At 38.0% G+C, this 288,358-nt stretch overlaps 2 protein-coding genes across 2 annotated transcripts; one reads left to right on the top strand and one right to left on the bottom strand.

The window, feature by feature from the left end:
- Positions 1-31,577: 31,577 nt before the first annotated feature.
- Positions 31,578-32,417, top strand: LOC131683459 (uncharacterized). Its single transcript, XM_058965468.1, has 3 exons — positions 31,578-31,678; positions 31,736-31,920; positions 32,125-32,417. The coding sequence occupies exons 1-3, from the start codon at positions 31,588-31,590 to the stop codon at positions 32,308-32,310; spliced, it is 462 nt and encodes a 153-aa protein (XP_058821451.1). The 5' UTR covers positions 31,578-31,587; the 3' UTR covers positions 32,311-32,417.
- Positions 32,418-58,203: 25,786 nt separating this feature from the next.
- Positions 58,204-245,738, bottom strand: LOC131683456 (homeobox protein SIX3). Its single transcript, XM_058965464.1, has 5 exons — positions 244,760-245,738; positions 228,921-229,039; positions 218,096-218,345; positions 60,251-60,531; positions 58,204-60,153 (listed from the first exon to the last, which is right to left on the bottom strand). Exons 1-5 carry the CDS (start codon positions 245,044-245,046, stop codon positions 59,690-59,692), a joined length of 1,401 nt encoding a protein of 466 aa, XP_058821447.1. The 5' UTR covers positions 245,047-245,738; the 3' UTR covers positions 58,204-59,689.
- Positions 245,739-288,358: the final 42,620 nt, after the last annotated feature.

Below are 288,358 nucleotides of genomic sequence, written 5' to 3'. Positions count from 1 at the left end.
GAGGAGCTTTGATATACGGGGCAGAAGGTGTGGAAATGCGGGGATCGAGCGAAGGTACAAGAGCTGGGCAAAATGCGCCAACGCGTGATCAAGTGGCAGGCGATCAGCGAAAGGATGTGTGTAGTGTGGTCCAAAGGCCATTTCTTCGACTAGAGCATTATCAATGTGCACTGATCTCACAAAGCCGAGAAAGATGCATTTTATGCGCAGCCGGAGCATGTCTATGATAGCTGCCTATGGTGGAATGTTAAGCTCGTCATCGGTGACATAAACATCCTGATAGGCCGGGGGCATTGTATAAACCAGTTATCGCACAGGATATAGGATATGTACACCTTATAAATAATGTGCAGAAATTCTCACGATTGATAAGTATATTATGACGAACACCTAAATAGCGAAGCAGTAGACGACAAGAGTATTGCAAGAATCAGCTTGGAGACGCGCGCAGTCCACGACAGATTCCGGATCTAACTACGATTCATGAAAAATAGGACGGTTGAACCGCTGGCAATGACCAACTGTCATGTGAGCTACTCAAACACAGAGTAGAGGAATTGGCTAGAGCACTCCACTGAGTGCTTTTGAAGATCTGGAAGGAGGAGATTTTACCGAAGTATAGGACGTAGGGAGTAGTATGTCCCATCTATAAAAATGGTGTTAAGCGGGATTTTTGCAACTAATTACCGATTAATCACATTACTGAACTGCCCTTGTAAACAAAGCTGACGTAAATGCCATCGAGTATATTTTTCAGGAAATCAATTTTCAAATCTTGCATAGTGCGGGTAAAAGCATGCTTTCGCATTTCAACAGGTTGTTTTTTATTTTTATTTGAAGTCGTTTGCACTGAAAGATGCGAATTTTCGCAGTGAACTTAAAAATACGAAAAAGTTAAATTTGACCAACGTGGTGTTGCAGTGATTTTTGCATACTAGGATAGTAAACGTCATCTATAAGGTGTTCTCCCAAATTCTTTGTTGCCGCCTATAACCATTAGTAAGGGAATTCGTAGTGCAATATGGCCTATAATGCACAAATTCGAGATGCATTCATATCTTCAACAAAGCTATTTGCCATAACATTCTTGAAAACTTGGCTGAAGACACTAATTCTTGACAAAATTTGATTGGAATTAGTAATGCATCCAGCTGGAAAAAATAATCAACAAAATTATGCTGCTAAATACTAAACCTCCAAAAGCCTATGGTTTCCAAATTGTGGAATCTTGGCGCCATTCAATTCTATACCCAAATGTACATCGTAAATAGCGAAAAACGTGAAAAATTTCTAATATTTTTTTTTATTACCAATCTTAGCTAGTGGCACATTATATAAGTGATAACCCCCAGACTCCCCCCCCCCCTTTGGCTACGCCACTGATCTAATATAAAAATATGACCATTTTATGTCTTTTACTTGTGCATGTGCATTCACAAGGATCTATCTTTCGATAAAATTCGCTTCAGGTGATGCCCTAAAAACTAAAAGGAGGCTGCATAAAAAGAATCGAATAACTTTGAAAATCCGCACAAAAAAACCGCATAACTTTGAAAATCCACATGAAAAAAGTCGCATAAAAAACTTCAGTGTATTCGATTTAGAGAATTTACCGATATATGGACTTTTGCGAGTTCGCTAATTTTAAGTGTCTTCCTAATGACGTTTGTTAGGTTCCTATCATAGCTTGATTCATTTAGAATTAGTTGTAATCTGCAAAATATATCAAATTTAGTACAGTAGGATTCCGTTTTTGGCAACAATATTTTTTTCCGTTGTCGAAACTGGAACCGTGCCGAAAATGGAATCTTACTTTAAAAGCTTTTATTTTAAATTTGTGACATCATAAATGTTACAAGAATGTTTCCCGTAAGTGTAAGAAGCAGGAAAGAACACCTGATCCCGAACACCAAGACACTTTTAGCGATGTTGACCTTGATGTGAAGGACAGGAGAGAATTAAATGATCTCCATAACGCAGCAGGCGAGCCGCGAAAGAAGGTCTCCTCTCGCAATAAAAAGTTGCGCGCACGAGATCCAACGAATAATCAATAATATTTGTTTTTTTGTTAATTTTACATTTTGTAAACATATGAAAGATCCACGGCTCCGTTAAGCTACCGCTATTAGCCGATCAAATAAACCAAATAAAAAAACATCTGGTTGCATCTTCTTCTGTACGGAAACCCACTTTTTGTTCATGTTTTACTCAGATTTGACCTCCTTTAGATGCTTCCGTAGTGCTTGCTTCATAATCGCCCAGTATTTTTCAATGGGCTTTAGTTCCGGTGCGTTAAGGGGCGGGGGTTCATGTTTTTGGGTTCCAAAATGACCCCGTTGGCTTCGTACCATTCCAGGACAACATTTGAATAGTGGCACGAAGCTAGATCCAGCCAGAAGATCGTAGAGTCTTCGTGTTGCTTCAATAGAGGAAGCAAACGCTTCTGTGGACACTCCTTAAGGTAGATCTCCCCGTTTACAGTCGCGCTAGTCAAGAACAAACTTTGAAAGTTCCTGTTTACTTACGTCCTCCGGAACATCAATCTTGTGCTGGGCGGTAAAAACAGTAGTCCCGGAAGTCCTCCTTGACATAAGTCTTATCATCCGCGATGAGACAATGAGGTTTCGTCAGCATCTGGGTGTACAGTTTCTGGGCCCCTGACTTTTCCACCGAATTTTGCCATTCGTCATGATTTGGAGCATTTTGCACTTTGTACGTATGCAGTCCCTCCCAGTCGACTGCAGTCCTTGGCTCTCTGAACGAAAGACTTTTTGGCCACATTTTTGACCGAAGTATTGTGGTTCAACTTAAATGCTTTCACTACACGCTTGTGATTCCGAGCATCCATTCTGACCGCATTTCTTCTTTCGTTCGATGCTCAGACTTTTACCAAAGCTGAAAACAAAAAAAACGGTAACGGTTAATCACACGACTCACAGTTGACTGCACAATTTCGAGTTGTTTTCCGATATTCCGATGAGAGAGTCAAGGATTTATCAGGTGCTTGCGCAAAATAAATTCGCGACGTTGCTTTTCGGTTGCCGACATTTTTTTCAATTTTCGAAAAACTGATAGCGATAAAAATACGGTGTGCTCAACACACTCTAAACTACTTCTACCCAAATTTTCAAGAGAAAATACCCAATGGGTTATTTCTTACATTGTATTCATGCGTCGTTTTCTGCAACGAAGCCTTTTCGTGCATTGTAAATAGTTGGTTCTGTTCATTTCACGAACTAAAAACATGGCGAATTGATGAACGAAAATTTTCGTAATATTAAACATTTAGTGTACATTGAACGAAATTCATCGCATAAAATGAAACGAAATGTTTTACTAAATGTTCGTATATATCACGAACATTTCGTTGGTCACACAATTTCATTTTCGTTCAACCCAATAAAATTTACAACCTCGATTTTTTATACGGAAGAGATCGATCTGACATTTTTTTCAATATGCTCATCGCTACGAAAGATGTTAATAGCGAATTCTTGCAATTAACGAAATAGATTCGTAATCTACCCAAGAATTTTTTTGTGCTAATCACGGTTTTTGCTAAAGAATCTCGAAAAACTAGACATTTTTTTCCATCTGTTATGTTTTTTGCCGAAAACAGATATTAATGCAATTATAGTATCATTCAGTGGTCAAATTACTGAAATACAATCATAGTTGAGAAGTGAAACCGTCAGCTGTAGTCCTAGCCTTAGTTACAGAACCAGGTTCTATCTTCGCAGCAAATACTTACCAACAACCAATACATGTACAATACCGGGCGGAGAAATCGAACGAAAGCCACCGGGTCATTCACGAATATGCGAAGGAACAATTTTATTTTGTGAGATCGTTCTAATGTATCATTACCGATCATATTTTGATATTTAGACTGTACTAAACACATGCCAGAACCATCACCCTAAAACCATACTTAATTACCTTCCCTACTAACACAATCTAACAACCTATGGAGGTTGCGTGGGTTCCCCATATCTCCTTAAGGTTGGACAGAGAATGCGCAAAATTCGCAAACGAAAAAAGCAGTTTTTTTTCCACACCGTATGTCAGATCTTCATAAAAATCAATCAGCGTATGTAGAATGTTGTTACAGTACTGCTGATTGATTTTTATAAAGATCTAACATACGGTGTGGAAAAAACTGCTTTTTTCATTTGCGAATTTTACCCTTTCTCTGTCCAACCTTAAGTAGGTATTCAACTAATATTTCCTTCCCATTGGCCAGGTGTGCACTGAACTATACTATAGTATAAAAAAATTTCACCATGATGAATGCGGTCGATTTTGTTATGCTTTACTATGCTATGCTATCACGGTTTTTGCTTAAGAATCCCAACAATATTAATAAAAAAGTTTCTACGAGAGTGCATGTAACATTTAAACATTTTCCGTAAATGTCACGAACAAAAAATATCACAATCATTTGAGTACTCAATTGGGCTAAACACTTTGAAATGGTGTTGCAAATGAAAAGTCAATACATCACTAATGTCCCAAAGCAATGACATCATACTTACTATTGATATTCTATGTACTAAGTAAGCAAAGTGAATGATCGAAGTCTGTGTGGACGAAAAGATTAGAAAATTTTATGTCTGCTGAGGATCGAGTTTGAGGAAAAATCTCAGTTTCGGCGGCCTTTTCGTTTCTGCTGATTTGAATAAAATAAAATAAAATAAAAAGTGGATAAAATAAAAGCATCAATTCTAATGCACATGCTTCATCGAATGTGTATAAATTTATCGTTGAAATTACTTTTGATTCACCATCCAACCTAAAATTTTAATGTACTGGAGTCATTTATCAGCTGCATGCTATGAGTAAACTCGAGACTCATTTATCATGTAACGATGACAAATTATCTTCTATTCTATTCAGCACGTAAATTACTGCTACACTGTATGTATTATGACACATTCAGCAATGCCGTGTTCATCACAAACACAATTATTTCCTCCTATTGTGGCATAGAAGAAATTATTTCGATTCCGTTCGTGCGATGAGAAAATGAGAAAACAATGAAACATAGGTCTAGAATCTCATCCATCGTTCTTTTGTCATTTCCGAAACTCATCGGTTTGCATGCCGGTCTCATATGTTCAAATTAATAACTATGCTGCCATTGATGCTAATCTTTTTTGTATCTATTTCACCTACGACAATGACACGCCGTAGTCGAGACCAGCAGGCTGCAAAAAAAGCAAACCACAGTGGAAATATTAAACTAATTCTACAATCTCCAACAGGATCGGTGTTGCATTTAAACATATTTCCAGAAATTTTTCGATAGCCATCTCGGTTTGCCATCATGATCCGTCTGCGCCCTTATGCGGTTTTCACCTTATTTTACTTCTAGGATCAAACGTGTGAGAGTGAAATAATCGGATCTACAGCCGGAGGGGTTGCTTTCTCAAATTTCATAAAATTTACCACCGAAGCAAAGGACAATGTGTGTGAACCAGATACTACTATTGCCTTGCTTTCCACATTTTCCTTCACGGGACACTGTCACCAAATGAATTTGTGAATCGCCCATTGAAATATTCAACGGGTGTTTATGTATTTATTAGAAGGATAACAACACAGAACGACGAGTATATGAAATGAACAAAGACATTCTTGGAAAAACAGAAAGGTATGATGTGCTGTTGTTTCGGGTTTTTCATCAGTTTACTTGATTCGTGACCATATTCATATGTCAAGTCACAGTAAACACAAAAACGTTGAAAGCAACATTTTTTAACCATCCGGCACTCGCACCAAATTTTGTAACACGAGCACTTGCGCGTTGTACTTTGTACAACACAGATTCATTAGAATACCTCGTGATCTGTATTATTTGTTGCACTACTTTGTTTTGTAAAAATTGAGTTTCGGATGGGCTAATGAATATGTCATAGTGCCAGGTGACGCTTGTATTACATTTTTTCGATTTGCCCTATCTAAAGTGTCTGATTTTTCAGCAGATCTGTCCCTTCGACAATGTAGTTCTGAAGATCAAAACCTACGAAGTGGTATGAAAAATAGATCGAGATGATGTCACTAGGTGGTACTCATGTCATTTTGGCCTACCGCATGTTGAGTTCCTGATTTCTTAGTGGGATGGTATCTTCTGTATAGTTGCACAAGAGATAAAAACCTACGAAGCAGGAGCGGATCCAGAAAAAATCAGGGGAGGGGTTCAAAATTTTGATTTTAGAATGAACATTGTACAATACGTTATGCGTCAAAACCACATTTAATGAAAATCAGTTTTTGTGGTCAAATTGGGATTGAAATGATTTTATGTTTGAAAGTAATATAAAATTGAAGCTAATTTAAAATTTCTCAATAAGTTATCGGAGGGGATCCGCACCCCCAGGACCCTCCCGCTGGATCCTCCACTGCTAGGAAGTGGTAGGGGAACATGGGGAGACTTGACCAAGATCAGAATTATTATTGGCTATGACGTGTTCTATTAGGTTCCTAAATCTTTTTCAAAAATATTTTTATTCTTGTTTCGGTCCCTTAAGGTAATTTTGAAAGTTTGGAATGATAAATCCTTTCCTTATAGAAAATATTCCGCAATTAATAAATTTGTATTAAATTATGTAATTTTTTATCAAACTTTGTATGAACATATCTACTCGACTAATAATTACTTTCAAAGTACTCATACATTGTTTTATTCTTTATGAACTAGTGAAATGATTTTACATAAATCAGAACCATGAAATAGTTATTACTAAAATTTGCACGACATTGAACGCAATAACTAATGTTGGGAAGACTTGACCAATAAAAATTAAGATAAAATAAAATTTTTCTGATATTTACTAGGCTGTGGTACCTACACATCACAAAAAATCCAACATCAAACATCAGTCTATATCATTTAGTACTAGTAAACAAAGTAGGCAGTAATATGGCTGATTTCGAGACGTATGAGCATGCAATGTAAGCAGTGCAGTTAATCCTTAAAAGGAAATGCATTAAAACAGACGAAATTTATGAAATGCAACCCTTTTATATTTTTTACTGCTACCTAAGGACCTCGACAATATGAAAATCAAAAATGATTACAGTATGTTTTTGCCTTTCTCATACAAAGAAAGGCTATGCAATCACTGAAAAAATCGATTTTTCAACCGAGGCCCGGAGGGCCGAGTGTCATATACCATTCGATTCAGTTCATCGAGATCGACAAATGTCTGTGTGTATGTGTGTGTCATTTAAACTCACACAATTTTCTCAGAGATAGCTGAACCGATTTTCACAAACTTAGTTTCATTTGAAAGGTATAACCCATAAGCTGCTATTGAATTTCTAGTTGATCCGACTTCCGGTTCCGGGGTTACGGGTTGAATAGTGCGGTCACACAGCAAATTCCCGTATAAACTGGTACAACCATGTTGTCCAAATGATGTAAAACATATTAAATGGGTTCTAAATTACTCTAGTTTGCGGGTCTGGATCACTAATCATAAATCAAGGCAGCTTTGATCACGTTGGTCACCTATGACGGTTCATGACGCCTCCGGGGAACTCGCCAAGTTCCTAAGCAAAAATATCACACCTATTGCCCAGCGAATTCTCTACCGATTTTTACAAACTTGGTTTCAAATGAAAGATACAGTAATGCCATTGACTTTTTGCTGAATTTCATTCGGTTCTGACTCTTAGTTCCGGAGTTACAGGTGTGTTAGTAAGCTTACACTGGAATGTCCCATATAAATCGGTACAATCGTAACACCGCAGAGGCTAAAAACTTTTGAAATGGTCACCAAATTACTTCGATTCGCACATCTAGATTACTGATTGCCAATCAATCATTCTTTGGATATATTGTCCACTATCGACGATTCCGTCCCGGATTCCTTCCGGACATATTCTACAATTCAAGTCACATCGGTTCTTCGGTGATGACTGAACCGATGTTTTCAAGTCTCAAATGAAAGGTAACATTTGCGGTTGAGTATTTTGTCGCCACTCACCACCCCCCACCCTTACCCTCTCACCTCGCTCCTTAGTCACTCCCTTCCGCATTTCCTTCATCCACGCCATATACCGAAATAAGATTAAGGATTTCTGACGCATCCTCCACTCCCACTCTACTGAACCCCCACCCGCTCCACTTCCAAACCCATTCCACCAACATTTCAAAATATAATCACATGAAGATAACGTTGAACTCATGTTGATTAAGTTAATTAAATATTAAGGGAGCTCGGGGCTAGTTGGTGGAATTCCTTTGTCTTCGTTTCTATTAGACATATAGCGCTGCCTCTCATTGTGTACCTCAAGTTATGTGAAACCCATTATCCAATGTGTTTTTGTTAAAAAAACATTTTGTTTTGTAAAAATTGTAGGCGATATTGTGTTTTCGAGCATACCAAGTATTTTTTTTAATTTTTAACACTTTGTGTTATTTAGGGTGATTTTAAATCTATTTCCCAACTGATTTTATTTTACGATAGTGCGTAAAAAGAGCTTGCAGTATCCGTATAGATATTAGATCTATCCATGAATTCGAGTTATTTTTTAAATATTTTTTATAAAATATGCGGTCAGAGTAAGTTGGCGGTGATGCTCGCGGGGCAAGTTGGCGCTACTATTTACAGTGCAATTTAGTCATCAAATATTTTTATTTTTGGAACTCACTCCAAAGTAAAACTTTGTGTATCTCGTCAGTGGCGGCGCGAGATGATTTGCCGCTAGGGGCCAAAAATTAAATTTGCCACCCCTTTTATAATGAATTTTCAAAAGAGTTCAATTTTTTACCATCTATTCGATTTTTTGAAATTTTTTTATGAAACCGTCCCCTTAAAAGTTCATGTGAGCAAGTTTCTAATTTGGAGAAAAAAATAATAATACTGCCATTTATTAATTGATTGTTATAAAAAATATAGCATAATACTTTTAACAAAAGAACACAACCGCGCTACTATTTTTTTAGACCCGAGGAATAGTTCTATGCTCTAAATCAAGATCTTAAGGGTCTATTAATTTAATCAAAAGGGTTTGTACTGTATTAGACCGGACCTGCAACCTTTTCTGGATCACTTGAAAAGTACATTCTTTTTATTTTGCGGCGCCTTGTAATTATTCATTATGGTACAAGAGTCGACAATTTTTTTAATAGTATTTGTAGTTTTTTTAATACTAATAACAAGGTTGCCGAATGGTGAATACTTCCCAGTGTTCGCCAGCTTCCAGCTCGTGCCTCAGCTTTGTATGTAATTGCTTATCAAACGTCCCTAGGCGAAACGGCGGCCAAGTGCATCTGTCATAATATCAAATTTGCCTTAACAAACTATCAATCGTTATCATTATGTTAGTGACCTAGTGACCGGATAATTCAAATCATAACTGAATGTATTTTAGATTTCCAGGTTACTCGATCTTGGACCGCCAGTTCCATAGACGCCCACAGCCTGCGCATTTTCCTCAATTGTGCACAGCCAGCGAGAGTGGGGTTTGCCTCGAAATTGACGACTTCTTCCAGGTTCTCTGCTCTGTTGTCATAACTTTAAATGGTATCTCTTTCGTCTTTCTGCACTACAAGCCCAGCTCACTGTAGTCTGCCGCATTTTATCAGCCTTTCAATGTCAGCATGGTTGTATACTTGGTACTGTCTGCGCCTTTCTCCACTTCCTACTGTGCTGCCGAGTATTGAACGCAGAATTCTTCCCCAAACAAGCCGAGCACTCGATACCCTGCTTCCTTCAACATCCTTGGCCGTACAGAGAAACAAGGAGTATCACCGATTTGAATAGAGCAAGTTTTGCGCGCATCCTCAGGCTGTGGGACTCTAGCTGACTACGTAAACCATATTCGCAGCAGCAACATGCATTTTTCCTTCGCGGCTAACATCGTTATCATATGTCACTAGTGTTCTAAGATATATAAATTGGTTTACCGTACCCCATCGTTTTCCACCTCAAACCCAACACGACTGCTACGTTCTCTGCCAGCTACCATGTACTTTGTCTTGTCAAAGTTTATAGTCAGCTCGATTCTTGCAGCTTCCCAACAATGCCTCTTCCAATGCTCTGCGATCAACGCCAATGATGTCGATGTTGGTCGCAAAGCCAGAAGCATGTGAGATCTCGTGATAATGGTTCCGTTCCTTTGCACATCAGATCTTCGTATCGCTTAATTTTATCCCATCAAGCATCATCCGAATCAGCTTAACCAGTTTTGTCAGGAAACAATGCTCAGCAATTTTCTGCCACAGTTCATTTCGTTTTGCTGAATCGTGTGCCGCCTTGAAATCCACAAACAGATGGTGAGTCCGCAAGTTGTATTCCCGGAATATATCCAGAATTTGTCGCATTTGGCCCGTCGTCGATCGAGCTTCTCGAAACCCGCTTTGATATTCACCGACAAAGGATTCAGCCAACAGACGCAGTCTCCTCAAAAGAACACGAGAGACTACCTTGTAGGCGGCATTGAGGATCGTTATGTCTCGGAAGACATTATGTTCGAGTTTGTAGTCCTTCTTGAAGATAGGACATACGGATTCGAGTGTGTATCTTCGTCGCGAGCGGTTGACTCTCGTAGAGCTCCCTTCGCGTCGGATAATTTTAATCATTTACGGCACAGTTTACTGCCTTCCGGTTATCGAAAGTGTGAATAACGGTGCAATTTAACGATAATACAAAGTGAAGTGGCTTATAAAAGCATTTTTCAACTGACGCGAGTGGTGACAGTTTGTGAAAATCTAATTCGGGCAAATGAAAAAAAAATCTTTTCCTCGCATTACGGGCCGTCGTTTCCCGATGCAAGGACAGTAAAAGTGCACAGAAAACGTCTAGAAACACAGCGTACATTCTAAAAATAATGAAAAATGGTTTTTCTTCTTCATCTTTGCTTCTGTTTGGCTTGTTTGTGAAACAAAGCCCAAAATGGCACAGCGTATAAAGCTATATTGCCAGTTAATTTTCGTTTATAGTCCAATGGACTTTACTTTTTGTGATTAACCGACGATAAACTCGCAGCGCCACAAAATTGGTCCACCACAGCACGAGTAATTCGCCCAATCAAGGTGAAAAAAGCGAATTATCTAGCACTCGGTGAAAACCAACAGGTCGACACGTTGAAATTTTCACCGGAAGTGAAAAATGGTTTTTCAGAAAATAAAATTCGATCTGAAAAATGAAAAAATACGGCGATAAGAAAATTTGACATAGGGTAAAGTGCCTATTTTCACCATACTAAGCAGGGTGCTTCACTAATTCATTAATTTCTCGGCCTACAATCAATGGAATGCCAAAATATTGACATCAACAGCTTTGCTTCGTTGTTAAGAACCAATATAATAACACAAATGCGCTGAAAACAGTGAAATTCTCGTGTTTGAGCGCAACGAGAACTCGAATCGAGTGCCCCTATTGTTGCGCTACCATTTGACTCAATGCGTTGAACGAAGATAGCAGACACTGCTCTAACCAACGGCTTCAAATGGGTAGGGTGGTAATAGAAACATGGCGAAAATGGGCTCAACACCCTATTCAAATAATTGGTGTTTCACCAGCGACTAGCGACTACCAGGTGTCGCCCCCAAAATTCTTCGCCTGAAAAATAGGTGGCAAACCAGCCGATCGGTGCTCAGCTAATTTCGTCCGCGTCCCTTGTCACCTATTTTTTTTTATTGGGTGCTTCATCGGCGGTACTATCTTTGAAAATGAGCCGCCTTGGATATTCAACTGTTTTTATTTTGCTTTCTTATTTTATTGCAAATGAGTAGAGGTTTTGATCCTTTTATATTCGGGATTGCAGATATTTTGTCGCATGTAAATTTTGGGCGTTCGTTGATGTGATGGCACTGTAAGGGAACACGCATCCGCCGGTCGGCCAACTTTTCTTTGGACTGAGCAATCTAATTTCTATGTTTGAAGTTTGTTTTACCAACGGGGGAACTGATCCACAGAACATTCAATGTGCTTAGGGAAAACACATGGCCTTATTTGAGTGGAATAATGACTTCAATCATGTATAATGTTTGAGAATTGACAATTCGCGAGAGCGATCGGGGACCGGTTGGCAATTACCTTCAGTTATGTCAGCACGAAGAATAAGTGTTTTTCTGTCATGTTCATTGGTTAACGTTCAATTCTATCTCATGCCCCCGCGCGAGTCTGGGTCTATTGATGACATTTGGTCCTTGGACAGGCGACGATTGGGTGCTGTTGGCCTTCTGCCGGTGGTGGCAGAGTGAGGGGGTGCGAGCGGATCTGACCGGGAAGACAATATCGTAAAGAGGAATTGTTGTTCGGGGGTTGGCTCCAATGGGACTTTGATTTGACTGGTGTCGATGATCGCGGGTCGATGCGTATTGAAGGTTCGCCGCATCTGTTTTGGTGAATCTAATTTCAAGCTCCGTTATTGGTTACAGCCCGAATAGAAATGTACAGTAACAAAACCATGATTTTCACCGTGACAGTAAAGTAATGTTACAATAATTTACAGTAAGTTTTAGTGTTATGCTACAATACAAAAACAATAAACTTTAACGTTTTTACACAAAATTTCAATGTAAAATAGACTTTTACAGTGAAAAAGGGGGGTGGTTATGTATCTTAACATTAAAAAAATCAATTTTTCTCCATACATTTTTTCCCGAAAACAGTAATATTTAATGTGAATGCACTGTATCAGTTTTTTGCTGAACAGTGAAATTTATTGTTACATGAAATTTTATTGTAAATCTACTGTGAGAACTTGGCATCGAACAATGTTGAAACAGTAATAACTATAATATTTATTGTTTTATGATTGTTTGTGGGGTAAATGCTATTGTAAAATTCTATCCGGGAGGCCCGTGCATCGAGTTAACGATCCTCTGTATTTCCCTTCAATGTTCGATATAATCGTTCCTATACGTGTATTTCATAAACAATCCAATAAGGAAAATAGGAAATACTTTCGTTGATTTATAACATCTCCAGCTATCATAAATCTTTGTCTGTATAATGTGTTATCACTCGGTAGTTTGCAACCCAAAAATATATCGTAGAGAAGGAATAGCAAAATTAGTCTAAATAATGTCGCAATAAATAGTGATCCGGCCCATTACGCAGATAAGATTAGCTTTTTTAGGCAATACTCCCACGGTCGGCTGTGTGGGGTTGGAATTGCTTTTGTTTGGTAAACGTGGGATACTCTCGGTGGTCGGCTGCCCAGAGTTTGGAACGAACCAAAAACTAAACAAGATTTTCTTTTTCGAGCAATCGTGTTCTCGAAGACTAACTAAACTACTACCTAGTGCTTTGCAGGTCGCATCGCTTACTTGGAGCGAATCCTAGACCCTATTCCCTTCCAAACCACTAACTCCGCGACACCTATGGAAGAGTCTGATGAACCTTCTGTATAAGATTCCGCATTTTATTCAAACGATTGCCGGGTAAAATCAGCACCGACACGATAGAAACCACGAACAAATTCATCGAGTGATTGAATATTATTAAAAAATATATGCAGTGCTCCTTATAGCTGGCTATCCGGAGTTCAAGGTGCTCATTTTGCTAATCGTATTAATACAACAAATGATAAATTTCCCTAATTCTCGGCAGCCGGCTGCCCAGAGCAATTATTACATGATAACGCTATTGACACATTTACTAACAACTCTCCCCTTCCCGTGATACATGTGGAGATGCAGAGGATTCCTCGGTCTCTAGTAGCAACATGTATCGGACTAACATTCCTTCCTTTCCCAGAAGATCTGCATTCGGACGTGGCCGGCGTCGGTATTGATCAGCATGAAGGGATCAAAATAAATTGTACAATGTGGCTCATCATGTTATTCCCAAGCATGTTGTTCCAATGAACATTTTGCAACCTAATTTGGTTCTGGTCAATAACGGAGTAGCAACTACGGGCGATCTCTTATGCTTATGCTTATGCTTATGCTTCTTGAAGATAGGACATACGAGGCCATTCAACCAATCCGAAGGCATTCTTTCTATCACGCAGATCATCCCGATCACGGAGTGGATTGCTTCTCACAGCCGATCACTTTTTAGACTTTTAGAAGTTCAACCGGGATTCCGCCCTTCTCAACGGCCTTATCGTTTTTAAACTCTCGGATCCATTCATTCCTAAAAAAACACTCGGTCAAATAACGTACGCTAGCGCACGAAACTAACCTTCGATAGAACACTTATTAGACCGGTCGTCTTATCGACTATGCTGGACCAACACAGCCATTACACGTAACAGGGAAGGAAGCACCTTTCCAATGGAATTAAAAGATTGAAAACACACTACCTATATACTTTTTGAGGTAGAGACATTTAAAGACAAACAAGTTGTTTACAGAAAAAGTTCAATAACTTTGTAACAGTTCAGATTTGATAGTTTGTGTAGAACGTTTTGTTCGCTAAATATCTCTATCACGAGAGATTCTTAACAATGAAACAACCACACTGTGTATGGTAGAGCTGCCTGGTTTAATTCCAGTAAATTAGTCTGCATACTCACTAGGCCGGCAACAATTTTGAATTTTTTTCGCAACACTGCTAATTCGAACGGTAATTGATAATGGTAATCACATGCAAAATAAAGGCTTTCAAGTTTCTATAGTAATATATATGGAAATTCGGAAATAACAACTTAAATTCCAATAAAAAAATTCACAGTAACTCTGGGTCGTCAAACGGTGGGATAACAAAATTCTCACAAGTTTCCTATCTCATGCCTCCACGCGAGTCTAAGTCTATTGATGACATTTGGTCCTTAGACCGGCGACGACTGGGTGCTATCAGCCTTCTGCCGATAGTAGCAGAATGAGAGGGCGCGAACAGATCTAGTCGAGAAAACATTGCAGTAAAAATGAATAGTTGATCGGAAATTAGCCCCAATACGAATAATCTGACTAGTATCTATGATCACGGGTCAATACGTATTGAAAATTCGCCGCGTCTGTTTTTATGAACCTAATTTCAAGCTCCGTTATTGCTAAAACGCCCGTGCATCAGGTTAACAATCCTTTATATTTCCCTTCAGTGTTCGTTATTATCGCTGGTATACTTGTATTCCACAAACAATCTGATATGGAAAATAAGAAATACTTTCCTTGAATTATAACATCTCGCGCTATTTTTGCCTGTATAATGTGTTATCACTCGGTAGTTTTCAAGCCAATAAATATATCGTAGAGAAGAAGTAGCGAATTCTGTCCAAATACTGTTGCAATAAATAGTGATCCGGCCCATTACGCAGATAAGATTAGCTTTTCTAGGCAATACTCCCACGGTCGGCCGTGTGGAGTTCAAATTGCTTTTGTTTAGGGAACATAGTATACTCTTGGTAGCCGGCTGCCCAGAGTTTAAAAAGAACCAAAAACTAAACAAGATCTCTTTTTCGAGTGATCGTGCACTGGAAGACTAACTAAACAACTACCTAATAAAATATGCTTTACAGGTCGCATCGCTTGCTTGGAGCGAATCCTAGACCTGATACCCTTCCAAACTACCAACTCCGCGACACCTATGGAAGAGTCAGATGAATCGTTGTCCTTCCGTTAAGTAGGTGGAGCATCAACACTTCCTGTCTACCTTATCCTTTATCCTTCCCCGTGAACGATGGAGATGGGGGCGGCCGGCAATGATGGCTGTCATGCTGTTGAGGTTTTAATATGGGTCGGATTGGTATGAATTCCTACTTACCATTTCCTAAGCAACTCTTATTAGATAATCAGCATTCAAACATGATGAAATCAGTGTGCAATCCGCCAAAATCATCGTCACAACGCAACGCAACGCAATAAAAAAAATCACAGTAACTCTGCATATCTCAAAACTTACGGTTGCGTAGTTTATCTTATAACGAACAGCTTTGTTAAAGATCGCATATTGATTGGAGGTTCGCTTAAAAAGTTTTTTAACTTTAAAGACCAACCATTTTTTTTTCGAAATTTCCTATTCTAAGCGTGTGCGAGAAAGATAGGCAACACATAACTTTACATGAGAATATCTTTTTACTGCAACATCGTATCAATTTGCAGTCTTCGGTAATGTTGATCCTTACACCCAAAGGAATATATCTGCAGATTTTGGGATGCATAAGATGATACTGGCATTTTGTACTGAATTTATTGCTTCGATTGCCCATTTTTCATATATTTTCACATACAAACTTGAAAATTCTTGTGAGTGAACTAGAGTTTTCGAAAAAAGCTCATATTTGACAAATTGTATGTAAAGCCAATTACCGTTTGATTTAACAGTGTTTCGAAAAAAGTCAAAATTGTTGCGGGTCTAATACTCACACTACTACAAGGACATTCGGAAACTCATCTCCGTTGAATCTTTTGAGACTGATCAATATGTATATAGTTTTGTTCGATCGCATCCGTCGTCCCGATCCCCTACCTTTTTAATTGTCAACAGATGCGAAAATAATATAAATTCAAGCTTTTCATCCGCACTTGATTTTTATCGTGTTTTATGAAACTTGAACAATTACTAGAAAATGAAATAGAAATTTGTTGAGTAGGAAATGCCGCCCCCTGATTTTGCCGCTCGGGGCGGTTGCCCCTTCGCCACCCCCCCCCCCCCCCTTAGCACCGCCACTGTATCTCGTCAATGCAGGGGTTATTTACTTCGGTCAATCGCCGGAAGAATTTCGAAAATATGCTTTTGAATATGGAATACGCGTCAAAGTAAAATGCCGGGGTATTGAGACTGAAATATATTGGCAATTGTCGGTTAATGTACAATTTTATTGAAAAGACATTCAGCTAGGGTTGTGGTACCGGTAATACCGGTACCGAAAATCCCGGGAATACCGACCCATTTTTGGTACCGTAATACCGGTACTGAACAAAAGCCAGTACCGGTATTTTCGGTACCATACATTTTTTTTATGAAAGTATGTGGACTCTCTAGGGGGACTGGTTTCAAAATATCTGTCTACAAGATGACTTTTAATTATATTAATTGTCTTCTAGATAAATCATTGAGCCAACACCTTTGTAGGGGAATGAGGTGGGGCCATCATCATAATAATTCTAGAAGTAAAACATTACTAGCTCCCGTTGTACTGAACGGCATGTTTAAATTCTTGCTTTATTTTGTCGAAATTAAAATTTAACGATCTTGTACTAAATTTCAAAATAGTCAGATCTAGCATAAAAGACGTAAAAATTTGCTATTATTTTGTTTATTAGCGACATTCTGATTGGTTTTCATTATTCACTGGGTGGCGCGTAATAAGAGTATGGTCTAAGTCATGTCTGTATTTGGTTTGATCTTAAACCATTATCTATAAATGAACGAACAGCGATTTAGTAGCTAATAATTTTAGAGTTGGTGAACTGCTTCAAATGGGGCGATTTGTAGTTATTGGTGATCGGAAAATGCTGGAAAACTCAATACTTTTTGGAAAAGCAAGGAGCCTTGGTATGCATTAGAGAATAGTAGGCAAATGACATAAAGATCGAAACCAATTTAGAGAAAAGGAACAGAGAGGAAATGCGAGCAACCTGTTCGGATTTACTGCCATTCTCGCTTTGATTTACTGTTATTAATAGGGTTTAAGGCGCGGAAAACTCGCTCACCGCCATGAGCGTACATGAATTTGTTTCCTTATACATCGTCGGGGGTTTACGCTCTCGTTAAAAAGATACAGACCAGCCCCCTGCTAGGTAGCCATTTTGTCCTAGCCAACATCTGCCTTTGTTCAAATCAAAACAACCCAATGCTATTGCACAGGCGACATGGGCCTAGATGCGGCTAGGCCCACATATGTTGACTACTGTCAAAGTCTGTATATCTCCATAGAGGATGACAGGAGTGACACCCTCCTGATACAGACCGACACAACTCGTTCCGCATCACACCGTATGCGATTACGAAGAGAGAGAGAGAGAGAGAGAGAGAGAGAGAGAATCGGAAATCGCAAAATTTTTAACACGTTCCGCATTGCCGATGCAGTGAGGTAATGAGTGCCATCGAACATATTCGGCAGCGAACATGATCCAAATCTTCGTGCGCAATCCTGAAACTAAACGATTGAAATATATGGCTGGCCTAAAAATATCGGTAGGAGTCAGTGTCCGCCTGGACACCGCACGGAGTGGCAATTTCTGCTGTGTAGGTTCAACTCGCAGTCATTTCCTTGCTGCGTGTTAATTTTATCATGCGCTATACATGTTATCGTTGAACTCTAGGGGAGACTGAGGAGACTTGATCCCCGGGGAGACTTGATCCCATCATTGTAACTCAAAGGCGGATCAGAATACATTAATCGAATATACTAGAAAGTTGCGCAGCTTTATCTAAACATACGTTTCTTTAACACAAAAAAATAAATTGGACATGTGTTACCGAATTTTTACCGATTCAAAGAAAAAAATCTCAGAAGAACTGAAGAAGATTTATTTTCTAAATTTTCAAACTTTTATACAATTGATAAAGTCACCCACTACATACTATACTTTTGCATACAGAATTACAGGAGAATGTCAATTATATGAATTCGTTATGATTGAGCTGATTTTTTTGTTCAACTATACTTGTACTAAAGTTTGCTGAAATAGATGCTATGGGTTCACTTGATCCCTTCAAATTCGTGGAGATTTGATCCCCTTCGCCATGCTTTATACACACCACTGAAAATAACCAAATTCACGCCAGAACAATTGAAGTCATTGTTGCCATAAAATAACAAAAAATACTGTCAAAAATGAACGCTTCATCGTACAGAAACTTAACTGTAATTGTTTACTACAGTATACGTAGCAACCATGCATCCCACATTTGACGTTCCTCAACCATAATAACGACAGCTTTCAAATAATTGCACCGAGATTTGGGGAATTCGTAAAAAAAATCTTGTGAGAGATGCGTAATATGTAGTAACAAAATTAGTAATATGTAATCACAATTTAATCAATACCACAATACATTTATAACATTGAACGGGATTAGGTACCTATTTTTGTCCTATTAGGGAGGGTACCACATTTTTTTCATTATTAATTTTATTATTTCAGCTTCTTTGCTTTGTTATTAGGCGCCATTTTTTATTTCGATTATAGAGGTTTTAGCCTTAAGGTCATTCGGCTCTTATTAAGAGCCAATATAATAACAAAATTGTCTTGAGAATGGTGAAAATCTTCTGTTTGAGCGCAGCTAAAACTCTAATCGAGTACCCCAATTATCGCAACACCATTTGAGCCAATGCGTTGAGCAAAGATGGCAGACGCTGCTCTAACCAAAGGCTTCAGATGGGTAGGATTATAATAGAAAAAGGGTAAAAATAGGCTTATTACCCTACATGCTCTTTTAAACACGTTTTCAAAAAATAATCAAGTGTCCCCAAATTAAGGATCGAGTCTCCACTAATCAAAGAATTTTCCAGTTTTTTGTTGTTTTCCAAAAATGTTCATAGCTCATGTCCAGTATAATATTTCCATGTAATTTTTTTATGATTATCAGTCAACCCTAGAAACAATATAAAACTACAAAAAATAATTTAGTTTTTGTATCATTCCACGGAGTAGGATTGAAAAATAAAAAAGGGGATCAAGTCTCCTCAGTCTCCCCTACCATTGTATGTACAAATGCCGTACTTGCGATGTAGACAAGATGTGTGGTAATGTTGTACATTGGTTTAAATTTGTTTGGATTTAGTTTAATTTTCAATGTTCAGGCGCGTTCGGCTCCTTCCAAGCGCTACATTCGAGAGGAAACTTAGATTTGTCTTCTTTTCTATGCCAATAAATAATCTCGAAAGTTGTGTGTTTAATAGCGTATCATTGCGTGAATATAGCTCACTACTTCCGGTGATATGCATTTGCATAGAATTGACAAAATATCGATTGTCGCTGATCAATTTTCTTGTTTTTAACTGTAATGATAATATCTTTTGCTTCAATCATATGATTATCCACGTTTAGGTGGTTTTGGCTTGAGACGAAGCTGGCCCAGGTTATAACTCAAATTGATGTCAAAATAAATTAAGTGATAACAGTTACGGTTGAAACCTGACTCAGTTTCGAGATCAAACAAAAACACATTCGTGCTAGGGCATACGAGTCCGGTGCATAAAGTTCATACCTTTTTGTGTGCATGAAATTAGGTGTGAATAAACAGATAGAAAGGGAATCATATGTATCAACTAATAACAATATAATAAAATATAATAGATAAATCGAAATTTTACGAATTATTTAAAAAAAAAAAAACAGTTTACCAAACGAAATTTTCACTGAAATGCTGTTAAGTTTATTAAGTTTCTTGGAACTAATAATTGGAATGTGGATTGCGTGAAATTTAGTAACAAGGATCACCGTTCTGGTGGAGTAACTATTGGTGTTTGTTTCAGGCAACGTTCACAAAAATAGATAAGGCTAGTAACTGGGACTATAACCATTCATGTATACGCTTACAGTTGTATTATCTATAGCATTGCAGTTATTGATATTAGTCTGAAAGGATTCCGCTGGAGCAGTGCTGCCAGGGACATTTTCAGTTGATACAAACAAATAAAAAAAAAAGTTTAGCATGAAAGGTTTCGAGTGATCGGTGTGAATGAATTTGTTTATAGACATCATTCAAAATCCGGGGATGGAAAACGTGTGCAACTTTCGTAGCCATATTTTTTTCCAATCATAATAACATAATAACAAATTGTTTAAAATCACAGTATTTTCAAATCGATTGGAATTTCTGAATCGAACAAGATCAGTTGAGTTCAGAATCTAATATTAATAGTAGTCCCCATGTTATATGATACTTTCAGAGAAAATTGGTTAAATCTCACGGTATAAAGATACTTTCCTAAGATTCAAATTTGAAAAATGTTACATGGTTAATTTTACGAAGATGCGAATTTTAATCCAGGTCGCAATTCTATGATTGTGAGTATTGTGTGAATTATATTAGAATTTAAACTAAACTGTTCTCATTAGGGTCAGACCCAAAAGAATGTGAAAAGCCTTCAGACAGCACAGAAAAGTTGTTAGGAAAACTTGGAGTCTCCAACCGAATTACATCTTCGAGTTTATATAAAAAATTGTATGTTTAATAATGTTCTTGTGTGGTGTCAGATGGAAGAACTGATGACAATCCTGTAAAAGCTTAGCCACAGATAACAGACGTTTAGGCTCGATTTGAATCGTGTGTAAATACCCGCTACTGAAATTCCGAATAAATCAGACGTCTGAAACACGTTTGGCAAACGTTTGTAGATGGCGCAGTGATCGATAGAATGCAGTTAGAGTGCAGCTGTCAAATACGTGTAGCAAACAGTGGCGCAGATGGCAATAGTGAAACACGGATTTCCAACGTTTATCAATTTGAAAGTTTACACAGGTTTTTGAAGAAATTTTGTTCTAGCCCAAACGTCTGTTATCTGTGGCTTAGCTATCTGCTGAGAATGGTGTTCATTGCGATAACTGAGGCACTTACGACACAGAAATGCGTAGAACTGAAGAACTTATAAATACTATCAATTTGGACAGTCTTCGGCTATCTTTTCCAAGCAACTGGATTTTTGCAAAGATTCTAGGGGAATTCTATTGTGCTTCGGAAAGTAAACATTAAGTAGTAGCTTATTACTGAAAGAGAAGCACATACCACAGAGAACAGACGTCCATCTTTAGCGTTCAACTTGTGTAAAAATCACTAACGTTGTCGAAGCTAATTGGGATATCTCCACCCGGTGCGTTACCATCGTCATGTTTTTAGTGACCGAGTTCGATAGATTGAAAATCGAATTGTAATGCCTGAAGATATTTAGGTTTGAAGAAAATCATTTTTGTTGTAAAAATCACTTTCAACTGTCCAAACAAAAGGTTCTTTTGAAAATTTTCTCCAGAAATAGTCTTGTTATCCAGTGTAGCGCATTCCTCTGTATTTGACTCCTAAAGTGCACAGACTCTGGGTCTTACTATACAAATTGATTCCGTCAGACACTAGTTACACTGTTACCAGTTATAATATACATAAATAATACATTTCTATGCATTGTAATCAATAAATATAACACGTATAGCATAAAATATAGTTAACCCTTAAATGCATAACGCTGTTTTAAAACAATATTACGCAAAACATCTCAAAATTATCACAGTAATGTATTGAAACTATGAAACAATTTTCACAAAAGTTTAAAAAAAATTGTTTGCGCCTTTGAGGGTAATATGACTCCCATGTTTGGAAATAAAGTAAAATGTGATATCAATTGATACAAAAAATATCTATTGCGCATTTTTAAAAGACCTATTATGTACAACAATAATGTTGCCAAAAACGGAACCCATTTGTTGCCAAAATCTGAGTGTACCGAAAAGGGAGCATGCAAAAATTGGAACGTGCCAAAAACGGAATCTTACTGTACTATCATTGAACAGCCTCCAAGAAACATAAAAAACACATATCGTCAATACTTCCTCCATTCCATTACACGTTGAAAAACCTTGTCAATACGCTCCAGTATCCAGATCCAACAAGATCAAACATTCTTTACTAGTATATATGATGATTGATAGCAGGAAAAACAAAAAGCACCACAAAAAGCATAAGCAATCAAAACATCGGGAAAACAATATTTAGAACAGATGGATATCTCGTCGTACCCGGAACATCACGTTCCAAATCCATTCTTGACCGCTCATCATTCCGAATTAGATCCACATGACATCACTGTGAACAGCCTAGTGAAAGAAACCGATTCCACGCACCCCGGCTTGGCCACAAAGTCAACTTACTGTACTATCATACTACAAATTATGCAAAACATCAAACTGTCTTGAAAACAAAAACTCCAAAGTCTGTTAATGATTAGCGGCTCTTAAGCGTTCAATAATCCATTGTGGTATAACAAAGTTGGATTGACGATGTGCATCAAAAATATTGAACGCGTAAAGTCCGCTATTCATTTATACCAATGTGAAATACGAGCGATATAAAAAGGGACAATCTGCTCGCTTAGCAAATTACAAACACGCACATGCACTCGACTGACACTACACCACTCCATCGATACAAAACACCGCGGCAGAGTCAATACAAACAATCGCAAGCACCGCTCCCGCTCGCATGCGGTGGGAATTGAATCGATTTTCGATTTAGGCAAACATAGATCGCGATCCAAATTTTTGAGGAAGAATCGCATTGCCGAACGGATCCGATCATCATTGTTCGGATACAATTCCGAACATGTATCGGAAAGAACCTAAATCGCAGCGATCAAAGGTGAGCGTAAGAGTGAAAAAATACGAACATGTGAGATACCATTTTCACTTGGCTTTGGCCGATCGGGCGCTCAACAGATGCACACTCATAAACAAGAAAAACAGAATAAAGCATCGGAGGTAGGTGAGTGCGCATGAGCCTTGAGTGAGCGTAAAACGATGCGATTCTAAAATAAAAGATTTTAAAATAAAAGTGCCGCATACGAAAAATATCTTCTGTGAAATGTGTCATATCATTCCGAAGCAATTACAAACAATAAACATGTTTTTTTGATCAGCACAAATCAATCATCTGAGAATAAGGTCATCAGTTTGAGCATTCGATTTCACTTTGAAGCTGTTTTCGATTTTTTTTAAATGTTCGAATACCGGTACTTTACCGGTACTACCGGTACTGAGGGCTTCAGTACCGTAGTACCGGTTCTCACCAAAAAGGCTCGGTACTGCGAACCCTACATTCAGCACGAACCTTTGATATAATTGAATCTCCTTTTTCTGGCGTATTCATACATACCGCCAACTTACCCCCGGGCCGGGGTAAATTGGCGGGATTTCCACGTCACACATTTTTGTCTATAAAAGCAAAGACAATGCAACAAACACTTCGATAAAATTCAGGGATGTTGGCTACAGCAGCATGTTCTATTTTGCAAGATCTATCTACATCAAAGCGGTAAAAATGGAAACTGAAAACACCGCAAACTAGTCCCGGTCTCCCCTATACTTTTTTGTTTACAGTGAGTCTGCGTCTACTTTCGTGGTAGTCGTGGGCAAGGATGCAAAATGCCTACCTTTTCAACGGCTGTAATTTTTCTGCCTACATTCTCATTTCTCTTTTGACGCTGCTGTCGTTCGCTATTGCAGGACGCCCAGCGCTGTACGGCAGTCTGTAAGCAAAGCAGTAACATAACAAAGAAATACTGCCCCCAGTACAGCCACCAGATGCGAGCGGTACAGCTTCTCTTTTCTTATTTTACACTTTTTAATATTTTAATCTATTCAATAGTTTCAATCACAAACGACGGTAATAAATGCCCTTCGTTCACACCACGACCGGCATCATCGCTTTCGTGTGCGGGCCTCTCCCTTTGACTACGCAGAGAAAAGTGTACAAAGCGAGAGAACAAACTTTACTACGCCACCGAGCAGTTGGAGTACAGCAGCAAAACAAAAATATATTCTACTGCTCTACGGGAAAATGTACTCTGTTTGGCTACCATTCTGGCAAGAGCTGTAGTGATGCGTCACTGTAGCGGGCTGTACGGTTTGTGCAAATGTAAATATACCGAAAAAAATGTACTTTACCAGTACCTTTGGCATCCCTGGTCGTGGGATACGTGCTAAGTGAAATAAGAATGTACTAGACATTTCCACAATTCTATTGAACAAAACCAGCCGATTAATCATAGTTTGGATAAATGAGAAAGGCGCAATTGCACCACTAGGTGGATTAAAACAGATTTATGTCATTAATTTTTGTTCTCATTTTTCAAAATTCTACCCAATCGGAGTTTTCTGGTAGATTTTGAAATATTACGTTGGAAAATTTCCCTGTAATCTACTTTGTACATGATCCCTTCGATGTACTCCATAGTAGGGACTCCAGCATAAAACATTCCACCCCATACCATGATCGACCCACCACCACGTTTAACAGTTCCACGCAAAGCGTCAGTTCTCCAGATTCTAACTCGACCATCTGAAGCTCTGACATTAAATTTACTCTCATCTGTCTGTAAAACCTTCTTCCAAAATGATAGGGCCATGATTATATACTTCGTAGCATACGCCAAACGCTCGAGTTTGTTCTGCACGCTTATGAAAGGCTCCTTTCTTGCCGTGCGACTTCGAATGCCAACCTTTTTGAGCATCCTACTGATGGTATAACGGCTTACCGGCTTTCCAACAACACTTTCCAAATCCTTAGCTAACTTGCTTCCACTTAGAAACGGATCTTTCTTGTCAGCTCTTGCACACTATCTTTCGTTTCCCTTGCGGTTTTCGATGTTTTCACTTTTCACGTATAATAACGTTTAAAATAATGGATTTTGGAATTTTCAATATTTCTGCTACGTTCCGCACCGCTTCTCCGCGTTTGTGAAGTTAAATCAGGTTTCCTCTTTGAACCAATGATGTTTCCTTCCTGGCTATGATGAACTATCAACTTTTAGAATAATCACGAAAAAATATGATATATCAGTGTCAGAAAATTCATTTAGTCTCGATTCCACATTTTTATCATTAAATCGCACATATTAACTCCATTTAACAATTAATTCTTTTTTAATTTGCTACTTTTAGTGCAATATACGTTTACATTTAATGAAAAAAGTGTGATTTGTAGAGTTAATGTCAAAAAATAATGTTCCTGAATTTTACCGGTAACGAATCGATTTTTGTTTTATTCCTAAGAATTGTCCACGTTCAACAAGGTATATTTTATGAAAATTGATTGAAGAACAATAGAGATATATGCATGAGAAAATTATAAAATTTAATATGAGTGACAAAAGGTCCTATAACATCAACTTCTCGTATTTAGACAAAAATCAAAAAGGTTCCGTTCGATTTCTGATTTTTTTTCACATTAGGTAAACTGCAATACATGTACGATTTGCATCACACAGCAGAAATTTTTTTAAAAATGGAGGATTTCGGGGACAAAATGACCCAGTACTCCACTTTCCCGTATTTTTCGAGAAACAGAAATATCTTCACTGAAATATTCAAATGCTACTCCTTCAAAAAGAGGTATGAACTGTAATTTTCTGAGTGCTACTTCAATACATTTAATATATTTTCCTCCATATTTTCCCATAGCACCAATTTCAAAAATTTCAAGCGAAGTGGGCGGGTGTCTAGAATTGTCCAAATGATCTGTAATTTTGCATCTGAGCTTACTTTGACATTTGTCACGATATGAATGGCCTTTTTGAGAATTCAAAAATGAGTGATTTTTTGCAATTCCCTAATCACTGCAAAGACAGTGGTGATTTCTTTTGAAGATTCCCCTCGGTGAAAAAACACTCCAGATGAAGGAGTGGCGCAAAATATCCAAACCGATGCAGGTACTTCTGGAAGCATCCGTGCACGAAAGAACTGTGTCAAATGTAATTCACCCCTATGCACTATGCACCCACGTCGATACATTTGGGTTAAGTCGGTGGCTCTGTTGTCCAACTCTTGCTGGCATTTGGTGTATTCCTCCGCCGATAGCATTCCGCCTCCTCAGCCAGGGTGATACAGATGGAGATCATCCTGGCAATGACGCACACCGCCTCCGACGATATCGTTTTGTACGCGCTTCCAACACGAACAGCCATTGAGCAAAACGTGCTTGTCAACTTAATCCAATTTAGCTTTGAGTTCAGCGCAGCGGCCAGGATGCAACATCATATCTCAATATTGAGGCTGAGACACCCGCAAGGAGACGTCTCGTGCTTCAACTTGCTTTTCCAATGTTCGGCACAATCTTTGCCAATGCATTAGTTGTCCTCGCTGCCGCCGATTGTCGACCATCAAGCCAGGTGCTTTGGTGCATGCATCGATGGAATTGAGTGTTCAATGGCGCGAATCACGAAATGCTGCAATTTTAACGGTTGCTTGCCAGCACTACCTCCGTCTTGTGGTGGCCCAACCGCAAATTGACATCAACCATCCAGATTTTAACGAAACCTTTTGTCTCTGCCATCAACATCAACACTTCCTTCAAATTCTCGTCGATTATCGTCAGGACGATGTCATCTGGAAAAACGACGATCTCATCTCCCCTGGCCAGTTCCAGTGTTAACATTCTGTTATGCATCATATTCCACAGAGTTGGGATGAGTATGGAGCCCTGAGGTTCTCCCACCGAGAAATTAATCGGCCTCTGTCCCATGTTCGTCTCGTAGACCAGAACTCGGTTCTGACAGAAACTTTTCAAAATCTTGTATAGATCGTCCGGAACCCTTATTCAGTGCAGTGCTACAGTGATGACCTCCCAGCTAGCGCTGTTGAACATGTTCTTCACGCGGATTGTTTTCACGGGGCCGTAGCGACACTTCTGTTTTGCTGTGATGCTCCCTACGCGTTCGCGATGACTGTGCGGATTGCGTGCACCGTTGAAATCCCGTTCCGGAATCAAAACTGCTTCTGCGTTGGCCCGTTCTCTCTTTCCACGTTATTCGCCAGCGCATCAAGGATGACCCTTTCACGAAGTATATCAAGTTCCTGGCTTTGGCAGTAACACAAGCTTCCGGATTTTCCATCTATCCGGGAAGTAGTCCAGGCATAGGTTTTCGCAATCAGCGGGAGTTTATATATTATATCGGTACAAAATTAATTTTTGGACCACCACCGCTCAGTCGAATGGTAATTGGCTCCAGAAGCTCTATACCAGATATGATTTTTTTAGTTGCTTCAGGGTTCCTCACAAGAATTTTAAAGTTTGTTTGTAAAAATATATGAAAAATCAGTAATGGAAAAAATAAATTCAGTAAAAAATGCTAGTTTTATGATGTGCATTTCAAAATACTCAGTACATAGTTTATGGTTTGCGGACCAACACTGCCGATGAATTTTGTTGCAAAAGATATTCTAATATAAAGTTATGCAAGGCTTCTGATTCTCGCACATGCTAATAATTAAATGCTTTCAGAAATTTTGTTGACCTTCAAAGCTAAAAAACTTTAGGTGGTAACCTCCAATCGACATACGACCCTCAACAAACTACGCGGCCTTATATTTTGAAGAATGCATAAAAATCCTTTATCTTTCAATATTCTCCGTTGTTCCTTTAAACCTAGCCTTAAGTTGTATAAGAATTTCATAATCGTCCTCCAAAGACCGTTGTTAGTGGTAACGATCGATTCAGAACTGGGTGCTTCCAATGTAGGGTTGCCACCCCTCCGGGTTTGACCCGGAGACTCCGGTTTTCGGGAGCGATCTCCGGGTCTACGGGTTTTACATCAATTTCTCTGGGTTTGGTGGGAAGAAGCATAGGTTCATTTTTTTGGAATTAATTGATTCTTTACAAAATATTTAAAATGTGTAAATTAACTATTACTCTGGTTCAGATTTATTTTCCACGACTAACCCTTCGTTTCAAGGTGGCGAAGAGTTCACCAAATATTACTAATTTCTTTCACAAAGCAATGAAAATGAAAAACAAATAAAATTTACTACAAATTAACCTTCCTGACGTCGTGCTAGTGCACTGAGTGCACGCTGCTCTGAAAATCTAGCGAAATCGTCTTAGGGGACCAGCGGCTGCTCGTTCGGTAAGCCATATGCGCGAATTCCGGAGGGTTAAGGAAAGTCATATTTCGCTATGTGCTACAATTGAAATGTTGCATTCCACTAAGTCGCTCAAAATAGTGTAAAAAGTTATTTTACTGCAATTTTACCAAATCATTTCACTCTTAGTGGTGCTTATCACCAGCTGCACTAAGGTCTGGCAGATTTGTTCTAAACCAACTGACTAGGTCAGCATCAAACGAGTTCTTGCGAAGTTGTTGCTACTCCAGCAGCGATCCTTAACTGGGCTAGGGAGGTGAGTTTTGCCCCTTGGTTGCGAAATTAAAATTTATTGGTGACGAATAACGGACACCACATAGTGTGATGTCGCAGCTCTCCTTCTCCTGTTAGTTGTGGAGGAGAGCAATGCTCGTTCGACCTCCACAGTGAGAGTAGCTGGTGCTTTTGTATTCTTGGCACTTAGTCGGGGAAGTGAAATACTACACCACATTAAACCGATAAAACCGTTCTCCAGCGTGAAAAATTTACAGTTTTACTTTAACGTGGTAATAAAAAACGATTAAAGTGCTTTAAAGTGCCTAGCAATCGCTTTGATTCGAATTTCTGTCTCGTTCCACTCAAAATCCACCACCCCCAGATCAGTGAAAATCTGCGGGTCAAAGCCTCTCTGGAGGTGGCAACCCTATTCCAATGACTCTGTGACATCTGTCTGGTTTGGCGTTCTTTCCTGTGATATAATAGCACTTACGAGCGAATGAAGTCATCAACAAAAAAATGTACCAATTCCTTCAGCTTGCTCGCGGTAAAAATTCGTTGAACATAACACCTAAAATATAGGTACCTATACACCTATACCTATACCTATACACAAAAACCGTCTACCAGTCGTGCCAACCTTGCCTTTTATCTCGGTAAGTAGGTAGAGATGGGATGTCTCTGCTGAGATTGTGACAGGTAAAGTAGTTCCTTTGGGAATTTTATGGAATTTTGAGTTTTTATTTCCGATTTTATATATATTTTTTCATAGAAACTAGATATATTAGAAAAAAACTAATATTTGGTAAATGGTTCCGAAAAAAGTTCAGACGCACAGAGGAGTAACTAGAACAAATTCTTGGCCAATAACTAAAATATTTTTTTTTGATTTTTAAATTAGTTATATTTTTTTTACATACATAAAAGCATACTGCATAATGTGGCAAAATAAAGAGTATGTCAAAAATTGCTAAAGAATTTTTGCATGGATGCAAAATAGTGATATTTTAAGGGGTTTTTAATCATTTTATATTATATATCCAGCAAAATCGCTTTCATATGATGATGACTGTGTTAAATAAGACAATATTATAACAAACGTAGTTGAACATAACTATTTGTATAACCTCAGCTTAAAAATAACTGAAAAAAACAGTGTTGCTGTATATTGGACCAGCTTTAAAAAACCCTTTTTTAACATTTTATTCCAAATTTGAATGTGAAAAAAGTTACATGATACGGCACGATCCGGCAATGTTGCTGAAACAACATTACAAAACAAGATTCTGGCTATCTCAAAAACATTAAATCTCTTCCGATCTTGTCCGATCCACAAATTCCAAGCGATTTGAAAATGTTGATATTTATACTAATTTGAGGTACGCCGAAATGCTGTAGGGCCAAATACTATGTTTGGCAAAATGTATCTTTATGAATATGTGCACAGGCATCCCTTTTCTTCTTGCCGCTTTTTTCATTTTCGACAGAGCCACCCCAACTACAACTCATGACACCTTCAACTTTGCGCGCTTATAACTTTGTCAGTTCTTGTTCGATTGACTTGCAGTCTTCACGAGTCGATTTGTTGTTACGTGAGGATTCTTCATTTTTCTCACGAAAAACATTGATCGATTACAGTGCCACCTAGATCTGAAAATGTGAAACTGATGCGTTTCTCCTTACATTTGGTCAATTTTTCCCATACAAAATTTTAGCCATTTGCGGAACCACTTCCAGTGTACCGAATGAGCTGAAATTTTCAGGGAAGCTTATTAGCCACCCAAACTATCATATTCAGGTGCAAGGTTTTGATTTCGAGAATCGAGGTATTTTGTGCCAGGCTACAGTGATTATGTTTCTAACAATAGCATGTTATGTTGTTTTCGTTTTTGACTGTGCACTACACCGGTGTAGTCGGTGCTACACTCATTCAAACTTGGGTGTAGGGTTTGCAGTACCGACCCTTTTTAGCGAGAACCGGTACTACGGTACTGAAGCCCTCAGTACCGGTAGTACCGGTAAAGTACCGGTACTCGAATATTCTTTTTAAAATTTCGAAATAAGCTTCAAATTGAAATTGAATGCTCAAATTGATGACCTTATTCTCACATGATTGATTTGTGCTGATCAAAAAAGTATGTTTATTGTTTTCAATTGATTCGGAATGGCATGACTCATTTCAACAGAAAATATTTTTCGAATGCGGCGCCTTCTTTTATTTCGAAGGTAATTAATATAATTAAAAGTCATTTTGGAGACCGATATTTTGAAACAGGTCCCCCTAGAGTATCCACATATTTTTCATAAAAAATTGTATGGTACCGAAAATACCGGTACTGGCTTTTGTTCAGTACCGGTATTACGGTACCAAAAATGGGTCGGTATTCCCGGTATTACCGGTACCACAACCCTACTTGGGTGTAATCAGTCTGTCTCTTTTTTTTGCACTACACCGGTGTAACACCACGAAAAAACGAAAACGCCGTTGATTTTTCTCATTTATGCCTGGTAACATTTGAGATATGGAGTGGTTTCATTCCATTCAGCGAAGGATGGAGTCTGCTTTTAATTTCACAACACTTACGTCACATCGTACCACTCATCCGCGTGCACAATTTTTCCCAGTAAAGTTCAGCCGGAAATGAATTGGAATTCTAGCTGGTTCCAGTTCGTCCACGGGCTCCAGTGACACAACCGATTCTAACTAGAATCGGTTGTGTCACTGGAGCCGGAATACGAACTGGAACCAGCCAGAATTCCGGTTCATTTCCGGCTGAGCTTAACTGGGTTACAGCGAAGCGTAAAGATTAATAAAGCTACCATCAACAGTAGGCCAGAATATTGGGATCTGTCAATAATTTTGCCTTGCTCTTTACAGCAAGAGCTCCAGCATGACCGATTCCGAAGAGCTACAGTTGGATATGTATTTCAGAGAAGATGCTAGAGCAATATTTTCTATGCTTTTTCTAGTTCCAAAAACCTGTAAGTACAGCTAAGTTCTAGTACAATATTTATCTGATTTAAACCATTTTATTTTAGTGCGCTTTATCGCACGTGTGTGGTTTGCCGTTTTCTATCAAATGGGCGGTAACTTTTTAGACAAGCAAATGCGTAACCAATATGCTGCCCATATGCTGATGCAGTTGGAGATTAATCGAGAACTGTCAGCACCATTCGATGAGGCTCCACCGGGCCATCTTGATACTCAGGTGGCCAAAGTCATTGTAAGTTGTCTATATATAGATATAGAGTCAAGTCGATCCCGATTCTATGATTGAATATTATGTTGATGGGACCGTTGAGTGTTTGTAAGTTTTGAGAAACGATCAAATTTGTTAATCTCATACAAATACTTGACATGCTCATAAAAATTGTAGGATTATTGGAAAAATATATCACCAACAAATCATTTGTTCTATTTGTTGCAGGGTACCGACGAATACATGAAATTTTTCAGAAAATGTGAAACTTACTATCGTCTGAAGAAAAGCACCCAGGGAGAAACACAGACTGAAGAATTGCGTATTCAACCAGCGGAATTTTTATACAGTTCGCCACCCATCAATACAGGAGTAGTTGCATACGGCGCCTGCTTCAGTAAGGACACTCAGTGATGGCGCCATCGATCAGTCGTCATTATTGTTCAAATTATATGAGACAGAAAGCCAGTGGAGATTAAATCGTTTATTTGTATCACGTATTTTAAACTGAAGAAAACATGGTCGGCGTCTGCCATATTCAAATGTAAGTTTGTTTGTTTTTCTTTTCATTGCCTGTGCATACGAACGGTGTTTATATTTTCGAATCACGATTTCAACGGGTTTCATCGCACTGTGCACCCAACACATTGTCGGTTGGTGCTTGTTTCGTTCTCTAATGATCTTCCATCATCGCGTGTAAGTTTGGTGTCTGTGCTTTTTTTTGTTGGTTCGCCTTTGTTTGTTCGGTTCATCTCGTATGCATAACGAACCCTCGCAACGTGGGCAGGGTGATCGCGAGCCACGATGCGATACACATTTCTCTCCATTTATACAAAGGCATCTGACGATCCTCCCCACTGCGCCCATACTGTATGACACCATCTCCGCCCATCTGCTTGTGTTGGCCTGGCATGACAGCATGGCGCGAACAGTTGGGATGGTCGTGTGCTAAGTTTTATTTATATTTATAACTTCGATCCAAAGAAAACAACCCCAAGTTTTGTACAGAAGTTTATTGGCTTAATCTAGCCACGTCTTACTGTGGTGGTGTCTATTTGTGTGGCCGTGTTCATAGCTTGCTGATGACTTTTTTCATTTGTTTTAACCCCAATTTCTCATAAGACCATCGAGGCTTAAGAGAATCCACTCCTACAACGGACGACGCCACATTGATATTTATTTCTTGTAAGAACTAGCGCGCATATTAATTTTGTGAACAGTTTAATGTGGAATTCAATTTAATGCATCTGAAGTTCCCTTGATATTTATTTCTTGTAAGAACTGCGCATATTAATTTTGCGGACAGTTCAATATGGAATTCAATTTAATGTATTGGAAGTTCCCTTCAGATGCATTAAATTAAATTCATTAAAGAAATTACAAATTCTACAAAAAAAGCTTTAAAATAATCTACGATCTCCCGTACGACTTCAGCTCATGTGATCTGCACCGATTGCCAAACATTGAAATAACGCATTCATAATTGTTCTTAGTCTTAAAATTCAATCAAAACTGTAATGTTGCTGCGAACGAACTAAAATCCCAATTATGTTGAAACTAAATTCAAAATTCATATAATAGGTTTAGTTTAGCTTAACTTAGTTATTTTAATTTCACAATAGTTTTTTTAGATTGACTTTTTCCTCGGCAATATCACATTAATAGAAAGAGCACGAACTTCACTAATATCGCATGAATGCTACAGGTATGCAGCATATCTATCCATATATATATATATATATATATATATATATATATATATATATATATATATATATATATATATATATATATATATATATATATATATATATATATATATATATATATATATATATATATATATATATATATATATATATATATATATATATATATATATATATATATATATATATATATATATATATATATATATATATATATATATATATATATATATATATATATATATATATATATATATATATATATATATATACATATATATATGTGTGTATATATATAAGTCAATGTTGGTATGTATGTGATTTATGGACTTTCAAGCGGCTTAACCGATTGCCGTAAAAATTTATACGTAGTAGACATTTGTTATGGAGTGTGGTTAAGCGTAGTTTCAAGAAAAAAGGATAAACTTTGAAAAATATTGGGTTTTGTATGAACAAAATACATTAATTGGATTTTCGTGATTTTCACTGCGAAGGGCCCTAACTACTCCATACTTTTATATTTTTATTTCAAAGATCATTCAATTCTACACAAAATATTATAAAATTCGGCTGCTAGATGAAGAGGTTTCAGAGATACAATTCTTTGAAAATAAAAAACATGGGTAGGTAATGTCAGAGACATAACCGAAGTGAAGTAGAATACACTTAGGTTGTTAATTCGAATGCTGCAAGTTTTATTATATTCTACATTGTTGCATTATAATCAGCTATTTCAATATTTATTGTGATGCATTATGTCCCGTTGCTGTGGTGCATTTTATGCCTGCACAGGTCCGTTTTGCCCCGCCTATTTTTTAAAGAGCAATTTATGAGAATGTTCAATTTTAAAAACGAACATTTTTCATGTTTCTGAATATTTTGCAAAGCAATTGTGATTTCAGAATAAGATATTGGCTAAATGGCATCATTAATTAAATTCTCCCGATTGATGGTCTATAGCTATTAAATTTTCTTAGGGAAGTATTTTACCCATTCCGCCCCTACATTCGCTTGCATTACGTTCACATAAATCACTTGCGAGGCGTTTGTGCAAATAGAATCTTGGTCATACCTCGAAAATTTCAAACGTGCACCCAAGACACATGCGTAGCAAAATTCAGATGTTAGGGTTGTTCCAAAGTTTCAAGTGGGTAATTACCAACTCAATTATTTTCAAGTGGGTAGTACTACCTTTACTACCCTCCGGCCCTGATTATTGGATACTTTTTTCACATATGTATAGTGGGATCAAAATGCATTCGTCTAGCTGAATATTTTGAGAAATAGGCCACTTTAAAGTATGGCATGTACAAATAAAGTAAATTAAGTGCCAAATCGGACAACAAATACTTTTTGGACTTAGAGGAACCCGGGGCTAGTTGGCGGTTGGGGTAAGTTGGCGGAATCCCCTTTTCTCCGTTTGTAATATACATAAAGCGCTGTCTCTCATTGTGAACCTTAAGTAATGTGAAACGCATTATCCAATGTGTTTTTGTTGCAAAACATTTTGTTTAGTGGAAGCTGTGGGCGATATCGTGTTTTTGAGCATACTTTGTAAATTTTCATAATTTTAAACATTGTGTGTTATTTAAGGTGGTTTTCAATCTATTCCTCGAATGATTATATTTTTCGATAGCGCGTGAAAAGAGCTTTCAGTATCCGTATGGATATTACACCTATACACAAAAGTAATTTTTTAAATCCTTTTTCATAAAATATGCTGCTGGGGTAAGTTGGCGGTGACGCACACGGGGCAAATTGGCGGTACTATTTACAGTGCAAAAATAGTCATCAAATATTTTCATTTTTGGAATTCACTCCAAAGTAATAGAAACTTTTCCTTGCGTCTCTTGTCAATGCAGGGGACAATTACTTCGGACAATCACCTGAATAACTTCGAAAATTTGCTTTTGAATTTACAATGACAATGAAGTTACAATGACGGGGCATTGAGACTGAAATATAGTAAAAAGTGTCGAATAATATACAGTTTTATTGAAAAGACAATCGCCACATTTCATAAGTACCACTGATGTAATCGGATTTCCATTTGATTGCTTATTTTCTGGCATTCCGCCAACTTACCCCATACATACCGCCAACTTACCCTGGGGCTGGGGTAAGTTGGCGGCTTTTCCGCGTCACATATTTTTGTCTCTAAAAATGAAGAGAACGTATCAATCATTTTCATAAAATTCAGGGATGTTGCCAACAGTCTGCCCTTTCATGTAACGTGTTCTATTTTGCAAGATCTACAAAAATCAAAGCGGTAAAAAATAAAAACTAAAAACAGCGCCAACTAGCCTCGGTCTCCCCTACTGTAAGTTAAACTCACTCTACAATTAAATGCCAACAGAAGGACATTTGTGCGTGGAATGTCAGCATTAGAGAGTTAAGGCGAATGCCCTATAAATAATATGTTCAAACCTGTACCAAGCAGGTTTCTTAGTTAATCTTCATCAAGCAGGTAATCTGGATGTGGATGTGGATGTGGATGTGCAAATCCCGTCATAAATGCAGCAGTTATACAATTAATCTGGTTCTACGGATCGTTATAAAACTATGTTTATAGCAGCATATACTATGTAAATATGTAAAAAGTTGTCCCAGTTTGCCCCGAGCATCAAATCATCAGCAGAAACATATATCAGTATCCAATAAGCCAACATCATCTCCTTCACACAACACAACAATCAATGCTAATCAAATCGCCAATCGCACTACCGCTTGCCAAAAGAAAATTTACCAAAGAGCACACTCCACCCACCGCAGTACACTCTGAAGTGCACACCGTGATGAATTTATCTGAACACGCCACATATCATTTAAAGAGCAAGAGAGCGGCGTCTCTCGCATCCAACCACCCCTACACTGTACCAAAACCGTAGCGTTAAATCGAATGATATTCTTGTTGACCTGGCCCTTTAACAATTGTGTTTTGTTGTGTTTTGGATGACTGCCATTTGATTTTTTTTGCAATCAACTTTTCGTCTTTGTATGCAAACATCAAATGATAGGCATACAAAAGATAAAAGCAAAAGTTGTAAAATTCGAAATAGCAATCATTTTGTTTTGAAATGTGATCATTTATTTTTCAACAACTAAAACGTCACATTCGATCAGATAGTCTCATGTTTAATTTATATAGCAAATAAGAAAATCGAACTACTCCAAATATTTTTTCGCATGCATGTGATCAAAAAATTGAATGAAAGTTATTCGAACAGCAAGTCGATAGTTTTTTGGTTTTAGGTAGACCATCAGTTCAAAGAAATTTGTTTTTATATACTTCGTGATGAAATTGATGCAAACGAATATTATTTTAATTGGTTTATTTAAGAACTATTGGCTATTTTAATAAACTTTTGAAAACATCTCTAAATAGTATCTAATAGCTGCTTTTCGGTGAGTTTGTATTTAAACAATTCCCCTTAAGTGGGACTCACATATTATCGCAGCCTAGATTTTACAAATTCGTATCCATAAACACAAATCAAATGCTTAAAACTTGCTACCGTAGGGGAATTGTGGGAAAAACCGACACTGTGGGTAAAACCGACACCTCATAACTTTTCCTAAAAATCAAATTTTTATTCATTTCATCATGATGCAATATTATTAGTACGTTTATTTAGAGCATTTGAAGAAAAATTGGATTTACGTTAGTGCGCCGAATGTCATAAAAATTAACAAAACATTCGACAGCAGCGTTCATACTCGTCTGGATGTAAAATTTCGTTGGCAGATTTTAAGGTTTTAACCGAACGAAAGCTTTTCAAATCACCCCATTTTTCAGTACCTATTATTATCGGCCTGTCCTATGATCAACTAGGTGCATTGAAGACAAGTTTGAAAAATTCAATATTTTTAATTGCTTTTATAAAAAAAATGTGCGCTGTTGGGGTAAAACCGACACCCTATGGTTAGGGTAAAACCGACACCCTGTTAAGATGGTTGTGTATAGTTGCGATTCATTTCAAAATACTGGGGATCTTTGTGACACTTCAATTAGCCTATTAGAACACTATAGTATTAGCAGAAATACACAGAAATACTTTTATTGTGTTTATTTCTTGTAAGTCTCTTTAAAAATCAAAAATTGTAATTTTTGCTTATCTGATTCTAACGAAGCTTTTGCTATTTCTGCAAAAAGGTCATCAAACCGAATTTATAGTGTTCTCTTGGTTTGTCATAGACGAATTTTATCACAATGAGACAATGATATTATGTATACTCCAATAAATCGTTGATGATCAGAGTCCGAAAAATCAAATCTGAAAAAGATAGTTTTACTAAGAAGTGTGTGTGTCACTTATAAGTGAATGAATCCAATTAGCAGAACGTAGAACGCTTGAAAATCTTTTCTTATGAAATAAAATGACACTGGAGGTTGCAACGATGTGCGCAAGGATTATTTGGAAATACTCATATCAATAAATAATCCTATAGCATAAAATACTCTTATTTATAGTACTACGCTTTCGAACTTTCTTCCCCTCACTACTTGATGAAGCAATAAAAAGCACATATTTACATCATACATACTCACACTTTATTAATCACGCATATATCTCATGTTTAATAAAGATAAAGATTTTAATAAAGTGGAGAGAAAATAAATTAAAGGGGGTGTCGATCTTACCCCTATGGGGTGTCGGTATTACCCGCAGTGCTTACAAAAAGTCACTTTGTTTTCCAAGTTTTACAACCAATATTTTTTAATGAAATTAATTTTTTGAAGCGCTGAAAAAATTAAGCCTTGTTAAGAATTTTCTGAAGAAGAATTCTGCATAAAAATTATAATTTTATTGGTTTTGTGGCAACTTAGAAAAAGTGTTTTGCTTAAGGTGTCGGTTTTAACCATAATTCCCCTACTATAAAAAGATGGTTTTTGCATTCCAAATTTTGCTTAGTATAGTTGCCAATCATAATGAATCGAGTCGCGACACTGCACCTTGTAGCTTTAGCATAATTTATGTTACTGAATGAAGTGCTGCTGACTGGCCTTTAGCTATTCATTTGAATGCGATTCTATTAAATTATTAAAGTTAAATCCCATGCTACACTTATTTGTTGTCGGTTATTAATCAAATGTAAGATATATCTAACGCAATCAAACGAAATAAAATAGTAAAAAAATTTATTATTGATGGTATTTAAAACTGGACTCCATAAAAGTGCGATTTTTCTTATAAAAGTGCGCTTTTACATTGAATCGTTTTCATGTATGAGGCGCACTTATTCCTCGTTGGATAATACATAAGTGCGTAACAGACACCAAGACAATTCAATGTAAAAGCGCAGTTTTATAAGCGTTTCCGCACTTTTAGTCGCACTTATTATGTGCGCAATGCGCTATAAATAAGATTATAATGAATTTGAAACAAATTCAAAACTCCTTTTATAATTTCCTCTATTTTTACGTTTGACAGATGGGTTCTTTTCAAATGTTTGGCTAGATATGGTACACAAATACAACATTTTTAGTTCAAATATGTTTAAATAGTAAATAGTCTGAGGTAATTTCGGTTCTGTTGCTCCCTTCAGTATAGTTCGTTTGTTCTCCTCTTAGGATATTACGGAAAGAAGTTACGGAAGTTTGCGGCATCCGATTTGCTCTATTTTATTGAGATGCGTGGTATTAGAAGAATCCTGATGGACGGCTTTGAACAAAGAGAAACAATATTGATCACAATATATAGGCGAACGGAGGTCTTAAGGAGGTGGAATGTACGTAATGTTTCAAAGGTTTTCTTCCATTTAATTCCACTATTAAACATAGTGGAATTAAATGGAAGAAAACCTTTGAAACATTAATATTGATCAATGATACTCCATATAATTATCACAGATCCTAGCTGTCGAAATCGTACAAGGATATATCTTCACATTCAACGAGAATTTAAAAAGATGCTACCCGTAGGATGCATCCAGTCAGTCGAGATTTAGCGTAGTTTGGATTTACTTCATTTCCAACCAAGTATTTTTTTGAAAATTACTCTAATAAGAGACGGCAATTCATAGGTACACCTAAAACTATATGGCTGTGCGATGATGTATTTGATACCATTGTATATATAAGAAAAACATCCGTCTTCTCAAGCTTAAATAAATCCAGGACATTGTCGTTTGGAAGTTGATTAATATATAGGAACTCAACGGTTTGTTACTTTTTCTGTAAAAATGGACAAATTGATACGAGCCGCTGATATTTGAAAATTGCTGTTCGATTGGATCAATACTACGTTTTACTCACATTCGTTTCGGAGAACCTATTACGCCAAGATCTTTGAATAGAGGAAATATGCTAGCGGAGCATGTCTGCTTCCATTCACGAACAATAGATACAAAGTTGGCCACATCTAGGGAGTCATAGCTGTAGGTATAATTTGTCCACTGGTCTACCAACTTCTTCGGCCAGGGTTTCATTGGTTTCGAATTCATCGGAGCTTTTCAAAGTCAAGAACTTATATGTCGTTGATGCAGGAGACGCCAGTTGCTAAAAGTTTATTCAAAATGGTCTCCACGGGAATGCGCTGTTTTCAAATATCCAATCAAATCTTGTTTGGAAATCCGGACGTCTTGTATAGTGTGTAATTTTACTAAATTTTGGATTGTCTTTGAACATTATTAGTTTCTTGTTCGAGGGACATGTGCAATTTCTTTTTCTCACTATTATCACCGAACATGTCTTGATCTTTTACTTTGTTAGCACACGAACATCAGGACCACATTGAGCTATACGGAGGCATGGGAGCTATGCTTCTTAAATCCCTCTCCTCGCGACAGTGATTCGAAATATATTGGGTTAAATATCAATGGCATATGGCACGTTCCGTATGTAGCGGCGGCAACAGTCCAGCCGGCGCGGTCATCGGGATAGAACCAAATCTTATTGCATATTGGTTCCTCATGTGGGATGTGGCATATCCTGCAACTCCCGAATGTGCAAAAATTCAGTGTATTGATTGCGGGACTGAGACCGCCTTGAAAACAAGAATCGAGCAGGCCCGTGAAAATTTTCCAGACTTTTGGGTTGCCACACGTAACTACTCGTTGTGGAAGCCATATACTGCCCATAAAAACATAAGAGTCCCATATTGAAAAACAGCAAGCCGAGAAAAACATTATTGAAGATTTACATTCTCATTGAGCCTTATGGATGGGACAACTATGTTTTGGTATTTTTTTCGGTATTTTCATAACAAACCTGGTAATCTTATTTGTTCATTGTGATTCAGTGATGATACAGAATACAATCCAACAGATAACTCATTTTCGTCAAAAATCCATATGGGACTCTTATGCTTTTATGGGTAGTATACCTCCGTAATATTTCGGAACCAGTTCCCAATGATATCCATTGTGCTCTTACTGGGATATCAAAACTTAATGGCCATTTCGGCGTCACAATTGATGTAGGCACCAATTAACAGAGAGTTGGCATCCGATGAACGCTGTCCTATTCTAAAATGATTAACCAGATCGTGAAACTGACCGTGTACAAACCTTTGCCAAACATTTTACCTCTTGTCTTTTTGACACCTTATCCAATACTTCGTTCGCCTCGTCTTTCACAGTTGTTTGCTTTTTGTAGTTCCAAGACCGTCGCGGATGATTTCCTGTATGCTCTCAAGACCCCCATGCCAGTGATATTGTCCGAAAATGGGCACAAATAAATCGTTTGAACTGGATGTATTTTTCCAGTAAACACTATTAACAATATTTGTTATTTTTCTTGACCTGAAAAACAGTTTTCACTACCAGGTTATCGTTAACACTAATAAAATTACAAATATTTTTTTGCTCTCGTGAACGGATGTGGTTTTAGTAAATGCTGTTACTAGTAAAGAGAAAAAAACTAAGAAAAACTTCTCCCAATCGCATTGCGCGCATCAAATGATTGTCATTTGGTTCAGCCCGAGCACTGAAAACAGATGAAATACGAATGATGAACTGCTGTGATTTGGAATGATGATTATCAACGCCATGGTTTACTTTTTCGAGTGCAATCAATTCCTTTACAGTTAAGTTTATCATTTGAAAATCGACAACCTGTTCATTCCAACTCAAATATGAAGTCATTCGATCTTGAATTCACTATTTTTTGAATGATTGCCATTCGAAATCGTCAACATCGAGTTTTTAGGCCGTTCATATGATAAATCATACGCTATATTGCAATCATTTTTGTTCAGTGTAGCACACTTGAAATCCGTTTATTGAACTCCGAAAAAAGAGCGTTCAGCTTTTTCTGTGCTGTAGGGTTAACAGGTCTTATAAGCAAAAATAGCTATATTTCACCATTCGACACTATGACCACCAACTACTCTAATTTATTGTTATATTAGTTAGAAATTAGAACCCGTTTAATTTTTTATTAAAAACATCCTGATACAAGTATTATTAAACTTTTTTCAGATGTCTAAATTCTATTTTTTTTTCTATCACCCAGGGCAAAATGCCCCCGGTAAAGGGTAATATGCCCCACAACAAGAGGATGGTATTCCCCACAGTAAGCGATGAGTATGTCCCACAACAATGGGTGGGACGTTTTAGTTGGTGATGAGCTGTTGTGTATGCATGAATAATTCTACACGCACACATAGTTTCAAGCCAAGCTAAAAACTAAGATAGTAACTATAACATCCTAGTAAGCTACTTTAAATAGTTCTATCAAATCCGACTGTTCCTAATTGGTTGTAATGCTACTGGAAAAAGTGGAAGCTTAAATCAAATTAGCTCTTTTCAAACTTTTGTTTATATTGTTGTTTTGCAACATATTAAATATACCAAACTAACTTAGTACGTTGATTTCATGAAACTATATTGTTATCAGTCATTTTTACTTTTTAGATAATTCAGGAATCTTGGGAATTGAAGAGGGGCATATTGCCCCAGTGGAGCGTATTATACCCTTTTACACTATGCTGATCATTGTATGCATGGAACTGACACGCCTGTACATCATTGGATGGAATGATGCCTGGCGGCAATCATTGAATATGTTCCAACCGAAGAGTTTGATTTGACGCTAAACATAGCAGCTACTACGAGGTCAGAAAGCAAACTAAAGAATTTTTTCTTATGTGCCGTTTTTATATGTGGCGAAGTTTATTGGATGACAAATGGGCAGTCCTAGCAATGCTCGCTACTTGGTTCAATTGCATGGACCAATCAGAGCAGGTAATCATCACTTTCACAAAATAAATTAATTTCGTTGTCTGTAGTAGACGTATATTTTACGGAATCAAATACAATATACGTGCATATATTTCCGATCAGACAGTGCAAAAATATAGCGATCTCGATCAGTACAACGGAAGTTATTCTTGTTTGAAGACTGGAAAAATATCTCAGCAGAAATTTTTGAAAAGGGACCTCCATATTGAAACGTTAGAAGTATTCTACTTCAAAATATATGTATGCACCCCACATGCATGGAAACGATGAAACCGCACAGTAGTTCACCATACATCGCCAGCGAGTCACAGCAGTTGTGAATAAAGAAATCTATGAGTTACCGTAAAACGGGGTGACATTGCTCACTTTTCGAAGCAATCATTACATATTTTTAGACGCTACACATTTTTTCAAGTTTCATATTTTTAAACCTTGTACTGATGTATGGAGAACAAGATTGGATGGTTTTACCTAAAATTGTCCGCTTACAGCTATATTTTCAAAAATAATTTCAAGTTGAAGCCCGTGTTCGTATTCCGGGGTGACTTTGATAACCAGCATGTTCACCCACATTAAGTTGTTGATGTCAATGTTTTTCATTTAAGTGTTTGTTTAAGCTAATTCTGTAAAGATACTCATTATTAAATAGATATAATTTGGTATTATACAAAATTTTTCAATGTACTGTACAATTCGAGTAACCAAAATTCTTATAATTTGTGTCGAACTAGAATAAAATATTCTAAAAACCTTTAAAACTGCTGAAATGGTTTTATTTCAGTCTTTATCAATGTACAAAAAGTTTCATCTATTTTAACACGTTGGGGTAGTGAACAATAAAAAAGTGCGAATTTTAGCTTACAATAATTTTAAATAATTGCCAACTAGTTTCACAATAAAAAATATTTAAAATAAACAAACTCTTGAAACTAAATTTGCCACATCCCAATATAAAGAAAAATAAAAACTCGCTTGTAATTTATTACTCTTGCTCGTATCTGAGATTTTTTTGTTTTATAAAAAATAGACACTTTACGAAGCTTCGTAAAAATAAGGGAAAGTCAAATTTCGGTGTTTCGTAGTTTTTGGACCCAAAACCGAACAATATACTCAAAAAGTATATCAAATCAGTGTTTTATAAGTTTAGAATAAAAATCATTTCAAATTAAAATGATTCGGTAGACTATCCTGGTTTAATAAGCGATCTACGAAAAAAATTTCGAGTGATCAAAGTCACCCCGATGATCAAAGTCACCCCGGTTTACGGTATTTACAAGCTGGGTGCAACATTCGTTTCAACCTGGGGGCTGCCATTAACCAAGTAGAAAAAAACTCAGACATTGCAGATCCTTTCCTCCCCTCGCGCTCAAAATATTTCTACCGAGCGTCATCTTTGGTGGTTTTAAAAGGGTCATATTTCGGTATTATTTATTTTTATATCAAAAATCCAGAAGAAACATGAGGAACTAAATTTTTTTCATAACTTTATTCGTTTTGTTTTTCACAAGGCATTTCTTTTCTTTAGCTACAATTTAACACATATTTCTTCCGTCGAAAATGAATACCGTTTGACAACAATATAGTTTTTATTTTGAGGCTTAAAACTATGTAATTACTGTGTTCTCGAAATTTGCTTTACACGTTTAAAACGATTTTTTAACAGTTTTTCCCTTTTATTGTATTCGCTTTCCGATTCCGAAAACAGCTGATAGTGTATTTTTAAATCTTCTCCCAAAGCATCGCAAGGACCCTTTCCATGGCAAGATGCGAAAAAATGCCATTCGGCATCAATGCCAACATCTTTTTGCATATTGCACAAATTAAATGCAGTCATTTAATTTTTGCATTGGCTTCTTGATACATCTGAGAAAAAGTTAATCTGTAGTAAGCCTGGCAATTTCCCTTTAATGAACGCTAAACAATGAGTCAAAAATAAGCGAACTGCGACATGATTATGTTTAGTGAAGTCAGCAATTGCAATAAAACTAGTAAACTTCAAAACGTCCGTCGATGTCTTTAAAATAAATAGCACAATGGTGAACAGTACAATGAAAGCCTTGAACTGCATCCTGCACAACGAAGGAATAATTCACCGAAAAATCACATGAAAAATGATGTATTCTGCGGCTTTAAAATTGCTTTTGATGTGTTTTAAATAGTTTGCTTGTTGCTCAGCTATAAAGTTATGCGGCAATATATTCAATAATTTTTCTAAAAAAGAATCAATAAATTCTTGTGTGTCCATTCCAACTAAGTCCATAATGCATCTTTCTACTTGACGCCATTGTTTAAATTTTAATGTTTCAATATGGCCGTTACTAAGAATACTCATTAGTTCTGTCGCTAAAATTTGCGTTCCTGGGCAGTTTCCGCAACACTACAGATTGTTCACTCGAATTTTCACAAATTATATTTGGAAACAAATCATGATAGGAGTTAAATAAAATATCGCCGTTGTTGCAGTGATGTGGTCGGCGAAACGAAGTTTTCTGTCGAAAAACACTCCCAGGTCACGGATAGAATCCACCCGCTCGATGACACAGGCTTGAAGAGTATATTCGCAACGCCTTATATTTGCCGAGCGTCCGAAACTTATCATCTTACATTTATCAATGTTGATCTGCATACCGTTCAGCAAACACCATTCCTCTATATAGGCTATATCGTCTTGGAGCACAGCAGAATCGAGTGCTGAAGCAATTGAACGAAAGATTTTCAGATCATCAGCATAGAGCAGCTTTTCAGAGTTGATGCGGGTGCAGAGGTCGTTGATGAATAAGAGAAAGATCAGTGGCCCTAGGTGACTTCCTTGAGGCACACCGGTTGGCGTTACGAATGCGCTTGAGCATGTAGTGCCAATTGCAACGAAGGCAGATCGTTGTGAGAGGTAAGAATGCAGCCATCTGGTAACCCACTCAGGAAAGCCTAGTCGCTCCAGCTTCAAAACAGCAATGTTGTGGGGCACCTTGTCGAATGCTTTTGCAAAATCAACTGTTGACGCTTCTCTTCAGCTGGAACTAGAAAGTTCGATTATGTTGGAAGAAGCAGCGTACATCGCATTGTACACAAACTTTTCCAGAACTTTAGCTAGACAGTTCAGCAGCGAGATTCCTCTGTAGTTTTCAATATTGTGCCTATTTCCAGCCTTACGAATAGGAACTATAGCAGCTTCTTTCCATGCCATTGGGAAAATATTTTCCGAGATTGAACGCTGAAAAATAATACTTATTGGTGCAGAAAGTGCTCGGGCACAATGCTTTATAAACACAGGAGTCAAGCAATCCGGATCAGGCCCTTTCAAAGGATCAACGCTGGACAGAGCGCTCGCTACATCAGAATCATTTTCGTTAGGAAGAGGAAGGTTGATATTATGCGTTGGCAATGTTTCAAGGTAATGTTGCGGTGGATAGACAGGAGGGCTGGAAAATACATCTCGGAAGTGATCTGCAAAAAGGTTCGCCGACTCGGCAGCGGACTGTGAATTTTTGTCTCGAATATAGACATTTTCTGATACACCCACGGAACGTTTTCTGCTGTTTATAAATGTCCAGAATGTCGAAGGATTATTTCGAAGGCTGCGCTGAACTTGGTTCAGATATTCACCGAATGCACTGTTCCGGGCTGTTTCATATTGCAGTTCAGTTCGACGAAGAATAGTTTTATTGTCGTTGGTCCTATGATGTAAATATCGCTTTCGGTGTTTCCGGAGTACGTTGCGTAGGCGACCAAGCTCAGCGTTCCACCACGGAAATTTATATTCTGCTTTTCTGCTGACACGTTTTTTAGGAACATTACGGCGAAGAATCTCATATATGGCATCATAGAACGCCACAACTGCCTGATCTAAGTCATGCACATTGAAAATCAATACTGCGAATAGTTTGTATACAGTTTAACTTGCTGTGTACAATCATTTAGTATCATGTCGATTCTCAGCGCGATTGAATCTTATGGCATATTCGTTTTTGACAGTGCACTACACCGGTGTAGTCGGTGCTACACTCATTCAAACTTGGGTGTAATCAGTCTATCTCTTTCTTTGCACTACACCGGTGTAGCACCAAGAAAAAACGAAAACGCAATTAGTTTGATATCATTGCTGAGAAACTATGGACAGTACCAACTGAGTTGAAAGGGAGACCTTCCTACTTTGGCGTGACTAGCTTCACGTTGAATCTGGTTCACAAATCAGATAAAATTTTCTCGATGGGTTGATAGATAACGCTATCTGTAATGATGGATGGTAATTTATAATAAAAATAAAAACCGATTTAAGCCACCTAGCAGTGAGATGAGACATTTCTTACACATATTTAACCCTGTTGGATCATTCATTAGTTTGCAGAACTCATGCGAAGTAGTAAATCAAAATTATAAAATGCACGAATCAAATTATATTAGCTTAATTAAAAAATATTTATACTATATTTAGAAATAAGTATAAGATTAATAGAATGAATTGACTCAAACTAACAAATTGAATGAAATAAATAAATGGAATGACTGAACCTGAAATGAATAAAATTAAAGATATGAACAAAATGAATTAAATGAATCAAATGAATCGAATAAATCAAATAAATCAAATGAATCAAATGAATAAAATGAATCAAATGAATCAAATGAATCAAATGAATCAAATGAATCAAATGAATCAAATGAATCAAATGAATCAAATGAATCAAATGAATCAAATGAATCAAATGAATCAAATGAATCAAATGAATCAAATGAATCAAATGAATCAAATGAACCAAATGAATCAAATGAATCAAATGAATCAAATGAATCAAATGAATCAAATGAATCAAATGAATCAAATGAATCAAATGAATCAAATGAATCAAATGAATCAAATGAATCAAATGAATCAAATGAATCAAATGAATCAAATGAATCAAATGAATCAAATGAATCAAATGAATCAAATGAATCAAATGGATCAAATTAATCAAGTGAATCAAGTGAAGCAAATGAATCAAGTGAATTAAATGAATCAATGTAATTTAAGAGTTCAAATGAATAAAATGAATGGAATGAACAAAAGAAAATAAAATGAATAAAAAAAATTAAATGAATAAATGAAACAAACGAACCAAATAAACAAAATGAAGTGAATTGACAAAATGAATAAAAAAGAAGAAAATGCATTGATTGAAATGATAAATTAATCGATGTTGTAAGGTTATAAATTAATGGAAAAAATAAATTGTGTCAAAAGAATTATTTGGATGAAATGAATAAAACTGAAAAAATAGTCAGGTTAATAAAATGTTCTTCATTTTAAACAAAATGTATGAACTGGAAAAATGAATATAATGCATTGAATGAAAACAGTGAATAAAATAAGTGAAATGAATGATATGACTAAAATGCACGAAATGAATAAACTGATCAGAGTGAACCCAAATGATGAAACGAATAAAGTAGATTAAATGAACGCAGACGAACAAAATTAATAAAAAGATGCTGAATGAAACAATTAATTAAAATGCAATGATCATTTAAAGTTAAAGTTAAAACAATTTTTGAATAAAATAAGAAAACAGATAATCCAGATTGTACGAATTTGAGAACCATTGCATCAATAAGTTATGAAATTATTTTGAAAATTTTATCTTCCGAGAAAAGGCTAATTACTATACAATGGGATTTCTAGGGCTTCTATCCTTTTTTTGTTTTAGTCTTTTCGTTTTCACGCTTCTTTACTTGACGGCGTCGTTTTAAGATTATTTAGTGTTTCAGCATTATTGATAGACCTTAATTAGTTATCAGGAACCTGGAACGTTCAATTTGCTTTGGAAATCAAAGTTTACTTTTTGGTCATATATTCCCGAAAAATATTGTGCAGAATAGAATTTGCTGGTCCAGTAATTTGACGCACAATTAAATATAGTAAAGTGAGACAAGGTCACATGACACATTTTTTCGTGACGTTTACAACGATTTGACGAATCTTCATTCGACAAACATGTCATAACTTTATCAAATGAACGCCTACATCAAAACTTATTACAGATTCGGAAAGTAGACAAAATCTCACGAAAGCCCTTTGAACAGAGAGCAAAAGATGAAGAATGCGATTCGTAAAAGAGACACGTAGATATTTCAAAGTTTTCATTTGAATTAAAATAAATAGTGTGAAGTGTCTAGGCTATGTCGATAGCATAAAAGGCGTGCATTCAGTTGATTATAATGCAGTGTCTTTCCAGTCATCCTTATAGCTTGCATATTGTTTCGTTCGGAATTCTCGTTCAGGAAATATGGATAAATAAGCCTTGTACAATCCAATACTGTGAAAAAGAAATGGTTCAAACTGTCAGGATGGCAAAATGTAGTTAGATCAACTATCTGTCCAATGCATAAACTCTGATTGTAATCCTCGCTAATTTACTTGTACAATATGGAAAACTCGAACGAAACGTGTGCTGAATTATCCAATGCCTCACTACTAATTGTGACTTCCATTGAAACTTCAATTGAAGTGTACTCAGTATAGAGCGGATATGGACGACGATAAGTTAGAAGACACCTTGTACTTGCATCCCCCATTGAGAGTGGGGACTTTGGGAGACTTCTTTTCCCGGATCTAATTCGTGTATATTTTTGGGCTTTGATCCGTTATTTTTCATGAAAGTTCATACCAATATAATGTATGTGCATTTTCAATAATATCATCACAAAAAAAAGTGTTCTTAGTTTTCACATGACATATTTGAGCATAAGTTTTATTCAAAATTCAATAGAGATACGAAGAGTTGAAATATCGCACGTGGAATGTCCCACCTCCCAGTTAAGCCACATATTTTTCTGAGATAGCCAGGAATTTCCTTTATTATAGCGTTTATACAAGCTTTGAATAGAACAGAAATAAATTTGAGTTGATGTAGTTTTCGATGGTCACCTGTCTACCCATAGTGCAACGTTTCGAAATACCAATTTCACCTTGAAAATGGTTATAGTTTTCCCATAAGGCAAATATTTTGCAAATTTTCTCGGACTACAAATATTTTATTTGACATGTAGGATGTATTATTCAACTTGTTTCCGCGAGTCTCTTGTACACTAAAATGCAAAGAAAATAATAGGGTAACAGACAAAAAATAGTTTTGTTTTCTTAAACCTTCCCAATTACATCGCACACATGAAATTAGCTTGAATATTAATAAAGATTAGCAGAGAATCTTATCACACAACTTAGAAATGGATAGAGAAATAGCAAGATAGATGTGAGTCGTGACAGTTGCCACCAACATGAAGAAAGAGAGAGAGAAAGAAAGAAAGAGAGGAAGAAAGAGAGAAAGAGAGAGTGAGATAGAGATGGGGAGGGCATGTGAGGCCATGCCAGACCTTATTTTTATAGGTATATTATGCGATATATTGATTCCTTACATCCTTATTATAAATAATGTAAGTAGTAATTTTTGCGCCATAACCAATATTATCTAAATTTTGCAAAGAGCTAAATTTTTGCTAGAGTTTTGGGATTCAAAAATACAGTTTCTTTCGGTGATACCAGGAGTATAATTGTATGAGAAGTCTTATCTCACTACTAGGTGAATTACTTGATGATCTGTATAGTTATATACCATCCAATATTTACTTCACGATTGAACGCAACGTCTAATCCAAGGGATAAATACATGAACTCTAGAAAAACAAAAATCACTATGAAAGCATTAATTTGTTTTTGAAGTGAACTTACATATTGATTTTTGAGAAATAGTTCAATTATTATATAGGTAATTCACAAAATGTTTTAAAATCGAATTCCTTGAATCACGTAGATGTGTTTTCATACCCCGATGTTCAAAATCGCTTTAGTTTTGCCCCTAAAACACCAGTAAAGCAATACTCTATATGAAGCGGTCTCCTTTTTAATTAGTGAAAATTGGTAAGCGACGAATAGAAATACAAAATGTTTAATATCTCCGTCGCTCGTTAACGGATTTTGACAATATATAGCTTGATAGAAATGTATTTTTACAAGGTTTCTAATTATGTGCATTTTGTGGGACAACGTTGCTTTGTTTAAAAGTTATTTACTAAAAACCTGCAATGTTTTGACAAAATGACCTATATCTCAGAAAGTAAACGACATATCGAAAATCAAAAATAATAGTGTCAAATGGCAACGTTTGGCCTTTCATTTGAAACTAGTTTCATTAAGATCGGTTCAGCCATTGCTGAGATAATTACATGACATTTTGTACATACATACATACATACATACACAGCTGAGCTGAGTCGATTGGTATATGAAACTCGGCCCTCCGGGCCTCGGAAAAAGTTTTCAAAGTTTGAGCGAATCCTATACATTTCTTTTGTAAGAAATGTAGAAACGTATGCGTACTGTACTTAGTCCTCAATGTCAACTTGCGATTGATATCCCGTACACCACAAAGAGTGGAGTAATTCCCAGAAGATCGTCTGGTATAACCTTATTTACGTTTTCTGCGACAAAACCGAATCCATTACATTCCTCAATCCCTTCGTTTACATAGGACTATATTAGAGATTATTAAGGATAATATTAGAGATTAAATTAACTATATTTACAGATAGACCTGCTTCGAAAAACGAAGGACGAACATTACAAGTGCTTTTCGAGTACATTTTTACACAACACATGTCTTTCCAGTTTTAACCATAGCAACTTGCACTATTTGTTTGCCTGTTGTTAGGTTGTGTTGATTATTTTCTGTTTTTAAGTACACTCGAAAAGGAAACCAAACTGGGGCGTCATCCGGTGGTGAGTGGAGTCAATTCCGAAGGGACCGAAGTAACTCATTTGAAAAGTGTAAAATAAGCCACGTATTTTTGAGACTTTCTTCGTTCTATTCACGTCTTTATTATTTGTCTTTAGTATTACTTCGTTATGTTTTCTTCACATCTCTTTCTTTTGCTCACGAGTTTTCCGTAGCTATTTCGGAGCTTGATACAAGAAATTTCTCGACCTGTAAGCCATTCAGCTCTCGACTCTACTCTTGCTTTTCGTCTCTATCTATTACGTCGCTATTTAGTTCTCGTCTCAGTGAGCCGTTTAGCTGCTGATTTCCTGCGCTGCACTTGCTTCCGTCTGTCTTTCAACCTCCAGCTACATCACCATCTACTCGGATAGTTCCCGGTGGTAAGCTCACCCTGCTTCGACGGAGAGTTCCCAAACGAATGAATTTTCTCCAATACCGATACCGGCTTTCTTCAGCCATTTAGTTCCCACCTTCATCGAGATCTACTCGGATATTATCCGGCAGTTAAACTACCTTACTCCGACTGAGAGTTCCCCGACGGTGGAATTTAACTCGGTACCGTCGTCTGTTTTGTGACCCAATTAGCTCCCAGCCAATTGTAATCTACCGTACTGTGAATTCCTCGGCGGTGAATTCATCCCGATCGCGATGCTTGTTTTCGTGAGCCATTTAACTCCTAATCTACTCGATCAATCGCCGGCAATTGACCTAGCGTAGGTGCAGAGGTCACCCCAGCGATTCTGGGTGGAGCATAGCTTTTGGTTCTCCAGCACCCCAGCGATCAGTTGTTGGCTGTTCGACGCGATGTACTAAAGCTAGTCCCCGGCAGTGGATCTAGCCTATGCACGAACTACCCGGTAAGGTGACGCGTTCATTCTGGCGATTCTGGTGGAGCCTGGCTTACGGTTCGCTGACGCCCCGATGACCCGAACCCGGTGCGGCTTCGCGTACTATTCAACTGGTTCCTGATTGGGGATCTAGTCTACTCCAGCGAATGTGCGACGGAGTTCTTCTCGAACCTGATTTGTTGTTTCACGACGGCTCTTTAGTCGGCGGCGCTGCTTTATTGCTCCCTTCCCCACTTGCTCTGCAGCTCGGAGAGTATACTCGTCGCTACTCTGTTGTCACACCGGGCATGCCCCTTCGAACTTCTTCGAACTTAGGGCATTCGAAGACCACGAGTTCCGGCGTCTCTTGCACGTCTGCACACTACCGGCAAGGGGGTAATACAGCATTCCCAAACCGATGCAGGTACTTCGGTAGCATCCGTCAACGGACAAAAATTGAAGTTCACTACTCCATGCTTCCTATGTACCCGCACCGACACATTTGGGATCCATCTTCCTTTCTCCGCATTGTCCCACGTTTGCTGCCACTTAGCCAACGAGTCCGCTCTGATCAGTCTCCTTGCATTTCGTGAATTCCTCCGCTGGTAGCATTCCTCGTTTTCAGCCAAAAAGATACAGTCGGAAATCATCCCAGCAATGACGCATACCGCCTCTAACGATTTCGTTTTGTACGCGCTCGAGACATGAACAGCCATTACGCGAAACGTGCTTATCAACTTCGTACGGTTACGCTTTCAGTTTAGCGCAGCAGCCCAGGCCCGCCATACTTCAGTATTGAAGATGAGGCTCCCACAAAAAGACATCTCGTGCTGCACCTTGCTCCTCCGATGTTCAGCATGATCATTGCTAATACGTTTCTTGTCCTCGCAGCCTCCTCACATACATAGTCGACATGGTTGTTTCAATTTAACCGATCGTTGTCCATCAAACTCAGGAGCTTAAGCGCATGCATCGATGAAATTGTGTGTCCGCCGAAGCTGATCACGATACGTTGGATATTTTTTCGATTGCTGACCAGCCCTGCCTCCGTCTTGTGGTGAGTCAGCTGCAACATGACAGGAGCCACCCGGGTTTCCACGATGCCTATTGTCTCAGACGTCAACATCTTCACTTCCTAGAGGGTCTCGCCGGTTATTGTCAGGACAACGTCATCTGCAAAGCCGACGATCTGAACTCCACTGGGCAGTTCCAGTGTTTAGACTCCGTAGTACTTATGTTCCAAAGCGTTTGGTCCAGTTCTGAGGTACACCCGCCGCGACGGTAATCGACCTCTTCCCATTGCTCGTCTCGTAAACCAGTACTCGGTTCTGAGAGTAACTTTTCAGAACCTTGCACATATACTCCGGGACCTGCATTCTGTGCAGCACTACGGCGTTGTTAATTACGCCCTTCATGTCGATCGTTACTACGGTGCAGTAACGATTACCTTTTCTCTTTTGCTTCAATGCTTGCTTCGCGCTCGCGATGGCTGTACGTTTGGCGTCCACCGTCGAGATCCCTCTCCGGAAACCGAAATGTCTCTGTGATAGTCCTTTCTCACTTCCAGCGTGTTGCGCCAGCCTGCAATCCTTTCCAGAAGTTTTTCAAACTTATTCTGCAGACATATAGGCCGATGCTGGATCTCCTGATGGCTTCCTGATTTTGACAGAAACACCAGCTTCTGGATCTCACCAGCTTCTGGATCTTCCATATAACCGGGAAGTAGCCATCGTCCAGGCATTTCTGAAAAACTATCCTGAACATGTCTGGAAACGCCAGGATCACCGTCTTCAGTGCCACGTTGGCGTCACAGTCCGAACCGTGAGCTTTCTTCGCTTTAAGCCATTTTGCCACTATAAGAAGCTCGTCGTTGGAGACTCGATTGTCATCAGTATTTCTATCCTCTGCACCAACGTAACAGCCATATGATCAAGTCGTGCTGCGAGAAAAGACCCTCCAATGAGAGATGACCCTCGATAATTTTCAGTTTGTCAGTGCACATTTCAGATGACGTCGTTGGGCCCGTGATCTTGGCCATCACGACACGGTAAGCGTTACCCCTGGGGTTATCGTCTACTTCATTGTCCAGCTCCTGGTAGCATGTTGATTTACCAAGCATTATCTCGCATTTAAAAGCGGCCTTAGCTGCCCGGAATGTCACCTTACACTCTTCTCTGTCTACCTTAGATTTTGCTCTCTTAACGCGTCTTCTGGATGTTCCATCAATACGCCGGATGCCGGCAGTCCATCGGCTCCATTCTCCTCGGCATTGGTACGTCCCATGCCCTCGCTATTGTTTCCGACAGCTCATCGGCAGTCGGAAATGGAACGAAGCTGTCAACATGAAGTGCTTCACAAAAAGGTCCTTGTTGAAGTCCTTTATTTTTCCACTTCCGCTGGCCAGTTCTCACTTTCCGTGTTAAGTGCAATTCCGTCGACCAATGGTATAGTGGATTGCCTGGTGGGCGCTATGTGTTTACTGCTCACTAACTCGCCAATTCATGTTATCCATCAGCAACGGATTACATAAGGTTCCGTCGATGATGATTTCCCGACCGTCGCTAACGATACTTTTACTGCACAGCTTTTCCATCAGCTTTGCCACGGCTTCCAACGAGCTGAATCCTCATGTTTTGGTCAGCCTGCTATCCCACTCCACGACCCAAGCGTTAAAACCTCACCCTATAACAACCAGCATTCGTCCGACTAACGAATCGGTAAGTGCGTCCAGCATCCGATTGTGCTGCGCTGATGTCCATCGTAGGGTAGTATAACCGCTACATAGAAATACGCAGTTGATCCTGGCGATCACGAAGCCTTCGTATATGCTATTAACCACTCTTGGACAGGAAATCCGCCTAACACTTGGATTGCTGTCATCCCTGTACCCTGTTACCGTTATCAGGAGGAACACGATACGGCTCTGCAATAATTGCAACATTGCACTTCGTTTCTGTTGTTCACTGCCACAACAGTTGATGTGCAGTGTCGCAATGATCGAGATTAAGCTAGGTTATCTTCACTATCATTGTCCTGCCTTCGCTTTATAGTTTTTACCTGATGGTCGAAACCCGGGCACCTGAAACTCCTCTTCGTGTGATGTCTTGTTGAATGGATCCTTCTTCAGCTCGAACAGCCTTTCTGAGTGCGCCTTGTTCTCACAACGTTCTTCCTCAACTCCTTCAGTTTGAGATCCTCTCTCACTCTTTTCAGAATCGCATCGTACGTGGCGCCGTCGTTTGCTTTGACGATTAGAACGTCTCCCTTATTGCACTCCTGGCACAATCGAAGGTCTTCATTTCATCACATTCTTTCTGTTTTTTCCTTCTCTCTTCGACGGTTTCTACAGTTTGTTATCCTCTTCCATTTGTCGCCTTTTTGCTGTTCTTCGCCGGGCTTCTTCGGCTCCGCATCCTCTCCTAGTGTTGCCCTTATTCTTTTCATGGAACGGGAACATCGGTCACCCTTTGGCTGCTGCTTTCACTACCTCCGTGGTCTTCAGTGCATTTTTCACATTCTTCAATAACGTCATCTATTCGCATTCCCATTTGAGGCGGCTGCTACAGCGGACTTGATGCTAATCACTAGATCCCTGATCTGTCCGTGCATGTTGTGCTCGCTTTTCACGACTTCGTAGAGCTCTTCGATTTTTGCCTAAGTTTCATCACTTTAGGCAACACAGACTGTTGGTCCTCTTGGGTAATACTGGTAATTTTGGCCTGCGCACCTGAAACCTTAGCTTTCCTTGACCTCCATTTGGTTTGTCCCCGCTCGTGCTCGGTATGGTCTCTCTGGGCTGCTCTCGCTGTTGCTGCTTTTGCAGTTGCGTTTTTTTTTTATATTTTTGTTGAAAAATTATAACGGAGCAATGGGGGTTAATGGGTGCTTCCTGACAAACGTCTCTATCACCGATTTGAAGAAATATCCAACACTTTCGGAATAATGAAGTTCTTATGTCTTTAAATTTTTCCACAAAAAATCAAATATTGCCTTGATTTTACGTCGACTCCAGGAGAAGGTCCCCTTAATAAGCAACCCTTCCGGATCAACACACTGTCATTAGAGCCACTGAGAACTGACATACAAGTAAAGTTTTCAACTTGTGTAAGAAATAAAACTGTCGCTTTGGAATGACAACAGCAAGTAGCAACTTGCCACTGGCTGGCGCTTCGATCGGCCAGCAATCGCTATACGGGACTTGTGTGCGAACTTGGATACAATGGTGACTCACGCATGCGAACCTGTATGCGATGGTGATTTTCAACGTATTTTTATTTAAATGTTTACACAGGCTTTTCGGGAAAGTTTGTTCTAGCTTATATGTCTGTTCTCTGTGTTAGAGCCTTGTTGCGACAACTACAGACGTTACAGTAAATTTTATCTTTCTACTAATAACCCAACCCAATTCATCTTGCCATAGTCAATTGAGCAAAGTTCGTACACCCAAAACAATTTCCCAATACAAAAAAGGCATTACATCATTTCGTGCATATTCCGAATTAGAATCATGCCTTCTTCGCATTGTAGACCAAGCATAGCTACGGCATTATACCAACACAGCTTGATTCATGATGAAATAAATTGATTGAGAATACACGCTACCATATTATCTGCCCGCATGAAAAAGTATTAGTTGGTTTTGCTTGCTGAGTCTGCCAAAAAGGTGGTGTATTCTATACATGAATACCTCTGTGGTGTTTGTAAGAACTTCTATCTTCATACACAGTTACGCTTTTTTGCTGCGAACAGCTCAATCCCAACTACACTAAACGCGTGAACAGTTTACGAGAGTGTGTGATATACACGTTGTTATTTTCCCATAGCATGGTTTTTGCAGTAAAATCATCGCTCTCTCATTCAATGCTTCGGAGAAGAGCGGAAGAAAATGATTTGTGCTCAGATTAATTTGCGATGATCGTTGACCAGGGCTATGATGTGCGCTGGATTCGCATGTTCGGGAAATAATAAAAACTGAAATGAGTAACTGCCACTGTTGCTCAAAAGTGCAAAACCATGTTATCTCTGCCCTTACAGTTTATGGTAATTTAAACTTAGATACTTTTACTGCGAAATACTGATATGATATCACCTGAAAGTACTGTTGATATGAGGAATGCCAGAAATGATTGGCCGACGGCTTCTATCAGACAAATGTTGAATTAACTTGTTAGCCCAATGTTCCCATATAGGTAACTTTCTCCTGCGTGTAGTGCGCTTAAATAATCATTAACCATTATTAACATTTATGAACTTATCTAGTGGCTAGAACTCGCATATCGCTGGTAAATTTAGGGTTGAGAGAACGCCGAAAGCTCAACATATTATCAACACATAATCAACATCCACACCCCACCAATTTGATGATGCTATAAACTGTTCTCTCCAATATGCAGCATGTGATCAGCAGAAAGGCGAAAAGGAAACAGGTCGTTGAGCGTGTATTAGTATTTTCAGAGCGCACATGTATCCGAGTGGAGATGTCCTTTACATGTGTATTAGTGCGGAGTCATTTTAATACTAATACTCCGGTAGTAAAATTCACTAATACATTCCCAACTGTGGGTTTGTGTAAGTTTCTGTGGTGTAATCGCCTTAATGCATTTTTGTCCCGGACCAATATCGCTTTATATGCATTATACCAGTTACAATGCAAAATTCTCATTAGAATCATGCTTATTCGCATGTAATTCATACGGTTCGCGTTTTGGGTGTATGTTTTCCCTGCAAGTAAGTGGTCGAGTTCACAGTAGTTTAGTTTTTGGTCAGCATGGATGGAGGTTGTCCAGGATATAGAAAACAACGAGTCATCAAGTTTAATTAATTTATTATCATCATAATTAATATAATTTGATTGCAGCAATTTATTTACAATATATGTGGATAAATTTGTTCGATTTCCTTTCATTTTTTTATTTCATATTTGTGTACTACTTATTTTCACTGATGCAGCATTTGCTCGATTTAGCGTCGCGAAGTGTTATTTTCATCTACACAGCATTTTAAAGGTATTTTGTGTTGTAGTAATGTGCTTATTAGTTCGCCTATCCGCTAGACGCGGCTTGTCTTTATTCTTCTTTTTTATTTGTTTATGCCTGAGGTCCAAAACGATTTTGCATCACCAGTTGCACATTTTGTTGATGTGTTTTTTGTTGGATTCGCTCAGCTGTTTCGTTCAGATAAATAAATTTAGTAGTTTCTCGTCTTGCTTCAACTCTAATGTTTTTGTGCTCAAGCTGTCTGCGGCGCACTGTAAAATGTGGGCCGTCCTTTATTTCTTTGCAAGAAGAATGAACTCAAACGATGGACTAAATGTGGAAAAGTAAAATGCCTAATGCGTCTCTTCGGGTGATAGTGGCGCGAACAAAGTCGATGAGTAATTAGCACTACTTTAGATCAATTATTTTCTTTTGCTACCTTCATATTCGTATAGATATGCACTTCTACGAGTTTTGCGAATATCCTTTTCCATTGTTTCACTGTTCTTCTTTTCGTGCAGTTCGCATATTTTTGTACACCATGTGTTGCATATTCGGTTTGTAGTTTAGCGCAGTGATGTGATAATTAAGTTTACTTTATTTGCTTCGATTTTTTTATCTTCAGATTATGTACAATAGGATGTTTTAAATTTAATTTAAATAATTTTCTCTACACTTAAACTAGCTTTTATTCACGTTCATGTTATTGATTTTTTGCGACTTGAGTAGTCTTCCTGTTTTTTAACTTTAATGACTATGAACAAATTGCGCTCGTGCAAGTGTGGAAAACTCAAGTGATGGAATGCTCACCAGCTTTCTCCTGTGTCGAGTCGGCGTTGCATTGCAAGGGGAAAATGTTGCACACAGTGCTGCCAGTGGCCCTTCGCTTGAAGCGTTAGTACGCATGTGCAATAGCTCGGTCGGACAGAATTGTTTGCCCTCGGGCACATTTCCTAGTGTTGGTAGTCTCATAGTTCGGTCCGCCCAACACACAAGGAAATCTATACTAGTGAGTATTCTGGGTCACATAAGCGAGCGTTATTTCTCCTTCTTTTCGCTACATAATGTAGCATCGATCGAAAAAGTGAAATAAATATGACGTGATTTTGCCAAAAGTTTCAAAGTAAATCTAATTTACCAAAGCAGTGCTTTCGTATAGAAATATGTCTTACTTAAAAGCATACAATTTGCTTTATCTTTATGGCTTTAGTAACAACTTTTAGGAAATTTATTTGCTTTAGTTTCAACTTTTGCTTTAGCACTCTCTCTTTTTACTACATTAATCAACTACTAAGAAATACACATTCGGAACGGCTATCGGATGGCGAATGGTGCGACGGTAAAGTTTATCACGACGTCTCTTTCGGTTTCGGAGAGGGCGAAAATGGCCGGTGAAGGAGACTGGTCGTTGTGTTAGGAACAATCCGAACAATTCCGCTCGCATTCAACCCGTTCATGAGGCTCTGATGGTGCGAACTGTGCTGTAGCAGATCCGAGTTGAGCCGGCTCGGTGAGCTGACCCGTATTCTGAGCGGTGACATTGGTGCCATCAGAGGTGTGTTACAGCTGACCCCCAGCCCGCTGTTGTTGATGGAGCTGGTGGTTGCGCTGCTGTTGCTATTGGGAGATTCACTCATCGAGGTGGTCGTAGCCGTCGGGGCTGTGACGGAAAGTGACGATGGTAAATGAGGCTGCGGCCGGAGTACGGTCGGGGTGATTGGAAGATGCGTCAGGCCTATGGGGGGTGAATGAGTATTGATCGGAGGCGAGTTGTCACCGAGACGATAAGGCATGAATCTGTTGTTGAACGAGCCTGCAAGTGAAAGGGAAAGTGACTGTTAATCGAAATTGTTTTTCATTCAACTAGTAAAATGCGTGTAGGTGGAACATGAGGGCAGTGAGGTACGTACCAGGTAAAAATCCCCCCGTCAGATGATCTCCGAAACGGAACGAGTGGAGCGACGCAAAACTGCGGAAGTCTTTCTCCCGCTCCTGTTCATCGTTAAGCCGATCCTCGCTGGAACCAGGTAGTGAGTTGGGACTGTGCTGCAGGGACATACTCGGAATAGGCGAATGAGTGCCCAGCGAGATGTCCGAATCAGAATCGGTGTCCGTTGGTGACAGAGGTGCTTCGCCGCGCCGAGGCGTCAATGAGGTGGCTCCCGAACCAGACAGAGGGGGTTGGTTGTGTCTGAAAGAAGAGAATGGTAAAAGAATGATTAAAAAATATAATCACGTAATACGAAACTTTCGACTTTGCGACTATTTTTTGCAATGCTGGAGGAAGATGCCATGGATCGTACGGAAATTTCTCCACTCATCACAACAAACGCATTCTTATCATTAAGTGTATTTTTAGTGTTTGAAATGATGACAAAAGAAACACCCATTAAATGTACTTCAGTTTCAAATGTGCTACTTGCACCTCAAATCGAGCATCCAAACAATATCTTTGAAAATTTTATGTTACCGAAAACTACTTCAAAAACCAATGTATTGGCATAAATAACAAAAACATACTTTAATACTATCTCTCAGTAGTACGTAAAGAATGCTGTCTCCGAATTCACAGCCTACAGTCTATTCTACTTCACTCTGATTGTGTATCTTTTATTAATGACAAAAGAATAGGAACGCGCCTATTTCGTAATTTTCTTCGTGGCTCCAGTGCTGGTAGCTATTACAGTTTTACAAAAAAAAATCCCTGGTCCTAATCCCGCGTGCCCATGGGTAACATTACCGATTGGGCAGAGATTGTAAACAGACTGAAAAAAATCACGCTTGAGGGTGATGAAAAGATTTTCGCTTTAATTTTGAACCATACTGCTACAAATAGAACTTTGGATCTAAAAAGATGAAATTTGCATTTTTCAATCCATACTAAACCGCAGTGCAATAATGAACGAGCAATCGAACCCATTAGTGAACGTATTGCGCTTGAAATCTTGAAAGTAACACGATCCTAAGAAAATTGAAGCAACACCATATGAAACACGTCAAGGTGCAATATGACATACGAACGTCCGACGTTCCGCACAGTCACAGTTTCAATTTAAGGTTCAGCATCGGCCTACGTTAGCGCGAGAGGGAGAAACAGCCGCAAACGGTTGTTGCCTGGTTGATTGAAATATTTTTTCGTCGTTTTTGGCCCAATGCGACTCAGCATCGACTCAGCAGGATGATTGGAGGAGGTTGAAGCTATGACGACGGTGATGATGAAGATCACACAAGTATACCACACCGCATCAAGTATCCATCACCGATGGCGCCGGAAATGAAAATACAGTGTGTCTATATTTACACATTCTTCGGATTAACGTGGAACGAAGTGGATAGCTTTTCAACCCCGGGTTGCGGCGGCCTGGGGTAGGCAGGGGAGGGCTCTGGCCAAAGAGTGGTTACACATGGTCATCGGAACGACGATGAGGACAAAAACGAAAGAAGGAAGTGTAAACATATAATCGTCGTGGTTTTTGGAAGCTTTGTGTCGCATTGAAATCAGGAATCACGAGAGAAAGGACGAATTAGGAAGGGAAAATTCATTCCAAATTAGGAAAGAGGATAGCTTTTGTGTTCGAGTCGTGAGCGGGATGACAGTTCACCACAATATTGTTTTCCTTTGCGTTCTATTTATTTGTTCAGTCTGAATTCTTTTCGGCTTGAAATAACAGACGAGTGTTGGCATGTTTTCTTTTTCTTTCTAGGGTATGTTTGGTTCTAAAGTGCAATAAGTATGGCTCATTCCAAAACGGTTTCAAAAATCATCATGCGAACGTTTTCATATTAACAATTGAAACATCATCAAACAGGGAAATAAATATTTTTATAAGTCATATTGAAGTAATGGCGCATATTGTGTCACAAAAAATTGTCCGTGGTGCAAATAGTTGTAAGTAAAGCATTTTTCAACCTTTGTGTGCTCGTGATATTTTAATAACTTCTTACTGATACCATCAAAACTGCATATTATCGGGAATTTATTTATGTTTCATTGATTGTGTATGTTTGTTAAGCTAGATAACCGGTTGAGGATTTGTATGGAAGTTCCGTGGGGTCTTTCTGAAGGTCTTATAGAGAATAGTAAGGATATATGAACCACTTTTATTTATTATTTGTAAAAATCGTTGATTTTACGAAAATGTTTCAATTTAGTGTAAGTTTGATAAATATAGTAAAGTAAATTTTCCTTACTTACGTCAAGGAGGATTAACCACCAAAATTATTTTATCATAATTTGTGTTTGTTGTAAAATTCTTCGAAGATATTAAATCTCCAAATTTGATAATTTCTTAATGATGTGATAATGACCTAAAAACTGTTTTCCAGTTTGAATTCTACTTTTCTTTACTATTAAAGTGCATTACTTGAGAACTAGTTCTTCGAAATTTTATTACGCCAATTAGTTCAACACTAGAATGTACATCATTGATAGCGACTAATTTGAAATAACGAAGACTACTTTTAAACATAGAATTAGTAATAATTAATGAACGGTCTGTACGAATACTTCGAAGACCAGTATAAATAAATAATTAAACAAATATTTTCAAATTTTCTTCACGTCCAATTCTACCGATCCTTTCCGAAAGAATATTTTCTTTATTAATCATATTGATTTTTTGTCCCTACTCTACTTTTCTCAAAGAAATACATTTTCAACAAATATTTAAATATATATAATATTTCGGTGAGCAATTCTGTGTTTCATGGACAATCAATCTTTGCAAACTTCGCTTCCCAATCGAAAAATTGTCGCTTACCAATATTTCGGAACATCATTTCAAAAAAGAGCTCAAAATAATTCATGGTGGTATTTTATGCGCTATAGATATGATTTGACAACTATAGGTTCTCGGTTAAGATCCCATACCCTCATTTTCCCAAAAGCCCACATGTTGCCTAAAACATTAGGTTCTTAATGTGGTGATCGGACAATACTTTTCGACAATTGACTTGCTTTATCAATTATGTAAAAAAGATTTTTTTACATGTTATATATCCTAAGGTTGGGTGTATTGCAATTTTTCATTATTGCGGATTTCGGTTGATAACAAATAAGTTTAGCAGATTTTAGGATGTAATAACCTGGAAAGCCTTGTTTTATAGCTTTGCGTTATCTCGTTTGGCCTTCTAGTCAATTTCACCTCACCAAATATGGAAAAACGTTCTTGGGGAGATTGATTCTTAGTTTTGTTATAATCTCAAAGTGTAATTGATTTCAAGAGCTTTCCTGGACACCCTGAAGCAACTTTCATAATCTTGATATCAACTGGATAACCTGCACTACGTTGGCCGACCTGAACTGCATTTGATATTCAGTAGCAAGAACAGTTTCCCAAAGTTTCAACACGACGTCTAGCGTACGATGAAACCTTTCGGCAGGCGAATAAAATATTTTTCTGAAGCCATTCTATATTTGTAGTTATGAATCAATTTCTTTTCGTGCAGATTTGAACTACATATTTTGCTTTACCAATGTTTCGAAATGAATCAGATGGTGCCAAAGCACTTTTGAGTGCCCTGGTTTAATAAAACCATCATTTTGTTTACCAGGCAACTAAACCTGATTCTTGCCTAGAATTATCCATTATTTCCAAAAAATGCCGTTGCAAAAGTTTGAACTTCGCACGGACAATGTAGTAAAACGAGAAAAAAGTCTAAAATATCTAATAATTCAAATAGCTCACATTCAAAATGGTGCAATAATGCGCAAGGTTTTTTCGCTGATCTAGTACCTAGTATTTGAATTAAACTTTAACAGGATATAAGACTTTTCATTGGGACGGATTGGGATCATGAACTTTTTCATGTCTTTTTCATGTTTAAGGGTAAGGTAAGAAAATCAAGTTTTTTTAATCTAAATTCTATAAAACTGATATTTGTGTATGGATCATGGATCTATCTATGCCAAAATATGACCCTGATCTTGGTTTATTAAAAACGTAAAATATTTGAGTCGGAACAATTCGTACCACCAATGTCTAAACATTTTATTTCCGCCCGAATTTTAATAATCCAAGTAGAATTAAAAAATCTTTACCTTTGTCACTTAACAGTGTTGCCAAACTTAAGCAAATACACTAAAATGGTTGCCGACTTATGTAGAAATTACTAGAGAAAAGTATGATACAGTATAATGCCCTCAATAACGGTTTTTGAAAATTTGACTTTCGGCCAGCTTTTTCGGTCAAATACTCCTATGTGCGCTGGTAAGATTCCGGAACTACCGTCAAAGTATGCTTTGTTGTAAATTATAATTACATTGCTCATAGATCATCAATTTGGTAGAATTTGATGTGCCACACAACAAAACAATTCACCAAGAGTAGTTGTTCAAATAATTGGATTCCGGAATAAATGGAATCGATGGTAAAGTGCAATCGTGCATCCAGATGATTCCAAATGTTCCTTCGGCCCAAATGGATTGGGTAAATACTCCTCGGCGACCCACAAACTAAGAGGATGTACCGAGGAATGTCCACCAAAAATATTTGGTTCGAAGGAACGGATTCCGGAATAAATGCAATTGGTCGTAGTATTTCGGTCTGGCCGAATTATTTCAAATAAGGTTGTTCGTAGACGAGCGAGTTCAAGTGACGCATTACATGTATATTCAGGTACAAATTATTCATTAGATATGGGATGATGATGCTTACGAAAATGTCCAGTAATAGTTTTTATGTAGTTAAGAGCCAATTTTTCAAAAGTGGGTAGTAGTGGGTACTTTTTGTTACGCAGCAGTTGGCTAATTAGCTAACGCCTAACGAGCTCAAACTTTCGTTTTCCCATAACACTTGGCCACCGGGTCCTCTTCGCGAGGGTTCCTGTTTTTAGATTTGGGATTGTGATGTCTGCTGGAGTTTTTTGTGCTTTTCTTTGATCATTTAAACGTTCCATTGGATACTGTAGCGTTTCGTAGTCGCTGATCTGCTGGCTCGGACAATGGCGAGGTGAGCTTGGTGACCAAGACCGTTTTGAGATCACTCGAGGCTACTGGGCACTATTAAACCCCTTTAGTTGAAAAGGAGTGAACAGATGTATATCAAATGAACATTTTTACTGGATAATTGTTTGAACAGTTCTTGTTCAGCTTGTTACCTCGGTATAAAGGCTTGTTCAGCTTTCGTTGTTTGCTGGTAGTACCAAACAAAAAATGATCCACTGCCTCAGCCAGTTGTTCCTCGTGTTATTCTGAGACTATGAAAGTCGGCTAACAATTATCGGAATGAAATTTACATGGGAAAAACCATCAAGATATATGAAGAAAAAATATGGTACTGATTCTGTACCCAGGTGACGTTATGCGTACAAGATGATTTGGGATAATCAAAACAAAACAATGACATTTCGTGGAAGTAATATTTGGCCGACTGTGGCACACATCAATGCACAAATTCTTTTCAAGTACAAAGAGGAATTACAGGTGCTTTGAAGATATTTGCCATCAAGTGCTAATATATTAAAACCAAAAGATTATAAGTTATAATTCCTTCTTGTACTTAAAAGAGATTTGTGCATTAGTGCATCAGTTTCGGTCAGACTTCATTTAAAAAAAACTATTTTGGATTCCTTCAGATAATTTTGCATTCATTGTTGAACATAAAATTTCATATAAAAATCTTGAAATTGGTGATTAAATACTTACGACGCCACATTGTGGCGAAAATCTGAAACCGTGATAATACTCCATATATTCTCTTGATGTTTTATCCATTCAAACATTCAAACCGCTATAGAAATGAATGACCTTGACATATGTCAAATATTTCAAACTTGGAACATGAGGACTATTTGTCTCCAAGATGCACGGAATACCTTAAAAATGAGTAGAACCATGGGCGCCCTAATGTAGAGTTACTATCGATGAACATGATAAAAATACTCGAATATTAATGAGCTGTACCATTCTATTCAGCGCCAGTCATATAAGATAAACAGAATAGAAAATACGTCGATAGAGCGTTCCGTGGCTCATAGTATGCCTTTGAATTTGTCCGTAGACATAGATTTTGAATTCAACATAGGTAAGGTGAACGTTTGCCTTCACGGTGGCTCAAAATTCCTCCATAGGGCGAAGCTCCCGGATGTTTGGAATGTTAACCTCCATTAGTGTGAAACCATTCCGAACATAGTAGAAGTTGTTATATTGGCCGTTGCCCTTGTAGATTTGTTAGGGGATCGTCCAAGATATGACGAAGAGCTGGATCACGTTGCCAGATTCGCATATCGCTTTCCAGACAAAGACAAAGATCTTGGTCAATTTTGAAAGTTTTTTTTCTGCTTCCTGTACAGCTTCCTTGAGTGAGTTTTGTCCACCGTGATCTGTTGGTCGGTACAGTTTCGTACGGTTCGAACTTTTTGTACATGTAAAATAAATGAAATGCTGGATCGACGTGGACAATGCCACCCTGACATTGCCGTAGCGTGGTCTTCTGGCGCCCTTTTTCGGAGTCTCAGTTTTGCGCCCTAAACACAACTTTGACTTTCCTTTTCAGTTTGACTTTCGAAAAATAACTGAGTGTATAATTGAAAAAGGCACACTTATCGTGACCAATTTTATGACTTATCTGCACTTAGTTTATAAAGTATGAGATCGAAGAATGTAGACTTTTATAAAAAAAGCACGAAAACTATATTTTAGAAAATCCTTCGAAAGCGACGCTGAAAATCGAAACCACCAATATAGAGCACCAACAGATCACCAAAGTTTGAGGAAATTTTAAAAATAAGGTCACCAGAATTTTTTTCCGAGGCCAGGTGCAAAATCAGTTGATGCTAGGTGTCGACGGATAGAAGATTTTTCTGGGAGACTGTACGTGCAGATCGATTTGCCGAGTAGACGTTTCACTAGGGAATACAACCCACATCTATAATACAACAATCCTAGGCGACAAGGACAACCGCATCTGTATGTTGGTTCACATAGTTGAGATCAACGGCGTTGTTTCCATTTGGATTTGATAATGCGTGAGGTGAATGGGTTGGTTGTTTCATGGACCGCATTCTTCAGTGAGGGAAGATTTTGAATGGCAATCGCAGAGGACGGGACAAAATTGTATGTCCCTTCAAACTCGTACCGGATGACCTTTATGGGGATTGCTGTGCCTAAGTACGTGTTCTTTGACTAGGTTCGTACCGCGCGTCATGTTTGGCATTAAATAAAGGTAAATAGGTCATTGTAGTAATAAGACCGCGAGTGGCATGTGCGCAGTGAATCATGAAAATAAAATCCATTCAAAGCCGCTCAAAGCACTTTTTTGTAGAATATTAAAGAGAGTTACGCCATTCACCACGACAAATCGTTATGCTCTTTTGGCTCAGAAATAGTATAATTCTGACGATTCCCATGTGGAGACATCTGTTATTGTTCCTAAAAACTATAGTCAAACGAGATTTGTTGCAAAGGCTAAAAATTTTCGAATATGGCAGCTCCAGGAGGCGCTGGCAATTTCTGGGCTTGTAAATTTGAAATCAAACAAAGAGTTTCCAGCGTTTCAAGAAACGCTAAAAATTCGTAGTGACTCAATATTTCAACTAAGTGCAGAACTGGTTGGACCTAGGCTGGGTACCGAGAATTTTATGATATTGCGGAATTCCACCGGAAATCTCTCACGTTACGACATTTAGTTACCTTTCTTCATGGTCTTTGCTACAATTGTAAAGAGATGGCCAGTTTTCCTGCCAATGATTACAAAGTTGTCCCATTCCATTCCGTCTTTTAGCTTTAACGTTCCTATTCTTATCCACAATTCCTCTTCCGCTCTAATCCCTTCCCATCGGGGAAATTACAAGAAGACGTTGAATAGAAAGGAAAAAATATCCGAACAACATTGCCATTTGAGCCATTATGCTCTGATTCCTGATAGTATAAGTATGTCCCCTTTATGTGGAGATGCAACGAATTCCTTGGTGGCTAGTAGTAACGTTTGTCTAACAAAAATTTCATCCTTTCCCAGCCGACTGACGTAAGAATGTGGACTCACTTGATATTGATTAATAATGATCCAGGGTATTCCCAAGCAATGTTGTTTTAAGGGATGGGTAGCATTAATTAACAAAAAAAAGACAAACTTCATTGCAAAATACTGAAAATTGAATGAGTGCGAGAATCTCCAGAGGTGCATCGTCGAAAACTTGTTTTGCGGTGTACATCATAACTTAACCATTTACCAAATAGTGGAAGTCGGCAAAAATACCCAAATATCATACTCTGTTGCATATAGCATAGAACCCAAACGCCCAATTTTAAACGCGTCTTTCCCGAAACCACTTTTTTTTAAACTGGACAGAAATATAACTCGAACAAATCATTTCCGATCGATTCAAAATTTTCGCAATATATTCTAAATTACTTCTTACAGCGACGCACGTAGTTGTTTTTTCAACTGGATTGAAAACTTGCAATCAATTTTTCAACTCCATTTCATTAAAAAGTGCACTATTTCACCATTTATAAAAAAAATCCTCCTTCTCCAAAATTGTAAGTTAAAGCCACAACATATTTGACTTAACGCTGCTAGAATTTCAAACGAGGCATTAAAATAAACAAACATTCATTGCGCCGCTGCTTTGTAATCCATTTAGCTCGTCTTCCCAAGCAGTTAAAACAGTGGTAATTCCTAAAAACAACAAAACCACATAATTCTTCACATTTAATAAAATATGCAAATCAGGTCACCGCAAATGAGGCGCGAGCTGTCTGCATGTTGCCTCCCTCAGGACCAATTTGCGATCGTCGTTACAGGATGACATGGTTAAACGTTGCCCTGCATTCATTATCATGACAATTTGATGTGGATTGTCTCTCCCCTGAGCAAGTTTGAGCAGTAGAGTGAACAGTGAACTGCTTGAACCACCCGCTCACCACCCTTTATAGGGTGGAAAGCAGCAAAGCAAACAGTCGATATTTAGATTCATGTCACCACATTGGCACCCTTATGTTTGCTCATTTTCGACACCTCTTTCTAGCCGGAAGCATCCATCTTTAGTCGCAGCAGCAACCTCGTAAAAGCGTGTAACCCTCTCTCGTGATAGTACCTCTGGTTCGCATATTTGCCGATTCGCATCCAAACAGACTATGCCCGAGGATACAAAGTGAATCTCGTGATTGCTTCCCCTGTTTCATTCAGTTGTTTCTAGACAATGGAGGACAAAGTAAAGAGTTTAATGATAATTGAATTTGGGTCTTTCACTGCTCCGAGTGTTGTCATTCGAACTGTCTGTCAACCAACGAACTGACTCTGGATGGGTAACTCGGACATTCAATTCGAACATTTAGTACGTATATTCCTCCGGCAGCAGCTGGATGTTGCACACACAATAGAAAAAAGCAAAACCATCCGGATCATTCATAAATAACGACATGCATTTGATAGAAGAAAAATACCTCGAGTTACATTGCCGGTTTTTAACAAATTCGGTCAACTTAGTGTTATTTTAAAATATAAAATTCAACTGCTTTCAATAGCGCTAAGTTTCACGGGCAAAAATGTTGCTCCTTTTTTCTAAACGTTGGTTACAGTCCACTTGTTGGGGCACTTCACAAATCTAGTGCGAAGGAGTATATTGACACTGGTATCAGAAGCATACAAACAATATCTCGTGGTTTGCACTAGACAGTTCGTATGAGTGCACTATAATAGCGACATCCGTCGACTGGGGCAAGCCGCCCAAGATGGTTCACCGATGATCAAACATTGTTATGATATTTGTTTTGCTGAAAAACAAACAAAGTCTACTCGTCAACCGGTCGTGAATGTACTGATGTTAATGATGATGACGCTGGTGGCAATCTTGCCAACCAGTTTTGTGCTGTTAACCTTCACTCTGTCCAGTACCCAGAAGATCCGTACGCATGGCACAATGTCGCCTGCTTTGGTAGCGATCTTCGCTGCAGTTTACCCTTGGTATGCATGATTTTTCGTTGTTCAAATCGCAGGATGGTGCAAACTTATTTACTTTCACTAAATGAATACCTAAAAATACATATAAGGACAAATCTTAATTTACATACTTCGGAGGAGAGAAGGTAAAATTGACACGTTTAAAACGTCAATGGTTTTCGGGTTCTCGTCGTAAGTACCGCCTTTTATAATGCTCAACTCCCGAGGATAACAATAGTGTTCCATAGTTAACAGTTCTAACATAAATTCCTGAAAATATTCTGCATTTGTCGCGTCCAAACAATATCTTAGTGTTACTAACCTGACACTGGACACTTTAGAAACTGTTATCCCAGCAAAGTGACATTTGTCCATTGATTTTCAGTGAACATTCAATTCGTTTTAGCTAGCAGTACTGGAATGATACCAGCTACGACAGCGTATAAAAGAAGAACAAGCGTGGCAAAGCATCTGTACTGCTTGAATGAAACACGGAAGTTTTGCAAGAAGTTGAACTATTCAAGATGTGCCATAAATCGATGTACAGTGGCACGACTTAGAACAAACGGTGGACTAAAGTCCAAACTTTGCCGTATCGGTTTAAATAGGACGATTTTATGTAATTTTGGTACGCTGAATTCGTTTTTGATATTAAAACATTTCAAAAATAAGCGTTTACTATTCATTAGGGTGTCTCACAAAATTTTTTTTTTTTTCGAAGTCGTTCTTAAAATTTGTGTATATTAATTTTCGTGTACTAAATCGTTTTTGATATTAACGCATGTAAAAAAAAAAAATTCATTATGCGTTAGCGTGCCTGTTTCATTAAGTTGTTTCTAGGCTCAAAAATTATTTTGTTGTGAAGATTCAAAAATTTAAAAGAAAAGTTTTTGTGCGCTAAATTCCTATTTTAATTATAAAAATAGAAATTAGCTTTACTACTTATTAGAGTAGCTCAAAAGTAAGTATTTTGTCTTTTATAATGATTTTTTTCAATAGTAATTTTGGAATTTATTTTCCATATTGAAACGAATTAATTGACAACTCGTTATGGGGCTTCAGAAATGACAATTTTGTTTTTACGAATCAAATAAGATGTGTTCGTCTAATTTTGGAACATTTATTTCATTAATGGGTTACTTGATATGAAAGCTACATTTTCTATCATTTTCAAAACAAACATATTGAGCATCTTAGTTAGCATTTTAAGTTACTTAGATTGCTTATTACATATCATAAATGAAAATAAATCCAAACCCCTTTTTTCGTGTATATGGTTCATTTAAAAATGGTCTTATTTTATTTGGATAATATTGCATACCCTTATGCTATATCAGTGCTATGCAAATTCGGATCAAAATAGTCTCATCAAATGACTAGAGCTCAACTGTGTTCACTCTATTTGACAGTTATTGCGCAAGCTAGCAAGAAATAGTTCCAGAAACATTTTATACCCTATTTCAGATGGTTGAAAATATTTACTGATTTTCAATCAGTGTTAATACCTCTACCATCTAAAAACATACTTCCCACTCGGCTCCTTAGCCTTGATCACTAGTAAAACTCTTGCCCTCAATGATATTTTAAAGTGAATATTCAAATTCTATATCAGCAATAACCATGCGTCTCCATTCACAGTTTTTTAACTTGTTTTTTTTGACTGCTTATCGCAAGTTTTCGCAAAACTAGCATATACTCATTTTAAAGATAAAATTAAAAGCTATCGAATGAGTATAGTGTGATCGCGGGCATTCACGTTGTTGTTATCGCATTAGAAGTTTGAATTCAATAAAAAATCATGACAAAGTGTTATCTAAACACTAACTAAACCAACTAGTGACTTATTTTTGGCGATTTTATGATGTAATTTTATCACACGGATAATTTTAGTGAAGTAATACACTGCATAACATCAACCATTTCTTTGAAAAACGAAAATAACCGGATGAAGTTACTATGGTCAAATTATGCAAAAAACACTTGAATTATGCCCTTAAAAAGCTGCCAAGAATTCATTTTACGTTCAAATCTCTTAAAATCTCGCAAATATGTCTCTGATGGCTCAGCTGATAAGAGAAAAATACTAGCGAGAATATCGCATAACATTCATATATGGACTTAAGTCCGGGCTCGTCCCACTGTGCGATGTGCGCAGGGTTGCTATACATGGACGAATTCCAGAATAGCGAAGCACCAGACGCAGGAACCAATCTGAGGGCATGGGAGCCGACGGCAGGTTCTCGTCGCAGGACGTCCAGAATGAATAATTCAACCAATACAGTCGCTGACCACAACTAACTGTAAGATATATCAACACGAATAATATACATTTTCTAGAGATGGGTGATTTTGATGTTTTGGAGTGAGGAGACAACATTGGAGGATTGAACGGAAGGAGTAGTGTGTCCCATCCACGAATACCTGGCCGTTGCCCACAAGATGTTCATTCAACTCCATAGATACACACGTCGTTGGCTACGCAGTTCAGAGTTAACTTGAATATAACATGCCACCGTTTCCGTGCTATCCCACCTGATAAGCTTGTGGTCGCTTCTGTAATGATGAGCGGTTCATGTAGCATTCGAAGAGCCAGTAGCTATGTGTCGTTATGGCGCAGGGTGTAAGGAGGCATTTTCAAATGGTAGATGTTTATTGGCTCTAGTTGTGATGCTAACCACTAGTCTTTTTTTTCTAGTTAGATGCCGAGATGTTGGCGGTGGTGAGGCAAACGAAATCGTCATGCTCTTCATGCGAGTGAGGCTTGTATATGTCATTTTATAACTTAACAAATGTGTATCGTTATACCATGGGTAGTAAAGAGGTGTCTCAGCAGATATATGTTTGTCGATTCTTGTCTAAGATCCGACAGTCAGATATTTTTCTATATCGTACTATTGACCGATCATGATATATTTGATGACTTGTGGTAGTTTAAAAAGATTTTCAGAATGAATTTACGAGGTTGAATATAGGGGATTGATCGTAATGATAGATTACGTCCGAACACCATGAACAGCTTCGAGTATCTTCAATTCTGGAAGACCCTTTCGAGTGACCTTACGGCAGTTAGTCAGGAACTTGCCCATAACCTTAAAACATAATTTTGGGTCATTCTTTAGCTCCTGCTTTGCGTTTACGATCAGGTGCTTCTCAGATATGGCCACAAAATTATTGGATAAAATTCCGCGTTTGATGTCGGCCTAGAAGTGTTCGTTTGACCGCAGCTGGGAAACATTCGGAGGGTTCGCGTTCTTTGGTATCACAGCGATGTTCAAGCTGTTCATCTCTTCCAATAACTTTTCGGCGTAGTGGGCCGATGCCTGGTTCAACTATAACACCACGAAAGCAACCACTTTTGTCAGGCATTTGGTATTGTAATCCCAGCTATAGTTACTATATTAATAGTTAGGCGGAGACACTGAGCGGAGCCAATTGAACATGTCAAATGCCGGAGCCAATCGAACATGACGTCACATAACATGTTCTTTTTGGATGTATATGGAAAAGGTATTGTGATTATAGTCAACATTATTTTACTCTTTCCTTGTGTTATCGAATGCTGAGAAACGAAAAGAACAAAAAAATTCTGTAACATAAAGAGATATTCATATCTTCGAATTGTTTTTTCTATTCCTACATGTAAAGTTCTTACTCACGACGACAATGAAATTATTAAGCTAGAGCTTGAACATTTGCATGGGATGCCAGTGTTTTCTACCTGAAATAAGAGCTGACAGTTTTTCGGCTTTTGTGTCCGCCTAACTCTGAATATAGTAACTCTAGTCCCAGCAAGTTCCGAGGGAAAGAACAATAGTCCTCGCTGCACATGGTAGGAGACTTAACGTTGCCGTCTTGGGTCAGATATGCCTCATCGCGCATCACCACCATCACATTGCGCTTTGCCGAGAAAATCCTTTTGACTATTTTCACTATATGGGCTGGGACTAGATATCATTCTAAAATCTAAAGTATCTTCTATGTAACAAAACTACATATGTAAGGTTTGCACGTTTATAACTCCGCTATAACTAGATAGATTTAATCATTATTTCACCAACCGATTCAGAAACGCATGACTTGAAAATGGGCAATAATTTATTATTTGGGACATAATAGTAGTCTATTGAAACTCGGTAAAATTGAAAAGTTCACGAAAAAGAAAAAAAAATCCTAGTTTTTTTCAGGCAGAGCCGTTAATAAGAAGCACCTAAGTGGCCCTATCAAATACAGGGGGTGCTGCATGTCTGTTGGAATCATTCGTTGCTCGCATGCTAAACAAGCAGCATCATGACTATAACGTCCGGATGGTACAATAAGCGGTACACGTTAGGAATTTTCGACAGTGATACCATTAACCCACACACAGTTGAACTCTGTACTAACTTTTTAGGTGTCAGTATGACTTGTTTATCGTGCACTATTCGACCTGCTGTGCCATTTGAACCTTTGCATATACGAACGAGTATAGGCATGCGATGGGTTGGAGTCGTGTACATATGATGATTTGCAATGCGGTGCATAGAATGAGCTTGTATTGACCTCAACACTGCAGGATGCGACGTGTGTGCAGTAGTGAAACCATTTACTTCCAAGCTGCCTGAAATGTCACGTAGAATCGAATGCTTCAGTGCAGAGGAAATATAAATGCATTTATCAATCAGAGCCTTCTTTTGTTATTATGTGAACCAAATAAGGGAAGAGGCTGTTCGTGAGTTTGAGTTGTGATAAATTAATTTATTTTTATTCTTGTAGGTGCGTTGGGTTTTCAAGACGAGAGGAATTCTAATGTCAAAATGTTTTCAGCGGTTTGTAGATACGTAGGGTAATGAGCCTGTTGGCACACACGTCTGCTATTTCGGATATTTGTGAAGCCCTTTTTATCACTATGCCATCGAACAACATGCTTTGGTCAGTATTTCGGAAGCACTGGCGTACTGAACTGGATTTGCGCCTACTGAAAGACGGGGTTAGTTGGAGATTTTGGCGGTGGGCGAGGAGATTGAATTTTGTTAGAGGAGTTTCAGTTTTGGCTTGTTTCCAAAACGTTATGAAGCTATTCTAGTCAACTCAAAAGTAATGCCTTCTGACCAAGAGAACGAACTGATTAGTTTCTATTGTTATCCCGAGTTCGCAAGCATTATTATTTTGTACCTTATTTGTTAGAGCTTATTCTGCAGTGTAGTACTTTATACAGGATTGTCAAAGTGAAATTGGAACAGAAACAATCACGTTCTCAGCAAAACGTTATATTTTTTTACATTGCAACGACATACAATTAGCAATAGACTGGAAGGTGCGAAATATTTTTCAATATTAAGAGCCATAGTACTCAAGGAAGAGCAGAGTTGAAAGAAAAAAGTTTAGAAAAGCGTGGAATAGGGTCATATGAACAAGTGTTTAGTGACGATTTAACCCTTTGTCTGCTACACGCAGGGGTCAGCATATTTTGGCATTTTAAATGCGAATCACCTGAGTTTGCGGCATGTCCGGACAACTGTAAAGTCAGTTATTTTTTAAATAACTTCAAGTGCAAAGATAATTTAATTAAAAAGAATAAGGTTTTCAACTGAAAGAGGAATATAAATATGTTTTGAACGACGAATCTGAACAAATTGATTGAGAATTGATTAACCCCCAAAATGCAACCCTACTACAGTAAATTTGTCGAACAAAAAACCTCCAAAATTACAAAAACACATGTTAACTACTTCGACCGCTGAACTGATGGCAGGAAACGTCAGTGTAATGAGGAATATGTCCTATCTCATTTACGAGTCCGGGCACACTGCAACCTTCGACAAGTTGTCAAGCGACCGAACCATATTTTAATCGCGCTGGCCCTTTTAATTGCAACTCGTTCCAAGCATTTATCCGTATAGGATTGCAAATTTCAAACGCATAAAATTTTATTTGTATCTTTATTGTGCTGTTATTGTCTACGTTTGACATCTTTTTACGATAATGGCACAGGTTGGCCGTGTTCGACTGTGGAACGGTGCGGTCACTCATTTGTTGCCAGTCGGCAGTAAACATCATCAGGAATGACACAGAAGCTCCACGGAACGACTTTTTGCCGCGTTTGGAACTGAGACATTTATCACAAATTTTTCGAGAATGAGCATTTCGAACGTCGTCGTACTCGGCTACTGTTCAGGGCTGCCCTCGGGGAAAACGCCAGTGGAAAGACACACGTTGGACAATTAAGCATGTATGGTGATCGGTGCGTCAAGGTAATTAATCAAGATAATTGTCAATTTTAAGCCCATTTATACCCGTTTCGACTGATAATGTTGACGTTTAACGACGTAATTTAACCCATATGAGAGGCTTGGGTGAAAATGTACAAATGTCCAAGATGAAGAATTACATATGCTGATTGAGTCATCTGAAGGCCAGGCACACAATTCGCTCAATTTCGTCGAGGTCCGTCTTCAGCTTCGCGAAGGGCAGAAGCTACATGAGAGGTCATTTCGGCGGCATGCCCGGCCATCAATGTGTTATCGCACCCGAATAGTACGAGGGTCCCGCTGCTGTTGCCGCCGAGGGTAGAGGTCCGGGGTAGCTAACTGTCAGTAGGTATAATTATCACAAAAGCAACTGTTTCGCTTCCTCGAAGGTATTTCCACACTACGGCTATGCTTTTCAACTGAGCTCCACAGAGGAATTTATCGCATTGTATTTCATCGAGGCGCGCAATTTTTCCTTTTCTTATTTTATATTTTTTTTGTTGTTACTTGACGGTTGGCACAAAACCACCTTTGCGGCAATCACTAGCGGTGCTCTGGTCGGTAGGTATTGCGGTTTGCTGGTGAAGCGAGCAAAGGAAATCAAATACCTCGAACGTGGCGCTGAATGCGACCGATGCGCTAGAGTATCTACTGCTGGTAACCCGTTAGCGACCTACTGTACGGAATTATGCACTTGGGAATGATGGTGCGAAGTTCAGTAAAAGTAATTTGAAATTGTGGTAGATGTTAAAGGAATTTATTTTTCTTCGCGCAGTAGCGCCTAATATGAACAACATTTTTGATCGTGGATTTATTGTCTTACATAACAAGTAGATTTGACAACGTTGAACACAAACGGTTTAGATTTTATTTTTAAACTAATTTTGTTTTGAAAAAGTATTTCGCATCAATTTCACTACACTGGTCTAAAAGGTTTCAATACCATCAATGTAGTGTACAACACTTGAGATAACCAAAAGAGACAGTATTGGGAATGCTATGCTACGAATTTCAGTATTGTAGGTTTTACTATACGTTCCATATGTTGTAATTCCATTTTCAACAGTTTGGATAAAATAATCATCTAAAGGATGAAGACTTTGTACGTAGGGAATGGAAATCATCAAACTTTAAGCTCATTCCAATTATATATTGTTCATCAAACTGACATTCACTGATTGCGCGAGTCTGTGAATAAAAACAAGCGATTTTTAAAAGCCCAAACAATATATGGATTAAATACTTTTTGACGCAGGACTACGTTTTTGTTTTCGGTGTAGATGTACACTTTGCAAATTCAACAAAAATGACATTTAACGAAAAGTGTTTAGGTTTTGAATGCTTATAATTCAACCATTGTCTTCATGGTCTTATGTTTAAATATACACATTTTTTGTTGCATGTAATTGTAAATGTTCGTTGATTTGATGGTATTAAAAGCGAACACGGGACAGGGACGAGCTGAATTTTCTTTGAACAGAGCAAACTAATTTATTTGGTTGTTTAGTGTTTATTTGACTAACTAGAGAACATAACCACAGAATATATCATGCGCGTGGGGAATACGAATGGTATTATCTGTATGAGAATTAAGAAATGACAATTAGCGAGAAGAATCGAGAATCAGTTATCAATTTGCGAGAGTCATATCAGCACAGTTCAGTTCAGCTTTATCGTCATATTTATTGATTTGATTTTATATAATGTTCACACTACAGAGTTAAAACACGTTATAATAATTGGTAACAAGAAATAAGTCATTAAGTGTTAAAACACGTTTTAACTCGTAGTGTAAACGTAGTATTAGTCTATTGAACCTTGTTCCTTTTATTAATTGTTGTCATTGGATATATTACTTTCTATATATCATTTTAAGTCGCAAAAGCGGTAGATTATGAATTGTCAAGTTAACCATATTCAGACCCGTGCGCAAGTGAGGGGGGTCTGAGGTTCAAACCCCTCCCATGGGGGTGTCGAATTGCTTAAAAAATAACTTCGCGACCAGAAAAAATACACTGCGAGCCGTTTTGACACATAATCGGCCGCACACAACAGACGAAGCTTTTTGTCGGCGATTTTTGACCCCTCTCTCCCCCTCATAGCGTTTGGTCACAAAATGCTAACCTCCCCCTAGTAAATAACGTACCATTTACCTATTCCTTCTCCAGCGCAACGCGACCGGGGGATGAAAGAAAAAATTATATGTTTTTCAGTTCTTTTAAATACATGTCCTCACAAAATTTTTGACGACTTTTATCATCATTTTCATTATAACAGCAAATTGCGTACAAAATAAGCCCATTTCATGACAAATATAGTGTTGATAGTTTTGTTTGAATTTTATATGTCATGGAGCATGAAGAGAAGTTTTCTCATTTCACAATCCTGCAGCTGTCAATGTTTTTAATAATCATACGTTCATCTAAATTACTGAATTTTGTTTGGTTGAATCCGATGAGAAAATTTAAAATAGCCAACAAACTAAGTCTACTAGTTAGCAACATTACCTAACTAATGTAGCAAGTTAAATCCGCAAACAAAATCTTTTCATTTTTTGGTGAGCTTGCAGTTACGCGAATCATAGAATTTTCCTTATGAAAAACCGCATGAAAAGTAACTTGAATGGAACATTAAATTGTTTTCACTAATCAATGGGTTTTAAAGCCCGTCAAAAACTTTAAACCTAATGCTACGTCGCACAACATCTGACTCTACGCTCCCCCTCGTCAGACTTCGTCACAAATTTGGTATACCCCTCAACCCCCGAAATGCTACGTGATTTATGCATGATCCCTAAAATGTTATATGAATTTGGTCATTCTAGAAACAAGTCGTTGAAGAATCCTTGCGATGGTGGTCGGAAGGATATGTTAAAAAGTGGGTCTCCGGATCGGTACGCACCTTAACAAAGTACAATATGAACAACAGTTAAGAATAGACTAGTTATACAGTAAAGGTCGGTTAGCGAGCTAGCAACGGGAGCTAAGGAGCAATGACACGAACGAACAACACGAAATCAGAGTAATTCGGGATATCGACATCTGGAGTAATTTCACCGTCAATGATCTCTCCATCTGAGTGGCTGAGAGGTAAATGGCTCACGAAAACTGGCATCCGTATCAGGAGAAATACTTCCACCGAGAAACCATCAGGACCCGATATCAGATAAATAGAAAGGAATAGCACCAAGAAGCATAAGAAAGCGTGCAATAATTGTTGTGATAACATTTCCAGTAGACCTGAGCAGGCCAGTTATACCGCGAAGGTTGGATAGCAAGCAGCAGCAATGTAATAAAACTTGAACGACTAACACAATAAAATGAGCACCAGCACAATCCCTCATGAAGTAACACCTAACGATGGACCCGGAGAGATGAGAACTGGGAGAAACAAGAGGTAGGCGTAACTACTTCAAACCACTGCCGAAAGAATCCGACAGGCGATGGTGTCTGTTGAAGATTCCTTCTCGGTAACAAACATTGACTCAATTTGTTGAGCTGAGTCGATTGGTACACAAGACTTGACTCTCCAGGCCGCGGGAAAATTTTTAAAAGTTTGAGAGTTTCTATACCTTTCGTTTATAAGAACCGTAAAAAATCAAACCAAAACGCACAAAGTGCTAAACTTCCCACAACGGAACGAAAATCAGCAGTGTTGCCAAAATGCGTGCCCGCACGCACAACGTTGCTAATGAAATACTGGTGGTTTGTCATTGATGATGAGACTTACATTAAGACAGATTTGAAGCAGTTGCCGGGACAGGAATATTTTAAGAATAAGAACAAGTTTGCTGCGGATGACAGTTTCAAACGTAAGTCTGTCGAAATTCGCTTAGAATTACCAGTTATGGTGGGCTATATGCAAAAATGGTTTGGACATAGTTTGGCATTACACCACTACTCCAAAACCGCACATGGGTGGCATGCGGCTTCATCATGACATGAACCCACCACGCTGTCCTGAACACCGGCCGATCGAAACATAGTGAACCAACCGCGTGAACTGCAGAAGACCAATGAGGAGAGACGAAGGATGAAATGGAAATGATGATGAAATGAAAAAAAAAAATAAAAAAAAACTTATCGAAAATTACTGTGCTGTAATGAAGGACGTCGATCGCAAATTGTAAATTCGAATTTTACACAAACTCATCCTGTATGTAAGTTGAAATAAATACATAGGTTAATTTGGGGAGAGATGCCGCACATTTCTAAAAATCGATCCTGCATCAAAGTAAACCATTCAATATTAGATTCAATCATTTCTATCAATTGCGACAAGTTTCTAAAACAATGTGAAATGGTTCTTGTAATGAAAAAAAAAATCAAAAAAATTTCCATGAACATTTTTTAAAAAAAGGTCATTGCGGGAGAGATGCCGCATGTGCGGGTGAGACGCCGCACCGTGGTCACAAACTGAAAAGTGGTGAACAAAAGTAGGTAGCTCTCTTTGATGTTTTTGTGATTTTTTTTTCTTAAGCGGGTGCTACCATTTCTAGAAACATTTTTTTATTCGACATTTTAAAAATATTTTTCTTTTGCAACCTTGTGTAACGGTTAAGTTGGAGTAACTTAATTAAGGATATTTGTTATTTATAGGTTTGTACGAGCGATATATCTATGTGTTGGTATAGGTTTCTAAAAAGCAGTTTTTGGTTGTTTCTCCCAGCAATGAATTTATATAACTTAGCTTTGTTCTTGAAAGATTCATTTGGAAAAAGCATCAATTCGTTGAATTTTTCGTTTTTATCCCAGTATTAACATAAAATTAGTGCCTGAAACTTTAAAGTATAAACCGAAGTAACTAATACTTAGATACATATCGCCCGTATAAATATTTAGATAAATAGACTCGTAATCCGTTATGACACTGTTTTAGGTCCGTTAGTTTGTGGATATACCTTATTAAGAACCTATACCTAACGCAAATGATCATTTAATGACATTCTAAGGCGATAAAAAACATTTTAGCTACGTATCCTCCGCCATCGACTGCGGCATCTCATCCAATTGTAGGGGAGAGATGCCGCACGACGACATTTTCCTCTGAAATTACAGAAAAACGTGCCAATGATCAGAATGCCTTCTAAAAGGTCCCAGCTATTCAACCGATACATGATTTACCAAAAAAAAATCAAACACTTTAAAAAAACGAAATTTTAATGTGGTAATTTGTGAAAAATTTTCGACACTCCGTGATGCAACGGTATGCACATAATCATTATTTTACGTCTCCAGTGTTATAATCCTCGAAAGATAAATTCACAATATCATATTACCGTAAAAAAGTGACCCTATATACGAAATATAGAAAGTGCGGCATCTCATCCGACGCGGCATCTCTCCCGAAATTACCCTGTACTGAACTACTGTAGCACTTTGGGTTCATTTCGATTACTGTAGCCTTTACATACCAATCAATCTATAGTGTCGCAATAATTATCAACTCACCCTTCATTCAATCGTTTGTGGAAAAATAAGGGGTTTTATGGCTTAGAATAATTTTTGTTTTTTAGAGAAAACTTCGCCACTGCGACCACTATTCGGGTTATCTTTTGTGGAAGCCCCTGTTTGCTCTACATATCACAAATTGCCCGTTTCCAATGTAGTTGGATGTGAGTTGTTCGTTTGACCACATGTGTCGTCACTTTATCGAAATGTTCTATCAACAAACAGCTGCCAGCATTTTATGTAGTATATATGTTAATTGGCAGATTCGTCAGGTTCCATGCTGTAATTATTACATCTCCTAAATTCACTTCAGTTATAAAATTCAAAATGTCTTCTTCTGTCAAAACGTCGCAACTATAACGCTCTTCTATGTTATGCGGTATGATACGATCATTCGGTACTGCGTTCAGTAGTTATGCCAGTGGTAAGTCATCGACGTCAATTAGATTGTTTTCATTGACATTTAAATCATGGAAGAATTATTTCAATTTTTATATAAAAAGCTTCATTCGCGTCTTTTTATTGGGGCGGATATGCTAGGCGCACTTTTACCCCACCGTCAGTTCTTTAACTTTAAATTGTTACGAAAATTACTGAATTTTTTCATCAAATCAAATATATCTCGCAATGAACCATATATTCAAGAAATTTAGGGTACTGTATAGTTTTATAGATCCTGATTTATTCAAACAGCCAATTTATGATTCCCAAAATTAGAAAATTTACACCAAATCAGCGAAAAATGGTCCTTCCCCCTTAATTTCAAGCCACTATATACAAACCCTTCATGCTGATATGAGCGATTAGTTGACTTAATGATATACTAAATCCATACAGAGTTGCCAGATTCTAACGCTTGTGTGCTTCTAAAAGTCATTTGCGCACATTTGCCCCACGCGCACTTTTACCCTACCTTACTCTACGTATGACCTTTGCTTCGACAATTCGCCAAACTTCATGAATCCAAAAGCATATATCTTTCATGTTAACTTTCGATAGTCGTTCTTGTATTTTCGTATCATCCTCATTGGCCATTAGTTCCAGCATTAATTTTTGTTGACACTTCAACTTAATATTCTGAATAACTTTCTGATCCATTGGTTGTATAATGGCTGTAACATTCGGCAGAAGAAAGTAGCCCATCTTAACTGGATCTTAACAGGATAATTCGTCATTAGTGTGATGTGCCGAACAGTTATCCAGCAGTAGAACCGTCGTTGGTGCGACGTTATTGTACACAGAAAATTTTCGAACTTCTGGTACAAAGTTTTCATACAACCAATTTCGAAACAATTCTATGGTCAACCATGGTCAATTTATCAGTTCCCAACACATTACAACATGGCATAAACGTCACACGACCTTTGGACACCTATGAGTTAGTGTTATTTTCTAAAACAACCCGGACTTGTCAGCGTTGTATATCATGTCAATAGTTAATTCCCGGACTGCAATTTCTTTGAGGAATTTTTGCGAAATTCACTAAAACAGATTACAAGACAAGATAAAATTTCCCTACATTGTTTTAATCGCCTGATTCCATAGCGCACATTAAAATTGTGCGCCCAATGAAGTGTGAAAGAGAATGAAAAGAGCATTTAGGAGCGAGTTTTTTACTTTTTCGATCAAAAATGATGTTGATACAGCGTGGTTCAGTCGTCTTTGATTCAAAAACCAAAGAAATAAAGCGTACTCTAATATCCGGTACTTCCCAGGAGAAGCGTACCTAGCTAAATAAATTTTTGTTACTACTGAGCTCTTCAGGAAGTACAGGATGTTTGTTTACCTTATCGTGCATTGTCAGCGATTTACGCTGCCTCATCCAAATACTACTATTTGGAATACTCTAAAATACAAGTTAATTAATAACATCTTTAACATATAACAACAATTCAGATACCGGAAATATATGTGTCAACAATTGCGTTGTGACGATGATTTTGGCGGATTGCACGCTGACTTCATCATGTATGACTGCTCATGAATATCTAATAAGAGTTTCCTAGGAAGTGGTTAGTAGGAATTCATACCAATCCGACCCATATTAAAACCTCAACACATGATAGCCATCATTGCCGGCAGCCCCCATCTCCATCCTTCACGGGGAAGGATAAAGGATAAGCTAGACGGGAAGTGTTGATGCTCCACCTACTTAATGCAAGGACGACGATTCATCAGAGTTGGTGTTTTGAAAGGGTATAAGGTCTAGGATTCACTCCAAGCAAGCGATGCGACCTGTAAAGAATATTTTATTATGTAGTTGCTTAGTTAGTTTTCGAGTACACGATCACTCGAAAAAGAAAAGATCTTGTTTAGTTTTTGGTTCTTTTTAAACTCTGGGCAGCCCGCTACCGAAAATATCCTATTCTTCCTAAACAAAAGCAATTTGAACTCCACACAGCCGACCGTGGGAGTATTGCCTAGAAAAGCTAATCTTATCTGCGTAATGGGCCGGACCACTATCTATTGTAACAGTATTTAGACAGAATTCGCTACTTCTTCTCTGCGGTATATTTATTTGGTTGAAAACTACCGAGTGATAACACGTTATACAGACAAAGAGTTATGATAGCGCGAGATGTTATAAATCAAGGTATGTATTTCCTATTTTACGTATCGCATGATTTGTAAAATACACGTCTACAAGCGATAATAGAGACCATTGAAGAAAAATACAAAGAATTGTTAACATGATACACGGGCTGGTTAGCAATAACGGAACTTGAAATTAGATTCATAAAAACGGACGCGGCGAATTTTCAGTACGTATTGACCCGCGATCATCGATAGTAATCAGATTAAAGTCTTGTTGCGGCTGATTTTTGATCAGATATTCATTTTTACGGTAGTGTTTCCTTGATTAGATCTGTTCGCACCCTCTCATTCTGCTACTATCGGCAGAAGGCTGATAGCACACAGTCGTTGCCGGTCTAAGGACCAAATGTCATCAACAGACTTAGACTCGCGTGGAGGCATGAGATAGGAGACTTGTGAGAACTAAAGAGATTAAAAAACCAAAAAAACGACATGCTCCGGCCTGAATCCGAACTCAGCTATAATCTTCTACAGCTGAATTGAATCCCCAGACACTGGGCATATAGTTGAATTCGAGTCTGCCAATTGCTTATAATTATTTTTTGCGGACAAATGCTAAAGTCCAGCCTGTTTATATTCATAGTAATATTTATAATAATAATTAGCTCACGGCATACCCCGAAAAACAATTCGTTTACTTACCGTATAGCGGAAAAGAAAATCTGACGCAGTCATAAGGTAAACCACTGGACTTATATATTTAGGTCCCCTTTTAAAAAGTGGTGTTAAACCAAATTTCTCTTTAGGAAGGGATCTCATATTGTTTGCTGGCTAAAACAAGGTTCACTACTAACATGTCTCATCGGCAAATAGAATTTCTTCTTTTACAGGACATCGTAAGTTAAGAGTCGTTAAGTGTGTTCACAGGTAGTATTTACCATTTTATCTAGCGTCCGCCTGGTGAATTGGTCAAGTGCCATGATTCTGAATAGAGAAAGTCGAAACGCAATCCCTTCACTTATGTTTTGTGACCTTTATGCACAAAACGGTTTTAAACCAATTTTCTTCTTAGCGAGCAATATTGTATGTTTTAGAGTAGAAAAACTATTACTTTTTGCTGGATCACCCAGCATCTTGGGAAATAGTACCAGTATCGTACAACGTTTATCATCAGCTTATCTGTATCTTCTTATTCATAAGATGTTAGTATTTTTTAGATAGAGGCAAAGATGAAATGGCGCTCGCCACCCGGCTTTGTGTCATGCCGGTAATATTCCTGGAATTTCACTTCGCCACTATCGAAACGAACCTGACACCGTAATGACACAATTCCGCAATGTCAGCTTCGCAAGGGTTAACCAGACATGAAATACGCACCGAGCCGAATAGAGACGCTAGTATCATTTTCAATCCCTTTTATACTTATACCGCTTCACTTCCGTGGAGCATACCTGGAAACAACACATTGTAGGAGAACTAGGGATAAGGCGACCCACCCGAAGAGATCGTTTATATTTTTCATTATTACATATTATCTCGAGTGATACCATCGCTACGTTCTATAAGCCAGCTATCAAAAATACACTTAGGGGAAATACTAGACAAGTCAATTCAGATACTGGCAAAAAAGTTTGCTATTTCTATGTGCTCAAAGACACTGGTCCTTCAGCAATTTCTCCTCACAGTGTATTTTATCAGTTGACTTTATTATCCTACTTACAAATTGCTCGAGATATTAAAGTGTTACCATCACATAAAAATTGCTGCCTTGTTTAGAATTGAGGGCAATTAATGACGGACAACTATGGGTGTAATCGTACACTAAAATCAGTTTCCTTAATATTGCCAAATACTTAGTTTCTGATTTCCAACTTTCCATCTCACCCCTACCTCACGTAAATGACGGTTATTAATAACATTAAACAGTGGAACAAAAAAAAACAGAGAAAGAGATCCGAACAAAAAATGAGAGAAGTTCATGCCGCGGCCGGCGGCTTTTCTTCTATTGAAACTTACGTACATACATCTATTCAGATGAAAGTATGAGCCACGTTCCGAACAATCGCAACTCGGAACACCAAAGCAATGCAATAATGATTAGCGCGTATAGTGTCGGTACAGTGTAACTAATTATCTTATTAAGTGTAACAATAAGTTAATTAATTATTTGTACACATTTTGATACAGCAATTTGTTCCTCCATTCGTATGGATCGGTTGCGTACTTGATCCTATTGTGACTCGGGAGGAATCGGTTTACTGGCGTACCGGGACATGTCCAACGCTGGTGGTGTGCAAACATGCTTAATTGGATCCGGCGATGAATTTCTGTGATGGATTGCGCTGATTCTGTCTTCATCAATGCGAATTTCTTGTGATTCTCAAAGACGGGTGCCTCTCACGATATCATGACCTTCCAGTTCTTTACTTAAGTTTTCTTGCACTGCAGAAACCCCATTTCAAGCAACACTGTTAGGATCATATCTTTCAGTCAGGTTGACCAGAGAGTGTACGAGAGTCTTGCGGCTGTACTCGCTTGCTCGCCGCAAGGCTTAAGGAGAAACCGTGCGGTATAATAAAGTCATTAGCGGCATAATTTTCTTTTGGTACAGCGTAGAATGCGAGGGGTTGCTCTACAAGCACGAACGGCGTTCGCGATAAAGTGAAAACTGGAAAATATGTATATAGTTACTTATATGTTCGCAACAAAATTATTCATTATTCATGTTTCTACGTGTGCTGAAAACGATTTGTGTGAATCTGAACCAGGCTTCCAAAGTCTCGGTTTCTTTGAATAATAGAATATTCGAAAAAGATTCCAATAAGATCAACTGTAGCTGAAAGGATTCGCTTAGGTAAACCAATGAGTTGATAATAGATTTATCAACGTTGCCGAGCAGAATCGTGAAAAAGTCATCATCAGTTCGTAAAGGAAGGCCTTTTCCTACACAAAATAGCGATACGTGACTAAATGTCGATACGCCTTGGTGGTCGAATAGAGGGATTCAATTTCTTAAAAAAAACATTGTAATATCCTAAGATGGCTTACACTATTCATATTCAACCGTCCACCATGTAGTACAGCAACCTTGCAGTTAATAGACCGTGTATCGTAAAGTATCATACTACAGCCAGACTCACCCGAATTCAATTAGGAACTTGAACGTTCATCCGAAGACGTTCACTGTTGTAATCCGAACGGATTTCCTTCCGGTACACCGACATCGTTAATAGGGTTGTGTGTCAAAAGTCTCGGTTGGATCAGCTGCGAAACCCTTATATTGCAGACAGTATATACCGTCAGACCACGGTGATATTGTTGTGCAGTGAATGATAATTTGATAACAGCTTAATTTGCCTTCGGGTCTCTGGCATAGGATAGCACGTCACAGTTCGGATTGTGTGCGGTTTTGATCTTTTCGTTGGAAGCATAAGAGCGTCAGCGTTTACTGGTAACTGGTAGGGGGATGGGAGTTCTCTTTGATTCTGTGCTCCGTAGTTCAGCTTACTGTCTTGGCCCTGAGGCACTGAAGCTGGAGTAGAATAGAAAAGCGCATAGCCTTCGATGTAGCGGAGAAGAACAATCGGGCGTCGATTATGCAGATACGACCGGGAAGCAGCTTCGTCCCCTCGAGCTGCTGGTCTTCCACGCGGAACAGCATCCCGAAATGAACGAGCTCGGTTTTTAATTTTTCACGCTAATTTATATTCATTATTTCGTAATTTCTTAACGATTTTTACATCTAGCAACTAGAGGCTGTTTTAACTTGTCGAAGATATCTCTATCACAGAGTATAATATCGTCGTCAGCCAGATCGATGTTCAAGTCGTGTCGTTCGGAGGCGTGATATAATAGACCTATTGTTGTTCAAATTAAGTTTAGCCGTAAATATATTCAAATATTTGAATAAGCAGTGGCAGCTATATCCGTACACGTTGAGGAAAGATCGACAGCCTTTATTATTGAATCAAATCTTGCCCAAAGAGAATAATAATTTCGTTATTGGCATCGTTTTTTCTCTGTCCGTTCATGTGGTACACATAGTTGTATTGTTGGGGTGGTTTAACAGTATTATATTTAGCCTTGCTTCAACCTTTTTATATTACTTGCGTGTGCGTTGTTTCCCAGGTGAACTTGCGAGTGTACCACTTGAGCTTGTAAAAATACCCTCGTCACCTTAGTCCAGATTTAGCGGCTTTAACATTGTTGGTATTCAATTACCTTAGATATAAATATCTACCCAAATGGAATTTGGTTAGGGTTTCGTGATGACTTGCTCTAAATTTATTTCTTGTCAACGCTAGCTATTTGATGCTTGTTACTAAACAGTTAAAAACCGCAAAACAAATGGAATAAAGACTGCGCTTACTGGACTTGATGGGATGACATTTCATTTGTACCGTAATAGAGCACAGACACAGATGTTAGATATTTCGAAACTGAATAGTGTCCACTATTATTTATTTGATAAATTTCGGGTAGCTTTGCACCCAAGGCAATCAAAATATTTTCTTACTGAAAAGTAGTCATCGCATACTGCCAAAAACTAGCGTCATCGTAATAATCTAATCACAACAGCGTCTGAATTGGAGCGGATGGGTGAGGCAGAAATTCGGTGTCTCGTTATAGTTAAAATTGCTGTGCCATCTTTAGGCTAGATATCGCTGCCCTATTATTTTGGTTGTTGTTGCAGACGACCCACTGCGACCAGCATTTAGATATATTGTGGCATGCCCCTTCCTGTACTATCTACTATGACATATATTGATGAGTGATTGTAGCTATTGAGATACACACTCTTCTCAGTTGGACACTCCGCTTCGTATGAAACTTAGTACCTGTTTGGGATTTACAGTCCAAATATCAAAAGGCTGATATTTACTGATTATCTGAGGATGATATTAACTCAAACAGTGCCCGGTAAGTAGTCATGTGATGATACATAGGTCTTTTTTGCTTACACAGAAATTTTTTTTGTAATTTTAAGTTTATTTTCATGCACATATTTGGAGCATGAATATAAATGTAAAATGAAGTTCCACCACAAATACACACGACTTGTCGTGCTTTCTTCAACGAATTGTATTATAATTTTACACGTGGATTGAAAATTACAGTTTCTTTAAACGGAAAACCAATGCACTTCAATGTATTTTTACTCGAATACTGCTGTAAAATGAATGACATGTAATATTACACGAATGAGAGTGTAAAATTGTATGCTGTTTGATGCTCCAATTGATTTCAACGCAATTTTCAATCAAATTTTTGATTCAATCGTTGTATGTTTACATTCGTATTGATTTACATGTCGTTTAAATTTCATTATTTTTTTGTGTGTAGTCTAAGCACCTCCAGGCTTTTCCTCTCGTTGGGCGAGATGCATTTCTGAGGATATTTATAGGAAAATCTTTCAGAACCCTGTCTCCTGTTGAATCTCCAGATAAATGCTTATGACGGTTTATTTTCAATGCGCTTTTTTCCGCCTCAAGTATCAACTGATGTTGCCGAGGGAGATGTAACATTACATCTAATGTTTTCGATGGAGTACTTCGCATGGCACCGGTTCACAGTGGCCGGAGGTCGGACAAAACCTTTGACAATGTTTCTAATATTGATATTTTATTTTTCCTAGGTTTCTTATGTATTGAATGACATATTCTCCAGATTTTGTGATCACCGAATGAGAATTAGATTTTTAATAGTACTTTAAACATTGCTATTTCAGACAATTCTAATGAAATTCATTTTCGAAATCACAGTATCTATCTTCACTTCAAAAACATGTTGCTCTTTCAAATTTAATCCGATTTAAGCACAACTATTTTCATTTTAGAGGGCTTTTAAAGGACTATGTTGACAATTTCCAACTATGTTTTATTATTACAAATATTACTTAAGCGGGTTGATTGCAAATTCTTGTTTCACAATTGTATTCTGTACAATCAGGTGAAACAGTTCGGAACGGTCACTTATTATAAATTCTATGGGAAATCATCTCTAATTTTCGAATTTGAAGGTCTCGTTTTGCCCCTTTTTGGCCGGAGGGGTTTAAAATCGACATTTTTAAATGTTGCTGATATGGAAAAGCATGGTGATTAGTGCAAAATAACAACTGCATAAAACGTAAACAAACAGTTTTTGTAGAGATTGAAAGCAGTTTTATCCAATTATTATGTTGTTACTGTTACAGCTAATCAGTAAAAGATTTATAATAAAAATGGTATTATGCTAATAAGAAAAGTTTGATAACACTGTATGAGAAAATTTATCTCATCTTTTATAACTTTGGATATTAAAAATTAACTCAGCACCCCAAAATTACCCTAACATGTAATTTTCAGCCAGATTGGGCAACATTTTTGGTTTTGTTCAGCTTTTGATCGAAGACCCGCCACTGTGGCGGTTATCACTCCACAAACAAGCCTTTGAAGTTTGCCTAGCCTATTTGAGTAGATACCTTTTTTGTTTTAACGAGGCATATATCATTCTTGATTTGACTATTGTAAGTATATGTTATTCTTGGTTTGATTACTTGGTCTGAGACCCAATTTTTTTACTAATTGTTTTATTGTACACCCACAGTGCAAAAGTTGCCTTTCTTATAACCTTAGTTTGTTATCTAGTAACAATCCCAGATACTTTATCTCAGAGGACATTTCCATTACTGTTCCCTTTGAGCAAAAGTATTGATATGGTATATTTCCTTTTTCGAGTAAATGGCATTATGATTGTTTTGGAGGACTATGTTCAGGCCCTCCTTTTTACACCACTTCGAAATAAAGTTTAATGCAGACTGCATTCTATTTGAGAGAATATAGTCCAGATTTAAATCTCCGAATTTCATTTTTGTGTAAACTGAAACCATAAGAACGAATTCTTACTGATGTAACAAGAAATTTATGATTTATATATTTTTCTGAGGAAGAAAACATATTTTCTTCATCAAAATTACTTTTTATTAGAAGAAATAATATTCAATTAGAATATTGATTGAGTTTATAAAATAAAAAATTACTTTTCAATGCTTTTCATCATTGCACTCTCGTGCCATCTTACGGTCGACATTCAGCGTTAGATCGTGAATTTGTTTTCATAGCCAGTGCCCTGTTTTTAAATTATTTATTTTTTTAAACAAAAAACGCCTAATATAAACCAATAGTTTTCAAAAAACATACACGTCGTAATGAATGTTAAAAAATTAACCCCAGTAAAAGCGAAACATCATCCACTAGATGACCGTTAGCGTTTACCGTTTACCTTCCCAAAACTATCCAAAATACGTTACATAGCGCTACTTTCTGTGCCCCAGCTAACATTTGTGGCGCTGTTTTTCACTGTGATCTGCTGTTCATAGATTTTCTGAAAAACAGCTGAAAGGCCACACTAACCAAAAAGCGCAGCAAATGTCCTTTTGGTCGAGCTGGGGCGCCGAAACGCTATGTAACACAGCATGTTTTGTCTCATTGCCGCCAAACGAAAACAAAAACTAAAAAAAAAAATCGTTATCAATTTTAGATACAGAGTATACCCGGTTTTATCTGCCCCCGATTACGTCAGCTTTTTGACGCGATTTTGTCAGCCTCATATGAAATACCCTTGGATGGACACCAACATACGAAACAAGTCAAATTCGAGAAGTCCTTTTTTGGAATACAAAAAAAATCGATTACATTACATTACATTACGATCACATTTTTTTTTAATTTATAGCGATATTCAATTAGAGAACAAGGAGGTGTAACATACCGATCGGAAAACTAGTAGCAGGGTCATTAGAAACAGACTTAAAAGCTTACAGACTAATCTTTTGTCTTCTGCTGGCAGAAGTCGAGTTTAGGTAGCATAACTACGAATCACTCAAGTCTACATGTCTCCTGATAAAGACGAAAACGAGGAAAACTTTTTACTGTGAGAATCGATAACCTTGCTCTCACTTGAATACTATGGCTCTAAATTTTCTCTACTCAGTATCATAAAAATTTTAATTTTTCTGTAATTTTGCTCTGAAAGATTCCCTTGTGGGAAATTTATACCAAATAATCGGAAAAGTTTATTTAGCTATGTATAGAGACTAAAGACTAAAGGTATTTTTAACAGTTTCGCTTTAATACAATGGATAAAAAATTTCGTCAATATGCCCATTTTGTCAACCAAAAATACAACAAGGGCTTGATAAAAACGGGTCTTTACTGCCTGAAAGAGACAGCTACATGATTGTTGGTTGATGGGTAAAATGAGAAATCTTCGCATAGGGTTGTGCGCGATACGTTGTGCGTAGGGATGCGTTTGTTTCCACTTTTGGGTTTACATTTTAATACTAAAAACATTCTAATTATTGCAGGAAGCAAACTTAAACGTAACATATACCCGCATAAATGTGTACCGCATGTCAACCACCTCATCAATTTTTTTTAAAGCCATTTCCAATATGGTTCGTTGAACGATAGAATAACCATTGCCTAGTATAATAGCGAACATAAGCATTATTGTTTTTCTATACTCGACCAAACAAACAACGGGTTGTTAAAAACGGTCACCAGACCAAAATATGCTTTTGCCAATATACATTTTGACAACATACCGTTGATACTGTGCTATCTTATGATAAGTGCCATTTAGCACATTTCGAGAAAAACGATTTTTTAAGTTTGAAATTGAATATCTTGTAACTTATAAATGGTAGAACTAATTCAGAGAAGGCAATTGATGCTTCTAACTATTCTGTATTAATCTCCCAAATATTATGAAGATCGGTGAACTACATTGCAAACTTTTACTAAAAATGTAAACAAAAGTCACACTAACACGTGTCATAGGTGTGTATTGATGACAAAATTTATATGGCGTGTCAGAATCGTGCATGGAAAATTTTCCATAGGAAAAAAGCATCAATAATAAACTTTTATTCATATCTTTGGTTTAATTTGGTCTATAAACAATCGATTAGATGCATTTTGAAGGAAATGAATCAGGGAATCTATAAAAATAGTAACATTTGGTTACAGTGTTGCCAAATATGCTATATTTCCAGTTTAAAAATTAAACTGTGTTTTTCTCGCAACTCGTGTATTTTTCTTTCGAAGATTTTTATGCCATTGTATTCCTCAGACATTTTTACATATAAAAACGTCAAAAACTTCAATATATCAGTAGTATTCGCAATATGGTGAGTATTATATGAATAGTTTGAAAATAGTTCAAAACGTTGCTGTAATGGTATTTATTTATATGGGTAAGAAAACAATTATTTAAAGGTATTAAGCTGATTGCTGGAGTTCGGTTCGCGAAATGCAATATTTCCTGTGAAACTACCAACAGTTAGCCTTCGCAAGGTATTTTACCACAGATAACAGACATACGAGCTAGAACATTTTTTTTGGAAAACCTGTGTAAACATTCGAATAAAAATACGTTACAAATCACCGTTATACACAATTTCGCATACGTGAGTAACCATCGTATCCAAGCTTGCACGCAAGGTCCGTATACCGATTGCTGGAAGTCTGCTAACCGATAGTAGCGCCGACCAGCGGCAAGTATCTACTTGCTGCTATCATTTGAAAACGACTGTTATTTTTCTTACACACATTGAGAACTTGACTTGTATGTCAGTTATCAGTGATTTTGCGAGCGCCATTCTGGGAGCTTTCATTCTTACTTCTGTTGAGGTCCTGTCTTTTGTGTGTTGTTTATCAGAATGTATATAAGAAGAGTGACGACAACAGTCTAATATGGAACTGCTTATGACGCACGGCTCCGTTAAGCTCGCGCATCGAGCACTGCAAAATAAATTCTTTGTTTCATATAGATACTTATAAATTATAACATCCATTTAGCGTTTATGTTGATTTCTGAGAAAAGTGTTTTCAGTGTGCTCATGAGATCCCGCTAACACAGTACAATATTCAATTGAAAAGTTTCCAAATTTAGAACCGCCATCAAGTCGAAGGCACGAAACAACAAACCAAGAAGAAAGGATCCCTAATAAGATTTTAGGACTGATTTCGACATCGCCCCTAAATTCGTTATACCAAAAGTCGATTGCTATTGTTACTCCAATTTGAATAACATCGTTTGTGCTTCCCCCGGACCCCTCCAGTAACCGCCTAGTGGACGTTTTCACCCGACATAGACGCACCCCTCCTTAACCGCCCGGTCTTGCACGCTGATCTCTACAGCATCTTTCGGTCGCCCACTGACATCCTATATCCAGTGATGGCGCGGGACGAGCAAAAAATAACGACTCGATTACGTCCTTTCGCTCATGTCGAACACGCTCCTCTCATGTACCTACATATATATGGGTGCACCCGGAAAAGGTCGTTGAAATAGAGCAGAATGTCTAATGTGAATCCGAAAATCTGAAACGTAATCCGTCATAGACAAACAATTTGCTTTCAGGATTTTTTTTCCTTCGCTCCGTGAGGAGTCTGCTCTAGCTTTTCACTTATAATAGACTGCGTTTGTCGAGTTGGGAAAAGTGACGCTTTATTTGACTGATTGTTGTTACGCTAGCTCATGATCCCTCTACCAAAGCCAGACACATTCGATTTCGTACGAAGGGACTGCTGGCGGCGGCTGAATGGTCGTCTCCTCTCGCCCTCGGCTGTGTGGGCGATGCGTGTATCCAGATTATAAAAATCAAATTATACCAAATTTGTTCCCTTTTCTCCCGTGCTAAGAACTTTCCACTGCTATTGAGTTTTTAAATTGCGTTTATGAAGTAACAATCGAGATGGGTCATGTTTATCTGTTTATCACAATCAATTCACATAGCAAATGTGGGGCGATACGATGTTGAGTCTGTTTATTGATGAACAAGGTAAACAAGCCGGAAGCGGATTAGGCAGCTGTCTAGGTTGGAAACTTTTGCGGAAACTTGTGTACAGAAGAAAACTCGACGTGTTTTAAGCTGCGCTTTTTGTATGTACCGGGAGTGCTTTTATCTGCGTTACAGAGACTACAAAACTCATTTAGATAGCAATTTTCCAAGATTACTTTCGCTTCGGTCATCGACCGGTAGGATGGAGGAAAATCCTCCGGTAACCGCAGTGATACTGGCTGTTTGTGTCTGTGCATCTTTTTCACCGAGCCGGAAATAATGGAAAATGTTACTGCTTCGAGCAACTTGTAAAATGTATATGGGTAATGTGCGGTAAATCCTTTCGCATGACATGATAAACCAGCAATTATTTCTGCTCCCCTTAGCTATTACTACCCTGCCTGTGCGAATGGAAATTCAATTTGACCGGATGGTTTCTCTCTCCGTCCACTGTCGTTGGTTTGTCGGAAATGTAAATAATATTGCGGCATGGATTTGCACGCAGGATTTAACATTTTGAAATGAATGAGTGGTCAATCGGATCACCGAGATTAGTTGCTATTTGCTATTAGCGCATTTTCTTAATGTTTCTAGGTTAACGACTTCATCGCACTGTTGTTCTAAAGTTTGTTTCAATCGTGAGAGAGCTTACCATATTTGAAATTTATCCAAAATGATGTATATAATCACTGACTATTCATTATTCGAACATAGCTCAATCCTAATTATACCTAACAGTGACATGTGAATATACGCATTTAAAACTTAACATTTTAACAAAGGTTGTTTCTTTTAAAATTTTACTTTTAGAATAAATTATTGCAGCACCTTCAGTTGTCGTTTGTTAACTATGGTTATACATCTCAAATGTCATTTGTCCTTTACTTGATCAACGTGATTCAAAATCCTTTACTTGATCAACGTGATCGAGTTACTTTCTTTGAAAAGTAAAGACGTAAATTATGAGCTGTTTAGAACAATGATACAAAACTTCGAGACACTGACTTTGAAGAGGTTACAGAGGCACCAGCAAGCTCTTGAACGAACCAGGAGCTCTTGAAGATGCATGCAATCAGCTCCATAGCACATCTCCGTTATCCAGGAAGATTGAAACGTCGTCGTTCAAGAACAGTGTCAATTTCAGAGAAGCCAGATTGTTTACTTGGTGAACACCGGAGAATCGAAACAACCCGACAGATTCTGTCGAACCAAATTTTTCATTCAGTTCAGCAGTATATGTATGATCTGAGCTATTTGCACATTACCTCTGAGACTCCCAGATGTTCGAGTTTTGTCAAAAGAGTTATACGATTTAGGATGTCGAAGGTAGCGTCTATATCCGTGTAAACTGTGTCGACCTTGCAGCGATGCAAATGTAAACTCGCATACTGTCGTGGTGGAAAGGACTGATATAGTCCCTGTACGTAGTGAACCACAACTTATATACGACGGTTTCGAGGTAGTTACAACATGATTCCACGATTTCAAGATATGTGAGTCTTTTTTACTTCGCTTACACGACACGGTTTTATGATTTAGCTTAACTGAACCGTGGGTCTTTTAATATTTACAGTATGCACTTTTAATATTTACAGTGTGCAAATAAAATCAGTAAGTCAGAGTGCCTCACTTTTCAATTGATTATTCGGCATGCGGTTCATTCAATATAGTCTGTATAGTAGTCTTAAAATGGATAATATTGGCAGCAATCGTTCCATCATCGGAATGCGATTTTGGAATCGTATAAGCTACCCAGATGTAAGAATCAATGCTATTGTAACACTAAACATTTCTCGCACGAATAAGTAAGGATCACCCTGCCGATCAGAGAGCGTTTTAGATGTAATATTCCTACTTTTTTTTGCTAAACTATGGAATCCCACAAATTTTCTTTTTCGCATAAGTTTGAAGTCGACAAGATCTTCTAGATATATTTCGATGTTTTTGCCTTTCTCATATAAAGAAAGGCTATGCAACCACTCCAAAAATCAATTTTTCAACCTAGTCACTCAATTTTCTCAGAGGTGGATGGACCGATTTGCACAATTTGTTTCAAATGAACGGTAGAACGCTCCCATAAGATGATATTCAATTTATAGTTGATCGGACTCCCGGTTCGAGAGTTACGGGTTGAAGAGTGCGGTCACATAGCAAATTCCCTTATAAACTGGTAACCCTATGAAGTCCGAATGATGTAATATATATTCAAATACGTTCAACATTACCTATATTCGCGGGGCTAGATCGCTTATGACTAATCAAAGTAGCTTTGACCACATTGGCAACGTATGACGGATCTGGATGCCCCGGGAACTCGTTAAATTCCTGAGGTAATGTCACACCTGTTTTCCAGCGAACTCATAACCGATTTTTACAAATTTAATTTCAAGTGAAAGATATAATACTCCCATTGACTGCCACTGAGTTTCATTCAGTTCTGGCATTTGGTTCCGGAGTTACATGTTGGTTCTTGCGGTTACACAGGAATTTTTCATACAAATCGGTATAATCGCAATACCTCATAAGTTAAAAATCTATAGAAATGAACATCAAATTACTTCGATTCGCAGGCCTGGATCACTGATGGTAAATCAGAGATTCTTGGAATATATTCCGGATGGTCCAGATATCGGGTATGTTCCAGAACTAAAGCCACTTAGGTGATGACTGAAACAATTTTCACTAACCCAGCTGCAAAGGGAAGGTATAGTATGTAGTTTGGTGCTGGACCCCCAATTTACCGCTCCCTCTCCTTACTCTCAATCCCCTCTCTCTCAACAACCCCCTCTCAAACCAACCTCACAGCTGCATTCCCTTCACCGATTTTCCAAACCAATTTCCATATAAACTTTGAGATTTTCGGAGGGTCCGTAGACACAACTGATCGGTACCAAAATTTGCACAATTACTAAGGGCCATAAAAGGAATCAGTAGAGCCTGGTTGAGCTAATAGTCAAAAATTGAACCAGTTTAGTATAGATATTAGACCTTAGCTTTAGCTTTGGTAGACTGCCAATAGTTGCGCTTCGTGATTGACCGAATGAGTAAAAATGCACAATGAACCAACAGAATATTACTTGGGAGAAATAGAGCATTCTCACTCAGTTCGGTTTCTCATCTCGCTCAGTTCAGACGCTAAAAATCGCTCCGCTGCTATAGCAAATTTACCCGCGCGCTGCTTGGTCTATTTGCAAAGGCAAAAATTGATTTCTTCTACCTAGTGTGTGAAACGTGAACAAACAATGTGTGACAATACAAAGCAAGAGTATGTCCCGTTGCGGGCAAACTGTGTTGCTGTTGACTTCTCGAAATGTCCGGTAAGACCATCAATTCATGAAGTGGAGCAAATGTTGAAAGTGAACATGAAGCTCAACGTAGCAGAAGTTATTGCGGTGCAATTCCATCATTTATGTCATGCGGTGCTGATCATGTTCAAAAACATTAAACGAGCAGAATCATTCGCTACCCAGAACAACATGAAACACGTCGTCGAATATAATGACATTTTATACAGTATCCCAACGTATATAGATGTTGACAGTATTGAAAAAAAGATACATGACCTGGCACCACGTACTCATTCCTCCGTTATCAAAAAACATGTCAAAATAGTGTTATGGAAGACACTTGGAGGAACTTCTTTCCAGGATTCCGCAACAGTGTTCGTATGGTGTGAATGCGTCCGACAAAACCTATTCCCTCTTATTTGACTTTCACATGCACATCACCTCAAGGTGTTGAATATTCTCAACGAACACTAATCACGTACCCAGGGAAAATTCCTACATGCCAATATTGTGATCAGCCGCTACACCACGGAAAAACTTGCTAAGGAAATTTCACCTGCTACGACATAACCGGTCTACAATCATCGTATGCTAAACCACAACCGGTTGTTAAACCAATGACCATTTCAAATAGCGAAGTAACAACGATTACACCAAATACCTCTAAACCAACAAACAACAGTAAGAAAGAATCAAATACCGATGACGAACGATTTACAACAGCAACCTGTAAGTACAAAAACCTGTTTTAATGCACCTAGCGGTGCAATTGTGCCTTTCTCAATCATGGACACGAGAATGTTTGCGTTGTTTATATTCATTAAAAGCTTTCAAATGCATATAATACATTTTATTATTATACATGGCATGACGAATATACAAGAAAAGAAATCATTATTCGAGTTCTAAAATTTTGCAAAAGAAAAAACAGCCAAGGTAATATAGAACTGAAAAAAGGTGCGAAATCGGCAAAGTCCCAAAAAGTCGATGCTTATAAAAAAAAAAATTTCCGTGATAACATAAAATCTCGACGTTTCATGCATTTTAAAGATGTTTGGCATCAAAAATACGAATTCGATTTCAGAAATTTGAAAAAAAAAATTGAGATCCGGCTTACATGGGAATTTCATATGTGATCGGACGGTTTTGTCTATATTTCCGGATCCATATAAGCGTTCCGTACAAAATGTTATAGACATCTGTGGGATATTATAGCTATCATTTGGGACTAAGTTTGTGAAAATCAACCCAACCATTTCCGGGAAACTGATGTGAGTTCGTTAATTTTGAAAGATGGCGGTTTATCCCGGGCACTTCCGGAATCGTATATGGTGGTCACTGTAGTCAGCGAAAGTTTGGTTGGCCGTCGGTGACCTAGAACTGCAAATTTAAGTTGTTTGAGAGACATTTTAGCTAAATTTTTACCTTTTTTGCTTCCAACGGAGTATCGGTTTGAATTGCAATTTGCTATGTGATCACACGCCACAACTTGTAACTCCTGAACCGGAAGTCGGATCGGGATGAAATTTAATAGCCATTGAAGGGGGCGCCATACGTTTCATTTGAGACTAAGTTTGGTTGAATCGGTCTAGCCATCTCCCAGAAACCGATGTGACTGTTATTCTGAATTTAGATACTTCCGCCGGGGCTTCCGGAACCGATGATGGTGGCCAATGTGGCCAAATAGACTTTGAATGGATGTTAGTGACCTAATACTACAAATCGAAGCAGTTGTGGTCATATTTTGGAAAAATTTTCACCTTTATACATTCATTGAATTTATTAAAATCGACATTTTCTGCGTGATCGTGCTCACCACCCTGTAATTCCGGAACTGGAAGTCGGATCCATTAGAAATTCAAAAGCAGCCTATGGGAACGTTGCACTTTTCATTTGAGACTAAGTTTGTCAAAATCAGTTCAGCCATCTTTGAGAAAAATGAGTGACATTTTTGGTCACATACACTCACACAGACGCACATACACACATACATACACACGCACAGACATTTGCCGAACTGAATCGAATGGTATATGTCACTCGACCCTCCGGGCCTCCGTTAAAAAGTCGGTTTGCAGAGCAATTGCAATACTTTTCTATTGAGAAAGGCATAAACAAACAAGAACATCGGACCGTTAATATCATGAATGCAGTACCGATGACGACATGGACGTGAACGAAAATATGAGAGAACACGAACCGAATGACCCCCAAGGTGCGGCAGACAACACACCCTATTTTTCACCACCAAGGAAGTGGATCTCAACACGCAGCAGCAAGCTGCGTCAACAAGACCCGATGGAAGTATTTTAATTTTTACATATTGTAAAAATCATTAAAGACCCACTGCTCAGTTATGCTAACGCATTGAGGCGTTTCAAAAAAACAAGTAAAAAGCATTCTCACTGTGCATGTTTACTGAGTACTGAAACTTTAATAAACTGGTCGATAACGACGTCGGCCACGACCATGCCTGTTCTACCGAGGAAGGGAAGGAATGTTAGTTCGGCTCTCGCTTTGGCCAGAGACCGAAACTACCTCTGCATCTCTACGAGACTCATGGGCAAGGAATTGTGTTAGTAGGTGAAGAAAAAGATCAGGATATGGCTAGGTAGGCAACACGATCTGGGAAGGATGCCCTATAACACTGTTCAACACACGCCAGTCTAGTATAGATATTAGACCTATCCATAAACAAAACTTTTTTAGCATATTTTTTTTTATAAAATATGCTGTTGTTGTAAGTTGGCGGTGATGCACGCGGGGCAAGTTGGCAGTGCTATTTAAAGTGCAAAAATAGTCACCAAAATTTGTTTTAATTTCTGAAATTCACTCCAAAGTAAGAGAATCTTTTTCTTGTGTCTCTCGTCATTGCCGGGAACATTTACTTCGGTCAATCGCCTGAAGAATTTAGAAAATTTTCTTTTGAATATGGAGTACGCGTCGAAGTCAAAATGCCGGGGTATTGGGACTAAAATATAATGGAAAATGTCGAATAATATACCCCAGGGCTGGAGAAAGTTGTCGGTTTTTTTTCCACGACACATATTTTTGTCTCTAGAAATGGAGACAATGCATCATTTAAAAAAAAAAGCAGAGCTGTTTCCAACAGTCTGCCCTTCCGTGCAACGTGTTCTATTTTGCAGGATCTTCCAAAATAAAAACGCTAAAAAATGAAAACTGAGAACACCGCCAGCAAGCCCCCGTCTCCCCTAATTTATATTTTTAAAATAACTTTTTCTAACAAAAGAGATTTAATCCCAGTTAGTATAATGCTTATCTCAAATTCAAAAGTGCTTCAGGTAATCCCAACCTCAATAACTAACCCAGTCTTTTACAGAAAACTGTCTTGGTTATATAATATATTTGTCAAAGCGCTATAAAACACAAACTTCGCGTTTTTTACTGAAATTAACAGTAAAAAGTGTTCAACCATGTAATGATTCCTGTAACGACCTCCTTCTGTATTTCTGGTCAAACGTCAAAACCAACTCCTAAATGATTGACACATTGCTGTTTCATGTTTCACTTTCCGCGTGATTACCCTTCCGTTGAAGCTCACTCGATGTCACGGAATTGACTCTCTTTAGACGAAGCGACGATGGAAAAAAAAATCTAAATTTGAAGTTCAAACGCGGCTCGTAGTCTATAATTTCCCAACACTGTTTTTTCTTCATTTACGCATTGCCCGTTTTCTGTGAAAATAAATCACCCGTATCCCAGCGAGCAAAAAAATCGCGATTGATTTCTAGTTCCGACAGGAGCAGTATTTTCACTCCTATCATACCGTCTAACAACACCCGGCGCCGAAAGGATGGGGTCGATTTCTTTTTGATCCAAGCTTGATGCGGAAGACAAGCTTATTAATCTTTTCTTGAAGGTGACAAAACTTTCTCATTTCCCGCAGCTTTGTCATTCGAGAAAGGGCGTTAGGTGTGATGCCTCCCGATGACTACCCCCGGGGTTCTCCGTTGGTTAAGTTGTTCAAGTGTTCATGCTGCCGTACGCTTCGGTGCAGAAGATGATGCTTATCGTAAAAGCAGAAGCGGTAAAACAATATGCCTCCCGTGGTTTGCGTCTTCTTTCATCTTTCACACTTCGATGCTAGCCCGGTGGTACAACAAAGTAGTTACAAATTACGTGGCATAAGATCGGCACTAGCAGCACATGGAAGAATGGTTGAGGGCTGGCAAGGACATACCTTCACGGCAAGTGATGCGTTATGGTGCGGTGCCCTCTTTTTGATGGGCTGCATCACGGGTAGCAGCTTTTAAGGAAAGAATGAAATTCAATAATAATAAACATAAAATAATAATGATGAGTTTTCCTTCCGTGCTTTGAACGACCAGGGGAAAGGTATCGGAATCTGCTAAATACTTTTTAATGATCTAACCACTCTGTTTTGTGGTCTTTTAACAGTTTCAAACAACAAACTCAATCAGCCTCTTGCCCACCAAATATATACATACACCGACCGGGAAGAGCTCAAACGATTCATAAATCATTTTACAATTTTTCAAAAAATATATCAGTTATGCATAAATCACTTTTTATACTGTCTTCAGACACGGCGGCGTTCAGAACATTCCATTGCTTCGCGAGAGAAAAAAAAAATCAGTGGCAGCCGTGAACATATCTTCCCGAATGTCGATTTATTCGTCAGGGACAGAGCACACAAAATTGATGACTGATGATACCCGGAATTGTAGTACCAAACACGGCGGAATGCGTCACCACGGATAGTTGGCGAGTTACATTCTTTGCGAACCCATCAGCAATCATTCACATAAAACGAGAAAACTAATAAATGTCCGCGCGAAGTAAGCGACAGGAACATGCATACCGGCGGGCGATGACGATCCGGACAAAGAAAACGGAATCGGTGAAAAGCGCTCATCTGCAGTAGTATGATTGATGTTTGTCAGCCATATGTCATGCCCGGCCGTAACTTTTAATAGCACTGACAAGCTAGTTGATCAAAAGCGTCATAATTGTTTTGCAACCGTTGCTGTCGAACCTACGGCAAAGTGCAGTCGAGAAGAATAAGCGGAATTCGGTACCGATACCATTTACGGAAACGCACACACTGATAGCTTAATTGGTGCACTTGGATGCAAAGAGGGATGCGCATTTGAAAAGGGTTCAGTGTAATTTTGGTTCCTTCGAAAGAAGTTAGTCAATGCCGGAAACAGACGAGTTCGTATGTCACAGAGCATACAAGCTGGGCTATGTCAGGTAAAAAGTGTGTAACCATTGCTCCACGCAGTCTATATGCATGGGCACATTTGACAAAATGAAGCAACAAGACTGAAATAGAATTCGATTATCGTAATAAATTGTGTTCTATATATCAGGTTTCGTAAGTAGTTAAATTGACATAAAGTCATAACAAGTATCTGCGGGAGATATAGTTTTGATACTATTATATTATGATTTATCTGACCAACCAATTAAATGTTTGTTGGGTATGGAATTTGTGTTTCGACTTCGGCTCATCAGAATCCGACACTAACTTAGTGACAGGACCAAGCTAGCGCCGGACTGACGCTAGCTTCAAAAAGCGGAGACACAATTCGCGTTCCTGAGCGTGATGTCTGGCATGAAAAGGAGGAACACAAATTTTGTCTCTGTTTTTGGAGATAGCGTCAATCCGGCCCTAACTTAGTCCTGTCATTAAGTTAGTGTCGGATTCTACGAAGTTGAAACGCAATTCTGGAATTATCGATAGTGGAAATATATTCCTAGAATCTCTGATTCCCTATCAGTGATCTAGGCCTGCGAATCGAAGTAATTCGATGTTCATTTCAATAGATTTTTAACCTATATTCGTACCGGTTTATATGAGAAATTTCTATGTCACCGCAATAACCATCCTGTAACTCCGGAACCAATTGAACTGAATGAAATTCAATAACAGTCGATGGAGTTTAATATCTTTCATTTGAAAGCAATTTTGTAAACATTGGTTAAGAGTTTGCTGGGAAACAGGTGTGACATTAGCTCAGAAACTTGGCGAGTTCCCCGGGGCATCAAGAACTGTCATAGGTGACCAATGTGGTCAAAGCTACCTCGATTGGTCATGATCTAGACCCGCAAATCTAAGTAATCTTGAACGTATTGGAATATGTATTACATCATTCGGACATCATAAGATTATCAGTTTATATGGTAATTTTCTGTGTGACCACACTCTTTAACCCGTTACGCCGGAACCAGAAATCCGATCAATTAAAAAATATCGTTATAGCGTTGATTTGAAACTAAGTTTGTGAAAATCGGTCTAACCATCTATGAGAAAATTGATTGACATTATTTGAGATCCCGAGTGATTTCAAAGTTGAAAGTTGAGCAATAGTTTGACCCAAATTGAAATTGTATTTGCGCTGATTCACGCTTCCTTGAAAATACGACTAGCTTAGTTTTCTTCGTGGAGAATTCGATACCCAGTTTGAGGGACCAAGCAGATAAATTGTCCAAGGTATCTTGCAATGGTCCTTGCAAATCGACAGCTTTAGGACCTGTAACAGAGGCCACACCGTCATCTGCAAGCTGCGTTAGCGTGAGGGAATTGACAAGACATTCGTCAATGCCATCACGTAAAAATTGTACTGAAGGGAGCTTAGACGTGAGTCCTGGGGAAGACCCATGTAGCTAATTCGTGATGTCGATAAATCTCCATTCGAAAACTGCATTTGTTTTTCAGACAACAAGTTTAGTAAAAAGTTGTTCAAAATCGGTGAAAGACCATGCTCAGAAAAATTTTGATAGAAACTGAACCAAAACCCCCTTATATCCTAGAAAACTGATACCATATATTTGAATTTCTGTTGGAAGCAACGCAAGACAATCGTTCATCCCTTTGCCTTTGCGGGAGTCAAATGTTGTATCTGACAGTAAGGCACTTGTTTAGAACCAATTGTCGAGGCGAAACAAGATCATTTTCTCAAACAACTTCCGGATACAGGACAGCATTGCAATCGGTTAATACGAGTTGTGATCGAAGGGTAGTTTCCCTGGTATTTGGATGGCGATGACACTCACTTGTTTCCAATTATGTGGGACAATGTGGCCCTTAAGAAACTTATTCAATAAATTCAACATGCGTCTCTTGAAACAGTCTGGTAGATTCTTCAACAAATTGAAGTAGATTCTGTCTGGTCTTGGGACTTTATTGTTACATGATAATAGAGCAACCACTATCGAAATTCCAGTGCGTCGTCCCGGAAGGTCTTATACTCGACGATTTTCTCCGTGTACACATCCGAGCACTCTGTGTTTCACCATGGGTTGGAAGATCGTTCGCGGGACTTCGTGTCTGGTACGCGTTTAATCTGAATTTGAATCGAGGTATCGGGAATCAAGCCAGCTCCTTCTCCAGAGGAAGCTTTTGCCAAGTAGCAATTATAGCTTTATTTTTCAATCAATATTTCGTGTGAGGTCAAACGAAATATTTAACCAGTGTTCAAATGGTCACATTGCAGTTGTTACAAAGCTCATGGAGTGAGGTAGATCGATTGTCATCTCGAAGACAACCCCATGCCGTACCGTGGAAGTTAAAATCTCCTGAAACTAGCCTCGGTGCGAGGAGGAGTTTCGCAATATCGCAGTCGTCGGCAGGCAACTGTGCCTCTAGAGGAAATGTAGGTAAAAGCAATGCAATAAAATTTGACAAGTGACAATTTGAATGCCTGTTGTCGATCCCCAAAAATACTTCTCCGTAAGAACCTGAGATCTATTTCTGAAGCAAGCCATGTTTCGCACAATGCGCATGCATAGCATTTCAAATTATTTATTAAAAATTTAATTTTGAAAAGAATCGATTTCGGGACAATACTTGTGCAGTTCCAATGTAGAACAGTGATTAAATCCATGACCTCGTTCGATGAATTAGACAATGGAGGATATAATCGCTGAAAGGAGGGGCCATTTTGCAATCAACTGCATCAAGAATGTTTTTACTGCGGGGAGAAAGCAAATTAAGATGCTTTTAAGAGAAGATGTTGCACCTGGGGGTCATCAGAGTCGCTTTCGTTACCAGACAAGTTAGTGCAGGTATTCGTTGAGACTGTAGCCGTAGCTATCTTTCACATTTCTGCAAAATGTTATTTAGAGCATCCCGTAAAGGAGCGCTTTAGTTTCTCCTCGCGCTGTTTGCACATTTGACATTTCTGGAAATTATGTCACACAGTAGAGACACTTTACAACATTCCTTTCATAGGAATTATTCACATTATTTCCACCGCATTTCCCATAACGAACCTTATTGCTACAATGGGAAGCTGTGTGTCCCAGTTGTTTACAATTAGTGCAATCACTCGCGGCTCAAAAATGCGAACATGCAATCGAACCTTGTCAAAGAGTAGGTAATTGGGTAAAGCATACTCTACGAAAGTCACCCGATAGGAGTCTAATGCTGATTTCGTTTTTAGAATCGAGTCGCTCTAGGTTCGCTCTGAGCTGTCACTTTTGTATGGATTTTGTGAATATTAGAGCGAACCTAGGGCGACTCTGATCTAAAACCGAAATTGGCATAAGTTGACATATGTCTTCTTCCCGCCAGCTGCGACTGATGCTGAATGCAAACGTTTGCACTTTTTAAAACAGCCAACATCATGTATCATCAGATCCATGCAATTCAAACTCGAAAGGAAAACGACTCCACAGATTTCCACCCGATGTGCTGTTCGCACTTCTAACAAGTAACAGATAGGGAAACACCAAAGCCGGAATAAGCAAAACAACCCAGCTTTTCGTTGTGAACCTTCGGCGGCAGGAATCACTCCGGTAATTCCTTGGGGAACGCTTAAACAACACTATTCAGGAACAATGGATCACCAACGCTCAGGTTACGAATAGCTGACAAAGCAATATTACCGTATACGAAAATGATTTTTTTCCTGTTGGAACGTACGGGAGAAAGCCGAAAGCGAAAAAAGCGTCTTGTCACAGAGGAAAGCTCGCCTACTCTCAGGTGTGAAGTTTGTATGGGATCTTTCAACAATTAACACGAAGAAAACCCACTAGCTAGTATTTTCAACGCTAAATAACTTTTTATACATCACATTATCACTGCAAGTGAAAAATGCAAGGATAGTTTTGTTAACCACAACTTTGTCGAAGACTGTGTCAATATTTCAAACTTTGTTAAGAAAAGATATAAAACTTTAAACGAAGCGATATTTGAGTCAGTTTTGCATTCGGCCTAAGAGCAAATGGTGGTGAATTAGTAGTTGATTCTCATGAACCATGTATTGTAGTACATAATATGATTCACTTTTTGAAGAGAAAATTGTAGTTCCACATTTGACCGCATATACAGCGCCAACAATAACTTTTCAATGGAGAGATATAAAGATTTGTTTTTTACTATAAAGGTTTAGAGGAGATGAACTATGCCAACCCTTAAACGTCATAAAAAATTGATATCAAACGTAAAACTATGTGTTTTGTGATTTTCGAATACGTCAGGGTCAGAAGGCGTAAATTTACATGATTTTTTCTAGGTGTGTGAGTACTTCATGTTCGTCAGACGAGTATTTCTATAGCTTTTCAGCAAGTTAGGCATTTCACCAAGGGCTTCCTCTAGAAGCACGCATAGGTCGAAGCGAACCAGCCTATTCTGCCACTATAAGTGAATTTGTTTGATCTAAAACCGCAAGCCCTTTTCGCAGATGGCCCAGCTCGCCAAGGAAAAACACCTGCCCAATAACCCGAGCATATTTTCTGGTATCATACCAAAACTTAGTATTAACGCTTTCATATCCAACTTTTTTCCAAAGCATATCGGATTTCAAAACTAGTTTCATTTAAAACTGTAGAGGTCAAGGAAGCCAAGAAACTTATGTTGATAAAGATAAGTGGTTTTTTCGCAGTGTTAGCAGCTGCTAAATTTTTACCTTCCGATGCTAAATAAAATTCTCCTAGAATTAGCGCAATAGTCCAATCGCTTGGAAAAGGTAGTCAGGAATCAGGAATCAGTAGCGTCTGGCTCAAATGGCACGTTCCCCATGTTGATCGGAGATTTGTGCCTTGCCAAGAATCGTCTTTTCATCATTTTCCTGATGGGAAGGATTGGGGAAGTGGTAAGGTTAGGGGTAAGGAAAACAACGACACAGAACAATTAAAACAGAGCATTCTGCACCCCCGGAGTGATGCTGAACGATCTGCAGGTGCTACAACAGCAGGAATAAAACTTCCAACCCCCGGAGGGATTTAGAACCTCTACTCAAACAGTGAGCGGATATATCAACACCCCGAGGGGATATTGAGATAACAGAACGACAACACCCCCGAAGAGATATTGTCATTCAAATACGGCTAAAAAACTATAGCTCTTTACCACACTGGGTTAGGAACAAAAGCATATCCTTAAATTTCAGCTCTCTGTACATAGGTTCATCTTTGTATGGAGAACCAAAAATCCGGATGCGCAATTGCATTAATACAGGGCAATTGCATTTCAAATGATATGATGTTCCGTAATCGGATTCACAAAGATCACATGAATAATACTCAGCGCGCTGAATAGTAGCCATGTGATAATTGAGTTCGCAATGTCCAGTCAGTGCCCTGACCAGAATACTGCAGTTGTGCTTGGAAAAATACAACACATTTTTTGACATTTTCGGACTCACATCCGGCAGAAAAGCCTTTGTTTGAACGCAAGTTTGCAAGCTACGCCAATGGTTGGCATGTTCGAATGCAGCCCAAGAGCAAATCTTGTGCTTTATCCAACTTATTCACAGTGGTAGAACTGGTTCTGGACCAATGAAATCAGTCGCAGCGCCAGCTCTAGCCAATTCGTCCGCCCATTCATTTCCAGTAATACCGGAATGACCGGGTACCCTTAGAAGGTAGATAGCATTTGAAATACTAAGTTCTTCGATTTGAGTACGCCACACAGAATCGCAAAGATTTCTGCTTGGAATACGGTACAGTATCTACCAAGCGAATGAGATTGGTTTAATCTCATCTCATGACAATAGACACCAGCACCGGCTCGGCCCTCCAACAAAGAAACGTCTGTATAACGAACTACGTATTCTTCAAGTTGTCGCTCCATCCAGCCAGACAGCCATTCCTCACGAAGAGGAATTCTCACATTGAAAGTTTTAGAAGGAAAACTACATGTGAGTGTAAGGTCACTGGGAGCAAGTGGGTATTCATCCCAAGTAACCATTTGGGGCCACAGTCTTGTGTGGCTAGTTACACGATCTATTGGGTTACTGTTTCAGAGCCCAGTAACCCTAAGACGGTATGCACAAGTAAGTGCTTCTTGTTTCAGAAACACATGTAGTGGTTTTATGTTCAAGAGTGCCTCGAGAGCAGCAGTAGGTGTTGTCGAGAACGCACCAGTCATCGCCATCAAGACCATTCTCTGAAGATGGTTTAACTTTGATTGGATTGTCATGACTTCTGCCTTCTGCCACCAAACAAGGCACCCGTATGCCAGTATTGGTTGGTCTAACAATTGTTGTGTGGATCCACTGAATGTACTTGGGTTTGAGTCCCCAAGATTTGCCGAAAGCCCGTCTACATTGGCCAAAGGCCATGCAAGCTTTCTTGATCCTGAAATCGATGTGAGCTGTCCAATTAAGTTTTGAGTCGAGAATTACCCCAACGTACTTAACTTGATCTTCGACAATAATTTCAGAGTCAAAAAAACTGCAATGGACGAGCTCCAGTTGTAATCCTTCGTTGCGTGAAAAGCACCATTGAGGTTTTATTTGGATTAACTGATGGTCCAACATGAAGACACCACCGCTCAACAACACATCAGGCTTGTTGCATCAAATCAAAAAGTGTGCCAATGCAAATACCGGTGATCACCATATGACAATCATCGGCGAAATCATACGTCGGAAACCCAAGCTCATTTAGTTTTCTCAACAAGCTATCGGCGACAAGGTTCCATAGAAGTGGTGACAGCACACCACCTTGAGGACATCCGCAGACACTCAGTTTCCTCATCTCTACTTGTCTTACCGATGAGCACAGATGTCGGTTGCTAAGCATTGCGTGTATCCAGTTCGTGATATATGAAGGTACTCCATGATCTCGTGCTGCTTCCAAAATGGATTCGAAAGACACGTTGTCAAAAGCACCTTCAATATCGAGAAAAACTCCTAAACTTGATTGCTTTTGTGAAAAAGCTTTTTCAATGTTGTAGACAACATTGTGTAACAGGGTGGTAGTAGGTCCCCCGCTGATATCCATGTTGCATTGCATGCAGCGGGTGCTCGCCCAAGCTATCATCCCGAATGTAGTGGTCGATTAAACGTTCCACTTATTTGAGAAGGAAGGAGGTCAGACTGATCGGTCTAAAGCTCTTTGCCTCCTCATAAGTGACGCGGCCACCTTTGGGAATGAATTTGACAGTTATTTCCATAACTGACATTCATATCCAACTTTTTTCCAAAGCATATCGGATTTCAAAACTAGTTTCATTTAAAACTGTAGAGGTCAAGGAAGCCAAGAAACTTATGTTGATAAAGATAAGTGTTTTTTTCGCAGTGTTAGCAGCTGCTAAATTTTTACCTTCCGATGCTAAATAAAATTCTCCTAGAATTAGCGCAATAGTCCAATCGCTTGGAAAAGGTAGTCAAGAACATTCGAAATTGACAGATTTTATCAGTTTTCAATAATATTTTAAGATAACGAAGATATATCAAACAGCACTGCTCCAAAGGAATCCAATCATACTAATTTTAATAACTTCAGTTCGAAGGAACAACACTTACAATTGTTGGAATTCAAATGAATGGTAGTAGTCACGTGGCCGCGTCTTACTCCAATCGGTTTGCATTCAATCCCAGCCGAGGTCATTGAGAGTTCAAATTTGTTTTCGTCCAAAAAATAGGTTACAAGGTTTCTGCTTGAAGTAAACAATTAGAAGCTCTCATTGTTAGTTTCGTGTATTTATAAAGCACACGGGAAATGCTGATCTACCAATCAACCAAAACATTAGCAGATAATACAAAAATAAATGAAAATATAACAAGCTCAAGCAATTCAAGAGTGGAATAAAAGGTCGCGACGGTTATATACACATCCATTAATCACCGGCAAAAATGGTTGGGATTGATTAACTCCTACTTAGTTTTTTTCCAATCAATGGAAGCGCTATATTATTCCCTACGCAAATCATTGAAGAGTTCGTTATGAATTCTAATGACTGATTTCTTGCGTAAATATCCTTTAGTCGCTCCCTTTCAACAAAAAAGACCTTACTTACGTATTCAATCGATAATGACTTGGGCAAATTTCGAACTTGGCAACAGCTTGTGAAATGTTGACATTTTGCGACAATTCAAATTACACGCTATTTACCCCTCAATGAAATGTTTTTGTCCCTTAGTTTCCACCGAACAAAGTACGTCCACGGAAGGGTGGTGTGCCGTAATTTTACAGCCGAAGCAAAGCGATCCAAATCTTCGTGTCAAGGATGAACGGGGTATTAGAAAAAGAGAGAAAGGAGAGGCAGAAAAAGCCCCGGCGAAAAGAGCAGATCCTCTTCTGGAAATCCCTTCTTATCATTTGGTATCCACTGACGCTTTACATCGTGTACTTTCGGTACATAATTCAAAGGTCTGCAGCAATCATCTCCTCTTTTACCGTGCAATCTCACCCGTCGAAGCGAAATGTATGAATACGAGTTTCTATTCGAGCTGAATGAAGAAATAAAACTGCTCCTCTTTATTTTGCTGAATTCAAACAACAGAACAAATATTGGGTTAAACACTTGCTATCAGTTCTACCGTCCCGCTAGGGACTAGCGTTGGAAACGAAACCCGAGCGGTGTAATATGTCATGTGCATCGCTATTTTTAGTCTAAAACTCTGGTGTTTTGGGCGCAATTTATTTTGCGATTGTTTTACATACAAAAAAGATGTAAGAAAATTACACAGACGATAAATATGTGTTTGGCTTATGGGGTAATGAGCGTATTGTTGCGCTGTTTCTATTTTCACAGTATGAATTTGACACCGTTGGTTAAAGCAGCATCTGCCTTCTTTGTCCAATGCATTGGCTTAAACGATAATGTGATAAATGAGGCATTTTATTCTAACACAAGTATTTCACTATTGATTTCCTCGAACGAAGCAAATAAGCTGATGCCCATCTACACGCTATCCATCATTTGAGGACCACGTAATTGATGTAATAGTGCCGTACCATCCCTAATAGGGTCAAAATAGACTCTTCATCCTTCCTATGGTATTCCTTATGATACATCCATCAGGGTCAGAAATAAATTCAATATTCGTAGTAATCCAATATTTCATAATAGCTTTAAAAATCTAATCTACTATTTCTCTACTATACCACCGAAAAGTTTTATTTTCCATTTCGAACCTTCACACTATTCGGGATGAATGCTAGCCCTTTGATTCCATCACTGCTGATCCGGTGTCAGTCGAGTTTCGACTACTTCTAGTGACTTGTAGCAAATTGAAGATGACAGCTTGCTTTCTTATCTTCACCGGCACACCCTCACCCGTCTGATGGAAAGGAAAAACATTGTTCCGCATATCCTTCAATCCCTCACACCTTCAACCTAATAACAATGAAGCGTTTAGGTGATAAGGTAGCTATAAAATTTGAATTCATCCTCATGTAGAACACGTGCCGACATCTCCTGTTTTCAATTGAATTGTAAAAATGTTTACATTTCCTCGCCGGCTGGTTTCGGCTAACACAAGTGAAGTGCACCCTCGCTTCCCAAACGAACGAAACGAAAGGGGTGGAATCGTAGACGTCAGGCGTATGTTGGCGAATTATTTCCCTGTAATTTGAGAGTAATTTGGCAATCATTAATGGGCAAAGGAAGAATTTACCAGGATCTGTGACAATTGGAATATCATTCAACGTGGCTTGGTGAAAACGAATAACGATAGGGTTGTCGCTGATGGTGAACCGACACGCTGAACTTGATACAATATCTGTCCATACATACCGAGGGAAAATTAGCTCAGTAATTGTAGTACAGTTGAAATTCGAATACCACGCGTCGCCGATGACTGTTGTGTAAGTTGAGCTGTATCAACGCGAAAGTGCAACGTGTAATTTGCGAAATCGGCAATTATCTCATTACCACTATATTTTCTCTAACTAGTAACTGGATCCACCGGATATCCTAATAGATAGATAATGGCTTTGACGCGCTGCATATATTCATGAAACGCGCCTCCATCACCTGTATGCATTCCAAACCGACAGGCACTATAATAGTATTATCTCATCTCCGGACCACGATATTTAACACCTTTCCAAGTCTTTCGGGATCATGACGTGAAACCAGATTATCAATAAACATTGCTGAAAATCCTGCTCTTATTGATTCCATTAAATTTTTACCATTTACATGCATTATAACAGCCTCGGCTATAATCCGATTCCCTCTGATTTGATTTCATTCGGAGTCTATACACAAAATAGACTGCACATTAACACATTTGATTTCAATATACCTCTCCATGTCGGGGCGATTATGTCCCACACTGACTGCGGTCTGTAAAACTGGAATCGATCTCCCGGGAGAATTATCGCACATTTTCGACCGCACCGAACTGAAAATCTCCGCCCGTAGACACGAAACCAGAGTACAAACTGTTGTCAGATTATATTTTTCGTTCCCTAATCCCAAGCTGAAAACTGAACAAGAAACCAGTGGAGCTACCTCAGCATCAAATATTAACTATTATGTACGGAATCTTGGAAGCGAACGACAACGACGACGACTAATACGTCTTGGGAAGGCTCCTTATCAAGTGATTCGACCACCGGCCGTGATGATACAGGAGCAAGACCTGTTGTCCGTTTCTTTTACTTAATTTGCGGACCACACTGCATTCGGTGCTCCTCCAACATATCTGCTACATAGAATGGGCCACCGCCTTACCTAAAGTATATAAAATTTAAAAATTCAAACAAATCTGTACACCGAGTGGCAATCTAAAAAAGCAAGCATTAGCGCAAGACCATTTGGGGATCACTCAGTCAGCAAAACAGTATTTCAGGAGATTACAGGGAACACTTTTGGGTCAGCTTGTCAGGGATTTCCATAAACTCATACGGGAGCTCTAAACATGGCCTGAGAAATTTGATTCTTTTTGTCTGCACTGCAACCAGGAGATGAGACGACAGAGGTGTAAGTGTGTTTTAGAAGAAAAAAAATCTGATCAGCTCACATCAGATCAACGAAAAGCACAACGAACGCGAAACGTGGGCTGTTACAGACCGTAATGAGGGTTAATGGAGAGATTCCTGGAAATTGAGTTCATATTCAGGTAATTTAGAGCGTGAGTAGGTCGTTTCAAATTTCAGCAACTTTAACTATCGTCAGGCATACCCTCCGCGTGGAATTAACGCACTGGTATTTCGCATGAGAATCACAGGCGGATCAGAGCGGGATCAAATCGAAACCCTGCTGTTTCTCTAATATCATCATGGTGTTACTTGATAGCTTGGCTTCTGCTAGACAGATTGTGTTAATTTTTGGTATGGGGGCCTCCTCGCTTTCCACTCGGTAGTGATTTGTAAGTCAGAAGGATCGTTTTAGCAATGAGAGGGTCCGTTACTTCCGCTACCAAGAGAAAACGGTTGATTCGCGTGAGTGAGGAGTGCGATTGAACTCTTCCGTTGAGATTATTTGGTGGATTTTACATATCAAGAACATACCAAACTCAAGCGAAATTAAATTTCATCATGAACTGTTCATGAGTAATAAGGTTGGTGCTCAGTGGCGGTTTAAAAATGCGGGGGCCCGAGGCCGGGATACGTTGAGGTTTTTTTTGAGGTTGCAATTATTTACAATTTGATAAAAACATGTTATAACTTTATTGTAACAGTTCTTATATATTTTATAATAATATGAAATGCTACTGCAGAAATGAGTCTTTCCAAAATTTTTGTGCTGTTATGATATCATCATAGGTTCAAAAGAACCAAACATATCCGTCGCTCATTCCCCATACATGTATGAAGTCTACTTTTGATCAGTATCTTGAAGAAGAATCTTTCACATGCATTTCTCGTAACCATCATCAAAAGGTATAACTGTAAAATGCGGTACAAATACATATCAGTTGATAAATTTTCTCCTTTTTTATAGTGATTTGCAAAATGTTTCAGTTTATTGAGTTCATTTCCTAAACTGGTTTTCATCTCTTTTGGGTATGTTTCAGCAAACTTGTTAGCGTTGGAATCGATGTCTTCTGAAAATTGTGCTGACGATCTATGAAAGCCAGATTGTTACAAGCGCACATTCGTTGATTTGACTCGGACAGATTCATCAGCTGCCTCGATCAGTCGATAATGACAAAGATAACAGTGAATGGAACGACCGTAAATGTTGCTATTCTACACATATGTTTAATGTTCACTGGCTGTTATAACCCTGCAGGGAAACAATTTAGCACTGGATGGAAGAATACCTATGTTTGTTTATGCAACAAAACTCGCCGCTGTTCATTTAGATTTTGTATGCTTATCACAGGATAAATTTCATTCAAAAAGGGGGGTATGTGCTTCAGGCAAAAGGAGTTTTTGGTGAAAAAAATTCAAAACGTGGAGTAAGTTAAGAGTAAGTTGAAGAGTATGAGCCTAAACGGTGATTTAGGATATGTTATGAAGTGGGGTGTGAGGTATTTACATCTTTCTCGCCGGTGTGCTAATTTCACTACTAGAAATCAGTAACTGCACTGCAGTCAAATGAGATTACAGAGAGGAAGCGCTATTGTTTCGAATATTCTGTGGCACGCATACGTAAGATTCCAACCATCGCTATTGCTGCCATTTAAACTATACTTTATGGTTCGTTACGAATTCATGGCAAAATTAGTGATTCGTGTCGAAAGAGGGCAGCTCTTGTTGATCGTATCATTAAAAATGGCATCTAAGCAATCGTGATTCAATAAAACAAATAAACGTTTAGCTCTTTCATATCAAGAATTCAATGTATGGAGAAAGGAAATACAAAAATTAAAGATATAAAACCCTTCAAAGAAGAAAATGTTTTTCTCTGAGATTAAATAATTTTATTCTCATTTTTTGGGGGCTCTCCAAATGTGGTGGCCCGGGCAGCGGCCCTCTTGGCCCTGTACTTAATCCGGCCCTATGGTGCTAATAAATGAGAAGTTTTCACTTGTCATTCATCAATTTGTCATGGGTCACTTGTCCAGAGCTCCGAAATTTCGACATCCTCGGGTGACCCGATCAGAAGCTCATAACAAAAATCCATCAAATCTATATCTCGCGTTGATACTTGTGAAAACTTACTGTTTAACTGCTGGTTCTGAGTTTAATTATCAAGCAAATATGCACCAGACATGAATTATGTATTTGACTTATGCTGGGAAATGTAAAAGATGCCAACTTCTGCCGTCAATCTGACCTCATAATGACAAATGAATGCTTTGATTGGTGAATGAATTTATAATCTTTCTGAACTGAACACGACAGAGAATATTTTTCATTTGGCTTTTATCCATCTTCTTTTAAATGATTTTCTACAGTATGGCCGTAGATTGTTTGAATATGTTCCATTTATTTCTTGCACAAGGTTTAAAAAAACTGTTTGCGATAACATACAGAACGACGAGAATTTACAACTTCTTACATGGAAACATTCAATGTGTTACCAAATCTTAAATCACGCTCTACACATATGGAAGACAGACCTCTATGTGCATATTTTATAACAAGAAGACATGCTACGGAAATTCATGTAAAAAACTTCCAAGGAATCAACATCAACTGCAATAAAACTCAACACACAGCCCTCACCAACATTAACTAAACCACAAACAACCGTAGTTGCTGCTCAGGCACCAACGAATGCCGGAACAACAAAGAGTACGCACATTCTTTCCGACCGTTGTGATGCGCCCACTATCTCTAAATTAACAGCCAGTACCACTAACGAATAAATGATAAAAAATCGCAGATATAACGCAGATCATAACTCGTAGATCTAACAAAGAATCCAAACCAGTTGTGAAAACCTATGCAACATGAATAGTAGGGCGTTCCAACATGATATCATGTTAAAAAAGTCAGCGGCCTCACTTGTTAAATGAAAAGTTAGGGTATTAGGACTATTTTCTTCTTCGGAGTGAGCTTGTTAAAACGTTCCCACTGGCGGCGATTTTTGATTTTGAACCAATTTTGGGTAAAATTGCAAATTCATGCCTGTTGAACTGCTCCTGTACTGTTTTAGAATTTCACCGGCATTTTTTCTGGAGATCCAAATGGAGAAGTTTGATGAGTTTGTTTGTACAGTTTTTGATTATAACAGCGGTAGAGCCATCAAAACTCGGTAAAATAGCGTTTTCGGCGTTTTTCATTTTTTTTTATTCATTTCGTTTATTTGATAGGCACAAATGCGTTAGCTTGGCGGTGCCAAATTCTTTTGTTTTTACATTTTGTATATTTTAAAACTAGGAGGTTACAATGTTGAAATATTTTTTTAAAAAAGAAAAATTTTACAGCTATCTTAAGACTAGAAATAAGATTCTATATACAAGAGAGGGGGCGAAAGATTTTTTTTTATGAAAAAATTTTAAAACAAGGAATTCAATAGTAATAATTTTTAGGAAATATTTACAGTTATCTTAAAACTAACAATATAGTTTGGTACACAAAAGGGGGAACAAATATTTATGAGAAAATTCGCAGGTGTTTTAAGACTAGGGATACAATTCTATTTACAAGATGGGGGACAATAGTTTTAACAAAGAGGTAAAATTACAACTATCTTAAAACTAGGAATACAGAATACAAATTTGAACTTTTTTAGCGGAGACTTATGCTTGGTCAAGATATTCAGAGGGGGGCTGTAGAAGCAGTTGTATCAAGGACAGGGGAGAGAAAGCGTAGATGGTGACCGGGAGAGAAGAGCAAAACCTGCAACTTTCGCTCAAACGGGAGATCAGCGAAAGATTACCGCCTCAGTCTAGTAGGTCGGATTGGCGGATGGTATTCTTCGGACCCGCGGGGAATCCTTCAAAAGTCATCGGACCTTGAGTCGCTCTCGCTTCAGTTTCCGTAGTGGTAAGTGCGACGGCGGTTACATAGTTGCAGTCTGGAGCTGATGGGTCCCACAAGGCAAGAGAAAGCTTCTAAAACGAGAAATAAAAAGAGAGGGGCTAAATTGGGATATTTGTCGTTTTTATGAAAGTATAAATAAGGGACATATAGGGGAAATCACGATTTGCCAGTATATCTCGGACTGGGACATTGGGTGGTCTACCTCGGGCCCGAAGGGAATCCTTTAACTGAGACCTGGCGTCCAAGTACCCGGCGCATACCCAGACAACGTGCTCGATGTCGTGATAGCCCTCGTCACAAGCGCAAAGACTACTCTCCGCAAGCCCAATACGCCGCAGATGCGCATCCAAGGTGTAGTGGTTGGACATAAGTCGGGACATTACACGAATAAAATCCCGACCCACATCCATCCCCCTGAACCAAGGCTTCGTTGATACCTTTGGGATAATGGAATGTAGCCATCGTCCAAGTTCACCATTGCTCCACGAGGTTTGCCAACTGTTGAGTGTCCTCTGACGACAAATACTAAAAAATTCGTTGAAGCAGATTGGTCTTTCGTATATGTCACCATTTAATGCGCCCACTTTTGCTAATGAGTCGGCCTTTTCATTGCCCGGGATAGAGCAATGAGAGGGGACCCAAACAAAGGTAATTTGATAAGATTTTTCAGATAACGTACACAAGGACTCCCGTATCTTCCCCCAGGAAATATGGGAATTGCTTTTTGGGCTTCATCGCACGAAGAGCCTCGATGGAGCTGAGGCTGTCCGAAATGATGAAGTAGTGATCTGTGGGCAGAGTGTCGATGATCCCAAGGGTGTACTGAATTGCAGCTAACTCTGCGACATAAACTGAAGCGGGATCATTGAGCTTGAATGAAGCGGTGATAGTATTGTTGAAGATACCGAAGCCAGTGGACCCATCGAGATTTGATCCGTCAGTGTAGAACATTTTGTCACAGTCGACTTCTCGGAATTTATTATAAAATATATTGGGGATCACTTGCGGGCGTATATGGTCTGGGATTCCACGAATCTCTTCCTTCATGGATGTGTCGAAGAATACAGTAGAATCAGAAGTATCTAGGAAACGGACACGGTTGGGATTGTACGAAGAAGGATTGATGCTCTGTGCCATGTAGTCGAAGTACAAGGACATAAAACGGGTTTGAGAATTAAGCTCGACGAGCCTCTCGAAATTTTGAATTACCAACGGGTTCAGAATGTCGCATCGGATGAGCAATCGATATGAGAGTTCCCAAAATCGATTTTTTAGCGGAAGAACTCCCGCCAGCACTTCGAGACTCATCGTATGGGTCGAGTGCATGCAACCCGAGGCAATGCGCAAGCAACGATACTGGATTCTCTCCAGTTTGATGAAGTGTATGTTCGCAGCGGAGCGGAAACAGAAACACCCGTACTCCATCACCGACAATATCGTTGTTTGGTACAACCTGATCAGGTCTCCTGGGTGAGCACCCCACCATGTTCCAGTTATTGTTCGGAGAAAATTGATCCTTTGTTGGCATTTCTGTTTCAGATACCTAATGTGACATCCCCAGGTACCTTTAGAGTCGAACCAGACCCCGAGATATTTAAATGTGAAAACCTGGTTGATCGTTGCACCCATTAATAGAAGCTGGAGTTGCGCCGGCTCACGCTTCCTAGAAAAAACAACCAACTCAGTTTTCTCCGTGGAGAACTCAATACCCAGCTGAAGAGCCCAAGCAGACAAATTGTCCAAGGTATTTTGTAATGGTCCTTGCAAGTCGGCAGCTTTGGGCCCTGTAACAGAGACCGCCCCGTCGTCTGCAAGTTGCCTTAGCGTGCATGAATTGGCAAGACAATCGTCAATGTCATTCACGTAGAAATTGTAGAGCAGGGGACTTAGACATGAGCCCTGGGGAAGACCCATGTAGCTAAATCGCGATGTTGTTAAATCGCCATGCGAAAAGTGCATGTGCTTTTCAGACAACAGGTTTAGCAAAAAGTTATTTAAAATTGGTGAAAGACCATGCTGGTGCAGCTTCTCTGACAGAATGTTGATAGAAACTGAGTCAAAAGCCCCCTTAATATCCAAGAAGACTGATGCCATCTGCTCTTTGTTAGCATAGGCCATTTGGATTTCTGTAGAAAGCAACGCAAGGCAATCGTTCGTCCCTTTGCCTTTGCGGAAGCCAAATTGTGTATCTGACAGTAAGCCATTTGCTTCAACCCAATTGTCGAGGCGAAACAAGATCATTTTCTCGAACAACTTCCGAATACAGGACAGCATTGCAATCGGCCGATATGAGTTGTGGTCGGAGGCTGGTTTTCCTGGTTTTTGGATGGCGATGACCTTCACTTGCCTCCAGTCATGAGGGACAATGTTACCCTCAAGAAACTTGTTAAATAAATTCAACAAGCGCCTTTTTGCAGTGTCAGGTAGATTCTTCAGCAAGTTGAGTTTGATTCTGTCTAACCCTGGGGCGTTATTGTTGCATGATAAGAGAGCAAGTGAGAACTCCACCATCGAAAACGGTGTTTCGTTCGCGGTATCGTGAGGAGACGCGGCGCGGTACGTTTTCTGTACCGGGACAGAGTCCGGACAGATCTTCTTGGCGAAAGCAAATATCCAACGGTTTGAATATTCCACGTTCTCGTTGGTACTATTACGGTTACGCATACGTCGAGCCGTACCCCAAAGAGTGCTCATCGCTGTTTCTCTCGTTAACCCGTCGACGAACCGGCGCCAATAACTGCGTTTTTGGCTTTCATTAGACTCTTCATTCGCCTTTCTAACGACGCGTACTGTAGATAGCTAGCGGGTAACCCGTCTTCCCGGAAGGCCTTATATGCAGTGGACTTTTCCGCGTACAGCTCTGAGCACTCTTTATCCCACCACGGGGTGGGAGACCGTCCATGGGTATTCGCGCTGGGTACTGGTTTTGTCTGAGCTTGATTCGCACTGTCGAGAATCAAGCCAGCCAAAAACCTGTACTCTTCCTCCGGAGGAAGTTCTTGAGTGGATTCGATTTTAACGGATATCGCGGTCGCGTAACTCTTCCAATCAATGTTCCGTGTGAGGTCATACGAGACATTGATTGTTTCCGATGGTCTTGAACCGTTAGCAATTGAAATCACGATAGGCAAATGGTCGCTACCGTGGGGATCAGGGATCACCTTCCACGTGCAATCTAACTATAGCGAAGTCGAGCATAGAGATAAATCCAACGCGCTTGCGCGTGCTGGTGGTGTAGGAATCCGCGTCATTTCTCCCGTGTTTAAGATGGTCATGTTGAAATTATCGCAAAGATCTTGGATTAATGTTGATCTATTATCATCATGAAGACAGCCCCATACCGTACCGTGCGAGTTAAAGTCTCCCAGAACTAGCCGCGGTGCCGGTAAGGATTCCGTGATATTACAAAGCGTTCGGTGCCCTACCGAGGCTCTAGGAGGAATGTAGATGGAAGCAATGCAAAGGTTTTTACTTTTGATTAAAACTTGACAAGCGACAATTTCAATGCCTGGTGTCGAAGGGAGGTTAATTCGGTTGAAAGAATAGCACTTTTTGATCCCCAAAAGTACTCCTCCATAGGGGTTTTCTCGATCCAGACGAATTATATTAAAGTCGTGGAAGTTGAGATTTATATCGGAAGTTAACCAAGTTTCACATAATGCGAAAGCATCACATTTTAAACTATTTAGTAAAAATTTAAAGGAATCGATTTTCGGGAGGATACTTCTGCTGTTCCACTGTAGAACAGTGATCGAATCGGTGACCTCGTTCGATGACTTAGCCATCGAAGGATACGATCGCTGCAAGGAGGGGCCATTTAGTAGTCAACTGCTTCAAAAATGTTTGCACTATAGGGAGAAAACGTATCAGAAGGCTTTTAAGAGGATCAGTAACATTGAAAGCTGTGAAAATTAAGTCCACTATGTCAGAAAATTTCATTAGTCCGCTACTGGACTGAGTATCTGTTTGAAAAAAGAGGACACTTGGGGTTTTTGGTGTCCCTGGAAGTGGTGGGTACTCCTTGTTAGAATTAATATTTCCAAGTCCTGGAGCAAATTGCTTCGGCTTTTGTGCATCACTTCCGTTGGATTTATTGATTGCGGTTGGCGCACTCTGAGTGGACGACACCTTGGCACCCTTACGAGGCAATGTAGGGGAGGCTAGATTTCTCCTCTTCCTGGATTCCCCTGGGTTAACCAATGATGTTCCCTCTTGTGGGTCGTCAGATTCTTGCTCAACGCCAGCCAAAAGAGCAAAGGAATTTTCGGAAGGGACAGATGGCGAAGCATTCTTTAGCATTTCTGCATAAGAGTGCCTCGAGCGATCCTTAAGGGAGCGCTTAATTTTATCCCCGCGCTGCTTGTACGCCGGGCATGACTTAAGAGCATGCGGAGGGCCCCCGCAGTAAATACACTTCTCAGTTTCTCCACCGCAAGCGTCATCCTCATGCTCTCCCTCGCATTTGCCGCACCGTTTTTTATTGCCACAATAAGTGGCTGTGTGGCCCAGTTGCTTGCAATTGCTGCAGTTCATTACCCGCGGTACAAACAGGCGAACAGGTAGACGAACCTTATCCAGGAGGACATAGTTGGGAAGAGCAGATCCGGAGAAAGTCACCCGAATCGAGTCTGACGGAGAATAAGTTGTCTTATCATCTTCAGTTTTTGCGGAATACAATTGCTTGCATTCCAGAATTTTCACCTTTTGAAGTGAAGGGTCCTTAAAGCAGCCAACCCCGTACTTCAACAGGTCTTCGCACTTTAGACCCGGTTCGGCGACGACCCCATCGATCTCCACAACTCTACAAGGCACATACACTTTGAATTGCTTCGTAAAACGCTCGCTGCGAGCAATCTGGTTTGCCTGGTCGAGGTCATTTACTATAACGCGTATCTTATTAGCTCGAACACGTGTTATCTGAGCCACGGACGGGTAGTTGGCAGTCAGCTCCCGTGAGATTTCTAGAATATTGGGCGATTTCGTGTTGGGCCGGAAATACACCACCCAGGGTCCAGTCGAACTGGCTGGGTATGTTTTAACACGGGGAGGACTGGGGGAATCAGGGGAGGGAGTAATTTCGGGTTTATCCGGTATATCCATGGGAATATCATTCCCATCCAATGTTACTTCGCCCTCGGCCATTTAGGCACGAGGATAACACGTGGTGTAAACGAGAGATGAAACTTATATTCAGGGGAAAGGGCAGAAGTAGAGACCGATCGGGGAAAGGGAAATGAAAGAAAAAAAAAATACTTAGCTTATATAGCGGCGATTCCGGCTATTCTGGTATTCACTTCACCAGCCTGGGCACCGGCGAACAAAGACTGCCTCGAACAATGGTTGACCTTCACTGACAATTTATTCTTGTTCACTTTATGCACAGCACCAGAAAACGAACTGCTTCGATCGAGAGCTCGGAGGGTTATGTTTTTCATTTTAAAAGTTTAAGAAGTATAAGTATACGTATAAGAAGCATAAGAAATACTTTGCCTAGTTGAGCCGAACAGAGGGGCGTAATTTTAAATGATTTATATAAATCAAATTAATAGAATAAATAAATCAAATTAGTTCTCTTCATCAAGTGAAAATAAGAAAATATAAAAAAATTTTAAAATTAATAGTATAAATTAAATTGATTCAAACTAACAAATTTGGTTTAACGAATAAAATGATTAATTGAACAGAACCAATAAAATTAATAAGACGAAGAAACTGAATAAAATGTGTGATATAGAAAAAATAAAAAACACGGAAAAAGTAAAATTAATAATATGGATAAAATAAGTAAAATGAATGAAATGATTGAAATAAAAAATAAATAAAACAAATAAAAGGAGCAAAAATAAAATAAAATGAATAAAATCATTCATATTATTCAATAATAGAATGAACAAAATGAATAAAATAAATAAAACAAAAAAAATAAATAATATGGATAAAATTAACAAAATCAATCAAATAAATAAAATATGCAAAAAAATAGAACCAATAAAATGAATTAAAAAAATAATTCAATGAGAAAAATCTTTTTTGAGCGATATTTCAACAGTTTTAAAATTATTATTAGAATATTAATTTGTGTCAAATTAATAATTTGAATAAAATGAATCACTGAAAAAAAATGTTCAGAATACTATATAGAAAAAACTGAATAAATTGTATAAACTGAAAAAATGTAATAAAATGCATAACACGAAAACAGCAAATAAATTTAGTTAAATGATACGAATAAAATACACGAAATGAATAAACTAATCAGAATAATCCAAAGAACAAATCGAATAAAATAGATAAAATGAACAAAATGAATAAAAATAATAATGTTTGAAATTGATGATTAAAATGAAATGATCATATATTTAAAATTAGATATATATAATCAAAATGAATAAATTAAACAAAACGAATAAAATCCACGAAATGAATGAACTGAAAAAACGAGTGCAAAGAATAAAAGTTAAAAAAAATCAATAAAGTAAGTGACCAAAACGAAGTGTAAGAGTTTGAGAACCATTGTTTCAGAAAGTGCAAAAATGTTTGGTAAGTTGCCATTATTTAATCAATGGCAAATCAATATACAATGCACTTTGTAATGTTTCCGTTAATTTCTGCTTTCGCCTTTTCGTTTTCGTTCTTCGCTCCTTGACGATGTCGTTCAAGATTATCAGGTATTTTTACTTTATGAATGGACCTTAATTAGTTATCAAGAAGCTTGAACGTTCAATTTGTTTTGAAATTCAAAGATGTCTTTTTGGTCACGACTTCTCAAAAAAAATGTACAGAATAAGTTTTTCAAGTATTTTAATGCATAATTGCAAATAGTAAACTGAGAGTTGTGCTTTCAAGCTCCTTAAAAAGAGAGCGACAGAGAGAATGCTATTCGTGAATGAGGCATTCAATTTGCATTGAAGTAAAGATATGGGAGTGTGCAGTATGTCTGCTATGTTGGCGATGGGCGTACTCCATTAGGTATAAATACGTTAGGCATGCGGACGTTAGGCATAATGGGCATTAGGCATAAAGCCGTTAGGCATAATGGATGTTAAGCATAATATACGTTAGACATAATGAACGAGTGACATAACGGACGTTACGCATAAATTATCACGTTGAAGTACCACTTGAAGGAATTTATTTTTAGGTGGTGATGGCCTCGGATGGTAAAAGCGTGGATGTTCGATTTTTTTTTTGAGGTTGAAGAATTACTTTGGAAGCTGATCAAACACGATCAATACTTTATTGTGCTGTATATACTTGAAAACATTGTTGCTAAAATAAAAGGTAGAAGCTGTCTGACACAAGTGAGAGTGAGGTTTCATCACAAACGTAATATCCGTACCCTAAAGCTGATGCTGTCTATAACACTGCAAGTTTCCATAGATCCTTAAACTTTATGTTTGTTCATTATTTTTCTTTATTTTTCAATATTTAGATTATAATATTGCTTGGATAAAACATATAGTAGATTTGAAATGTGCTTGATTCAAAACTGTTCACTCAAATGAAGAAAGCATTCAACTCATCCATGGAAAAATAGAATTAAAATCTATACTTGTAAGAAATAAATATTGTACATTGTGTTTTCCATTTTGCAGACTCTCGTTAAAGTTATACGAAGGTATGCAATTGTATACAGTTTTTTCTAACACAAAAAACAAGCATAGGTATCTGTACGATAAAAAAAGCCTTGCGATTATTTTTATATTATGCCATCACGTCTATCATGCCTGACGTATATTATGCCAATCGTCCATTATTCCTAACGTACTTACGCCTAACGACATATTATTGTAGATAGCCCAACACCATGTGCATTCAGTCGATTACAATGCAGTCTTTTTCCATTGATGCTATAGCTTGCGAATTGTTTCGTTCGGAATTCTCGTTCCGGAGATAAGAAGTAATGAGTCCTACACAAACTAATACCATGAAAAAGACTACTAATTGTGACTGCCATTGAAACTTCAATTGAAGCGTACTACTAAGCTAGACAACTGACATCTTCGCTATAAGGTAGAAGAAACATTATACTTGCATCCGGCGTCCAGAGTTCAGAGGGTCTTTGGGAGAATTTGTTTGCCGTATTTATCATCATATCATATCATATATTTTTAGTTTTCAAATGACATATTTGAACAAAAGTTTCATTCATTCAACCAAGAGGAGTTTAAAAACACACGTGGAATGTCTCTTGCATTGACCAAAAAAATCCTGTTTGGGAAGTTTCATATAGTATCAGGTGTTTGGATCTCATCCCAAAATACGGTTTCAATTCGATATTCCTCGTCAACAAACATGAACTTCTGCGCTTACTACCGAGACAGCACTCGGTACCAACCAGTTGATTACACGCTCACGCCAGACGTGCAACTTTTTGGATTTTAGTATCTATGGCGCCAATTTTAATTAATATTAATATATTGTCTTCGAATTAATAAATTTTCGTACAGACTGAAATACTATACTAACTTAAACCTATTTTCACTTTGAACATTTCTCTACTTAAGTTAAAGTCGAAATGATAAAAAACGCTATTGAAGAGCTGACAGCAAACATCTACCGGGATATTCTGGCCGTACTGCGTGCGATGAGTAGAGCGCCGAAAGAAGTCCATTCTCCGCAGAGACCTACCAGGAACGTTGAAGTCCAGCTTAGCGAGAAGCAGAGGGCAGTCAATGTTGTCAGCGAGAAGATCGAACACAAAAAGTCGCTGCAGAAAAACTCTCCTGTTTCGTAGCGTAGGCAGGTTGATAAGAGCACAACGATGCTCATACGGTGGTAGTTCAAATCGATTTCGCCAGGGAAGCCGTCGAAGGGCATACCGGACGAAGCTCTCAATTTGGTGCTGGTTTAGACTTATCTAACGAGCATTAAGCTGTTGTTAGTTACTGTCGAGAAGAATCCGAAACCCCAAAAATACCAAACTTGTTCGATTCAATATTTTTGCTTACTTCTTGTTTTACGGCTACTACGAAGAATTGTGAATTAGGGTACTGTTGCAAAAAATAGTTAAATTGCTAATATTTTTTGGCGTACATAAATAAAATTAAAAAAAAAATTCTCCTATTTTATTAACAACTAAGAGTAAATTAAAAATCTCGTTCTTTTGGTGGAAATTGCTAAAAAAAGCTAGATTAGACTCTTGTACGAGTACTTTTGTCGACAAACGCAAATCTACTCATATATCAGTCATACCTCATCGCACACTAGGTTTTTTTGGAGTGTTTGATAGATTTTGTATGATTTCGTTTGAAATAACCTGTAACAAAATAAGTATACGAGTTGTATCTACTGTTAATTAATGAATGTATCTTGATAGTGTGAATATTTTTATGAAACCGATTTGACCACCAAACTAGTACCAGGAATAAAGTAAGGGCAAAAAGAAGATACTACCATTAACTTAAGAATCGTTTCTGATAACTGACTAAAAATCCATTCGAGTTTTCTCTTCCACATCAATGCTACGGGATATAATAAATGTATTGTTGTAATTTGTTCATTCGTCGTACAATAAATCCCGGTACTATAGAAATCTATTCTACAGACATCATAACAGAAGAATAATCCTTCAAATGCTTTGTAGATCACATACGAGACTTAAATGATTTTCATATGGATCACGTGTTTGGATTTTTTTTTTTCGTATTTCATAGAGCAAACTCGCGATTTTTAAGGTATAGTAAAAATAAATGCTTTTTGTGAAGCTAACTAAAATGTTGAAAATACATATCGTCGCTGTTGTGCTATCTTATGACGAGCGCCATTTAGCACATTTCGAGAAAAACGATTTTTAAAGTTTGCGATTGAATGTCTTGAAACTTATAAATGGTATAAACAATCCAAAAAAGACAATTGATGCTTCTATGTATTCTGCATTAATCTTTCAAATATTACAAAGATCGGTTGACTATGTTGCGAGTTTTTACTATGAATGTAAACAAAAGTCGCACTCACACGTGTCATAGGCGTGTATTGATGACAAAATTTGTATGACGTGTCATAATCGTGCATGAAAAATTTTCCATAGAAAAAAATCATCAATTTTTAACTTTTATTCATACCTTTGCGTTCATATGGTCCACAAACAATCGGTGAAATGCATTTTGAAGGAAATGAGTCAGGGAATCTAGCAAAAATTGTTATTTTTGGTTACAGTGTTGCCAAATATCCTTTATTTCCAGTTTAAAACTAAAACTGTGTTTTTCTAACAACTCGTGTAATTTTCTTTTGAAAATGTTTATGCCAATGTGTTCCTCAGACATTTTCACACATAAAAACCTCTAAAACTTCAATATAACTTGAGCAAATCCCTAGATACAGTGATTTGAAGCAAACAACTCATGTTTCTCGCTATATCTAAGTAACCAAGTAGAATTTCAAAATTCTGAAAACGCCACTTTGTAGAGATTTTTCAAACAAGTTATGTGGCATTTCTAACTCAGTTTACCCCAAAATGGCGTTTGTCATAAGATAGCACAACAGCGACGATATGGGACTGTTATGCGAGTATGGGCAGACAACTCTATCTAACATCGGTGGAGTAAATCCAATCGAAACCCATTGCATCATGATAAAGAAGGGAACTTCAAATTACAAAAAAGAGAAAACGATACAAACGACGACTTTCAGAGTTGGATACAGTTAAGGTATCGAACACTACTGTACAAAGTCGTATGAATGGCGGTGCTTATTACATGTAGAAATCAACATTAAACATTTCATATTTATTTGAAGAATGTATGAGATTTGGTAGTAAATTTACTGTGTTGCAATAATTTCGTGTTCGCCCTTTTCGTAACCTACTCATAGCAGAATTACGAACATATTCTTCTAGTATATAGCACTCAGAAAAAAGATTTGTAGGTTAAAAAAATATGAATTAAATTCAATAAATAAAATTATTGGTCGCGAGGAAATAAATTTATTCAATAAATTCAGGAAAATTCATTTATTGTTTCAATAAAAAATATCGTTCCATTTCTTATTATTTTTTTTAATGAATTCAAAAGAAGATTATTGAAATTAAAAATGTTGTTACTGAAAGCAAAATTTTTTTGTTGTTCTAATAAAAAAATATTTTCAAGCCAATAATTTTGTTGGTTAAAGCGATAAACAATAATTTATTCGATTCAATAACACATATTATTGGTTTAAATATGCTAAATTTTCCTGCGTGCGAGTATTTTTGACTGTACAGTAGAGGTTGAATATTTCCATACAATTAGCATAACCTTGATTCGCATTAATAGTTGAATCCTTTCATTCAACTTTCAATTCACTAACTTCCATTGCATCACAATTCGCACAGACCATGCCACATTCGGTGGATACCTTGACCTTATGATCGGATGTAACTTTGCACCGCATAAAGTCTTGTACAACTCAATTATACCTCAATTTACATGTCATCACGTACCGTCGAAATATTCTTATTTACCTCTCGTGGATCTAGCGACCCATTTTTGGCAAAACATTTAAACGCGCTATTTCTCTGTGCCATCGCACGAAGGCGGTGGGATGGCAGCTTCAATTCCTGAGTAGAATTTTGTTTTTATTTTCTGCTCTCGACCCGTCCGCATCGATTTGATGTGACTTTCGCTTTTTGTGGTTTACTCACCTGAAAAGAAATAAAAATGTATTGTTAGTGGCGTGTGGTATAGCTATTTACTATATCGACATCCATCTGAGCAAATATGAATATGAAAGTGACTCCTGGTCGGTTGTTTGGTTGTGAACACTAGTGGCGGCTCCAATTTAGGATTTAGCGACTATCTGGTACTCAAGTTGGGCTGCCATGATACGGATGAGACGAAATTGAAACGCCGAGTTCGGTATTGCGCTCTTCAAGCACACAATAGTTAAATTAAATTTTCTCCTTGGGGAGCAGTGAATGTAATAGTTGCTTCTTTTTCGTAAAAGATATGAACAGCAACCAGAGCTTTTACGCCCTCCAAATTAATAAGCTGATAATAAATAACCCAGAATGTTTTGGCTTTGCTAGAGAGCGTGAGTTTTGTGACTTGAAATCTACCAAATTACCAGGTCAAATACACGCTATGCAACATTAAAGATAACCGCGTTTCGCGATCCCTGCGCGTCTTGAACCGGCACGGGATAAAGGCGCAAAACCAAGCAAACGGTGCCGAAAGTGGAAGTCGTTGAATACCTCAACTACTCCATAAACATATCTCAAGTATTAATTTATAGACTCACGCAATAAGCTGTAGATCAGTTGCCGCGCTTATTGTCCGAAACAGGGGTAGCTCGAAAGACCGAACCAGCCTGGAGAGCACTTTCTTGCATGCCACTTGTACTTTTTTGTGTGCTTCTGCTTCCCCGACCACCAGAGCAAGGAGTTTCCACTTTTCTTCGCTTGTGTATGAATGTATTTATTTATACACTTTTTAGCTACACTTTTCCCTTCTGTTCAAATCTAGCGCGCTCAATGCCATTCTCGCCTGGTCGAGTTCTGCTCGGCTGTTTATTTTAGCTACCCCACTTTTTCTCGAGAACAATCGAAAAAATAAATAAACAAATGAACGTTTCTAAATTGAATTACTCGGCAGTCATGCCGGGGAAACGCGTGAGAGTTGCTTCGCCGCCACACCGGCCGTTACGCGCGAGAATCGAGATTGACGTCGGGAGATGGTGGTCTAATCTTGCTCGCCGTCCTTCGACTCGGGATGGAAATGAAAACTGAGAAGAGGTGTTTGGAAAACTTGTCGAACAATTTGTTGTTTTATATGTTACAGTATCGAATAATGAGGAGCATTTAGAATTTGTTTTCTTTGCTGACGAGGATATTTCTTCTGCCTTGGTCGCATTATGCGGACAGAGTGACAGCTGTGTTGTCATTTTGAAAGCGTTGCTAGTTCCTAATTGTATGATACTGTACTGACCCGGAATGGTACTGGCAGCACTGACACGCTATTTTAGCCGAGTGATTCGCTGTTTGTGACCACCGTAATCGTTACTTCAGACCTGCCAAGATGATATACCTCACAGCTGAAGTGGTTGATTAGCTCTGAGCAGCGGGTAAACAATGAATGCTCTTTAGTTTTGGGTGGTTTTCACCCATCAGAACATCCACTAAACCTATAGTGATAATATTTTCGTTGCCCAACTCAGGTATGCGTGTTGATGCTGGCCAGATGTCAATTACAACTGTGCGCTGCTGTCGTGATGCTGTTGACATATCCATCCACATGGTAAGCATTTCTATGAGCCAAAAATTGTACGCCACAGACAAGACAATATTACGCATTCCATAGCCACGTTCGCTGAGATTGAAACGTTGCGTTGTTGGGCAATCACAAATGACACTGCCTGGTGCGCAAATGATACAGTTCGACTGAAGGGTAATGTGATACTTTGTATCGATTTTGTTGGCTATTTTCGGCAAATTTGAGACTAAGAGAAACGAAAGCAATGAAATTGAAAGACGGATAGGTATTCTAGAGCGAATCAGTTATAAACTTAGAACGGAAAACTAGAACTAGGCAGGCTCATATGGGCATGATCGAAAGGAAATGTGAAGAATTTTTTTGCCTTCTGCATAGTAGGAGTTGGGCGTTCCACCCAAGTCTACCGCATGGTCTATGGTAGAACATAACTCATCATCATGTTTTACCGCCGACGCCGGCGTCGGCGGTAAAACATGATGATGAGTTATGTTCTACCATAGACCATGCGGTAGACTTGGGTGGAACGCCCAACTCCTACTATGCAGAAGGCAAAAAAATTCTTCACATTTCCTTTCGATCATGCCCATATGAGCCTGCCTAGTTCTAGTTTTCCGTTCTAAGTTTATAACTGATTCGCTCTAGAATACCTATCCGTCTTTCAATTTCATTGCTTTCGTTTCTCTTAGTCTCAAATTTGCCGAAAATAGCCAACAAAATCGATACAGTAGAACCTTGCGGCAATTAAAACATAGTAACAAATGTGATACTTTGTTGGCGTGCGTTCCTTTTGCGTGTAGCGTAATTTATGGTTAATAACGCGTGCGGTTCAGTTCATTGAAAGAGATACTTGATATAAGGTGTTGCAGTTCTTTGTTTTAAAAGCTGTACGGTTGCCTTTTTTCAAGCACATATTTCCGCTCGATCTAATAACGCGTCTAGATGGCGTGCTTGTAAAAGCCGTCATTATTGTCATGTTCACATTTATTCGTTTTTCTATCAGTTCATTACAATCGCTTGCTCATTCGAAGCGTGCATGTTTGGCTCAAACCGTATAATTATGCTCAACAATAATAGCGTTTAAGTAATAAGATCCACATCTTTGACAGATACTTGTTTTAGCCTAAAGTGCAAATGTGGCGAAGAAGCTCATTATGAAACAATTCTACCGACATCGCATTACAGGGACAGGTATGTGGTCTATATGCACCTCAACGGTAGGCAGTAGGAAACAATGTATAGCATTAAACGGTTCGGTGCACTTTAGCATGTAACTGATGACACGTCAGATTAATGGTGATGAGTTGTAATGAGCACGGTTGGCGATGAACTATGGTTTAATGTGCGTGTACTGTACTGCTTGTGTGAATTAGGAATCTTATCTTTATTGAGGTTAATCGGATTGATCATTGCGATATGTAACAAATCAACAAACAAATCCGATGGATTATGAAGTTTTGAGATTTTATTTCAACTTTTAACAATGTAAGTTGCATGGCTTTGTAGCATAATATTCCAGTTACTTTTATGTGTTTCCTAAATAAAAAAACCCGTTTTAATCCACCTGGTGGTGCAATTGTGCCTTTTTCATTTATCCAAACTACGATTCCATGGCTGGGTATGTTTAATATAATGGTAATACATATTCAGTGCGATTTACACATACGTACAATGAATCGACAGCTTCGAACTTGAGTTGCTATGTGTCGACGCTGAAACTCTTGAAATCAGCGGCGGATCCAGGAGGCGGGTTCGGGGGTTTGGACCCCACCAAAAATTTTCAACTTGTTAAGAAATTTTAAATTAGTTTCTCAACTCAAAATCATTTCAAACCAAATTTTTCACTTGTTTTTCAGATCCACTAGAAAAATTTATTCTGGAGGAACAAGAAAATTTTATTCGGGTAGGGAGGTACATGATGAGCGAAGGGCGGTTTAGGAAAAAGGGGTGAGTGATGTGGGGGAAAGGGGGTACCCCTCACCGTATTCCCCTAATTACGCCCCTGTTAAAATACAGAAAATCTATACAAGTAAAAAAAAGGCCGGGATTAAGTTGACGATGTTCAGAGTGATAGTTTCTATAGGAGAAAGGCAAAAATGTGAATTTGCTGTGTGTCCGCACTCTTCAACCCATAACTCCAAAACCGGTAGTCGGAGTTTAATGAAATTCAATAGCAGCCTATGGCAACGTTATACCTTTCATTCGAGACTTAGTTTGAAAAAATCGGTTCAGCCATTCCTGAGTAACCGATGTGCTTATTTTTGGTCACATACATACATACACACGCACACACACATACGCACAGACATTTGCCGAATTCGACGAACTGAGTCGAATGGTATATGACAGACGGACCTCCGGGCCGGGATTAAGATGACGATGTTTAGAGTGATTGCACAACCTTTCTATAGGAGAAAGGCAAAAAACCGTTTCTAGGAGAGCAAAATGGTGCAAAATCTACATTATTAAAGTTAATGCCACACGCTATCACCAACTAAAACAGAGCTTGCAAATAGATTCGCAGACGATTTTTAGTATACAGAAATAGAAAAATACAGGGAACGCTTATAGCGTAGTTGGTAAATCGATTGCCTTGTACTCAACTAACTTTCGTTTGATTCCCAACCTCGCACAGAGTGTTAGAGATTAGAGAAAAAGAAGCAAATTACCCTAAGGATTTAACCTCTATGATCGATACAAAAAAAGAAACAGTACAATAATACTGACAAGTGTTTCCTGACCGGAGCTCGAATATTCGACGATTGGGCCATGAGATCAGTACGTATTTACCTCTCATTTGTTGATACGTCAACTTTTCTTCACGTTGAAGCAGGATCCAAATACATCTTTATGAACCGCTACTGTACGCTACTTTACTTAACAAACAGCCAACGTATGATTTGCGATTGGTCCTGAAACTCAGTTCCGTTCCGTTCTGTTCAACTGTGTCTGTGCCACCCGGAGGAGACGGAATGGATGATGTTGCAATTTTTAAGCTATATATTTTTACCCCACTTCACAGCCTGTGGCTCATTCAGAATAGGGGAGCAGCAGTTGGATTCACTATGCGAGTCCGTTCGTGTGTGATCATTAATTGCTAATGGGAGTGCATTTTGATAATGCATCACTGACAAAGAGAGTCTGTAAGTGAACAATCATTGTCAATGCAAAAAATACGGACAGTAGCACCGTTATACCGGTACGATGTGGCACATGGTTCGCTCATTTTAGTATTTCCATTTAGTTGATTCTTGAACTTAAATATTCTCTTATAAGGATAATGGAACAAATAAGTAAGATGATCCTGCAGGAAAGCATATAGGATACAAAACATCATTATTTTGTGATAATCAAGTAAAATATTATTGAATTTTATTCATTCATAACTGCAGTGCGGAGGCAGCTTGCAATCAAAACACGTAGCTAGAAGAATGTCATGTGGGTAAGGGAATGTGTCTACCAGTGGTTGTCACCAATAATATAGTGTACGGATTATGAAGATGAACTTGCAACTTTTTCGCAGCTCATGCTTGGAAACAGCCGTGTATAATAGTAGAGTATGTGCTGTACTGTAAGGTACATAGCACCCGAAGCCAAACTAATTACATTTTATTTTATTTCACCACTGCCCATGTTTACCCCGTATCCGCTTGGCGTTCAACTTTTCGAGATGGCGGGCATTCGTGGCACCAGCTAGCGGCGTTGTTACGGGGTGGTGATCGTGACGTACTTTTGTCGCAATTATTGCGAACAGGGTTTTAATGCATTTTCACATATTGTTACCGTCATTATCTCTCTATTTATTAGCTGCTTTCATTGTTGTATTATGACAATGAGTACGAAATAGGTGATAAATTGTGTCATTTTTGAGGCGCATAACTATGTTGGATTCTCGCAATGCGATTTGTGCTGGAATAATTCGAGCTTTCAATTTTTGGATGAATTCAGCTGTCTCTTCAGCTTCAGGGTCTCAATAGCTCGGTTCCAGATCTTAAGATGGTTTTCAGCCTGTCGAGACAGTTGTCAAAGTATTGGAAAGAGCAGATTATAGTAGAGTTATTCTAAGTATACTTCCGTTCTACGCATTATTGTCGCATGTACGTAGAAAATTCCATGGGGCAATTATACGTGTAAGGGACCGTTCATCAACCACGTATTCCAAAATTAAAAAAAAAGTTTTTCTTTCCCTTCGTAGATTTAAGTAGACTTTGGGAAATAGTAACCCACCCCTACATTAGAAGTCTAGAGTAAAACTTATACAAAATATCAAAGATGTGAAATTTGCGAGGAGCACATTATAGTATTCAAATGAAAATTATACAGCTTATTAATCATCATCCAATTCACATTAGAATTTGGTCTACTGCTGCTAAAATAAATGATACTAAATAAATGGGAATTTGAAATTACAACAGTTTTCTCTGAGCTACGTATTTCTAATATTTTGAATTACTGCTTGGGGGTAAAATCCAGTTTATTTCAACTAGAAGCTCCATTCCCCGACGGTTTTCAGCTTCCCGGAGTTCAAGAAATAAAACGCCACGTCTGGGAAATCCCGGGATCAAAACTGGTAAAACTTTCGTGAAAATAAAAAAATAGTTCACATAATGACTAAGCGTTTTAATCTCAGTATATTTTAAAAATGAAAAAAATTCCGTCAATAGATGTCTGTAGAAAATAAACCATTTATCGGAGAAACAAACAAGAATACCATGTTTTTTCTTAGTTTATGACGTGACAATTGAACAAATTATGATATTTATACATTAAAAAACAACTTAGTCTGTGCTTTATTCATTAAGTACAAGGACCAGTTCGAATATGTTCAATTGGAGTGGCTCGACATACGTAATTTTTCAGCACAGGACTTATTGAGTTCCAAATGCCTGTGTAAAATTTGGAGGCGGTTGGTTGTTTCAGGGTTTGCGCATTGCGTTCAAAGCTTGTATGGGATTTATTATAGGAAAATCATTTTTTTTCCATTATGATATATCGTCGCTGTTGTGCTTCTTATAACAAACGCCATTTTGGGGTAAACTGAGTTAGATATGCCACATTACTTTTCAAAAAATCTCTACAAAGTGGCATTTTCAGAATTTTGACATATAACGAGAAACGTACTGAAAATTTTCATTTTTTTTGTTGCTTCAAATGACTGTGTCTGGGGTTTGACTCAAATTATCGTGATGCATAAGATGTTTTTATAAGTAAAACTATCTGAGAAACACAATGGCATAATCATTTCCAAAACAAAAATACACGAAGTGTGAGAAAAATTGTGTTTTAGATTTTCACTGGAAATATAGCATATTTGGCAACACTGATTCCCTGAATAATTTCCTTCAAAATGCATCTCACCGATTGTTTATATGCCAAAGATATGAATAAAAGTTAATATTTTTTCCTATGGAAAATTTTCCATGCACGATTATGACACGCCATACAACTTTTGTCATCAATACACACCTATGACACGTGTGAGTGCGACTTTTGTTTACATTTATAGTAAAAACTCGCAACATAGTCAACCGATCTTCGTAATATTTAAGAGATTAGTACAGAATAGATAGAAGCATCAATTGTCTTCATTGAATTGTTTCTACCATTTATAAGTTTCAAGATATTCAATGTCAAACTTTAAAAATCGTTTTTCTCGAAATGTGCTAAATGGCGCTTGTCATAAGATAGCACAACAGCGACGGTATGTCTCCTTAGTGGAGAACAATTGTAATTGTTCATTGAGGGCTTTAACCAAATGGTCATTCGCCCGTAGTGGAGAACAATTTGAGTAAAAAAACAATTTCTTCATTAAGAAGAAAATTGCTTAAAACCATCTTAGCGCGTGAAGAGCACAAAACCTATAACTAAATTAGTTATGGAATTTGCGTTTCGACTTCGTCTCATCAGAATCCGACACAAACTTAGCGACAGAACCAATTTAGCGACGGATTGATGCTAGCTGAAAAAACGACACTCAATTTGTGTTCCTGAAGAAACCCCAAGTTAAGCAGGATGTCCCGCAAGAAAAGCAAATTTTTGGATTTCATTACTTCTCATCAGCTTAAAATGAGCTACTTTTCTTGTGGGACATCACGCTTGACTAGGGGTTTGCTCAGGATTACAAGTTGGGTCTCCGTTTTTTTGGAACTAGCGTCAGTCTGGCGCTAGCTTAGTCCTGTCACTAAGCTAGGGTCGGATTCTAATGAAACGAAGACGAAACGCAAATTTCATAACTAATTTTATTATTTTGCAATTCCGTTAAGGGGAGGCTCTCATTCAAATGTCCGAAAAGTAAGCCAAATTTGGAATTTGTTTATGGGCCAATGAAAAAAACGTAGAAGAAAACAGTTTTAGGATGCAAAGAGTTTCCATTTTCGTCTTCATTTACAATTTTTTTCAAAACTAAAAAAACCGAAATGGCACCCGTGGTGACGTTCTGTCTAAGGTTGGGTGCGCGATGAATTCCAAAACTGCGAACAGCCTTCTGTCTCTGGATCGATTCCAAACACAAACTAATAATAAGGCTCTAAAGCAAACCAAATTTATTGGAAGAATGGCCTAAAAAAGGGTAAAAACCTTCAAATTTGACGTAATGGTGCTATCTCAAACTTTGAAATCGATTTTTTAGCTCTTTCTATTTTAAGGCTTCAGTAAAAATAGTGAACACAAAGAATTTTTAGATTATATAGTTCATTCATCCAAAGAAAAAGGCTTTCTTTCGAGCGGTTAATGAGATTGTACACAGTTTTGAAAAATCAAGTTTTCTGATAAACGCGTTTCAAGATTCGAAATCACTTTCGCTGAATTATTCGTGGTAGAATGTCAATATTTTGTAACAGTTACATGGAATTATGGGTTTTGGACATCGCTGATTACGAATCCGAAGTCTTTTTTGAAATTCAAAATGGCTGATTCAACAAGGTATTTCAGCCGAAATCCAGTAAAAAAGGTTTTGTAATTAATAAACACGAATTTGAGTTCATATGTATCAAAATCAATGCCGTAAATATGTGCAATGCGAAGCATTCTGGGAACGTGCATAATGCCAAGAGAAGGTTTCTATCCGAGGCGCGCGTCTCGGGCCTAGAGCTTCCCATGGCGGTCAGAACGCTGCTTCGAACAATGGCCTATAGGAACATGTTCGATGCGCGGATCGAAAAACTCGTTGAGAACCTCCCCATAATGTAGGTCGCTTTTTCACTCAATATTTAAAACCAGCTTTAGGGATCATCCATAAATGACGTAGCATTATTTGTGAGTTTTGTATTTTGTGATGATGTGTGACGTCGGGGGGGGGGGGGGGGGGGTAGGGGGTCATGCAATGCTACGTAGCTTTTTTAAACGGGAATAGGAGTTGACCGGATGTCACGGCCATCTTACCCGTTTCATCTAACATCTTTTTTAAAAAAAAAATTTACGGGGACAAGAGTGGGAGGTGCGTTACCGTCAGGGTACGTAATTACTAGGGGTATTTAGGGTTTCGTGACGAAATGCTATGATGGGGGAGGGGGTGTTAAAAATCACTCAAAAAATGCTGCGACATTTATGGATTATCCCTTATAAAACTATAGTTCAAACTTTATCCAAGACGGTAACTAGCTATGATCTTCCAAAAATATAGTTAAAACGATTTTAAAACTTATGGTTCAATTCAATTGCAGAAATTCATTCTTTTTTCCAACACTGCCAGTGCATCACCGACATCGCCATATTAAACTTAAATAAATAAAGAATTTATTTATCGCAGAGAATTTGTACCTTTGAATGGTTATTCAGCAATTCATTCTGAATAAATATAGACGTAGTCAGGAAAGGCAAAGAAGAGGGGAAGGGTGGGCGTGTTTAGTATTAGATAAAGCTGTAGGTTTAGACCGTTTAGATCTTCAGCGGAGGTTTAGACCGATGACTTAAGTAGAAGTATTACGTATTTGAGTGTTACTATTTAATGACTCTGCTGTTATCTAATTTGAAATTGTGCAACGGTACTCAGCCTTTCCGCAAGCATGCATAAATTCATAACACGTTGATAAGCTATACATATTTTAAAATTTTATTTCCTAGCCGTTCAGAGTCTGAATTTAAAAAAAATCCATATCTATAGATTGCTTGAAGTTTCGGAATTGTTTATATTGACGTTTTCGTTGAATAAACAACGATGATGCTAGCGCAAATGGAATATACTTCAGGTTAGAACCTAAATCGATTTTCCAGAACTGAGTTAATTCCTCAAGCAAAAACAAGCAAGTTTTTAGGTGTAAATCCTAAATGTTGTAGATGCTATTTCGCACAGCAGTGATTGTAGTATGATTCATAACTGGGTTTATCAAAATATTAGGAAAGTTCAGTCCTTCATATTTATAAAAACGTAAAGATGGCTTCATTTAATATTTTTAAATGATATATTTATAGTTCTTTGAAGTTCTTGATCAAAAGACCACATACAGCACAGCTGAGATCAAGCTTAATATACATATTTTTGATCTATATTTGTACTATAAGAAAAATACGCAACAGATTCGAGATCCGGAAAGAAAATTTTCAATGCGTGCACCTTCTTTGTTTTGATACAAAGCGAACACACAGATTTTCATTCCCCGTCTACTATGCGGTAGTATCATAAGACAAACAGCCGCAGCGGTGCGTGTGGAGTTCCTGCACACTAACAAACTTGCAAAATTCAACATGTGCTATGGTGAAATTTTGAATGTTATGTCTGTTTGTCTGTGGTGAAAAGATTTATGTATGAGTTATTTTCAACATTTAGGTTTATCCATACGTTCCATGATGTTCAGTGAGTGATAGAAAGTTCTGCAATTGCCCTGTCCATTCAGAATCTCACCCCCACTTCTTGTATAATTATTACACGTGGGATAGTGTGCGTAAATGAGAAAGGAATCAGAAATCAGTAGCGACTGACTCAAATGGCACGTTCCCCATGTTGATCGAAGATTTGTGCATTGTCACGATTTGTCTTTTCATCAAGGAAGGTAAGGAATAAGATAAATAACGACAAATAGTACGTAGACATTACGGAATTATTCTCACAAGGGAATGAAGAACACTTCTCAATGAGCAAAGGAATATTGAGATAACAGAACGACAACACCCCCGAAGAGATATTGTTATTCAAATTCGACTTAAACCGATTTAGGTTTATAAACTTTCGCCGTAACTTTTCGGAAGCCATAGTTCAGTTTATAACCCTTTTCCTCCTGAAATTACAGAGATCGGTCGTCTGCTGTATTTTCTTTGTAATTGGTTTGGTCTTCAGAACTTCCAAACTACCCGCGAATAAGAAATTATGGAAATCTAGCATCATCAAAACATCCTTGGAATTCTACGGAATATAAAGGACTACCTTATTCTGGTGAAGGCTACAATAAAACAAAAGTTACCTGCTCTCCCACTTATCTCAGAACTTCAATTTCAGCCAAGTACAGCTTTGTGCATTATTCGGCTGAAACCAAACAATACCATACCTTAAGCAAAACCCGCTGAAACTGGGGATGAGTTAGGAGGAATTGAAAAGAGAAACCCGTGTAGATCTTTTAACAGATCATCCTTCAGCGCAATTGAAAAACAACCTTTCTTCAACCTTCAACTGTGCACTAAGTAATACTTAGACCGGCAACTTTTTTGAACTTTTTTCGGAACACTCCTAAATCAATTGGTAATTAGCTCTACAAACCATCTGCCAAATATGAGATTTTTCCTATAGCTCTAGTTCACTCACAAGAGTTTAGAAGTTTCTACGGTGAAATATATGGAAAATCAGAAATTAAAAATCAAATTCCAATAAAAAATTCCACAGTAATTCTGCATACCTCAAAACTTACGGTGGCGTAGCTTATTTTATAACGAACAGCTTTGTTGAAGAATGCATATTGGTTGGAGGTTCTCCGACAAAATTATTTAATTTTGAAGACAAACGGATTTTTTTGAAATTTCCTATTCTAAGCATGTGCGAGAAAGAGAGGCAACACATAACTTTATATGAGAATATCTTTTTACTGCAAAATAGGATCAATTGAAAGTCTTCGGGAATGTTGATCCTTACACTTTAAGCTATATATTTACAGATTTTGGGATGCACAAGATGATACTGTCACTTTTTACTGAATTTATTGTTTCCATTGCCCAATTTTTCATATATTTCCACATACAAACTTGAAAACTCTTGTGAGTAAACTAGAGTTATCGGAAAAAGCTCATATTTGACAAATGGTATGTGAAGCCAATTACCGTTTGATTTAACAGTGTTCCGAAAAAAAGTCAAAATTGTTGCCGGTCTACTAAGTATATGTAAATTTGTACTATTTAATTATTGATGGAATTCTGTTCCTTTCATATTGATATCTGAGCTGCGCCAAATTATGTGGTAGACATTTGCATCCCTACCGATCATAATTATGAGTGAAAACCCATTTTCCCCCAGTATGATAGAACTCTTTTTAAATCATCAGATTAGGCATAATATACCGAACAATAGACGTATTTACTGTTTATGTTATCAACAGTACAGTGAGTGGACTTGGATTTAAGGGCTCCTTTGTGGATTGGCTTCACTCGTACCTAACCGAACGTGAAATGGCAGTGAAAATTGGAGATTTCACGATATCACCTTTTGCTGCCAGCTCGGAAGTTCCTCACGGCAGTCATCTCGGACCATTCATATTTTGCTCTATTTAATCGACATAAACCATTTACTGAAGTGCATGGAACGTTCGTTTGCTAAAAACTTCAAACTATTTCATCTTATCAGGAAAACCAAAAACGCAGAATTCTCACAGATGTATTCACCAATTGGTGCTATGCCAATAGGATGATGTTTAATGCCTCCAAGTGTTCAGTTATATCTTTTGCTCGCAAACACTCGAAAGTTAATTTCGACTATAATATCTCATAAATCGTTCTCATCGGGAATCATCTGGTAAAAATTTATGAGAAATATAGATCGCTATAAGCTTACTACCCTCTGCATGTACGCCGGTATGTTTCGAAGGCAGTCTTTATTACCAATCTACTACAACCTCGAATCGACTGCTCTCAACTTCTACAATATTTGGGCATTGACATTCGCCGACGTAGTCTTCGAACCCTTCCTTTCTTTCGATCAGTATTTGTTGCCTTTTCAAGCACTGTTCCAATCTCTTCGACTCCCATTTGTCCCGCAATGCTGTCAAGAAATCGTTTCTGAGCTCATTATCTTGTTAGCTCTAGTCTAGTGATAGTTCCTAGTTATGAAGATTATGCTGTTAGTTTTTATTGTAGCTATAAGTATTGAAATGTATCATTTGGATGTTTGTTATCTGTTGATATAGAAGATGAGAAGGTTTTATGCGTGCTGGGGACAGATATAAAATAAAGTTCAGCTCCAGCGGGCTCTTCCCTGCCCCAAATAAACAAGTAAACAGTAATATTTACCGCGACTGCACAAATATCGCGAGTTTTGAGGTCGGATATGAGACATTCGTCAATTGCACTATTCACAAGTTCACATGCACGAGGCATTTCACGTGGATTTGTCATGCCATTTTAGTTGAAAGCTACGAAGACGGGGTTAGTATTCTTTCCAACATAGAACCATCCTTTATGAAAAATACGGTTCTTGAGTCAGAGCTATGGAAGCCTGTCTGCACAAGGCGGGATAGATTCATAGTTGCTGTACGACTATGCTGAAAATTAATTTGTGTAACTCTAACCATACTTGATCGCAGCACAACACATTTTGTCACCAGTATTTATTGTACAGCAACCAGCAAGATACCGAACATGTTAGCTTATAATCACCTATAGCGAACCCCAAGATGACTATTGGGGATATGACCATCATTTGAACCCCACGAATTTCGAGGAAACAAACAGCCACAGTGTCGAAGATTCGCTTAACACAATAAAGGTAAGACCCACGATACTCCGTGCGCGATTGGTATAGTTTAATCATGCCAGCCATTCAGTCCTCGGCACGGAGAAACACCTCGACCTGAGCACTCCTGTTTTCAGTCACCTTTTACAACTTTGGGGCAGGAACCCAATTCTTGGGTGCGCTACTTCAGCCCTCCGGGTACCAGACGGCCCCTAGCCTGGTTTTGTCCGGAGAACGATAATAAACTGTTATCAACGTCCTAGTGGACCACAGCCACATCTGTTGCTAGTCGCCTCTTATGGGAACAGAAAGTCAGTGGATCCATTCTTTGCTGAAATACTTCGAGAGATTTTAGCCCACCGGATATCTTGGCCATCCGTAGGAATTGAAGGAATACGACGTTTGAATAATTTGGAAAAGAGCAAACAGTTTCAAGGATTGGAACACTAGCTCTCAATGTCCATTTGGTCACTTATCTCTGAAGTTGTATTAGACGACTTGTCGAAAATTCACTGATTGTAATTAAATTTGCTGACTACTTGAGACAAACATGGAAACTCCCGGATTCCCAGGTAGTAGTAACCTTGTTACTGCTTGTGAAATATGCAACTGAAAAATAAAATAAAATTTATTTTAAACCAATATTGAACGATTCTTCATGATAATGGAAAAAGCGTAAACCTCAATACTGCCGCGAAATAATTTTGAAACTCATGTGATATATTCAATTTTGCATTCCAGCGTAACAAATAATCCCACAGCCCAACATAGAGCACTTTCAATGAACAGTAGCAACAAAACAATAAACGAACACCCATCATTTGCCAGTTCGTCGCGAACAACCGGTAGCTACACGGTAGCTTGAAGTAAATAATTATAACCATCCCAACCAGTCCATTACGGTTACGAATGGTCCTGGGCACAAAAACACGGTCAACTGTTGGTAGCTAAACGGTCCCACGAAGGGAAAATGCTTTTCCATTTCTATACTAGTAGCTCTCTCGGTAGATTGGTAAATGAGATAATCAATTTTGTTTTTGTGCTTATTATAACATTTTTTTTCTATTTCTTGTGTTACCGGAAAGCAATATGTTGATGGTGGAGGATGGTCACTTCAACTGAGGTGGGAAAGCTAGCAAAACATCGGAAAAAGGTAGCCCTGGAAAGGAGCAGTAATTACTATCATAGCACATCACAAAATACAACAATGAAATGTATGTTTGCGGTGAGCAATAATAATGATAATCAAAATAAAATATAAATAAAAGCTGTTGTGCAGATGATAACCCCGTCTGAAGTGAGCAGGTTGGGCACGGCGAAGAAGTGCTAAGATGATTAATGAAGTTATAGCGTGAGCATCGCGTTTAGCGAACTACAACCTCCTACCTACCTACCAGCTGATACGGATCAAAGTAGCAGGGCGTCTCGGCACGTTAGTTCGGTTGCATAACTTCTAAAGTGCCGAATTGTGCGACTGAAAAGTAGGCTCGCTTCCGTCGATATGTGCTCACAGTGCTGATGGAACAAAACCACAATCCGGCCAGAGAGGCAACGAGGGCATCCCAACCAGACACCCATTGTTCTCACTTCATTACCAGATTACCAGGCAGGGAGTGAATCGTGGTGCCAGTGTTGTGAAAAATTGTTATAATTTATTTTATAAACGAAGGTAATCTCAAATAATCATAAACTAATTTATCAAAAAAGCAGCAGCACCAGAAGTAGTGCATGTGTATTAATAGGGGCATTCAGGCCGCAGAAGCAAGAATGTACACACAAACATACATGCTCACATACATATTACGAGTGTACGGTTTGTTCAGCTTCGAGTATGATCGATGATGCCTTGAAACATTACGTCATGAGAAACTCGTCATATTCGTATACTCTGGACAAGTGTCTCGAACATTCTCCTCGGTTGTGTTAATTTGTAACGGAATATCTGCTACTCTTTTTGTATGTGAACTATAATAAACCTGCCATTATTTAGGCCACGAAGACATTTGAGACAAGTGGGTGACAACGATTATTCGAATCCACTGTTCGACAAGTAGAAAATTAAACCATTAACATATTTCCCGGTTTCGAAGGTCAATTTCTTCGCTAACTGGAAAAACTAAAATAACCAATTGACTTGGGATGCAATCGAACAAAAGTTGCCGAGATATGTCCTGTGTAACATCAAACAAAAACGTGGAATGTCCGATTGTCGCGTACGTTTTGTGTGATACCTCGCGACGGTAAATAATTACTTGGCTTTTTGATTACAGCGACAATCACCGATAGGTACAGCGGGAACAAAAAAGAGCTCACGATTGATGAAGGCATCCGAGTTGATGTCACCGCTGTCATGCTGATCTTGCTCGCTCCCCGTGCCTTGCATTTCTTTTGTTTCCCATCGAGATGACACACTCATCGGACGCCGGTCAAGGGGAAAAGTATCAATGTGAAATTGTACAATGATTGAGCAATTAGCGTTTACGACGATTTCTATGATACCGACCGCGGCAGGTAAAAAGTGTATACATCGACAAGACATTCCACCGAGCGATACGTGTTGGATGTCGCGAAGTGTACGAACCGGAATTTGGGTTTTGATGCTGCATATTTCATTGCAAGCAGCTGTTAAGTTCTTTTTTGTATATGATAAAATGCGCGGTAAATAAGCGCCATTACAACAAAGTAGAAGATATAACACACTGCTCCACGTTGCAACACTTTAATGTTCAATATATTAACGTTGGGGAGAATTAACAATCCAAGTGCACTGAAATCTCATTGATTCAACTACGAAATACAACCGAGCCTTATGTAGTACCCAAGCGTTGTAAACTTTGACCAGGCGATGCAACTAATGTTGGTTGTTGAAAATGTCAGTGCACAGTAGCAGTACTCCAGCTATCTATTGACGAAGAGAACAAACCAATAGCACAATTTCCAAACACCAATCATCAACTTAAATCTTCATTTGTCAAGATCGCAATCTACCTGTCACATTACTATAATTACACACCAGGAGAATCAACCCAAGTCACCTTCAATTCACACCCCGCCTATTCTTCCGTTTTCTATCATACCCTTTGCCTGCATTCACGAATGAGCTCTTCTCAATGCACAATCACTTGTTCCCGCCGGAGCCAAAAGCACACACTTTCCGCCATCGATGCACGAACAGTAAACAGTGCTGACACCACCAACAAGCGAGAGCATGTGGTCTCCCCTATATGCGCCCATTCCTGTTTCAGGTAACTATGTATGGTGGCATTGGCATACCTTGCTGACCATTCGGTGCACTTTTGTTTGTTTTGCTTTGCACAGTCTTTGAATCGTGTCAAAGCTACAAATACGCTTTCCGACCGTCACCATGACCGATGCGTGCTATAGTCAGCTGTGGCCGAAGAAACGGGCCCAGACCGAGAACCAGACCAACTAACTCCAAGGCAAGCCAAAGTGATCAAACACACATGAGTATATTATTTCTGAAAAAAATTTCACCTCATTCTATTTAATCGTTTCCTCATAATAATAAAGTTGTTCGTAATTCTGTGCCTTCTGGCTTCGTTCCTGTTTGCTTAGCCGGTGGTAGGTAGGTAGTACCCGAGACTCAAACGGCAGCAAGCACTGAAACGTCCGCGGTCCTACGCCACATACGAGTGGAGCGTTGTTCGTTCAGAGATTGAACGGTATTATCATCCGAGGTGTATCATAAATCAATGATTGATGAATGATTTTCCCCTCCCGCTGATACGTCCCGCTTACACCTCGTGAACTGTTTGATTCTGTGTTTTGAATTGGCTAAAAGGAAAATAAAAAAGCTGACAAAACATTGTTTCAGAGCTTGATCGTATAGAAATTAACCAGATCCTCAGAGGGAACAATTCCCTCCGTTGGTCAGTGAACACAATTGGACATTTTGACACCATCGTCCAGCAGTGAATGGATTGGATTGCTGTCTTTTCAGCCTAAGTCTACTTTAGGAGTATTATGGACAGGCTCAGTGAACACAGCAGCGTTGTGTCACTTCGAACGTGCCTAATAGGAGGAGGGGGCGCCCCAATGGAGTTCCGATTTGTTGCACCCACAAGCAAGAAAAAGAAAGAGACAGGAATGTGATAAGATTAACAAGATTTTCGAAAAGTGATTAGAAGAAAAGGAACAACCAAGCATGGCAGCTATAAAAGATGCTTTCGATACGATTTGAACCAGGCGCCAAATTCGAGATTCACGGTTTCGTTTATTTACGTGCCAGTAATTGATTGACCGTCACTGGATGGATGGACACCACGCAGCGTTCCCGAGACTGCGAGGGGGTTTGGGCGAAAAGGTAGATGGATTTATTGGGAATATCTTTATTATTCATCATCGTACGAATCGCTGGCACTGACAGTTGGCTGGATGACACGATCAGCGGATTTGAATATATTAACAGAAATGATGCCCGGAGTGCGCAAGACGATGCCCCAAGAAGGACTAGAATCAATCACGAATTCGGGTATTAATTGCTGCTCAGCAGAATGGTCCGGTGGCGTGACGGCTGCGGGATGCCACACTGTATGTTGGATGTTAAGTATCTGTTAATGATTGTTTAAATGCCTGTTGAAAATTTGACACCCACACAGTTGACAGTTATGATTGGGAGTATGAGTTAATTCGTTTTGTGATAAAATCTTGACAGTATGATATTTAACTGGATGAATTCAATAACTTAAGCAGCACTACATTAGTATATGTGTATAGTTTATTATTGAATTTAAATGATTTTATTGACAGTTTTCGTTGTATTGTTTCGGATCTATAAAGTTGGCACAATGTATCATTTTAAACGCAATTCTTATATCTACAGTTATTTTCTTGGACCTTTTTCCATACACCGAGTGTGTAAAACACATACAATGTATGGAAATAATCATATTACTCTATACATGTCGAAATAATCATTATCTCATGGTTTTTTTAAATTTTTACAAAGTTTTTGTGTCACCTATGCATATAAAACCTTGTTTTTATTCGCATGCATGTCAACTACAACTCATACTATTATTGGTACTATGTTCAATTGCCGCAAAATCGATACAGTAGCCATACCACTATTGGAAGTCACGAATAACAAAAAAAAAAACAATTCCGAGAAGGATCCCCATAACGACCATTCTCAGGCGATTCCGCAATGGCCAACGGAACCCTGCTACTGCACGGTGAACGACGACCGGCAAAGCTAGAGTGGAAGACGAAAGCAGGCATTTAGGCCGGACAGCGGGATCAAGAACGGAGGTGCGGCTGATCTAACAAGAAGGACTGTGACGGCTTGCGTCGTTACAATGCCGAGAAAACTGTAGTCACGCAGTAGACGGCATACAGCTTATTGGGTAAATGAGTCGCTCGGTACGCTACACATGCATGTCTCAGAGCCAGAAGGCGGGCTTAGAGAGCAAGATGGAAGAGTGAGAGGGGAGCGCAAGGCGACGTTTCGCGAAGCTAGGGCCACTTTTAAACGGGAGATCAAGCTTAGCAAGCCAGTTTGCCATAAGGAGCTGTGCTGAGAAGTAGACGCCAATCTCTGGGGGGCGCGTACCGAGTCATGAAGGCGAAGATGAGGGCCAGTCGATGCCAGCTGAAATGTGCCCTGGTAAGCTAAAGATAATCGTTGAGGGTCTTTTCCCGAAGCACGATCCAACTACCTGTTCACCGACACCGTACGGCTAAGAAGAAGGAGCAAACACAGACGAGTGGCAAGTGATCAACGACGAGCTCATAGAAACGTCGATGCGACTAAAATCAAAGCAAACCCCCGGTCCGGTTGGAATACCAAACGTGGTGCTGAAAATGGCGTTCGTGGCATATCCGGACATGTTCAAGGTGGTGCTGCAGAAGTGTCAAACTGAAGGCAGTTTCCCCAAAATGTAGAAGGTACAGAAGCTGGTGTTGCTGTCAAAGCCAGAGAACCACTTGGAAAATTGCTGGAAACAGTTATCTTTAACAGGCTGACGAAATGCACAGATGGTGACGGATTGTCCAAGATGCAGTTAGGATTCCACAAAGAAGTATCGACATTGACTGTAATTAGGACAATGATCGGGAGTATTGAGAAGGCATCTAAATAGAAGCTAAGAGGAGATCGATACTGCGCTGTAGTTACGATAGATGTGAAGAATCCGTTGCCAGCTGGTAAGCCATCGCCGCAACGCTGAACAGAATAACCATGCCAGATTCTGAAGAGCTACTTTCAGAGTAGAGTGCTCAGGGCTCCATTCTCGGTCTATTTTTATTTGGAACAGGTTTTACGATGTTGGGTCCTGACACTGCGGCTGCCCAGGAAATCGGTGGTTTCGCGGACAACGTGTCACTAACGGTGATGGGTGAGACACTAGATGGAGTGAAGGTGTCGGTGACAGAGACAATAGACGCAATCGAGAACTGGGCGAACGGGGTCAAGCTGCAGATAGCTCACCACAAGATGGAGGTGTTGTTGGGCAGCAATAGCAAAACGGTTCAAAGGATGCAGATCGAAGTTGGTGGGCACGTGATTGCATCGGAGCGTACACTGAAGCAATTGAGAGTGATAATCGACGAGCGGTTGAGCTTCACCAACCACGTCGACAACGTCTGCGAAAAGTTAACGGCAACGAACGCAATAGCGAGGATTATGCCAGCACGAGACTCTGCTATCTAGTTTTTCGTCATCGATACTACAATATGGGATTCCTATCAGGAGTGCAGTGCTGAAAACCAAGCGGAACCGCGAATAGCTGAACAGGACCTTCCGGCTGACGGCCGTATGAGTCGCGAGCGCGTAGAGAACAATATCGTCGTAGGCAGCATACGTTATCGTCTGGATGATCACCATTTGCATCACCCGGCGAAGGATATCGAGTGTTACAATCGAAGGAACACCAGAAACGTAAGGAAGATGGTGAGAATCGATTCGATGACGACGTGGCAACAGGAACGGTATAATACTGAGAAAGGAAGGGAGATATACCGGCTAATTCCAAACCTGTTGACGTGGGTCAATAGAAAGCATGGAGAGGTGAACTTCCACCTGACACCTCTCTTGTTGGGCTACGGCTGCTTCTGGAAGTTCGGTTCGAGCACGCAACGTCATCATTGTGCTCAGAGTGTTAGAACGTCTAGGAGACACCGGAGCATGTGGTTTTCCAATGTCCAAGGTTCGAAGCGACGTGCAGAGAGCTGCTCGAAACGGGAGAACCGAACATCAACCCGGATAATGTCGCCTACAGTATGACAAGCGACAGACCACCGAGTATGGGTGGTCAAGACGCCACGCTCCATCCGGAATTGCCGAACTGACCTTAGCACCTAGCTGATTGGCTCGGTTTCGAGAGAACTTCTCTCGCCGTGGAAGTCTCCGTCCAAGTAGGCCTTGCCAATCATCGGGGACTAGACTGCCCAAACCCGTTCTTTGACTGACTTTACCGATAACGAAACTATTCCCATTTTGTTTTGTGTATTTTCGTGTGACAGATTGACACCGATGCACACGTTGGCTGTGCTGCTGGCTTGCTATTATCAGAAGTTCGTCGTTAAGTGTTCCGCATTAAGCCACCCATAGTAGCTTTTCTAGATCATGCATGCCGAGAACTGCGACGTTCGTTCTCATTCAGCACCAAGCGGAGGATGTTGCCATCGAACCTATCGATACTGTCGTGAAAATACCCTATATACAGCGGCTGTTTTGGAATCTGTGGCACTTAATTACAACTGTGGCATCCACCAGCCACTTTGCTGTAAGCAACTTGGGTGTCGTATGGCTTTCGCTCTGCTCCATGACGTTATCGACCAGTGAACATCAAGTAGCTTTCAGTTATCAATTTTATGTATCGGTCTTGGATCCTGCCCATTGATCTTTTTCGGATGGGGTTTCTTTCTTCATCCACCATTGTTTGGCGACTCGGTGTCCGTCGATCACTGTCGTTTGGCTGTGGCCATCCCTATTGGCAATTTTGCAAACTCTAGCACTTCAACAACTCATAGCGTTTCTACGTTTCGAGAGGATCACAGCAACCTTTGGCGCAGGAGGTGTTTTTTCTTGATTGCGGCAATGGATTTAAAAAAAACTCCCTATTCATGGAGTGATTAATCGTAGACTTGTATCAGAAGTTCAGTGACGGTACACAATAACTCAGTTTGCTGAACAAATAGGAATAGAACGAAGTAAATCTTCAAAAGACGAGGCGATTTTGAGTTGCCCGAGAACATCGGAATATTGGAAATATTGAGGCAAAATTACAAGTTGTCAGTAAGAAGTTGAATCGCAGTTGCAATCAGTGAAGATTTACCTCAAGATGGGCAAGATAGACGTGTCAGTTAGGTGGTCTTAGCGGTCGTTCCCGCTATTAACGTGGATCATATTAAGAAAAAAAATGGAAATTCTCCAACTCAAACTAGAGGTCATCTACCTGATGTCGAGGCACAACGAATAACTAGCCAATCGTTCACTTGACAACGCTTAAGTTCCGAAGCATTATTCTCCCAAGGGACAACAACAGGCTTTAGTACAGCGACGTCATGTAATGCAGAATTTGTCAAGTTTTCATGAAATCACCTGGTACGCAGTAAGTAGTGTCTCGAATCGGTCTGAATTCACGAAGATCAAGCAACCAACAATGCACGGAAGCGGCATTAAAACAGTTAAACAGTGCAGGATATTGGACGGATTCTTCTTACTAGACGCCGGTGAGGTCGTTTCACAATTTTAACTACCTAAAATGTTACCTTTATTTACCTTTAAATGTTACTGAATGCTAACACCAAATTTGAATTTCTGGTTTCACCTGCATTAGCCGAATTACTGATCATATGCTTATATTATTCTAATTATTTTCGTAAATATTAGCTTAGTTTAATTCTTCACGTTGTGCTACGTTATGACAAACGCCATTTAGCACATGTTGATAAAAATGGAGATTGAATATTTTGAAACTTGTAAATGGTAGAAACAATTCAGAGAAGGGAGTTGATGCTTCTAACTGTCCTTTATTAATCTCTTAATCATTACGAAGATCGCTTGTCTAAATTGTGAGTTTTTGCTACACGAAAGTAGCACTCACACAAGCCATAAGCGCGTTTTGTTGACAGAATCTTTTTGACGTGTCATAATAGTGCATGGATGCAAATATGCAAATTCAATTATTAACTTTCATTCATATAGGGTGATGAGCCCATTTGCGCCATGTTTCTATTATCACCCTACCCATTTGAAGCCGTTGGTTAGAGCAGTGTCTGCCATCTTTGTTCAATGCATTGAGTCAAATGGTAGCGCAACAATAGGGGCACTCGATTCGAGTTTTCGTTTCGCTCAAGCACGAGAATTTCACTGTCTTCAGTGCAATTGTGTTATTATATTGGTTCTTAAAAACGAAGCAAAGCTATTGATGTCAATTTTTACATATTCCATTGATTGTAGGGCGAGAAATTAACGAATTAGTGAGGCACTTTGCTTAGTATGGTGAAAGTAGGCACTTCACCCTATACGGATTAATTTGGTCTAGATACAATTGGTGAGATGCATTATGAAGAAAATTTGACAAGGCATCAAAAATAATAATTTGTGGTTACAAAATTTCCAGTTACTAAAATTGCTTTTTTACCACCATACTTGTATTTTTATTTAGAAAATGTTTGTGCCTTTGTGTTCCACCGACCTTTTGATATAGAAAAACATCTACAACTTGAATATAACTTGAGCCAATCCCAAGATTCAGAGATTTGAATCAAAACACTCACAATTTCTCATCACGTTTTTTTTACTATATCTCATCAACCAAGCAAAATTTCAAAATTCCGAAAACGCAACTTAGTAGAGATTTTTCATACAAATAACATGACATATCTAAATCATTTTACTCTAAAATGGCGTTTGGAATAAGATAGCACGACAACGACGATGTATGATTTCCGTCGGGAGTGTCCACTTTAACATTGTTCATTTCAAAATTCGAGAAAAGTTAATTTTATCGTGAATGTTTTAGTTTCAATAGAGATTCAAATCTGCTGCACTTGCTTTTATTTTTTCATCTGAATTGAATACTACATATAATATAAATCACATACCCTGTAAGGGTTTTTTGTGACACTTTTTAGTTCCAATATCGCTTGCATGTGCGACAGACTACTTGTGTGCTATATGGCACCAATACTGCACAGGGGTGGTGTGTAGGGGTACGCGTGTATGTCTGGGATGCAAGTCGTGGTGGAATCGAGAAGTGTTACAGGAGAGATCCTTGCGAGGTATGAACTTATTCCGGATATATGTGAAAATATTCCGCTAAGAGCGAGTAAAGGCGCTTTAACCTAGCCTTATTAGCCAGGGCAAGGTGTAAATACCTCTGTCCCATCCCAGAGGACCAAAGGAGTGACATTAACCTTCTTCGCCAAGTCACTCCCAACGATTTATTATATCCCCTTCAAACTGAAACGGTCGGTACGGTTGTCCTCGTTTCTTCAACTTTAAGATTCAAAAGAATTCGTTAATTAAATTATTCATTAAATGAATATTTTAATTGCCGTCTAATTTTGAAACATCTTCAAACCCAACTCTGCACAGTAGGCCTGGCCGTTTTAATATTTGCGTCATGTGAAAATATGCTTCAAATATTAATATTGACAAGAAAAACACTACAGACTTTCTGCAGTGTTTTCCAGGATACTTTTCAATACTGGCTGTGTAAGGGTTAGAATAGAATAGAATAGAATCCTAGCGTTTCTACGCCGCTCCGATGAAGTGACGAAATCCTCGTGTTTTCTTGTTCTATTCTCGGGGCCTTCGGACCCACCGGTAGCTCCGCCGGGCTGGTCTGTGTCCTCCTTGACTACTGTCCGATCCACGTCTCTAGCTAACGAAAAAAGTCAACCCTCAACCATGTCAGATCCCCGCTTGACAGGATAAGGGGATACTGTGTGGTGCGCCCTGGTGCAGCACAGGTTCCGTGTGTTGCTTGGTATTTGTCATCACTTCGAATCCCTGTCATAGTTTTACGTAGGGCTGGGGTTCGAAGTGTTGATAACCCCCCCCCCCCCTCGTGCCATTCATCCCGCGGCACAGGTAACGCTAAAATTGGGGCACAAATTTTACGGTACGGGTTTTAAGGTCCGTCCGTTGGCAGCCTCTCATTCCGCTGCTACATTAGAAGGCTGATAGCACCTAGCTGATGACGGTCTAACTACCAAATGACATCATTAGACTCACGAAGAGGCAAGAGATAGGAAACTTGTGAGTACTATGTTATCTCACCGTTTAACGGCCATATGTCATATTTACTCATAGCGGAAATATAACCTATGTACAACGGTAAAAACTTCAATCGTTGTGGGCGGGGGGTAAAAATTATATTATGTGAAATTTCACATCTGAGCTTACATATTTCTCTAAAAGTATCAGTCATGATCAGTTTTTGTATACCATTTAATCTACCGTTCTACGCATAATTGTCCCATGTATATAGGGAATCCCATAGAACATGGGACAAATATGTTTATAACGGCAGTAATATTGTTTAACATTTTAATCAAAACATTGTTTTAAAACAATATTGAACACAAAAAGGCAGTTACAGATATTTCACAATGTTATAATCCATCTCAAGTTGTCTTCCAGGATTAAACCTGCTCATTTTGGTTGCGTTTTCATGACACGTTCTTTTGTTTCTTTAACCTTCTTTAGGTGTTAACTTTTTGTAACGAATAAGGTGTTAGCGGGTTATATTGACCCTGATTTCGAACTCAGTTTTAAGACATATTTTCAACCAAATCTATATGAACTAGTACTTAAATTGTTTGTTAGAGTTCAAAATTTCAGTTTCTGGTGGATATTACCGTTTTGGCCTGATTGGCCAGTGGGAATCGGTGCCGAATGAGGTCATGTTTGGCATCTATAGATGTATTCAGCTGATAATTTAGCCAAGATTGGTGCACTAGATGGTGAAATATATGAAAGACCCATCGCTTACAATGAATTTTATAGCGCTTCTCGACAGAGGACACTTGCTAGTTGGCAAACATCTTGGGACAATGGAGATATGGGACGATGGCTACACTCAATTATCCCTAAAGTATCAACGAAGGCATGGTTCAAAGGATTGGATGTAAGTCGGGACTTCATCCGTGTGATGTCTAGGCTCATGTCCAATCATTATACTTTAGATGCGCATCTCCGTCGTATTGGGCTCGCTGAAGGTAATCATTGTGCTTGTGGAGAGGGTTACCACGACATTGAGCATGTTGTTTGGTCCTGCACTGAACATCGTGAAGCCAGATCACAATTAGTAGATTCTTTACAAGTCCGAGGAAGACCAATCCATGTTCCTGTTAGAGACATCCTGGCGTATCGCGATCCTCTATACATGGAACTTATCTATCATTTTCTAAAAACAGCGTCTGTTAAAATTTAATTAAATGCATCTCCTCATACTCTCATCCAAGGCTAATCATTCACCAATTAAAGCCAAATTCATTTTTTTAAATTTAGACAATAACAGAAAAAAAGTAAATAAATACACCCGAAAATACTAGATCATTATTAAATACAACAATGTAAGGAAAAAAGCAAACAATAAAGTGATTTCACTGTTAGTTTTAGACAAATTACTAGTATAGTTAAAATTAGTCTTAAGGATTTTTGTAACGTGCTATGTAAAAAAAGAAACTGGCGTAAAAAGCTTTTGCAAATGCCGTGTCAAATAAACGTATGGAAAACAATAGATGTATTCAGAACCGTCATCATATATCACAGGTTTTTTTGACAGAATACTAATAAACACAAACAAACCAATTGAGAATGTATATATTAAATTTGGACACGATACAACCAATCTTTTGTGACCCAGATTACGAGTCCGATGCCGATTCTGGCGGTACAATAGTATTTCTCATAATAATGATCAAGCAGCAATGTGGTCAATCAATGAAACTGATCCCAAGAATTTATAATATCCTTGAAGTTTTATATAAAATCCCACCTAAAATGATATTGATACTCTGATTCAAATACTTTTTTTGTACAGCCCTTCAGGAGCTGAGCTAAAATTTGAAACTCTATTGAAAATCGTTGCCTTCCCATGACAAAGGAAAAATCAAGAAATGCTAGGTGCAAAACTTATAAAGTTATCGCATTTTGAAAGTTCATTTGGTGTCATATTGACCAACACCTAAAGAAGGTTAAACAAATTTTTGATTTATTGGAAAGGGGCACCAAGGGTAAGTGGTATGCGAACCGTCTATTGTATGTACAACGACTTGACAAGATGCACGCTTCGTTATAGATAGATTCCCATTGAACAGTTTTTAGAAATAAATTGATCTCGCATCTGCCAGAAAAAATAGGCCTTGATAATTTTTGGTTTCATGCTTTCCTAGCCATGATCTGATCATTGAGCAAATTGCACGTCTTGTTTGGAAAATTTAACAGCACAATCTGAAGAGGGTAAAATTAATCTACGCAACTCACGGCAGTGTACAAATGAGAGAGAGAGAAGAAAAAGCCCATAGAAAAAAAAACCAATTCTAAGTAAAACAATGAAATAGGTATAAATAGTAATCATAATTGAGTATAATTTTCAGGTACTTTAAACTTTATGGTGATCACTGGATGCTTTTCTTTTTCATGCTGTAAAGTAGCTAGCGAAACTCGTTGCTGGGGGCAGCTGGTTGGAAACCCGACCAGTGAAGAGCTAAGTAAAATGCGCGCCAGAAGCAAAAAGAAAAACAAACATTAAATAAATACACGCTTGAACGAAAATCATGATTGAAACAACAACAGAAATACTGCGGGAAAAATTAACAAACCATGATTACCCAATGTTTAGTGTAACAAGGTAAAGTGGAATTGAAAAATTATTCCAAATAATTGAAACATTTTGCCTATCCCATTTGTGAAAATCGATATTTTGACTGTTTACTTCTGTGTTTTCTCTTTGTCAAATCGGAAATCGTGAAGCAAGTATGTAGTGAAAACAACCCCTTATTTTGTATACAAATTAAACGCTGATGCCTTTAGGAACGATCGCAAATTTTTCGTATCGACCACACTAAATGTGTTAATAGTTGCTTTCGTTGTCAAAGAAAACATACAGTCAAACAGCAGGCTGTAGTTCGTAAGCATTTGGAAATGGAGAGGCCCTTCAGCATCGCAAAATGTGTCCCAAACGAAGTAGATTTAGCCAGTAAGGCGAGGGTTCCAGTTGGCTGTTAAACTCCTTCTCACGCTCCTGTGACCCCTTTAAGCGAACAAGCTATGATGCCACCATCAAGTGCTTGAATTTATCGTCGAGCCTCGCTTGGCTTCATCCAACTTAATTTCCTGCGATCAAACACCAACTTCGGCATGGCGGCGGATAATTGCGTTCAAGTGTCCTTGACAAATTTACTCCAGAAGAGCAATCGAGTCGAGTTAGGCTATAGCGCTCTTTAGCATCACGTACTTCAAGGCTTAAAAATTGTTTTGATACTTTTCAATTTGAGTCGCTATCGACCGATTGCTGACGAAGATTAATTTCTCGTGGGAATATTCGCGTCACAATTGGCGACAATATCGAAATCGGTCTCAAGAAGCCCATAGATTTCTTAGCCGTCATACAAGTGCTACTGCAGTACCCTTCGGAATGGCTGCGAGAACTTCCAAAGAAATACCGTTTCAAGCAATTGTTCATAATTCTCTCACCAAATTGAGCCATCAATGTTCGAACTGTGATCCGTCTTGTCGTGCCGTGGTCGATCACTACGAGTAAGACGAAAAAATAAATCAAAAGAAACAACAAACACCCAGCTTCTAATGTTGGTAGGTATATATTAATATCAAGCATGTCAAATCGATTTCACGCTTTCGGTTTTCATCTCCCACGGTTTGATTTATGATACAGCCGGGCTCGTGATTCCGTAGTTCGTATCTATAGTTTTGCGGCCAAGGTGCGGGACGTCCGTTTCGATATTTATCAGTCGCTGAGTTTTAGATATTCATTAACACCTATCCATTGCTGCATCTAGTAAGTGTAGACTTCGAAAGATTTTAATGCTCAAATCATAGCGGTAAAAATTTCTCGAATTTGTCAATTGGGCGCCAGGAGGGGGCGTAATTGATGCAAACACCATAGTACCATATTTTGTTCATTACCAATTGTTCTACCTCTATTGGATATATTTTCGACAATTATCGATAATTGGAAAATTGGACCACACTTTCTTCGGTCTACTATTTAAATTTCAAGGTCAGCAAATTACCACTCGTTAAACAGCGATCCCGAACCTACACTTAATGGCTCGTTAAAGAATAATGTGACAACCCTAGGGACAATTAAAGTTTTATGGCACTATCGAAGGCACTCTTCCTTCGTTTCACTCGTTGGGTGCTATAGCACTATAATTGTTACTTGGGAATAAAGTCAAATACATCACTTCATAACCGTTTTATAATCAGTCCCTTGTTGAGTAACAATGACTTCCTTACGGTAAATATGGTCGTTGCAGTCAGTGCAGCGCATAGGTAATGTTCTAGTTTAGACTGTTACGACTGTTATTGCCTTGCATTATTCCGCCAAGTAGGGTAAGTGGTCTGCAATCTAACAAATTAACAATCCGTAACGAAATGCAATAAATTTAGTAACATGATCGATAAATAAAGAGAAGAATAATTGTTATATACATCGATAGAGCTGTTCAGAATTACCATTGAACAGTGGTTTTTGCCAAAATCATGCGATCTATTAATCACGTCTAAATCGTTAAATTTGGGTTAATTATGTCCTCGGTGGAATTTGTGGATATTACAAGCCCTTTCATATGGTGTTGTTACTTTAATGATTAATCTCCCTAAAAGTGAGATATATTTACCGACTTTCTTGCAAGTGCATCTATTAAAATTATGTCTTCCGAAAAGTTGTAGAGCAAGCTTTTGTCAACAACTTTACTGAAGATACAATTTTTTATCTTATTTTTGGATGATCCCTTTAAAGCCAATTTATTATTATAACTTTTTAAATAACGTTCGGTAGGTTCCATAGAATGGTTTGAATTATCAAAATGGACAACTTTATAATTACAACAATGGCTAATCTCGTGTATTTTCAAAGTAATTTGGCAATTTTTGAAAAATAATGTGCATGTATGCTTTAAATGTGCATTTAGTGCCACTACAGCGCAAATATAAAGCCGATGTAATACTATCGTTATGCTGTGGGTTTATTTGTTATGCAGTTCCTCTTGAAAATTATATTTGGCATATTTCATATTATTCGAACATATGCAACAAAGCCCAGACAGCAAAAGCAGCGCACCCGTGAAGAACGAGACAAGGTACCTCTGTTCGAGACTTATTAAAAGTAATTTTCATAAAACATTAATCGTGTGAATTCTGTTAAGGATATTCATTACTAAGTATTAGTGATCACCATACCGAAAAGAAAACATAAGAAATCGTTGCAAAGTCATTGCCGAAAATGACAGCAAATTGAAACTTTCTAATAGCTTGAGTAGTGCCAATATGGGGTTTTCAAATTTGACATTTGTATGTTAATGCTATGTAACAGCATTAGTAACGCAAAACCAGCTGTCAATCTCTGCACAGTAATAGCACATTTTCTGAAATAATACCAGCAATATATCAAAATATATGGCTTAACGAGTCTTTAAGACTGCCCTATATTTAGATGTAAAGGAAATATTAGGCTACGTTATAATGCTTATTGGTTACTTGGGTAACTTCGAGTGTACGATAAATGGAGATATTTGGTCTTCAGTAAAGATGTTCCCCAAAAAAAGTTCTTTAAAAGTTTTTTTAAAACTTCATGTTGATTTACATACTTTGAAAAAAATGTAGCAAATATCTCACTTCAAGAGGGATTAATCACTATAACTATATCATCAAAATGAATGTCTTAGATCACCATAAAACATTCCAGAAATCATCATAGCTGAACGCTTTACCGTTTTCGCGTGAATAATTTTTTGCGCGTTTTGTCGAAAAAACTGTACATTGGCGGGTTAGGCCACATGCTTTAGTTTCTTAGGCAGTTAACCCAGCTAAAAGATGTCAGTCAAGGTTATTGAATATACGGTGTTTATCTGCCAATGCAATTTTACAAAATAAGTTTATTTTGGTAAATATATGTACCAACAAAATATAGTTTAATGTTACGGCCCATCAACGCCTGGTCGCTTTCACAGCTGCTTTTGCTTGAAAAAGATACCCGCTTATAACTTTCTATATGCCATTCGCAAAGATAATTTTTTGTGCATTGAACAGATTAATTGAAGCTGAAAACTGCCCCCCTTGAACGGCTATTAAATATAAATTACAACACCACACAACTGCTGTAAAATCACCAGCAACAAGTTAGATAGAGGCTTGATATCTAATATTTTATACGGCCGATGAGCTCGTCGGAATGGTATCTTATTACAGACCAGACGTCAAAACGAGGCACCACCGCGTGGAATGGAGCGAAGAAGTGGCCCAGTGCCAATACCTACAGTGGCAGGAACGACAGCCCATCAGAGAGCCCACCGAGATGGAGAAATGCAGCCGGCAACCGTCGAGCTGGTTCACCGAAAGGGGGTTTGAATGATTTTCCATATGACTTTGTAATTGATACAATCTTTTTAGCTCGTATGCGTTAAATTAACCCTTTACTAGCAACCATTAACTGTGTCATATATTAAACATAAAAGCTTGAACATTTTTTCTGAAAATAATGTGTATGCATTCAAATAAAAATATATTGCAAATCATCGTTGCACTCAAGTTCGCAGGCGTTAATAACCGTTGTACCGAAATTTGCGCGCAAGTTCCGTATAGGGGAACTGGTGGTAAAATAAACATGTTGAGCCAAGTCACTATTTTCCAACTAATAAGTGATTGAGATACTAAAATCACCTTATATGTTTTTTGATAGATATGTCTTGTACATATTTGGTGAAAATACTTCGACATAAACGCATTTTTTCAAGCATTATTCTTGATTTCAAAAAAAGTTCGAAAATGAGACTTGTTTATAACGTGTGGGTAAAATGAGCAAGTGGTGGTAGTAAAATGAACACCTTCTCGTGACCTGCAAAATGTCCTATATGTATGCAATGCTTAGCGTTGGAATGCTTTTTGCGAGCAATGATGATGTCCCAGTGAATCATGAGCATTGTACACACACAGGGCATCTTGAAGGCAAAAAAAACTTGTCACGGAAAAATGAACTTTCATGACGTAATATTAACCAATTTTCAATCCGGTGGCATCGAAAGACATCTACAAAAGTGGAGTTGTCCACGGGTGACTAAACTATTAGGATCTGTTGGAGAACAATGAAGATATAGCAACTACAACCTGTTCATTTTATCCTCAAGACATTTTATTTTCAAACAGCCATTCCGATTGAGTCAATTTGTCCTGATCCCAACTCATTGCGGTGAAATATCTGCAATTACCATGATGTAACACCATTTTCAGAATAAAATTAAAATTTCACCTCAAAAGCCCCTATTTTCTACATGCCGAATTTAACATCAGCGAAGTTATGAATGGCGATTTTGGTTTTATCATATTTATTTCACATTCGATAGCTTTTTATCAAAAGAAATGCTTTCAATATCCTTTGAATACATTACAGGTCAGGTTTCTGTGAAGTTTGTTCTAAATTTAACAAACATTGACGTGATTCGGCTACCTGTTCATTTTACCTCCCTGTTCATTTTACCCACAGTTCCCCTACCGATTGCTTGAAGTCTGTACTGGTAAATCATCGCGACGGCTAGTGCCTAGTTGTCTCTTGCTTATATCAATTCAAAACGACAGTTCTATTTCTTTTGCAGATTTAAACACTACTTGTACCTCAGTTATCAGTGATTATGGATTTGCGAACGATGGTCAAATCATTTGAAAACTATGGTTTACGAAAATACCATGTCACACACACCGTTTGAAAAATAAAGGACGAACACGAAATTATTGCGACACATTCAACAGGGCATAACTTTTTTACCATTCGGTAAAAATCAACCAAATTTCGCACACTTTCTCATTGGGGTCGTGCATAAACCACGTAGACTCATAGGGGGGACGGGGGAGTCTAGCAAAAGTCTACGTTTGTCTACGAGGGGGGAGGGGGGTCTTTGAAAAAGTAGACGTAGACTTTCATTTTTTGTTATTCTCGTATTATTAATTATAAATGTAAAAAATATCGGTCTATTCAGCTAGGTGTATTTATGCAGACACTTAAAAGCTAGTACACTATTGTGGTAACTACTCATTAAGCGACCACTCAACCCAGAACCCACGATTTTTTTGGACAACTTCACACGTTGTTGTTTCTTGCGTATATTTTGATATAGTTTTGATCTACGAATAATACACAGTGATAGTTCTAAGGATGATTGCCCAAAATTCCTCTCGACGGAAGATTTTGACAGAGGATTCTCTGAGACACCACTAGTTAGCAGACATGCATGGACCATTAAATGCATGAACCATAAAAAGTTAAAAAATGGTCAAAGTTAAGCATTAAAACCACCATTGTAACAACAAAACACCCGCTTTTTCGCAAAAAGCGGATTGATTTTTTTTATTTATTGATACTTTGCGATAATACTCTCAGGTGATATGGCCATTAATTACATAATAAAAATAAATATTTTTGGGATGATTTAAATAGCTTCGTTCCCTTAATCAAATAAGGCAATTTAGATTATCTTATTATCTTAGAAATATTGAAATTTGTTCACGAAAAGTGAAATTTGTGTGCATGTTTGGTTTATTATTTTAGTCTAGATGATAGTACACATCGACAGTATTATTTTGTAATTGTTTCTTATAATTTAACAATTTTGAATGCACCAGTGAGGCTCAAAAAGTGTTTAGCAATTCTGCATTGTTGGTGTAGGTCTCACTTTAGCCAAAATTTGAACAAGTTATAGCAATATATCTTTTTACATATACTTGAGTGACTAACCTTGAAAAGAAGTATTCCGCTACACAAACGTTGGAAAGCACCTTGAATTGGTATTAATTGATTTGATCAGTCATAGACAAGAAACCAATGTGAAAAACCTTTCTTTAATATTTAAAAAAATTGAAATAATTTTTAGCGCTAATTTTTAAATTGAACATTATAATGTGCTTCTTGCTAATTTCACATTTCCCGCGAATAAAAAAAATAAAAGTCTACGTAGACTTTTGGCGTGGGGGGGGGTATTGGTAAAAGTCTACTAAGGTCTACTAGGGGGGAGGGGGGGGGGGGTTAAAAATTCTCAAATTTCGGTCTACGTGGTTTATGAACGGTCCCATTGATGTGTATTGTTTACATGCTGTCAAACTCGAAGTCGTGTTTTTCGATTCAACGAAAATGGAGGTGAACCAACGCGAGTCGAGAGAACAAATTCTTTTCAAACACCTGGAATTTCCTGAGCTGTCGCACCGGCAGTTGGGAAAAATGTTGAATATTCACCATTCAACCGTCTCCAGAGTGTTGAAACGGTTCCAGGAGCGGTTGACGTTGGACCACGGCAAAGGAGCTGGAAGAAAACCGGGACTGGAGAACAAAAAGACGGAGGGAAAGGTGAAAATCTCAACGTCTCAAGCCGTGATTTGGCTAAAAAGATCGGCATGTCGCAGAGCTACGTCCAGAATGCAAAGAAGAGAGCTGGACTACATACATACAAGGTACATAACTTCCCAATCCGCGATGAGCGGCAACAATCGACGGCTAAAACTTGGGCACGGAAGCTCTACAAGAAGATGCTGACAAAATATGGCTGCTGTGTGATGGACGACGAAACGTATATAAAAGCCAATTTTAAGCAAATTCCGGGGTTGGAGTTTTTCACCGGCAAGAGCAAGTTCTATGTGGACGACAAATTTAAGAAGAAGAACATGTCTAAGTTCGCCTCCAAATATCTCATTTGGCAGGCCATCTGCTCTTGCGGACTGAGGAGTGAGCCTTTCGTGACAAAGGGCACAGTAAATGGCGAGATCTACAAATCTGAGTGCCTCGAGAAGCGCTTTTTACCGTTCTTGCAGCAGCACGACGAAGCTCCGCTATTTTGGCCAGATTTGACATCATGCCAATATTCTAAAAGTGTCCTGGAGTGATATGAGGCCAATTCTGTCCATTTTGTTCCAAAGGAAATGAATCCGCCAAACTGTCCGGAGCTGCACCCAGTGGAGCAGTGCTGGGCTGAAACTGGTACCGGATGACACTGTAAAGACTTTGACATCAAGCGAAAATGCGTTCAATTTTACACTCAAGGCTCCACCGATTAACTTTTCTTTTGATTTTTGAAGTAAATATATGTATAAAACTACCCTAAAATTTTAATTTGATTTTAAACGTTATAAGAAAATTGGCATGACATTTTCGGTGTCGCAATAATTTCGTGTTCGCCCTTCAATAACAGCGTAACTTATTTAAAAGACCGTATAATAAACAAAGGCAAGCTAAAGAGAACAGCATAGCATATCACTTGTACAAGTCGAAGATGTGGTTGCAGAGATGAGCTTAGGTTCGGAATTAGTCGGCTAGAGGATTTTGATTTTTGGATCCATGTAATCTGGCACCGTGCACTAGCAAGGATTAAATTATTAAAAGAAGCATATCGAAATATGGAGAAGTCGGTCACAAATGAAACTTTTTCCTTGGCATTCTTTGGCTGAACCAATATATGCCTTCTTACTTGACCTTCGAGGACAGATGATCTCAAGGTGTTAACTACATTCAAAGAACGCTATGCACATACCCTGGGCAAACGCCCACATGCCAGTTCGGTAACCAGACGGCACACTACAGTAAGTCATGCGCCGTAACAACCAAAGAAAATTCATCTGAACAACCTTCGACATCTGCTGATACGCCACAGACAAACAGCCAAAAAACAAATGCCGAACCAACGATATTCCACGGTATCCTCAAACCTTCCTAACAGTAATAAACACAAAAAGACAGCTATAACAGAATCACTCAAAAACAGAAGAAGCACCAAACCTCTAACAGCGAAAATCAAAGCTCTAACGATGACGACATGGACGCATGTACGAGAGAGAGAGATAGAGAAGGCAGACAGAACGATCAGCAGGCAGTATAGGGTGAACCTGACCATTGCTCAACATCGAGAGAGAAATTTAACACAAGGAGCGGAAAACAGTGCGCTCAGGATAGACGATAGCAATAATAATCGTTTATTATTATTATTATTATTTTATATCCCATGAATTGTAAATTGAATTGAATTTTTGAAGTGTATATTATTTTCAAAAAAGACGAATAACGCCAGAGGTCAAAACCCAAATCAATAATAACAATAACAACAATAACATTGTATACTTTTTCTTTCACTTTCACATAATATGACGTCACTATGAAAGTTTTTTAGTTTGGTTGCAGATATTTGCAGATTTTTTAACTTGGTTGCAGATATTTACAAATTTTTGAATATAAAGGCTTTTGGTTACCCGCCAGCTGGCTTCTTTTTTAAACAAAAAGACATCTGTCAATGATATCAATAATGAGATAGATACCCAAGATATTAATAAGAAGAAAGAGACCCAGCTTCGATATTTTATATGCAACCTTTTTGGAGACATCCATTGATTGTCCTTAGTACCATCTGTTGAGTTAAAATCTTACTAATGGGTTGTTTCTCTATAGCTAAGATTCCCTTCTTTCGCCAGCTACATCATCTGTTGAGTTAAAATCCTACTAGTGGGTTGTTTCTCTATTGCTAAGAATCACTCCTTTGACCAACTACATCTCAAATCAGCAAATCGAGTGCTTATGTATATACGCTGCTGTGAGCAAAAATCTAACTAGTGCAGACTCAAAATGGTGACTCCAGATTTTAGCTGAAGTTATCTTTCTTCTAATTGACTGAAGGTATCTTTCTTCTAATTGAATGCTTTGTAGATTCCAGCTTCGATATTTTCCATATATTCCATTGGAGACACCTTATACTTGTCCATTAGTAACAAACATCCCACTAGTGAGCTATTCCTGTATGAGTTTAGCAAAGATACGCTCCTGTGGCTATCTACATGTCAAGTCTCCTGATCGAGAGCTTAGTCTATGCGCTGCAGTGAGCAAAAAGACGACTAGAGAAGGCACAAAACTATATCTGAGTAAAGCCATGTCAAGTGATCCTCGATTTTTTCGCAAAATCACCGATCTTCTTAAGGTATATTTTATTGTATAGGGATTATGGTGAATAGCTTTTGGTATTAATATTTCGTTACAATTCCTTTTTTTCTTTAAGATATTAACCCTTAAACTTTATTGCATGATAAAATTGTAAATTTTATATCTCAAAAACTACTGAAGATAATTCAATGAATTTTTGCACACTTATGGAATGATATTTGCACTATCTTATAAAAATATTTTTACTTTATAATTGCGTGAATAACGGTACTTTGCATCTATTTAAAATTTTCAATTGTATTTTTTCTTGTGTTCTTCACGCTAAAAATTTTCAAAACGTATGTTAAGTTATGCGGAAATCTTTCACCTTCAATAATCTGTATTTATAATTTTTCATTTTTGTTCCTATCGAGAGTTATGGAGGATTTTGTAACAGTGCGCTGTTTCAACGCACGGCCCACTTTGATGCAGCCCGCGAGAACGTTCATATTGGCAACGTCGCACGTCACTACGTCAGAAAGCGCATCGTGTAGGAAGTGCGCATCGCATGACTAAAAGAAACCATATCTCTCGATTAGCGCAAAAGGGCAAACTTTTCAATACGAATTATCGAAGGTAATTTTTTCCGGATATTTTGAGATGCGTTAAATTTTTTTGACTGAAGTGCACAACGAAAATTATAGTTGTTAAATATATTTTTTATTATTATAATTTAACGCTACTAACGATTAACATCTTTAAAAACACTTTTGTTAGTCAAAATACATCTACGTTATATCCAAATTCTTTTTTAGTCTACAAGATTACTATATGAAAGTGGAAAATCTTATGCCAACAGCATTTTATTTCACGTTTTTATTTTCACCGAGTGAACAACGATGTGTCTTTTGAAAAAAGTTTACGTAAAATCTGTTGTTCAATCGCATCGATGTTGGGGTTTTTTATCACTATTGCTTCTGTTAATTCTGTTGATTGGTGGTTCTCCAAGTTCTGGTACGACATTATTTATTTTTGTCGAATTTCAATTATTCATCAACGATCTTTATTTCAAAATCCTCGTTACAGTTTTCCGCATGTACCTGTTGAGTCATCGAATATTCCAGTTCCATTACTTTGGCAAACACTATAAGAAGAAAAATTAAACGCGTAAATTTTCCTATATTTTAAACGCGTTATAGAGGAACCCATTACTATAAACATTGGATGTAAAATCGAAAATTTAAGGAAAATTGTGTTTTGTTCATGTCCATATTTATTTTCGTTGTATTTTTTGCGCCCATTACGACATATGCTACACATGTTTTGACCAATATAATTTTTAAATTTATCACTCCACATGGATGCCATAAAACAAGATACGACGAACATATTTATGAATTTTTTTTAACGGAATACATCATTCGTGTGATCGACCCATATTTATAACATAAATCAATCGAATGTTTTTTTGAGCAAATATTGTATATCTTGAGATAATATAGCATTTCGTCCAGTTCTCTCTATATGGGAAACACCCAAGTGCGATCGAAACAAAAACAAACGTCAAAACGTTTTCTCACTCGCACTGATGCAAATTAAATGAGCGCGTAATTTAACGCACGACCCGATGACGCATGGCTGAAAAGGCGCTATGTGGATTTAAGAAAAGATTCACAATCTACCTCTTAGACAGAACCAAGTGAAAATAAAACGTGGTGAAGTATGTCAATTTGTGAAAAATATGCTAACGCAGATTAAAACATGCCCACTGCTCAACTTTGCTCATCGGCTGGTAATAACCGAGCGCACTTGTCCGAGGTATTGAGTGACAGAAAATTAAATAACTCTTGAACAATATAATAACGCTAAAGAGCATGCAAATTACTCAGAAAAAATTCACTTTCAATTATCCATAAAGAAAAGCTTGTCTTTTTGCTTTAATCTCAGAGATGCCATTTTTGAACATGAGATACGCTCCTTCAAAGCGATGCGCATTAGGACGTTGCGACGTGCGGCATTGCCAATAGGTACGTTCTCGCGGGTTGCATCAAAATGAGCCATGCGTTGAAACAGCGCACAGTTACAAAATCCTCTATAACTCTCGATAGGAACAAAAATGAAAAATTATAAATACAGATTATTGAAGGTAAAAGATTTTCGCATAATTTGACATAAGTTTTGAAAATTTTTAGCGTGAAGAACACAAGAAGAAATACAACTGAAAATTTTAAATAGATGCAAAGTACCGTTATTTACACAATTATAAACCAAAAACATTTTTATAAGATAGTGCAAATATCATTCCATAAGTGTGCAAAAATTCATTGAATTATCTTCAGTAGTTTTTGAGATACAAAATTTTCAATTTTATCATGCAATAAAGTTTAAGGGTTAATATCTTAAAGAAAAAAAGGAATTGTAACGAAATATTTATACCAAAAGCTAATCACCATAATCCCTATACAATAAATTATACCTCATGAAGATCGGTGATTTTGCGAAAAATTCGAGGATCACTTGACATGGCTTTACTCATCTACGATTTTCGCAGGTACATTTCTTCTTATGGCAATATTTGCCCCTGTTAAAAGTAACACAATACTTTTGCCATTATGTTCATTTTGTCCTGATCTCAATTTGTTTGGATTAAAAATATTAAATCTAAATAAATCAATTTCACAAGAATTTGCTTGATTACACAACTTAGACTATATTAGGCTACATAGAACAGTCGCCACCCCGGCCCCCACAAATTCACAAAGTGCGTTTGATGGGTCTATTTCCAACCGATAAAGGCATCCGTCACGATACTCTGCTACTGCCTGAGCCAGCGCAAATCGAACCACGAAACAGTTACTTTTATCTTGTGTGCATTGTCCAAAGAACAAAGGGTTTGATCAACTTTGTATGTACTTCTTCCAAGTTAGAATAACAAATGAGCAAAGTAAACGACAGCTAGTAGATCCTAGTGTACGTTGTGTTTTCAACAAGGGAAACATCGTATTAATTCCAGTCATCATGAGTAAAATGGACGAAAAAGCGCTGCTTCAATCCAACACTCATAACTCATTTTTAAGAGTCTCAAAAAAATTCATATTTTTTTAGTAAAATTTGCTCGCTTTTCTTCAAAAATAATGTGGAGAAAATAATTATTGCTCATTTTTCCATGGTTCACCGACTGGCTACACAAATGCGTTCTCATTAAAAAATCAAATCAATCCGTTGAATAGTTTTTGAGTTATCGTGTCCACCAATTGGAAAAAAATGCGGCTTCGAGAAAAAGGCTGCGGGTGTAACAGCAAATAAGCGCGAGGAACGCATGGCTGTTTCAAACAAAAGAAGGTCAGCGCGGCCATCGAGACTGCGCGAGACAATTCTAGAGGTTCAATACTAGCAATGAAGCGAATAAAAAAATCGATGTTTTACCCACTACACCAGACGCCCCCCAATAATACGGCTTTAGGCTGGTGACACGTAATTGCTATAGGCAAGAAAACACTTGATCGTAAACATCAAAACAGCTTCAACGATGATGATACTGAATTTACCAAGAAACAAGCAATTGGCCCCCAAGATGCAGTAGGCTATCAATAAAATGTTTCCCCGCCACGAAATAAGGTCTCATCGCGCAATAGAATATTGCGCGGACGAGGTATGAAGGACACTCAATAATATTCGTTTTTAATTATTTTTATTTTTACATATTGGAAATATTTAAAAGGGCCATGGTTCCGGGCCAAACTAACAAATTATATAAAAATAATGTGTGCTTGATAAAATCAAACCAAATGTCCACTAGACTGGTTCAATTTTTGACTTTTAGCTCCACCAGGCTCTACTGATTCCTTTTATGGCACTTAGTAATTGTGCAAATTTTGGTACCGATCGGTTGTGTCTACGGACCCTCCAAAAATTTCAAAGTTTATATGGAAGTTTGTATGGAAAATCGATTAGCATTGAAAATAAATTCTTAAAAAATCACCTCATCAATCAATTAATCAGAATACTATATATTTCTAAAGGTATTCTTCTACTGAACACATTCGGGTAACATTGCAAGTTTATGAAAACTCGTTGAAAAAAGTTATTAACTAAAGAAGCGGTATGACTTCAAAACAAGTGGATTTTATTAGTAACCATAGCAACCCTACGTTCCCCTATAGGAATCGAGACATAGCATATCACTATTATGTCTAAATTCAATGTTTTATATCTTAGTATACAAAACCTTAAATAACAAAAAAAAATCCCATGATTTAATGTCGCATATCTTAACAATGATCAAAGCAGTTTGCTTAAGGGTTAAGACAGAATGCTCCGAAGGCTTACAATTTCTGCCAGCATAAATGGATCGAACGCCACCTATGGCACTGATTTGCAGCCGTTGAGCATTTGGGGTGGTTGCAGAGAGCAAAAAATGAGCGTTCGGTCTTAGAATTAGTGGTGTATAATTAAAATATTGAATTACAACGTGCAAAAAGTGTCCATCTGCTCATTCTTCCTATATAGCTTTTTCTCCGCCTTTTACTATCTACCTACCAGGGTACCGATCGAATATCATCGCGCGAAGGTTAACTGCATACACTATCGTTTGAGCAGTGGCGCTGACTGGTATTACGACGTGTGATGCCAAATCGGAGGCAATCTGTCCGGCGGTGGTCGATGCTGTTGTGGTTTTGTTAGTGAGGCAGCAACAACAAAAAATACGACCAATACTAAATGAACATTTTTCACTCCAATGAACAAAACCAACTTTACTGAACACACGACCGATATTGGATTACGATGGGGGTCCCTGGCAGCAGTTAGGTATATGCAGACATCGAGCCGAGATCACATTTGCCACATGGGTTATGCGCGTGTATTGTTGCTGTTGCTGTGTTATCGTGTGGGGTTGCCGAGTTTGGACCTGTTTGATGAGACATATTGATATCATTCCTTGAACTGGGACAAGCACAAATCGGCTCCCGTTGTTGAGTGGATCGATGAGTCTATTGGACGCGATTCGTGTATCGACAGACAGCGAGATTAAAGTGATATTAGGAAAGAGAGTGAACGTTTCCAAGAAAAATTAGTCACGTTGTTAATTGCTAATGACGTGATATCCTATCACTAGTTCATGTTGTCATGAGAATATAAAGATATTCATTCAACTGCTGAAGAGAACAGTTATATAAATGAAATAGGTACTACATTTATATCGCCCTATGAGTTTCCGAGCATGTTTGATTCGCACTTGAATCTTTGTAACAATTACATGTTAAGGCATGTTAATACACTGATTGGTTTTAATTAATAATAACAAATGGTATTCAATAGAATGTTAACCAATTTTTTGAAGATTTCTTAGTTGAGCCTTACGTGAATTATTTGCTTTACAGACTATTTATACAGAGTGGAAACATAACAATTTAATGTTCCATTTTTTTTGTTTTACAATTTTTCGCTACAAATTGAGATGGTTGTCTTGTTTGTAAGAAAATGCGAAATTTCATTTTTCACAGATATTTTTACGTACCAAGTATACTTTTTATTCATTTTTGCCTATAAATATTTCATTCGGATATTTAAATCGGTACACCACTGAAATGGCTATCCCGAATAACTATATATATATTAAGTTTTTGTAAATAAAAAATGATTTGGTATCATGGTGAAAGGTGGATAGGTTTTTTATATTTACTCTGTCGGAAAGCTATCATTGGAATGCATTTATATCTTCTGATCTAAAGTTCATTATTCGTCGCTTCGCCAACTATTATTAAGTTTGTTTTCTCCATAAGAGGACAAAAACAAAACAACAATCCTTGGGACGGATCAAGTTCAGAAGAAAAACAAAGTCAATATTTTTCCACATGTCTATTCTATACTTCAATGCTTGTGGGTTCTATCGAGTGCATTGATATGCAACTTGATTCTGTGTGCACAGTTCGAAAGAAAAAAAATCGAAAACTTCATTTCAAACAAACCGAGATTCTGCGGAACATCTTTCCGATCAACTTGGATGGCGCTGCCTGGTGGGTTTGAAGAGCTTCTACGGCTTGTCGTCTCCCTGCATGTCGAGAGCGGAACAATATCAACAGCAATCACAGCGGGCCTCATTTCTGTTGAAGATTCAATTTGGACCCGCTGCTGCTTAAGCATATACACATTTTACTATATGCCGTACGCCCGGATCTTGCAAAGTCATTGAGTCTTCAGTGGGTTCAGCTCTCAATCTTCCTTCGGCTGAAGAGGGCGCGCAGAAAACAAGAACTCCAGTCTCAAGATGAAAATGGGATACTAGGGAGCCCGGTAGACCCGCAGACAAAGCCTTCGAATGCTCACAAACGGCACGTCGGTGAGTACATATTTATATCCATTTCATCGATCAGTTTTATTTATTTTTTACCTTTCTTTTGTTCGGAGGTAGATGAGAGTGGTTTGATTCATGCAGGGACGCCTTGTACGGCGGTAATCGGAACTGACAAACTGATGATGCTAAACCGTTCAGTCAAGCTTTGTTTGGTTCAGCCAATGTTGGCTTCTGGACGAGTTAGAGTTTGCCGGAACGATAAGTATCGGCTGGTGTGCCCGGTTGGAAGAGATGCGCAAGGTCATTTTTTTAGTTTGGCGCCACCTTTCCTGTGCATATGGTGGGAGAACAGCAGAGGATCCGAAAAGTGTGTTCTGGAAATTGGCCTCGCAGGAACACGCTTTTAGAGAACCATAAGTGGATATAATTGAAAAACTCTCACGATGACGTCAGATTAAAGTTTAGTATGGATAGAAAGAAGCAGCACCAAACGCACAGGCACAATCATCTGTAATTGTATTGTATTGGTGGGGGTATAAATAGGATGATTTGCCATTTTAAAGCATTAGGAATAATGTCACGCTGTTATTAATAGAGCAGTGGTCCTATGTTAAAGAGATTTTCTTATTGTTCATTAACCATTTTCGAGTAAGTTCCCTTTTTTAGCTGATTTTACTAAAATCTACCCAATTCAATAAAACGTGGACCTACTCATATATGAGTAACATCTATTGAGAAAATCAGTATCACAAGATTAATGGTTGAAACCACCAATTTTTGAATTACTTTCAGTCACTCATGAGTAAAGTAGTAAAAAGCGCATAACTGATCAGCAATCTTCTAATAAAAATTCTTATTTTTTGCAATAGCATTAAAGATAACTGGTGTTGCTCTAACTAATTTCTGCAAATAGCTACATGGAAAAAAGGTTTCCAAATTCGTGAAGTGACATGAATTCTGGAACAACGTTTTTACGTTACGAAAACAGGACCGTGAACCAAATAAAAGAGACGGTAAAACATGATGATGAGTTATGTTCTATAAATTACCATGCGGTAGACTTGGGTGCAACGCCCAACTCCTACTTAGCAGAAGGCAAAGCATTCTTCACATTTCCTTTCGATGATGTCCATATGAGCCTGTCTAGTCCTAGTTTTCTGTTCTTAGTTTATAACTTATTTGCTCTAAAATACCAATCCGCCTTTCAATTTCATTGCTTTCGTTTCTCTTAGTCTTATATTTGCCGAAAATAGCCAACAAAATCAATACAGTAATGTTTCGATTATATCACGGTCGGTCTGTATTTTAGCGTAATATATTTGAAGCGTGATATAGTCAAAACAAACAAAAAATATCACATTCAAGCATTAACCCATGTATTTCTATAAACAGTAAGTAATGAAAAGTTAAAATTGGTCAATCGAATAAATCATAGTAGGGTAATGAGCCTATTTTTGCCAAGATTCTATTACCACACTACCCATTTGAAGCCGTTGGGTAGACAAGCGTCTGTCATTTTTGTTCAACGCATTGGGTCAAACGGTATGGCATCAGTAGACAATTTTTCCCCATACAGTTTCACTTTACGTATCCCGTACCGTTTCTTAAAATTGTTGAACCTTTCAAAACTAAACTTGAAGGAATCTAGCACGTTAAGGTTTGGACAAATATCTTGATTATTAAAATTAGTGTATTCGAAGAGATTACGATTCAGTTCTCGTTCTTTAAACATCCATAGAAATAGTCCCATCTCCAATTGTTGATGTTGTCCTTTTAAAAGAAAAGTATTCACATCGATTCAAGAGAAAATGCACATTTCGTCATACGCTCCATATCTTGCGTATTTTGTTTTTCTCATTATTTTGTTAGATTTTCCTGCGGATAATTTAACAATTTAAAAAAGAGTCGATTTGTTTACCCGCTATACCAGGTGGCCCCTTAAGGACACGGCAAATAGGTTACGAAGAATTTAAAACTAAAATTGGAATCGGCCGAAAGATATTTCGGCAATCATAGTCATTGCAACAACGTCTTGATAAAACATGATTTCGAGATTATTCACGTTTAAATATTCGCGCCACGCCCTCCGCTCACGTAAAGGAACAAGATGAACAGCGCTATAACTTTGCTTCTACTGCTTAGACCTCTTCAAAAATTTCAGATGCTTTTTTAAGAATCTATACTTTAAGATAAAAGAATAAAAAAGTTCGACTTTTTGACCGACCTCATCACTCTTAACGAAATAGTCCGAAACCTAATACTAGGCTCATTACCTTACATGTTAATAAGCAAATCAATTCTAAAAAATCCTGAAAGTGCCAGGACACAACATGTGGCATAATTGAATCAAAACGTAGTGTGCCTTGTATGTTTTTTTTAAAAATGCGTGATATAATCGAGACAGAACCGTGATATAATCGAGGGTGATATAAACGAGTATTGATATAAATGCATAGTGATAAAATCGAAACATTACTGTACCTTGTAGCAATTAAAACATAGTAACACAAAATATAATTATGTTCAATGTTTCTTCCGTAACACCTGCATAACGCTTTCAGTAATGGAATTTTTTTTTTGTATTATGAACTTCAGTCACGGTTTCAGCTATGTAATTACTAAATCGTTTTTCTTTCCGTGAACTAGTTCAAAACTTAATAAATATTATTCATAAATCAATAGTTGACAAGTAATTTTATTCATAAATTTTGGAACATTGTTTACGGTTCGACTATACGCCGTGAACTGATTCATGATATATTACATCTTGGTCATGATCTGGTTTTGTGGTTATGAAGTAGTTCACAAAATCAAGCAAATAACCATTCGTTCTCATGAAATAGTTCACAAAATTATAAAATATATTTCCAGTTTCGTGATATAGTTCATAAAATATGTAATTGTGTACACGAACTTAATATGTTCATGTGAACAAATTCATAGAACTCATGGTTTCGTGAACTGGTTCGTTGTATATTGGTCACTACTCGCCATTTATACTCGTGAAATACTACACACAATTATGAAATATCATTAGTGGACTCATGTAATGGATCATGATTTCTAGTATATTGGTTACGGCTCACCATTCGAGATCGTAAAATAGATCAAAAAGTTATAAAGTATGATCCAGGCATTCGAGAATTGCCTCAGGCTTCCTAATATATTAGTCACGACTAACCATTTGTGCTCGTTAAATAATTCACGAAATCATGAAACATTAATCATGAGTTCGTGAGCAGTTTCTTGATGTCTAGTATACCAGTCATGATTTATGTCATATTGATATCTAGACGATGCAATTGATCCACGTGAACTTTATTACAAAATTTGAAGAATTATTTATGAAATCATTTCTGTTCATCATTAGTTCGAGCATTATATGTAAGAAAACTGATAGAACCTTGCAAATCATTATTCATTTTATAAGATTCAGTGTGATAAGAAAAAACTGGACTGGGTGTCAAAAATACATTCTAGAGCCAAAAATCGTGCTCGTTAAATAGTTCACAAAACAAGATACCGCCAGACGGTTGCGCTGCTTTAAAAGTTTTGATACCAGGAACATGAACACATTCAGGAGTCAGAATATATTGGCTCAAATGGCACAGTTCCCCGTACGTAGTACGTAGTAATTTACATCATGATAACATGCACATAAAATACGAAAGCGAGACTAAGAAGATGAAATCATGAACAGTATCAAGAAAATATGAACAGAAATTACGAAATTCGTGACCAAGAACCTGAAATCATAAACATGAATCAAATTATTCTGCCAGAAAAGCCTGGTATTAACCTCATGAAAGAAATACCACGATAACGTGAACCAAAGCTACGAAAATCGTGACTAAGATCCCGAAATCCTGAGCATAAATCACATTACTCTGCCAGAAAAATCCGATAGTTATCACTAAAACATGAAAAAAATATAACGAAAATCACGTTTAAGCCCCTAAAATAATTGTCGATTCTTTCAGTCGATATAATTAATACAAACCAGTATATCTCAAAATTATGAAAAAGAATAATAAAGAAAAGATATACGTGTCCAGGAAAGAACCACAATAACCCAACCAATGTAACGAATGTAAGGCCATGTATATTTTTGGCGCGAACTGATTTTAATATACACGATTTCAGGAATTGATTGAAGATATCGCGATTTTTTCGTGAAATTAAACACAGATTTTTTCCCGTGTAAATGGATAATGACTATACCCTATTCGAATGTAGCGCTAAGCAGTTCATTTATTACCGGATATTGATGGACGAACAGCTTTAACGCACAAAAAGAGAAAATTAGATCTTGGCTGGGATAAACCGATGTCACATGCCAAAAACAAATAAGAACTTGCATTCATTGTATGAGCTGTCACCGCATTCACTTTTTCATTATTGTTATTAAATATTTAAAATCGATAGGTTTTCAGAAACCGTCTCCTCTAGGTTGGCGGGTTTGACGGTATTGCAAACATCATCAAGAATATTTGTGCATCAGTTTTAAAGAATCTTTGACAGAGAACTGCCTTAAGATGGTTATTGCATTACGCTTTGATAGTGGTGCATCGAGGAAACCGAGAGGGCCTATGGGCCTTTTTAAGGTTTATGTCTTTTTCATACTCTGCGCCAGCCGAAACTAACGGTCAACCATTGGCTTGTGCGCGTTGCCGTGGCTGATTGGCGGGTCGACGTGGGTTGCCTTTTGCCGTGGGCTGTTCTTGTAAACACTGTTCCACAGCTTAAAGGCAATGTTTGTGGACACAGCTCGTAGTCATTGGTCATTGTGTGTCGATTTATCGGTTAGCTTCGTCATCGTGCACAGGCTAAATAATTAAAAAATGTAAATCTATAAGCCTATTAGTGGTTGTGTTGTAATGATTGTAGTTTTTAGTACTAGTGCACAAATGTTATGTGCTGGTCGTCTGCCTATCTGTGTATGTGTTCGTCTGTGTATTTGTGACATTTATGTCGGAGAATGGATACAGAACTGGCGTATATGATAGAATAGTGGGAAATTTATTATCTAGCGTGCAATTTTTTTCTTCCTAGGCTTCGTTGTTCACTTTCTTTCGGTGTTCAATTCGAACATTCATTCGATTCCTTAGGGACGATCAGATTGGATAAATTTGGGTACGATCAATGTGAAGCATCTATTCCCAGTCAGCATAGCATGAATAAATTCTAACTGAATGCCATTATGGTTAATGGTAAATAAAATTCATTAGTCTGCTTTTGTTGTACTTCTAGTAGTTTGCTTTTTCACCCTCTCAGATACACTCACAGTCTCTCTCATTCCAAAAGTACAAACGCTCGTTAGCTTCGCGATAACATAAACCTGGTCGCAAAGGCGAACATTCTATTGCAATCATCCACACATACTTACGCAGGCGATCTCGCCAACATGAAAACACTCCGGTAATTGAGTGAACGTTTTAACACTTATAAATTTACAAACGTGGTCGCAAGAATTGTCACCGTTCGCGATACCATCGATCGGTCACATCCGGAACCCCCTACCCTCGGTCGTACACTGAAAATTAAGCATCAGATTCACGGTTCGCGTGCAATCATTCTAGAATATATGCGACTATTCGAATGGCTACACGATTATAAACTCGAATTTATCCATACGAAGTTACATACACACTAGCACAGACGACCAACACGTTAACATATAAACTCTCGAGCTCTCCGCGATCACGCACACCTACGCCCGCGATCCCGCAAACAGAATGTCATCCCGATGACTAAGTGAACGTTTTAGTATTTATAAATTTACAAACGCGGTCTCAAACGTTCAAACGCCTAGGTTCACGCGAGCATTACGTTCGGTTACGTTCAGAAGTCCCTAGGGGTTTCGGTCCTAATAGCATAGGTTCAATGCCTTTAGTTGGACCAATCGAACAAATGACGCTCATGGCGACATGACCGGGAACTCTAGCGATATGGGAGAATTCACTCACTTCTAGCATCTGAACTGAACACTGAATTTATTATGAAATTCACGGTTAGCACAATTATCTAAAAACACCCGCGAATACGTGTCCGTACACGGTTATTAAATCGAATTTATAAACGCGAAGCCACATACACCCGGGATCTCACAAACATGTTAACAAATAAATTTTCAAAGGCGGTTTCAAGCGTGAACCCACAAACTCCTGTGCTAGCGCGATCAGGGATCGGTCACTTCCGGAAGTCTCCATCCTCGGTACCAGCAGTTTAGGTCCATGCCTCCAAGTGAACCAATTAAAAAAATACTATCATATCCACTGGACAACACATGGTGACGTGATCGGGAACTCCGGTGATATGGGGTAACTCGCTTCCTGCCACATACATGCGAGAAAACGCGACAAACACATTAACATACGAGCGCTTAAGCCCTTCACAATCGTCCACGCACTGCTAGGCCAGCGAAAGCGCAAACTTGATAACATCGCGGAAATAAGGTGAACGTTTTAGTACTTACGAAGTTACAAACGCGGTCTCAAACGCGGCACACGGTTATTGAATAGAATGTATATACGCGACGTTACATAAACGCTAGCACACGCGACATACAAACGCACACGCGATCGAACGCGGTAACGTACAAACGCTCGAGCCCTTCGCGATCCCCTAGAATCACGGCCCGGTGCAAATGGCCTTAAGCAGTGCTTTAGTGGGTGATTCCGTCTCGTCTGCAATTGTAGTGAGTGATTCAGATCCTGCCGAGACTCTAGCTCTACAGCTCCAGTAGAACAACGTTCGGAAAAAAATCTGTTCGTTTTCTGAAACCCGCTGCAAATCATGTCATTATCTATATTTACACGACCTATGAGCTCTAAGACGATTTCGCTACAATTTCATAACACTGAATGCAGTGTACTACGGTAATATCCGAAGGTTTGACTAATGACTAATTAATTACAAGTTTATTCATCACTAGATAGTTGAGTCGTTTTGCTACACACGAGAAAAGTAATGTTACAGTTGCCGTAAATAATATCGCAACACATTTTTTTTCCTAGTTATAGAATTTTACATTTTTCAACCTGTAAAGTACGCATCAGTTAACACTAAAAATGTTAATATTCCAGTAAAAGTAAACAACATCGCATTTTTTCGTCTGATTACACAGAATTTTACATGTTTTAAACCATAAACTTACGAGCTTCAAGTAGGAAAACTTGCTGATTTTGTCTAGGGAGCTAAATTGGGTTAATCTTCCGGCAGTCGCGCTAGTGCACTGAGTGCACGCTGTTCTGAAAATCTAGTGAAATCGTCTTAGAGCATCAGCGGCTGCTCGTTCAGTTGGCGCGACTTCCGGAGGGTTGAAACCGAATTTGTTCATAGCGGTACACAGTAGAATGTCAAATCACTTTTCCCTGCACAGATTTATGATCCAGTCTTCCTGGCTGTCAACAATCGTTTTCCGAATACTTTTATTACACGCAGAAGAATCAGGCCTTTTTGAATCAACAAAACGTTTAGTTGAATCTAAAACGTGGCGAATTACATTTTAAATAGAAACATTGTTGAATCAAAATAAAATTTGTTAGATTTAACTGATCCCTTTGTTACAAATCAACAGAATCTTTGTTTAATTTCAACTAAATTTGAGTTGTTCTCTCCTTTGGTTAATACAAAAGATTTGTTTTTGTTTCTTCGAACTTATTTGTTCAGTTAAACTTATCATGATTTTGTTGTTCCAAACGAAATATTTGTTGAAACTACTGAAAAGTCAACAAATAAATTTGTTGGTAATTTCAACCAACAGTATTGATTGAATCAAACCTGAATCTTGTTTGTCACTATATCAAACGGGAAAATTGTTATTTAAAACCAAACTTTATTTTTTTTTACTAATTTTTTTCTGCGTGTATGTTGGTGGTAGTTGTTTTGGTCACATCCAATAGCCTCACCAACTTGGTAATTTTGTTCGAGTAGTTCGGATCTTCGCGATGAGTGAGCAACATTGTGCTCCGTTACTCCTACTGCTTCGATGCCGTTTTCACAACTGAAGAGCAAATGTAAAAACCAAACAGTAGACATGATACTACACACATACTTCTTTACAATGCGAGGTATATAGGTTTTTTAATGCACTATGAAAAAAGCATCTAGTTGAAGCAGACCAATTTTCGATCGTAACACCCTTTATATATAAGTTATATATAAGAAAGCATATTTCGTTTAACAAAATATGCACGCGCTCAAGGTGCAATAATGTTCTTTAGTTGGTTCAACTTTCAAACTGGTTGTTTTTTACACTTTTCTCGATAAATATTAAGGGAGTTTTACCGATGCCCAAACCATCGTCAAAAATGGATGGTGTGATCGCGACACATTCATACAGTTACAGTACCTTTTGGCAGCACCTGTTGATAATTTTGGGATTGCACGACTGTGATCATTTTCTTAGCAGTGAACTAAATCATGCGATGTCCACATTCAAACTCTTTCAAGAAAATTTAATAATTTTCAATACTGATTGTTTTCCATTCTTCCATTTCTATTTATAAGAACGCTACGTTAAGTCCTCGTGTAAATTATTTCGTGTAGACTTTGGGTTGATTTTAATTGATTTTACCATTTTCCGATTATGTATCTAAAATCTCGATTTATCCTTCGACAAAGTATTATTTGGTTCCGAGAGGTACAAGCAGTTCTTTTTCTGCATCTTCCTGATAGGTCCTCCAAATATCCATGATTATTATATCATTTTGTAGTATCGTAAGCAGTATATTAAATTACCGCACTTCACAGCGGACTTCGCTTCATTGTGGCACTAAACGTGAACCAAGCGAAACTTTCTGCATTTGTGCAGGGTCTCAATCTGTACGTGAATATTCATCATATTAGCCGTGAAATTTGACACCAACTTGCTGTCAGTTAGACGATAGATCAAAACTAACACCAAATTAGCGTCAGTTAGACACTAAATCCAAACAGTTCAAACAACATGTATGAACGCCTAAAGCAACTGGCTGGTACCGAGTGATATCTCGGATAGCCAAGCGCAGAAGCTCTGGATCGCTGACGTGTATAGGGAAATGAACTGTCTTTTAGCATGAGAGCCAAACGCCTGTGAGTATATAACCCAAAGGAAAAAATGGATTAACCAATTTGCGCATAAGGCACAAAACCTATCTTTCAAAAGGTAGATTTTAATGTTTCGTTTTTCACACCATGCAAACACCATACCATGGGTTGGTAGATCCCATATAAAAATCGATTTCGGTGCATTTATGGGTTATTGAAACCATTTCATGGTGTTACGACGATTGCGAAATTCGGCATAGATCATATGGAGGGTTTTTTAAGGGGTGTGATAGTATTCGAAACAATCAGAATTTGCTCTGGTTTACATGTACGTAGACTATAAAAACCTTGTTGGTCCTCAATATGTAAAGAGGCTTTCATGTCTCTAAGGCAGTGGCTCCCAAGGCAGTGGCAACCATATTGTCGCTAAGATTAATTATTATTATTTATCAAAAAATTGTATTGTGTATTGCACAATATACAATTTGGTATCTTGCCTAATAGATCACCTAAGTGTTCTGTCAATTAGTCTATGATAGATTTTACGCCTGCTGCATTTGATGGTAAACTGAAGAATCAGGGTAAAGTAGGAATGATGTCAATATAAAATAAGCTGCCATTCATATTACCATCCAGAGTTTCATTCCGAGAAGATTATGGTCGCTCAGATATTGATCTACCGTTCAACAAACCTATGAAGCGGAGATTTAAAATAATGCTTCACGTCTTCATCAAACCCACATCGAAAACATCTTTGGTTCTGAATATATTTTCACCATTTTAAACGTCGAACTATTGCTTCTGGATTCCTACTGAAGCAAGCTCAATAACTGCTCTCAAACGTTTTTCAGAATTTTTCTATAACAACAACCATGCATCAATTTTTTGTTTCCCCAACTCCGTGCCAAGCATTATGCTGTAAATTACCAACCAACGCTAATTGATATCTTAAGCTGTCAATAACCAGTCTAGTCATTGAAGTGCACACCATCTACTACGAACTTTGGACTGACATGTCCTTAACACCTTTAGCTCCATTAATGCAAAGTTCTACTAGTAGATTAATGATATTTAATTACATTTTCAACGTACACTAGACGTAAATTATACTGTAAATAATCAATCATATAGACAGAGTGAAATAAAACCGACCAGCCGTCGAGACCGCAGAGGGCTCATCTTTAGGCACTCATCAAGGCAACGGTCCACCACTGATGGAGCAATCGTTGCCAATGAAACTCACCGTGTGCCAAACGCTCGAGGAGCGCAAGATTTATTTGTGCATATCCTTTTGCAGTTTACCTCCTGCAAAACCGCACATGGCCAAGGGAAAGCGGATAATGGGAAGCAAGCAGTCGCATTGAATCTTCCCAGCACCACTCACCTCAGGCCATAAGACGTCTTTTTCTGTGAATGTATTCTTCAAGAGCTTTTAAGATTTTAAAACACCTTTCCTTAGCGAGTTCAAGAAAGCGTAAACTCCAGTGAGTAATTGCTTTCTGCTAAGCTGTGTGTAACAATATGTGTTTGGTTCACGGTGACTGCAAAGCAGACAGGAGTGGCTTTAGTGAAAATGTAGCGTCAAGCCCTGAAAACGAAACGGTGAACCAAACGCAAAATATGGTATAATCAACAAACCCAAGTGATGTCTATATTCGAATGGATTTCTTTAGTCTCAAGTTTCGCGTAACAGTGTAGGAACATATATTGTATTGGAGTTCCGCAAAAGAAACATAGACCTTATTACTTCACGAACAGCGATTGACACCCGTATAATCACATCGTACGCCTGGCTGCATTAATCGCTTTGAAATCAGCTGGTGCGATGTATGTAAAAATCCAGTAGCAGAACCAATAAAGTGCCAAAATTACAACAATCGCTTTTATGGAACGCCAATAAAAATTGTACCCAAAAGTCGGGAGGGACTGTTTCTGCGAACACAAACAAAACGGTTTCCCCTTCATAAATCAATCCAGCCTGACGGCTAATGTGTCGAAGCATAATGTCTTCATCAACTATCCCTTTTCGGTTTGGAAAATAAAAGTTAGAGTGTTGTTGTCACCTATAAACCAGCCATTAAACCAGACAGAAACAGACCAGACAGACCAAAGCAGGATTTGACGTTAATAACCGTAACATAAACATTGGGTTTTAAATGCCTATTATCCCACAACCCAAACTGCAGCTAAATAGTTCTTTTAACCCAAAATGAGAGTGGCAAAAGCAAATCCCTTAAAAGTTTCTACACTTCCGGATTAGAGTCGGTCTCTAATCTGCCAGAGCAACCTCAGGCTGCTGCAGTCTGTCCTCCTAGGTCTGCTTAGCTTAGCTACCACCGAGGGCTGCTGATGAGGTATTTTTTCCATCTTTTTTCGACTTTTCCTTACTCGGCAGGCAGTAATCAAAACAAAACTAAAACAATCTGTTTGTGGAAACGATCCGTTGAGTCCTACCATTTTACACCCATCTCTGTCAGCGACAAAAGATGGCACATCAGCATCGAAGAGGCGTGCAGTATTGACGATTATGGTGGTGGTGGGAATTGGCTATCTTCACTGGTGTAGTCGGCCCATACCTACCAGTCAACTGTATCCATCAGGCTATAATCTATAGCTGGATGGTGACAGATTTGATCACATTTACCAGCTGATGCGGATGCATTTCCGATGCAGTAGATAAATCGTCGGTATATAAGATTATTGTCACTCGCCACCCTTTTTCGTGCGTTGATCAAATCGAGTTATACATTTTGGTGTATGTATCTCGTTTGAGCAAGGGTCAATAACAATAGTTTCAACCGGTGCAAGCTTATATTTTGTTAGTATTGCTCATATGCTAAATGTGCGCAACTGGGTTATACCAGTGTGGAATTAAATAAGGCGAAAAAAAATATTTTGACCTAGGCCCTTAGACATAATATACCAAAAAATTAATGGCGACAAGAATTAAATACATATAAATGTCCAAATTTTCAATGCTGCAAGAAACTTCGTTTTTGAGGTGACCAGAAACGTAATTCGTGCAAATCTTTTACGATCAATTGAAAATTTCTACCGTATCTTAACCCTAGAACGTTGCACTTGCGTTTTCCACCATAGACCGTTGCACTGGGGTATAAATGTACTCCACGCGTTTGATCGCAATTTTCTCAGGTAAAAATGCAAACAAAAGAAATGTATCATTTTCTTCGCTTTTTAATTGCGGAAGAAGCTGTGTAAATTTAAGTACGGAATTTATTGAATCGATGATACATAAATTGGTTTAAACAAGAAAAAAGTGAAAAAATCGCTTTGATTTTTCCACAAATAGTACTATAACTTTGCGAATTTTTAACCGATTTAAATATAATCAAATTATTTTAAAAGTTGAAAGAATGGTCTATAAAACGGAATTTCGATATTGTGCAATTATTTGGAAGAGTGAAAGTTTAAAAATCGGGTTTTGGAAAATACCCTGAAATGGGGTGGAAATTGAAATGAAAAAAATATTTCTGACCAGTAATACATTGATAACACGCAAAGTTACTGTTACAGCAGTTACTGTGCGAAAATTGTTTTAAAAAACTATAATAATAAACAATAAAAATCTGCAAAAATGAGAACGATTTTTTTTTCTACTTTAAAATTAAATTAAATTAATTGAATAATTGATTAAAAACGATATATAATACTAATTGTTACTTACGTAGTGAAACAACCAGTATTGTCACGAGTCACATTTCCACTGACACACAGTGATCACCTTCCATACAAAAGTCGGACAAAACCTCAAAAGTGGCCTGAATTTGATGAAAACTTTACATTAAGGTAATTTTGTGACGCTGAATTCATAATTGATGTTTATTTTTTGTTTTTTTTTATTGCCTCAAAATTTTGGCACTTAGGGTGGTTCGAAAATTCAATATTTACGAATATAAAGTGCACTACATCCGAAAACTCATTTTCAAAAAATTAGGTGCGGTGAATTTTTTAACAGAATACACATTTTTTCAATTGTTAATAATGATAAGACACATCTATAAATTATATTACGAACCCTGGGTAATCAAAGGCTACCATGCGTCTCCTTCAGACATATCATGAAAAATCACCTTTTTTCATACCTCGGGGCAGAAAGGGGTAAAACAAGATATTTATTTTCACTAATTTTCAAGTATCATGAACAACAGGCGATCTTTCCGAACTGTTTCAAAAAAAAGTACAGCTACTTTGAACTATAAGTCCAACGAATAACCTTTAAAATGAAACCAGTTCAATCCTAATCGGAGTCTTAACTAAAAAGATATATTCATTTGAATAACTTAGGTTTGAAAACAGTGATTCTCAGAATTGATCATCTATTTTATCTTTGAAGTTCTGTAAAAAATCGAACTATCGGCCTCAGGACTTTATATTATGAGAAGACTTTATTCAACCTGTTAAGAAACAGGGAAAAATGTTAAATCATGAAAAATCTAAAATAAAATTTTGAGGTTTTGTCCGGCTAGGCGACACGGTGTGACAGCACGAAACCTGACGAAACGTAAAGGCTCAAGTTACTTTGTTTGAGTATGTGTAAGAATTGAACGCTTGGTAGTATGCGTAAGAAAAATTGTGTACAGATTTTCCGCCGATTCATCCATATAAAGCAATCATTAAACTCTAAAAGAAGAAAATCAGTCGATTTATTAGATTATCAGGATTCAAATTGTGCAAAATAGTTGGTGGAAAAACAATTGACCGGGCGGGATGGTGCTTTTGAAAAAGTGGCTGTGGTTTTTTCACTACGCAGTTGTGTTGCGTGCCCCGGTACAGTGTGGTGGTGTGACGAAAAATCACCGCCGCTTTTTCAAAATCACCATTCCGCCCGGTCAATTGTTTTTACATCAACTATTTTGCATGATTTAAAACGTGATAATCTAATAAATCGACTGATATTCTTCTTTTAGAGTTTAATAAATGCTTTATATGGATGAACTGGTGACAAAGTTGAACGCATTTTTTCCAACGCATACTACCAAGCGTTCAATTCGTGTAGACGCACTCCGAAAGTTCTTTGAATCTTAACGGCAACCGTACACTGGGGTACAAATGTACCCCACGCCAACTTTGACACCTGCTTCCCCGAAAGGCATAAGCAAACTGGCTATACTACCTTTTCCTACTCTTAAAAGAAACTCTAAATTGAATTATGGTTAGGGTCCCAGGTCGGTAAATGCAGAATTCTCTTTTTACACGGCTCCAAAGAAGGCGTGGGGTACATTTTGTACCCCAGTACAACGTTCTAGGGTTAAATATTGCTTAATCCAGTACCGTACGTATAGGATTTATTTTTTTCATTCTATAGTTTTGTTTTTATGAAAAATGTTCAGCTGATTTTAATGAAATTTTCAATTATTTTTCATAGATCACCATTTCGCGAAATATTGTACGTTTCATTGAAAACGCGCCATTCAATTTTGAGGCGACGAATTGAATTGGCGCATTTGGTAATAAATGCTGAAAAACGTCGAAAAATATGTATTACCCGGGTTTGATGTGTGCCAAATGTTTACTTTAACTGAATTTGTCTGACTAAAACCTGTGCTTTCAAACTTTCAGATTTTCGAATGTTTTATTTACCAGAAGGTTTTTACACAACATTGCACCACATTTTCTTAAAATGTCATTCATCTCATAAGAAATACATTGCGACGAATCGTGTGCCAAATAGCGCTACGAATCTTGCTGCGACGAAAAATAATCAGCGCGTCTCCTTTGAAAAAGCACGGGCAATATCAATATATCAAAAAACATCCCACAATCGTACAGCATAAAGTAGTTTTAGAAAAGTAAAATTAGTTTTTGTTACCAACAAAATGTACAACGAAGAACGTCAAATCAGCGTAGGACAACATCAGTGCAATAAATATAGAAAATGTTAGTGATTAAATGCCGAAGCAAATGAAACTTGTTTTCAAAAATAATTGAAATTCGTCAGACTAATAAATGTAGTGTTGATTATAATCAACGCTACATTTAGTAATCAGTCGAATAAGTAATAATTATTACTTGATAATCCTGAATAGCGCTTGCTACCTCAGATATTTGGCTCGTGTACAAACAACCCTTCGAAGTAATCCCAAGAAGTTTTGAAACTATGTGAACTCCAATCGCAAAGGCTTGGGATTTCCGGCAAGTATGGTTTTAAATAGAAATACTGCAACTTCGACGTTGATAAAGTAAAGTCACTTTAATAGTGTTTCAGTTGAGACAACACTTCCACTCTTACTGAAACTGAAAACGCTAGCAGTTACGATCCGTTTGATTTTGTGGATATGGATGTATTTCACATTTCAGATGAATTGATTTGCAGAGCCCCAAAGAAGCTTAAAACCTATTCGTCTGGACCAGATGAAATACCATCAGATATTTAAAAAAAATGCTCAATATCTACGGGTGTTTTTCTGTCCATCTGGAAGGAGTTATTCATGTTCCCGGTCTTCAAAAATTGCGACAAAAGGAACGTGGTCAACTAACTGCTTTGTGCAGTGCTTCAAAATTGCAAAATCGTTGACTACTTGTTTTTCAACTCTAAACATTATCTCTCAGCTACAAACTTTCTGCAATTTATCTCGGCTCACTTTCTGTAGATGGAGAATAGTCTTCAAGTGAATACTATCTACACTGACTTGAAGGCAGCTTTCGACAGAGTGGACCGTGCAGATCACGATCAATTCTGTCGGTTGCTTTCAAACTTTTCAAAGCTAGGATCCTCAGACCGATTGGTTGAAGGGTTGTGTCCATATTTATCCGATAAGACACTTTGCGTGAAGCTTAGAGAGGTAAGTCCCGACATTTCAGGCATATCCCAGGGTAGCAATCTATGTTTACTGTATCGATTTTTTCGCTATTTTTGGCAAATTCAGGACTAAAAGAAAAGAAAGTAATGTAATTGGAAGACCAATAGGTATTCTAGAGAGAATCAGTTATAAGCTTTGAGCGGAAAACTAGGACTAGGCAGGCCCATATGGACATGTTCGAAACGAAATGTGAAGAATCCTTTGCCTTCTGCTAAGTAGGAGTTGGGCGTTGCACCCAAGTCTACCGCATGGTCATTGATAGAACAAAACTCATCATTATGTTTTACCGCCGACACCGCACAGTGGTTCCATTTCTTAAGAGAGGCGGGCATAAATATATTTAATGCAAATTTTGATACAAAACTGCATTTTTATAGTAAATTTGGGTCGCAGAATTCAAATTTCGCAATAAAAAATCGGTTCTATCCACCTAACAGTGTAATACGGCTTTTCTTATTACATTAAGATTCACATTTACTTTTTTTTTGTTCCAGATTTTTTTTAGTATCGAATAGTACAAGTTGTGCTGCGCTGGTAAAAAAAAAATGAATAGTTATTCATTGAAAGTTCTCTAAATTGTAGCTTCTGCACCTGAACGCAAATATTATGATATCGTCTTCGGTGAGCATAATATCTCGAATGTTAAATAAATCGTGTATTTTTTTCCTTTAAAATGATGGTTTTCGTGAACAAACAATGTGTTTTCCTACAATAAAAAGTATCCCATAATAAAAAAAACTCCGAGTACCAGCTATTTTAAAATGGAGAAATACTACTTGTACTTGAGAACGTAGTTGTAATACGAAGTGGAGTGAGACATTTGTCTCGTACATCGAATATTCCGTAGTGACATGTGTTTCAAAGAGAAGCGTCAAATAAATCGATATAACTCAAGTTCTAATGATTCGATCAATAAGAAATTTTGGGAAAATAACAAAGAAGCTATATAGTTTCGAGATCAGTAGTAATTATTATCGTAATATAATTTGAGAGTCTGATATAAAGTTTTTCGTCTTGCATTATCCCGTTAAACATGTACAACATCTTAGATTTTCTAGGCATTCTGTGCGCAGAGATGCGCAGCTGAAGCCTAGAAGTGGAAGTGGAACGTCTGACGACCATTTTGAAAAGAAGTTCGGGAAGGATATCGAGGGACAAAGTTAGTTAAAGTCATATTGAAAATTTTTAGGTTAATTTCTCTATTACATATGCAAATAAACCCATATTTCTGCTCTCCTTACACTCCAAAAACTGAAAATTATCATTCAATACAAAGCTAATAGTAGTGTTATCTGAAAAAAAATTGAATATTGAAAATTACAGATCGGCAAAAACATTTTTCTGGCGAGCAATCGATTATCGATATTATTTACATTATCGGTAAATAACGAGCCACCCTATGCATTCTTCTATATACTAAGAAAACCAGTTCAGTATTGACAAAATTAATTATGAAGCTATAAAATATACATACAGAACGATGTAATCGCAAGATAAAAACACGCCTTCGCCAAACTATTTTTTTTGTATTATTGGCCTATGGGGGGACCACTGTGCACCGGCGGTAAAACAAATCGCAAGAACGAGCAGCAGTGCTGCCAAATACACATGGTTTTATTTTGAAAATTCTAATGCCATCGTCCTCCTCAAAAAATTTTATATTAAAAACTCTCATAATCTTAATATAATTTGAGCCAATCCCGAGATACACCGTTTTGAACGAAAAATCTCATATTTTACCGCAAAAAATTCACTTTTAATGGCCAATATTGAGAATTCAAATAATTACAAAATTTGACCGTGATCTGCTAAAGGAATTACCAAAAACGCATAGTTTTTTTATCAGTTCTCGTCTACTATACGATAAAATATGTGTGAACTAAGTATACTCTTTGTCGAAATTCGGGCTTTAGGATAGCCTCAAATTATAGTGAAGTTATAAGTGGTTTTATGCAAAAATGTCGGAACACGATGGCATTAAATTTTCATTCATTTTCAAAATGAAATATGTATTGCGAGAAAAATATTATTCTCTAGGCTCGTTGAACAATTTACTTCAAAAAACGTATTGTGGTTTGATTCTAGAACCTGAGATAAAATTTTAAAAAAACCAAGGATTTTGGCAATTTTACAAAATAACAGGTGCCCGTATTTTTATTTTTATATATTGGGCCAACGTGAACAATACCTTCAAAATTGCTTCAAATCCGTGATGGTTTTCTGGCGCAAAAAAGCCCAATGTTGGGAATTGCACCAATTTTTAGTTCTTTATATCTCATGCTCGACCTTGATTTTTCAAAAATTCTGCTCGCTGTCTTTGAAAGTACCTTACCATACATAAAACATCAAATAGTTTGTCAAATTTGAAGTTACATGAACGTGGTTATGAATGTAATGTAAAAAAAATCAGTTTAGTAGCTCCCGATGACGGTACGTGAATAAAGAATTTTTTGTGAAAACCCCCGTATTTTCACTTAGTAAACGTATAAAAGCGACACACTTTTTCACTAAAACTGTCACAAGAAACTAACAAAACCCATCAGGTTTCCAAATTTTACGATATCGTGGATTAAGTTCCCAAACAAGCTCAGAAAATTTGGTGCAGTTTGTTTGAATAGAAAGATAACCCTGCAGAAGGATAGCAGTCAAAGTGGTTGAATTGAAGGTGTAGCCTAATTAATCGTTTTATAAAAGTTTTTATTATTAATCATTTTACGTCCAACAAAGAATTTTAAAAAAGTTCGACTACTTGACAGTAACTTGTAGCACTTGTAGTTTCGAAAAAAGTACCAGAGGGCATAACCGCCGTCTTCTGCTAAAACTACTTGAAAACCTGTTTTAATCCATCTAGTGGTGTAATTGTGCTTTTCTCATTTGTCCAAACTACGATTCCATAGCTGGTTATGTTCAGTACAATGGTGGAAATGTATATTACATATTCAGTACGATTTGCACATAGTAGTATGTATCTCAAAATCGTGGCAGTCGATCCATTGTATAATGGATCGACTGCCACGATTTTGAGGTACTATGTGTCGACACTGAAACATCGCTTGAAACCAACGGCGGATCAAGGAAGAAGATCCGTTAAGAAATTCAAACTAGTTATAATTTTAAAGTAGCAACCCCTTACTGCATACACCTACCTAAGCCAATACAAGCCAAAAAATTAGGATTAGGTTGACGATTTTTTAAAAAAAAGCAAAAATGTGCCAAAATCAAAAAAGTCAATTATTGACGATTTTTTTTTCGATATTACATCAAATCTCAACGTTAAATTTTAAAGTCATTTGGCATCAAAAATACAACTTAGATATTGAAATTTTACCCTACTCCCTCCTTTGAGAATTTTTCATTTCAGTTTATACGGGAATTTCCTGTGTGGTCGCACTCTTCAACCCGTAATTCCGGAAGCAGAAGTCCAATCAACAATCAATTCAATAGCAGCCGATGGGAAGGTTGTACCTTTCATTTGAGACCAGGTTTGTGCAAATCGGTCCAGCCATCTCTGAGAAACGGAGGTGACATTTTTTCTACATACACACATACATACACATAGAGACATTTTCCGATCTCGACGAACTGAGTCGAGTGGGATATGACATTCGGCCCTCCGGGCCGGGGTTCGGTTGACGACTCTAGATAATTACATGAAATTTTGCACACTTTTAGAATGATGTTTACACTGTAATGTAAACATATATTTATGGAATATTTGTTTCAATAGTAGTATTTTACAATAATAGTACTAAACAATTTAAAATATTTTCGTATTCTCGGCGCTATAAAAAATCAAAAAATATATCTAATCACGTATAAAACGTTCACCTTCAATAATCTGTAAAGATATTTTTGTCCTTTTGTCTCTGTCCAGAGATATACAGGTTTGTGTCACGCGCCGCGCTCGTCCAACATGCGGCGCATTTCGGTTATACCCACGATAACACACTAGCCACAGCCCACGCGAACTCGACCAACGGGCATGTTCAAACTTGCGTTCAACACCTGTTGTATAGCAAATCGTAACTTCTATTGTTTAGAATGTCGCCAGTTCTATTGTAAAAATTTAGTTTAATACGTGTTAATTAAAATTATTATGATAAATGAGCGTTTATAGTTGTAAAGAGTACGATACATATACAACATACATGCTTAAGTGCATTTATTGTAAGGTTGAATGTTTCATCTTCGCAACAAACTTACAAATTTATTTGCCAATGTACTGTTCGAACTTTCCTTTCCAGCAAGAGGTGACTGAGAATAAGTTGCGACTATTGTGAGATTTTTTTCTTGTATTCGAAATGCGTTCGGTTCCCAAACCAGCACACAGGGTTACAGATTTTTCTAATAAAGAGATCATTTTAACCCAAATAAAGAAGTGAAAAAACACAAGGTTAAAACCCCCATAATCAAAAACAATTAAAATTATGGTCTTAGTAAAGGCTTATGATTTGAAGCCATATTTAAAACATGTATGCTTTCTAGACAAACACCTTAATTTGTTGTGGCCATTCACCGGTTTCACCATCAATAAATAATGATCGGCGGAAGCTTTCCCGTTTGCGCGCTACACGCACTCGGAACGATCCAGGCACATTCGAAGTTATCATCAGTCAACATATATCATGTTTTATTTTATTTTTGTATGTACCATTCAATGTCTCACCTTTAACCGTTTTCCGCTCATCCGGCCAAATACAGCCCCAAAACGGCGGCTGAAAAAAAACAACAATAAAGCATATGCTGCAACTAAGTGACCTCAGACAGAGGGCACCGATGCATTTGGGTGCCTATTCTGGTCGGCTAACCGACTGATGACGAAACAAACCTGTTCCCCACTGCCCCGGTTCACGCTAATGATAATTGTTCTGACACTTTGCTGGCTGTGCGAATGTGTTCACCTTTTTTAAGGCTTTGTGGCAATATTATTATTTGATTATGGTATAATACAACATATAATGATCCAGCGCCGCGAGCGCACATTTGGTAGCCGTGCACATTTAGTGCGGAGGACTTCATTTCAGAGATGATCATTATTTATTTCCAGCGTACCGGCGACAAATTGCTAGCTGGTTATTATTCGTACAAGAGTACATTGACTCGAACTCAAGCATACATCGTACGCATCAGTTACCACAAACCGGTTCCGCAGTCAGTACTGTGCGAGATTCAATAATTTTATCAACATACCACCAATAGGGCGATAATTATGTGCCTACCTACCAGAATCCCACTGTTGTTACCATACTGGGAAAGAATGTTTATGTTCAACATGAGCTTCGTCGCCTTCGATTTCTGCCAACAAGGATAATATCGCACCGGAAAAACATGTGTCACAGATTGAATAATGGACACCACGGATCTGGTTCTGACAGGAGTACCAGCCGAGTAAGTATAAACAATAAAAAGTAATTGGATGCTACAAATGACAAAATATGTTCGACATGTTGTAGCTACACAATCGTTCACAGCCCCCGGCTTATGTATTATGCATGAGCGGTGGAAATGGTCCAAGTTGTCGAATGGACCGGCGCCATGCTGGGAAATTCCTGGCTCTTCACTATTGGCACGACCGGCGATTACAAATCTACCAGGATGTCGTATCCGTCTCGCAGTGGAAACAAATAACTGGTGACAATTAGTGAGTCCAATTAAATGTGTTTGCCGTTAAGGAGTGCAAGTTTTGCAGGAGTATTGTGAACTTGAAAAAGAAATTGTGCAAAAAAGAAGACACATTTACAATTTGTTGTGATTGTGGATCACTTTTGATAAGTTTATTACGCACACTATCGACAGTTCGACCTAATTCCAGGAAATTCCATAAATTTCCAAAAAATAATCGATGCATGAATAACCAACCAGCCAGAGGTTATTTTAAGATGACTGAACATTCCGGCAAATAACAACCCTCCGGGATCGTTTCTTGCCCAATCAGTACTGCTCCGTTCAATTGTCAGTGTTCCGCTTGTCATTTTCATATCACTGGACAGAACCCACGGAAACATACTGCCCGCGATGATCTCCGCGTCATCCGATCAATCAGCGGAACCCACCGACTCTGTGGGTACTCCGTGTGGGGTAGCACAAAACTACGACCGCCTGCGCCCAATCTCGTTGGTGCATCAATTCGAAAATCGTACTGATTAAGCTCTAAATAACTAATTGAGCTCAATTGAGGAAGATCAGAGTTTTTCCAGCGAATCTTGACTGAAAAAACGACTCTACTACCGAACCGGAGAGCAATTTAATTAATTAAACATCGCCGACCAGCAACAAGATCGGCGCGGGAACGAAATCCGTAGATCCGTGAAGCGTTTAATTTGCATAGATTATGTGATTGCAGTTGGATCTGGCACTGTGAGACTATATGGGTGCGTAGATAAGCATCGTGTAGGAGGTACAGTGGCACCCCACAGCCACGTACCTCAAACGTGGATCGAATCTGAACGAAAGCTGCACGGAAGAAGATTGTTTTATCGATGGGTGAAAATCTGGTTTTATCGATGATCGATGCTAACTTTAAACTAGCAGCCTCAATTTGCACCGAAATAGGTGTTATCTACACAAAAAACGTTGAAGTATGAATTTAATACGTGTAACTAGAATCAAAACGGTGTGATTTTTTATTTTGACAGTTTCAGCTATCAATCACAAAACAAAAGTTATTAGTTTATCTTTTTATTCAAAAGCTTTCAAAACATCTCGAGCTACAGTTGGTCGATGTTGTCAATCGAGAACCTAAGCTGAAGCGTTTTACCATCTTCGCATACACTTGAGATTTACCTAGAAGTTCAGGTACTAGGATATTTTGGCGATCGAACAGAAAAAAAAATGTCATGAAATAATTATAATGTTTCTGTACTGCATCGAAGAACTCACACTATATTCAAAAACACAAACAATTATGAATCCATTGACCATCCATTAACAGATAATAAAATAATGATAGGCATAGTGAAAAATCAATGAAAATTTTACTCAAAAATGCCCAATTCACTAATTTATAACAAAAAAGGTTTTATCTGAAGTATTTCAATAAAATCGAATGGAATTCAGCGCATTGACATACCGTAGGATAATTCAACAAAATTATAATATCCCAAGCAACACTTGCAACATATAGGGGAGAGAGAGTAACAGTGGATCAGCAGGAACTATGAAATATTCGCAATAAAACAATAATGCATGGTCAGAATCGTCTCATTCCCTCATATTTCACAATTTCTAATTCTTTACACGTGTTGCTGTATTTTGAGAGAGATCTGATAACTGCATCTCATTTAATGAATATTTGTTTGTTTTGTTATAGCCAGAGTAAATTTGCAATGAAAAACATTATTCAATCTTTATGAGATACCATCCATTGAATAAATATTTAGTCCATTGTTATTTATAGCAAATATAATGCTCAACCTTTGCCGCGAACAAAGTTTTTTGGTAACTTGTCATGGTTCTGTGTAATTTTACAATTTTCGTAAATAGACCCATTGGGTAACTGTGAAACGATGACGTATGGGGAACAGTGGAATTTTCTCGTTTTTGTGGTCTGTCTCAAAATGTGAATGGGTTCCACAGTAAATACTACTCATTTAGTGCAAAATTGGCAAATTTGGACAAATTTTGTAGAAATTGTCGCTACTTTCAGGATTGCAGCTAATATGCATATATGGTAGTCCTATGCTACGCGATGATATAGTGATTTCTTTCGTAAGCAAGTGATTTTCGCCTCAATATAACTTTAATTCGAAGCGTTAGGATAATTCTTCGTCAAAACAAAAGAACAGAATTTACAAATAGAATATTTCACTATAGACGACGTCGTGTTTCATAGTTCCTACCCATGGGGCACAATGGTACATCTTACCACTGACTGTTTATTACCCACAAAAAGTTATTTCCCGTGGGTTTAACTAGTTGGAAAAATATATGTATTACTTAATAATAGAGTGGTACTATGTACCACTTTTGGCTACCCAAATATCATGTAGTATCATCAAATTTAAATCATTGAAAAAATGTGTTTCACTGTTACCCCCTCTCCCCTAAGGGCCGCGGTTTGTTACATAACCATAAACTTTTGCTGGTGCGCTTTTTTGGTTGCAAAATCAGTTGGATAACGGTTTATGTTCAATTCTTTTCAACGAATTATGTTGCAGAAACTGCTAGGCAACAAACGGTGTGGCTTGGGATGTCACTGTTGAATTGAACTTAGCTTGTTCTTAATTGTCGTATTCATGCCTTGCATAATAAAGAAACTATCTAATTGCTAAAACGAAACAATAAAACTGATTGAAAGACTGATTACTTTTTCAAATAACTAATCGACTAAACAACGGTTGAGTTGGATATTTTTCCTTCGAACATACGTTATCACTTGATGATACTAATTCACGATAAGAGTTCACAGGTTGCGTACTTAATTTTCATAACTAAATTCAAACAATTTTCTAAAACAAAGCTGCACTATAACACACCGGACCAGATTACTATAGTTATACAATTTCCTAAAGTAATGCATAATCTATAAAAAATAAAAATAAAGCATTTCTGTAGCTACAAATTTTATTTTTCTCCAAACTTGCGTTTCATACATTGTATAGATAAATCATTTAAATAAAGGTATCGTTTTTATATACAAAGATTTCAAGGAGAGTGGTTCCGTTGAGGATGTTTTCATAACAGGATGAAAATTAACAAATTACTAAAAAACTGATAAAATTACTTTCCTGAAACGTCGTTAATCTATTCTAAAAATAATATCATTGTTACAAATCAAAGAAGTTTTATTCAATTTCATGAAAAAATGCTAATGGATCAGCAAAGAACTTACTTCAACGATTACGAAGCAAATATTTCCGTCGGCCTCTGCCCGCGCTGAGTGCCAATCACCGACGCCAGAGAGGGTGACTCCACTATCTAAACCTTAGATATCGGCCCTTCAACACAGGGACCAGGACTAACGAACCATAGATTTTTCACCCCAGAAAATCTCAACAACCTCGGCAGAGATTGAACCCAGACTCACTGGGATGAGTGGCGGTCACGCTTACCATTCAACCACCAGCGCAGTCTCGAAAAAAATTTCTTCATAAAGGTAGGTGCCTTACTCGCGGTGCTAGAAGCTGCCCAATTTTCACACTCCAATGCGCAATACAATTCTCGACAAACATATTATTACGGCTTAAAACCCAACTGTCAAAATTCTCTTCGAATGGAAATTCTGGACAAACCGTTACTGACTAAACACAGTTCGTATCAGTGTATGAAAAAGAAACCTTTCCTTTTTTTACTACCAACATATGTGATTGGCGAGTAACTGTTTGTCCGGAATTTGCTTTCAAAGAGAATATTGACGGTTGGCTTTTAAGCCGTAATCATATGTTTGTCGAGAATTCTACTAGAATATTTACAATAGTTCAATTGCATGGAAAACGCAGTCGAATAGAATCTAAATTGATTGGATTTACTAGTTTTCGATAATATTGCAAAGTAACGAAGAAATGTCAATATTACATTTTTCGACGTTAACTTACACTGTCTCTGGCAGCACTGTTCCAACTCAATCCAATCAGACTATTGCAATTACAACTTCATTTCTCAGTGGCGGATCCAGGGGGAGGGTCCTGGGGGTCCGGACCCCCTCCGAAATTTTTTTACTTGTTGAAAAATTTTACATTAGTTTCAATTTTATATCAGTTTCAAACTCAAAATCATTCCAAACCAAAGTGAACCAACAAACTTGATGTTTATTAAATAAGATTATTTCGTGTTACGAATTGTACAATGTACTCATTTTTAAATTAAAATTTCGGACCCCTCCCGAATTTTTTTTCTGGATCCGCCCCTGTCATTTCTACAGATAATACTTATAAGTGTTGGAGTTTAATTGAAAGGTAATAATTACATTTACTAGCCTTACTTGTTTTTGGCGAGCAAATCTTGCCTAACCCAAAAGTTATAGTTGTATAAGAAAGTTGTTTATAAACAATATGAGCATGAAGGGGTTAATTCACGGGTTTGGGCCGAGTTCCGGGGTTTCGAATTTCAGATTATCTTATACAGCATATTATTGAAATGATACACTTTAATGTACAAAAGTTTTGATCAAGTTGCTTCACGCAAAGTTTAAAAAAAATCGCGAAAAAGTGGTTTTTACGCTGAAACCCTTACATCCCCCCGTTAATAGCGAAACGATTCTGATGAGACGAAGAAGGTGGCTTAAACAATTTTCTCCTTAATGGAGAAAAACTGCTTAAAATGAGCTTCTTGTTTTACAGGACATCACGCTTGACTAGGGGTTTGCTTGGGAACACAAACTATGTCTCCGTTTTTTGGAGCTAGCGTCAATCCGGCGCTAGCTTAATCCATTAACTACGCTTATGTCGGATTCTGATGAGACGAAGTCGAAACACAAATTCCATAAATAATTTAATTTAGACGGTTAATACTAAAACGATCGTAAGGACAAAATCTCTGAACGACAATATCAACACATTCAAATCCCCGCGCCTATGTGGAATATGAGATCTTTGCCGTTTCATCAATTCTTATACAATACATATCAACACTTCGGATCTTCATTCGTTATCGAGCACTCAGTCGAGATAGAAGTCTTTTGTCATCGGTCCGTACACTCTATAGCGACAAATAGTGTTAATCCGCGTTCAAGGTTATTTACACACTCTGCGCCTAGTTGAGGTTTCAGTATTTTTCCCTTCTTGTGTGTTTCTGTTTCTGAGTACCGTTAGCCGGTCAGTGAAGTGAAACAGTGTTCTTCTAGTAAGCCGTCTGGATACCGTTACATACACAAGCTAAGTATTAGTTTTCGTTTCCCCTTCTTGGTTGTCTTAATAACGTGCACTGGGCAATAGGCCCGTGCAAAAATGACTTCCCCTGACGGCGGTTCATCTCAAGGTGAGATGGACGTCGAAATAAAATCGGCTCCCCGGCTCAAGGTATATCCGAGCTCGGCCACCGGGCCATTTGTGATCTTCTTTCGGACCAAAGAAAAAAAGTGTTTGAATCTGTTGCAGATTTCTCGAGTTCTGACGGATCGGTATTCGGCCGTGACAGAAATATCGAAAATTCGGCCTGATAAGCTTCGGGTGGTGGTTAACAGTTCAACTCAGGCAAACGATATTGCTGGATACGAGCCCTTTACGAGGGAGTACAGGGTGTATATTCCAGCTAGCAGGGTTGAAGTCAGTGGGGTCGTTTCCGATTCGAGTCTGAATTGCGAGGACCTGTTAAAATATGGGACTGGCTGTTTCAAAGACCCCATGCTTAAGCCAGTGAAGATACTGGAATGCAAACGTTTGCATTCAGCATCAGTCGCAGCTGACGGGAAGAAAACATACGTCAACTCAGACTCTTATCGGGTGACCTTCGCCGGCTCTGCCCTGCCTAATTACCTCCTTTTTGACAAGGTTCGTCTACCTGTTCGCCTCTTTGTGCCGCGGGTCATGAACTGTACTAATTGCAAACAATTGGGACACACAGCCTCCCATTGTAGCAATAAAGCCCGCTGTGGGAAATGCGGTGGGAATCATGCGGATGATTCCTGTGGTAGAGATGTCGAAAAGTGCCTCTACTGTGGGGGAAACCCACATGATCTCCCTTCATGTCCCGCGTACAAACAGCGCGAGGAAAATCTTAAGCGTTCCCTTCAGGGACGCTCTAAGCGATCTTTTGCAGAAATGCTTAAGATAGCTACGCCACCTGTCTCTACGAACATCTTTACCAACTTGTCTACTGACGAAGGCGACTGTGATGAACCCCAGGAGGGAACATCTTCTGCTGTGCCTAGAAGTAGTAGAAAAAGGAAGAACATTTCCTCTTCCAAGCTTCGTCGTAAAGGCCAGAAGGTGTCTCTTCATGGTCCCCCTAAAATAACTACTCAAGGAAGTACTGGTGCAAAACCGAAGCAAGTCGCTCCCGGTCTCAGTAACCTGAGCTCAGAAAAGGAGTTCCCAGCACTTCCAGGAACATCAAAAACCCCAAGTGTTCCCATATCTCAGCCAGAGAAAGAAAACAGTGCTGGCTTAATAAATTTCTCTGACATTGTGGACCGTATTCTTACAGCGTTAAACATTTCTGACCCCCTTAAAAGTATCTTGATAAGCTTTCTCCCCGCAGTAAAAACATTCTTGATGCAGTTCACTGCGAAATTGCCCCTCCTTTCAGCGATTGTATCCTTCGATGGCTAATTCATCGAACGAGGTCAAGGATTTAATCACTGTTCTACAGTGGAATTGCAGAAGCATTATCCCGAAAATCGATTCGTTTAAAATCTTACTAAATAATTTGAAATGCGATGCATTTGCCCTATGCGAGACATGGCTCACTTCAGAAATAACCCTACTCTTCCACGATTTTAATATTATTCGCTTGGATCGAGAAGACTCTTACGGAGGAGTACTTTTGGGGATCAAAAAGTGCTATTCTTTCAATCGGATCGACCTCCCCTCGACACCAGGCATTGAAGTTGTCGCTTGCCAAACCAGAATTAAAGGCAAAGAACTTTGCATTGCTTCCACCTACATCCCCCCTAGAGCCTCAGTTAGCCACCGACGGCTTTGCGATATTGCGGAACTCCTCCCCGTACCGAGGCTAGTTTTAGGTGACTTTAACTCCCACGGCACGGCATGGGGTTGCCTTCATGACGATAATCGATCTACCCTACTCCATGAGCTTTGCGACAACTTCAATATGACTATTTTGAATACGGGTGAAATGACACGGATTCCTGTCCCTCCAGCGCGACCGAGCGCCTTAGATCTGTCCCTCTGCTCGACATCGCTGCGGTTAGATTGCATGTGGAAGGTAGTCTCTGATCCCCACGGCAGCGACCATCTGCCAATCGTAATTAATATTGCTAACGGTTCAGGGCCACCGAATACAATCAATGTTTCGTATGACCTCACACGAAATATTGATTGGAAGAGCTACGCGTCCGCGATATCCGAAAAAGTAGAATCGACACAAGAGCTTCCTCCGGAGGAAGAGTACGGGTTCCTGGCTGGCTTGATTCTCGATACCGCGATTCAAGCTCAGACTAAACGCGTACCAGACGCGAATTCACGCGGGCGTCCTCCCAATCCATGGTGGGACAAAGAGTGCTCAGACGTGTACGCGGAGAAGGCCGCTGCGTATAAGACCTTCCGGGACGACGGGCTGCCAGCTAGCTACCGACAGTACGCGATGGCGGAAACGCGCATGAAGAGTTTGATAAAAGCCAAAAAACGTAGCTACTGGCGCCGGTTCGTCGACAGACTAACGAGAGAAACATCGATGAGCACTCTTTGGAGTACGGCCCGGAGGCTTACGAAACCGAAACAGTACCAATGAGAGCGTGGAATATTCAAACCGTTGGATATTCGATTTTGCCAAGAAGGTTTGTCCGGATTCCGCCCCGGCACAGAAGATCTACCGCGCCGCGTCCCCTCACAATAACGCGAACGAAACACCGTTTTCGATGGTGGAGTTCTCACTTGCTCTCTTATCATGTAACAATAAAGCCCCAGGGCCAGACAGAATCAAATTTAACTTGTTAAAGAATCTGCCAGACTCTGCCAAGAGACGCTTGTTGAATTTATTTAATAAGTTTCTTGAGGGTAATATTGTCCCTCATGACTGGAGGCAAGTGAAGGTCATTGCCATTCAAAAACCAGGAAAACCAGCCTCCGACCACAACTCGTATCGACCGATTGCGATGCTGTCCTGTATCCGAAAGTTGTTCGAGAAAATGATCTTGTTTCGCCTCGATAATTGGGTTGAAGCAAATGGCTTACTGTCAGATACATAATTTGGTTTCCGCAAAGGCAAAGGGACGAACGATTGTCTTGCGTTGCTCTCAACAGAAATTCAAATGGCTTATGCTAGCAAAGAGCAGATGGCATCAGTTTTCCTAGATATAAAGGGGGCTTTTGAGTCAGTTTCTATCAAAATTCTTTCTGAGAAGCTGCACCAGCATGGTCTTTCACCGACTCTAAACAACTTTTTGCTTAACTTGCTGCCTGAAAAACATATGCATTTTTCGCATGGTGATTTATCGACATCACGAATTAGCTACATGGGTCTTCCCCAGGGCTCATGTCTAAGCCCCCTTCTCTATAACTTTTACGTGAATGACATTGACGAATGTCTTGTCAATTCCTGCACGCTAAGGCAGCTTGCAGATGACGGTGTGGTCTCTATTACAGGTCCCAAAGCCGTCGATCTGCAAGGACCATTGCAAGATACCTTGGACAATTTGTCTGCTTGGGCCCTCCAGCTAGGTATCGAGTTCTCCACGGAGAAAACTGAGCTAGTTGTATTTTCAAGGAAGCGTGAACCAGCGCAACTACAGCTTCAATTAATGGGTCAAACTATTGCTCAGGTTTCAACTTTCAAATATCTCGGGTTCTGGTTCGACTCTAAAGGAACCTGGGGATGTCACATTAGGTATCTGAAACAGAAGTGCCAGCAAAGGATCAACTTTCTCCGTACAATAACCGGAACATGGTGGGGTGCCCACCCAGGAGACCTGATCAGGCTGTACCAAACAACAATATTGTCGGTGATGGAGTACGGGAGTTTCTGTTTCCGCTCCGCTGCGAACATACATTTCATCAAACTAGAGCGAATCCAATATTGTTGTTTGCGTATTGCTTTGGGTTGTATGCACTCGACATATACGATGAGTTTAGAAGTGCTGGCGGGCGTCCTTCCGCTGAAAAATCGATTTTGGGAACTCTCCTATCGATTGCTCATCCGATGCGATATCTTGAACCCGTTAGTAATTGCAAATTTCGAAAGGCTTATCGAGCTCAATTCTCAAACCCGATTTATGTCCTTGTACTTCGATTACATGGCACAAAATATCAATCCTTCTTCATACTATCCCAACCGTGTCAATCTCTTTCATGCTTCTGATTCAACTGTATTCTTCGACACATCCATGAAAGACGAGATTCGTGGAATCCCGGATCACATACGTCCGCAAGTGATCCCAAGCATCTTTCATAGTAAATTTCGAGAAGTCGACTGCAACAAGATGTTTTACACCGACGGGTCAAGCCTCGACGGCTCCACTGGCTTCGGTATATTCAATCAAAACCTCACCGCCTCATTCAAACTCAATGATCCTGCTTCAGTTTACGTCGCAGAACTTGCTGCTATTCAGTATACCCTTGGGATCATTGATACTTTGCCCACCGATCATTACTTTATTGTCTCGGATAGCCTCAGCTCAATCGAGGCTCTCCGTTCAATGAAACCTAGAAAGCACATTCCATATTTTCTGGGGAAAATCTGGGAGCGCCTGCGTGCTTTGTCTGTAAGATCGTACAAGATTACCTTAGTTTGGGTTCCCTCGCATTGCTCCATTCCAGGTAATGAAGAAGCGGACTCTTTAGCTAAGGCGGGCGCTTTACAAGGTGACATATATGAAAGACCAATTAGCTTCAGCGAATTTTTCAGTATTACTCATCAGAGAACCCTCGAAAGTTGGCAAACATCATGGAGCAATGGTGAACTGGGAAGGTGGCTACATTCGATAATCCCTAAGGTATCGACGAAACCTTGGTTCAGAGGGATGGATGTGGGTCGGGATTTCATTCGCGTGATGTCTCGGCTCATGTCCAATCACTACACGCTGGACGCACATCTCCGGCGTATTGGGCTCGTGGATAGCGGTATCTGCGCTTGTGGCAACGGTTATCACGAAATCGAACATGTTGTCTGGGCATGTGCCGAGTACTGTTCTGCCAGATCTCAACTATTCGATTCCCTTCGGGCCCGAGGAAGATCACCCAATGTCCCGGTTCGAGATGTACTAGCAAGCCGCGATATTCTCTACATGTCCCTTATATACACGTTCCTCAAAACCATCAATATCCAAATTTAAATGCCCCTATCTTTTCTCTTATCATTCCCAGAAGTGCCCTCTTCCGCCTACCGTACCCCAACGATGGTTTGATACGACTCCAAGACGAGACAAAACATCTGTCGAATGAACCAACAACACGAGATCTACAGTACAACATCACACGCGCAGCGCGGTGTGTTCCCGATCCGTATCTGAGCCGTACTACGAAATCGTCTGGAGGAACCCCTGCCGGCTCGAGGAAAACCGCCCGGCGTCCCAATACTTGATACATCCGTTCGAATCTGTAATCCTGGCCGTTGATTCCTGATGCCGGAAACTGAAGTTTATATCCCCCCCCCCCCGTTCAGTCTTGTCCACCCTCTCTCCCATGTCTCTGATACACAGATGTATGTCTTCACCCCCTTCTCCCCTTGAATATCTTCCCAAAACTTATGTGCCCCCCTATCTTCTAGTGTTAGTTGATCAATCCATTCGAATCTGTAATCCTGGCCGTTAATTCCTGATGCCGGAAACTGAAAGTTCATATCTCACCCCCCCCCCCCCCTTCAGCCTTGTCCACCCACCCTCCCATGTCTCTGATACACAGATGTATGACTTCACCCCCTTCTCCCCTTGAATATCTTCCCAAAATTTATGTGCCCCCCTATCTTCTAGTTTTAGTTTAACAATATTTAATCTCGTTAAGAAATGCGCAACAGTACCACTACTTTAAAATAGTCCTAATTAATTCCCCTTAATCTTGAACCACTCTTTCTAGTTATCTCTAGTTAATAAGCTTGTAAAATGTTCCGCTTAGTTAATAATTATTTTTTCTACAATCTCCCTTCTAAAAATCATAAAGTGAATTACTATACAACGAACACACAAATGACCCGTCCCCCAAATCTTACGAATATTATACTATACCCTCTTTTATATGTATAAGTTAGCTGTAGTTTTTTTTTAGTTTTATTATATAAAACAAAATAATATTGAAATGTGTATCCCCCTAGTTTTAAGAAATTCAAAATGTAAAACAATGAAAAAATGGCACCTTTAAGCTAACGCATACGTGCCTTATCAAATAAACAAATTGAAAAAAAAAAAAAACACTTCGGATCTTCAAAAAGTGTGTAATATTTTGCTTATCATTGTATTGTGCGTCATGCAAAGCGAACATAATATGGAGAAAGATGGGATACGTGTTTCACTACATGACATAAAAAAACCGACTCATAATCAGGGTTGTTAATGCGATACATTTTTCACGATAATTCATCGACGTTACTCGTTAACGATAATGTATCGTCATCGGAAACCCCGTTAACGATAATGTATCGTCGCCGTCATCGTCATCGTCGGTTCACCGGTTATCGCTATACATTTTGCGTTACTTTCCAGTTTATTGGAGTTGAAGTTGATGCGGTTAACTTTCAATTGTTTAGAAATAAAGGACATGTTGTTGGCAGTTGAAGATCAATAGTTTTGGACATTTTCTATGCACAGCGGGGTCTGACGATGCGTCAAAATGAAATTATTTCAACTTTTCGGGAAAATGTATTATGTTGAAGGGAAAGTTGTTGGCAATTGAAAATCAATAATTTTGGACATTTCAATACGCAGAAGGGTCCGATGATGAGTCGAAATTGAATTTTTTCAACTTTTCGAGTAAGTTGGTACACAGAAGAGTCCCAGGTGCACAGTGTTTCCAAGCGGTAAAAAGGTGATCAAAATTGTTTTGACCATGAAGAAAACAAATTTTGAGCTATTGTGCGATTAGTAATTTTTAGCACGCAAAAACATATATTGAAAAAACTACTAAACCACTATTATTAGGCCATTCACAAATTACACTACACATTTAAGTCGTGTGGTGATTAACAGAATTTATTATAATTTTGATTTAAACCAGAAGATTTCGGATTTTGGAAAAGGAGAATATACATATTTCCAATGTTTGATTTCCTTTTCTAGTTAGGAAGCTTTTAGCCCCCTCCTCCGTATCTTCGCTCCACTATGTAACAAGATGCTTCATGCTTCCTTCTTTTACCCTTAAATATGTAGTGTAATTTATGTACGGCCTCATAATAGAGTTTTATTCGTTTTTTGAATACAGTGAAGACCCGTTTTTATCAGCCCCTTGGCGAATTATAGGCTGATAAAACGATGGCATTGACGAAATCGGCACATATTTTTGCTGGTTCTGAAGAGACGAAGTCGAAACGCAAACACCTAGACTAACATATTTTTTCTATTTTGATGCACCGACGGTACATTGAAAATGCCCAAAACTATTGATTTTCACTTACCAATAACTTCTTCAATATAACAAACTTTCCTCAATAGTTGAAAAAATCCATTTTGACACATCGTCGAACCCCCTGTGTATTGAAAATGTCCAAAACTATTGATTGTCAACTGCCAATAACTTTCCCTTCAATATTAAACTCTCCCGAAAAGTTGACAAAAAACTCCATTTTGACACATCGTCGGACCTCCCCCCACCCCCCCCCCCCCCGGTGCATAGAAAATGTCCAGAACTATTGATTTTCAACTTCCAACAACATGTCCTCCAATAGTTATTAATTTCTAAACAATTGAAAGTTAACCGCATCAACTTCAACTCCAATAAACGGGAAAGTAACGCAAAATGTATCGCGATAACCGATGAACCGACGATGACGATGAAAACGACGATACAATTATCGACGATGACGATGAAGACGACGATACATTATCGTTAACGGAGTTTCCGATGACGTTGACGGGTGGTTAACGTTATCGACGATGACGATTAATTATCGATTAACAACCCTGCATAATGTTGGTGGGCAGTGTTGCCAATGTTCCAAATTTATCTGGAAACTCAGATTTTTTGCAGCTGAACATACATCCGGTTAAGCCAGACATTTTGCCAGATTTTTTTTTTAATTTTGCCAGATTTTCCCAGATATTCTGGTTTTGCTGGAAGATAGCATTTCCGAAGATCGATTTGGCTCTGAGAATCTCTTCTCAAATTTTTAAAATTCTTTCATATGAAAGGAAATAAATTGGCATCGATGTACAATATCTGAAACGATCCCCTTATCAAAGTTACTCTTCCTTGATACGTGTAGAGAAAGGATGAAATATTTGAAATGATCCAAATGATTTGTGCTTAAAAAGCTTATTAAAAGTAAATGATGACGTCACAGAATGATCCCACCTTGTGTAAATCTTGAACACCAGTCTATATGCTTAGAGTAACCATAAAATACACAAGAGTTATATGGCTAATTTCAACACGAACGGATGTGTCGCGTAAGTGTTCAAATATCCGAAAATATTTGTGAATTTCCGGTGGAACGCAAAAATATTCCGAAAGATGGTTTGATATCCATCCTCCGGTCACGACAATACGTATTAATCAAGCATTTTGTTTTATAGCATTTTTTCCAGGACATCTACTTTTATTTGCAGAACAGAAGATCTTTAGCAAATTGTTATTTTTTTCAATCGAAACTGTTGAACCAACTTGTTTCAGCATTAGATTTTCACTGATACCAAATATTTGATATTTTCTTACCCTCGTGAGCTCTGCTCTTTTTAACTAATTATGCATTAACGAGAATGAAGTAAAAGCTGGCGAAACACTCCGCATCTTTGCATAATGTGGCCCCTGTTCACGTTTGTTGTAGAGAAAAAAAACATAATTTTTCTAACACATTACCCGGTATAGTATGCCAACACATCAAAGTTATCAGGATAGGTCAGACAATTTTTTTCAATTTTGATTAAGGATCATTCTCCTCTTTTTCGGATTAGAAAAAATCCGGTGATGGAAATCGAACCCAGGTGCGCTGCGTACAAGGCAGTTGCTTTTTGTAGCTCGTTTAGCTCTGTGCACGAAGTTTTTTTGAGAGCACGTTTGAATATTTTTTTCTCAGTGATTTTATACATCGCTCAATAACGCCGCATTTTTCTGGAGAGTTTCGGTTGTATTCGAATATTTATAGTTTTGAGTGAGTCCGTCTTCATTGTTGTGTGTAAAGCTTACAAAATTTTCTTTTATCCCGTTCCATCACATCTGGAACGTTGTATCAATATCGTTCAAAGGTTAGGCCGATGCAGAAAGGTCTATTTTGCGTAATTGGGCACATTTCGCAGAGAGTAATGGCGTTAGGATTAGGATCTCCGTGTATATCGATCACGATAAAATCATTGAACCATCAAGCTAAATTGAGCGTATACACTTTGATTAGGACGTGTCAAGTAATCGCAAAAGAACAAAAATTCTTAATCCGAGAATTCTTACACACCATGCAAAACACAAACTGATGAGTTAATTTCAACACGAAAATGAAAAATTACATAAAATTGAGTCCTTTTGACACTATTTCGCGGACATCAGTCACTAAGGTGAATTTAGGTGAACTGTGATGGTACTTTTCATTTAACTACGACAAAAATTACAACTGATTACTGATTTATTTTTTTTCTAATCAACTATAAATTAATTATATTGAAGTTTTAGTTCAATTGGAATATAGATAAGAAAAAGACTCCTGAGTAATTCTTGTTTGATGACAACCGTAATTAGTGCGAGTAAGAAGTAAAACTCGAAACTACCTAAAGTTAATATTGAAGAACGTTGTGCGTCTTTGGATTTTTTTATTTCAATACATTTCATGTACACCATTTTCAGTGGCATATAAACAAATTGTAACTTTTACCCCCCACTTGTATGTAGAACTGTATTTCTAGTCTTAAGATAGCTGTAGAATCCTTCCTCTCAATATAAAAAATATCTGAACATTGTAACCTCCTGGATTTAAGTGTTTAAAATGTAAAAAAACAAAAGAATTTGGCACCGCCAAGCTAGCGCATTTGTACCTATCAAATAAACGAACTGAATAAAAAAACAAATTGTGTCACTTCTACTAATGCATGAAACATCAGATAGTGAAAACCATTTTTTAACCTTTCGGATTCAACAACTACATGGATAAAATTCGCCAAACTCATCAATTCAATGAAAAAATTCTGCATGGAAGCAATTTAATTGCAAGCAATCGTGTGTCAGATTTTCCCAGACTTTTTGTTGAAAGTGCCAGATATCGATTCAAAATACTTGGCAACGTTGGTGGCGGGGAATTCTGCACTGTTTTGAGCTGAAATCTCTGTTCTATCCAGACGTCAAGAGCAAGGTAGTGATTGCACAAAATATGAACAGTTCTCTCCGTCATTTGCTGTAACTTCCCGTCATGATCAAGATGTTTTTCTGGATCTCAACACCAAGTCTAGTCCTGGTTCACGTCTGGACTTGGTAAGGGGAAAGTGAATCGTTTGGATCAGGGAGCTGGTCCTGATCCAGGTAAAACTATAGGTCGGATCCGTGGTTTGTTCCGAATTCGGGGTCTGGCTATGGGCCCAAATCGAAACCAGGTCTCTAGAAACTAAGGGAAGGGTCCGATAAAAAGCATCGTATCGATTTATAATATTTTATTGTGCATTCCAATCTTCGCAGTTAAAAAATTTGAAATTCCTGCTGGTTTCTGCCAGTATTCCGACAGAAACCACCCAGGATTCCGGTTTGTTTGACTCGATACTAATACAATCATGGGAATCGATCGACTCATCCCACATATGAATAGAGCCGAGGTTGACACATGCTGATAAATGTTTGGTTGTGTTATGCACATACATGTACTGCTACTGAAGTTAGTCATTCCACCGTTCTAAACGTTTGTGGTAATAAGGCTTTAATACCGCAAATCGTAATTGCTGTGTCTATTACCAAAAAGCAATAATCTTACGCAGAAATAATAAAAACTTACTCATCGGGTTTTTGGTGTAAAGAGAACCTGTAAGAAACGTTACGGCAAATCCACGGAAGTATTGGGTGCTATTCGTAAAAATCTGCAGCTGGTTCCATTGGAAGTTTCAAAGAGAAACAGAGCATAAAAATCCGGCTAGGAGTCGAATGCGTGTTGTGGGTAGAACAGAATAAGGATATCTAAAGGTGGAGAAGCTGTGGATCCACCAAAAAAGTAAAGGAAATCTATTTTAGGATAGTAGAGAAATTTGGATTATCAGCTGCTTACTGGAAATTACGTATATGTACGTACTATGTGTTGAGTATATTACTTTCGAGATGCACACAAATGTCGTAATATAACACGGATAAAACTTTCTTGTCATGCATGAATCGCTTATTAAGTGCTCTAGGTGTTTGAGCGCAAAACTTTGAGCTCAATACTCCAAAGCAAATCAGAAAAAGCAAGATGTTACATATGCATGAATCACCATTTGTGTGAAGTATACAAGCATACTAACATCGCAAGACAGATAAATACGGGAAACTTTAGCATGCTGAACAAGTAGCACGAATGCCACAGCTGAAGTGATGTGCTTTACTGAACTAGAAGCAGGAAGAGATCGGGACAATAATTTATAGTTTCTTCAAAACATCCTGACTATACGACTCAAATCGATTGCTTTACTGAGTTGATTACCGTTTTTATACAGTTTTACATTGATATTTTAGCATCATTTAATATTAAATAATTGTCATTATACCATTACATATAGTCTGTGTGTGCAATTTGTCAGTGTGCACTAAGATCCTTGCCTCAACGGACAAGCTTTTTCAGCGGTTTCATCTACTCAAACCAGACCTACAAACGAGCGATGCAAACAACAAAAAATCGTCAATTCGATCTAGTGCGCTTTGCGTGTAAAACGCAGGAGATCGTTTCTGAGATCGTTTTGAGATGAATGAAACTCAGAAGCAAACATGTGGAGCTCCGGCCTAATCGAGACTGTAAAAATCCTTCCATCCATCCTGCGTATTAGAGCAGGAAGGGCTCGTTATAATTTTCTGCTAGGAAATCACTCGATACAGAAATCCAATGGACCTACGAAATATGTCTTACCTGTTTAATGCGCTGACTCGAGAAAGACTGACCGGCACTCGCTATCGCAGCCGCTGTGCTGGCGATGCCGCTCAAGAATCCCGCCAACATTGTATGACAGTGTTACCAACATTATATGGAAGTGTTACCAATATTATCACGAGGAAGGGGTAGGAATATCGAGTCCAGCTAGTACCTCACATCCTTCCCCTTCTCTAAAGGAAAAAAAAAATTTCGTGCTTCCTGGATAGTTTAAGTGCTTTACTTAATTTAGGGTATTTTAAAACCCAAAATTCTGCGTCACTTTTTTACCGTGTACAAAGCAGCTTAATGTTGATCATGTTTTTAGGCGCTTCAAATCGCTCAGTGAAATAAATTTTTGTACGGCTCATGTGCATATTCAATATTTTTCATGTGCATATTCGAGGTATATGCCAGAAAATGCATAAAAATCATTGCAGCATAAACGAAAAAGGACATACAAACATATGTGAACTATAAATTCTCAGTGTTTCTTCTAATTCATATACCAGTTCGTCTGTGTGACGAGATCTCCGTAACGCCTTTATATATTGTCTTGGGTTTCATAACTGTCACGTTTGCAGAGATGCCAGATGTGAAGACATTGCATGCTGTGAAGACAGTTTATACATTTTGAAAACAATTTTATTCGGAAATCTGTCTGGTTTCTGGCAGAATCGTGGCTAAAATCCAAAACCGTTTCGTAATTCTGATCCATGAACACAATTGAAGACAATTTTTGTTAAATGTTAAGACATTTGAAAAAAAAAACTACCTGACATCCGTGTACCTTGTGCCCACACTATTTTCTTTTATTTTTCTAGTAAACCGCAAGTGCAGCAGTCTATTTTATTTTATTTTTTCAGTTCATAATAGTTTTCATTTGCTTCCAAATTTAGTTTTGACAATATGAATAGAATTGTGACCAGGAGACTATGGGATTTTATAGTGAGTACGTAATGAATAAAGACATTTCACGAAGCTATTTATTTGGCATTTTCAGCACTTCATGCCAACATCAGAAGTAGTATCTTATCAAACGTCATCTCCAAGCTGCCGTACGTAGTCGGTCATGTGCAACGGAGCCCTCTTCTCTCTAGACGGTCGAGAGGATATCACTGCCTCCGGAATCATCTTGTCCTCTTTCGATGCTGATTCCTGTGCGTTTAAGCTTCTCGATATTCTCTAGCCTGTAGCACTGTCCGTCGTTTAGATTCGGTCGGAGTCTCGCTGCTCGTACGATGCCCTGTAATTGATCTCCCATAGACAGGAACAACAGCTGTGAACGCCGCACAGGATCGGTAGCGTTTGATAGTGAAGCAGCAATTTCGAAATTCTCTATATATTTGGTCCACTCTTCCCACATTCTATTAGCTTGTACGTTTTTGGGGAATGGTTTCATTTGATCCCATCTGATGCTTGAATTACTCCCGGTGGGCTGTGACGATGGAATTGTGCGAAAATTGGTCCAGCTATCTTCCGCAACGTTTGCTCCCACATTGCGTTCCTCTTGACCCTTGCTTCCCGAGGATAATTCTGCAACAGCTTTTCGCATGTCGGCGAGCTGTTGTTTTAACATTTCATTCTCCAGACTTTGGCTCGTAGTTACTCGATAGTGATTATATTGATCGCTTTCATCATCTATTTGCTCTACATATTCGTTATCATAAAAATTTGGAGCACGAACATATCTCCCAACGTCTGGATACTCCTACATAACGTCCGATTCGTTATCCGACACGCCTTCGCTAGGCTGGTTGACGCGAACGTATCTGCCTTCCATTTTAAATCTTGCACTCAATTTTTCAACAAATAGTCGCCTGAAAGCGTTGAAAGCAAGATGTTTCGTGTTAGTCTATTTTTTTTAACAAATTTTCTTTATTTTATTTTTTTTTGAAAACCAGATTTAAAAAGGATTATGTTTTGGGGACCGTCAATGAAATTCAATTAATTCGATTACATTCCAAAATTTTTATTTGCGCTCTTTTAATTCCTTGTCTCATATAATTTTTTTGCTTATGATTTGGCAGTAGTTCTAACACGTCCTTTTTATTGTTTAAGATGGTTTTTTTCTTACACCCTATTTGTATTTAGACGGTTATCTACACACGCCATACTGTTTCATGGTTATCACCGCAAGTTTTTCAATAGGCCGACATCCTGACACATAAATTTTTTTATTCCAGGTTGTTTTCTTTACATCCCTGCTATGCTATTCATTCCGACGGTTGTCAACGCGCCATTTTTTTTGTTTTCATTACAAATTCTCTAGACGGACATCTTGACACGCCATTAGCAGGTTGTGTTCTTTACATTCCTGCTATATTAATTCCGACGGTTCTTTCAACGCGCCATTTTGTTTTATCGTTTTCATTACATATTCTTCACTAGGCGGACATCCTGACACGCCATTAGCAGGTTGTTTTCTTTACATTCATTCGGACGGTTATCTCAACACGCCATTTTTTTGTTTTCATTACAAATTCTCTAGGCGGACATCTTGTCACGTCATTGGCAGGTTGTCTTCTTTACATTCCTGCTATATTAATTCCGACGGTTACCTCAACACGCCATTTTATTTCACGATTTTCATTATCCGTTTTAGGGGTTGTCTCAACACACTATTTTCCCGGTGGTGCTCCTTTCGAACCATTTTTCTTTACGCCATCTTGGACGGTTTCCCTTACAAGATGGCGTTCTCTTTTTAATGGTTTTCATTACACATCACATGTTACTGATTTATAATCGACCAAAGGTATTCCCGTGCCGAGTGATTTCACAAGCATTTACTCCTGGCAGGATCGCCAATGTAAAAATCCTTCCACCTCTGCGTATTAGAGCAGGAAGGGCTCGTTATAATTTTCTGCTAGGAAATCACTCGATACAGAAATCCAATGGACCTACGAAATATGTCTTACCTGTTTAATGCGCTGACTCGAGAAAGACTGACCGGCACTCGCTATCGCAGCCGCTGTGCTGGCGATGCCGCTCAAGAATCCCGCCAACATTGTATGACAGTGTTACCAACATTATATGGAAGTGTTACCAATATTATCACGAGGAAGGGGTAGGAATATCGAGTCCAGCTAGTACCTCACAGAGACCTATTATTTACTGAAGATGAAAAGGGAGCTTTGCATTCGAAAGTTACCTTTATCCGGTTTCGTCATATAAGGCACACTGATTGATCCAAGTAAAAAAGTAATTTTACATAACAACCAACGCACGTCGTTGAAAAAGATGACAAATGCATTCAAATATATTTGAAGCTGGTGTATGAAGTATGTTCTGTTCTAGCGACTATTTTCGGTAGCTCAATTAACCTACAAGAATATTGAAGTTCTTTGTGAACATCTGTGAATCCGATTACCTTACGTTTGTATATTGTTCAGAAAAAGCACAGTTGCGAGATTAGCTTCGATGCAAAATAGAAAATTCCCACGAACTAAAAAAACTAACAGCTTCCTAGTTATCGATCGATTGATTTAGTTGGAACGATTCAATTGGTTTGATTGATGATACTTTTTCCTCCTATCTATCTACGCTTCACCGTTTGGTGAGTAATTATTATTCATAGCTTTAAATGATAATTTCGAAGAAAGCATTCCTCCACCATGGTTAAAACGATATTCTTTCACATGGTCTCTATATCTCTTCATCCCTCACTGTTTCGCCAAGATTACAGGCACTTATCGTGCAGAGCTCACCGTGAAATCAGCGTCATCCGAGCGACGTCATTATCATTATCATCATCACCATAACCATCATCCTCGTTCAGTAGCAGTTGTGATTGCCCTCCCTGGTCAGAGCTAGCGACCGGTTGTTGGGCTGCTTGGAATTCGGCTGGTCTGTGGCCTGTTGCACACACAAAAAAACAGCCACAAACGAGGGAAGATACCAATAGCCAAAGGCAGCACCACACGTTACACGCACGATTACTGGAATCATGGGCAAAGTGAGGGATTTTTCAATTAACTCCACATCTTTCTCTCTCTCATACACTTTGCAGCACTTCTCCCCAGACGTCATCGCCTTCGCACAATTTTCAGCAGCTTGCCAGAGTTTTGAGACTCGGAATTCCACACATCTGAAATGTGTTTATGGCAGCCAGACCGTGGTTCCTCGACGTACGCCTGGGAGCCCGGTAATTCAGAAGCTATTTCCAATCAATTATATTACTGAAAATTGAGCTGTTCAAGAGTACAAATAGGCAAACAAAAGTTGAATTAGGAAAAGATAGACCTCAGACCGGAGACCACAGCAGAATCTTGATGGATCCCAAGGGGTGCACCACAGTTAGGAGCTGTGGTAGAAGGAGGGCAACAGTCTATAAAACCGTAATGATTGTCCACCTTTTTTCGAACCGGGCTCCGCTAGCAGGCAGGCAGTCGTTTAGTAATAGACATCTCAATCGTCCTATGCCGTTGGCTGTCGTGGCTTAGGTCTGCGTCCCTTTCAATTCCCGTCCGGAGTTCGAAGTTAAACGAGGGCGGGAAAGTATGTGGTAAACATGAAAATAATAATGTTTCTGAATGGTCATTGCCACTACATGCAGTGCAGGATAGAGAAGAGGAGAATGTTGTACCGATTGCTTTCGGGGTATTGGCGAAACAGGAAGAGAGATTTCGATAAAGAGAAGGAATTTAGAAACCTATAACTTACCACCAGACGGTCAATATTATAGCATTTGGTGATTCAGGGTAGCTTTTTCCTGGTGGTATAAATAGCAATTAGAGGCAAAAAGCTGTCCTAATAGTCACAATATTTACAAAAATAATAATTTAATCCGGGGATTTTCAAAGTCAGACAGTGAACGGACAAGGCAATCACTCGGACGACATATAATAATAATCTACCTGTTCAATGTTAGTTGCTTGGTTTCCCCTTCCTGGGTAAACAGGTAAGATTCTCATTTACAGCGTGCTTGTGACTGGCACTTGATAGCGCAGCCTAAATAGCTACAGACTTGTTGAATTTGATCAACATTTTATAGCGATCCAGATATCACTCCAAAAACCAATTTTTAGAAATAACACTGGCAGCTGAGATTTCAATTGATAGCTTGTTTGTGTGAAGCAGCAAAATGGGCTCGGCAGAATTATAAAATGTATTCTAGTTTCAAAGGCAAAATATGACTTTAATTTGTATATTATTCTACAGTAATTACAATACTACTAAATATCTAAATGTTACTATGATGCGGCACATAAAAAACGAAGCATACAAATAAACGTATACTGTGTAAAGTAAGTTCTTTTTTTCTGAGCAGCCTTTCAATAACAATGACCATTTCTGGTAATTATGTTCCTATTTTATGCGATGCCAAACGATGCTAATCCTGAACATGGAACCACAAGAAAAACAAACCACACAAATAACACCAGTAGGGTCACATTACGATAATGCCGGAGAAGCAACTCAGTACTGGAGAACCGAGGAAAATAAGCCAACCTAGAAATCCATTATCGACGGATTTGCATATAGTTGTCAGCTGCTGCTTCGGAAGAAAATAATTTACCCAGCTTTGAAGACCATTCAGATGATCGAAGGCTATGTGACTTGTTTCGGATTATTTTTTGTGCGTCTTGCATTTAATATAATAAAAGATGATCTAAAAATATATCACCATTCTTAGACTAGCAGAAATTAATTTGGAATGTCAAGATGTAACAAAAAATCGCCTATTTCAAACAATTTATTGGTCAAGATACAAATTAATTAGACCCTTATGCTTACATTCTACAGTTACGGAACCTTTTCGTCTGATATCTGTAACATTCTTTCACGAATGCTTGTACCCAGAATTAAACAAAATTATCAGCAAATGATATGAACCTAGAAAAAGCAGAACAATTCGCTACGCCATGATGCCATTGCACAAATTGTTTCAAAACCACTCACTGGAACCGAATTTTGTCATCTATTCTGTTATTGTTATTTCGTATCTAGCTACGAAAATTTGCATCTGAAATGTTTTTTAATCCCCTACAGCCCCTATCCGAACGCTCCCGTTGCCGTGATATACTTATTGTCTTCGAACCCTAGTTGCCTATGTACCGAAAACGTTTCCACCAATACAAAACCAGAAAATGATACGATTTCCCTCTCCTCCGATACCTGACGGTTTGTTACACTGATTATCTCACACCAGGATAATAGAAGGTTGGTATATACAATTGAGGTGTGAGCCTTCCATTGGAAAAGGAAGTCGAATGAAAAGGGACTCGTTTGCACATTTCCGGAATTTTCCGCAGTGGAAGGAAAAAAGCAGGAACAGGAAAGTTAAATGGAGCAAACGCGACACAGGTCGATAAAATGTCACACCTTTCCACCGCAAGGAATCTCCGATATACATACAGTAACGAATGCGACCAGGACGACAACGGTGGCGAAGTCTCGCAGACAACGACAAGAGTTGTGAGATAAAAAAAATCGACTTACCTATTTTTGGCCGCTGCTGCCCGATCACGTTGGCGTCTATTTTTAAACCAATTTCCCACCTGTGTCGGTGTGAGACCGGTGGCCTGCGCCAGCTCCCGCTTCTTGGTCGGATTCGGATATGGGTCCTGCAGGTACCACTCTCTAAGCAGGCTCCGCGTTCGCTCTTTGAAGCAGTGGGTCTTCTGCTCGCCGTCCCAGATTGTCCGTGGTAGCGGAAATTTCTTCCGGACGCGATATTTATCGACGGGACCTTCAACCGGCCGCGAACGGTGGTCGGGAAAAGAAAATGTGGAAGGACCAGGAAAATAGTAAAAAAAGTACAAGGTTAGGAAAAGTGAAAATTGCTTTTTTTGCGACGATGTGTTTTCTGTATCTTCCGCTCTATGGATAACGATAGAACGTGGACGGATTGCTGTTGCGAAAGGAAATTGTGAATCATTTACATCAACCGCAATGCGCTGAAACGAAGGGAATGCTGTAGCTGTTCATGGTGATGGGTTTTTTAATAATATTTAGGAGCATGTGATTTCTTATGTTCTTTCAAAAGATACCATGTGTAATAGACCATTTAAACAAATGCACGATCCAATGTATACATTTAAAAATCGACTAAAATTCAATCAAAGTGTGCCGTTCGACTAAACTACCCTTGGCTAAATGGTATTCAGCCAAATGGCATTTAGTCAAACTGTATTCGGGTAAATGTCATTCGAACAAACGACATGCGGCCAAACGGCATTCGGCCAAACGGCATTCGGCCAAGCGGCATTCAGCCAAGTGGCATTCGGCCAAACGACATTCGGCATTCGGCCAAACGACATTCGGCATTCGGCCAAACGGCATTCGACCAAACGGCATTCGGCCAAACGGCATTCGCCCAAACGGCATTCGGCCAAATGGCATTCGACCTAACAACTTTCGGCCAAACGGCTAAATGACATTCGGTCGAACGGCATTCGGCCAAATAGCATTCGACCAAATTACATTAAAAACCATAAAAATAAATGTCTTAAAAAGTTACTTTCCATCATGTTTTGTAAAGGCTAGATCAGTCAGAAGTTGAGTTCCTAATTTTTGCAATAGCCGCGTCCCCAGTAGTCGAACATGAAAGCTTTTTAAGTTTTATTTTTTACTTGTAAACAGTTCCACTCGGTCCATTTTTTAAGCATTCATAAACTAACATGATTCCGAGATATCATAAACAAGGAGAAAAGCAAATCGATCAGAGTCAATTCTGGAGCTATCAAAACTGCTGGTTTATCCCAAAAGTACTGTGGTCCCAGGTGTTTAAAAAGTATATGGAAATCAAAACTTCCCGCAAAGCGTCTAAGTGAAACTGTTTTACATCAACTTTGGTTAAAAGTCATACCAAATATCAACGCTGAACTAAATATCAAGAAATATGATTTTGCGAAAACAATTTACACCAACCGCAGCACTGTGTGGCGAATCCGTCTTCGAAAAGGGTACTTTTGTTACCGAGCAAGCAAACAACCAAACTAAAACCTCAAGCAACAAACAGTGGTAAGCACCCTGGCCTGCAAGCATTGCAACCAGAGGCTGATAAAAGTCAACGAATGTCTCTCGATCGAAGATGAAACCTTTGCGAAAATCGATTTCAAACATATTCCGTGGCTCAAATTGGACCTTGTACCCTGGCTAGTTTATTATCGCGGATAAGTTCGCGAAAAAATGTAATTTGGCCAAGGATCTGATCCTGTGGCATCTTTTGAGCTTTTGTGACGGATTAGACACTTAGAATTCGGAAGTATACAATAGTAAGTATCTCAACCACAGATTTTATTCTTAATTAAGTGACTACAGATTTTACTCTTAAGTTAGTCAGTTGCATCACAGGTTATGTTTTGGCTATAACTAACCAGCCTGTAATGGCCTTACAGCAAGGTTATGCCACAACGACAATGAAGTCTGGTAAAGGAGCTGAATTCACCAGTTCCATCTAATTGGGTGATAATGAAGCGGACACTAAACATGAAAAAGTAGGCACAAAATTTTACTGACTTCAAGCTCAGGTTGAATTATTTTTGGACTTCTACGGTGCACTGAATTCGTAACGGACCAAAATACTCGAAAAACATGCTGTTCCAGGGCATTTGCAGTATTTATTTCTGTTAGACAAAATAAATATTGTTAGCTTCGTACTAATACAATACAATGTAAATCCCAATCCGGCCGAAACTGTGTGAGATCTTAACGATACTTCAGGAAAAGAAGGAGTCGTTTTGGAACACAATCTTCTTTATAGATTAATCCAATAACAAAACCAAAAGTGATCAAAAAATTTACAACATCCCCAAATTGCATGTCAAATCAATTTTGTTTTGCAAAGTAAACGATTTTACAAGAGAATTTGGGAGATTTTTGCTTCAAGGCGGAATCTCTCGAGATCGGCTAGATATATATTAAGTGTTTAGGTACTTTTTATATTTTTTTTCGAGAGGTTCTCCCACCGTGTTTTTCCAATGAATTCTTAACGCCGCAGCAAATCCCACGTGCAGCTTCTAATGTGCCTATCTCAAACCAGTCATTGAACCATATTAATGTCGATTCAATAAGAAAGGTGATCGCTGGAATGAAGACGACAAGCTCAACAGGACCAGATGGAATTTCAGCAGTAATTCTGAAGAAATGCTCAGTCGGTGTTGTCGCACCTCTCCGTCATTTGTTCCGAAAGTCACTTGCCACAGGAGTGTTTCCCGCTTTGTGGAAGTCTTCATTCATATTTCCAAAAAAGCGTTAAAAAAGAAATTGATAATTACAGTGGGCTTACTTTACTCAAGATGTTTGAAAAGGATGTTTTGGATCCTAAATGCAAGCACAGCAGGTAATATATCGTCGAGATTCAGTATCGGCTCATGCCGGCCACTAATCTTTAGTCTTTCACGTCTTATGTCACAGCCACATTAACAAGTGGTTTTGAAACGGGCACTATATAAACTGATTTATCGGAGGCTTTCGATAAGAACTGTTACCAAGATGGATAGACTTGGCTATTATTCCAATATAATTGGCTGGATTCAATCATATCACAGTAATCGCCGTCTTACCGTTAAGATAGGCGATCGTGTTTCGGAAGAGTTCCTCGCCTCATCCGGAATTCCGCAAGGCAGCCATCCCGGCCTATTGATTTTTCTACTGTACTTCAACGATGTCAATTTTGCCCTGGAAGGCCCACGGCTGTAATTCGCTGATGAACTAAAGATCTATTACAGAATCCAAAGTATAGAGAACGCTGTATTTCTCCAACGACACTTGGTATTTTTTGCAGATTGATGTCAAGTCAACCGAATGACCTTAAACCTCGAAAAATCTCGATTTTTACGTTCACACCGAAAAAGGAGTCTGTCCAATTTGACTACCACTTTGGTAGAGAAGTGATTATCAGAAAGACTTGTGTCAAAAATCTTGGGGTTTATAATGACGCATCCCGATGCTTGGGCTTTCTTATAAGAACAACTAAGCACTTCACGGGCATTTACTGTCTGAAATTTGAATATTGCTCTGTGGTATGAAATCCTCACTACCTCAATAGTGTTCATCAAATTGAGTCAGTTCAGCGTAGATTTATACGTTTTGCTCTCCGTCCATGGAGATTTGCTAAGTTACGAAAGTCGTGGACAGAGAAATGAGACCTGTCACATGTACCATGATGTCTGATGTTTTAAACGACAGAATTGATTGCCCGACGTTTCACAGCGAAATACACTGCTGGCCAATAAAATAGGTGTGTGATAGATTATTTTGTTTTTCTCTCAATTACGCATACCAAGTTGCAGCAATCTCAATCACACCTTCTGCACACAGAAGCCTTGGGATCTGTCAAGTTATTAGTGGGTTGTTGGCGATGATTATATTTGCAATCTTTGTCAAGATGCAAAACAAGACTACCGCAGGTTTTTTGGTATGGTCAATATAATAGGTGTGTGAAATATATTAACGTGTTATTATTTTACATAATTCCAATATACGTTTTATTTGGTGAAGTTTGAATTCTGCGTGTTAATGAATGTATTTAAATATTGAATAAGTCCAAGATTTGTTATAGAATGGGTCGAGCATCTCACTGTACTCAAGTGGAACGAGTTTTGCTAAGAAATTTTGTTCAAGAAGATAAGACGTATAAATAAATCGCGAATACACTGCGGCGTTCCGAAAACTTCGTTACAAATGCCTTAAAACCTTTGAAAAAAGGAAACACACAAAAAACCCAAGGAAACATCTACAGCAGCTGACCATCGTATTGCAATTTTAGCGAAATCTGATCCATTCGCGTCATCCAAGACTAATTCAGCACAAATTGGAAAAGTGGTAGGTCCGAGAACAGTTCGCTGTAGGCCGTAAAATTCCAATCTTCCAGAAAGAATTGCTAAGAAGGTTCCACTATTTCGAAGCCAAAGCCTTTAAAGAAAAATGCACTTAGCTTTTCAACAGCGTTAATGGGCCTGGTTCAGAAGGAATCAAAAAATGGCGACATATCCTTCGGAGGGACGAATCAAAGGTAAACCTGTTTTCCTCCGATGCACAACGAAACGTTAAACGTCCAAAGTGCAAACAGTTTGATCTGCGACACACGCAAAATATGGTAAAGCACGGAGGCGAGAACAATGAGGTTTGGGGCTTGCTTTTCGTGGAATGGTGCAGGTCCTATTCTTCGCTACGCCACTATAATGGCAAGATTCGAATGCAAGGCTAAAGGATGGACATCCTAAAGGATGTCATGCAGTCCTATGCCAAAGATAACGTGCCTTTACATGACAGTTTCAGCAGGATATTGACCAAAAACACACATCGAAGTATGTAAAGGAATGATTTCGGGATAATAAAATGACTATAATTTCGGACCATGCCAATATCCTGTCATCAATCCCGTAGAAAATTTACGGAATGTGCTTAAAAAGAAGTTATTCGATCGAAATTTCACAAATAAGGATCGTTTGTGGGAAGCAGCTTAAAAGGAATGCTACCCTACACCAACGGAAATTTATCAGCGTTTGAATGACTCATTGCCAAGGCAAATGGATGAAATTTGGTTGAATAAGGGAGCTTACACAGGTTACTAATTGTTAAAAATGTTGAAGTCTTAAAATCATTGGATTTGAAAAATTTTAATGCAATAGATTACAATACACCTATTTCATTGACCAGGTACTTTTTTGGATTTCATGGAAAAGAAAGAGTTACGATTAAGCATAACATTTAATTTACAAATAAAAGTGTTCTTTTTCAGATTTACGACTGTGCCTAACTATAAAATATTTGAATATAAAAATATTTTTAGAGAAAACTCAAAATTTCATGTATTTTTATCTCACACCTATTTTATTGACCAGCAGTGTAAGTATGAACGTTCTTTCTAGAGCCTTCCGCAATAATGCCTTCCTACGAATACCCCTACGCAGCACTAGCTACGGAGTCAACGGTGCCGATATTGGATTACAGAGAACGTTCAACAAAGTATCCGGCGGGTTGCTTACCACGTTGCATAATACAGTTTTTTTTATTTCAATTATAGAGGTTTTAACTTTAAGGTCATTCGCATCTTCGGGTTAGAAAAATCTCTTAGGAAAAATTTCTAACCCTATGTGCGGGGTCGGGACTCGAACCCAGGTGCGCTGCGTACAAGGCAATCGATTTACCAATACGCTACGCCCACTCCCATAATACAGTTAAAATTTAGAATTATACTTGAAAAAACACCATTAGGATCATTGTGTTGATTTTTATTATCAAAAATAAATAAATAAATATTTGGAGAAGACGAATGCATTAAAATTTTTAAAAGTATAATGCAAATACATGGCTGATAATTGGACTGCTACAATATTTAAATTATTACGTTTAATGTTATACACATAATTAGTGGTGGGCACAGCGTAGTTAGTAAATCGATTGGCTTGTCTGCAGCTCACCTGGGTTCGGGCCTCGGCCGAGCACATAGGGTTAGAGATTTTTCTAAAGGAGATATCTCTAATTCGAAAAAGAGGCGATTGACCCTAAGGTTAAAACCTCTATAATCGAAATAAAAAAAATAAATACACATAATGCAAGTTGATCATCTCTTATCACTTTTTAATTAGCTTAAATTCTAATCAAAACCAATTTGTAATAGTCAAGAGTTTTGCGTGTTGACTGCGTCTCTTCAGAAATATGGAGCTCGACTGAGTAACCAGACTCACGCTAGTCCCAACTTCGAAACGTTACTTGTGAGCACACCCAACGACTTCTAGCTAACGAGTCCCGTAAGGGAAGAAGTTCTGTTTGCTGGTGAGACATACTTCAGCAAACAATATGCTAAAGGATACCGCTAATCCGAAATTAGAAACCCAAGGGTTTGTGTCCTTCAAGCACAAAGTGGTTTCTTCTTAGGGAGCAACTTGGCACAAAACCTGCAGTTCCAAAAGACAGAAGGCATTGTCACTGAATTTAGTTAATGAAATGTCATAATTTGGATTATTTATCAGTAGATTTAACTAAAGTTAGTATCTAAAAATATTGTGCTAACCTTTTGCGTTAATTCAAATGGAGTACTTCAATATTGTCGTTGTTTACTGCGAGCAAAATGCACTTTCACACTTATAATGTAAAAACTTTGTGTATGGCAACACTGCCGCCAAAAACTTTCTCAAATTTCTTAATGATTCTCGCGGATTTGTTTTTACCCAAAATAGTTGCGAAGATATGATCAGACGAAAACAAATAATTTAATGTTTTCGTCGATTTACGAAAATGGAGGGAAACCGAGGGTTGTCCAATCAAAACAAAAATTAGTATAATCCAATATTGGCCCTCGAATAATGGTCGACTACATAGGGATCGGTTTCTTCGCATGGAATGACTTATATATAAACAATAAATGAATAAATAAATAAATAAATTGATAAATAAATAAATGAATAAAAAATTACTGAATAAATAATTATATAAATAAAAAATTTAAAAATCTATAAATTAACGAATAAAGTAATTTAAATAAATAAATCAACATTGAAGTAAGAACCTTCCGGTGACCAAACTTTGACTCTGACTATTATTTAGTGGTGTGTAAGACTCCGATTCCAGTCGCATAAGAAACAAGTGACAACAAGAAATAACCTGTACGCAGCTTAGCAGTAGGTGCACCATGAGGTGGTCAGTACAATATCCCAGAAGTGTTTGATACATCACGTGTAAACCAGCAGAATACCTTGTTCGCTGCCAAGTGCCACAGAGCGACGGACGAGAAAAACCTAGCCAGAAAGCTTGCAACGGAAGAACGGTCAACGACGGACCAGATGCTTGCACTGCGACAAAGTATGGGAAGATTTCGGGTACACACCTTGCGCACTTACCAACTGTATGTGCATTTTAAGGTGGCGTGTGATTCAGTGGAATGAAACGAACTGCGACAGGTAATGTTTGAACAATGCTTTTCGACAAAACTGATTACGGTGATTCGTAAGACACTGGATGGATCAATAACGAGCATCAAAGTAGCCGGAAAGACATGCCAATCGATGTTTACGTTAGATGGATTGAAGTAGAGCAATGCACTCTCTAATGTATTGTTCAACATAGCACTCAAAGGAGTGACACGAAGATTTGATGTCCACTGGAACGGAACCATCACTGCGTGATCTCACATGCTTCTTGGCTTCGCAGACAACATCGACATCATTTGCGTTAATCGCAGAGCAGTGGAAGAGGTATTTGTGTCCTTTAAAAGGGAGGTTGCGAGAATACGACTGGCAACTGGCAACTCTGACAAGATATAGAACATGGTAGCTGTTAAAGAAGCGAATCAGTCTACTGCTGGTGTGTCAATGAGTCAACGCAGTGAAATGTTGCTCCTCGTCTTCTATAAAATTGAAAACTTTGGATATATGGATCCATTCAAACTATTGTCGATAATCAGGAATTAATTTCAATGGTCACCCTAAAATACTCGGAGAAGTGTGGATCATAGTCTTAAATCGGTAAATTTATTGTTATTATTTAGACATAAATTTCAACTCGATATTTTGACACCACATTTTCATTCCGAGAAACAAAAAAAAACAAGCTGCATACAATAAACAAACTTCGCAAGTGTTCCTGCGTTTAACTTTCTTTTACGTTATATTTACGACTTTTTTTTCATTGCAATTTTTTCGGGTAGTCTACAAAAGTCTTTAAACGGGCCCATTGGCCTCCAGAAACTACAGTCGTGAGTTCGCTCAATCATTATTTGTTATATTACTCCCAATGCCAAACAGCTGTCAAGCTACCAGCTAAAGAAACACATATATAGCATAAGGTATCCGTTTTGCACACGAATAATCATCGATCTTCAGATATGATAACTTTCAAACGATGCCGTCATATCCGCTTTGCAAGGAGTATGAAAAATTACAGCCCTTGCGGTGGAGCCTCGCAGTCTATTAGGCACTCATTTGTGTTTTTTTTTGTCGATTGTATATATTACGATGTATTGGCAGTCATAATAGCTACGGGTTACGGCCCTCTCGGTCTCAAACCATATTTGCGAGGGAAGCGTTAGAGCATGACAAAAAGTGCAAACAAAAGTTCACTCATCATATTTAGTGATGGCTCATCAACTGTACATAGGGAGAGAGAAACGGCATTAAACGCACCCGTCCGACGGCGGAAGGTGTCATGCTTGTAATTTTAGGAATTGCCGACAATTTCAGCTCTATATCAAAGTACTGAGCCTTTTTCAGATTGCTTTTTACTTTTTTCGCAAACAAAACCTTGTGTCGATTATTTTGAATTCCTTTCCCGAATTTTGTAATTTTTTTTATTTCTCACAGATATGAATTGTAATTTTCTGAGTGCTACTTCAAAAGTTATAGCATTTAATATATTTTTCCTTCATATTTTCCCATAGTACCAATTTCAAAAAATTCAAGCAAGGTGGGCGGGGGTCTAGAATTGTCCAAATGATGTGAAATTCGGCATCTGAGCTTACTTTAACTTTTGTCACAATATGAGAGGAGGCAACTTTGAAATGCCCAGATTAGCACAAACTGAAATCAGGGACCCCAAAAAAACTGAATACATGCTTGAATAATTTAAAAGTACGACCCGTAGGTGTATGTTTATATATATATATATATATATATATATATATATATATATATATATATATATATATATATATATATATATATATATATATATATATATATATATATATATATATATATATATATATATATATATATATATATATATATATATATATATATATATATATATATATATATATATATATATATATATATATATATATATATATATATATATATATATATATATATATATATATATATATATATATATATATATATATATATATATATATATATATATATATATATATATATATATATATATATATATATATATATATATATATATATATATATATATATATATATATATATATATATATATCCATTGATGCAGTTTAGAAGGGAAGCTATTTTTTACGACTAAAATATTTTTATTGTTTTGAAGTCACCGTCCAAAGACCGAAATATCAGAGGCATTTCTATCATTTTAGCGGTAGATCGTTCGTTCAATAAATAATAATTGTATATTTAGCAATTCCGTAGAAATTATCGCACTTTGCACGCACATTCGTTTGTTGGTCATTTTGTCGATTTAGATAGGTGTGCAATTTCACTTCCCTAGCTAACAATAACAAATCCAAAAGCAACGGCCACTCTCGCTGTGGAGGATCAGCCGAATAAGGCTTACACTCTGCAACAGTTAACAGGAGAAGCAGAGTGAAGCTGGCAGGAAAACGGCAAGTTCTGGGAAGCACACGTTGTCTTGCGTTGTGTTGTCTTCCGGAATATTTTTGTGGGGGTAAACGTTCGGTGATTCGTCATCATAGTCGCTAGGGAGGTTCCAACAAAGGAACAAAGCTTTTCTCCTTAGCCAGCTGTTAAGGACCGCTGCAGGGGCAGCCAGTATTAACACCGGAAGAACTCGTTTGAAACAAACAAATTCAATTAAAGTTTTGACCGTCTCTAATAATAACCAGAGAAATTGATATAAAACCCGGCGGCCCCGAGATCGTCTCCAAAACCGGAGTCTCCGGTTTAAATCCGGAGAGGTGGCAACCCTGTTTCTGCTTCTCCATGATGAATATCTCGAATCCACGTTAAATAAAAATTGCGAAAAATAGAAACCGGAATTATTTACAAACAACTAAACGTTTTCAAAAGCCTGCGTATCTGACCACTGAGCTCACAACTTTTTCAATTGAGAACCTTATTTCCAAATGATCCAGCATTCATTTAAAAATTTTCAAAGTAGGGTGCCAATCATGAAACATTTTTATAAGAAAAAACTTGGAAAACGTGTATGTGGTTATGACACAGACATATAAACTTATTGATGTGCATAAAATTGGAATTAAGTTGAAACTGCACGCTTTTGTAAAATTAATGCCTAGTTAATATTGCGATTTATAGCATTGTTCGGGAATCGTGAATTGTTGAACATATCCATTCTTCATATGATCCGAAATGATGCCTCAATACACGGATCACAGAAACAGTGAAAGTACTCACATTATGTAGGCAACAAAAAATATAGCACATAAGGAAAACCCAATACCCAATGGTCATTTTGTCAATTAGATAATATTACTTGTAAACCAAACATTGTTTTTACCGATCAAGGCACATACACCGGTAAACAGTAGCAACTGTCTGTCTAATGGCACTTTAGCCGTCATATCCGCTTTGCAAGGAGTATGAAGTACGTTTCTGTTATCCATAGCAGGTTTTTTTCCCTAGCAAACTACAATACCTACCTAACGGTCGACCACGCAGTTTTTCAGCCTCGTGATAGTGTGCCTCCAGCCACATCGCCTGCAGTTTTCCATGTGACGACTTGGTGAACTTGTGCCGTTCCAATATCGTGTACAATTCCCTGCAAGCAAATAAGATATAGAAACGTGATTAAAATGGCCTGTAAAACCACCTTTAATTTGATAATTGACAAATCAATATTAAACCTGTCCATCAGGCGAGGAATGAAAATCTATTAGCTTTGTTGGGAAATTGTGCAATTTGAAGAGAAGGAAAAAACATTCATTACAAACTCCCACCAGCGCATATGCCGGTTGTAGATGTAATCGTAAAGCATTGAGCGATGGAAAGAAGAATGAACAACTCGTGACCTAGTCTTCTATAAGAGCTTTGCTGAGCAAATTATTTTAATAACCGCCTTTTCCTACTACACACATAATCGTGATCGCCAATCGTAAACGATCGCTCTCCCGATGATAAAAAGTATAAACATAACCAGACAGCAGTCAGGGAGCCAAAATCAACAGTCAAAATACTACAGGGTGCCCCCCATAGTCCGGATTGTAAAGCCATTTTCATAGTTTATTTATTCGTCATTTTATAGCTGATTCGATTGGGGCGAACGATAATCCGACTAATAACTTGTTCGATCGACTGGGGAGATCCTGTGTTCACACAGTGCAGAGGGAGGAAACCCAAAAAAGAAGCCAAACAGTGAGCTTGCGTTTAACTAGCTATAAACTACAATTATTCGTAGATTTTTTCTCCCCTTTCTCGCTATTTTTGCTTCCAGCTGCCAGTTTGCTCGTTTCGCTAATAAAATTATTTATCGAAAATTAGAAAGAGAAAATTTCCAAATTATCTACCGTGCACGATAGATCATTATTATAGATTTTACTGTTTGTTCTTCTCGCCCAAACAGCAAAACCTGTGGTGGCTCTTGTGCAAGCATACAGCAAACTATCAAATGGTTACACCACGTGATCGGTTATGCGCATTAGATCCCATCAGATGGAGCTCGAAAGGTTTGCGTGCGCTTCCCAAATAGTAATTTGCTATTGATTTTCCAGTACCGCGTATGCTGACTGCACGTGTGATAGGTTCATACAGATTCCTAACGAGCACCATTTTGGACCGTTTAAACTCTGCTCTTTTTACTTCTTTTTTCTATTCGCTCAAAACCACGCTCGGTGCTGATGTGAACGATCAATTTTGGCAACATTATAGACTGCATGAATCTTCCAACTGACCTATCGCAGCATTGACAGCCAGAGTGCGGAGAGTGCGAAACCAAACGGCGAGCAGCAGATGGTCCATCGTTTATCTCTTTAATTAGATGAGTTTTCCGCAATTAGAGCAACAATAATTGCGTTATATTGATAATTTTTCGAAACGAGCTAAACATGCACAGATTATCGAAAATTCGTACAATCGGATTCGCTCAGCGTCCAATCATCGAACGCCTTGTGGGGGACGAAAGTTACACAATTCTTAGGCACAAGGTGTGCCAAGTTATTGCTTTTAATGGAATTTTTGCACAATCGATTATTCGATAGTACTACACTGCCCATGATCGCTTATTTGTCCCAGTGTTAAAATATCAAAAATTTCTCGAGATTTATCACATTATTGTAACAAAGCTTGACAACAAAATAACACGATAGTAATAATCAGAGATAAAAAAAATCACTGCAGAAACGATTGTTTTACCCCGTGATCCAAAACACAAAGGTACAAAACAATATAACAGAATGTACTATTCAAGTGATCTAGTTCAGGTGATAATCTTCATTTATAGCAAAAAATTACCATTTTAAGACATCCGGTACTAAAACACTAGCTACGCTACAAGTTTCCGTCGATTTTCGTTTTTACAAATGAATAAAATATCTTTCCGATAGTATGTTGAGATTTCACTGTGTTTGTTGCAAAACAACATTCTCCAAGTTACTGGGTTATTTAGCATGTAGAGAAACATCGAAACAATCGAAAGAACGATTAAGTATTCGTTTCTACTTTTTCATTTCTTCGCGTGTTCTCGATCATTGCTAATATAATCTTGAATATTGTCTACTGGTCTAGTAAACTATATTTGGCTTAAATCCCATTTTTTCTATTTTAACCAACTCGATTAAATGTTTCAAATAATTGTAATATATGATAGAGTTCATTGCAAATTTTGATCAGCAATACTGCTCGTCCTGCTCAATATTAATCTTTTGGTTCATGTATTCCATTTTTGGAGTAGATTTGAGGGGTCTTCCATTTATTGGCGACTACTTAACTGCAAGAGTTTCATTGTACTCAACTGCCCTTATATGCAAAAGTGACGTTAGCGCCACTTTGGTTAAATTTCATTTTTCCATATTTCTAAGTTATCTACAAAAATCCACGTCTTTCAATTGTCTCTCAGAAATCATGCAAAATAGCCTTTTAAAACCCGAAACACAAAGTGACGTAAACACCATTTTTACCAACGTGACATACCGGTGCAATATAGTATGCGTATTTAACAAGGAAAAACGCTTTTAATCCACCTAACAGTGTGATGAGACATTTCTTATAACTCTTATCACTCTCTTCGGATATTATATCGTTTGAGAACATTTAGAACGTGATGCTTCGCGATGTTTTTGATAACACATATTACATGGGATAGTGGCAGGACTCAGAGAGTCGCTCAAATCAGCATAGGACAACATCAGTGCTAGAAATCTCAAACCAAATCAATGGGAAAGCGAAAAAATGGCCCATAAAATATCTAAATATCTAAATTGTGGTGGGAAAACTGAATTTATATATTGTACTGAGCCAAAAAAATCGATTTTTTTTGAATCGATTTGAAGTTTATACTTTACTCAAATTTCCAACGCGACTGAGAACTAAGAAAATTTAATGAAATCGCAGCTCCTGATATCACGCTATCTCTGAAGTGCATGCGTGCATAGTTCCAAATTTTACTTCGACATCGACTTTTTCTAAAGGTGACTTCCCAGTAGTATCCTTGATTTGAATTATTATCGCTAATCCTAATGCCAAAGAACAAATAAAAACCTCTCGAAAACGAACCGTTTGGGAAAATCATCATCATTACTGAAATTTTCATTTTCGCGAAACTTTTCGATAACCTTCCGTCACTTGCGTTAATGCACTGGGTGCACAGTGCTCTGAAAATCTAGCGAAATCGTCTTAGGGCACCAGCGGGTCTAATTCAGAGCTATCTGCGCGGCGAGTTAAATCTGTAAAGAATACTAAAAATTAATTTCTATTCCATAATTTTCAGTTCAGCAATTCGAGAGATCGTGCTCACCGTAAGCCATGAGAAATAGACTACGTTGTGAAGCGATGGTCACTATTTATTAAAAAATCACGGTTAAATAAAAAATAAAACTATTAAAAAATTTCAAATAGTTTATAATTTTCACAAACTTATTAAGAAAAATTGCTTTCGTAATATTGCGTAGGAAAAAAAATTTCAGTATTTTCTCTATCTGCAACATATAAACCCTTAAGTATACCGATTAATTGGTATACGAATTGGAATAGGTTCGCCAAATTTTGGAAGAACCCCTTGAAAACTACCTAAAAATTGTTGTAGTTCGATGCAATAAAAAAAAAACCCAAAAGTGAAATATACCTATTAATGTGAAACACAGTGAATAATACATGCAATAAAGACCCATTTTTATCAGTCTCATGGTGTATTTTAGGCTGACAAAATGGGGACATTGACTAAATCGGGCAATTGTTTTTTCTTTAAAATAAACTGAAGCTGTTAAAATATTCTTCCCGTCCCTTGATGTAGTCTGATAACTATTTCTGATTATGATGAATTTTTCATTTTTGCATATTTCCATCTTCATGATAAGGAAAACATGCTCAAGAAAGGATTTACTCGAATTCAGTCTTGTTCGTCTGCTAGAGTCCATCAAACATATGTTCATATTTGGCTGATAAAATCAGGGTTTCAATGTATTATAATAGATATTCAGCATTCGAAGAAGTTTCTTGTGAACGAGTGTAGAACGAATTTGTTTTTACTTACTTGAAGTCAGCGGCGTAGCCAGAAATTCGGTTTGGTGGGGGTTTGGTGAAAATCGATCTTACTGTCCAAACGGCATAATTCCGAAACCGTAATTTTTGAAGTTATAAAATTATGCAGAATTAATTTTTCAGAAAATAGTAACAGAGTTCGTGTCTTTAGCGAATTTGTTGAGACTTGTCATGAATATTAACCCGAGAAAATTCACCATAAATACTTCTTGGACGATATATCGTCAAAATTATTTTATCAAATGATGCGCTGTTTAACGTTTGTAAAACCCATTGAAGATACTAAACTTCCGAAATTGGCGGTTTCAAAATGATGCTATCTTGACCTTAAATTACTGTTTTTGAACATTTGACCTATACATATAATTGGTCATACACCAAAAATCAAATGCCCATCAAAATCGATCAGGACCTGCTAGAGTCGAATGGAAATCGTCATTTTTCATAAATTTCTCTCTACATTCGGAAAGTGTTATCCTCGTTATTAATCATATTACGTTTTCATCTCAACTCGACGCATTCCCAAAATAAAAACCTGTTTTAATCCACCTAGTGGTGCAATTGTGCTTGTCTAATTTGTCCAGACTACGATTCCATGGCTGGTTATGTTCAATACAATGGTGCAAATGAATATTACATGTTCAGTACGATTTGCACATACATACAACGGATCGACAGCTACGATCTTGAGATACTATGTGATACTGAAACATCGCTTGAAACCAGCGGCGGATTATGCAGAAAGATCCGGGAGGTCCGGGTTTCTTCCGAAAATTTTCAACTTGTTAACAAATTTTAAACTAGTTTTAATTTTAAAGTAGCAACCCCTCACTGCATATTCTCTCCGGGCCGGTATCATTGACGATTTTTAGAGTGATTGCATAACCTTTCTATATGAGAAAGGCAAAAATGTACCAAAGTTCAAAAAAGTCAATTTTTGTCATGCATTTTAGTGTTTCATGCATTTTAAAGTCATTTGGCATCCAAAATACAAATTTGATTTTGAAAAATTTTCATTTCAGTTTATATGGGAATTTGCTTTGTGATTGCACTCTTTAACTCGTAACTCCGGAACCGGAAGTCCAATCAATAGAAAATTCAATAGCAGCCGATTTTCATTTGAGACTAACTTTGTGTAAATCGGTCTAGCCATCTCTGAGAAACAGAGGTCAAGTTTTTTTTCCACATATACACATACACGCATACAGACATATACATACACACAGACATTTTCCGATCTCGACGAACTGAGTCGATTGGCATATGACACTCGGCCCTCCGGGTCGGGATTAGATTGACGAATTTTAGAGTGAATGAGAAAGGCAAGAACATTTTTAGCAAATGTTGAAAGTTATGCAATGTTTTGGTGAGTAGTTCTATGTTTCATAGACACTAAATAAATTTTAAGTTCGCTTTCTATTAAATAAAGACCCTTATTACAGTACATCTCTACAAAAGCGAGCTCAATTTGAAAAGAAATCTGAGGATTATTATTGATTACAGAACTCTGGAATTTTCTATTGGAATGTTTTCAGGCAGGAATTTGATATTGATGCTATTAGACAACTGTGAAATCAAGACCAATAGATCAGTTACATATCAGGACCCCATTCCGACAATTTATCAAAAGTCCTCATGATGTTTACAACAACAGGTTATCAATCTACGGATCAGATAATTGTTATTGTATTATTGAATTAAATCAGTCTGCATCAATAAATTTTCAACTTCAATCCATTTTTTTTTGGGTGTGGTGGGGGGGGGGGGGTTGTATGGTGTTAAACTCCAAAACCTTCTCTTGGCTATGCCGTTGCTTGGGGTTATTTATTTCGGTTTTCTTTTTTCGATATGTTTCAGATCGATCCAATGGTTATAAGTTAGAAAAATTGCAGTCAGAAGGTTCGCACAAATGAACATTTTTACACTGATAAGTTGTCAAGTTCCTTCCAGACAACTTGGAAGTGTTCGGTGATTATTTCTAGCGGTTGTAGATAGAAAAATGAAATATAAAATTCGTTTTATCGAAATAATGTTTAACTTATTTCAATGGATTATTACTATATTGAACAATAAATAGCCAACAAAGAGTAAGCAACAAACAACAAGCCATAACTTTTAAAGTATTCAAAATAGATATTTGAAGTCTTCAGTAAAGTTATTCGCAAAAGTAAGAGCTACAAATTTGCTGAAGGCATCATTTAGATATAATCACTTCCAAGAAAATTTGTGAAAATATCTCACTCATAGGGGGATTAATCAGCAACAGCACAATACCAAAAGAAAGGGCATATTACCTCCATTAACTTCTCCGAAGATACTATTGACTTAAAATAAACCGTTTTGGCGTTAATAATAGATTACATGTTTTTGGTCATATTTCTGGCAATGGGAAATGATAAAAATCTTTCGTCCGTATTTAATGTTTAATATCTCTTTTGATAATAGTCCGATTTCAACAATCTATAGCTTGTTCGAAAGGTATTCGTTGAAGCTGTCTAAAAACATATAAATTGTTATTCTGTCATGTCAGTTTCGGCAGATAATTCAAAAAAACTGCAAAAAACGCCATTTTTACGCATTCAAACATTCATATCTTGGAAACTAAACATCAGAATCAAAAACAAATTAATAGCGTTCATACTGTTTTTTAGTTCTTTCATTTAAAATTGGTTTGGATAAGATCGGTTCAGCCATTGCTGAGAAACACGAATGAGAATTTGTCCGTTACATACACACACACACAGACACACACACACACACAGACATTGTCCCAAATCGTCGAGCTGAGTCGATTGGTATATAAGACTCGGCCCTCCGGGCCTCGGAAAAAATCTTGAAAGTTTGAGCGAATTCTATACATTTCTTTTATAAGAAATGTAAAACATTTTATTCTTAAGCTGTTGCATCGTAAGCAATGACGTGGAGCTAAATAAGCACCATTTTGTGATGTAAATGGCTAGGGTAGAATTATAATTAGGCTAGGGTGGTACTCAAATTAGCTTTTTAGTATCTACGATTAAATTTCAGCAATTTGTCGATAGAAACTTATTTTTCAACCGTTTATATTTTATAAAAAAGTCTTCTGTGCAAGTTAGAATGTTTCTAAAAAGCAGCGAACTTAGCCTTTTTCAACATGGATTTTTGATCCCACAATAATGGACTCTTGTTCAAAACCCTGACCGCTTATTTCGGTGCACAATTGGTTCCAATTATTAGATTTCTAAACCAATTTCAACCAAACCACCTGCAAATGATCCGGAATTTATTCAAGTTTCATTTACCCTTTGAGTTGAATTGTTCAGATATCCGGCTCCGAATTTATGCGAAAATTTCATGGGGTCTTTCCGAAGCTAATTTAAGCCAATTTCATTAATTTTTCAAAGTATAGCTTGAACACAAGTATTAATATAACATGGACATTAATAAATTGTATATATAAAGGCTCTAAATTAATTTTGAAACCACCTGAGAGACCTAGTGGATCCATAATGGGTAACCCATACCTATGAAAACCTACTAACAATGCACTCAGAAGTAAAGTCATCAGATCACACGGGGCATATTACGACCAACTCCAGAATTACCGAATGCTCTGAAGACTTCGAATGTTCTTGAATAGTTTATAGAAAACCGATTTGATGTATTTTGGTGTGCCGTGTAACAGAAACATTCACTAAAAAAAATCACCGAAGAAGCGGAATCCGGAATTACCGGGACCGGTCGTCAAAAGGGGCGCTGTATTCAAATGTCTTCAAATGTACTTGCATTCTTCACAGTTCACAGAATTTGGTGTGCCGCATGACAGGAATAATTACTAGAATTGTTTCGTCTGAACTTCCGTATTCCGGAATCTTTAATAAAGTGTCCTCATTTGGCTTTGAATTTGTATTGTCCATAATTTATACGCTTGATGTTATTTGATATGCTGCATGACAGAAATGATTAACAAAATTGTTTCATCCGAAAACCCGGAACAACCGGAATCGATTACAAAGTGTTCCTGTGTGCCCGTATGACTTTACATGTGAGAGTATTGTTTGTATTAAATCGAGCTAGTGTAATTTGATGTGTCGCGGAAAAGGAATTAAGGAATCACCGGAATGGGTCGTAAAACTTCCCCGTGTGTCCATACGGCTTTACATATATGCATTGTTCATAGATCATCGTTAAAGTACCGCATGGCAGGTATCTTCAAGTATAAATGTTTTACAGACATGGGAAATGGGCGCATTTCGTATTCACTAGATCCTCCAGATAAGAAACGCTTCCACATTGCCTGAAAAGGCCTGCATGATACCAAAATGAATCTATAGTATTCAAATGTACGATAATATATTGAATACATTTTATAATAATGTCAGACTTACAGCTAAACTTTGGAAAATAATGAAAATGCACTAAAAGGCCCTCGTATATAACCCACGGAACATCCGTATAAATCCAAAACCGACTATATGGTCTGACCACCACATACAGCTTAGGAAATTTGAATAAATTCATGATCATTTGCAGGTAATCCAGTTGAAACGGTTGAAAATACACGACACCCTTTACTCGGCACTATTGGTTTGTATACGTACGTTAGAATTGTATAAAAACAGTGAAATCAAATCGCTGTTTTTTGCAAAAGTGATATTGGTTAAAATTCACAAGGTTTTCGCAAAAAAAATGAAAATTAAAGCAATTGGCTATTATCTACGATGGATTGTACACATTTTGTACAGAACAGATAGTTTAAATATTAATCGTGCTTTTGAAAACATCACGGAACACAAAAATTGGTTTCCTGACAAATATTCCTTTTGGCACTAACGTCACAATAGTATAAAAGGGCAGTCAAGTCACATTTAGTTTTCCTTCGGAATGAATTTTCGGACAAACCGTCACTTGTCGAGCGCAAAACTGATTCATTTTGAAAAAAAGTTATTCAAATGCAATACTTTGCAGCTATATCCTCTGATGCATAGAAGTCCTCGAAACTATCCCAAAAGATAACATGGGCAATGGGAATGGGCAATCAGAATTCTTCACCAAAAGTTTCAATGATATCCGTCAAATATTGCAATGACGTTGATGGCTTCGCTCGCGAGTATTTTACATTTTCCAGGCCAGACCTTTAACTATTTATTTGGAACGAAACAAAGATGTTGATAGTTATTTAAGGGGTTACACCACTGTAGAGCTCGAACAAATAGGCATCTTTTAGATTTTTTCTTGACGCAATAAAAGTATAAATCTTGTTAAATAGGTTTTATGGTAATGAGTCATTAAACTACCTCCCGAAATTTTTGACCTAGAGACAAAAACTTAAATTTTTCTGATTTGTTATGACAATAGCAAGCGACGTACGTAGGAATTTTTTGGTATTTTGTTTTTTCATCAAATGGTACATTGTTGAGTGGAAAAACGCCGAAAATGCCATGAAAATCGACACAAAATTGTTGATTAAAAAAAATTGAGCAATAAAAAATCACAGCGTTCAAACATTATTTGTTCGGGTTAAATTTCCTGCCAGTGGTTTTGAGATAAACGCGGGTTGTTTTCTATACGCTCGAGTTTTACATAAGAAGCGTTGCGGCAGAATTGAAAATTTGAACATTTCTATGTTGTTTTAGTCTTCCATTTGTTGCGATATCATTTTTAAGATCCTAAAGACAGGATTCAATCAACATAAACTCAATATACTAGAAGAGGGTTATTTTATGACCGATAATGTAACGTGACGTTACAACGCGTCACAAATTAAAACTTTCAACGTATTTCAATAAAAGTCAAATCATCAAATTCTAGTATATTCAGTTTATGTTGATTGAATCTTTCGTGAAATTTTGTCTACTTACTTAATCTGTAATAAGTTTTAATGTAGGCGTAAAGTTATAACATATTTGTCGAACGAAAATTCGTCAAATCGTTGTAAACGTCACGAAAGAATTTGTTTAAAGCACATTTTAGGCTAATCAATAAAAATTTGACTTTCTAAAAAATTCTACAGTGGTGTAACACCTTAAGCGCAATCCAGTAGGCAAGGTTATCAAAGAAATAGTGTGACACACTGACTAATTAGATGGATAAAGGCTCGTCTACCCATACATAATTAAATGGCTGACGTCCAAAAGGGGGTTGCCCGCATTTTTTCCGAAATTGTCTCATTTTAATCCACGTGTATTGTCATTTGAGAAATTTGAAAATTATTTTTCGTTTAAATAAAAGTTGCAATTAAAAAAAAATCGGCGATACAGTTAGTGTTAGTCTATTCAGTCAATTTCCATACAATAATGCATCATTTGAAGAAAATTTTCATGAATTTTAATTGCAAGATCTTGAAAATCTGAAGAAAATTTTCTTTAAGTTTGAAGAAAACTATTACAAAATTTTGCAATAATAAAATGAAAAATGAATTTTTAAAATGTCGTTGAAGCAAACAATGTCGAGGATTTCTGTTCAATTCAATTCAAATCAATTTTTCATACCTTCGAACTTCAAATGGCGATATCTCAAGAACTACACTGCCGATTGGAGTAGTTTTGAGTTTTTTTGTAAAGAAGAATGATTGTGATAAACTGTGGGTTTAAGCTTTTCGTGCAGAAACCTTTTACGTTTGTTCTACATCAAGAAAAGGCAATTGAGAAATTGAACGAAATATCAGTAATTTATCTTTATACGCCTTACAATTTTTGAGTTGATCTCCCATGGGACACTAATCAAGAGTCTGATTCAAAATACAGTGCAGTTTCATTATATTTAGGCGCCAAAGTTTTTATATCAATGCATTGAACCTAATTTAATTGCAATACCCATATGAAGACGCCCTGTAGCTCTTAAATCTACTTACAAATCGGTTACCTAAACAACTTCATATTGTTGAAAAACTACTGATTTTCACTTGTTTCTGCATCCATCTCTGCTATCAGATGTGGTTGGCAACTTTGTTTGATGTGCATATTAACCCTTTAACGAACGAAGCCTTCAAATGGGTTTACATAAAAATAGTCGAAAAAATGGATTATGAAATTTCTAAATTGAAAGCTGAAATGGGTTCAGTGACCGACAATTTGTTGAAATCCCAATTTTAGCCATATACTTAAACCAATTATTATAATTTTGTCACAACTTTATATGGGGAGGTGCCGGACAAAACCTAAAAATATTGAGTTTCAAATATCGCTATAACAAATTCTCGAAATTTTGTGTTCATTGAATGAGGGTTGGATTTTTAATAGCAATTCAATCGTCGCTGTCAGGGAATTCGAATGATTTTCGTTTTCAAAATCATGGCACTATCTTCAAATACATATTTCTCAATTTTGATCCAATTTGAGCACAACTTGTTTCATTTTAAAGGGAATTTAAAAAACTTTGTCTATCATTTTAACATGTTCGTCAAATTGAATTCAAACTATGGTTATTTTTAATAAATATATCTGAAGTGGGGTATCATAACAAATTCTGTTTTAACAAATGTGTTCTATACAATCAGGTGAAACAGTTCGGAAGTGTCGCGTATTATAAAAGGGACCATTCATAAATTACGTAACGCGAAAATTTCCCAAAATTGACTCCCCCCTCCCTGTAACAAATTGTCACAAATTGCTCTATCCCCCCTCCCCTATTACGTAACAAATTCTTCGAAAAAAAATTTTTGTTCAGTAAAAACATGTAACGTAACAGCTTGCTTACTACCCCTTCCCCATATGTGACAACATGTCACAACTTGCCCGAACTAGTCCAATACTACTCTTTATGAAGAATACAGTAGAGACCCGTTTTTATCAGCCCCTTGGTGAATTTTAGGCTGATAAAACGGGACGGTGACGAAATCGGGACATATATTTTTCTTTCTTTCTCATAAACAGCTCTTATAATCTTCTTCATTAATCCCTAGATATAATCTCATAACCCTTCCTGATTATTTAGTTTAAATTTCCCTTAAGAGGATCTGATAGCGCAAAATATAAAAAAAAATATTTTTTTTGCATATTTCGGATTTCTAAGATAATAAAAATATGCTCAAGAAAGAATTTACTCGAAATCAACTTGGCTTGTCTGCCAGAGCCCATCAACTGCTAACTATCAATTTTCATATGATGCTGACAAAATCGGGTCAAAAAGCTGATATCACTAATATGTGAGTCACCTAACAATTAGATAAACAAAATTAAAAACGAAGCATAATTATATTATTATAATTTATTACGGCTTTAACTTCTAGTGTTAGTCGGCTATAGTTAGATTATATATTTATTGCAGTAATAAACCAAATTTGAGTTTAATGTGTCACTCACTTCAGATTTGAACTTATTAGTTAGAGCTACCCTATCTGATTGAAATAACACACTTATGGCTCGTGCTCATACTTTGTTGCGAAAAATCTCCAATCATATATTGTTATAAAGTAGAAACCGTAAGTGTTAAAATTAGAAAAAACAAAACAACAAAAAATTCTCCACAAATATTACATTTGTTTCAAAGTATCATAGCGATATAACACGATCGTCGTTTTACATCAATCGCCATAACCCCACAAAATGCGCAGGATGGATAATAACATATGGGAGTTACGTTAGTTCGAATGCAACAGATGAGCATCCGTTGCACTCGAACTCATCTTTCATTTGTGTCGCCATCTTGTAGAACTCAATGTTTTTGGTGAATTTCGAGTATATTGATTTAGGATAATCTAGATTGACATTTCAAAATATTTTCGTTTTTTGCGTCTGAATTTAATTTCTTGGCCAATTTTTGTTTATATCTTTGTGTAAACGATAATAACCTGCGGAATGAAGGCGAGAGAAGGAAGTTTGTAGGTTTTTTTTTTCTGTCCACATATTGGAACTTATTTTACCCAGAATATTAAATTTATACACCAATATTATATCATTCAATAATGAATGTTAGAGTTTTGTTCTGTGTTTTCAAACTTAACAATATTGGACAAAACTTTATTATTCCCATCTAGATTATCCGTTTGTTATTGTTTAGCTATGTCATTCTCATCGGAAATTGTTGTTGAAGAAAGCTTTGACTTAAATAAACCGATGCCAATTAGAAAATTTGTTTGGAATTTACACTGCGTTTAATCAAAATGATTCACATTATTATCATATTGCTACTGTCAGTCGAAGTAACAATACCTTTGCACCGAATTAAACTCAATCCAAACATTGAAATTAAGTAATCAATGAAATAGTATGGCCTTTTTTAATATGATTAAAAACATCACCAGTTTACATACACCTATGAACAACTCTATCATAATTAGTGAAAATAACGTACATGGATACGAAAAACTACCAAAAGTTGAGCTCTTTTGACTCGATCTCGGGGTATCGTGGAATAAGGTAAAATTACGTAAACCATGTTGAAGGTAGTTTCCCTTTAACCACGGCAAAAACCACAACTCATTGACAGGTTTTTTTATACTCAACCTTGAGTTAAATATGTCTAAGTTTAAGTTGAATCTACCTAATTTTGAGTATACCTCAAACAATTCAAAAGTACCTTATCGACTGAGTCGAATCTTTCTTTGTTTTTGACAACACTAATAAGTGCGAAAGCGACGCAAAAGTCAAAACTACCTAAATTTAAGTTAAAAGAATTTATTCTGCGGATTGTTTTATTTTCCCGTGTAACGCAAACACCAAGATAAAATCGTGTAAATTTACGTCTCCTGACGTTGACATATACGAGCATCAAAAATGACTTAGTTTTACGTTTGATTTTTCATGACGTTGAATTTCATAAAACACGTAATTTAACTTCACATATAGCGTTTGTTCTGAATGGCTATAAATGCAATTTTATGTGATTGCGCATGTAAAGTATATGTTTCATGTAAAATTAAATGGAACACGGTAATATTTCATCATTTCGTGAATTTCGGCTTGTTAAATTGTCAGGTTTGTAATTACGTCAACAATAAAATTCAACTTTTTTTGTGTGTAATATGGGAGACTCTGATTAATTTCACTCCCATTTTAACTCAGTCGCATTTACGTTTGCTCCGTATCTCTTTACATAACATGCTAGCCAAAACCGTCAGCTCTCCCTACATACAGAAAATTATTGTAAAGTTCAATACTCGACAAACGTATGATTAGGGCTTATAAGCAAACTATCAAAATTCACTTTGAACGAAAATCCCGGATAAACGGTTACTCGCCAATCACAGAAGTTGATAGTAAACAAAAGAGATAAGTTTTCTCTTTCATTTAGTAAATTGTGTACATTTTGTCATTGTGTAAATTGTGTACGATCAGTAACGGTTTGTCCGGAATTCCCCTTTAAAGATAATTTTGACAGTTGGTTTTTACGCCGTAATCATGTTTGTCGAGAATATATCCATAATGATCGTAAACAGAGACGCTCTAATTTGCAGCTACATTGATTTCAATAATAATAGTAGAATTCATCATTCCTATAAGGTTGATAGATTTCATCCATTTCAAGCTTATCTCATGAGTACCTGAATTTCAAACTGAATTTTCAACAAATCCTAGAACTTGATATAGAACGTTTATTATGTTTCGCAAGGATGTTTCACATTAATATATCATTTTTAGTAGTTATCCTCCACTAAAACAAACCAAATTGCAAACAGTTCGAAATAAATGAAAATATTTTAATCACTAGTAATAAAGCAATTAATGGAATCTATAGTACGACACGTTAAAGTACCGAAATATGTCGCTAGGATGGATTCATAGGCTGCGTCATCTGTTGACACAGAAGATCAAGTTCGGTAACGATATGCAGCTTTGCCTATTATTCAGAACAAAACAAACCATATTCGAAGTATGTACCTTACAGTGAATTGCAATGCAGACATATTTCGCAAAGTTGTAATTACATAATCCAATCAGTGCCAGATTCTGTTCATACGACTTGAGTTATAGGTAGTATGCCCAAAATGGTTTTTACCCTAGGGAGTAACATTGTTCTCCTTAAGAAGTAAAATTGCTCTACTTAGGCAGTAAAATTGTACTCCTTAGTAATAAATATATGCAATGGTATAGCAGTTCAGAGTGTATGTTCGTACTCCAGCTAGGATGTATTCAGTGTAATCAGTAGGATCGCAGCACTAGCCCTGCAATTGTCCTATACACTAAGAATCGGTAACGAAGTCAGTCGGAAAAGATTTAATTCCGAAACATAATGTAGTACCAAGGCTACTGTCTTATCATATCGCATTGACTTGCCAAGCTGAACCTTGTTTCGATTTCGCTGGTCTCATCAACAAATGCAATTTATGTTCTTGCGGAAATCGATAAAAATTTATGGTTGAAATAAGTTTATTCGCTTGTTTTGAAATACCTCATAACTAGATACTAGTTTTAGACACTTTCTTTTTGTTCTAGCCAATCAACAGTTAACACAACCAAACAAGCTATTTTGTTCAAATATCTGGCGTAGATTGTGATGCACTTGTAACTGTTCACACAAATCAAGCCGAATTTAATAAAATTCAATATAAACTCAATTAAGTTAGGAAGTCAAATTAGCCGTTTGAACAATCACTAATATTACAATAATTCTCTTCTCGGCACTATCAAAGAACGTGGCATATAGTTCAACAACAGGTCGAAAATTATCTTTCATGCAGCAGCAGGTTAACTTATGTTGCATGCAATTTTTCACCAATTTAACGCATTCCGTCGTAATGATGCATTCGATGTGCTTTTTCCATAAATTCCTCTCCGAAAAATACATGAAGTAAAAATGATCAGTTAACACTTTCTTAATCACTAATAACAACAACAACACCACAGAATCCGTGGTCCACCTCACCCACCTAAAGTGTCCCGTGTGGTAGGCAACGATTGCCCTCGCTCGCAGCACCGCCTCGGAACGGTCCAGTTCCGAAACGTTCGGATGGGCTACCGGGAGGCTCCATAGGAACCGCGCCAGCCGCTCGATGTCGCCGGATTCCTCCAGTGTCTCGCAAACGGTCGCAACCTGCGACGCAGTAAAGTTCAGTGTCGGTAAGGCAAACAGTGGGCTCGGTGCTAGAATCGGATGTGGCTGAACTGGTGCTTGCGGAGGATTTCCTGATCCTCCCGTCGGTGGCCCAACGGCCATTGATGGTTGTCTAACCACCGCCAGATTGTTTGTGTTTGGTGCAATTTTGGACCAATGGTGGCGCCTTCACTGCAACTTGTGCGAGAGCAAACCTTAGAATAGCAATCTTGAAGCACACACGAAAAACTACTAACAACACATGCTATATTCGATCTATCTCTGTTGCACCGTCTTCAGACTCACTCTTATCTTCACTGGTAAAGGAAGAAATTACCACTTTGCAGAGTATGTTAATCCAAACAAGCGATCGCAATACTCGGTTCACCTCGGTGCATTTTCCACATACTGAATAAAAACTAGTAGAGCACTACTTTGGTAGAAGGAAAATTTCACAATCATTGAAAATTCACCATCACTGCAGTTTATTTGGATCACAATAACCACTCACTGCGACTAGTTCCCAAGAAGAAGAAAAAACGCGCGCGATATCTTCCAGCTCACCGCGGAACTGTGAGCCACGACGGCAAACGTGAAAAACCTTGCTCCATGTGCGACGGCAAGAATGTCCATCTCGCGAGAAAGCCCACGATCGCAACCCGCACTGACAAGAAGCTTCAATTTCTTCCGCAACAGTTGCGCCAACAAGCAACCGAAAAAAAAAAAATCTTCGTATTTCTCGCGCGGAAACCTCTAATAGCGCGTATTTATTTTGACACGTCTCAGCAGCAGCGTGTATCATCTATCGCGTATGGATTTTGTAAAGCTACTGATATCTTATTTGATTTTCAATACATAATCCCTCTCGTTACAATGAGCAAGGCGCGTTCCCCGGTCGTTTCTGATTAGCTAAGAGAACACCAATCATCGTAAAAAAGGGGCGTTGATCTTTTTTACGATTTTTATTTTGAATGGCATGCGCGTCGATCTCACCACTACCATCGCAGTAAGAGGGGATAAAGATGCACGGTGACTGTCCGACTGTCAGTGTGTGTGTGTGGATCGTTTCCATGCGAAAGTCGAAGTAAAGTTTATGGTAAGAAAAGGTCCGTTGTGTTTGTATCAATGATGCATATGTATTTCAAACTGGTTTTGAGCACAAAGTAAAAGTATCATATGCCCTGCTGCTTCGGTTATGTATCCCATGCTCTCTTTGTCTGCGATGATCATTTTCTGTACATAAGTTTTCCTACTACTGTTTGGCATTATACGGAGGGAAATAATATGAATACATGTGAAACGGATAATTTTCTCTTTTTCTAACCTCTTGCAACAAAAAAGTGTATAATTTCTATTTGTACGCGTATATATTTCAACTGTAGAGGAATTCTGCCATTGAGAAGCTATATGAGAAGCCAGAAGCTCAGCTGTATCCATATACACAACCGTACGTAGAGGATTGGATATGTGCCCGTTGTGTCGGTTCCGGGCGGCACGGAAGGGGAGCTGAGCATGGCACGGGGCTTGGTGGAGTCTTGTGCCCCACAAAGCTAGCAAGTGGGCACTAGCGATGGCTGACTGACGAACCCCCCACTCTGGAAATCGTACAACACCCACTCCCAATCCTAAGCCGTTTTGTTGTCTGGTGGGATGAACCTTGTGCACGTAGGCATGCACATTATTAGGTGTACAGGCAGCGGAATAAGCCATGATTCGTGGCATATGAGCCGGTTCGCTGGGGTTGGGATGAAATCACCCTCCCACCCACACACTCCAGGCCATGACCACACCACAGGGATCCAATTACATGTTTCACGTATCGAAAACACGTCTGTGGCACTATTTGCCAGGATGTCACCGTTTGCTCGCCTCATCTCGAATCATGGACGTTCGAATATCGTGGCTTTCGCTTTGCCGTCGGAATGAAATGATATTATTGTATGTAGCTCGGTAGAGGTGTATATCACGCCACGGCTGAAGTGTAATTATCGATATCATTTGAGCCGTACACAGCTCTTGCCTCGCCAAAATCGGTAGCTATATGTATGAATATATTTCGGTGACAGGCATTGCCGTCATATAAGTGCAAGGAATATCACTCAGCTTGCGCAACCCAGGAACAGGATTGTATTAATTAAGAGTATGAGTTATACGGCGCTTGAATACGATTTCGAGCAAATATATGAAAACGGAAACGCAGCATTTGATAATTGTGTTTCCTGTATAACTATTAGACCGGCAACAATTTTGACTTTTTTTCGAAACTACTAATGCAAATGGTAATTGGATGCACAGATCATATGCTAAATATGATTTTTTTCCCGATAGCTCTAGTTCACTCACAAAAGATTTCAAGTTTCTATGATAATATATATGGAAACTCGGAAATAAAAACCGACCAACCGATTTTTTTTTGAAAATTCCTATTCTGAGCATGTACTAGAAAGAGAGGCAACACATCACTTTAAATGATAATTTCTTTTTACTGCAAAATCGGATCAATTTGCAGTCTTCCGCAATGTTGATCCTTACACCTTAAGCTATATATCTGCAGATTTTGGGAGACACAAGATGACACTGGCATTTTGTACTGAATTTATTGTCTCTATAGCCTATTTTTGATATATTTTCACATGCAAACTTCAAAACTCTTGTGAGTGAATTAGAGTTTTCGGAAAGAGCTCATATTTGATAAATGATATGTGATGCCAATTACCGTTTGATTTAAGAGTGTTCCGAAAAAAAGTCAAATTTGTTGCCGGTCTAATAATTATATATCTGAGGCCGTGTAAGAATATGCTCAATCGTAATATGTACCGATTGTCGTCGATAGCTAAACCAACGTTGACCGAACGTAAACTTGAATAATTTGACCATCTTTGCAGTAATTGACATTTCTGGATGTATTTTTTTATAAGAAGATGCCTATTTAGATTCAGTTAGAACCGCAAGGCAATTGTTGTTATATTTATAAGGAAGCATCGAAAAGTTTCGCGGATTCAACTAATAATAATGCTTATAGATACTAGCCGTTACACTGTGCTGTCACCACAAACGTGCTGAAGAGGCGGCTATCAAAATCGAAATTTTTGAGATTTGTGTATATATACAAATTTGTTAAAGGTATAGCGAGTATATCGAGCTATAAAACAATATTTACGAAATATTCTTAAATCTATCTTTTTTTTTAAATAACATTCTATAGCCTTGGATAAAATGTAATTTTTATTATTTATAAACAGCTGAAGAGGTTAACCAAAAAACAATAATATCATAATACATAACTTATTTTAAAGCTTTTCATTTACAAATCACCTAAAATATTTCGATTCCCTGAAATTCTGGTATATAATAGCACTGTCAATAACTTTGCCAAACACATGATGACTCGCAATAAGTTTGTTTGAAGAATAAATTCTCCATAATTACTTGAAGGAGTGTTTAACGTCAATATTATTTGATCATATGATGTGCTGTTTTACGTTTTAACATTCGTCAAAGATATTAATCTTCCGAAATTGGCGATTTCGAAATGATGTGAGATCTTGACCTTAAATTACTGTTTTCGAACATTGATTTTATCTATTCATATAATTGATATTACAACAAAAATCAAATGCTCAGGATCAGGACCTATTAGGAAAATGCCAAGTTATAAATTCCTTGAACCTTCGAAAAGTATTATTCTCTTTATTAATAATTTTAAAACTCTACGCATTTCCATAATAAAAGCATTTTGTTGAAATGTTGAATGTTGAAAGTTATGAAATTTTTCGGTGAGCAGTTCTATGTTTCGTAGACAATCAACCTATTCCAATTTCGCTTCCGAATCGAAAAATTGACCCTACTTTCGCGCATCTTTTCGAAAGTGAGCTTAATACAATTGGCAACCTGAGGATTATGATTAGTTTCAAAACTCTTGAATGAGCTTCTATCGGAGTGTCTTCATACAGGTATTTTATATTGATGTTATTTAACAACTATGGGATTTTGACTAACAGATCAGTTACAGATCAGGAGCCCATTCCTACAATTTTCCGAAAGTCGTCATGATGCTTAAAACAATAGATTTTCAATGTACTTATCAGACAATTATTATTGTAGAATTAAATTGAATCAGTCAGCATCAATTAATTTTTTTCTTCAATCGAATTTATTTTGGTTTGTAGAAAGGGGTGGGTGTATCCTCCAAACCCCCTTGGCTACGCCACTGCTTGCAGTTATCGATTTCGCTTGTCATTTTCCGAGATATCTTCCAGATCGATCCGATGATTAAAAGGTAAAGAATTAGTTGTCAGAAGGTTCGTGCAAATGAAATTTTTTGCACCGATAAGTGAGCAAGGTCCATCCAGTGGTATTGTTCGGTGATTTTTTTCTAGCGGTGATAGATAGAAAAATGAAAAATGAACAATGTCCTGATATATTCCTGTTTCGTTTTTTCGTAATGAAATTCGGCTTATTTAAATGTATTATTACTATATTTAACAATAAATAGACGATAAAAGGTAATCCACAAACAACATGCTATAACATTCAAGGCATCCAAGGTAGATATTTGATGTGTTCAGTAAAGTTATGTGCAAAAGTAAGAACTATACAATATCTTACAAAAAGTTATGAAGATACCTTACTAACAGGGGGCTTAATTTGCGATAACACACTATCAGAACAAAGTGCATATTGTATCCATTAAAATCTCCGAAGATAATCTACAACGAAGTGGAAGGTGATAAAAAAATTTCGATAGAATTCAATGTTAATTATCTCTTTCGATAGTTTTCGATTGTGACAATCCATAGGTCAGTAAGGGGCGAACACGAAATTATTGCGACACATTCAACAGGGCATAACTTTTTTACCATTGGGTAAAAATCAACCAAATTTTGCACACTTTCTCATTGATGTGTATTGTTTACATGCTGTCAAACTCGAAGTCGTGTTTTTCGATTCAACGAAAATGGAGGTGAACTAACGCGAGTCGAGAGAACAAATTCTTTCCAAACACCTGGAATTTCCTGACCTGTCGCACCGCCAGTTGGGAAAAATGTTGAACATTCACCATTCAACCGTCTCCAGAGTGTTGAAGCGGTTCCAGGAGCGGTTGACGTTGGATCACGGCAAATGAGCTGGAAGAAAACCAGAACCGGAGAACAAAAAGACGGAGGGAAAGGTGAAGTGGATGATTAAAGCAAATCCCAACCTCTCAAGCCGTGATTTGGCTAAAAAGATCGGCATATCGCAGAGTTACGTCCAGAATGCAAAGAAAAGAGCTGGACTACATACATACAAGGTACAGAACTTCCCAAACCGCGATGAGCGGAAACGATGGATGGCTAAAACTCGGGCACGGAAGCTCTACGAGAAGATGCTGACAAAATATGGCTGCTGTGTGATGGTCGATGAAACGTATATAAAAGCCGATTTTAAGCAAATTCCGGGGTTAGAGTTTTTCACCGACAAGAGCAAGTTCTATGTGAACGATAAATTTAAGAAGAATAAAATGTCGAAGTTCGCCTCCAAATATCTCATTTGGCAGGCCATCTGCTCTTGCGGACTGAGGAGTGAGCCTTTCGTGACAAAGGGCACAGTAAATGGCGAGATCTACAAATCTGAGTGCCTCGAGAAGCGCCTTTTACCATTCTTGCAGCAGCACGACGAAGCTCCGCTATTTTGGCCAGATTTGGCATCATGCCACTATTCTAAAAGTGTCCTGGAGTGGTATGAGGCCAATTCTGTCCATTTTGTTCCAAAGGACATGAATCCGCCAAACTGTCCGGAGCTGCGCCCGGTGGAGCAGTACTGGGCAATGATGAAGCGGGAACTTCGGAAGAGCAAGAAGATAGTCTAAGACGAGAAGGACATGTTAAGAAAATGGAAAAAACTGAGAAACTGGTACCAGATGATACTGTAAAGACTTTGATGGAGGGCATCAAGCAAAAATGCGTTCAATTGTACACTCAAGTCTCCATCGATTAACTTTTCTTTTTTATTTTTGAAATAAATATATGTATAAAACTACCCTAAAATTTTGGTTTGATTTTAAACATTATAAGAAAATTGGCATGACATTTTCGGTGTTGCAATAATTTCGTGTTCGCCCTTTATGGAAAAATAATATAGGCTTTTTGGTGATATGCAGAACATTTGTCTATGTTGTCAATTTTGACAATTATACTGTTATGATGCTATTTACATAGATCTATCCGCTGATTTCGACAAAATCAACCATGATATCGCAATAGCCAAGCTAGATAAGCTCGGTATTCACGATTAACTTCTTCGCTGGTTTCGTTCCTATATCGATGAAAGGCAACTCCAAATTAGCACTAAGGACCATCTGAACCATTTCTCGCTACATTAGGCATCCCACAAGGAAGCCACCTCGGCCCAGTAATATTTCTCTTCTATTTAATGACGTGAATATCAAACTACAAGGACCCCGCCTCTCCTTCACCGACGGTATTAAGGTTTTTAGATAGATATGGGAAGTTGCTCAAGAGATCAAAACCTACAAGGGTGGGTATCGAATAGGATATGTAGAATTCTTCTTCCAGGAAGCGCTAGTGAACATGTCGTTTTGTTCGATGTTCATGATTCTAAAGTCGTTCCCTTTTTTCTTTGGACTAAATTCGATAATGGTGAATGTCACTAAGGGAGAGAATATTCTGAAAATAAGCTAACTAAATTACACGGTGCTTTTCACGTGATCTGTTAAAGGTTGAGATCTAGTCAAAAAACACAAAACCATGTTTAATATATTTTATATACACTCAAAATCTTGATGTATAACAAAAACACTATTTTTCCGGATTTTCGGCACTACTAAATGTTCCGATTGTTAACGATTCCTTTTTTATGCATAAATTTTTGTTTAGTAGATGAGAATTTTTAATACAATTTTTTAGAGCTTAAAACAGCGATTTTTTAGGACAAAAGTTCCCGAATGCAGTAAAAAATTATTATCTATTCAACTAATCGTTAAAGTACGAAGAACACTCATATACCAATGGGAATTTTTTGAGTTTTGGGATTTTAGTGAAATATATTGGTCTTCAATCGTGATCACCGCAAACTTCTTCAATAAAAAAAAAAGTTTGGTAGAAAAAGCCCTCTGCCAATTATCATTATATTTTTATAAACTTATGCTTGTTTATTTCACTGAAAAATGTACTACCAATATACTATAAGTTTAATACAATGAAATCATTGCATTATGCCTTTACGTAAATTCAAACTTCCTTGACATTTTTTGCACAAAAAGATATGTAAACCCTTAAGCATCCCTTTCTCATATGAACTTTTGATTGATTGAGTAATGTTTGCTCGAATTGCTTAAGTACAACAAACAGCTCAACCCCGCTATCCGAAATCGCCCTGCGGAAACGTCCACGAGAACGATCGAAGGAAAATGTAAAATGAAAAAAATATTTTTTTTTTGTTTAATAAAAGTAAATATTTATATTTTGGTTCACCCCAACCCCCTTTAGAAAAAAATGTGCTGGAGCATAATTTTTAAAAATGTTTTGTATGCTCATCAGGAAACCCATTTCATGTTTTTTAACCGGATATTCGTGTCCGATTCTGTAACTTACTGTAAGTAGTACATCTTGTTCCCGGGAAAAAAACGCCTCAGTACCAATATGTCAAACAAAGTGTATCTCGCTTTGTGCGGTACTAATGGAGACGACGATAAAATCTCTTTTGTTCATTCACTTAACTCACTTAAACACCCCAAGATAAATAAATATCGTCTGCAGATGTTCAAGCATCGCCAATGGAAGAGATAGAGGAGAAAAGAAAAAAAACTTTTCTGTATAAATGTGTGTTGATGAATATTATCGTTATTATTTTGTTTTGACAGATGCTTTTTCTTATAAATCAGCTACCGTTCAATTCATAACTTTAATGATAGCATTATTATTATATTCTTCTTTTGCTACTCCACCAGTAAGGAGCATAACCCAAGTTGCCAACTCGTCATAATGGAACCTCGCCAAACAGGCACCTTATTGACTTGAAGTGCAATAAGAAGGGGAACGGTTTTCCGTACTGGAGCAGAGCCTCGATAAGTTTAGGTGGAAACAACACAAAGTGGAAATAGATGAGTATCGTCTTATCTTAGTTTCTACATCTATCAATTACCATACCATGTCGTACGTACACTTCAAAAACTTGTTATGAGATCAGCACGATTTATTAAAATATACCTCAGTCATGTCATGTATGTACTGAAAAGATATCAGTCCGCTCTATTGATGCTGACTGAAACCTTGCGCTGCTAGATGTTACAGTTTAATTAACATCAATGAGAACCAGTCATTACGTCCATTGACATTTGCCGAATACCGCTACCCCGAAGGCTAAGAAAAAATGGTAGACGGAAGTGGGCCGCGCTTTGATCGTGAAATGCTTGAAAATTTTTGCGATTTTTTGTTTTTAATCGTAAGGGAATCCAAAACGCAACTTCTCGATATTATAAATTATTTTTTTCTTTTTTTAAGTGTGTTTTTGTTCGAAATTGCAAGGGGAAGTGAGCCAGCCAACATATCTTCCCAAAATATGCACATACATGAAGCTGAATATAGATCTGGGATTTTCGGAGTCGCTAATTACTAATGCGTTTTCAGATAAGTTAAATTAGAAATGGTGGATTTAAAATGAAGGGAAAAATTACAGATTCGAAACGGAAAACCAAAATGAGGAAAAAAGCTGCAATTCGACAAAAATGTGGAACCTGAGGTTTTCATGGTCCCCAATTTCAGATTTGTAGATTATCAATAATTGCCAGATTATCTGAAATATTTGCATGGATTGTTGTTTGTTTTCACCATCATAGATAAAAAATCGTTTGAGCTGAAACACATATATCAATGTGGCAAAATGTACAGTGGAACGGAATAAACGAATGAAAACAATTTTACAATGATAAGTAATTTGATGCAGCTGATTTTCTATTATAATTCATCGCAAAATTAATGTTGGACGGATTAATAATGATTATCAAATCAAATGAATAGAAATATTTCTAATTCATATTTTTCCATTACGTATTCGACCTAATAACACAGACTAACAGCCATAACACTATGAGGGAATTCCCTCAAAAAACAACGATCCGACAATTTTCCCAGAACACTAGCTCCACCTTTTATTCACAGTCCCAAACACTTATTTACTGGTGGGTTTCCCCTCAGGTTTGGCAACAAATTTTTCACTAGTGGTCTATCCCCCACATGCTTGTTCATATGTCAGTGGCGCCATAATTTCAAATGTGGCCACAGTCCCAACTACAAATATATTTAAAATGACCGTTAAAGCGGGCGAAGCTTTGTTTTTGAGTGTTATGTCTGTTAGTTTGTGCTAATAAGGACGGTTTGCTAGTGATATGTGTCGTATCGACACGGCTCATACGCACGGTATAAACCAACAATTCGGTATTTTGCTATTTGTTGTACAATAATCGCAACCACCACCACGATGTATAGCTTAGACTTAAGAACATCAAAATCTTTCCTCCAGCTCAAGCCAAATGAGCACTTTTGAAACGCGGCAACCTATTACAACAACCTTGATATGCAGATGGAAAACCCACCTTTTGTACAACAAACGAAAATATTGTCATAATCCTGTTTGGTGTAGCTTTCGTTTGGTGACAGGGTTTTCATTGATTTTCTTGAAGGCTTTCGAAAATTTCTGTTAGTAGATTATTAATAATTTAATGAACATTTGCTTTCAATATATTCACTGGTAGAAGCCAGGGATGTAATGCACCTCAGAGCAAATAAAGAGAAGAATAAAAAACGCTCTTTGCACTTTTCATGCGAACCACCGCTCTTCTCTTTCACAATAAACCTCTTCACTCCGATGTGTGTTGCTCCCATACGTGCATTCTCCTCCATGACTGCACACAACAAAGAGTAGAAATAAGGGGCACTTTAGTGTGCATCTTGGTCCCACGCGCACGGAAGCAGAGAAGGCAACAAAAAAATATTTTAAAAACGTTCTTCCGATCAAACTCTATCTGAATTGTAGTTTGATTCGCCTTCCTACTTGCTTTCCAGTGAGGGGAGGCACAAAAAAGTGGCTCTTCAAGGTGACTCTTTGAACGAAATTGTGCAGCTCTTGGTGCACAGATCTTACTCTTTTTCGTTTTCAAGTTTCTCTTTGTGCAGTAGTTCTGCACATCGCAGTGTTTTTATGCTGCTCTATTTCTAATCGGTGTATTTCGCTCTTTGTGGCACATTGCACAGTGGGACGACTTAAAACAAAAGGTGGACTAAAGTCCAAACTTTACCGCATCGATTTAAATAGGACGATTTTATGTAATTTTGGTACGCTGAATTCGTTTTTGATATAAAAACATTTCAAAAATATACGTTTACTATTCATTAGGGTGTCTCAAAAATTTTTTTTTTCGAAATCGTTCCTAAAATTTGTGTATATTAATTTTCGTGTACTAAATCGTTTTTGATATTAACACATGTAAAAAAAATCATTATGCGTTAGGGTGGCTCAAAGAATTATTTTGTAGTGAAGATACAAAAAAAAATTTAAAAAAGTTTTTGTGCGCTAAATTTCTATTTTAATTATAAAATCAGAAATTAGCTTTACTGCTTATTAGAGTGGCTCAAAAGTAAGTATTTTGTCTTTTATAATGATTTTTTTCCAATAGTAATTTTGGAATTTATTTTCCATATTGAAATGAATTAATTGACAACTCATTATGGGGCTTCAGAAATGACTATTTTGTTTTTACGAATCAAATAAGATGTGTTCGACTAATTTTGGAATATTTATTTCGTTAGTGGGTTACTTGAAATGAAAGCTACATTTTCTATCATTTTCAAAACAAACATTTTGAGCATCTTAGTGGAATGTTTAATTACATTCACTAATCAACAAGATTATTACCGATTTTTTTTTCGTAGATGTGTTTTAAATTACTTAGATTGCTTATTTCATATCATAAATGAAAATAAATCCAAAACCCTTTTTTCGTGTATATGGTTCATTTAAAAATGGTCTTATTTTATTTGGATAATATCGCATACCCTTAAGCTATTTCAGTGCTATGCAAATTCGGATCAAAATACTCACCAAATAACTAAAACTCAACTGTGTTCACTCTATTCGACAGTTATTGCGAAAGTTAGCAAGAAATAGTTCCAGAAATATTTTATACCCTATTTCAGATGGTTGAAAATATTTGCCGATTTTCAATCAGTCTTAATACCTCTACCATCTAAAAACATACTTCCCACTCAGCTCCTTAGTCTTGATCACTACTAAAACCCTTGTAGATCATGCTCTCAATGCTATTTGAGAGTTGTGCATGTATTCGTGTCATTATTCTAGCTATAAAGTGATTATCCAAATTCAATATCAGTAATAACCATGCGTCTCCATTCACAGTTTTTTTTAAATTTTGACTGCTTATCACAAGTTCTCGCAAAACTAGCATATACTCATTTGAAAGAGAAAATTAAAAGCTTTCGAATGAGTATAGTGTGATCGCGGGCACTCACGGGCGTCGTTGTTGTTATCGCATTTGAAGTTTGAATTCAATAAAAATTCATGACAAACTGATATCTAAACACTAACAAAAGTAACTAGTGACTTATTTTTGGCGATTTTACTATGTAATTTTATTTTTTTGGTGAAATAATGCAATGCATAAAATCAACCATTTCTTTGAAAAACGAAAATAACCGAATGTAGTTCCTATGGTCAAATTATGCAAAAAAACACTTGAACACGCCCTTAAAAAGCTGCCAAAAATTCATTTTACGTTCAATTCACTCAAAAGTCTCTGATGGCTCAGCTGATAGAAGAAAAATACTAGCGAGAATATCGCATAACATTCATATATGGACTTAAGTCCGGGCTCGTCCCACTGTGCATTGTGTGAGCAAATAGCAAGCCTGGTAGAAGCACAGGATTGATCATTAATAAGCGCAAAATCAAAACAAGTTAATAGAGGGATTTTTCTAATTTAATACTTTTTCCATATTATGTATTCGTCCTAATAAGGATGTTTTCCTGATACCTAGGTCTTGTGACTGGGGTCGAAAACCCCATAAAACGATTCGAACCTTGCCGGCTTCGGCCCCGCAGCCGAATCCACCATAACCCTTAGATGCACAATGTTGTTCATTGCGAAAAACATCTCAAAATTGTCACAATGACGTATTGAAGCTATGGGACAAGTTTCACAAAAATTGAAAAAAATGATTTTCGTATTAAATGGTAAAATATCCGCAACCTCCAATTCTCTCAGAAAAACCATTTTTTCACCAGATTTCTTTCCCAAACTTCCAATTGTAAACTACAGGGTTTCTATTAATCAAATCTCTTTTATTTTTGTATTACCGTATATTCTTGTCTGAATTGAACGTAAAAAACACTAATCGCGGTCAAAGGGATGGATTTAAAAAAACGAAAAATCGATTTTATGTTTTCCAAGGCTCCTTTCCAATTTATTCCTCCCTATGCTATACTACTTTCCTTCTCCTATCCACGCTTTAATTCTGTGAGACTACCAATCGGCTCTCCCAGAGCATGATCGCTAGCCAACGGGAATTCGTTAACGAACTGTCTGATGGTTTCTTAGTGCCCTACTTGTGACGTTACCGTATGTGTTTGTGTCTCTCATGAGTCGATCGTGTCTATCTCTTTCGTTTGCTAATTTCTCCACCTACATAACAATTTTCTATCCCTACTAACTGTGGGTGGTGTGTTCCGTAGCGTTGCCACTATTTTTTGAAGAAAATCTGGCAGTTCAACTAAAAATGTCTGGCAAAATCTGTCACTTGACAGCGACCTCAAAGTCATCGAAATTTGGCATACATTTTGGTCTTCATAGAACGTGTATTAATGGAATATTACCAAGATTTCTAAAATTTGTGTGTTACATCTTCTATAATTTAAAAATCTGATAGAATAAGAGATTTGACTGTTTGCTGGAAGCTTAAAAAACTCTGGCTGATCCAGATAAAGCTGACATAATGATAACCTCGCTGGGGTGTAACGTAAAATTCAGATTATCTGGAAAAATCTGGCAAATTTTTTAAAAATCTGGCGAAATGTCTGGCTTGAACGAATGTCCGTTCAGTTAAGAAAAATCTGGAAGATTCCAGATAAGCCGATAATGCTCGGCTGGGCTAGATCATCGGCCGAAGGCTGGTCGTTTAACTGAGTACCGCTCGCACTACAGCTGCTGAACTGGTGTCGGTACTGGGTGTAGCGAGTTTCACCACACGGGATGGAGCTGATGTCGTCGCTGAGGTAGTTTGTCAATAGCTTTGCTGGATGGCAAGCACTACTGGATCGGGACCTACCGAATTCGGGTTTCGCTGCGTGACTCGGCGTTGATCGCTCTGGCGTTGGTGAACTTTCCTCAGATAGACAATCTCGCAGTCTGGCAACCACGTTGACCAACGCTCTCCAAATGCACCATGAGATGATATATGCACCGAGGGTCCACCGATCTGTAGCTGAGACGATGCGGATTAAATACTCGATTTATAGGTTGGGAGCCTAACGAAACTAAACTAAGCTGCGAAACAAAACTATTAGTGCACCGAAATCCTCATTCATCTAAATCTCCCCTCTAATTTACCTGCTTGACAGCTTCGTCTCCTTACGCTACTTCTTCGACTCACTTCACTTTTTCCTATTCTTCCTAACTTATCAAAATCATATTAAGTTACTATCTAATGTTCAAAACTTTTACTTTGAAAACATACTTTCAACTCTCTTCTTTAATAACTCTACTCGCGACTTTAGTATTAAATACTTTGAATAAAATTTGAAGCTAACTCTGGGAAGATTTGAAAATTAATTACATTTATCCGCAATTACTTTTTTTACACTCACTTCAAATATGAGCACCTCAAGCATATTTTGAAAAAGGTTCTTACTTGCAGTCTTGCAACAGGATACATTCCATTAGCGTGGCGGGAAATAATTGTCAAATTCATTCCCAAAGGTGGCCGCGTCACTTATGAGGAGGCAAAGAGCTTTAGACCGATCAGTCTGACCTCCTTCCTTCTCAAATCAGTGGAACGTTTAATCGACCACTACATCCGGGATGGTAGCTTGGGCGAGCACCCGCTGCATGCAATGCAACATGCATATCAGCGGGGGAAGTATACTACCACCTTGTTACACAATGTTGTCTACAACATTGAAAAAGCTTTTTCACAAAAGCAATCAAGTTTAGGAGTTTTTCTCGATATTGAAGGTGCTTTTGACAACGTGTCTTTCGAATCCATTTTGGAAGCAGCACGAGATCATGGAGTACCTTCATATATCACGAACTGGATACATGCAATGCTTAGCAACCGACATCTGTGCTCATCGTTAAGACAAGTAGAGATGAGGAAACTGAGTGTCTGCGGATGTCCTCAAGGTGGTGTGCTGTCACCACTTCTATGGAACCTTGTCGCCGATAGCTTGTTGAGAAAACTAAATGAGCTTGGGTTTCCGACGTATGGTTTCGCCGATGATTATCATATAATGATCACCGATATTTGCATTAACACACTTTTTGATTTGATGCAACAAGCCTTATGTGTTGTTGAGCGGTGGTGTCTTCATGTTGGACTATCAGTTAATCCAAATAAAACCTCAATGGTGCTTTTCACGCAACGAAGGAGCTCGTCCATTGCAGTTTTTTGACTCTGAAATTATTGTCGAAGATCAAGTTAAGTACGTTGGGGTAATTCTCGACTCAAAACTTAATTGGACAGCTCACATCGATTTCAGGATCAAGAAAGCTTGCATGACCTTTGGCCAATGTAGACGGGCTTTCGGCAAATCTTGGGGACTCAAACCCAAGTACATTCAGTGGATCTACACAACAATTGTTAGACCAATACTGGCATACGGGTGCCTTGTTTGGTGGCAGAAGGGAGAAGTCATGACAATCCAATCAAAGTTAAACCATCTTCAGAGGATGGTCTTGATGGCGATGACTGGTGCGTTCTCGACAACACCTACTGCTGCTCTCGAGCCACTCTTGAACATAAAACCACTACATGTGTTTCTGAAACAAGAAGCACTTTCTTGTGCATACCGTCTTAAGGTTACTGGGCTCTGGAACAGCAACTTAATAGATCGTGTAACTAGCCACACAAGACTGTGGCCCCAAATGGTTACTTGGGATGAATATACACTTGCTCCCAGTGACCTTGAAAGTTTTCCTTCTAAAACTTTCAATGTGAGAATTCCTCTTCGTGAGGAATGGCTGTCTGGCTGGATGGAGCGACAACTTGAAGAATACGTAGTTTGTTATACGGACGGTTCTTTGTTGGAGGGCCGAGCCGGTGCTGGTGTCTATTGTCATGAGATGAGATTAAACCAATCTCATTCGCTTGGTAGATACTGTACCGTATTCCAAGCAGAAATCTTTGCGATTCTGTGTGGCGTACAATCCGCACTTCAACAGGGAATTTGCGGTAAAAGAATCTATTTTTGCTCTGACAGTCAGGCTGCCCTGAAAGCACTTAGTTCGGCAGATTCGAGATCGAAATTAGTCGCGTGTCGAACTCAAATCGAAGAACTTAGCATTTCAAATGCTATCTACCTTCTATGGGTACTCGGTCATTCCGGTATTACTGGAAATGAATGGGCGGACGAATTGGCTAGAGCTGGCGCTGCGACTGATTTCGTTGGTCCAGAACCAGTTCTACCACTGTCAATAAGTTGGATAAAGCACAAGATTCGCTCTTGGGCTGCATTCGAACATGCCAACCATTGGCGTAGCTTGCAAACTTGCGTTCAAACAAAGGCTTTTCTGCCGGATGTGAATCCGAAAATGTCAAGAAATTGGTTGCATTTTTCCAAGCACAACTGCAGTATTCTGGTCAGGGCACTGACTGGACATTGCAAACTCAATTATCACACGGCTACTATTCAGCGCGCTGAGTATTATTCATGTGATCTTTGTGAATCCGATTACGGAACATCATATCATTTGATATGCAATTGCCCTGTATTAATGCAATTGCGCATCCGGATTTTTGGTTCTCCATACATAGATGAACCTATGTACAGAGAGCTGAAATTTAAGGATATGCTTTTGTTCCTAACCCAGTGTGGTAAAGAGCTATAGTTTTTTAGCCGTATTTGAATGACAATATCTCTTCGGGGGTGTTGTCGTTCTGTTATCTCAATATCCCCTCGGGGGTGTTGATATATCCGCTCACTGTTTGAGTAGAGGTTCTAAATCCCTCCGGGGGTTGGAAGTTTTATTCCTGCTGTTGCAGCACCTGCAGATCGTTCAGCATCACTCCGAGGGTGCAGAATGCTCTGTTTTAATTGTTCTGTGTCGTTGTTTTCCTTACCCCTAACCTTACCACTTCCCCAATCCTTCCCATCAGGAAAATGATGAAAAGACGATTCTTGGTAAGGCACAAATCTCCGATCAACATGGGGAACGTGCCATTTGAGCCAGACGCTACTGATTCCTGAACTTATCAAAATCATATTAAGTTACTATCTAATGTTCAAAACTTTTACTTTGAAAACATACTTTCAACTCTCTTCTTTAATAACTCTACTCGCGACTTTAGTATTAAATACTTTGAATAAAATTTGAAGCTAACTCTGGGAAGATTTGAAAATTAATTACATTTATCCGCAATTACTTTTTTTACACTCACTTCAAGCTTAACCTAGCTCTTCACTTCATTACCACTTCAAACTCAGTTGTACTTTATAATTTAAGTTAATAAACTTGTTCTATCGGTTGTCTAAACGGGAAAGACCAACTGTATCCAGTTTTCGATCCTCGCGACCTATTCTCCTACTTCTTACTATTAATGGTTTCCTTAAAATTGATGATTTGTAGTGTTTCTGGTATTTCCAGTTTCTTGCAACTGGTATTCCTACGTCTATTTTCCTCCATAAGTATATTCCTCGTGAGACCTATCGATGAAAGTTTCGCCCATCAACTTGCGATCAATTTTTAAGTTGGACTTTTGGTGATTAAATTACGCAAATCCATCAACAATTAACAACGCTACAGTCATTTAAAATTATGCCATATTGTCGTGAGGCAGATCGAATTTCAAATTTTCGTTTTCCAGCTGGCCCCAACCCCATGTAGCCGACTGAAGCATTTTCTACGCTAAAATGTTTTCACTTGTACTCCCCGAGCAGAAGAAAATAACTTCAGAATACCAAATTCAGTTATACTGTACTCAATACTTAAACCCCGTAATAAGGTATTAAGGAGCCTTGCATATTACCTCTTAATACCTGAAATAATAACTTAGACATGTACTACGAATAATAACGAATAGTTGATAGTCTAGTCTAGTCCGGCCATTAGGACGAAGGACATTAGGCCGAATGGTCATTAGGCCGAATGGCCATTAGGCCGAATGGGCTTTAGATCGGATGTTTAATAGAGAGGAGGGAAAGGGAACCGAAGCTTATCCTGCACAGCTTTTGGGGCTTCTCGGAATGATTTTCGTATCATACCATTCATATCATTTTCGTATTGAACAAATCTTGTATTGTTTTCATTGTCTAGATATTAGAAATAGTTTTTTTTTCATTTGAGATCCGAGTGCACGGATTGAAGCGATGTGGGGTAGCCACGTTAGGGCATGTTCAGGAGCGTTTTATTTTGTATAGGAGTTTCAAAGTAGAACTGGAACTGAAACATTCACATCCCCAGCAGAACGTTTTGTTTTATAATTTCAAACAGTTTTGTTTTAAATTTTAAAACTGTTATACGACGCCGTTCTATTTGGTGCTGATTTTAAAACACGTTTAGAACTGTGTTTTAAATTTAACTTTGAAAAAAGTTTTCAGCACAGACACTTCGATCCGATAGACTGGGGAAAAATAAATTTGAATGCAGTAACGCTGAAGGCATGGCGAGACATGAATTTTAAATCGAATAGAACATCCGCTAAAACTGTTGCTGGGGAGAGCAAGTTCTAGTTTTAAAATTTTCAGTTTTATATTATGGAACTGTCAAAATTATGATTCTAGAATTGAAACACTCCTGAACATGCTCTTAGGCGACAATATAATTTATTTTTTTACATTACGTCGGTAACAATGTCTGGCCATTAGGCAGTTAAGCAGAAGGATGCTAAGCACATAAAATCTGTCTGTAATCAAAATAATCTGTTCTATGACAATTTAATCAATCATGCATTATGAAATCTTGTGGAATGGAAACAATCCATTTTTTTTTCATATCCCTTTTCTACAATTTTGTCTCACCCTTTTCCACTATCACATCCTTTTCTATTTGGTTCTAGATTCTCTCTCTCAAAATTTCTAATTATTTCCCTAAATCAATTAAATTAAATCATTGATGTTTTATTTGAGCTGTTCATTCAAATTATATCCTGTGCATTTCACGACTTCCATCCAGCCAGTCAAATTATGGAAGTTGACCTAAATGACAATTCATATACATAAAACATAGAATACAACTTTTACTAAAGTTTATTCTCTTTATTTCGATTATGGTAATTAAAGCGGAAAACTTATTCTAGAAGATGTCATTGTACATGCCACTAAGTTGCCGAATTTTTTTTGGCGAGGACATGAAGAAAATCACTGTCGGATAAAATATTTCAACAGAACCACGCATATATATATATATATATATATATATATATATATATATATATATATATATATATATATATATATATATATATATATATATATATATATATATATATATATATATATATATATATATATATATATATATATATATATATATATATATATATATATATATATATATATATATATATATATATATATATATATATATTATTTATGTTTCTACCGCATGTAGCGAACCCTGTGTGATATGGCTTTGCCGCATAACCGAGGCCAAGGATCCGAAGCAGAGTAAAGCTGCTGAGGATCCGCCGGACGAGGTGGCCGCCGACCCGCCGTCGGAAGCGGAGGCCCCTCGTAAGCGTAGCCACATTAGGCGTCCATTTTATTTTTTATTCCATGCAGTCAATAAATTAGTGGCGAGAAATGTGGTGTAAATATGCTAAACGTTATATTTATAGTTTTTTTAAAAAAAATCTGAATAAATCACCCTTCATTGAAAACTGATCATTCTTTTCCGTTCCAACCACTTCATCTATCACTCTCTTTGGTTTATTCGGTCTAATGGGCATTCAGCCTTTTGCATTCGGATGAATGACCATTCGGCCTAATGACCATTCGGCCTAATGTCCTTTAGCCTAATAACCCAGCACCTTATTAGAATACCTGAATAATAACAAAAAAATTCAACCTTCCAATAATAAATTCACTGTATGGAGGTATTCAATAAGGCATTGATTTGGTATTTGTAATAATCATTGGAATACATAAATAATACTAAAATAAAGTATTATACCTCATTGAGGTATTAGGCAGGTATTGAAGAATGTTTCTTCAATGCCTGCTTAATACCTCAATGAAGTATTACTAATAAATTAATACCAGGTTTTGGTATGATACCAGAAAAAAAGAAACGCTACCCATATAATGCTCAACCTACATTATTTTTGTTCATTAAACTCGCCGCATGTCCTCAAAACTCCGATATCAGTAAAAGCTAATTGTTGTTCTAATAGCTAATAACAACAAAATGGGTGTAATGCTGATTTTTTAATGAAAGTGGTAATAAATTTCAACATTCAATAACATTTTCGAGTTGTAAACACACAACTCAACCCTGAACTATAAAAAGAATAATGTTGCATGTGTTTCGGGTAATTGATCGGGCTGTAGCATGATTACCGTAAAAATAATTTAATGAGGGTCCTTCAGAAGATGCCTGCCACAGCCGCCATTTTGAAGAATTCTACTATATTCGAAATCAAATGGTAAAGTGCAAATGTATCGTTGTTTGCATGTTCAAAAAAATTTGCAAGAAGCTACCATTTTCCGAGGCTTTAAATAGATTGCCTCCCTTAATATGCATAAAACGTCGAGATTTGATGAAATTTAAAAAAAATTGAAGATCGGCTTTCTAGGACTTTAGCACAGTTTCACCTTTCTTATATAGAAAGAATATGCAATCACTTTGAAAATCGGTAACCCAAGCACAGATGTGAATTTGGTAGGTTTTCTGAACTTTCAACAGTGACGTCGCTAAGGGATGCGGTAGAGGGTGGCACTTCCAATTCACCTACCCCTTCTTCTTATACTCCACTATCCATCAACATCCCATCCTAACCGACAAAAGGTTAGTTATTTAAACGGAATATAAATGAGACTTAAATGCAATACTAATCTAAACAACTGTATCTGATGACGATTACCAAGTTAACATTAAACCATCATTGTCGCTACATTTTTACATAGACATATTTTGGCCTCATTAAATGTGTTTCAATCGATATCAATATATTTCTTTCCTTCTTATGTAACAGAATAATATCTAAAATGGTTAAAGATCAACGAAAAGAGTGCTTCAATTTTCACCCCATGATTTGAACCATTGCATCGAACAAAGATGACTAACCAAGCTCTAACCAACAGTTGCAAAGGGAAAATTTGATAATAGGAATATGGCAAAAATAGGCTCATCATTCTATCTTCTATTTTTAGCAAACACGTTTTTGGAAAACTAAAGTAGTTCAGAGCTTTCCCGTCGACTAGTTTCCATTATCTACATCGAGCCGAGCCGCTGCGTCATATTGAACAGTAGGCCAAGTCCCGTAAACATCTGAGAAACCGCATTTCTTGTTCAAATATCCAGATACTGAACATACATTTATTTACTTGTGAATAGCGAGAATGAACTCTTTGAAACAGTAGTTAAAAATGGATAATCTCACGTGTATACACAGTTAAGAGCTTTCCGATGAGCTTGCCGGTACAGAAACACAACCTACTCATTCATGTACCTTAACCTATAACAAACTCCCGCTCCGCACTGCGCATTGAGAGTACGCATGGGGCAATGATAATAGAGAACACTCCTAGCTGGTAACTACTTCAGCAACAGAAAAATTAACATAAACGCTTACAGCAAAGTGTGTTTCGAGTAGTTCATGGAATCGTGTGATCGGCTTCTTTTGATACTGGCCAACTTCACTGCACGGTTTTCACCCATACGGTCAACAGCAAAAGTCCCTTGCCGCGCGAACCACACTCCTACTTCAATTCCATAGCATTGGGGCTCGGCTTCTCAATGATCTCATCCGCGAACGCCTTCGTCAAGGGATTGATGAAAACGGAAAAAGTTTCACCATTTGTTGAGTCAAGAGAAATATTTAGACTTATTTCACAAAAGCAGATGTTTCGCTTTAAACGATGCTGGCACTTTCGAACGAAAATTTGTCGCTTTTTCTTCTAACACCAGGCAAGAGTTTTTGCCCTGTCACACGCAGTCTTGGCAGCGGAAAATGAAACATACTTTGCCAGTTGACTAACTTCATCTAAGACGTGAAGGAAAACATTTTGAAATTCGATACCGGGAGTATAAGTAGCAAGAAAACAATAATTTAAAATATATTTAGAGAGGTCATGGGTCATGAGATGGGTTAACTCGGGAAAGATAGGACAATTTTCTTACTTTACTAATAGCTCCGAGAGTGAAACATTATATACTGCCTGTTGTGGAAATAGATGCTAATAACCATTTTGATTGTTTAAATTGTTAAACGAATAAGTATGTCTGTGTATTCCATACATTCGATTTATATTTATTTATATTTTTTCTATCGATCTCTCTCCGTTCTGAATCCCTATCAACAGCGCAACGTCCTGACAACGCTAATAATAATTTTAACAATTACAGAATAATGGCTATCAAGTAATAAAAGTAAATATTGTAAATTCTCTTCTTAATACTAACAATAGTAGTATTCATTTTGAGCATTTTTATTTATATTTTGTTTCTTGCATTTTATTGTAATCAATTATTCATTATCAGATACCTAATGTGGCCTCCCCATGTAACATTGCAATCGAGCCTTATTCCGAGGTATTTGTAATCATAATCATCTGCAAGTTGCCCTAGAGCAGGGAACGGAGGGGAGTTAATTAATTACATATTAAATTTCATCCCGATCCGACTTCCGGTTCAGGAGTTACGGATTGTGGCGTGCGATCACAAAGCAAATTCCTAAATTTGCAGTTCTAGGTCATCGACGGCCAACCAAACTTTCGTTGACTACATTGACCACCATAGACGGTTCCGGAAGTGCCGGGAAAAGCGGCCATCTTTCAAAATTAACAAACATCACATCAGTTTCGCGGAAATGGTAGGGCGGATTTTCACATTATTTCCAAATGATAGCTATAATCTCCCCACATATATCTATAAAATTTTATAGGGATCCCTTTTATGGTTCCGGAAATATAGACGAAACCGTCCGGTCACATATGCAATTCCCATATAAACCGGAACTTGATTTTTTTTTCAAATCGAATTTTTCAAAATGTCAAAATTTAAAATGGTGAAAATTTTTTCAAAATATGACCACAACTGCTTCGATTTGTAGTATTAGGTCACTAACATCCATTCAAAGTCTCTTTGGCCACATTTGCCACCATCATCGGTTCTGGAAGCCCCGGCGAAAGTATCCAAATTCAAAATAACAGTCACATCGGTTTCTCGGAGATGGCTAGACCGATTCAACCAAACTTAGTTTCAAGTGAAAGGTGTTGCGCCCCCATAAATCCCGATCCGACTTCCGGTTTCGGAGTTACAAGTTGTGGCGTGCGATCGCATAGCAAATGGCGATTCAAACGAATACTCCGATGAAAGCAAAAAACGTAAAAATTTTGCTAAAATGTCTCTCAAACAACTTAAATTTGCAGTTCTAAGTCACCGACGGCCAACCAAACTTTCGTTGACTACATTGACCACCAAAGACGGTTCCGGAAGTGCCCGGGAAAAGCGACCATCTTTCAAAATTAACGAACTCACATCAGTTTCCCAGAAATGGTTGGGCCGATTTTCACAAACTTAGTCCCATATGATAGCTAAAATATCCACAGATATCTATAAAATTTCGTACGGATCGCTTATATGGTTCCGGAAATATAGACTAAACCGTTCGGTCACATATGAAATTCCCATATAAGCCGGAACTCAATTTTTTTTCAAGGTGCGGGACCCCATGAAATTTCAGAAATCGAATTCGTATTTTTGATGCCAAACATCTGTAAAATGCATGAAACGTCGAGATTTTATGTTATCTCGAAAAAACAAATTTCATAAAAATCGACTTTTTGGGACTTTGTCGATTTTGCACCTTTTGCCTTTCTCAATATTTCAATTTAAGAACTCGAATAATGATTTCTTTTCTTGTATATACTTGTCATGTGAAAGTTTTTAATGAATATGAACAACTCAATAATTCTCCAATATTTAATATTACCGTGGCTTCTTTTTGGCTTACAAAATTTTAGAACTCGAATAATGATTTCTTTTCTTGTTTATAGTTGTCATGTTGTGTATAATAAAAATGTAATATATTCATTTGAAAGCTTTTAATGAATATAAACAACGCAAAAATTCTCGTGTTCATGATTGAGAAAGGCACAACTGCACCGCTAGGTGGATTAAAACAGGTTTTTATTTTGGTGGGGAGGTGTGAACCATCGCAAAAATGGGAGAAAATAGAATATTGATCAATTTTTTTTGTGCAAGAAAAGGCAATTGTCCAACGATTTTTTTATTAAATTCGTTTATTTGATAAGGCACGTTTGCTTTAGCTTAAAGGTGCCATTTCATTGTTTGTTTTACATTTTGAATTTGAATTAATATTAGGGGGTTACACATTACACATTACAAGAGGGGATGATATAATATTCGCAAGATTAAGGGGGGGGGGGTCATTTTGTGTGTTTTTTTTTTGTATAATAATGCCCTTTAGGATTTTAGAAGGGAGATTTTTGGAGTAATTAATTATTAACTAAGCGGAACTTTTTACAAGTATATTAAAACTAGAAATAACGAGAGGGAATGCTTCAATGTTATTAAGATTAGGGGGTATTAATTAGGGCTATTTTTAAGTAGTGGTACTGCTGGGCATTTCTTAACGAGAGCACATATATTTTGGGAATATATTCAAAGGGGGGAGTGAAGTCGTACATCTGTGTATCAGAGACAGTGGAGAGAGGATGGACAAGGCTGGCAAGGGGGAATATATTAACCAGAGGTGGGAAAATACCGGTTGAGTACCGGTACGGTAAACCAAATTTTCACAAGTGTTTATGTTTCCTTTACATTGTGTGCGGTCTTACCGCTGGTTGTGTTTATACGAGACACGAAAACCAAACCGAGTTTCGTTTACACAGCACCGCGGTTTGGTTTTGATTTTCGTTTACCGGTGCACGAGTATAGGAAGGAAACACGAGAATAACGAAACCAAGCTTCGGTTGTGTTGCGGTTGTGTATTCGGGTTGATGTTTATTGGCTGTGCTAGTGCTACTAGTATTTTTATTAAGAATTCTAAACAAATTTCTTTATAATATAAGGCATTTTTTCGGTAATTGAAAAAATGTCTTCAGACATATTTCTGTTCAAATAAATTATGTTCGTGGTCATAAATGGCGTTCCTTAACTCAATATTGCGACATTTTCATAATGATTTATCATCAGGAAGTTTGCAATATGGGTGTGTTTGGTATGGGAAACTGCCCGAAAATCGAAAGTAACAGGAAATTTAATAGCCTCCGCTATATTTATACCAATAATAAAAATATAAGAAATATGTCAAAAGATCGCAAATTGATGCCTGCCAATACTACTGGTATTCAATAACGTTTTAATTGTAAAAAATCATGAAACAAGGGTATTTTTGATATCAAAAAGTTGTCTACAGATTAAAAATTGTTATTCGTCATCATTTTGCATCCCAATATGATGTTATTTTCACGACGATTTAGCATTTAAAAGCATGCATATTTAAATAGGCATATATTTCCAAGGAAACGAAACTTGAATTGCGTCGTAAATTAGAAATTCAAAATGTCGGCCTATTCATGATGATTTCAATATTAATTCGTCAAAAGGGCGAAAGTGTTTTTTGTAAACAAACTTGTTTCGCTCATTAGTCTGCTGCAGAGTGGAATTTCATGAAAAATATGCGTTAATGTAAATTTTTACCCTTCGTAGAACTAATTTCAATTGTTTTTTGCTTTGAAATTATAGTAAATTAAGAGAAACCATCAAAATAAAAGTTTGTTTACAAATCTTATTCGCCCTTTTGCAAATTTTGTATGGATTTAACAACTAGCATGGTTACATTGTGGACCAATATCCACATTAATGATTGAAGTTCGTTTTACATGTTTTGTTGTAATGAGACAGACAACTTCGTGATTGGACATAATGTGAACAATTTTTTTTATTCAAATTATTGCGCAACATTTTTTAAAAAATTAATTGTTCAGCAGTAGATTTACATGCACACATCGACTGGTATCGCCGGAAATATTTATTCCTTAAAGAAACTTAGTTTTTAACGGCGGTTCATAAAATGAAAGTGTTTTGCTATTCGTTAGTTGGTTGCTGTACTCAATGAATTAAGTTTTTTGTAATTGAATAATTTAGTGGTAGTTTTCTCTAAACTCGAATGTTCGCGACCAAACCTTCTAGATGTTTCAAAACGATGTACAGTAACAGCAAAAATAACAGAAATACGTATTACCAGCAGTCAGTAAATAAGGACCTAATCGTGAGTTTCCCCCCACTTGCGTCTGAGTTGCTTACCATATGTGAATAACACACACATACACGCAATTGCCTCTGTGCAAGGATAGATGTATCAATACGATGCGCCGTAGCAGTAATAATAAGGATATAGGGTGATGAGCCTATCTGCGCTATGTTTCTATTATCACCCTACCCATTTCAAGCCGTTGGTTAGAGCAGTGTCTGCCATCTTTGTTCAACGCATTGAGTAAAATGGTAGCGCAACAATAGGGGCACTTGATTCGAGTTTTCATTGTGCTCAAACACGAGAATTTTACTGTTTTCAACGCATTTGTGTTATTATACTGGTTCTTAACAACGAAGCAAAGCGGTTGATGTCAATTTTTCCGCATTCCATTGATTGTAAGGCAAGAAATTACCGAATTAGTGAGGCACCTTGCTTAGTATGGTGAAAATAGGCTCATCACCCTATGTTAACAAAATGCGAGTGCGTGCTCGAGATTATTCGAGAATCGCCTAACCAGCGCAACCAGACGTGGATTAGATCTCATTGATACGACTATTGGCGATATAAATACAGGCCACTTTGAATATATTGAGTGTTCATGTGAACTTTCAAGTGATTCAAGTCATGTTTAATTGATTTCATTAATTTAATTGATTTTATTTTTTGTTATGTTATTGACATCGCTGATTTCATTTCTTTAATTTCAATTTAAACATTTTGACATTAACATCAATTTGTATGCTCTAGACATCTTTTCCAAATCAAACATATCTACATTTCATGCACTATGCTATATTCGCATAGGCCTGCTAAGCCAAGACATCGGCATAAACAGAACTTCTGCTCGAACGGGACATCACGTTTGATCAGTCGTTCGATTGAAACACATAGTGTGTTTTAGTTTTAAGGGACTTGCGTCAAGCCGGCGCTAATCTATTCCGACAATAAGTTAGTGTCGGTTTCTGATGAGGCGAAACCGAAACGCAACATAGTATAGATTTCATGGTTCAGCATTGAAACAAACATCAATTGTTGAGCTTTTAACAACTGCTCAAAACCAGCCATTTCGATATTACCCCATTGACTCTCAACAACTAATTGAACTCAATTCAGTTGTCTATTCGGCAGCACTGCAGACGAATTTACTGCTTCTTCTTTCAACCGAAGCACCGTGTACAGAATAAACCAGGCTCGGTTTTCTAAAGCCAAACCGAAACCGCTGCTGAGAATACATCAACACAAGTTGAAATTCGTACACACATGTAAACGGTGCTGAGTGGCTCGGTTTGGTTTTATAAACTGAGACTCGGTGAGGGTTTTTCTTTCGTTTACCGTGTGAACGAAATCCAAACCGAATACGATGTGCATCACTCGTTTACACGTGTTGAGATTTTAGGGACCATACCAGTGAATGTACGTACCGGTTGGTTTTCTTACCCACCTCTGATATTAACTTTAAGTTTCCGGCATCGGGAATCATCGGTAAGGATTACAGATTCGGACGGATGCATCATGTATTGGGACGCCGGGCGGTCTTCCTCGAGCCGGCAGGGGTTCTCCCAGACGATTTCGTAGTACGGCTCAGATGCGGGTCGGCAACACACCGCGTTGCGCGTGTGAATTTTTGCTGTAGGTCTCGTGTTTGGGTCATTCGACAGAGATGTTTTGTGTCGTCTTGGAGACGCATCAAACCATCATTGTGGTACGGTAGGCAGAATAGGGCACTTCTGAGAATGATAAGAAAAATAATAGGGGCAGTTAAAACTAAATCTTGATGATTTTTGGGAAGGTATATACACTCAAAAAATGTATACGTTATGCCTATTGATTTTACAAATAGATTTTTGCAATTAGCGGACGCAAATATATAGGGGAACCCAGGGCTATTCGGACCTAACTAAATCACCATTTTAGGTGGATAGATGTGAAAAAATTAATCGGTCAAAAGTCATAATTGTTAGTTTGAAACCTAAGCTACATTTTGGTGCCATAAAAGTTCATTTGCACCACTCCTTGGCAGCGCTAGGTGGCGATTTGCAAAACTCTACGTTTTTCCATCCTTTTACAATGTAGGGGACCTCCCTACGAGGCAATTCAGACCGTCAATTTTTTAGTTTTTTTACAAAGTAACTATATTTACCTATTAAATATATATTAGAGAAACTCGTTAAGAAACAAAAAAAATAAATTCCGATACAAAAACTTAATTTGGTTAGTCACAGCTGTCGATTGGCGCCTCATGTATTTTCTTTGCTATGCCGTGTGCAATCGCCTGCGAAGCCGCAAGCCGCAAGCCGCTAAACGGTGTTTGATAGAATAGGGGGTCCGAATAGCCCCATATGCTCATTTCGCACAAAAGTGGTTAGCGCCTTCAAAATATCTGTTAGGGTGGGGCAAAATGATCGTTTTTTCAGCACAGCACTTTTTTGGTTCCTTTTGGGGTCCCAAATAACTGTGCAAAATTTGGGGTCGATTGGTGTTGACCCGGCGTAGCGCATTGCGTTTGAAATTTGTATGGAGATTGGTATGGGAAAACCTACTTTTTTGCATTTTTCATTCTACAGACTACAATTCTTCCTGTAGTATGCCAACAAATAGATAGAAGTGTAGTCCAGGATATGCTGAACAACTTTGCCGTAGGATGTATGGTGTTAGAATGTCTCTAAACCAAGTTATAGCTGTTCAAAGTTCGATACATCGAATTAAATGCCAAAAATCATTTTTATTGCCAACACTGCGGGTGTACCAATGATATTTCATATAGCATTCCAAAATAACATCATATATTTTAGATAAACCACATTGGTATGTTTGTATGAATTATTCAAAAGCCTTAGCTCAATTTCATGAACGTAGGTAGTTGAGCAGAGCAATAGAGTGTAGTGAGGGGTGAGGGGGGGGGGGGGGGGGGGCTTTAATATGTAGAAATTCGAACTGAAATATTGTCGAATTGGAATGTTCATGTTATCTCAGCATCGAAATGAGCATGCTATCAAATCATAATGGATATTAAACCGAAATATAATCAATGCAATCCTCTGACATATCAACTCGACATCAGTTGATTCAGTCAGTAACGTAACTTCTATTGATAAAAGTCAAGGCAAAGGGATATATTATGTTTTGTTTCATCGTTACTATTATGCGTAGGACATTGTGTAAATGTTTTGAAAAAAATTCATCTGAAAATTCCAACTCGACAATATTTCAGTTCGAATTTCTACATATTAAACCCCCCCCCCCATCCCCCTCTCACCCCTCACTACACTCTATTGCTCTGCTCAACTACCTACGCTAATGAAATTGAGCTAAGGCTTTTGAATAATTCATACAAACATACCAATGTGGTATATCTAAAATATATGATGTTATTTTGGAATGCTATATGAAATATCATTGGTACACCCGCAGTGTTGGCAATAAAAATGATTTTTGGCATTTAATTCGATGTATCGAACTTTGAACAGCTATAACTTGGTTTAGAGACATTCTAACACCATACATCCTTCGGCAAAGTTGTTCAGCATATCCTGGACTACACTTCTATCTATTTGTTGGCATACTACAGGAAGAATTGTAGTCTGTAGAATTAAAAATGCAAAAAAGTAGGTTTTCCCATACTAATCTCAATACAAATTTCAAACGCAATTCGCTACGCCGGGTCAACACCAATCGACCCCAAATTTGGCACAGTTATTTGGGACCCCAAAAGGAACCAAAAAAGTGCTGTGCTCGGTTGATGTGGTTATGATTACGTTTTTCTATATAACAATGCCCCACCCTAATAACTGTGTTTTCATACAAACAAAAATCATTCCATAGAATAAGAGCCTCAAGCTTTCATTTTTTTCAATTTTATTTGTTGCTTTAAGGCCATTACAAATCTTTTTTAAAAATTATGTCCAAGTACAAATTTTTTTCTGAAGGGGGGGGCAAACAAAAAATAAATATTTATTTTAATAAACACAATTTTTTTTCTTTTTACATTTTCTTTCGATTGTTCTCGTGGACGTTTCCGCAGGGTGATTTCGTATAGCGGGGTTGAGCTATTTGTTTTACTAGAAAAATTCAAGCAAACATTACTGAATCAATCAAAAGTTCACATAGGAAAGGGATGCTAAAGTTTTCGTTTTAAATAATTTTCCGAACAGTGCAATTTCTAAATTCCCAATAAAAGCTTGAAAGTTCTCTATGAACTTAATGTAAACATTTAAGAGTACATTAAGGTATTAACTTTTGGTTGCTTGAATAGTTTTCGTTCCGTTGTGGCGGCATAAGGACCGACTGTACACACAAGGCATGAAAATCGGTCAAAGGTTTTTCATATAAGGAAGACTGTGCAATCACTCTGAAACTCGACTTTTTAAGCTACACCCGGAGTGTCGAGTGTCATATACCACTAGATGCAGTTCGTCGATATCTGAAAATGTCTGTATGTTTTATAGTATGGTTAAATAGCTTCAAAACTGCATTGGCCCTAGGTGGGACTCACTTTTGTGCCTAACCACTACTAACAGTCCTCACTTTTCTTCCTTCCTTTTGTTCCACGAGACTGCATCGAAGCGTTATATCGTGGGGAGGCTGATTCAGTCTTAAGACAAAATGATACATTAGAGCGGTTTAGCTCCGAACATATATCGGGCTAATCGCAGTGGTGAACTTCCGTTAGCCATTTGGCACCCGCTTCTGTGAACCATTTAGTTCCTGTTTTCGCGAGCCATCTCAATTCCTCGTCGGAAGTTCTCCCGATACCGATGCCTGTTGCGCGAGTCATTTAGCTCCCAGTTTTGTCGCAATCTACTCGCATAGTCCATAAATCCTACTCAAAGGGCCAACCAGTACTTGGCGATGACGGTTCGGCGATACCGGATGGAGCGTAGCTTCTGGTTCGCTGCTTCCGGTTCGTTGAAAACTCGACGACCCACCGCTGGTGCTTCACTCGATCTACTCGATCTTGTCCCTGACGGTGAAACTAGTCTGCTCACATGCTTCGGTCCAGCGATTTCCGCTGGTTCGTGGTGCCCAGTACACTGGCGCCTCAAGCAAAGCTGTGGTTGCTCTCACAGCCTTCCCCTTAACATAATCGTCGTGACTTTAAAAGTTCAAGTCGATGATATATTTTCCGACCGCGCTGTCTTTCGGCTGCTAGTCATCACCAACTCTGTTTTATGATGGGCAATCGTCTCCGTGTCGAGTGTCTCCTCTTCTAGCGATTGTCCGATTACTTGGAACACCACATCATCCGTGAAGCCGAAAATCGTTATATCTCTGGGAAGGTTCAGCTTCAATACTCCATCGTACACTGCGTTCCACAGCGTCGAGTCGAGGAACGTCAGTTGTAGTTGTGATTCCCCCTTGTCTGTCTCGTAGATCAGTGTTCGGTACTGAAAGTAGCTCTATAATACCCTGCAGAGTTACTCATGCTGTACAGCGAATGGGCGATTGCTTCCCAGCTAGTACTATTGAAGCATTCTTCACGCCTAAGGGAGCACCACGAAATCCTTATCTCTGCTGTCTCCACAGCTCCCACAACCGTTTGGATGGATTTCATTGTAGACCTGCCTATAAGGAAGCCGAATTACATGAGATGCCGTTCTCACGGTCCGCGTACTTCGTTAGCTTGTTCAGGATTACTCCTTCTCTCTAACATTACCAAGGGATATATTGACTACGCTGAAAGATTTCCATGTTGTCCCGGCATCGGAAGCAACATCAGCTTTTGTCGCTTCCAATTATCGGATCGTTTTGAACATATCCGGGCTCTTATGTATCGCTTCACTTTTATGGCTTTCGCCATCTCGATAAGCTGTTTGTTGGTAAATCGATCTTCATCTTTGTGATCATCCTCCTCACTGTACAGCGTAAATAGATTCATGTTGTGGGGGAAAACCTTTCGATGGTGACCTCCATCTTTTCCGGGCACCTTTCAGGTGGTGCAACTGAGCCTTTTATCTTTGTTATGCCAACTTTGTAGATCTCTCCTAAGGAAATTCGCGTTGGCTTTGTGGCAAGGCTTTCTTGTACAGCTTGACTGCTTTGTTGAGAGCGGTTCTTGCAGCTCGCTTCCCTCGAGCTTTCTGACTTCTTTTTTAATTTTAAATATATTTGACACGGCACAATGCGTGAGCACAACTGAGCCGTGGAGCGCACCTTGGGGGTCATTTGGTCCGTCTTCTCTCGCGATTTCGTTTACGTCCATGTCATCATCGGTACTGCATTCATCTTGCTCATCGTCGGATGTTCTTATTTGTTGTTTGTGCTTACGGGTCGCTATTGTAAATCCTTCTTCATCGGTATTAGATTCCTTATTGGTGGTGTTGGTTGTTGGTTTGGAAACATTTGCTGTAATCGTTGTTACTTCGATGTTGGTAACGGCAGTTGGTTTAGTGGTACTGGGGCCGATCGTTGTTGGGTGTTTGTGAATTTCTGGTCTGCAGCCTTTGGTTTACCAACTGGTTGTGGTTTAACATACGATGATTGTATACCGGCTTTGGTCGTATCAGGTGGAATTTCTTTAGCAGTCTCTGCGCAAGGTTTCCCGTGGTGTAGCGGATGATCACAATATTGACAGGTAGGAATCTGTCCTGGGTGCGTGACTAGTGTTCGTTGAGAATATTCAACACCATGAGGTGATTTGCATGTGAAAGTCAAGTAAGAGGGAATAGGTTTTGTCGGACGCATTCTCACCACACGAACTCCGTTGCGGAGTCTTGGGAAGTAGTTCCTCCAACTATCTTCCTTAACACTATTCACCTCTCCGTATTTTGACAGGATTTGTTTGATAGCGAAGGAACTAGTACGTGGTGCCAGGTCATGTATCTTTATTTCAATGCTGTCAACATCTATATACGTTGGGATACTGTATAAAATGTTATTACATTCGATGATGTGTTTCATGTTGTTCTGGGAGGCGAATGATTCTGATTGACTAATATTTGTTAACATATTCAGTACCGCATGACGTAAATGGTGGAATTGCACCGCATAAAGTACCGCAAGCTACGTTGAACTTCAAGTTCACCTTCAACATTTGCTCCCCTTCATGAATTGATGGTATTACCGGATATTTCGTGTAGTCAACAGCAACACAGTTTGCCTGCATCGTGATATACTTTTGCTTGGCATTATCACTCATTGTTTGTTCACGTATCACACTCTAGGCAGAAGGAATCAATTTTTGCCAAGCGTCGCGCGGATAAATTTGATTACTTGCCCTGCTATTGCAGCGGAGCGATTTCTAGCTTCTGAACTGAGCGAGATGTGAAACCGAAGTGATCTCCGACTTCTTCTCCAAGCTCGGAGGCAACTTATACGTAGATCGATAATCGTCGTATTGCACCCGGCGACCGTTTCTCAGTTTCCCATCCCTTGGTATGGTCGCATTACACGCCTTTGTTAGTAGTGCCGTGAACTCGTTCGCATTTAGGTTGAAGAGGATACCCTTAAATTCAAGTTCTTCGACGGACACGTTCCTGTGAAAAATCGCTGTTTTCCATCTGCACTCGTTTATATAACTCCTACATCTCCTGAATATGAATATGTGTAGTTCATAGTCCTGTTATCAATGCTGTACCAAATCGCTTGGTGGTCGCTGTGGATATATCCTCGCACACTTTTCAGTCCGTCTTTCGGTTACTCCAAGGCTACAAAAATTGACATCGATAATGGATTCCCGGTTCTTCCTGCGGTAAGTGCCGATGATACCATTATTTGTAAGATCTATATTTAGTTTTGCTAGAGCATTCTTGATCGCTGATGGCCAGACAAAGTTCTTTTGATTCCAGCGTCTATCTCGAAAATTTCGCATGTTTCTGGTTCTTGGAATATTTCAGAATTAATATCTCTTCGAGTTCTTGGAAAACGGCTTATTCGATTTTCACAAGCTTAGCCTTAAATGGAAGGTTTAGTAGCAGATTTTGATCTGATCAAGTTCATAAGAATCGCACATATGACTGCGGATATACGGTATGAATACTACGATCCCATATGAAATTTTTAAATGTCAAAAACCTTTCGGTAAAGCTCATGTATATTGAATATTGAACCACATATAAATCTCCAGGAGTTTGATTTGAATTCAGATTGTTTCCGTATCGAAATTATTTTCGAATGCAACAATCGATTCTGTCTCTATCGACTGTTGCGTTTAAAATGGAATCGATTCAGAAGTCGGTCTGTATTAGCCTTTCCATGAGATCCCGAGCAAAGTCCAACATCAAAATTACAGCAAATAGACAACATATTTTGATATCAAGCATCAAATTGAAATCTTATTTTGATATCAGTTTAAACTTTTTCAGATATAACATCATATTTTGATCTCATTTTGATGTGCTTACATTTTTAGAAAAAAATGTTTGTTTCTATTTCATCAAATTGATTACTTATTTTGTTATCAATGAAATATTTCACCATCTCAATGAGTTTTCAATTTGCTTTCACTGATTCGATTTTGATCTTTTAACCGTTAAAACGACCAAAATGATAACAACCTGAGCAATCATTCCCTACTACATCACAACATCAAGTTTAGTTCTCAATTTGTTATCAGACTCTGCTCGGGATGTTTGTTTGATAATACACAGATGGGTCCTTCCTTCTGCGACCAGCAAACGTTTCATTTGGTGTTGGACTGGATCGATGATCTCATTTAAACTTCACATTTACCCGAGAATGGTCAAAATAAAAATTATCATGGGATGGTAATTTCTAAAACTACCATAATAGTTTTCAGTTACGAAAAGCAAAACTCTATGGAAGCTATTGTTGTTCTATAAAACGTGACAATTTTTTGAATCCTGGTTAATTTAAAAAAATTATTTGCCCCCTGATTTTTTTCAGCGATTTTGAAGGGGGGGGGGGGGGGGGTGACATAATTTTTAAAAAATATTTGTAATGGCCTAATTACGGTTTTTGCATTATAGTGATTTTTGTTTTGAGGATGGCAAAAATATGAAACACGTTGTATCGCCTTTCTAAAAAAAAAAAACAAATAATTAGATTCTGCTGTAAAAATCAATGTTTTAGAATAGCGGTTCCACAAATATGTACGAAAGTCAGAAAGTCTTACGATTTTCTGAGAAATCGAGAGGGCCCGAATTACCCCCACTGTCTTAATAGCCCCGGGTTCCCCTACTATTTGCTGGTACACAAACCTAATGTGTATATTTATAAGACATACTAATCTTACATTCACATTTCATAACTATAAGGCACATAAAACCCGATTCTATAACAATACGCACATATAACTTATGTGTGCGCATACATATTTTATACAGTTGACACATAGAAGGTATGTGTGCGCGTGATAACATTAGCATTTCTTCTTCATATGGATTTTAAGTGGTTTGAGGCAAATAGAATTAACGTTTGGTTGTTTTTTTTTCAGTGTGCGAGGGACATATAGAGAAGATCGCGGTTTGCCAGTACATTTCGAACCGAAACATTGGGTGATCTTCCTCGGGCCTGAAGGGAATCCAATAGTTGAGATCTGGCAGAACAGTACTCGGCGCATGCCCAGACAATATGTTCAATATCATGATAAACGTTGCCACAGATGCAGATACCACTATTTGCGAGCCCAATACGTCGGAGATGAGCGTCCAGCGTGTAGTAATTGGGCATGAGCCGAGACATCACACGAATGAAATCCCGACCCACATCCATCCCTTTGAACCAAGGTTTCGTCGATACCTTAAGGATTATCGAATGTAGCCACCTTCCTAGTTCACCATTGCTGCATGAAGTTTGCCAACTTTCGAGGGTTCTGAAGAGTAATATTAAAAAATTGGCTGAAACAAATTGGTCTTTCATATATGTCACCTTCTAAATCGCCCGCCTTAGCTAAAGAGCCCGTTCTTCATTACCTGGAATGGAGCAATGCGAAGGAACCTAAACTAAGGTAATGTTGTACGATCTTACAGACAAAGCACACAGGCGCTCCCAGATTATTCCCAGAAAATATGGGATTTGCTTTCTAGGTTTCATTGAACGGACGGAAACAGAAGCTACCATACTCCATCACCGACAATATCGTTGTTTGGTACAGCCTGATCAGGTCTCCTGGGTTGACACCCTACCATGTTCCGATTATTTTACGGAGAAAGTTGATCTTCTGTTGGAACTTCTGTTTCAGATACCTAATGTGACATCCCCAGGTTCCTTTAGAGTCAAACCAGACCCCAAGATATTTGAAACCTGAGCAACAGTTTGACCCATTAATTGAAGCTGTAGTTGCGCTGTTTCACGCTTTCTTGAAAATACGACTAGCTCAGTTTTCTCCGCGGAAAACTCGATACCCAGCTGGAGGGCCCAAGCAGACAAATTGTCCAAGGTGTCTTACAATGGTCCTTGCAAATCGACGGCTTTGGGACCTGTAACAGAGACCCCACCTTCATCTGCAATGACATGAGCCCTGGGGAAAACACATGTAGCTAATTCATGATGTCGATAAATCACCATGCGAAAAATGCATAGGTTTTTCTGACAGCAAGTTTAGCAAAAAGTTGTTTAGAGTCGGTGGAAGAGCATGCTGGTGCAGCTTCTCAGAAAGCATTTTGATAGAAACTGAATCAAAAGCCCCCTTAATATCTAGGAAAACTGATGCCATCTGCTCTTTTGTAGCATAAGCCATTTGAATTTCTGTTGAGAGCAATCGTTCATCCCTTTGCCTTTGCAGAAACCAAATTGTGTATCTCAAAGTAAGCCATTTGCTTCAACCTAATTGCCGAGGAGAAACAAAATCATTTTCTCGAACAACTTTCGAATACAGGACAGCATTGCAATCGGTCGATACGAGTTGTGGTCGGAGGCTGGTTTTTGGATGGCGATGACCTTCACTTGCCTCCAGTCATGAGGGACAATGTTACCCTCAAGAAAATTATTAAATAAATTCAACAAGCGTCTTTTGGCAGAGTCTGGCAGATTCTTTAGCAAGTGAAATTTGATTCTGTCTGGCCCTGAGGCTTTATTATTACATGACAAGAAAGCAAGTGAGAACTCCACCATCGAAAACAGTGTTTCTTTCGCGTTATCGTGAGGAGACGCGGCACGGTAGATCTTCTGTGCCGGGGCGGAATCCGGGCAAACCTTTTTGGAAAATCGAATATCCAACGGTTTGAATATTCCACAATCTCGTTAGTACTGCTTCGATTTCGTAAGCGCCGGGCCGCGCCCCAAAGAGTGCCCATCGATGTTTCCTCGTTAACCCGTCGACGAACCGGCGCCAGTAGCTACATTATTTGGCTTTCACCGCCATCGCGTACTGTCGGTAGCTGGCGGAATACCTTCCACATGCAATCTTATCGCATCGATGTCGAGTAGAGGGACAAATCTAAGGCGCTCGGACGCGCTGGAGGAGCAAGAATCTGTGTCATTTCACCCATATACAAAATGGTCATATTGAAGTTGTCGCAAAGCTCATGGAGTAGGGTAGATCGATTATCATCATGGGAGTTGAAGTCACCTAAAACTAGCCTCGGTGCGGGGGGAGTTCCGCAATATCACAAAGCCGTCGGTGGCTAAGTGGCTTTAGGGGAGATATCATTCTGGTTTGGCAAGCGACAACTTCAACGCCTGGTGTCGAGAGGAGGTCGATTCGATTGAAAGAATAGCACTTTTTGATCCCCAACAGTACTCCTCCGTAAGAGTCTTCTTGGTCCAAACGAATAATATTAAAATCATGGAAGTGTAGGTCTATTTCTCAAGTAAGTCTCGTATAGTGCAAATGCATCGCATTTCAAGTTATTTAGCAAAATTTTAAAGGAATCGATTTTCGGGATAATGCTTCTGCAATTCCACCGTAGAACAGTGATTTAATCCGTGACCTCGTTCGATGAATTAGCCATCGAAGGATAAAATCGCTGAAAGGAGCGGCCATTTCGCAGTGAGCTTCATCAAAAATGTATTTGCTGCGGGGAGAAAGCTTATCACTTTTAAGATGTTCGGAAATATTCAGTCCGGTAAAAAAAACGGTCCACAATATCAGATAAATTTATTAAGCCAGCGCTGATTTCTTTCTCTGGCTGAGATATGGGAATACTTGGGGTTTTTGATGTTTCTGGAAGTGCTGGGAACTCATTTTCTGAGCTCAGGTTACTGATACCTGGAGTGACTTGCTTCGGTTTTGTACCAGTTCTTCCTTGAGTAGTTATTTTAGGAGGGACATGAAGAAACATCATCTGGCCTTTACGACGAGGCTTGAGAGAGGAAATGTTTCTTCTTTTTCTATTGCTTCTTGGTTTCGAAAAATTCATAATCCTATAAAAACATGAATTATTTTTTTATTTGTGTTGGTGTATTAGCACATCTTAAAATATTTTACAAGAATGTTGTAACTGATTTCTATAGAAAATATTTCAAAAATAAAAATAAAATCGTTACGTTCAGGAAGGGACGTTCAAAATCTCACACTCACTCCTCCAAAACGAATAGATTTTCTATGCGGGTTAAACTTGCTACATTAGTTAGCTCATCTTGATAACTAGTTGATTTAGTTTGGTAACCGAGTTAAATTTTCTCTTCAAAATCTATCAAACATTGGGGGAATTGGTAGCCGAAAATCGCCGAAAAAAACTACGTTATTTGAGTATGACCCCTTTACAAAAATGTTCCGGTATCATCTCTTATTTGAATATGATTTTTCACGGTGTGTTTGGTAGAACAATTTTATTCGAAAAAAATCGGCATCGCTAAAACTTCAGCATGTGATAGAATGGGCTTTTCGCTTTCCTTTGAAAATAAAATTAAAATATTCTGCCGGGGGCTCCAGAACAACTTTTTATTTTAAAGTTTTTTTGTTTGAAAACTTAGGTTTTTCAGTGAAACTGGTTCACATTATTGCCCTAGGTAGTACTTTAGACATTCAAATATTACCAAAAGTGAGAATTTGATAAACAATTTCATTGTGTAGAACTTTGTAGAAAACTGCATCGCGATCTAAAATCGCCAGAGAAAGCTTATAAATGTTTATCAAAGTTTCTAGATTCGCACGGGGCCTATTGGTTAAGAAGCTTTATTCCAAAAACATTTTTATTTGTAAAAAATGGATTGCCTTATTATAAGAGTGTGCTCAGAAGAACGTGAATGCTAGCAAAGTCCCACCTTTAAGCGTAAAAAAACATAATTCCAGATTCCACCGTTTTATGCGTACCAATGATATTTTGTGAGCAAGGATATATAGAGAAGAGTAGATAAATTTTTAACGAAATTAAGACACTTTTGAAAGATGCTGGGTAATGCAGCAAAATGAAACAGTTTTTTTCTGTCACAGATATATTTGTTTTTTTGTTTTTTTCTTCACTCATTCTGAAGTACGCTTGGTGTAATCTTGAATCAACATTTTTGCTTGTTAACATCTTGTAGGATATATTTGGCCTAAATTTTAACTTTATATTTGATCAAACTCGATGAGATATTCAGTCATTTGATTTAATTTCGATTGAGAATCCTGATTGACAGTTTCATGAAGGATATAAAAGTAATTCGATGAGATTTATGTTCAAGTTTGTTAACTTTTGGGAATCGCTGTACATTGAACAGAAATCGCAATAGTAAATGAGAAATAAAGGTTTTTGTCTATTGTACGAAGATAGCGATCTCAATATAAAAGTAGATATAAAAAGTATCACCTTTACCCGAAAGACGTGTTGCTGTTAACCCTTTCATGCCCAACTTTTTTCTCGTGCATGTAGGGTTTTAAAACTATTTTTCCTCGAAAACGTTGGGACCCAGAAACACGAAAAGCCTTTTTTCATAAAGATAGGTGCTTCCCTCGCAGTGCTAGAAGCTACTCAAATTTTATCTTCCAATGCTCAATACAATTCTCCTAGAATATTTACAATAGTCCAATTGCGTGAAAAATGTAGCTAAAGACAGTCCTAATTGATAAGTTTTATCAATTTTCAATAATATTGCAACATAACGAAGATATATGAAAAATTAATTTTCCGTCGTCAACGTAAACTGTTCCTGGCAGCACTGCTCCATCGGAATCCAATCAGACTAATTGCAATAACTTCAGTTCAAAAGCTGATCCTTGAAACTATTAATACTCAAATGAAAGGCAATAGTCACATTTATTATGCTTACTTATTTTTGTGAGCAAATTTTGCCTGCATTAAAAGTTATAGCTGTTTAAAAACGTTGTTGTCCACAAACAACATGGACATGAATGGGTTAATGTCTTCAGATTCTGAACTGAACTGGCAACTCTGTCTTCTTGATATGTTGTCTTTGCTCTTATCCCATATTATGAGGAAATCTTCAATAAACAGACTTGTATTACTTTGAGAATTTACTGAATGTATGGTCCAGCCTGATATTTTCTTGTTCGTTTTCTGTTTTGATCCGTGTACAACGAGTAACGACTCCGGAATTTCTTCTTAAAGGAAATTATGAAACACGGTTTTGTTCTCTTTTCTAAGATTATGTGAAGTGTGCTCGATTTGCAAATTAAATTAAAAATCTGGATCTATAAATTCTGATGAAATGAATCTACCCCAAAACATGTATCCAAAACTCGAAGAGCTTTTTTTCAATCATCTTTCTTTTAATGTTGATAAACACAAACAGGATTCTCAACCCAAAATTGCAATAAAATCCATCGTTTTGTAATAAACTGACTCGAACTGTCTACTTTAGTTCATTCAAATATAAAGCTTTGAATTTAAGCCAATTGTGTTTTACCAGGCAGGATAGGACCAAAAAGAAGAGTCATTCTAGTTTACATTAGCTATCCCCTAGAGCGAGAAAAGAAATGAAAAAGGCATGATAAAATCCGTTAAGCATAAGCATAAGCATAAGCATAAGAGATCGCCCGTAGTTGCTACTCCGTTATTGACCAGAACCAAATTAGGTTGCAAAATGTTCATTGGAACAACATGCTTGGGAATAACATGATGAGCCACATTGTACAATCTATTCTGATCCCTGCATGCTGATCAATACCGACGCCGGCCACGTCCGAATGCAGATCTTCTGGGAAAGGAAGGAATGTTAGTCCGATACATGTTGCTACTAGAGACTGAGGAATCCTCTGCATCTCCACATGTATCACGGGAATGGGAGAGTTGTTAGTAAGTGTGCCAATAGCGTTATCATGTAATAATTGCTCTGGGCAGCCGGCTGCCGAGAATTTGGGAAATTTATCATTTGTTGTATTAGTACGATTAGCAAAATAAGCAACTTGAACTCCGGAAAGCCGGCTATAAGGAGCACTGCTTATATTTCTTAATAATATTCAATCACGCGACGAATTTTTTCATGGTTTCTATCGTGTCGGTGCTGATTTTACCCGGCGATCGTTTGAATAAAATGAGGAATCTTATACAGAAGGTTCATCAGACTCTTCCATAGGTGTCGCGAAGTTGGTGTTCTAGGATTCGCTCCATGCAAGCGATGCGACCTCTACATAGTTTATTAGGTAGTAGTTTAGTAAGTTTTCGAGAACACGATCGCTCGAAAAAGAAGATCTTGTTTAGTTTTTGGTTCTTTTTAAACTCTGGGTAGCCGGCTACCGAGAGTATCCTATGTTTTCTAAACAAAAGCAATTTCAACTCCACACAGCCGATGAAAAAGGCATGATAAAATCCGTTACTACATTAATCAACATCTTGAAAAGGTATAATCGAATAAAACACCTTTCCACGCCTCCTTGTTCATAAAGTATCATTTTCGCCCAAGACCCGGAGAAATCTGAAAATATATATTTTCTGCTGAGAATGGGACTTTGCATACATTGAAATTTATCTGAATTTACTGCTCATTTAAACCCAACATTTTTTGTAAGTCCTTGTTAATCGACTTCTTAATCCATAGGCACAACAAAAAAGCATTCTACGAAGTTGTAGATAATTGGATTGTTCATCAGATTCTCACTTTAAGTGTTTTTTGAATGTCTATAGTACCAATTAGTAGCAAAAATGCGAATTAATTTCATAAAAAAACTTAAGTTTTCAATCAAAAAACTTTGAAATAAAAAGTTGTTCTAGACCCCCCGACAGAATATTTTAATTTTATTTTCAAATGAAAGGGAAAAGTCCATTCTTTCATATCCCAAAGTTTCACTGATGCCGACTTTTTTTTTGAATGAAGTTGTTCGACAAAGACACCTTGTTTTATAGATTTTGTATCAATGAACGGCAAACCAAATATGTTAAATCTTAAATCTAAATTTTTGGAATAATTTCGAATTCTTTTGGTTTATCAAGAGGTTTTGAAGATCATTTGACCAATTGAGCTCTCAAATAGCGGTAGGGTCACCGCCTCTAGTGATGCTTTGACCAGCAGAATTTTACAGAACAGGGGGTAGACTTCAAGAGACACATGGGTATGCGTTAAAATCAATTAGAATTTTGAATTAAAGTGATCACTCGACAGAATTTTGGAGCACTTCCATTGCTTTTTATTGTATAAAACGCATAAAAACAAATAAATATGCACTGTTTTATTTCTTATGTAGCTCGTAGCACTAGGAGGAAAAATATCTTATTTTCTTCCCATTCACCGTAGAGTGTAATGTTTTGGTAAAGCACTCTACCTTTCTGTGCCGATCACATTTAATTGTATGTTTTTGCATTTGTTAACAGTTTTGTTGATTTAGTTAGATGTAGTGATTCGCTTTCTCGGATATTCACAAAGAATCCAAAAGCACCAACCACTCTCGCTGTGAAGGATAACCCGAGCGAGCTTTGCTCTGCTCCTCAGTAAACAAACACGGGGTGTGAAATCACACTTCAGTTTCTTTCGAGAATCTTGCTGAGGAACATTAATCCATTGAAGTGAAGGTTCATGGGGTAAAGTAAACCCAAATGGCACTTTTAAAATAATATTTGTCAACGCCAAGAGGGGCTCTCCTTAACAATTACGGCCTGCAACCCGAGGATGATGTTTATGAGGACTGGGTGCTGAGCGATTTCTGGTAAAGAAAAGGGCAACGCAAAATTACAAAATAATCCAATGGATTCTTCCGGGCGAATTCGGATTTACCTGAACGAAGACACGGAATTCGCCCCCAAAAACCGGTGTGGCCAACCCTAAGCAGGGTTTTTTTTCTTTCAATAATTACTTCCGATACTAATCCAGCGCTTTCGAAGATTAGAAATTTAATTAGTCAAAAAAAATCGATTCCAAATTGGCGAAATTTGAAAACAACCTCATGACTTCTAATCAAACCATTTAATTGTTTAACCCTTACAAGTCTGATCATATTTTTGTTTCGATTATAGACATTTTAACCTTAAGGTCATTCACTTTTGCATTCAGGTTAGGAATTTTCCTATAACAAATCTCTTTGCTAATTCCGCTATGCCCGTTCGAGTCTGATATTGTTACGATGCGAGAATTAGGTTGGTATAAACACAGTTGATATGAAATAAGCAGTAGTTTAGAATTTTCGCTATTCTAGTTACCTTATACACTAGGTATTGAATTTTCAATTGTATTCTCAAATAAATTTTAGTCGAAAAAGTATTTTTCAAAATTTTAGTTTCTGTTAAAAATTTGGGCCCTCTCCAAAACTCCGGGCCCGGGGGAAACACCCGGGTCCCCCTCTCTCGGCGGCCCTGCGGAGATCTGTCGCTATAATACTACGCGCACGACCAGACAACATGTTTAATGTCGCGATAACCGTCACCACAGGTGCAGAGACAGCTCTCCGCGACCCCAATACGCCAGAGATGCCCATCCCATGACCATGACATGGGCATGACCAGAGATATCACCCGAATGAATCAGGAATCAGAATATATTGGCTTAAATGGCAAGTT

This window comes from Topomyia yanbarensis, chromosome 2, assembly GCF_030247195.1.
Source record: "Topomyia yanbarensis strain Yona2022 chromosome 2, ASM3024719v1, whole genome shotgun sequence".
Classification (NCBI taxonomy): domain Eukaryota; kingdom Metazoa; phylum Arthropoda; class Insecta; order Diptera; family Culicidae; genus Topomyia; species Topomyia yanbarensis.
Note: the sequence above shows the minus strand (reverse complement) of the source record. Positions and strands in the feature narration are given on the sequence as shown.

Excerpts from the sequence above, each read along its gene's own strand:
- LOC131683459 (XM_058965468.1), top strand. The coding sequence starts at position 31,588 with ATGACCGATTCCGAAGAGCTACAGTTGGATATGTATTTCAGAGAAGAT. Across the intron at positions 31,679-31,735 it reads TTTTCTAGTTCCAAAAACCT|TGCGCTTTATCGCACGTGTG; the intron begins GTAAGTACAGCT and ends ATTTTATTTTAG. Across the intron at positions 31,921-32,124 it reads CTCAGGTGGCCAAAGTCATT|GGTACCGACGAATACATGAA; the intron begins GTAAGTTGTCTA and ends TATTTGTTGCAG.
- LOC131683456 (XM_058965464.1), bottom strand. The coding sequence starts at position 245,046 with ATGGCCGTTGGGCCACCGACGGGAGGATCAGGAAATCCTCCGCAAGCA. Across the intron at positions 60,532-218,095 it reads GCAGCAGCGGCCAAAAATAG|ACACAACCAACCCCCTCTGT; the intron begins GTAAGTCGATTT and ends CTCTTCTTTCAG. Across the intron at positions 60,154-60,250 it reads GACGGGGGGATTTTTACCTG|GCTCGTTCAACAACAGATTC; the intron begins GTACGTACCTCA and ends TTTCACTTGCAG.